Source organism: Triturus cristatus, chromosome 1_2 (assembly GCF_964204655.1).
Source record: "Triturus cristatus chromosome 1_2, aTriCri1.1, whole genome shotgun sequence".
Lineage (NCBI taxonomy): Eukaryota > Metazoa > Chordata > Amphibia > Caudata > Salamandridae > Triturus > Triturus cristatus.
The window spans coordinates 219,176,778-219,465,135 of NC_140580.1; positions in this window are offsets into that span (position 1 = coordinate 219,176,778).

Consider the following 288,358-nt stretch of genomic DNA (forward strand, 5'->3'; position numbering starts at 1 on the left):
ATTAACGACCACCAGACCTGAAGGGTGGTGTTTGGCAAGAGCAAAAAAACTGATTGGATTTTAAATTGGGAAAAGAAACCTACAGCTTCAAGACAAAGAAAATCTATTTGCTATAAATAATTTAGCATCTTGTAATGGGAGGTAAGCAGCCATACTCTTATCTAGTAGGCACACTCTTAAAACTAGCTTCATAATATAGAGATGCCTTCTTTTTGTCCTTTTTTCGATTTATAGAAATGTCACGTTGCCATCCTTGACCCACTGGGCACTACATGGCAGTAAAGATTTTTTTTTTTTGTTGGAACATTTTTTTGATTGTTTTCAAAGCAACAACTCAACACACGTTCCACTACCCCCACCCTTCAAAGGATTACTGTACATTTATCGTCGCTACCAATTATCCAGGAGAAGAAACATCCTTCCCACACAGTCCCCTTCCCCCCCCCCTCCCCACCCCATGTCAGTGCGCCCCCATTACCTACCCCTCTTCTGATGTACCCCTCCTCCACAATGAAGTATGTACGGGTGCTCAACCTCTCCTTAAGGAAACAAGGCCTTCCCTCGCGCCGAGCTAAAGTTTATGCGTCCAGGGCTTACCACTATTCCCCTCCTACTCCCGGCTCCCCGCTACCTCCTGCCTATCAGATGTGCTCTCCACTTCCCCTGCATCAGACATCAACCCCTGAAGTTCCACCACCAACGCCTCCCATGCCCAGGCCGTCGCTAGTGCCTTCTCATCGTCCCTCCGAAGGGCCAATTGCACCCGGAGCGTACCCTCGGCACCTGCCCATCTCGCAAACGCCGCCCTCCACCGCAAGAAGCTAGGCCCCGCCCGGGATTTCCAATACAGAGTCAGTTCCCTCTTGGCCATTATCAGTCCTAAATCGTAAAACTTACTGGTGACCTTCGTCCGGCGGGTGTGGGGAAACCAAAGCAACAAGCAAGCCCCCATTTCCGGGGCAATAGAGCGGTCCATCACCTGATTCAAACAATCCACAACGTCTGCCCAATAGTCACCCAACTGCGCGCAGGACCAAAACATATGAAGAAAATCCGCCCCATCTCCCCCACACCGCGGGCACTGAGAGTGAACCCCCCCGAAATATTGCAATATCTTGGCCGGCGTCAGATACGCCCTGTGCAACGTAAAAAACTGAACTAACTGAAACCAGGCATTCCTCGTTCCCTTCCAGGCCCTCCGCACCAGCGTGGACCATGTGGTCTCGGGGATCGCTTTCTCAAGGTCCGTTTCCCACTACATGGCAGTAAAGATACCGACCAAAGTTAAAGTATAGGCATCGGTCCAGCCACAAAGAAACACAAATTTAGAGGATTTAGCAGCCTGAAAATATGAGCGCTTAACAGTGGGAGGTAAGATTTCACACCCACCACAAAAGAGGACGAGGTAGAGTATGAGCAGAAGGCAAGAGAAACAGAACTCTATGGGGTCTATTAGGATGGCAGGCGGTGGCACCACCGCGGCGCTGGCGGTGCGGAAAAATGCATTTTACCACCCGTGAACAGCAAACCTCACACCCGCCATATTAGTATGGCCAAACATAGCCCATTTACCGTCCGCCGCGGTGCGACACGAACTGCCATCAAAGTGAGCCCGCTACTGCGGCGGTGTGAGCCAATGGAGACTCACCACCGCGCGGAATGACGTTCGCCCTGCTCTACAAATTAGGATGCACAAACAAGCAGTTGCACCGCAGCGGAGAAACCGCCCAATCAGAGACAGCGGAGCGCGAAACCAGAGTCCTGGTCCACACCATCCGGACACGACCGCAATGGACCCATCCCTACACCTTTTTCCGGTGCTGTACCTGATACCTCACCAGCAACTCATGGATCACCGCGGACGCCGCCGCAGGTACGCAATACCACAACCACAACACACAACACATGGGCTGATACAGGGTCCAAATCAACATCAGACACCCTGGTGGGGACAGGAACACATCCACATGTGTACCCACACATGACCCACCTGCCACCAAGTCACCCCTCTGCATCCAGGACACTCTTTTTCCGCGATCATGTAGCCATGTCCCGGTCACATCACCGCAGCGGTGAAGACAAGGGAATACATGCGCACAATGCAGAAGGCAGGGCCAGCGCCAGGCATGGGCAGGGCACAAAGAGTACAGGGCCACACCTCTTCCCTCCACACACTAGCCCCTCCCTGAAGGCACATGCCATGTGCCCCTCCTGTGCAACCCCATGCACAAAAACAAGCCAGGTGAATACACACCCTGCACCGCACACCAAACAACCAGGGAGACAGCCACAGCAGGAGTGGCTGCAGAGGAACACACAGCACAGAAGCACAGGGCCAGGGCAACACACACACCACACACATGGCAAGAAAAATGAGTACAAGCACTAAATGAACATACACACATACAAGGAACAAACATCCTACTGGACACACAGCCTGCCAAGTCACACAGACACACCCCATACTGACACACAGACACATACACAGACCACATGCCACCAGCAATGGAGCACAACAAATAGGAAAGCCAAAGTGAGGTGCACCCAAATTGAAGGCCATGGAGACAACCAACAAGCATGTGTACATCACATGCAAGACAAGGAACATAGAACAACACCCTCAGCCCATCAAAGCACACATGGCTGGCACAGTGAGTGAACTCAAACCACAGACAGCTCAGTGCAACAACCTAGGGAGACAGCAAGGCAACACATGTATAGGCACGAGGATGAAAGGAAGGCCCTGAAGTCAAACTGTGAACAGCCACACATATGTATACAACTACTTCACAGGAGTATGCCAGCAGAAACCAAAGGAAATGATGGACGGAGTGTTGAACATTGCAAGCACTCACCCCCAGTCAACTGATCTGGGTTTAATCCATGACCGTTCTTTAGCCCACTCTGCCACCCCAGTTCAGACATGGCCATATGCAAATCAGTCTGACCCTGTGCCTCATGGGAACAGTCCAGCCCGAACTGCCAAGCCATGTCTTCCCTGGACCGGAAACAAGCTTCCTAGGACTGGTTTCTGGTATTTCAGCCGTCTTCAGCCAGGCTTGCTTGAATCCAGTGGCAAAGTGAGCAAGGGACTCACGTCTGAGTATACCCTGCCAATTTATGGCGAACAAAGCAAAAACCAAAGGAAATGATGGACGGAGTGTTGAGCATTGCAAGCACTTACCCCCAGTCAACTGATCGGGTTTAATCCATCACCGTTCTTTAGCCCACTCTGCCACCCCAGTTCAGACATGGCCATATGCAAATCAGTCTGACCCTGTGCCTCATGGGAACTGTCCAGCCCGAACTGCCAAGCCATATCTTCCCTGGACCGGAAACAAGCTTCCTAGGACCGGTTTCTGGCATTTCAGCCAGGCTTGCTTGAATCCAGTGGCAAAGTGAGCAAGGGACTCACGTCTGAGCATACCCTGCCAACATATGGCGAACAAAGCAAAAACCAAAGGAAATGATGGATGGAGTGTTGAACATTGCAAGCACTCACCCCCAGTCAACTGATCTGGGTTTAATCCATCACCGTTCTTTAGCCCACTCTGCCACCCCAGTTCAGACATGGCCATATGCAAATCAGTCTGACCCTGTGCCTCATGGGAACAGTCCAGCCCGAACTGCCAAGCCATGTCTTCCCTGGACCGGAAACAAGCTTCCTAGGACTGGTTTCTGGCATTTCAGCCGTCTTCAGCCAGGCTTGCTTGAGTCCAGTGGCAAAGTCAGCAAGGGACTCACGTCTGAGCATACCCTGCCAACTTATGGCGAACAAAGCAAAAACCAAAGGAAATGATGGACGGAGTGTTGAACATTGCAAGCACTCACCCCCAGTCAACTGATCTGGGTTTAATTCTTCACCGCACAACACACAGGGCCCATTGTCCTTGACTGTCAAACACTAGTAGGAATCCACACACATACCCCCCTCACACCAGCAGCACACAACACCAGTGTCAAACACACTGAAGGGTGGCAATATTTTCCAGTCAATACACAAACAATCGCACACCCTGGGGGTAGCCACAAACATCAGACACAGGGATGCCAGAACCAATGTCTGCATAAAAACAACAGACAAACACATAACCCAACAAACACACACAGAACCACAACAAGAACAGACATGCCCTGTGCAGCTAAACTGTGGAAAGGCAATGGGAGCACAGACACAACAGGAGTGCACAACCTCATCACTCAGGAACAATGCACAGACAACATACCACAACACAGAAAAACACAGGCACATAAAACAAACAGATGCAAAGGCAAAAGAATCACATAGCAAACACAGCAGGACATCAGGGGATACACACCAGGCAAGGACAAGGCAACATACACCCACAGCACTGCATGCACAACAAGCAATGTGCACACCAAGCATATCAGCCCACGCGGAAATGAGTGACATAACATTAACCCACACAACACCAATCAGCACAGCACAAAGACAACATCACACACAGGAAGTGAAGCAGTACCACAGCAAACACAGATCAATTCAACACAACACCAACAGATGCACGAGTCTGGGACAGAAAGGCGGAAACAACTTGACCAGAGGACTGGGCAGCACACACAGTTGAAGTGCATACGAGCAACCATGACTGCCAAACAGCACAAGAACCAGTGGTCCCTGAAAGCAAAATGGTAGAACAAAAAATGAATATAGTCAAAATTGAAACTATATTATAGCCAATGTCCAGCCGGGCATGGCAACTTTAATAAGTAGAGGTTGTAAACAGTGAACCAGAAAATGTAAGTAGAATCTTGGTGGGACACAAGCCTGTATCCTATGACTTACATATCATGTTGACAATAAATAGTAGAACACATTCAGGCAATTACATTGATGTTTCTTTTTAGAGATAATGAGTAGCGAAACATCTGGTATTCAGACTGCCACCTTCACAATATATTACATATAGAAATATTAAAGTGTAGGGTGGACAACAGAGTCGACGGCGTTTCGATCCTTATAAGAGAGATTCAGGATCATCATCAGGACTATTTAGTTAAATTGCCCATTTTTTAGAATGCCTCATGTTGCCATGGAGGCAACGAAGCAGGCGCCATGCAGGGGACAGCGTGTATCGTCCGAACACGCTGTCCCCTGCATGGCCACGGAACCCATCTCTTCTAGTGCATTAAGACTTTACCGTGTCCTCCATTCCGGAAGTAGTTGTCCGTAGGCATTGTTCCTACCTTTTAATTCATTATTTTTTACGTAACGTTGCTAGACCGAGACTCGGCGCCTGCTTCGTTGCCTCCATGGCAACATGAGGCATTCTAAAAAATGGGCAATTTAACTAAATAGTCCTGATGATGATCCTGAATCTCTCTTATAAGGATCGAAACGCCGTCGACTCTGTTGTCCACCCTACACTTTAATATTTCTATATGTAATATATTGTGAAGGTGGCAATCTGAATACCAGATGTTTCGCTACTCATTATCTCTAAAAAGAAACATCAATGTAATTGCCTGAATGTGTTCTACTATTTGTTGTCAACATGATATGTAAGTCATAGGATACAGGCTTGTGTCCCACCAAGATTCTACTTACATTTTCTGGTTCACTGTTTACAACCTCTACTTATTAAAGTTGCCATGCCCGGCTGGACATTGGCTATAATATAGTTTCAATTTTGACTATATTCATTTTTTGTTCTACCATTTTGCTTTCAGGGACCACTGTTTCTTGTAATACGTATCAACCCAAGGTCCCTGTCCAATTCCTTTGGGTGCCCTTGTCCCCCCTTTTTAAACAGCACAAGAACATCACATATAACCTATTGGGGAAATGTCCTGAGTGACACATTGCTCCTGGCCAAAGAACTGCACCACAAAGCACAGTATCACAAATGAAGTGATGGGGAGGCACACACACATGTAAACAAAGGGGACAGCTGACATCAAAGTGAAGTGTTTTGCATGTCAGTAGGGGACATGGCAGGAGTGTACGATACACAGATAGAGGGAGTGCTGACTCACAATGGGTAGGCATCTGAAGCACAGATAGGGGATAGTATGACACCACACACAACATGCCATACTGGAGGAGAAAAGGCACCATGTGACAGCAATGCATGAGAAAACACAACCACAATTGCAGTTTGGAGAAGCAGGTCTGCACAGTCTCCACAAACAGTATCAAGACACATGGATGATCAACAAAACACAACACTGACTAGCCAGTCATACACTACATACTCACAAGTGACAAAAACAAGTAGGAGTCAGCCAGAACTGCAAGGACACACCAACACACTGCACAGTGCACAATATATAACTCACACATGTGCATACAACCACATACACAGGGCTCAACAATCCAAACAACAAGCACTCAACTCCTAGGTGACACATGTGTAGTTGACACTGCAGGGGTACACACACATCATCACTCCCGACAAAGTCACCCCTTCACACTGCACACTTCTTGACTACCCAAGAGCTCACATTGAAAGTAAGCCATGGGACTAGGATGACTGGCCATCACAAGATGACCACACACATACACTACTGGGCACACATAAAGGAAGAACACACATACATAATGACCCTGGCCAGCCTGCCTGCAATCCTGTGGATAGAATCCCATTCTGTGCTGGCAGTGCCCCCCAACCTGACATGTGTACAACGTAGCCAACACGAACAAAATAAGAAAATGACAACTTGTTTCCATTTAAATTTGACATCATTGCCCCCACAAGTATCAGGGTCAGGAAGAACTGAAGTCCCTGTCACCCCTGTAAAAAATAGAGTAAGTGAGCCTAGACATTGACTATGTTGAAGTGGCACACAGACCATGTGGCACAGTAAACCATATACACACAGCAAAAGAACTTTATTCAGTAAGGACGCTGACAAAACAGACAACAGGAGCAATTGTCGTATTCACATATTGCACAGATAGGCACCAATAGTAGAGAAGAGCAAGGCACAAAATGCAGAGTATGTCCATGAGAAGCTGCACAGGCAAGGGCAAAACAGCAAGGCCAGTGGCCAGTTCAGGGTGCAGTGTATGTCCATGAGAAGCAGCACAGACAAGGGTAAAACAACTATGCCAGTGGCCAGATCAAGGTGCAGAGTGTGTCCATGAGAAGCTGCACAGGCAAAGGCAAAACAGCAAGGCCAGTGGCCAGGTCAGGGTGCAATGTGCGTCCATCAGAAGCTGCACGGGCAAGGTGCACACAGCAGTGAATGACAAGGCCAGTGGGCAGGGCAAAGTGCAGAGTATGTCCATGAGAAGCTGCACAGGCAAGGGCAAAATAGCAAGGCCAGTGGCCAGTTCAGGGTGCAGAGTATGTCCATGAGAAGCTGCATAGGGAATAGTTTAACACAGCAAAGAGCAACAAGGCCAGTGGCCAAAACAAAGTGCAGAGTATGTCCATGAGAAGCTGCGACTGTACCTTTCCATGGTCAGCAACACAGTCAGGGGGTAACAATGTGCAGTACAGGCCCACCTGTGTGAGAGACAGGTGTGTGAGGGTGACTACCACTCAGACTTGGCTGTCAGGCAGACTGGGAGCTGGCTGTGTCTCGGGGACTGTCAAAGCACTTGACTGGGGAGAGAGTGGCCCAGCTGAGGTAGAGCTATCAGTGGCTTGGCAAGCCAGAGGGCTGCTTGGACCAGTTGGTGTAGTGGCACGTGGAGGCGGAGTCATGCAGACGTGAGACAGTGTGGCTGGGAGACTGTGGAGGGGTGCCTTTCCACTTCTTGGGGATCCTAACTGGCTTCCCTGCCTTGGAATCAATTAGTAGTGGTGTGGACACAAAAGGCGCACTCACCACCAAAGCTGCATCAGGTGCAGACGCTGGCACTCCCTCTGGGGATGTGCTGGATCCAGCGGAACACTTTGCCTGGCTTCGTCCTTGCCCCTCCATCCCCTGTTTACTAAGTGTTACACCTTTAGTGCCCTCCTACCCCTGCTTCAGTGGTTTTGGAATGGGAGTCGAGGTGGTGGGTGAATCTGCCTTGGAGCCCTTCCTAGGTGTACCCTTGGCATGCACCACCTTCTCGGTGGGCACAGAAACTGTATTCCTCTCTTTGCGAGATTCTTTAGGGACAGGAGAGTCCTTGGCTGGGAATGCCTCTGAGGCTTGTGAGCCTGAGGTCTGCTTTTTTGCATTTTGGTCCTTGGTGTCGCCTGACTGGCTTTTGTCTTTGCGCTCTGGGGTGGCTTTGGTCATCTGTGGGGATGGTGTCTGCACCTGTGACCGCTTGGGTTGTTGCTGCTGTGTGCTTCGTGTGCAGTATCGTGACTTTGAGGTCTGTGGACCATGGTCACTATCGTCAGACGTGGCCAATGCCTGGGGGTTGGACAAAGGGACCGGAGCTGGACTGTGAGTATGTGCCTGTTGAAGGGCTGCCGTCACTGTGGAGGACAAAGACTGGACAGTCCGGTGCAGACCACCCACGTCTGATTGTATGCCCTCCATGAAAGCAACCACCTGTGCCAATTTATTGTCGTGGTCAATGAAGGCACGGGGTGAAGGACACTCTTCCCTTCTTACTGGGCAGCACCAGAGGAAGTGGCTGGGAGGGTGGGCACTGGCCGCTGTGTGGTGGAAGATGATGCAGAGTCCCCATTCCCTGTGCCCGCCAACATGGATGCATCCCTGCTGGCATCAGATGTTGTGGAACTTTGCGTCTCAGGCTGGGATTCCCCCAGCAGACTCCTGTCCCCCTCTGAGGCGCTGATGACATCTGTGTCACTGGGCTCCTGTGCAGCTGTTTTGCTTGTTTTACACCCACTGTTGTCCGTCTCCTGTCCCTCCGTGACCACAGGAGATTCTGCATGAGAGAGAGAGATGTAGGGTCAGTTCAGTGTCAGCAACATAACAAACATATGCAAGCAAAGCATCACAAAAGATGACTAAATCTACATGTTGCACACCATCCTGTGCAATCCCATTGTGCTAACTTACTATATTGACTCAAACAGTGCGTGGAAACTGGAAATTCAGGCATAAGGGAGCCATGTGATGACCACACAGCACAACACCCAGCTAGTGGCTTCATTCAAACAGACACAAAAATAGATCTGAGCACACCTATGGCAATGATGGGGGCACACTACTTGTTGCCACTTACAGATCTGGATGGATCAGGAGTGGACAACACAGACACAGACTACAACATGACATTCCACAATGGCCATGACCCCATGACACCCACCATGTTGTACTTTGGGGCCCAAAGACTGGTGCACATTGGTGTCAGATGTCTAAGCCTCCCAAATCTGAATGCAGGCATTGATGAAGGCACACTCAGATCGGGCACACTGCCGTTCCCTCCCATGGGATTCCCCAGACTACCCCAACGCAGATGATACCTGAACACTCCGACTCAGAATGCAATGGGAATGCACAGTACTCAAATTACCTTTATATGTACTGGTAGGGCAAATGCATAACACCTGCACCCAGCCACTGCATCACACTACCAACATCACGTAGGCCAGCGCTGGCACAGGCTCTGTACACATGCAGCCCCTCCCAACCAAAGTCACCCTTCCCAGAATAATCACCCCTGGCTTGCTGCTGATGCTCCTTCAAATGTGCGTCCAGCTCAGGCTGTGTCACGGCCAAGATGCGGCCCATGAGTGGTGTCATGCTGCGCCGTGCCAACCGCCCAGTGCGAGGAAGCAGCCCCAAGGTCATCTCCGCCATGTTCTTTGCCAGCCTGCTGATGTCATCCCACCTCTTGTGGCAGAGGGTGCGCCGTTGGTTTGGGACACCCAGAGCCCGCACCTTGGCTGCAATGGCCCTCCACACGGCCTTACCCTGGTGTACCTTGAGCTGCAGGCATGGGAGACAAGAGGGGGAACTGATTAGTGACACAGTGTTATGTACCTACACCTCTCAGTACAGTAGCATGATACAAACTCATCCCAAATCCACAGATATGTCTTACAGAGACAAGAATACATCTCACATGGTACATCTGCATGGGAAAAGCTGATGTAAATACATGCAGGTGTGAGGGGGAACAAAGTCCCTGCACATCTCACACACATGCAGGATGCCAGCAATGAAACCCCTGTGTAGCCTGCCCACATCTCCAGTCCATTTTTAGGTTGAGCAACACATACATCACATATCAACCTGTGTTTGGGGTAGACTCACTGTGTCCAAGACTGCGCAGCCCTCAGTGTCCCTGCCCTGTGAATAGATAACTGTGTCATGGATGTCACATTGAGGGACATGATCTCAGAAATCCAAAATCCTTTTCACAAGGCCCGTTGTGTGCAATCTACAGTGCTGAGATGGCTCATAGCTGGAGTGCAATGAAAAAAGACTGATGTAATACTCTGTAAGTGAAGTGATGTGTCCTTATCTTTTTGGGCGGGACTGTGCAGGCCAGCTGGGCTCCCGCTGAGAAGGACAACAGGGGCACACACAGCCATTCAGCCAATCACTGTCCTGACTCCTGCATGAACAACTTGCTGCGTCACTGTATGGCTGACAACACAACACAGGTCACTCAAACATACATGTGCAGGTAGGGATACCTGCAGCATAGGGTACACACCTTCCCCCTGTGGACAGCATATTAGGCAGTGCATGACTCAACCCCACACCCTCTGGCACATACTGCATCAGTCCAACTACAATTGTGTCCCCCCTGCCCTACCCCACCCCCTGTTGAGGACTTACTACGCCATTTGGGGCACCATATAGCCTTGAGTACTGTGTGAGAACCTCGTCCTCCAGGAACTCCAGCTCATTGCTTGTGAAGGGACTGGCACGGATCTTCTCAGTCCTTTCCAACACTGTGGACATGAGACAACAGCGGCGGAATTGGGTGGTGGGGGCTCTCTGACAGCAGTCCCTGAAGGCAGCAGCAGGTGGGGGGTCTCTGGCAACAGTCCCTGGGGGCAGCAGCAGCAGGTGAGGGGTCTGGGGCAGCAGTCCCGGGGGGCAGCAACAGGTGAGGGGTCTCTGGCAGCAGTCCCTGGAGGCAGCAGCAGGTGAGGGGTCCCTGGCAGCAGTCACTGGAGGCAGCAGCAGGTGAGGGGTCTCTGGCAGCAGTCCCTGGAGGCAGCATCAGGTGAGGGGTCTCTGGCAGCAGTCTCTGGGAGCAGTGGAAATGTGAGGCTCCCTCCCACACATATAAAGCCCCCTGGGATTGTTTCAAAGGTGCCAAGCTGCAGCAATTGGTGTTCCAGGTCTGCCTTTTCAAATGCATCCAATGGCCGCCTCCACTGTGGCGGAGCACGCCTACCGCGATTTTCAAAATTGCATCAAGCCACCGCAATTAAGGTTCCCATTGGCTGTAAGGGAATGCTCCATTGCGGCGACACACCGCAGGGGCCAGGCGGGCACTACCGCGATGGTGCATCTTTCAATTGCATCCAATGACCGGCTCCGCAGTGGCGGAGCACGCCCACCGCGATTTTCAAAATTGCATCATGCTACCACGATTAAGGTTCCCATTGGCTGTAGGGCATGCTCCATGGCGGTGATACACCGCTGTGGCCAGGCGGTAGCTACCGTGACCTGGGTGCCATATATTCACATGAAGCGGTACAAAAGGGGGTGGTGATGGACGGAGCATCATAACCAATCAAACACTCACACCCAGTCAACAGATCTGGGTTTGATCCATCACCGTTCTTTAGCCCACTCTGCCACCCCAGTTCAGACATGGCCATATGCAAATCAGTCTGACCCTGTGCCTCATGGGAACAGTCCAGCCCGAACTGCCAAGCCATGCCTTCCCTGGACCGGAAACAAGCTTCCTAGGACCGGTTTCTGGCATTTCAGCCGTCTTCAGCCAGGCTTGCTTGAATCCAGTGGCAAAGTGAGCAAGGGACTCACGTCTGAGCCTACCCTGCCAACTTATGGCGAACAAAGCGGTACAAAAGGGGGTGGTGATGGACGGAGCATCAGAACCAATCAAACACTCACACCCAGTCAACAGATCTGGGTTTGATCCATCACCGTGGTGTAGCTTTGCAGTTGTGCAAGACAGTACATAGCAGTGTGGTGGTCGTCATTTGTTTGTACTTACCAGCCTCCACTCCCCCGGGTACTCCTGTGAGACTCTGGATGCAGTATGGCAAGCACCTTCTCCTCCCATGGAGTGAATGGTTTTGGTGGGATGGGAGGGCGACCGCCAGTCCTGTCAGCCAGCTCACGGTTCTTGCTCCTCTTCTTTTTGACAACCCTCTTCAAGTCATGCCACCGCTTCATGATTTCCTTTTTTGATCGCGGAGTGGTCCCTACTGCATTGACCTTCTCGACTATCCTTGCCCACATTTGTGTTCTTGTGGCTAATGGTGTCTGTTGGACCAGGCTACCAAACAGTTGTGGTACCACTCTGAATATCTCATCTACCATGACTGTTAACTCACTCTCTGTGAATTTGGGCATTTTATGTGTTGCCATGATGTGTTGTGTGCAAAGTGGTTGTGGGTGCAGGGGTGTGAGTGGTGGGTGTGGTAGTGATGTCTATGGTGTGTGTGATGTGCAGGGGGTTAGTTGTGCAGGTGTGGAAGTTGTGGTGCTGTGTGCGGAGTGGCTAGTGATGGTATGTTCTTTGCCTCTCTTTTGAGCTGTGGTGTATGTCCCTTAACTTCTGGAGTATTGCAAAGGATTGTGGTCAGGGAAGGGGCTGGTTTTATACTCAGCTATGTGGGTGTGTCCAAATGGGGGAGTGCTGTCAGGTGTGTTGTGTGGGTTGTCCTGGGATTTGTATTTTTCTTTTTGCCATGTGGTTGTCTCATTGGCGTGTTTTTTGGGGGCATGGCTAGTTTGCTGTGTGCACTTTGTGGCCTTATTGTAGGTTTTTTCATTCAGCCGCCATATATGTCACGGAGCGCCCCCAGCGGTGGCTATGCTGCAGCTCTTCCGCCGGCTCTCCCATTCATCACTGTTTGCGACCTTGGCGGCCGTGAACAGCAGAACGTACAGCGGAACCATTGGAGATATCCTAATTTTCCGTGCGGTGGCTCTGCAATACTTGTGGCGGGTTGGTGTTTTTCTGCTGCAAATCCGACCGCAGCGGACGGATTTTGGCCATCTCCACCCGCTACGGCGGTTTTTCTTGACCCTGTTCCGCCGCGGTCAGTGTTTTTTGGCGGCTGATCCTAATTTGGCTGCCGGTTTTTCCACAGTACCGGCGGGCGGTTGTTTTCTGCTTCCATGGCGGTCAGGGTGGTTTTCTGACCACCAAACTAATAAACCCCTTTTTCTTTTTTCTTCTTTCCTAGAAGTATTTTTGATACACTCCCATGCCAATCAAACAAGATGGCATTCTGAAAATAGATGCCAGTGAAAAGCCCTATCAGAAGGTGTGATAAACTACACTTAACACAGTGAGTGTATTGTATGATTGAATGGCGATGGAACGCAAGTGTGGAATAATTGAGAGAGCGGGGGAAAGAGAGAGAGGATAATAGAAATGTATTCCTTTAGTTTAAGTAAAGACCTGGGATTTTCCCGCCCTCCTGTAAATGGAGATGTAGTGCGAACTGGTCCAAATTTTAGGAGTAGGAATTGTTCTGTGGCCATTGGTGCGTAAAATAGGATAATGTATAAAAAAAATGGGGTAAAAACAAAGAGAAAGGTGGTTCATTGTACAAATTTAAGACACACCCCCTGTCTTTACGTTTCCCTTTTCTGTGTAGATATATATTTCGCATATCATTCAGAGGAGGAGTAAATCCCTGATTGTGAGTCCTGAAGAAGGTGGTTGATAAATTGGTCTACATACCACCGAAACGCAGCTACGCCTACTTGTCTGAATCCAACCACATGAATTTCTGGGAAAGGCATAGTTATCCTACCAGCTCTTCTGTTTTTTATATCTGATGTTGGATCATCTTGTGCATCAGCTCATGTAGAACTGTGCCTGAAGGGTTTCCTCTTGCATATATTCTTGTGTTTGATTTATTGCTTTGATGTATTGTAACTTTTTCTTCGGTTTTTAAAACATTCAGTGTACATTTTATTAGACTGTTTACTTCATGCTATGTATGTATTTAATTGCTATATTGTACATGTTTTATATTGTTATCTAAACACCCAGATTTATTCAGTTCCTTCTTTTACCAAAATAATAAGAATACAAATAATTGTAAGTGCTACATCTCGATTTTGGGGTACATATTTGATATCGTGTTTTTACAGTGTGGTTAGAGCAAATGGTGTGTGCATGGGGAGCATGATATGCTAGTGAGTATAAGTGTGAGTGTTATTGTATTCATCCAAGGAAAGTATTTTTTTCTCTACTGGTTAACAGTGCCCTGTTCCCTTGGACAGTGGGGCCACCTCATTTATTTAACACTCTGTCCATCATTTGTGTGCATAGCACTTTTTTGCGCTAAGTGGGATGGGCATGCCCAGATGTGTGTCCCTTACTCATTGTACCACAGGATTCAAGCTAGCCTGGCTGAGGGGTAATACCCCAAAACCGGTCCCTGGTCCAGGGAGGACCTGGCTTGGAAATTTGGGCTGGACTGTTCCCATAAGGAACGGGGTCAAGACTAATTTACAAATGGATGGGTCTAAACTGCGGTGCCGTGGTGAGCAAAAGAACGATGGATTTAACTGAGATCTATTGACTGGGGGTGAATGCATGATTTATTCAGTGTTCCGTAAATCATTTGTTTGCCTGGCACTTTTTACCCTAAGTGGGATGGGTATGCCCAGACGTGGGTTCCTTGCTCACTGTGCCACAGGATTCAAGCTAGCCCGACTGAGGGGTAATATCCGGAAACCGGTCTCTAGTCCAGGGAGGACCTGGCCTGGAAGTTCGGGTTGGACTGTTCCCATAAGGAACAGGGTCTAATTTGATTTGTAAATGGCTGGGTCTAACCAGGGGTTCCATGATAAGCAACAGAACAATGGATTTAACCCAGATCCCTTTACTAGGGGTGAATGCATGATTTATTCAGCGTTCTGCCCAAAATTTGTTTGCCTATTACTATTCACCCTAAGAGGGATGGGTATGCCCAGACATGGGTCCCTTGCTCACTGTGACACTGGATTCAAGCTAGCCTGGCTGCTGAAGGGTAATACCCAAAATCAGATCACACAATGCTTGTTTTCGGTCCAGGAAGGACCTGACTTTGCAGTTCAGGCTGGACTGTTCCCATAAATAACAGGGTCAAGACTGATTTGCATATGGCTGGGTATAAACTGGGTGGCATGGTGCGCAAAAGAACAATGGGTTTAACCCAGATCTCTTGACTGGGGGTGAATTGATGATTTATTCAGCATTCGGTCCATCATTTGTTTGTGTAGCACTTTTCTCCCTAACTAGGATGAGTATGTCAAGACATCGGTCCCTTGCTCACTGGGCCACTGTATTTAAGCTAGCATAGCTGATGAGAGGTAACACCCCGAAATCGATCCCAGTATGTTTGATGGGTCCAATTTGGGCAGGACTGTTCCCATTAGGATGAGGGTCAAGACTGATTTGCATGTGGCTCGGTCTAAAGTGGGGTGGCATGGTGAGCAAAAGAACAATAGATTTAACCCAGTTCTCTTGACTGGGGGTGAATGCATGATTTATTCAGCATCCCGTCCATCATTTGATTGCGTAGCACTTTTTGTGCTAAGTGGGATTGGAATGCCCAGACATCGGTCCCTTGCTCACTGTGCTACAGGATTCAAGCCAGCCAGCCTGGCTGATGGGGATAATACCCCAAAACTGGTCCCCGGCTGAGGGAGGACCTGGCTTGGCAGTTCGGACTAGACTGTTCCAATAAGGAACTGGCTCAAGACTGATTTGCAAACGGCTGGGTCTAAACTGAGGTGGTATGGTGAGCAAAAGAACAATGGATTTAAAACAGATCTCTTGACTGGAGGTAAATGTATTATTTGTTCATAATTTCGGCCATCATTTGTTTGCATAGCACTTTTCGGTCTAAGTGGGATGGGTATGCCCAGACATGGGTCCCTTGCTCACTGTGCCACTGGAGTCAAGCTAGCCTAGCTCATCAATCAGGGATTTGTAAGAGTGCTACTCACCCGTGAGGGTCTCAAGGCGCTGAGGGGGGGTGGTCTGCAGATCTGTTTAGCCGAAGAGCCAGGTGTTGGGGGTCTTCCTGAAGGTTTTCAGGGAGGGGGCGCATCTGATGTCTGCTGGTAGCTCGTTCCAGGTCTTGGCTGCAATGTGAGAGAAGGATCTTCTGCCTGCTCTGGGTCTGTAGATGCGCGGGGTTTCGGCCAGTGCGAGGTTGGAAGATCGGAGGTTTCTTTTGGGTATGTGGAAGTTGATTGTCGTTGAGGTATTTCGGTCCATTGTTTTGTAGGCGTGAGTGAGGATTTTGAAAGCGACTTTTCTCCACGGGGAGCCAGTGGAGACTTCTTGGGTGTTGACTGATGTGTTTGTGTCAGGGGATGCCGAGGACGAGTCTGGTGGGGGAATAAACAGGGGGGTTATCGTCCAAGCGACGCCAGGTATGGACGTATATTTGAACTAAGAGAAAAAAGGGGAGAACCTGGCTGTCTAATTCACAAACCACTTTTATTTTTGCGGACTAGAGCTACGACAGTTCTGAAGCTCTAAATGTCGTTAATTACATTCTTTTTGAAATATTTCGAAACATTTAAGAAAACATTTGCAATCGTGTCTGGGTGAAATACATTTCAATACACAAAGTGATTTAAACTGAAACATATGTGAAATAACACAAAATCACTTGCAATAAATGAGAACAAATAAGCAAAGCTTTTGCGAAGAAACAAAACTTTGGTAAAGCTTTTACAAAAATTACATTCATGTGCTATTACTAATATGAGCAATTCCAGAAAAAGAAAGAGCATGAAGCTTAATTTATCATTAGGAACTGCTGCCACACTAGAAGGCCTCCGTGGGGTATATTTTATCCAAAACCGTCAACAGAGATCAGAACCAACTCTGTGTGTCTTTGGTGGCAAAGGATGGAAAATGCCGACGAGTTTCCAATCAGGGCTAAACGCACGGTGTAACCTGCATCGTAAGGTAAAAAATAATTTAAAAATAATAAAATTATCTAGAATGAATCAGTCCCTTTCATTTCCATACATGTGCTAGCAAAATTTAAATTAAGTCTGATTTTACCTGAACTTGGGGTAAGGTTGTTGTATTTCTTAATTATGAAAATTTTCTTTAAGGACAGGACCTGAAAGACCAGGGAATTCAAGTCGAAATAGCTGTGTATAATATATTCAATAGAAGTTATCAAGATATATAATTTTTGCACTCACGAGCTAATGCAGTCAGGTGAATTCTCAAATGGCTCCATTTTTGTAAGCAGTGGTTCTGTTTTTGTGAGCAGTTACTTTGTTGCAAAATTGTGGAATGAGCAGCACGGCTATCGCGTTTGCTGCAGGAAAATCAGAAAGTAAAAATTATACTTATATTACGGCCTGTGAGTCAATGGTTTATTTTTCAAATGCGCTGCCGATACACGCACTTACTTTAATCGTGTGTATCTCCGTGTGCGCTGATCTTTTAGTTGTCGCGTTTCTCAAGGAACGCATAAGACCAATCTGTGTGATTGAAGAACGGAAAAAGAAAATAGATTTGCTGTCTGCTTGATTACTTTGCAGATTAGCGTTAGCGATATATATGTGCAACACCTACTTTTTAAACTGTCCTGTCTTTCATGTGGGAAACCTCCGTATTCGTAAATCTGAATGTCGAGCGGATCGGTTAAAAAAAATCGCTATGCTTTACGGTGGCTATATCCTGTTTAACAGGAAATGTTCTAGACTTTCAGGGCAATGCATGCTGGCGACGGTGTTCCGTATTGTCTGGAGTTTGTGGAGTAGTTCAGTTCAGTTCATTTTTATTTCGATAATTAAAAATCATCATAAAAATACAATTTATCACATTTCATTCCTGAACTTCAACAATTTAAAAAAAGAAAAAGAGAAGAATTAAAAACATATACTAGGGACATGATTTGTGGGTCAGGGGCAGAAAGGACATGTAAATACAATTATATTAGTTCCTTGTATTCCTAAGTCTAACAGTAACTTTTAAGAAATTTGAGATAGCATAGAGAGTATACATATCATTTGCTTTTTGTAAAAACAACAAGGCTGCTTTTGCTTGGCGTATTTTCTGTTTTTTCAGTATTTGGACCAGGAAGCGGCGCCTTGGAAATTGATAAAATGGACATAAAAGTACAAAATGAAGGGTGTCCTGCGGAGACTTATTGTCGCAGCCGCAGGCACCCTTCTGCTCAATCGTTGTGGTGAACCCCGCGGGGTAAGCTAAAATGTTAGGTAAAAGATTGAGCCTAAAACGGCACATTAAAAATCTGTCCTGTTGGTTGTGCATTAGAAACAAATATGGTTCCATGCCTGCCCTGTTTGCTACCAAGCCATGTGCAGTTACTGTTCTCTTAAGTTGTCCCACTTTGAGTCTAGCACTTGCAAAGTTTTCCAGTAACAGTTTCTTTACTATGAGTTTAGACATGGTTGTAATCTGCGTATGATCCAGGAACAAATGTGTCTGATGAATACTTTTCAAGGTATTTTTAACATATTTCAACCATGGAATTTCAAGTGCGTTTTCCCTTAGCAAACAGTCTTTAACAATTTCCCTGGTTAATTCCGCCTCTGGGTTGGTCCATACTCTTGTCCACATAGTAATTGGTCTGATCTTTACCTCGTCAGAGATATAGCCCATCCCCAGTTCAAGATGAGCAATGTCCGCAGGGGTGGATTTTGGGATTCTAAGAATTCGACGGAGGAACTTGTCTTCTTCGATTTGCAATTTAGTCACATCCGTAAATCCCCACACCTCTGCCCCGTATAGGGCCTTTGACTTAGTGATGGACCCATAGAGTGTCATGATCTGTTCCGGGCTCCACCGACCCAGTCTGTGCGCAAAACTTAAAATTGCCCCATTGGATGATGTAAGTTTTGAACAATGTTCGTCTACCAAAGGCTTAAAGTACATGTTAGAGTCCAGGAGCAGGCCCAGGTAAGGGAAAGTATTTACTGTTTCCAGAACATGTGGCCCTATCTTGAACAGTGGTTTCTTAGCTGTTTTTTTCCCTGCTACCAAGACAAATGATTTTTTCAAGTTCACTGCCAGATCTAGGTCAGCCATGAATTCAACAAACACATTCACCAAGATTTGTAGACTCCTTGGTGTGCGGGCCAGCAGGACCGCGTCGTCCGCGTACAAAAGGACAGGTATTTGTCGTGATCCTACTCTTGGACAATCTGCGGCTAGAGAGATGAGGTGTCGTTCCAGGCCATTTATATATAGCGAGAAAAGGAAAGGAGCAAGGATGCATCCTTGTCTTACTCCTCCTGTGCAGGGGAAAGGATCCGTGCAGCCCCCATCCGAGGTAAAACGTACTTTAGCCGTAGTATTCCAATGGAGTTCCTTTAGAATGTTAATCAACTCCGGCTCCATGCCCAGGTTAAACATCATGGCCCAGAGTTTAGTTCTATTGACATTGTCAAAAGCAGCTGCCAAATCCATGAACCCCATGAAAACGGTTCCAGTGGAGGCTTTGGTGTATTTAGCTGTTAACAAATACAGATTCAGGCACTGGTCGCTTGTTGACCTCCCCCCTCTGAAACCATACTGTGTGTCCACTAAAGTACAATGTTCCTCTGTCCAGTTTGTTAGCCTGTGCAAAATCACCCGTCCCAGAATTTTCGCTGAGACGTCGATTAAAGAAATTGGCCTGTAGCATTTCGGGTCTTCTCGGCTCCCTTTCTTGAAGATAGGTACTATTAGGGCGGTGGACCAGGAGCGTGGTAGACCAGACCTAATCGCCGCATTTAGGACCCTTGTTAAAATAGGGGCCCACAGGTCTATATTGCTTCTATACAGGTCTGGAGGTGTCCCATCTGGTCCCGGTGCTTTGTTGGGGGTGAGCCCTTGAATTGCTAATTTGAGCTCTTCCAGGGAGAAAGTTAAATCTACACTCCTATCCCCTTCCCACCTACCCTCTTGCAATACCCCCTTCGCATTATTGTACAGTCCCTCGAAGTGACTAACCCATTGTTCTGGGAGAATGTTAGTGCTAATAGTTGGGGCGGAGCTATCTTGAAAGCAAGGCCTATTTACTATTTTCCAGAATTCACAATAGTCCCGGTTTTCTCCTGCCTCTCTTAAATCTGCCCATACCTCTGCCTGTACTACTCATTTTCTCTCCTTAATTTTGGCCTTGTAAGTTTGCCTCAGTTTGGCCACTATTGCCGTGTCCCTTGGTTTGCTTTTTAGTGCTTGTTTCAAATTCCTTAAAGCTTTCGAGCAGTTGGAGTCAAACCACCGTGGGTTAGTTGATATCTTACTGGGGCCTTTTGTTTCTAAAAGTTTGTCTGCTAATTTTGTTAGTGATTCAAAGGAGGACACTAGATCTGAACCTTCTATCTGGAGGTCTAAGCAATCCTCTACGTATTTCCCCCCTTTCAAAATTAAAGTTTTATAGAAGTCCTGTGGGTTTATTTTCATCCACTTCAGGCGCCTTCCTCGCGCTTCAGGCTGCAACCTCCCCTCCCTTTCATTCGTGTTGTTCCTACGGTCCATGTGTGTCAGTTCTATAGTTAAAGGGTTATGATCACTAAAGGGACTCCATTTTGTTTTTACCTTAGTGACTTTAGATAAACCGAAGGTTGATAAAATTATATAATCAATTGTGGAGGAACAACCTCTGCCTTTAAATGTGGGGATATATGAGTCCTCCCCCACCCGAGGTGTCATGTCCATCGTGTGCGCCAATGAGTAGGTGGCCAACATTGAGGATAATAGTGTGCCCTCCTGCGTATGCTCAAAATGCGGTCCTTTATGCTGCGGACAGCTGTCCCAGTCATTTTCTAAAGTGGCAAGGTGAGGGCAAAGGTGACAATTAAAGTCCCCTAGCAAAAAGATGATTGGATTTCCCCCCTTATTTGTCTGTTCTACCTGTTCCCTTAGTTTGCTATCTAGTTCCCTTAATACTGGATTTTCCCCTAGTGTGGACCCAGGATTATAGAGGTTAAAGAATTGTGATTTATGCCTTCTACCCTGGTGCTTGAGTACCTGGAGAGTGTGTGATGTCCAGTGTGGAATTGTCCACTTCCCTTCCAGGGTTAAATCGACATAGATAGATAACCCACCTCTCGCTCTTCCTGATCTACTTTCTTGTGCGGGGATCCCAAAGCACTTATAGCCCTCTATTTGATACCTTGCCGGATCAACTGCCCAGGTCTCTTGGAAAGCTAATATATTATATCCCTGCAAATCCTTCCTCCATTCTTGATCTTCAAATTTACCAGCTAGCCCTGCAATGTTCCAAGATAGGATTTTTGTCTTGGTCTCCTGGATACTACTTCCGATTTGGCCCTGTTGTGCTGGACTTATACAATTCCCTGACCCCGCTTTTATAGCGTTAAGCGTCGGGGCATCTGGTGCTTGCTTCATTTCTGGGTTCATACGTTCCATAGATCCTATCACTATACTCCTCCCTCCATTATCAGTAGCTATGCTAGGCCTTCCTGGAGACCCTAGTCATTCTGTTCCATCGAGTGAGTACAAGGGGGTATATCTATTTGTCCACTGAGTGCCTAGTTGATGTGGGTAGTACTGTGTACTGGTATCATTTTGCCTTGCCCAATACTCGTCCCCATGTCTGTCTCTATTCCCCTGTTTTGGATTTTGTGGATAAGCCCCCAATTTTCTGGGATAGAAGTAGGCTACCGGCATAGTCCTAATTGTGCTTGTGGCATTCCTATTGCAGTTCTCTAATATGTACTCCACCAAATTTGGGTTTTTAAAATGTGCGATGACGCAGTTACCCTCCCTGTCTTTCCTTCTAGAGCCTACCCAGTAAACCCTTCTCACGTGTTGGATTTCTCCCTCTTGACCAGGTTGTAGGGGTCTGTGAAAATTTAGCCAATTAGCAATTTTACCCTTCAATTCCAGTTGTGATTCTCTCTGTCCTATTCTATTTTCAGGGACCCCTGTAAATATAACTACAAAAGGGCTTGCTTCCGGGGGGAGGTTGACTAATGGGAGGTGAGCTTGGTGTCTCTCGTGATCTTTGGAATCATGTTTAAATGCAGCAGAGGGTCCTATTGGTAAGTGCGTAACTAATTCCTGTCTTGGTGGTAGCTCACTTCCCCCATTCTCTTGGTGTTTCGCTATTCCCTCAGTGCCCCTCTCTTCTGCTGTGTTTGGCTCAGTGTGTACCTGTACGATGCTACACTTGGCAGTGCTTACGCAATTATTTATCTGCCGGGGTCGTTGCAATGGGGCATTCGTATCTGATGTGGTCGTACCTCCCTGGTTTGAGGTTTGTATGTCCTTCACTTTAGCCTGTTTCTGGATTTCATGTGTTATTTTGTCAAGTTTGCTAATCAGTGGTTTAATTTGATTGGCTATAAATGCCTCTAGATGGTTTTTTAGGTCTAAGACTATCTCATTTAGCCAACCTGGGGGGACAAAACGGGCATTCATTTCTTGTCTGGAGTGCTCGTGCTCCATAGTTCTCTGTTTGGAGCTTCTAACGGGGCGCTTCTGATGACTTGTTTTTGTGTTTTTTCGCCCATCTTTCCTCCCTTTCGTCGCCGGGCCTATACTCCCTTCCCTGTTTGTCAAAGGGTCCACTTCCCAGACTTGCTGGGCACATGGAACCTTGTCACCTGATTCCTCATGACTGACCCCATGCATTAGGAGACTCAAGTTCTCAGCCCCCGGCTGGGTAGGTGTAGGTGGCACAGTGATTAACGACAGAGATATGCGTCTTTCCGTTCTCTCTATCTCCCCCTCCACCTTCTGTAACATTAGGTCTATTGCAGTGGGGGTACTCTTGTGTGGAGCGGCAATTACATTCTCAGACACTGACTTTTTGGATTTTGCTGGAGTCACTAATTTGCTTTTGGTTGACCTGGTTTTGGGTTTAGTAGACATAGTTGTTGAAAGCACAGTGTTATCCTCCTTACTCCTTGAATCTCCCTGGGTCTTTAACAGTTTTTCACTAACCTCTTGCACTGACGAAAATGGGTTTTAGTGTCACTGTCACAATTACTACCAGATGCGGAGTTTAACCCTCGAGTTATCAGAGTGCGGATACCTGTGCAAGATGTGTTCCGATTCAACCAGGATTTGCGGCCCGTCCCGTCCGCCGTCGTCCACGGACGGCCACAGACGGCCCGCCCTCTGCCCCGGGCTCAGCGCGCGTCCCGCGACGCGGAGGCAGCGTCGTTTCTTTTGAACGCCTCGTGGCGCGAACGGGACGTCCGCGGGTCCGGTGGCGCTTAGGATGCTGGGGGATGTAGTTTCTGCCCTGTCCCCGCTCTGCGGCCGCTGGTGTAGATGGCCGCGGCGGAGGACTGCAGGACAGCAGGTAGGCAGCACTGGCAAGGCAACAGCAGGAAGCTCCTCGATATGGTCAGCTTGAGCAGAGGAACCCGCTCCACCGAGGCAGCGTCGTTCTTTTGAACGCCTCGTGGCGCGAACAGGACGTCCGCGGGTCCGGTGGCGCTTAGGATGCTGGGGGATGTAGTTTCTGCCCTGTCCCCGCTCTGCGGCCGCTGGTGTAGATGGCGGCGGCGGGGGGACTGCAGGACAGCAGGTAGGCAGCACTGGCAAGGCAACAGCAGGAAGCTCCTCGATATGGTCAGCTTGAGCAGAGGAAGACCAGAAAGGACCACCAGACTTCCTTCACGGGAAATGAAGGTCGGGAAATATGCACATGGATAACTCGAAGTCATAAGTAGGTCTCTTACAAGAACGGAAAAAATGAGTTAATCCTGTGACTTGTTTCTTCACAGTCCCAGGCAGGCATCCAAGGTAAATACGTGGAGTTCCAAAGAAAGTATTCCCCCTGTCTCCACTAGTTTGTGGAGTAGGGACTTGTTGATGCCGGCATAGAGTGCGTTTCCATAGTCCAGTCTGCTGGTGATGAGTGCGTGTCTTCCTTGACTCAGGGGGGATCCACTTGAAGGTCTTGCGGAGTATGCGGAGGGTGTTGAAGCAGCTGAAGCTGACGGCGTTGACCTGATGGTTCATGGTGAATGAGTTGAGTACGAGCCGAGGTTCTTGGCGTGGTCTGATGGAGTAAGTGGGCTTCTGAGGGTGTGCAACCATGAAACTGGTCCCAGGATGCTTGTTTCTGGCCCAGGGATGACCTGGCTTGGTAGTTCAGGCTGGACTGTTCCCATAAGGAACTGGGTCAAGACTGATTTGCATATGGCTGGGTCTAAACTGCGGTGGCATGTTGAGGAAAAGAACGATGGATTTAACCCAGATCTCATGACTGGGGGTGAATGCATGATGCACTCAGCATTCGGTCCATCATTTCTTTGTTTTACACTATTTGCCCTAAGAGGGATGGTATGCTCAGACATGGATCCCTTGCTCCCTGTGCCACTGGATTCAAGCTAGCCTGGTTGATGAGGGGTAATACCCCAAAACCAGACTCTGGATGCTTGTTACAGGTCCAGAGAGGACCCACCTTTGGAGTTCAGGGTGGACTGTTCCCATAAGCTACAGTGTCAAGACTGATTTGCATATAGCAGGGTCTGAACTGGTGTGGCATGGTGAGCAAAAGAACAATGGATTTAGTCCAGATCTCATGACTGGGGATGAATGCATGATTTATTCAGCATTCCGTCCATCATTCGTTTGTGTAGCACTTTTTGCCCTTAGTGGGATGGGTATGCCCAGACATGGATCCCTTGTTCTTTGTGCCACTGGATTCAGGCTAGCCTGGCTGCTGAGGGGTAATACCCTGAAACCAGTCCCAGGATGCTTGTTTCTGGTCCAGGGAGGACCTGGCTTGGCAGTTTGAGCTGGACTGTTTCCATAAGGAACTGGGTCAACTGATTTGCATATTGCTGGGTCTAAACTGGGGTCACATGTTGAGGAAAAGTGCATTGAATTGAACCCAGATCTCTTAATTGGGGGTGAATGCATGATTTACCCAGCCTTTTGTCCGTCATTTCTTTGAGTTGCACTATTTGCCCTAAGAGGGATGGGTATGCCCAGAAGTGGGTACCTTGCTCACTGTGCCACTGGATTCAAGCTAGCCTGGCTGATGAGGGGTAATACCCAAAAACCAGTGCCAGGATGCTTGTTTCTGGTCCAGGGTGGAACTGGCTTGGCAGTCCAGGCAGGACACTTCCCATAAGGAACAGGGTTGAGACTGATTTGCATATGGCTGGATCTAAACTGGGGTGGCGTGGTGAGCAAAAGAACAATGGATGTAACCCAAATCTCGTGACTGGGGGGTGAATGCATGATTTATTCACCATTCCATCCATCAATTGTTTGTGTAGCATTTTTTGGCCTTAATGGGATGGGAATGCCCAGACTTGGGTCCCTTGCTCACTGTGCCACTGCATTCAAGCTAGCATAGCTGAGTGTGAAGGAAGTGTCCTGATTAGGGTTACCTGGGTCACTAATTACCACCTCTCAGCCTTCCATACCAAAATGAAGAGTCAGTCAGACAGTAGAGAATACAAACCAGTAACAGGTTCATTATATACACTCAGAGCGGAACCCAATCTGCCCAGTCGCTAGGAGTGCTGCAGAGGGACTGAAATCAACAAGCATAAAGATACATTAAGCACGTTTCGTAACTGGGCTAAAATACGCCCATAGTTGAATTTTCCAGGCAGGTGTAGTTAAGCAATTGAATACAAAGAGAGACCGTCTCAGAGCTCAGAATCTCACACAAAGGTGCAAAGTCTAAGGTTGTTGCAATCGGGCCCGTCACCAGACAAGTGGTAGAGGGAAAGGTATGCACCAATAAGTGCAGTGTACTCATTACCAGAACAGAACTACATAGCAAAAATGAAACTCAGACTAGAGCATTTCTCTGAATTAAAGTAGATAGGTTTCGAACAGCCTAAAATGGCGACTGCAAAAAAAAATGGCGCAGCGAATGCTAACCATCACAGAGCAATACGCAAACGTGAACATTTCTAGTTTAACAGACCCTCCTTTAGCATGGGCTAAAACATTTTCTAACAGCAACAAGAAAAATAGAAAATCAATAAAACAGGAAACCACAAACCATGATAACAACAAACCCTTATGAGTATTCCTGTTTTCAGCACCGTGGAAAGATACTGTAGGAGAGAAGAAGTCTCAAATACCCTCATCAATGTTCATAAGGTTGTCTATTTCTTTCTGCACCATAATGGCAGCATTAGTATCATGAATTTATATTTTCCGTTTGGGGATGAGAACAGTGATGCAATAGGAGCAACAGAAGGGGAGGCCCTGAATAAAAGCGCAGCAAAACACCAATATCACAATCAGGAAAATTACATTTTCAAGAATCCACCCCCATCCACCAAAGAGAGACCAACTCCAATACCCTTGACATTCTCAAGGATGTCCAGAATATGTTTGGTAATATTCTTTTCCATATTCCTGATCCCGACCACACACTGGACGGTGGAGCAGGGCTTAAATTTGTCCATCCTGGTGGGAAAATACACGAGGGGAAGGGGAACCTGTTTTTAGCGTTTGTTTGACCTCACAGCCGCGTTTGACTGTGTGGTTCATAGTAAGCTCTGGTCAATTTTAGAAGTTATGGGAGTTGATATTTTATTTTTTAAAACGCTTTTATAACTATGCCAAGGCACGCGCGCGCTGAGGTTTGAAGGGCGTGCGCTCGGCCACTTTTCTAATTAGGAGCCGAGTCAGGCAAGGCTGTGTCCTGGCCCTGTTCTTTTTTAATCTTTACATCAATGGATTGCAGGAGGCTCTTCTTAAAGGTAACCATCACTCCCCCCAAGTAGCCAGACGCCCAATACCAGCACTCCTGTATGCGGACGACGCAGTGCTGATGTTTCGCACACAAGTAGGTCTTCAGAGAGTGCTTGATAGTTTTTCTCTATTTATGAATGATCTTGGTTTAATAATAAATTCCTCCAAGACTTTCATCATGCTTTGCGGCCCTGGTATCAAGAAATCTAGAGATATGTTTGTGTCAGGACAGAAAATTGGGTAACTAAGAGGTTCTCATATCTGGGTATTCTGTTTGTCCATAATGATATCTGGGCACATTCAGTTGCAGCGAAAAAACTGGTACTCCTATGAATAACATCTGGCCTCACCACCTTTGCCAGGAAATTGGGCAAAAGACCACCTGAGGAGCTCATTGCAATCTATAAGGCAAAGTGTGTTTCAGCAGTAGTTTATGGGGCAGGAGTTTGGGGGTTTACCGATCCGCTCCCTATCCAATGAGCAGAAAATTCTTTCCTAACATACATCCTAGCTGTCCCTAATGCTACTTCAGCGTGTACATGCCATGCGGAGTTGGTACTCCCCTTCATCTCTGATTTAATAAAGCTTGAGCCTGTGCTTTTATGGCATAGGTTCTGGACCAAAGAAGAGGCACAATTAAATAGAGATTCTTTTGGACACTTTGAAATTAGAAGGGGCTTTGAGGTTCCCACGGATAAGATATGTCCGCAATTTCCTAAAAGATCTGGACCATCAAGAGTATTTGACCAACCCCAGTACTATTCAGTCAATAACTAGGAGGGAATTTAAAAAAGAGGGTATTCTGCTGTTGGACACCATTAGAATGTCAACCGAGATGTCAAAACCCACAGTCCTGCACAACCAATTGATTTTAATATTCCACCCTATTTCACTTTCATACCAGTTGCTCATGACAGGTTTCTATTAACCCGGTTTAGATTGTTTTTTTTTCATAGATTAGTTACCCTTTCTAAGATGAATGACTGGTCTTATGACCTCCAACCTTGTCCCTGGGACAACATTTCTGCCCAATCTACGATTCATGTTGTCCTTTTTTGTAAATTGTATTCCCATGCGAGGAGCAAGTACCTAGTACCCGTTTTAAAGTGGTTCGGACTTCAACAGTGTTAACCTGTTTTTTTGGCATTACAACATCTGGACAACAAGCATAGTGTTTTTAGGATAGCAATCTTTTTGAGGAAAGTGATGAGCCAAAGGAAATGTATGCTCACTTAACTGTTTTATTTGAATTAGGGCTATGTTAGTTTAATATAGTTTTAATTAATATGTTAACTGAATTATTATTGTATGTAATGAATAATATATTTTCTCTTTTTTTAATGTGCTTTTATGATTGTCTGATATAACAATCGAATAAAGCCTTCTTTTGATTTGATTTATTGAGACTCAAAAGAATAAGCAGTACTGAAGAGGAAATGGCCAGGTGCCAAAAAGAAACTTTGACCAGATTTAGACAGAGAGGGTATAACCAAAAAACGTTGAATCTAGCATGAGAGAAAATGGCTGCCCGTATGATTGATGTGAGAGAAAGTTCGATACCATCTATACGGAAGCAGTGCTGGCCCCGACCAACAACACAAACATTAATAAAAGAGATGATAGTGCCATTAGACTCATAACTACGTATAGTAAACAAGAGAAGAAAATCAGAAGTGTTGTTAATAAAAACTGGTCAATCATTTTAACAGATTCAGTAATGGCACAAAGACTCCCAAAAAACCTACTCTCACATTTAGAAGGGCACCATCTATTACAACAACCTTGGTGAAAAATAGCCCCGAAACTGCTACAAGCACATCATGGTTGAAACCTAAACATGGTTTCTTTAAGTGCAGGACATGCAGGGCGTGCACATTTGGTATTAATACCACAGAATATAAAACTCCTTTTTGCACAGAACCAATAGCCCTGAAGGACAACTACAATTGCCGCACACATCATGCCGTTTATGTACTGACGTGCACCTGTGGCCTGCAATATGTAGGAAGAACTAAGCTCCAGGTGCATTTCAGGATTCTTCAACACTTGCGGGTAATTATTAATTTGGACAAAACATCTTGTGGCCAGCCATTTTAAAATCATGCATCAGAAAAAAGTTAGATTGTCTCACCTAATGTGTAAGAGGAGATTGGAATCACATATGATTATAGAATTAGACTCCAGGACCCCTATTGGCCTGAACAACAGTGATGAAATGTATAATTTTTTATAATTTCTCACTAACTTGTACTGTAAAAATCTTTTAACAGTGAGGGCTATGTCATTGAGTCTCAATGCAACAAGTATGAATATGAGGCCGAGTCATGTTTCATCCCTCACTCTTTACAAATTGATTTCAAATTATTTTAAAATCTTGGGTGGGATTTTATAGCATATTTGGACAATTTAAGGCATGTTTTATTTGAGAAAGTGTTTTATTGTTGATACTGTTATTATTGATATCCCTCTGTGCTCTTGAATTGACACTTAATTTGTGATTGTGTGCAAAGCTGCATTTATTTATCTATGCATATTTGCACAAAAAGAAATACTAATGGCATACTTCATCGCCTATACATCTCTAAATCTTTAATCTATAATTCTGCACATCAGAATAGCTGTTATTAAGAAGACCTGCCCGCTCGCATTTTCTTGTGCAGATTTCTTGTACAGATTTTATGTGCTATTTCAGCACTGAATTTATTGAGATCTGATATGATTAGTCCCTAGGCCAATATTCAATATTTCTTTGACAGACATATAATAGAGCTGCCTTATATATATCTCATATGAGTTTTATCCACTGAGTTTAGATGGATATATGAGTTTTCAATAAAAAATCTGAGGATAGATAAGTTTTGATGTATTTATTTATGCACTGAGCACTTTATGGTTGATTTTATTAACTAGCACTTTAGGCTGTAATGTGTTAGATGAGTGGCATAATGTAAGAAGAAAGAATAAACCAAATATATGACAATATAATTAAGGATTGGGTATGGAATTACCATTGGGTGACACTGTATCAAAAAGCATTATGCAGACATTGACTAGGAGTCCCCATGTTTCTGGGACACATCATACGTTCCGAATTGTTTTTAGAGTTGTTAAACAATTTCTGGTCTCTTCCATACCATAACCACATTGTCTGTTTGATTGAGGTTTGAATATGTATATTTTAGGTCTATTTGGTCAATGAGCTTAGATTTTAACATATGCCTGCTCGACTCAAAAGAGTGAAAAAAATTCATCAATATAATTCATTAAAGTGAAAAAAATCCATATAATAGTAAATATCTGCATACTTGTTTTAAACAGCTAAAGCAATATATGGCATTGCACAGTTTTTTCAGCACAAACAACACCTGGTGAAAATTGCTCAAAAAATGAAGTGTAGATAGTCTGTTTTTCATGTTGACTGATGTCATACACCATGTGATCGGAAGTATTATGGTTTTAAACTCTACACTAATGGTGCTACTTTATGTGATCAAGGTCACAGCAGTGACCGAAATGCGCCATAACAGCTGGAGCAGTTTTGAAATAAAACAGAAGTTTTGCACAGAAGTGGAGTCCATACCCTTTGTTTGTCGTCGGAGTGCGAACGATTTGGGAACGTGATAATTGAATATATATATATATATATATATATATATATATATATATACACCCAGACACACCACTAATCCTGCCACAAGCGAAATGACAGGCGTTGACTCCGTGATTATAAAGCAAGGAGTTATTTATTACCAAGAAAGGGCCACAACGCATTTCGCTGGCAGGCTGTCTTTGTCACAACGACGGGCATCACAGTGTTCAGCCATTAAATTACTGAGTCACTTGAGAGGTTGTCACAGCAACCGTGCTTGCAATAGACATAGAAGTGAATACACATTGCACATTTTGGTGTTAAATGAAAATAAAAAATTATAACAAAATAATATATAAGCACAGATTCTTGTGACTAAATTAGATTAAAAAATGTGAAAAACAATAAGGAATCAGGTGTTACTCAACAACTGATTCAGAAAACAGACTAAAAATATGTCAGTCCTCTCGTGCTTCCAACTAGAGAAGATTTACAGAACACCAAAATCCCTTGTTTAGATTTGAGTGCAATACCAACCAAATTTTCATGGCGGTGCATAGTGTTCATAACAAATAAATTGAACATGATTGGCCCCGTGTAAGCTAATAGTGAAATTAATGTACAAATGACATAATTCTTGCATGTTTCCAATGAATTAACGGATGTAGGGTAAAGCACCACAGTAATATCACATTACGAAAATCATGCAACATCTGAGAAAATTAAGCCCAAGTGGGCATACAAAGAAGGTGGGTAGAATGGTGCCCAAGTGGGCCAGCTTTGGACCAAGAAAGTAGCATCGCCAAGTGGGCTCTCAATTATTATACAAGAAAGGATAAAAAGGTGTCAAGTCAAAAGTAACAAGGAGGTGAGAGAAAAAAACATATTAAAAAGTGAGCCTGGAGTAGAACGGAGAGCTGTACAGGGAGCGAGACAAGCAGTGGGAATCTATAGATGTACAGAAAGGGCTTCATCAGCATTCATGCAGTGGGGAATCTTGTTGTTGAGGAGAATGATGTATTTAGATTCCAGTCTCCGTAGTGCTAACTGCCTATTCCCCCCGCTCGGGTTTTTAGGGATATTGTCAATCACAAAGTAAGAGAGATCTCTGGCATTCCCTCCATGGCATTGGTTAATATGCTTGGCTACTGGGTAGTTGGGGTCATTATTGCTGATGGCCCTCAGATGTTGCAAGATACGGACATGTACGGGGTGGATGGTACTACCCATGTATTGCTTTGTAAAGGTGCATTGCAGAACATATACTGCAAAATCACTCTTGCAAGTATATGTACCTCTTATTACAAAGGGAGATGACCTCCGAGGTGTGTGAATCTCTTTGGTGTTTTTACCATAATGGCAGGCTTTGCATTTGGAACATTTTAGAAAGCCTCTATGGGTTTTGAGCAAGTTTCTTTGTTGTTGCAGGGAGCATTGCGTGCAAGTTCATGATGCATGGATTTTGCTCGCCTAAAGGATATTGGGGGTACTTTGGGAATTTTGGGTCCAAGTATCGGGTCACTTCGCACAATCTGCCAGTGTTTATAAAGCATTTTACGTAAAGTTGTATGATAGGTGTTATACCCAGTAATGACTCTGGGAATCCCTGACTCACTTTTTTTCTTTTTCTCTTCCCTCTGATTGCTCCTCTCTGGAGAAAGAAACAACAGTTCCTGCCTTTTAATGTTGTTTGTTTTTGCACACGCTTTCTCTAGGGTTGCTGTGCTATACCCACGGGATTTGAGCCTCTCAAAAAGATTATTGGTGGCTGTGGACAAACTAGCTGCGGTGCTACAATTGTGGTTGCCACTAGGTAGTTATAGTTAGGACCTATTATCCAAAGAACATGAGTTTTTTGAGTTGCCAATATCTTTGGCACTGTTTGATGAATCTTCGCGAAACTTTCAAAACTAATGGTTCACTCAGGTCAGCTCCTGTTTGGAAGTTTGGGGGCGATTCGTCAAGCGGGGACTAAGAAAAAAGGGGGGTTCCAAAACACCTTTTCTTCATGTTAATTTCCATAGGAATTTTGAAACAGGTTACAGCCTGAACTGCTGAATGGAATTATCCTTGGGGAGCCACCTACCCCTCTTGTTACTTCCAGTAAGTCTCACACAGTGGGATTGCTAAGACGTCTTCGGAGGCCATGAACCCCTTTCACCACCACTGTGCAAACTGCCTCCTGGCAGACTACAGGATGGGGGATGAAGTCCAATTTACTCCTGAGGGACTGTGGGAGCCAAGACGCCCTCCTGGTACCTCCTGTAAGTCCTAGGCAGCGGAATTCCTGAGCGATGGTTGGAGGCCGAGCACCCTTTCTCTACCATTCTGCAAACACGACTACTAGTTAAAGTAGTATGTTTCTGCACCTTTGACTTAGAGGTAGTTTTAATCCCCCTGCCCTATTATGTACTAAGGCCTTACAGGGGAGGTCATGTAAATCACAGGGGTACCCCAACCCATAGTGTACCCTCGTGTATGTAGGTGTTTTCACTGTATTCCAAGTGTCTTTTAGCACAGCACTGGCTCTAGGCCTAGATAGTCAGTCAGTTACAACCAGTACCCAACAGCAAAAGGTTTGGGGCACAGGATGACTTTGCAACAAGGCCTCTTTCTGCACCTCTGCTGGTTCTTTCTGAAGATCTTTTGCTTCTTTCTGTACCTTTCTTTGTCTTTCTGGTCTTCTGTTGCCTCTTTCTGCATTTCTCTTGCTTCTTTCTGCACCTTTCTTCCTCTTTCTGCACAAGTACTATATCTGTAGGCATAGTTACAAATTAGCATTTAAAAAACCTTTGAAATTCACTGAAAAAACATAGGTTTCAGGGACGTTATAGTTAGAAATTAGCATTTAAAAGACCTTAGAAATTCACTGAAAAAACCTCCGGTTTCAAGGACATTTTAGTTAGAAATATGCATTTAAAAAACCTTAGAAATTCACTGAAAAAACCACAGGTTTCAGGTACGTTATAGTTAGTTGGACATTTCAGTCGTACAAAACCAGAGAAAATCAGCCACCCCCGCAATGCACTGCTGATGACCTCACATATTACATTCATGACATCTCAAATGACATCACTAATGACATCACAGGAAGTTAAAATTGTGGAAATATTGTGCCATGAAAAGCTTGACTGTAGAAGAGGGGCAGAGGCTGGGGCAGAGGAAGGCCAAGGGTAAGCCCAGGGATTTCCATGGGAGCCTGGGGCAATCGGATGACAAGGGGTAGGCTTTGGTAGGTAGAGGGAGTGTCAGTGTCTGTCATGGGTGTGCCTATTGTTGGTGCTTGTGTGTGCAGTAGGTCTGATGTCTGCGCAGGCTCTGGGTATATGTGTGGTAGTGCTGGTGAGGGTCTGTTCAGTAGGTGCATGCCTGGACTTCTTGATACATTTGGGGGTTCTGTGCTGCATATGGATGGTGGTGTGGGTGTGTGCTTACATTTGCATTTGCTGGGACAGCAGTGGGAAAAGGGATTTGGGATGGGAAAGAGGCAGGAGGTGGAGGGAAGGATGCTGTCAGTGAGGAGGCCAGAGTTTGAAATGATCTCTGTAGCACAGAGATACTGTGAGTGCCCTCCAGGTAGCCCAGCGTCTAACCCAGCTGGCTGGACTGCACCTGGGTGACATTCAGTAGTGCATCCTGACCAACAGAGATGTCTTAGGAGTTCAATAACCTACTCACTCAGGGCAACAGGGGTCAAAGGGGCAGGGGATGAAGTGCCTGGGGGAAAGGAGACGCCATGCTCCTCACAGGAGCGCAGCCAGACGACTTGGTGGGGAGCAGCAGGGCGGTTTGGATTGGAACGAAGGGGAGGACAAGGATATCCACAATACATGGCCAGGGTGATTCGCCACCACCAGAGAGCTTCCACTGGAGGTCAACTCTGAAGATTACGAGCTGGATTCTTGCTCCCGCAGGGCATGCTCCTGTCCCTCTGGGCCGCTGACTCCATCACTGTGGCCACCTACATCCCCAAGATCATCTGCATGGCCTCCTTTGCTTGCCTCGGTCGATGCCAAAAAGACTGTTGAAATAGGTGTAAGACATCTGCGTAAACTCATTGTAAGCACAGATCTCAATAATAACATCATCAAATGGGCATAGATCACTCCACTGACATAGTCTACTATTATTTGCATGGAGACAAGGTGGCCCTACGTTTACTGTCGTACAAAAGTTAGTGTCACAGTGGAGAACAGTCAAACCACATATAAATAAGGAAAAGATCTTTGTTATCTAATCAAAAATCATCATCACCATTAAATTGTACCCAAAATGGTTGTGATTTTATTTCATCACAAAACTGGAGTTAATCAAATTCTAAGACACAACGTATTTCACGTTTAAACAATTTTTCGAAAAAAGAGGTGCACAAAGGGTGGGGTGGCAAGTGCATGGGAGGGATTTTTGATAGTGATGTGAAAAGGGAAGGTAGTGCGTATATATACATCAGCAATTAATATTTACAACCTATCCAACCAGACGACTGGCCAGTATATATATGACAAATCATAACATAATTGATGCAGATATCAAATCTCTCTCATCCATGTTTGACAATAAAACAAAACACTGACGATATGGTTAGCTGCCAAACCGGTTTATGCCAGCAGCCCCCAGCCACAGGTTACTAATAACCGTGGCCTTCGTAAACTAACCCACGAACACCGGGGAACAGTCTGAGAGCGTATGAGGCCCAGCTTACATATCTTCATCCTGAAGTGATCTTGCTGACTTTTATTGGTGCCTCCCATTTACCTTCACCTCAGTCCTGAAGAAGACCCCACTCCCAAGGCGCAAAGTTTCCTGTTCTTTATAGGGATCGAAATGTTGACAGTGTTTTGTTTGTGAGACACAACTGTAAGTGGACATTCCCTTAAATACAGTCTCGCCATTTTGACATGACTAATAAGAGATCACTGTCTCTACGTATGTCTAACAAACCCACCCATCTGTACACACTCCTGTCTGTGTGTACACTTCCCCTGCATCACCCGCATAAATGCACATTGTTTCTTAAACATTGGCCAAAACATCCAAATTTGAAGGACTCATCAGTAACCTATGTAGGCCGTTAAAACTATGGATCATACCTTTGTGCAAATGATAATACAAGATTAAAATCTACACATGCCATCATGTAGGCATAAATACAGATGGCACCAGTGTTGTTTGTCATCTCACAATGCTGTACACACCCCACGTACCAAGACAAGTATGACTCATTGTCTCCATCCTATGTGCACTGTATGCCATGTCACATGTAACTTACTTTAAACTTTATTTCAGCTTATAAGCTGTAAAAACACATAGAATAAAACATACATAAAGTATTTGACATTTGCAGTATGAATGTACAAAATTCAATACGATAATATTACCAGTAAATAGCGTAAGAATTTAATGCAATTTGTTTGGGGGTGCTTAATATCTCTCTAGGCTTAAATTAATTGTTAACATAATTGCAAATCCAGCTATCCTAAAGCTAAGAGAATGTGGCTGTCTAGGCAATATCATAAGTTATTCACCTACTAAAAGAATATAAAACTCTAATCTTAATCCTGTTATACAACAAGTATTAGCCTTCCGATTCTCCAACGATTATACAGCTGCCGTATTATTGTTCGCCACTTATACAGGTTTCTTATAAGGGATGTTTAACTTGTGCCTTATTCTCCACACACTCATCAGAAAATGAGAGAGAGCGAAGATTGACAACCTGCATGTGTCGTATCTCAAAATCCTGAGTGCTTCCTTATGTTCCCTAACTCCCAGTTTCTGACGGAGCAGAATACTCCAACATCTCCTTTGCGACACATAAATTGGGCAGAAGAAGATAATGTGCTCAATGGTTTCTTTTTGATCCCCACAGGCCGGACAATGCAACTCCTTTGTCCTTAGTACACGCTCCCACTTTGCAGTAAAAACCCTGGCAGGTTAAGTTCCACACTGGAACTGCAAGTAAAGACGCCTGGCAGGTGGAGGTTCAATGTTGTCCAGTAAGTCCTCTAGCTTGAAATAATCCTTAACTCTGAGATAGTCATTTGCTAGAGTTCCATGGCTTGGCTGGCTATACATGCGATTATCTTTATATAGCCAGTATGCAGTTTTGATATGTGTTTTGGAACTAGCCCCAGCCTGGACCTGGGTATTCCATAGACCCTCAAGGCCGATAGCTAATAATGTACCTTTTACATGCTTTAGCCATGGAATTCTGCTAGAGCTCACTTGGGACAAGATTTTCTCTAACACCTGTCCATAAACAGATAACTCCAGGGTACGCCAGAACCTCTTCCAATAGAGTATGGGGCGCAGTGCCAATTTATCTGAAATATTTCTTGCCCCAAGGTCCAATCTAAGTGGGAGCAAGGGAATGCTTACTGGTAAACCGACCAGCTGTCGCAAAAAGTGATCTTCCACCATTTCCACTGAAGTCATACCCTGATGTCCCCACAGCTTGGCCCCATAGGCAGCAGTTCCCAAGGCTCTAAGATTGTAAATTTGGATCGCTGGTAGAATAGGATGATACTGCGAACTACATGACATTTTAAGAATACCTCCCACTACTTGCTCAGTTTATAATAGTTGCTGTATAATGTTAGCTTACCACCCCAGGTGTTCTGTAAGTGTGAGGCCTAGGTTCACACATGTACGGACATATTCTAATGGGGTACCTGCTAGAGTGATATGTGCTGTGGTGCATGGCCCAGGATTAAGCACCATATACTTGGTTTTGCTTACATTGATCTCCAATCTCCTCATCCTGCAGAAGCAATCAAACTAATCCAGAAGCCTCTGAGGTCCCATCTGGGTTTTGTAGATCAGTAAAGTATCATCAGCAAACATGAGGGCAGGGACCCTCATGTTTGCTAATCTAAGCGGGTCATTTTTACATTGGTCCAGAAATATAACAAGGCCATTAATGTAGAGTGTAAACGGTGTGGGTGTCAGCACGAACCCCTGCTAGACTCCTCTAGTTACGGGGAAGGGATCGGTTGATTAACTCCCCATATGACTCGGGGGTGCTCCCTGAGCTGATCAATGGAGCCATATACTCCATACCGACCACAATCGTCCTGTAGATCACACTAATAGTCTCCTGGAAATATCCTACTGTACCCCAGTTGACTCTACGTCCATTACTAATTGCTTTCAATCTTCTATCTAAGGGCTCCCCAGATAAATTATGTTGTGCACTAAATAAATAGACTTAACTTGAGAGTCAAAGCATTGTGATCGCTATCTGGTCAAGGTATAACTACCATATCCACAAAAAATGGCCATAACGTAAAATTCACTATTATATAGTCAATTAAGCTGGTTTGATTCACACGGTTAAATGTGCGATTACCTGATTTATCAAAGTCTGACCTGCCATTGTAGGCTCTAAGCCCCGGATTTAAAGTTAGGGCATTAATTTGGACTGCTAAAGGGGACCATTTCTTATTTGGGGAAATTTCCAACTCTGGTATGACCAGCTTGCATCATCATCTGCTGTCAACACATTGCAATCTGTACTCAATGGGTTAATTTGACAATTAAACTCTCCCCCTACTATTTTCCTTATTGAAACTGGAAGTGAAGCTAAGTGCTCATTCAGTTGGTCTACAACAATTGTTTCTGTCCTATTCCTGATTGGTGTACAATATACATTGTATATGTAATATATTGCATCCGGGAATATGGCGAAGCTAATGCATGCAATATCGGGAGAATTCAGTATAACCACCTTCAAGAGGCACATAATAGGGGTTTTACCCATATTGTAAAACCCCCTGAAGGCCTTCCTGCCCCTGAGGATGTGGCTGCCTTATAAAAGTTCATATAACCTGTGCTGTAGAGGGGCTGCAGAGACCATGTTTCTTGAAAGAGTCATATTGATCAATAAAGTCACCCCATTTTGGTATGATGAATTTGGATGCCAGACCAGCTACATTCCAGGATACAAATCTTGTTGACATGACGTCCTCAACAGTGGAGGCCCTATGAAAACCATCATACGATGGAAATGCAGAGGCAATCAGGGTAGGTTCTAAAATTCCTGACGAGAGCAGAATGTTAACTTGGGTAGTTGATTACTGTATTCACTAAGGGTCATCAATGTAGGTGGAAAATCAACCAACCTTTTACATTCGTCATGGTATACAACAGCTATCCAGCACAAAATGATGTCAGAACCACAGTCTGCCACAATTGCATGAGTCACCTTGTTATGACTCAATCCTCAAGTATGTTGCAGGAAATGACATCACCCTGTATACTTAGCCCCTTTTTACATACCAAAGTGACCAAGTGACATCAACTAGCATGCCCATGCTTACAGCAGTCCTACCATTACACTAAAGGACCTGCTACGGCCACTATTCATTTCTGTAAACCCGCTTCCGTGTGCGTTGATGTGAACTTGATACAGGTATCTCCCAGCAAGATATGTAGTACTAAAAAGCATGTCTCAAATGAAGTGCTCCGTCCACAATGTTCACACGGCCACATTTATTTTCATCTTATGTTTTCTGTCACAACACTCAAATTATGTTTAAAATCATACTTTTGCTAGGTATCATGAGTCTCAGACCAAGGTAGCCTGGAGACAATGTGGCTCAAATTTGAGATGTCATAAAACATAGCCACATGACCTGGTCCCAGCTAGGCCTAGGGCCATGCCCACTCCAGATTGCTGTACTTACTACTACCATTCACCCATAGCATATTGCATAGCTATTACAACAGGTAATATTAATAAGACTCCGGTGATGATGGCTTGTCCATATTGATAATCTAACACTTGTAGACAAAAAGTAAGGGACATTACTGTACCTCAATATGTCACGCTGTATTTTCAATGCATAACTGAGTGTACACACTCACATATGATCCTGAGTCCTATCTACACTACTTGCAGCATGTCACCAGCCAGTTACTGTTCCTCCATTATTCCAAGTGTTCATGTCACATTAATATCTACTGACACCTCACCAGCCTTGAACCTCACATTGTGAGACAGTACAGTCAGTCCTCAAACCATGTATGTGATTGCTTCAACATTCGCATCAGATGTGTTAGAATGAACCATGTAAATGGGTATGTGTGACCCACCCATCCATGTCCACATACCCCTGTCAGTGATGAGACATTACATGTATGCATATCAGCAGTCACAAAAGTCCTTGACTCATTGGCCAACACGTTCAATTGTAATGGACACAGAATTCAGATTCTGTAGAGCCATATATCTTGTAGCAAACACTTGTGCATATGATAGATCAACACAGATATGTTACCAATGCCAACCAGACCAACACATGCAACAACTATGCAATAGGGTTTAGTATTAGTCAAGCTCCAAGTTGATGTGGTTGCAGTTGGCTGTAAAAATGAAAATATGGTTAGTTATGAATTAGAATAGGCAGTAGAATACTCACAACCTCCTAGCTGCTGTTGGGCCCAAACTGCCCATCAAGATCTGGGTTGGCCACTGCCAGTATTCAGCCCATGAGGCGAGTCAGGGTCCGATGCGCACCCCTACCATGTGGGGGGGACTTCCCCGCTGGACCTCTGCGATGTTCTGGGTCCAGCGTCTCAGGTCCTCCCACCTCTTCCTGTGGTGGGCGCTGTGCCGGTGAGAAACCCCCAGGGATGCACTCTCTGGGAGATGGCTTTCCAATGTTGCAGCTTTTGATGGCCTTTAAATTGGATGGATGCAATAGATAAAGAGACTGAGTGGACATGCTAGACAAAGGTCATCTGTGTAGCAGATGAGGAAGTTGTAGACACCTTGCATGCCCATGTAGAACTTGAAAAGACCCAAAATGTGTAGACTTGCATAATGACTATGCACACTGACATGAGGCAACATTACAATAGTCATCTGACTACTACACCAAACTCAATTCTGGTTGTCTATGGCCTCTGCCAGCCTAACGATAACACTCACATTTACTGATATTGCCATTGTTAGGCCTACACTTATCATGACATTCATTGACATCGCATTTACCCATTCCAACTTTACCCCCTCTAGTTGATTCATCAACTACACTATCTTTCTCATATGTCATGACAGTTATGTTATTTGAAAGTGTGTGTGTGTGCGCAGTGTTTCCTGCTTTTTCCTTAGCTAATTTCATACTACCTAATTTAAGGACTGCTTTTTTACAGCAAGAAACTCCCATTTGTAGGAAACCCAATAACAGAAGTACAGCAAGGAGAATCAACATCAAGGATGTCAGCAACTTAGACACCCATAAGAGGATCCACAAAAAGATACAACGCAACCAGCCTGCTCCAGGGCACCTCCCTCCTTCATATCGGCTTCTAGACTGTGCAGATCATGGATGGCATGGGCTAATGTCACATTGTTCATGTCATTCCGGGGAATAAAAGTACAACAGGAAGCACCGATCTTGGCACACACCACACCCTCCATAGTGGTCATCAAGTCCAACATGTACCCATGTTTCATTACCAGAAGACGGATGGCACGCAGTTCTTCCTTGTTGCTGTTTAGTCTGAGCTCAGTATTGTTAATCATTCGCATCAACTCTCATCTGGTTATTTGTAACCAGCTGTCATCTGCTTTTGTTTGCATGGTGAAGAATGGTTTTGATCCACCGGCATTTACTTGAGCTTCTGTGAACAGTCTGAATTCTTCTGGAATGTCCTTGCACTGATCCCCGCCACAATAATCAGCAGTTCTTCTCCTTTGAGCCTGATGCAACAGAGTTGTTTTCTTCTGTAACGGAAGTTAAGACAACTCAGACAGATCTAGGGATGACCAAGGTTGGGGTGTGTATGGTCACGAGGGCACAGAGGCTCCGCCATCCAGGGACGAGATGGGTGTAGGCAAGGTCACTGCAATGCCAGCAGAAATCCATCAACGTGTAGGTGCCCCATTGCAGGTCCGGTACATGCAGTATCGTTCCACAATTCTCGTTGCTGCCCAGTGATCTGGTTCCTTTGCCTCTGAAACGAAAAGAGTACAGCGCAAGTTTCTGTACAATTAGGTGCTGCCCCTTCCCCTTCCAACCATGTATACCTATTGATCTCACTATCCCAGATATCCTGGCATGGGGTGTCTATGCTGGCATCGGACCCTCTCCCATGGTACTCATTTTCCCCTGCATGATTGAGATGAGGGGCTCTGCACTGGAACGTCATGTCTGGGGTCCATTGATCGTTAAAAGAGATGGCCCAAAAGATGTTAAGGGTAGCCCTGGGACCGCAGACCGAGATGGGAGCGGATGTATTTGTGCACTGGTGTGGTGGTCATGCTACCTCCAAGAACCATTTGCATGTTTAACACAAATATAGTAAATAGCAAAAATACTCTAAGTGCAAATTTGCAACTTCAGTTGATTAGCGCTCACACTTGGAGCATACTAATCTGTGATAGCAAATTACTTTATTTTGGGAAAATGCCTTCAAAGGTATTGCATATTCAATATAGGTAAAACCATTCATGGTAAAAATACGTTCAAATGTGTAAAAATTCATAAGAGTTTAAAATAATACCTTTTATAAAATTCAAAATGTCACTGGAGTTAAAAAGATAAGAGTGAAGAATCATATGTACACAATAGTAAAACAGCCCAGAATCGCTTTGGTGGTAATTATACAGTAAGAAGGCCTACTTGTATGTTGACGAAAAAACTCAAATCAATTGGGATGGGATTGCCCAGGCAGATGCCTAAATAACATCTCAGTTAGTGAAATCGCTTCCCCTAGATAGTACATGATGGAATAGGCCATTTAGATGCTAGTGGCCACCCCACTACGTACAGTGCAACCTCCCTTCATCTTTGTCCTGATACCCCACATGTGGCAGATGAACCTAGCAACTGCGCAGACAAAAAAAGCTCTTGTGTCCGATTTTAAAATATGCAGAGCTTCCTGAGAGTTCTGCGTGCCCAGTTGCTGACAGATGGGCTTAATCCATTTCAGTCTGGGGCATGCATAAGCAGGGCAAGCAAACAGCACATGAGCTATGGACTCTACGGGTCCTAGGTAGTTACTAAGGCACAGGTCTTTAGTGTGCCATTCAGTTTTTTCCTCGTTCACTGGGAGCGTGCCAAGCCGGAATTGAACACAAAGCTTTCTGTCTTGAGTTACTTGTATTAGGTCAAGATAAGGTTCAAGAAATCTGGTCTGTTTATGAAGTAAAAATTCTGTGGTTAGTTTTTCCGAATCGGTCCTGCTGGTGTCAACTTGTGCGACTCATTCCCAGTAATACTTCTTTACTACAGCTTTCAGAAGCAGGGGTGATTGGGGGTTTCCTCAGGCTTTTTTTTTATCCCTATGCCAAATACAAGCTTCTTTATATTGTTCAGCCACCCCACCTGATTAAAAACGTCTAAGCGGATGACCTCTGCCATGGCTAAGGCGTAGGATGATAACTCCAGAGTCCTCCTGACCCTGCCCAGAATAGCAGTGGACGAAGCTTAGCAAGATCACTAATGGGATGTCGGCCCATGTCCAGCAATAGGGGGTGGATTGGAGCACTTTGGGGCAGCATCACTAGATTCGTTAACAATGTGTGCTCCGATCTAGTGAACTCCAATAGCTTTTCAAAGCCCCAAAGTTCGGATCCATACAGGGCGGAGCTAACAGCTTTAAGATCATAGACCTGTAGGGCAGCAGCAACTGATCTAGTGTGGGAGGAATGGTGTTCTTTCGCGAATGCTCCCATTACGCGTTTATGATTTTATGTCATTTTTGTTATGTGGGGCTTCCAGGACATTTTCTCAGAGAGTTTAACCCCTAGATAGTCGAAGGTACTTACTCTCTCCAGAGGTATCCCTCCTAGAGTTGGCTTGCCCTTGTATGACCTATGTGGATTGTAAGCCATAAATTTTGTTCTGGAAGTATTGATTTCAAGTCCCCAGGGATTACAAAAGAGATTAAATCTGTTTAGTAGTGACTGCAGTCCTGCTAGAGTTTTAGACACCAGCAGGGTATCATCTGCAAATAAGAGGGTCACTACCTTCTCCCCACCTAGAGTCGGGACATCAGCCGGCTCTTGTGATAAAAAACTTAAGACTTCATTCATGTAAAGCAAAAACATGGTGGGCGCTAGGACAGATCCTTGGCGGATTCCCCTACTAACTGGAATGAGGTCTGTAAATTGCCCCTATGTAACCCATCTTATCCAAGCGAAATTGCTTTCATGGAGACGGATGACCAGATTGAGGATTGGAGAAGGAATTCCCATATCATTCAACACTTGCCATAGCTTAGGTCTGGGGATTAGATCAAAGGAAGTCTTTAGATCAATAAAAGCTAGGTACAGGCTGCCCTGACCAATAGTTACAACTTTCCAGTAAAGCAATAAAAGACGAAAAACCTGGTCAATAGTCCCTGTCTTTTCTCTGAAGCCTGCTTGATATTGCATTAGAATAGCATTATCATTTGCCCAAACCAATATTTTCTGAAGAAGGGCTCTGCTAAAATCTTTTTGCAACACATCTATCAGGCTAATAGGCCTATAGTTACAGGGCTGGCCTCTATCCCCTTTGTTGTAGATAGGGACCACCTCTGCCGCCATCCAGGACCCTGGGACAGAAGTGCCACTTGCAATGGCGTTAGAAAGAAGAAGTATGTAACGGGCCCAATTCAATATTCCAAATAAAAAGATGTCCCCCTGGAACTCCGTCTGACCCTGAGGCTTTAGCCTGGACTGGTGAGCGTGTTCTTGCGTGTCCTGATGGTTGCAGGCAAGTTTTCCCTTGGATTGGTAGGTCCCACTCTATGCTTCCATCTTTGCTGTCAGATTCAGAGGAACTGAAGCTTTCTTCCCTGCTGTTGCTAGTTCTGTGGTTGTGTATGGGAAGTACTGGGGCCACCCTATGGTCGGCCAACATTCTCAACAGGATCCTCTGAACGTTTTTCTCTTGGCCCTTATGTCTGGCCTGGATATGAATTTTGGTGAGTTCTATGATGTTGGTGTCAAACTGAAGGAAGTGACCCGATTAGGGTCACCCGGGTCACTCACGACCACCTCTCAGCCTTCCATACAAATGAGTCAGTTAGACAGTAGAGAATAGAAACCAATATATTTATTCAGATACACTTGAGCGGAGCCCATTCTCTTTGGATTGCTGCAGAGGGACTGACATCAGTAATCATGGTGATACCTTATGTACGATTCAGAACCATTGAAGGCACGCCCACAATGGAATTTTCCAGGCAGATGCAGCTACACAAAGAAGTACAGAAGGATATGTTTTGATCCTGAGGCTAGGCACACACTATCTACTATTCAAGGTTGCTCCGTCCGTGTCCACCGCTAGACTAGTGGGAGAAGGCCTCTATCTAGTGGGAAAGGTATGCGCTAATAAGAACAGTGTATTCATTAGGAAAAGGCAAGGCCCAACCTTGGAGAAACGATACTTACCAAAAGCTGTTTTTTCAGGAAGCAAAAGATTAGTTTCGATCATGGTTCAAAATGGCGGGCAAACATAAAATGGTGCCGCAAATTCTAACTTATATAGAACAATACATAATCGAAACAGCGAAAACATTTTCATTCTAACAAAACGTTCCCCCCTCAGGTCAGGTAAATGCATGGGTTTTTGTGTGGTTGTGCCACTTGAGACAGTGTTTGCTTAATTTCCTAGCCTGGGTGGTGAACCTCGCTTTCATGTGGTCTAATGGCGTCTTCATGACGGATAGGGGAATGTGTTTGTTTTTAGGGTTTGCAAAATTTTGGTTATCTCTAGATTTTTAAAAATATGTTACTAATTTTACTCCTATTTGGGGGAACTATGTACACATGGGTGGTACCAAAAACTCAATTTACTTGGTTACGAGCTCAAAAACAACCTGATGCATTAACAAAAAAGTAGTTAACATTAAAATCAAGACCCGATTGCAAAGAAGCAATAACAAACTGTAAAAAAAAAAGTGTAATTGTTAGTTCAGGGCAATACAGATTGTTATGCAGCAAAAAACTAGAAATCATGAACTTATGATTTTGAAAAGACAGTTATTACCACCTAAAAGCATAGACTTATTAATGAGGCATAACATTTAAACATGCACAGTAATAAATGGAAAAATTGAAAAGATCTAAAAGAGACTAGACAGGTTGACAGAAAAAAAAATGTGTCCAAAAACTTGGCACCCTCCTAGTGCCCATAGCTCGGGCAGAAGGGATGCTCTACATCATATGCGGAGCCGGGTGACCTTATAGTCTGTAAATATCGGCTCGGCAGACATAAATGGAAGAGATTTGATCGGAGAAAAAGGAATAACCTGAAACGATTGTCCCATTGCGGCCAGACACAAGCTATACCTGCTTCACTCAGGTCCGAATTTTTTCCCTAACTATCAAATTACATACTGTATCACACCCAGGAGTCGTACATATCACTGCCTAATGCTTAGCGATTCTAGCGTAGAGAAAAAAGGGAGCACCTTTCACTTCTTTCAGGTGCTATCAGTGTTGGAATCAATAGCCCTAAGAACCTTTACAACTAAAATATCAAGTTTGAGATGTTAGCTCTATATCACACCCAGAGTTTATATGAACCGACTTGCCACTAAGCCCAGTGGTCCAAGTGATCCCCTACTGCTACCCCTATAGCCTCTGATCCACACCAAGAGGTACAAGTGATACCTTACTGTTACTCAGGGACAAATCATACCCTGCTCTCCAAGCCCTGGGTAAGATACGAACAATTGTAGCTACCTTCACCGTTTTCTAGCATGCTGACTAGGAAAAAACAACACAAAAACTATCCACGCGGTTGCTTGTCCTGGTTTGCCACACATCACGTGCTAGGACTAATATCAGATGTAGTTCTCTTGCCCATGAAGGCTGCCTCTGGATGGACTTTCACCCCGTGGATTCAGCAGAACTTCTAATCAATTATGACTTCTGCTCAACAATCTTTTTGCACAGATGTAAATCCATTTGGGTTGGGGTCCTTCCTTCAACAACAGTCAGACTCGATGAGTCACCCCAAAATGTTGCTTGGGAAATGATTTACGTAAAAAATTAAAAGAGAAGAGGCTTTTGAGAAAACTGTAACAAGTTGGTTTAATTAAACGCTGCTGCCGGGGTTGCCTGGACAGTGTGTCTGCTCAAAATCTCTTGATGTACAAGGTTTTGGCCGTCAATTTATACAGTTAATGAGGTACAAATGTTCTCTACCTTTCTAAAGAGCATCTTAGTCGTAAATCACTCAATTGTGTACATCTGATAAGGACACAGATGTCTCTCGACCTTGGGGAAAGATAATGTGGGCCTGTGTGTATTTTTCCACATGTCCAGCATGAGGAGCGTGTGATCATGATCACTGCATGTGGTGTGCATTTCAAGTCCTGATTGGTTAAGTATACCTATCTACATGTGGTATCTAAATTTGTGGTATTTCTGGGGAATGCGAGCATTTGGCCAAACGTGATTTATTGGGTCAATTACCTCATAATTGTTTGTGGTACAGCTATCTATCATCGATCAGGGTTTTCTCTGGGTGCGTGTTTGTCTTTAGTTTTGACCTGTTACATGATAGACATGGGTGTGGGTCGCAAGACCTGCCTGACCAGGTATCTCAGACTTGAGGTTGATGGGGAGGTACTGTTGGGTGAATCCAACAGCAATGATGTGAGTTCATTGGAACTCCTAAGAATAAAATGGCAGCCGCTGGTACAGTTTTTATTGACATTAGCAACATTGTGCATACAGTTGTCATCTTGTATATTGACATTGTTCTTACTAGCATTGACAAAGTTATGTTTGCTTTGGTCTGAACGTACATTGACATTGTTCTTACTGGCAAAAATAACATTATTGTACGAGCATGGATAATGACATATAATGGTATAATTATTGCTGATGTCAGCACAAGTTACGGTATATATTGACATTTCATTGACAGGCTTTGTTTTGGTCATGCGGGCACAGGTTATGGCATACGTTCACATTTAATTTACTGATATTGCTATTGTGGGGTCTGCACATATCAGAACATTCATTGACATCATATTTACTCATTCGAACAATGTCAAGCAGGAATATTTAATTCCTGTTTGATGTTCTGTTTCCCCTGTCTTCCCGGACCTTAGATTTTGTTATACGCTTCTCAATAGAAAAGATAAGACTGCGTATTTGGGCAGCATGACTTCAGAATGTAGGGACTGACTCCATCTACACCATCATAGATTATCAGTCCAATTCCTAGCTAGCTCACAGTGCCTCACCCGAACCCCTAACCTTCCTGGGGTGGCAGGTGATCTTGGCAACCTCGAACATATTATTATGTCAATGAATCTTGCCCCTTTCATTGTTTACTTATGCATGCCCATGGTAGACACAAGAAAGATATGAATAAAGTTTTCAATACATTTATTGAAACAATCGTAAACTGGCAAAGAAAGAATGAGCTGAGATTTTTAGGCAGATACAACAAAACAATATAACCAGTATGATGAACATGGTGAAGAGAATAAAATGTCCAAGCAAGGCAGTTTGAGTTCTCTATATTTCCAGCTATTACTATCCCTACTCTGAGGGCATAGTGGGTGTACCCTCTGCCCTATCTCTTAGGTTAGCCTGAACCCCATACCTGGATAGCTGGACCAGGGAATTGGCCTGGAATAGGATTGGCAATCCTTCTCTGCAGGATGGGAGATCAGTGTCAGCAGAGCTACATGTCGAACACAGGATTAGTTCCAGGACAGTTGTGACCCAAGTGCTCCTCTCTGATCTCTGATGGCCAGTGTACCATTTATATAATAAAAGCGACTGTGTTAGAGGTGCAGCTCTGTTGCACTGATATGTGTAGATGTTAGAAGCTGTCTCCGAAAATGCAACACAAGCACTAGGATATCTTGTTCTGTGTTGCTAGCTGCATGTACAGAATCTTCTCAGAATTATATTGTGCAAGCGGAACATGGAAAAATTACATAGCTAAAATGATGTCAGCCTAAAACATGTAAAATGTAAAACTAAAATGCAGAACCAAAGTGGACTCAAGAAAGCCTCACAAAACCATCCCCTTGGCTGTGAAAAGAATAAGCTTCTATAAACTATACTCATCCATGTACTAAAAAATGGTCACGTACACAAGCCAATCAAACAGAAGGCATCTAAAAATATGGCAATTAAAATATACTACAAAAGAACAAGATTAAAAACAATTTATAATACAAGAGCTAAATTAATATTTTAAGGAGGCTCCCAAGATGTTGTCCATTTTCTCAGTGTAAAAGGAATCCACGATAGACTCCGCATCCGCAGACAATATTTCCACTATGGCCTTGTTGATCAATGCCAAAGAACAAACATGGTTAGCACCCTCAGCCAATGCTGAAGGTATGTCATTTTGTAATTCACCTACATTAGAGGAGCCGGGGCCCAAGAAATCAGGAGCCAAAGCCTTCAGATCCAAGGAGAAGAAAGGCTCATAGAAAGCATCTTCAAAGGACAACTCCGAAAATGGGTCTTCCTCAGACGCATCAGCAGATCCTTGTCCATAGATTGTACTAATTGCATTGCAAGGCAAATGTTGAGTGTACACTCAAAAGAGCACCACAGACAGCGGAACACAGGCTGCATGCAGGTAAACCACACAGATATAAAGGACAGGAACCAGCCATCATTTAGTTCCTGAAGCAAAGACACCACAAAAAACAGTCATTTGGTCTTAAAATGGAACATCCATTGTGGATCAGCAAAAATAGGACCAAAATACCACAAATGAGAAATAACCCAAGCGGTATGCCTCCAAAAACACTTGAAAACATAGACTGTATGAAGGACAGTATCATTCCAAAAATGGTCCTAAACATGGTGACAAAGCCACTGCTTAAAAAATTGCACCACACCCGGCGTGTTAAGAGCATTAAATATACGATGCACAAGTTCACCAAAATGCAGAGGCAGGTTTGTGCATAGTAGAGATTGAATTTTGGAGGACGACCTTGCTACTTCAAGTTCAAAGGTTTCATGGACAGATGGAAGTGCCATGTCCCTCTGAAACAATAAGGCCTTTACTCTGCTCAGTTTGTCAAAGTTAACCTTGAAGGTTGGCATGAAAGGTCATAAGCTACCTTCTGTAACCATGTGCATTGGAGTAAATTGCACATAATTGCAACATGTTACTTTCTGAGAGAGCTAAACCACATATGGGACACCTGCTCTTGTCCCACAGCAACTGTGATCCTGCAACATCAAATAGCTTCCCTTGGAAAGTAATTTCTCTTCAGATACATCGAAGCATTACGTTCCCCGTGCAGTGTCATCTCTTTAAAAATAAGTGAGTGGCCAAGCAAAGATTCACATTTGTTCCCACTAAGAGACACCTCCTGTTCCCCCCTTACACATTTGTAATCAAAGAGCAATGACCACAATTCGTGGATGAAACTCCCCCCTAAAGCCTCATATTTGCCGACTGGAAAATATTACAAGCAAGATGTGAAATGAAACATTGAAATTGGTTATGGGTTTACCCCATGTATTAACCAATCTACCCACGGTATCTCAGCTACTGTGAAAGGCCCTTTTCTAACTCTTCTATTAACATTGTATGTGTAGCATCTTTCTTACCCATGACATGTTGCCTACATGCTAAATTAAAAAATGAAAACAATTCTGTTGTGTTCAAATATCGCCATGGCACACACTGAGATTTTAAAACTTGTAGAATCCACCTCAACTGCATAATCGACCTAAGCTGACTATTCCCATGGCATAACAAAGACATACCATTTTGTATAATGTCAGTGGCAGAAGATACAATGTAATTCAAACAGTAAATACAATTTAACAACGTATTCATACCATTCTCAACAATAGCAAGTGCTTGCTCTAAATTAGCTTGATCAATTTGCCTTAAATGTGCAGCAACTTCCATTTGTATTAGCTCCTAAACGTCATTATAGGCAACATATATAAATATTTTAGAACACAGAGACTTAGGACCTAACAAGAAATCCTGCAAATCCATGTCCCCTGAAAGGAGAGAAAGATGTTCTTTTACTAAAGACAATGTGGAATGTTGCAACTAGTACTGGCATCACTTTTTCACCGAATGGTTAGTAATAACCCCTGAGTGTTGAGACTGATTGTAAAGATGATCTGGTCTGATAGCTTTAAAACCCTATGTAGAGTACAAAAAATGTGCATGACAACCATTTGTGTCCACTGGCCACAAGAACCACCCATTAGAGCCTGAAAGTGTAGAATTGTATGTACCATTTTGCACCATTCTATTGAGCAATTCCTCAGTGTTATTTACCAAATGTTTCAATTATCAAAACAGAATGTGGGACAAATTCATTTATTTCATTTTTGCTAGACTCAAGCAAGTGGTCTGCTGTGCTGTCTTATTTAGGAAAATCATCTGTGTTGGAATCCAACAGGGACTAAATAAAGTGTCTCTTCCCCGCTCTTGCCAGTATCTAGTACACCAAACTGACTTAAATCAGTTGTATCTTTCCAATCGTCATAGCCTTGTAATGCCAGTTGGGAAATGAATGATTCTGAATAAATCAATGTAGTGTATGTCAGCATATTTTTATTTGCCTGTGAGGGGGTATGTTTAAAATAATAGGAAACAGGATATAAAGGATTATTCTCCCAAAATATGCATATTTGTCTATATTTTGTTTAGAGATACCCGCTGGAAGAGTCTGGCAATGTTCCCATTGGATGAAATTGAAAAATCCATGTGGAACACCATCTCTGTGTAAATAATGATGCACATAGTGATGATAACAAAACATCTCTCCATAATTAACAGAGTTAAGGTTCAAATATTCACTTTCAAATACAGTATAACATTTGAACTAACTATTTTTACATACCAATCATCCGAAATAAAGCCAGGGGTAATCATTTCACCCATTGCAACCTTAAAGCAGTAAGGAATTGTTCACAAAGGACAGGTCTCTTCGTACTTTGTATGAAGACGAATGAGGTTTCAACACCTCGATTACCAGTTCTGCGGTACAACATTGTGGGAGATAATGTCAATTTATTAGCAAGAAGAAAAAAGTCATAGATCCAATCCAAAGAAGCAAGAAAATTAATCAGATGGCAACCCAAATGTAAAGCCATGGTGGGATCAGATAAGAAGAAAATCACATAACCATGTATTGAAGTGTCAGAAGAAAAGTCATCAACAGTGGCAAAGTAACCAAAAGCAGTCTGTAACCCGCACTTGTCCAACTCCAAACAGTCTGTATAATACTTCTGCATAATAGAAATAAACCAAGCATGTGTTCTGTTTTTCATGGGAATTATTGGTCGCAGTTTTATTAACAGGTATGATTGGTACTTTGTCATTGCATTCATAAATCACATTGACCGTCATAAATCACGATGACAGGGCCATGACTTTAGGGGAGAGGATGTAGCCTTATGGCTAGAGCAGTCCACCTCAAAGCTGGGGATCCCGGTTCGAGTCTCGTCAACGACGCTCAACATCCTGTGATTCTGGGCAAATCACTTAATCTCCCTATGCCTTACAAAAATGAATGTGTCCATCGGTAACGAAAGTGGTGCTCATGTAAAGCACTCTGATACCCGATTTCTAGGGTCTAGTTTGCGCTATATAAAACTCTAAAAAAATTAATAAATAAATAATTTTGACAGTTTCACAAATCATTCAGTCAGGATCATAAACGGGTTACCGGGCATAAATCGTATCTAGCATATATCAATCGTAATCAGCTCCTTAATTACAGTTTATAGTAAATTGTAATTTTTTATGTTGTTTACTTTTTTATTTGTAATTAAGGAGCTCATTATGATGTCAGGTTGCAGTCTGGAACCGCCCTACCATATCTTGGCAGTTCCAGTTTCACAATTTGGATGTGACCACTCTGTGGGCAGTCGTAAGCGTCAATTTTTCAATAGAAGCTTGTGCGGCGGGCGGAAAAGGCCCACAGCAAAAGCTGCCATTGAAAAATGGATATTGTTTAACATCCCTGTACAGTGTGGCAGGCACCATGCGGTGCCTGCCACACGATGCAGGGATGTTTAGGGGGGCACCATAGGTGCACCCGCAGGCCCCTTAGCAGAGGCTGCAGATGACGCTTCCCGACAACCTTCCCATGTCAGAAAGGCTGACATGGGAAGGCTGTCGGAAATTGTCATCATAATCCCAACGGTGGAGCCGAGGCTGGCTCCTCTGTCATTAAGGGATAAAAAAGTAAACAACATAAAAAATTACAATTTACTATAAATATATTATATAGTAAAAACATCATTAATTATAAATATTATAATTTTAAATACACAAAAACATTATAATATAAATGTAAACAACATAAAGTAAACTATTACATTTTACAAATAATGCATATATTATTCACACTCCAATATATACAAGAGCTGTCAAACTATTGGACTCAGGTGGTAAAATTTACTAGTCCTACTCCACGCAGTGCAACAGTAGGGAAAATGTTGCATTGCGGAGGGGTACAATTTACTATTCCCACTCCAGTCAGTGCAACACTAGAGTAATTATTAGATTGTGGAGGGGGTAACATTGACTATTTCCTCTCCAGTCAGTGCAACAGCAGGGAAAGTGTTGGATTGCGAAGGGTTACAATTTACTATTCCCACTTCAGTCAGTGCAAAAATAGAGAAAGTTTGGAAGTTTGGATTAGGGAGAAGTAAAAGTTGCTATTCCACTCCAGTCAGTGCAACAGTAGGGGAAGTGTTGAATTGCGGAGGGGTAACATTTACTATTCCATCTCCAGTCAGTATAACAGTAGGGAAAGTGTTGGATTGCGGTGGTGTAAAAGTTAATATTCCCACCATAGTCAGTTCAATAGTAGGGAAAGTGTTGGATTGTGGAGGGGTAAAATTAACTATTCCCACTCCAGCCCGTGCAACAGTCGGTAAAGTGTAGGATTCTGGAGGGGTAACATTTACTATTTCCATTCCACTCAGTGAAACAATAGGGAAAGATTTGGATTGCAGAGGGGTAACATTTACTATTCATATTCCAATAAATGCAACAATATGGAAAATGTTGGATTGTGGAGGGGTAAAATGTACTATACCCACTACAGCCAGTGCAAGAGTTTGGAAAGTGTTGGATTGCAAATGGGTACAATATACTATTCCCACTCCTGTCAGTACAACAGTAGGGAAAGTGTTGGATTGCAGAGGGGTAAAATGTACTATTCCCACTTCAGTCAGTGCAACATTATAAAAAGACTAATTCAACAGAATAACCAGAAATTTAATAATTTCAGAAACATACTAAATAACAATATTGAAAACCTAAATATAATATTTGTTGAAAGATTTTAAAATATATTTATTACAGTTTCCAATAAATATCATAAATCACTAAAATTATTATTATAATTAAAATACAAAACTATATTATCAAAATAACATCCAATAAATACAACCATATTTACATTTAAAAAGCACAACACAATTAACATATACAATAATAGGTACCATAGTTATAACACATTAATTAACTATTTTTAAATGTGTTATTACTTAAATAATGTTCTAGCCTATAAATCTACAAATTACACAACACATATTTAAATGTATTTTTTAAATTATATTATTTACACATGTTGCATAATTTCATGTTTATATAAATATTCATAATATTTAACTATTACAAAATATTTATATTTAATTACGTCCCCATGCTCTAGCCAAACAAAACAACCTACAACTAATATAGAAAATAGAAAAAAATATTTGCATCCTTTTCATAATTAATTGTGAGATAAACAATTATTATTAATGATGATTCACTATAATAAATTAATTATATTTAATCAATTTCCCACCCTTTACTCCTACAAATGCCACAACTCACACCTAATATATAACGCAAAGAATATTTTAATGACATATTTTACATAATCATTTACAATTTCAATAATTATTGTAAATTAACATTATTAATTGGTTATTATAATTACCTTCCTACACACCCTTTACCCATACAAGAAAATATACACCAAAAAACCTTTTAAATGTATTGAATAAATTTACATAATGAATACATTAAATTATTAATAATAATTACAACTTAATTATTAATTATTATAATTAATTTGCTTTCCATCCTGTACCCCTACAAAACACACAACTAGCACCTGAAAGTCAATTTAAAAACAAAAAATAAAAATTATACAATTAACGTAAATAATTATCAATGACCCACAAAATGTTGATTAAAAATTAATTCTTAGTTAATATAGTTAATTTACTTCACACCCGCTACAGTACTAAAAAGAAAAATATATATATAAAATTAAATTTCAAAACTACCAACAATTAAAAAACTGTACTAAATACATTAATAAATAAACAGACATTTTATAACATATACAATTAAAATACATACTAAAATACTTAAAAATAATTAAAAACTATATTCTTAGCAGTGATATTTTTGTAAACTATTTTAATAATTTTGATATTTTTGTTAACTACATTAATGATTTAGGGATTGTTAAAATTGATATTCTTGACAGCCAAATTATTGTACATGATATTTCTGTGTGATAATATTTCAGAATTGATAATTCTATTAGCCAATATTTTATTTCCAATATTTTGTCTGAACACCATTCAGTATTTAAATACTCTACATCTGCGTTTTGTCTCATATTTGTAGTTAATTCTTTGAATTGGAAATGTAACCACATTTTAATATTTCCAATGCTGCTTAAAAGGTTTCTAGTTTGTTGGTGCAGCAGTTTATTTAAAACTGACTGACCTTTGGGACGGGTCAGTTGAAATAGATCCCCAAACACTATAAAATGTTTCCCCCAAACAGAGTATCTAAGAGCCTGATTACGAGTCTGGCGGTCTCGCGACCGGCAGGCTCGTGGTGGTGCAGGAGTGGCAGTCCACCATTTTGTCGATTAAGACTTACAAAGTTGTATTGGCAGTGGACTGCTACTCCAGGGCCCCCCTGTCTGTATTCCCCCCAGTTCCAGCATGGCATGGACATCACAGTGTCAGAGTTATTGTTAACAATTTCACGATCCACTGGTGCAGTTATTTCCTGATAAATCTGTAGTTGCTCTTCATTTAGTTGAGCTACTAAATTACCTAAGTCAATATACTGAATCCTCATCTGACCCATAGCATTTTGCACCTCATTCATATCAATGACTGCCTCATTGTCAATAATAGGTTGGCCAAGAAGCTCTTGAGTATATGGTTCTAAACCCAGGCAGCCTTGCCAATTATCCTTCACAACCTCCGCCACTATTGTCCCCTTTTGTTGAATCTCATCATTCAATATGTGCAAACAAGTAGGAAACAGTGAACATTCAATGTGGTCGTTAACTGTGTTGAAAGCATCCTCATAGAAGTCGTCTTGACCTAGCAGTTCTTCCTCATCAACCAAAGGTTTGAAGAGTTGCAGAAGAGCCAAATAAAAGAACTCTCTCTTATCTGCACTTTGACAACTGAGTTTCCAGTGGTTGATGAGTCAGTTTGTTGGGTCTCACTAAACAACCATTAGACACAGACATAGCATACGTGCTACTTCACATGTTTTATTCCACATAGTTTTTGTACATGTAGTACTGAACTATGTCATCCAGACAGAGGTTTTCTAAGTGAACACTTCATTTTGGGTAATAGGTGGTCTATTAGGATGGCGGTCGTAAAACCATTCCGACCACCATGGTATCGGAAAATAACCGTCCGCAGGTACCACGGGAAAATCGGCGGTCAGATTAGGATCAACCACCAGAAAAATCCAACCGCGGTGGAACAATGCCACAAAAGACCGCAAGGAGCGGGCGGAGTTGGTGAAAATTCGTCTGCGGAGGTCGGATTTGCGGCGGAAAAACCTAAACCTGCCGCAAGGCCAGCGGAGTGACCCCACGCACAATTAGGATACCATTGAGGTTACAGCGGAACGATCTGCTGTTTCCGACGATCGCTAACAGTGATGAATGGGAGAGCAGAGGGAAGGGCTGTTGCATACCCACCGCTGCGGATGCTCCAGAACTATTATGGCGGTCAACAAAAAAAACACACAACAAGACCACCAAGTATACACATCAAACTAGCACAGCTCCCCAAAACACCTAACACACCCCAAGGACAAACCCCTATGGCAACCTAAAAAATACAAATCCCAGAACAACCCACACAACACCCTTGACAGCAATACTCCATTTTGAGACACCCACATAGCTGAGTATAAAACCAGCCCCTTCCCTGACCAGAACCCTTTGCAATACTCCAGCCCTGAAGGAACTAAACCCTACAGCACTAAGAAGAGGCAAACCACCACACATCTCACCAGCACAACAACACACACACACACCACCATCACACCTGCACCTCAAACCATTATCACATCACACACCGTGGCACAACAAAAAATGCCCAAATTCACTGACAATCAGTTGTCAGTCATGGCAGATGAGATAATAAGGGTAGAACCACAATTGTTTGGTAACCTGTTCCAACAGACACCATTAGCCACCAGAGCACAAATGTGGGGAAGGATAGTCAACAAGGTAAATGCAGTAGGGAACACCCTGCGCTCTAAGAAGGAGATCATGAAGCGGTGGCATGACCTCAAGAGGTAGGTGAAACAGAAGAGCTACAAGAATCGTCAGCTGGCTCAGATGACTGGCGGTGGCCCTCCCATTCCACCAAGAACATTCACTGCATGGGAGGAGAAGGTGCTCACCATACTGCATCCAGAGAGTCTCACAGGAATAGCCGGGGGAGTGGAGGCTGGTAAGTACAAACAAATGTCTACCATCACAGTGCTATGTACTGTCTTGCACAGCTACAAAGCTACACCTCCTAGGCCCAATTCCATTCATGTGCACCACACACCCCCAACACATGTCTCACAAATCCAACATTCACTCCTCTCATTCACCCCAAAGGTAGCTAGCAACATTCCCTGGTTTGCATGTGTACAGGCAGCCAGCACTGCAACTCCCACCAGGCCCCCTGTCCCACATCTGAGCAGGATGAAACACTCCTCCCACCCAAGAGCCATGTGTAACGATTCCCTCCCTCTGCTCCACAGGGAGCCAGCCAGCTTAACAGGGAGGGGTGTCTGTGGATAGGCAGCCAGCACTACAACTCCCACCAGGCCCCCATGTCCCACAACTCAGCAAGATGGAGCACTCCACCACACACCCCTAAAGATGTATCAGAAATTTCCCCCAAACAAGCCATAGAACAGGTAAGTAGACAGTGCATGCACCCCGCCATTTCTGGCAAAGAGCATGTAGCCATATGACCACACCAGCCCTCACATCCCACCAAACTTGGCATAGATCCAATTGCCACTGACAGTGTGCAGACAGATAAGCGTATGTAACTGTCACAGAAACCAAAGTGTGACTCACCAAATCACATGTTGAAGAAATGCAGGGCACAATCATGCACAGCACTGAATGCTATCTGTAAGTGCCATGGGGGCAGAGCATCAAGGCCCAAATGAAAACAAAACAAGCATGGTCTGTAGTAAAAAGAAAGCAAAGCACATGACATGACAAAGGTATGCATGAGATTACATTGTCCAGTTCATGCTCGGATGTAACGTTTTCCATGCAGAGTAATCACCAAAGATGCTTCACATAAAGTTGTTGTGCTGCTAGTCGTTAGATGACAACATGTCCTTGTAATCACAAAATCTGGACATGGCGCATGGTATCTATAGACATGTCACACCATGGACAAGTAATGTATGTACCTCCACATCATGTCATAAAGTACAGTACTGTGCAGACATTCAATGTGAAATCAATGTAAACTGTGTGGTGTATAATTTGTAAAAAAAAAGAACATCTAACACCAAGCTTGAGGGGTGCACTTCAATGACCATTTCACCTCTGTTCCACAGGTGACCAAGAACTGACAGCTGAAGATGACTACACCAACCCACAGAGCCAGTCTGCTCCTTGGTACATGGACTCTCTGATGCAGACTCCCTAGATTTCTTGGATGCGGAGCCAGAAGCCGGCCCATCAGGCATGCCAGGGCGCAACAGGTCCCAGGATCCCACAGTCCCCACCGCCACCACCTCAGCACCAACAACTACGCTGAGCTCTGCTGTAAAGACCTGTGCAGCCTCCACCACCACCACCAGTGCTGTCTGCAACACTCTCCCTGCCTCAGAGGATGACCACCCCACACCACTGGAGGGCAGGGAGAGTACGCGGGTGCGTAGAGTGGTGACGCCACAGGTCTGGGACAGCAGGGCAGGTGGTAGGGCAACTGGGCGTCAAACCCAATTGGACACTGAGACCGAAGCCCTGGCTAACATCGCCAGAGTCCTTGGTACTTATGAACGAGCCCAGGGACACACGGGCCAGGCTCTTGAAGATTCCCGTGAGCTCCGCCTGCTGCTAAGGTCCGTAGGCACCCGCATGGGCCAAATCGTGGACCTCTTGGGCCATCTTGTGGGTGTTTTGAGAGACAGTCCTGCGGCCCAAACAACAGCTCCACCTCCCTCCAGTGGCCCACATGATGACAGTTCCCCCACCTCAGCTGCGGCCACAGAGGGGTGAGTCCTCAGACCCCACTGAGCCCGCAGCAGAGGCCCCCCTGCCAAACGCTCAAGAGGCAGTCTAAAGAAATCCCAAGGAGGATCACGTGGCAAAGCACCAGTCAAACACCAGTCAAGGAGCCACTCATGATGGCACCTCTCTCCACCTTGCTATTGACTTTGTTGACTGTCCTTTCCCAAACTGCCAGGTTAATGGCATGCGTCTGTTGGACTGGGTCACCACATCAATGTGGTGACTGCTCAATTATCTCATCTAACATCACTGACAACTCATTGATTCACTTTTCACCTTTTTGTAAATATTCACTTCCCTGTCACAGATACCCATTGTAAATAAACACTCTTTACACACCTATGTTTTTGTGTCAGCTCCATGTTTATCACAGGATGTACAATGTTGACACTGTTTACAATATACCAGGATCACTGATTGTCTGGACTCATTGAGAGGCTGAGGGGACCTAGGAAAACACAAGAGAACACTATTCACTTGTCAGGTGATGGCATCACAGCCATTACACAACACTTGTCATCAAGGTACTCAAATCTGCACACATTACATTGAGCAACAGTACCAAGATAGACATCCTGTAGCTGTGCATGACTACCCTGTCCCAGAAACATTAGCAGCCAGCACAGAGCCAACAACAAGCAGCAGTCACAAAGCTCACCTAGGCCTTTTCACCAACAACAAAATCAGCAGACAATGGCACCATTGTATGTTTTCACTCACCTTCAAGGGAGGTATCGGTTGATAAGCTGTTGACACAGGTTGACACCTTCCTCCTCTCCACTATCCTCGTCACTGGACATGTGTGGGTTTGCAGGCGGGGGCCTCAGCTGCTCATCATCGTCTAGGAGCAGGGGAATCTCCTTTGGCAATGCCAGGTTGTGGAGCATGCAACTATGATCTGACACACCTTTTGAGGAAAGTACATCAGTGCACCTCCGGTGTTGTCCAGGCAGTGAAATAGTGACTTAAGTAGACCAAAAGTACGCTCCACCACACAACGTGTCCTCCCATGGGCATCATTGTAGTGGACATCACCCGGGGTCCTGGGATTCCTCATTGGGCTCAGCAACCAAGCCCGGTTGGGATGTGCAGAGTCACCTAGGTGTGAGATACACAGACCAATTGTGTAGGATAAACAGTAGCTGAGAACAGCATGTCACACATACAGCACACTACTTGACTCTGCGTACTCACAATCCATGCAGATTTGCCATCAGCTGTGGTACCATGCTGTTATGCAGTCTTGGGCTGATCCTGGAAATTTGGCACAGACATGTGAGATTATCCTATCTGCCTGGCATACCACTTGCACATTAATGGAATGGAAATGCTTCCTGTTCCTGTAGATGTGCTCACGTGCCTGTGGTGGAACCAGGCCAACATGTGTGCAGTCAATGGCACCAACAACAATAGGGATGTGGCCACGGACATAAAAATCACCCTTCACAGCCCCCAAATTATGCCTCCTGGGGAAATGGATGTTTCTGTCCTTGTAGGTTATCATAGCGGACAGGACATCACATAGCACCATGCTGAACATAGATTGTGACCTCCCACCTGAGGTGGACACCTTGTACTGGAATGAACCAGTAGCAAAGAAATGAAGGGTCACCATCACCTTACACGTTGGTGTCATCGCAGGATAGGATAGGTTCTGCGAGGCCTCCGATGGAGCTCCAGCAGAGCACATAGATCTCAAAGGGTAGGTTGATCCAGATGGAATATCCGTATGATGTCCTCATCCTCCATGTTCGCCAGCACTGTGAATGGACGATGCACATTTGGTCGCCTTCTAGGTGAGATGAAAGGGGTCACATGTCAATTAAATCCCCGTATGTGATGTGTCCAACATCTTACATGTTGACTGAGACAGCACCAACAATGACTGGCAAAAACATTTCAGCTTACAGCACAACTCACATGTAGGGACACCTTGACCTAAACTAGTCGCACACTTGTCCAGTGTTCACACAGAGATTTCCACCAAAACAAATTCAGACTATGTGAATTCAAAAAGGTACATTCCAACATCTTGTGCCACCAGCTCTAAGAGTAGTTGACACAGCACATGTGTGAGATAGCAACACTGCTAGCTTCTACGTAGCTGCTGTACCTGCCACATCTTCTTGTGTAAGTCGGACAGGGCACACATCAACAACACAATGTGCACAGTGTGTGCACAAAGATCAAGTATTAACATGAGTTCAGTTATCTACACAGTGAAATAGGCATATTATGTGGTCAGACCTACATTACTGTGTGTTGCTTAACCCCTTCCCCGCTCATGATGGAACCGTTCCGTCATGAGCCACGGTTGAGCTGTGCTCATGACGGAACGGTTCCGTCATGACACGCCCTTTGGCGGCCGCTCCGCCTGCGCGGCGCTGTTTCCCCGCCTGTGCGGGGGGACAACGCAAATGGGCGGAGTCATGACGGAACCGTTCCGTCATGAGCACAGCTCAACTGTGGCTCATGACGGAGCGGCTCCGTCATGAGCACAGGCCCACCGCGCTGCCCCCCTGCCCCCCCCAGCGCTGCAGCGGAATGTCCGCAGCAGCGAAGGGGTTAAACATCTCACACATTGAAATGTGTACACATGTCAGAGTCCATCACACCACAGATCTGTGTACATGCACAACAATTTCATAACTGACATGTGAGGGAGTACATGCCTGTGCATGTAATCCTGTGCACTGACATGGCATGTGTAGATCATCAGTGGGCTAAATGTCCCACTAGCATTGGTTAGCACTATCTGGTGGCATGATTCATGTGTCTACTGTACAATGTTGAGAACTGGCCATTGACACTGCGTCAGCATGATGTGTCCATAGGTGCCATAAGCGTGCACTGCCACCACAATCACGGACATAGGTACCAATATCAAGCGGCAAAATCACGGTAGCGACCGCTTGGCCCCTTCGGTGCATCACTGCCAATGCCCATGCCCTCACAGCCAATGTGAACCGCAATCGCAGTAGTGATATACACATTGTAAAATGGCGGTTGGTGTGCTCCGCCACCATAATCACGGCCATGGGCACCAATATCAGGCGGCCAAATCACGGTAGTGACTGCCTGGCCCCTGCGGTGTTTCACCGCCGATGCCTATGCCCTCACAGCCAATGTGAACCACAATCGCTGTAGTGATATACACATTGTAAAATGGTGGTTGGTGTGCTCCACCACCACAATCACGGCCATGGGCACCAATATCAGGCGGTCACATTACGGTAGCAACCGCCTGGCCCCTGCGGTGTGTCACCGCCAATGCCCATGCCCTCACAGCCAATGGGAAGCACAATTGCGGTAGCCAAATGCAATTTTGAAAATAGCGGTAGGTGTGCACCGCTACCGAGGGGCTGGTCATTGGATGCAATTGTAAGATGTACAATTGTGGTAGCAACCACCTGGCCCCTGCAGTGTGTCACAGCCAATGCCCATGTCCATACAGCCAATGGGATCCGCAATAGCAGTAGCCAAATGCAATTTTGAAAATCGCGGTAGGCGTGTTCCGCTACCGCGAAGCCGGTCATTGGATGCATTTGAAAAAAGCTGACCTGGAACACCAATTGCAGCAGCTTAGTACCACTGAAACAACCCCAGGGGGCTATATATGCGTGGGAGAGAGCCACACATTTCCATTGCTTCCAGACACTGCTGACTGACACACTTCACCACCAACTGCTGCTGTTCCTGTCTCCTCGACCCAGTGATGGTGAGGACTGAAAACATCAGGGCCCGTCTCTTCACCACAGAGGAGCTGGAGGTCCTGGTGGATGAGGTGCTTACACAGTTTTGGAGGCTATATGGTGCCCTTGATGTCATGGTAAGTGTTTCAGAGTGAAATGAGGGGAGTGCAGGGAGTGCACAAATGAAGTTGATCTGCTGCAGTATGTGACTGAGAGTGAAGGTTTGTGTGATACACTGCCTAGCATGCTGACTTCAGGCGATAGGGGTTTGTAGCCTATTTTACACATTTCCCTGGTTGCATATCAGAATGGGAGGGACATACAGTGTTTCTGCAGCCATTCAGTGACACTACCAGTTTGGTAAGTGGGATTCAAGACAGAAATTGCCTGTGCTAATGGATGTTTGGGTCCATGAGGTTCTTCACAGGCTCATCTATGACATTACAAAGAGTTTCCATCCAAAGGGTACTGATGGGAGTGTGCTTGACTTCATATTGTCACCATGGATATGTCAGCATTATGCACAAAAGTGAAATGCCTGAGGGTGATACTCTTGGTGGAAATTCACATATAACACACCACATTGTTGTACTTATGAAACATCCCGCTTCCATTTTCTTCATAACGTGTAGTGACGCGCATGTATAGGCACTGTTTTCCTTCTCATATTGTACAAGCATGTGACAGTTCTGATGGCCCACGTTAGACTGCAGTGTAAGTAGACCCGGGCTAAATTTCCGTTCCGCTCGCGGAAATTGCGATAATTTGACATTTTCGCGTTCCGCGGAGAGCGCGAAAATGTCAAAATTTCCGCATTCCGCAGCTTAGCGATAATTTGTTTCTTGCTCGCGCTGTAAAATAATACATTCTCGCGCGCGCGCGATCGCCTTACCTGAATCCCCGCGTTCGTCGACAAGTTTTCCCGATCCAGTCGCATTCTCCATGAGATGTTGGATTGTTGGTAGCCATTTGCGCTGTCTCGCGACAGTTCGCGCCCGCAGTAATGTCATTGGTCGCGCGATCACGTTTTTCTTCAAACAAGATGGCCGCGCCCGCGAGCCACCACATGGGTAAGTTGGCGAGCTGCGACCACGCAGAAAATACCATGAACGGGCGGGAAAAAAACGTCTGCATCTTCGCGATATTTCTGCGTGTTTGCGGAGATTTTTAACATTTTCGCGATAATTTGTGAAAGTCACTTTTGCAAATTCCGCCCACCCCTAAGTGTGAGTCCCCCTGGCCTGCACAATTACTGCCCAATTTGTCAGGGACCCAACACTGAATGGACAGAGTGAGACATATGGGTTGTCTGCTACCCAATTCCTCAATGAGCTATCTTAGGCCTGTGGATTGCACAAGACAGACCTTGTGAGAAGGGTGTGAGATTGTAAGATCTTGTCCCTATATGTGACCTCCATGACACAGGTAGCCATTCACAGGCCAAGGGCATTGAGGGGTGTGCAGTGTTGGACACAGTGAGTCTGCCCCAAAACATCATTTGCAATGTAATGTATGTCTTGCTCCCTCACATACTGCATTGCAGATGTGGGCCATCTTCACCTTGATTTCTGTGCTGGCATTCTGCATGTGTATGAGATGGCCAGGTACTGTGTCCATCCTCATACCGGCATGCATTTCTATACAATTATCTGATGCTAATGTACTATGTGTCATGCTGTATTGTCTTTGCTAAACATATCTGAATAGCTGTGCTGAGTGTGTGCATGCTCCTGTACTGAGACACAGTGGTACATAACCCAGTGTCACTGAAATTTCCTCTCCTTGTCTCCCATGCCTGCAGCTCAAAGTCCACCAGCGTAAGGCCGTATGGACGGCCATTGCACGCAAGGAGGGGCTCATGGTGTCGCCTACCGATGTCACACACACTCTCACAAGAGGTGGGATGACATCTGCCGGCTGAACAAAAACGTGGCAGAGATGATGCTGGGGCTGCTCCCTTGGACTGGCTGGTTGGCACGCAGGAGCATGACACCACTAATGGCCCGCATCTTGGCAGTAACACAGCCAGAGCTGGATGGACGTTTGAGGGCCTATCAGCAGCAAGTTGGGGGTGAGTATTCTGGGAAGGGTGACTTTGGGTGTGAGTGACTGCATGTATTCCAACCCTGAGCTAGTGCCTAGCTCTGTGAGGTTTCTAGTGTGATGCAATGGCTTGTAAGTGGCCTCTGTGTTGAGTGCAGCTGTCATGCATTTACACCACATGAACTTTCTCGTGTCTTTAATGTAATGGACTTGGAAATTGCATGCTGAGATGTGGCCTTATGGCATCTGATGCATCTGGGGAGTCATGGACATCACTGGGCAGTGTGCCTCAGCTGATTGTGCTTTCGTCGATGTGTGCAGTGCCTGACCTCGAAATTGTGAGAACTACACATCTGACGCCAATATGCAACTGTAGTTGTGCACCAAAGCACAACATGGTGGATAGCAGGAGCTCACGGCCATTGCTAAATGACATTTTGGAGTCTGTATCTGTGTTGTCCCCTTATGGTGACTCCATATGTGACTGTGACAACATGTTGAGATGTACATCTTTTTCACCTAAAGGCACGTAGGTATGCTTACAGGAATCTGTATGTCAGGTTACATGGAGGCACGGGCAAGCTATTTGGCTGTGTGGACATCACATGGGTCATTAATGCCAAGTGTGCATGTCACCATGCATGTTTAGATTTTTGAATTAAGGTGGCACATGCAGACAGCACAGGGTTGAGTGCAACATGGGGGTACCATCATCTTTTTTTTTGCTTTGCTTGCACATGATGTTTGTGTGTATGGCACTAAACTGAACATACGTTTCTGTCTCTTGCAGCATCTACTGAGTGCGCAGAAGGATATGGGACGGACACCAGTGGTGAAGCTTCTGGCGCGACAGCTACACATGATCTCACTGACACTGATGAGACCCGTGCCTCGGAGGGAGACAGGAGTGCCCTTGAGGAATCACGCCCAGAACACCAACCTCAATGTCATCTGACGCCAGAGGTGACTCCTCGATGTTGGCGGGCACAGGGAGTGGGAAATCTGCCTCCTCTTCCACCACACATACTCCAGTGCCCACCTTTCCAGCTACTTCCACTAGTGCTGCACGTGCTCACACCAGTAAGAAGGGAAGAGTGTCCTTCCCCCAGGCACTGCTGCCCCTGCCCCTGTCTCCCCTGCTGCTGGCATCAGTGTTGAGGCTGTGGACCTTTTGCGCAAGCTGTGTGTGGGTCAGACACTTTTCCTGAATGCCTTCCAAGACCATGACAAGAAGTTGGCACAGGTAGTTGCCTTCCTGGAGGGCATTCATTCAGATGTGGGTGGGCTATACAGGACTGTCCAGTCTTTGTCCTCCACTGTGATAGCAGCCATTCAGCTGTCATAGGCTCAGAGCCCAGCCCCAGTCCCTTTGGCAAGTACCCTGCCAGTGGCTACATCTGATGAGAGTGACCACACACCACAGCCCACAGGGTACCGGTACACCACTTGCAGAACACAACAGCAGCACCCCAAGCAGGCCAGAGCGCAGACACCACCCCCCAAACAAACTAAAGTCACACAGCAACGCTAAGGCAAAAGCCCTTCAGGTGACACTCAGGGGTATCAAGCCAAGAAGCAGGCCACAGGCTCACATGCCTCAAAATCTGCCCCATCCAAGGACACTCCTGCCCCAAAAACATCTCCCAAAGACAGGCAAACAGCTGCTGTGCCTGCTGTGAAGCTGGTATCTGCTAAGAGTTGGCAGAAAAAGCCCTCTAAGGCAGATTCACCCACACCCTCAACTTCCACCCACACCCCTGTGAAGCTGGGACAGGAGGGTACTGTGGGGGGTTCACCTGGTCAACAGGGGATGGAGGGGAAAAGGCAAGGCCAGGCCAAGCGTACGGCTAGATCCAGCAGATCCCCAGAGGGAGGGCCATCACCTGCACCTGATGCACCTGTGGTGGAGAGTGAGGCTGTTGTGCCTGCCCCACTCCTTCCAAGACACTCATTCCCTATCGAATCCCAAAGAATTGGAAAGGCAGCCCTCCACATTCTTCCTCCCACACTGTGTCTCACGGCAGCATGTCTCCACCTCGGCATGCCACCACACCACCAGGTCAAAGCAGCCCTCCGGCTCACAAAGCAACTGATGCCTTTAACTCAGCTGGTCCTCTCTCTCCCAGGTCCAATCCTCCAACTGGCACTGACAATCAGCCACCTCCCAGTTTGACTGACAGCCAAGTCTGAGGAATAGTCCGCCTCCCAAACCTCTCTCTTCCAGAGCGGTGCCTGGACTGCCCATTGTTATCCCCCTAGCTCTGTTGCTGACCATGGCAGTGAATGGTGTGCAGGTTCTTATGCACACAAGTGCCTCCTTTGAACTATAGACTGACCACTGGCCTTGCTGTTTGTAATTTGGATGCCCATTCCCTGTGCAGGTTCTCATGCACACATGTGCTTCCTTTGAACTATGGACTGGCCACTGGTCTTGCTGTTTGTAATTTGGATGCCCATTCCCTGTGCAGGTTCTCATACACACATGTACCTCCTTTGAACTGTGGACTGGCCACTGGCCTTGCTGTTGTCTACATTTGATGCCTATCTTGGTTATATGTAATAAAGACAATTACTCCTGTTGTCTGCTTTGATTGTGTCCTTGCTAAATAAAAACGTTTCTGTATGGGTATGGTTTCATGTTACACATGCTCTGTATGCCACTTTAACTTTGCCAATTGCTTGTTACACTTTTTCATTTTTACAGAGGTGACAGACACTTTAGTTCTTCTTGACTCTGAGGCTTGAGGGTGCAATGATGGTTGTTTGTGATGATCTACTGTTATCCTAATCTTTCTATGGTCGGGTTTGCTAAATTGTACATATGTCATGTTAGGAGGCACTACCAGCACAGAGGAGAATTCTATCCACAGGATTACATGCGGGCTGGCCGGGGTCCATCATGTCTGTGTGATCTTTCTTGATGTGTGAACAGCAGTGTCGATGTATGGGCATCGTGTGATGTCCTGCTTCCTAGTCACATGGGTACATTTGAATGTGTGCACTTGAGTGGTCATGAAGTGTGAAGGGGTGACTTGGTCAGTAGTGTTGATGTGTGTGTGCCCCTGCAATGCCAACTGCACACATGTATGACCCAGGAGCTGAGTGCCTGTTTGTTAGAATTGTCAGACCTGTGTTTGTGATTGTGGGCACATGTAGGAGTTGTAAGGTTGTGCACTGTGCAGTGTGTTGGTGTGTCCTTGCTCTCCTGGGGGACACCTACTTGTTGTTGCTGCCAGTTGTGAGTATGCAGAGTGTGTGACTGCCAAGTCTGTGTTGTGTTTTGTTGATCTGCCATGTGTGTTATTACTGTTTTTGCTCACTGTGTAGACCTGTTCAGCCACACTGACATTATTTGTGAGTGTTCTCATGCAGTGCTGTCACTTGACCCATTTTTGGCTCCAGTATGGTATGTGGGATGTGGAGTCATACCATCCCTTATCTGTGCTTCTGATGCCTACCCATTGTGAGTGACTCCTCTATGTGTTTGTGTACAGTACACTCCTGACCTGTCCACTACTGACGTACACACCACTTCAATCTCATGTCACCCACCCCTTGGGTTGGCAGTGTGTGAGCCTCCCCACCACTTAATTTGTTACACTATGCTATGTGGTGCTGAGCTGTGCACAGGACCAATGTGCCACTACGGACAGTTTACCATATGGTTATGTGTGATTTGCTTGTATTGGTTTGCAATCAGGGTTGCTCATGTGCAGTGCAACTGTTTGTGCTGCACAGTCCACTGGTCATGTTGTTTGCACCTGGGTGTGTGTGCTACTGATTCGGTTGGTGTGCACACAATGCTTGTTGTACATGCAGTTCTGTCAGTGTATGTTGCCTTGTACTTGCCTGGTGTGCATCCCCCTGATGTCCAGCTGAGTTTGCAATGTGATGGAGTGGCATGTGCATCTGTTGTGTTATTGATGTGGATGTATGTAGTGTTTGGGCTGTGTTGGCTCTTTCTGATGACAGATGCTGTTTGTGTGTGTGATGTTCTATTTGCATGACATTGTGTGTGAGTAGTTTGTGCATTGTGATACATTCAGATGTCTGTTGCAGGTGTGGTGTGCATTACTTGTGTGTCTGTCACATGCAGCAAGGTGTATTCTTGTTACTGGCCTTGTTTTAGTGCACACTAGTGTAATGTCCTCCCATATTTGACTTGTCACTTGTCAGGATTGTGCATGTGCATGCTTGTGGTACACTATGACACCATGTTGACTTGATGGATGGTGTGCTGTCTCAGTCTGTGTTAGCTTATTGTCCCATTGATGCCAGTTTGTGTTAATGATTGCATGATGCAATTCTTGTTTGTGTTGGGGTATGGTGTCTGTGCGTTGGTCCTGAGTGACAATTTTGGGTACTCCTGTTCTGTCTGGGGTCCCATTGCCTTTCCAAAGTCTGTGTGGCCATATGTGGGCTTGTTGGACTTCTGTGTATGTTGTTTGTGAGGTTTGTGTTTGGCTATTGTTTTTGTGTCTGCATTGGCTCGGGCATCCCTGAGTGTGGGTGTGATGTTTGTGGATGCACCCCAGGAAGTGTAATTGGTTGTCAGTGTAGTCACAGGACATCATTTGCACCATTCTGTGTGTTTAACACTGGTGTTGAGTGCTGCAGGTGTGAGGTGGGTAAAGGAGGGGTATGTGTGAAGGATCCAACTTGGGTTTGACAGTCAGGGTGTGTGACAATGAGCCATGTGTGTTGTGCTGATGACATACACATGTCAAGTAAATTGACACAGATGCGTGGCTGATCACTGTTTGACTTCAGACACTTCCTATCATTCCTGTGCCTATGCATGGCTTGCTTTGATGTCTCCCTGAGTTGTTGCACAGAGGTCACTTTGGTTTAATTCCACTCACTGTGCCACCCATGTCTGATTTGATGGCCTAAGGGTGGTGTGATATGTTCCTTCTCTTGCATGTGATGTACACATGCTTGAGGGCTTGCTGCATGGCTTTCCAGCACTGTCCACATCACTTTTGGCTAGCCCATTTATTGTCCTCCATTGGCGATGACATCTGGTATGTGGATGTAGCTGTGTGTCAGTGTGGGGTGTGTCTGAGTGACTTGACATTCAGTGTGGACAGTTCAGTGGATGTTCATATGCAATGTGAGTCTTCATTTTGTGATTGAACTCAGTTTGCTTGACATGAGTGGAGGGTAGGTGTGAGGAGGAGGAATGCCGTGCCCCTGAGTTTCTGTTCAGGGTGTTCCACTTCACCCCCACCTTCTAAGACAGGCTCCCTGGTTGCTTGGTGTGTGTGGTGCAGGGTCTGGCTTAGGGGTGGGTGGAATTTGCGAAATTCACTTTCGCAAATTATCGCGAAAATGTTAAAAATCTCCGCAAACGCGGAAATATCGCGAAGATGTGGACGTTGTTTTCCCGCCTGTTCGCGGTATTTTCTGCGTGGTCGCGGCTCGCCAACTTACCCATGCGGTTGCTCGCGGGCGAGGCCATCTTGTTTTCACTTGTCTCGCGGTGCATGATCACGAGAAGAAAGACGTGATCGCGCGACGAATGACGTTACTGCGGGCGCGAACTGTCGCGAGACAGCACAAATGGCTACCAACAATCCAACATCTCGTGGAGAACGCTACCGGATCGGGAAAACTTGTTGGCGAATGCGGGGATTCAGGTAAGGCGATCGCGCGCACACGAGAATGTATTATTTTACAGCGCGAGCGAATGTCAAAATTTTGACATTTTCGCGCTCTCCGCGGAACGCGAAAATGTCAAATTATCGCAATTTCCGCGAGCGGAATGGAATTTTAGCCCAGGCCTAGTCTGGCTACACCTGCCACATGAATTGTGCAGGGGGCACAGAAGGAGCACCCAGCATGTCCCCAAATAGGTGTGTGGGGTGTAGTGTGTGAAGGGGAGGTAGGGCCCTGTAAATCTTTGTGGACTGCCCATGCCTGGTGCTGGCCCTGCCTACTACATTGTGCAAAGGTTTTCCCGTATCTGCACCGCTGCGGTGATGTGACCGGGACATTGCAGTGATTTTGTGGTTGATGGGTGACCCGGATGTGGTGGGGTGATTTTGTGACAGGTAGGACCTGTGTGGGTACACTTGGGGATGTGTTCATGTCCCCACCAGAGTGTCTGATGTGGACAGGAATCGTATATCATCCCAGGAGTTGTGTGTTGTGGTTGTGTGCAGAGTTGTGTGATTTTGTACCTGTGGTGCTGTCCGCGATGGTCCATTATTTGCTGGTAGTGGATCAGGTACAGCACCCGAAAGGTTTGTAGAGCTGGATCCATTGTGGTTCGGACCGGGTGGAGGTAACCGGGAGTCTGGTTTCACGCTCCGCTGTCGTGTTTCTGCCGTCTCTGGTTGGGTGGTTTCTCCATTGCGGTGTGATGGGCTGTTTGGGGCATCCTGATTTGTATGGTGGACGAGACGTCATTCCGCACGGCGGTGGTTCTCTATTGGCCCCCACCGCCGCGGTGGCGGGCCTAAATTTGTGGCAGCTCACGTCGCACTGCGGCGGACGGGAAATGGGCTATGTTTTCCTATTGTAATATGGCGGGCGCGGGGACCGCTGCTGGAGTGCTGAAAATGACATTTTCTGCCACCACCAGCACCGCGGAGGTGCCTCCGCTCGCCATTCTAATGAGCCCCTAAGTGTCCAGCATATTTGTTTCAACAATGTCTGTGCTATCAGTATCAGAATGTGCAAGTTATTTATTGTCATCAAAATAATTTCAATACTTACAAGTAGAAGCAAGACATAAACTGATCCATACAATGGTTTTGAACTTTCCATATGAACTATCTAAGCTCAATCGGTCACATGTCTCAATCAATCAATCAGTCAAGAAATTTGTATAGCGCGCTACTCACCCAGAGGGTCTCAAGGCGCTTGGCGGAGGGGGGTCCGCTACTGCTCGAACAGCCAGGTCTTGAGTTGCTTCCTGAAGGTGAGGTGGTCTTGGGTCAGACGGAGGTGTATGGGGAGGGAGTTCCATGTCTTGGCTGCCAGGTAGGAGAAGGATCTTCCTCCTATGGTGGATCTGTGAATGCGTGGAACGGCGGCGAGGGTGTGGCTGGTCGATCGTAGCTGGCGGGTGGGAGTGTAGAAGGTCAGGCGGTTGTTGAGGTACTTGGGGCCCAGGTCGTGGAGGGCCTTGTGTGCGTGGGTGAGGAGTCAGAATGTGATTCTCTTGCTGACGGGGAGCCAGTGAAGGTCTCTCAGGTGTCCGGAGATGTGGCTGTGTCGGGGGATGTCCAGGATGAATCGTGCGGAGGCGTTCTGGATGCGTTGGAGTCTTTTCTGGAGTTTGGCTGTGGTTCCGGTGTAGAGGGTGTTTCCGTAGTCCAGTCGGCTGGTGACGAGTGCCTGTGTGACCGTCTTCCTGGTTTCGGTGGGGATCCATCGGAAGATCTTTCGGAGCATGCGTAGGATGTTGAAGCATGATGATGAGACGGCGTTGACTTGTCTGGTCATCGAGAGGGAGGAGTCCAGGATGAAGCCCAGGTTGCGTACATGGTCCGTTGGTTTGGGTGCGCTGCCCAGGGCAGGGGGCCACCAGGAGTCGTCCCAGGCAGAGGGTGATGATCCCAGGATGAGGACTTCCGTCTTGTCTGAGTTCAGTTTCAGGCGGCTGTTCATCATCCACTCGGCTACGTCTTTCATCCCTTCGTGTAGTTTAGTTCTGGCGGTGGCTGGGTCGTTGGTGAGGGAGAGGATCAGCTGGGTGTCATCGGCGTAGGAGATTCTGTTGAGGTTGTGTTGGCGTGCGATGGCTGCGAGGGGGCTCATGTAGACGTTGAAGAGGGTGGGGCTGAGTGATGATACTTGTGGTACGCCGCAGATGACTTCGGTGGCCTTGGATCTGAACGGGGGGAGGCGGACTCTCTGGGTTCTTCCGGTGAGGAATGAGATGAACCACTCTAGTGCCTTCTCTTGGATTCCGATGTTGCTGAGGCGCTGCACTAGGGTGCGGTGGCAGACAGTATCGAACACTGCGGAGAGGTCCAGTAGGATGAGTGCCGCTGTTTCCCCGTTGTCGAGCAGGGCTCGGACGTCGTCAGTGGCTGCGATGAGGGCGGTCTCGGTGCTGTGGTTGGCACGAAAGCTGGACTGCGAGTGGTCGAGGGATCCGTTCGTCTCGAGGAAGGCGGCAAGCTGTCTGTTGGCGGTCTTCTCGATGACTTTGGCAGGAAAGGGGAGGAGCGAGATGGGGCGGTAGTTCTTGAGGTCGGTGGGGTCCGCTGATGGTTTCTTCAGGAGGGCGCTGAGTTCGGCATGCTTCCAGCTCTCCGGGAAGGTGGCGTTGCTGAAGGAGCAGTTGAGGATGTCCCGGAGTTGGGGTGCGATGACGGAGTTGGCCTTGTTGAAGACGTGGTGGGGGCATGGGTCGGTTGGTGATCCGGAGTGGATGGTGTTCATCGTGTGGATGGTGTCTTCGGTGCTGATCGGCGTCCAGGCGCGGAGGGTGGTGGTGGGGGGTGTCGGTTCGGTGGTTGGGTGCGTGGTCTGTGCGCCGAAGCTGTTGTGTATGTCAGCGATCTTGCTGTGGAAGAACGAGGCGAGTGAGTCGCAGAGGTCTTGCGAGAGAGTGATGTCGTTGTTTCTGGCGCTGGGGTTGGAGAGCTCTTTGACGATGCTGAAGAGTTCCTTGCTGTTGTGTGCGTTGTTGTCGAGTCGTTCCTTGAATGCTGTCTTCTTGGTGGTGTGGATCAGCTGGTGGTGTTTGCGGGTGGTGTGCTTGAGGGCGGTCATGTTGTCTGTAGTCGGGTTTTTTCGCCAGGCTTTCGCGAGGGTGCGGCAGTTCTTCTTGGAGTTCTTGAGGTCGTCGTTGAACCAGGAGGCTTTCTTGCTGCCGGGCCTGCTGGGATGGTTTTTCAGAGGTGCAAGGTCCTCAGCGCAGTTGGTGATCCACTCTGTGAGGTTGTCGGCTGCTTGGTTGGGGTTCGTTGAACTGGCGGGCGGGTTCTGGCTCAGTGATGTGGTGAGCTGGTCGGTGGTGATCTTGTTCCAGCTCCTACGGGGAACCTGTTTCAGGTGGTGGTGAGTCGTGGTCTTTCTGAAGCTGAAGTGGACGCAGCTGTGGTCTGTCCAGTGGAGTCCGGTGGAGTGGCTGAAGGAGATGTACTTGCTGGAGGAGAAGACTGGGTCAAGCGTGTGTCCGGCGTAGCGGGTGGGGGAGTTCACTAGTTGCTTGAGTCCGAGGTTGGTGAGATTGTCCAGCAGGGTGGTGGTGTTGTTGTCATTGTTGTTCTCCAGGTGGAAGTTGAGGTCCCCTAGGAGGATGTAGTCGGCGGAGGGGAGGGCGTGTGGGCTGATGAAGTCTGTCATGTCTTCGCTGAATTGTGTGCGGGGTCCTGGGGGTCTGTAGATGAGGGTGCCTCTGAGAGTGGTCTTGGGGTCGGTGTGTATCTGGAAGTGAAGATGTTCGGCGGCTGAGAGGGTGTCGTCGGAGTCGGTCGTGATGCGGATGGTGTTCTTGTGGACGATGGCGATGCCTCCTCCTGTCTGGTTGACGTGGTCCCTCCGGATGATCTTGTATCCGTCCGGGATGGCGATGGCGATGGCGATGTCGGGCGCTGAGGAGGCGTTCAACCATGTTTCCGTGAGGAAGGCGACGTCTGGAGATGTGGTGTCGAGCAGGTTCCAGAGTTCCACGGCGTGTCTGTGGATGGAGCGGGTGTTGAGCAGGATGCACTTCAGGTGGTTGCTACAGGTGCTCGGCTTGGCTGGTGCGGCACCGGTCCGGAAGCAGGAAAACTTGCAGGATTGGCAGGCGAAGGGGCCATGGGTGCGTCTTGGGGTGGCTCGGTAGCAGCCGGGGGTCCGGCCGGTGTTGAGTGCGTTGAGGGTGGCGGCGTCTTAAGTCCGGCGGGTGGGCTGGCATCTGCGGGGGCCAGGGGGTCTGGTGCTGGGCGCGGTCCAGGCGTGGACGGGCGCACACAGGCTTGCCTTTGGCGCGCCTTCGGCGCACCATTGGCGCGCCCGCTGTGCATGCACGCTGCGCGTACGCGTGGACTCTGCCATAATGGAGAGTGGGGGGGCGGAGCGAGGGAGGAGCAGCTGGGAGGTGGGAGCGGGGTGGCGAATGGGAGAGGGACCAGATGTCGAGGGGGCGGGGCTGCGGGGGAGCAGCGGCAGGGAGCGGGGTGGAGCAGCGGCTGAAGCGCTAGGGGGCTAAGATACAAACAAAGGCAGGGGGCTAAACGGCAGACTATCAGGGGCGCAGCACAATAACGGAGTCAGGGGGACAGCGGGCAAAACATAGGGATACAAACGCAGCACAGCAGAAGTGCAGGGAGAAACAGGCGCAGGGACCGGGAGATGCAGGCGCAGGGATCCAAACGCAGTCAGGGGCACAGCGGAGCCAAGGCGGCAACGAGCAGGCGGTGATGGCAGGGGGACCGGGTGACCTCGGGAGGAGCCACGCGGCGGGTTGAGTGACCGGCACTGACGAGGTCAGGCTGGTCACAGCTCCCCGTCGCACGGCCGAGTCCTTAAGTGTCCAGTGGGAGGGAGGAGCAGCTGGGAGGTGGGAGCGGGGTGGCGAATGGGAGAGGGACCAGATGTCGAGGGGGCGGGGCTGCGGGGGAGCAGCGGCAGGGAGCGGGGTGGAGCAGCGGCTGAAGCGCTAGGGAGCTAAGATACAAACAAAGGCAGGGGGCTAAACAGCAGACAATCAGGGGCGCAGCACAATAACGGAGTCAGGGGGACAGCGGGCAAAACACAGGGATACAAACGCAGCACAGCAGAAGTGCAGGGAGAAACAGGCGCAGGGACCGGGAGATGCAGGCGTAGGGATCCAAACGCAGTCAGGGGCACAGCGGAGGCAAGGCGGCAACGAGCAGGCGGTGACGGCAGGGGGACCGGGTGACCTCGGGAGGAGCCACGCGGCGGGTTGAGCGACCGGCACTGACGAGGTTAGGCTGGTCTCATTCAAACTTACTTCCCTGCAGGAAAGCATCTTCAGACTGAAGCTATACAACGTCTTTGTTAGACACCTTTCTATTGATATAAATTCCCAGACCTCTTCCATATCTGTCTTTACAGACTTTGTAATGTAAAAAGTGACATTTCAAGCAACAACAATGAAATTGTCAGCTACAAACTGAATACCCATGTTTGCATTCCACATACACAAAATGATTCGATTGGAATCATTGATAAGCTTGGAAGTCTCACCTCTCTTAATGTTGTATGTATTCTTTTGAGATTTGCTAGTGACCAGGGCTGGACTTGAAACAGCAGCCCTGGCAGATTGTTGCTCGACCGGCCCTGGGAGCGGGGGGGATGCTAGCAAGAAGCACCGCTCCCGCTCCAGCTTTTGTTACAGGGGGCTGCACAACTGCCCCCCAGTGACAAAACCGGCCCCCACAGCCACAAAACCTGCCTCACTCCTCCAGCCCACCGGGGAAATAACCAGTGCCCGCAACGGCCAGTCCGGCCCTGCTACTGACTGTATGTCTGATTGCAGACATGAAACTGTTTACTCTTCCTTCAAAGCTAACATGCCTAGGGAAACCAAAGCAAAACTTGGTGTAGTATTTCCCTTTGGTTCTGTATCTGCAAAAGCAGCATTTTCCACACGTTTGGGTCTGAAATCACTTGCTGCCTGAGGGTTCTGTTCTCAGTCTCATTAGGAATCTCACATGTTATATAATGCTCAATGAATGACAGTACGTACTCATCGGAATCCTGTCTATATTTTGGAGCAGCTTTTACCCACATTAACATGTGAAATATGTGGAGCACCTCTAGCTTGGTATTCCTTTCTTAAAAAGTAGTCAACAACCTCACCAAGGGGAGGGTTTCTTTTGTTGACCTCTTTCTCCTGTTAAAAGCAGATGTAGAAAGCAACAAGCTGCTATACTCTTTTCCTACACACTTATACGTTTGCCTTTGGCGTGTCTCATATGATATAATTCTAATACATCACCCATTACATCCCTAAGGCGTAGAGGGTGAATGCTATAGTGTTCATGCATATTGTGAATAAACAATGAAGTTACAATCTGATCTACATCTTTGTAGAATATGTTTTCTTTTTTTGAGGTATTCTATGGCTTTTTATTTTTTTATACTAACCAGTTTCTGCCAAATCTTTTTATTCTTTGCTGGCATGCCATTTACTAGAATCACTTGTATATTTAATCTACTTTTCAAACTACACCAAGAGTTTTAATATTCTGTTTAAAGTCAAATAGAAGATCTACAATTTTCCCTAAAACCTTTCACTAATTCGCTTGGAGGTAATTTTTTACATTTTGTCTGCTTTCTTGCTAATGCTTGAAAAAGGTGTACTGTTTTTGTGAATACCTCTAGCAGGCATTTTATAATCATCAAGTTTACTTATGCAGTACTTGCACGCTACTTGATTGAGACATACATCAAAGCATTCCTCTGCCATTATTCAGAGGGCAGGTTTTAACCACCAAATAAGGTCTTCCTCTCTAGTTTTTTCATAGATATATATTTTTCTAGTTTGAGCTTTGCAGTACGTACTCATCGGAATCCTGTCTATATTTTGGAGCAGCTTTTACCCACATTAACATGTGAAATATGTGGAGCACCTCTAGCTTGGTATTCCTTTCTTAAAAAGTAGTCAACAACCTCACCAAGGGGAGGGTTTCTTTTGTTGACCTCTTTCTCCTGTTAAAAGCAGATGTAGAAAGCAACAAGCTGCTATACTCTTTTCCTACACACTTATACGTTTGCCTTTGGCGTGTCTCATATGATATAATTCTAATACATCACCCATTACATCCCTAAGGCGTAGAGGGTGAATGCTATAGTGTTCATGCATATTGTGAATAAACAATGAAGTTACAATCTGATCTACATCTTTGTAGAATATGTTTTCTTTTTTTGAGGTATTCTATGGCTTTTTATTTTTTTATACTAACCAGTTTCTGCCAAATCTTTTTATTCTTTGCTGGCATGCCATTTACTAGAATCACTTGTATATTTAATCTACTTTTCAAACTACACCAAGAGTTTTAATATTCTGTTTAAAGTCAAATAGAAGATCTACAATTTTCCCTAAAACCTTTCACTAATTCGCTTGGAGGTAATTTTTTACATTTTGTCTGCTTTCTTGCTAATGCTTGAAAAAGGTGTACTGTTTTTGTGAATACCTCTAGCAGGCATTTTATAATCATCAAGTTTACTTATGCAGTACTTGCACGCTACTTGATTGAGACATACATCAAAGCATTCCTCTGCCATTATTCAGAGGGCAGGTTTTAACCACCAAATAAGGTCTTCCTCTCTAGTTTTTTCATAGATATATATTTTTCTAGTTTGAGCTTTGCAGTACATATGGCGGCAACACGCTTATATCTTGTTAGGTATTTCGGCAGATCTTGCCCTAAGTTCTCTCATTTATTTGCTGAAGTTCTCGAAAATATTACACATACCCTCTCTCAATTGTATATTCTACCACTACTTGATATTCTTCAGGGTGACGTTCAGGTCCAAAATAACTCAATTAAATATTTTCTGAGATATTAGTAGTTTCGACAAAATGCCATTTAAAAAACTTTATTCAAAGCATCTAAATGAGAGCTGGACATTTTACATAATACAACCTTCTAACTAGATTGCAAATGTATGAGTGATACACAGGCAGAATTTAAAATTGATGTAAAATACTTTCAGACATCTCTTTAGATAGTCAAGCCAATGGATGTCCTTGTAGATTAGATTGTGTCCTTACTGTACAAGAATCAGGTGTTTGCAAAATTCTGATTTTCAGTTTTTTTAAGATCCTCTATTGAATTTTTCAAAGAATAACCTAAGCTTGTCTATTGACTCTTGTCTTATTTTACAGTTACTGCTACCCTGCCACTCATGCTCTGGAGCAGGAGGATATTGCTGTAAAATTAATCCCTAAATATTTCATCAGAATTTCTAGGTACAAATTTTTCCCTCAATATTGCTGTACCTTGTTTTTCATCTCATATGGTTGGCCATCTGTATCAACTGCAAACAATAAGCTATTGGTTTGAAAGTAGCTTTCTTTTTCAAAATAATCTACACTGATGAAACTGTGTTTCCACTCCCCCTCAAACATGCTGAAAAAGTTGAACATATTGATTTACAGCTTTTGACAGTACTTCTTTTTTAAACATGGCACTAGCCTGTCTAAAGATCTCCTTTTCTTGAGGATGAAACAAACAACTTCCTTTTTACAGCAAAAGCCTTCTATACAATGCTATCTACAAACTCTTTATGTGAAATTCTTGCTTCTCTTCTCTTCATTTGCTTAATTTAATTTGCATAATATTGCGTAACACCCTTGTGTTAAAGAATTTTCATCGATGTTCCTTGAATTCTTGTGTCTTGCAAAAAAGAATGGTCATGTTTCCTGTTCAAAATATTGTCCACCTTAGATGTTTTACTTAGGCCTACTTTCAATGTGCCAAGTCCATCATTCTCACTTATACCTTCATTACTAACTAACTCTAGTTTTGTTAATTATTTATTCATAGAAACATTAGAATACTCCTACCATTATTATGTTTTTTCTTTTGACTTTTTTCTCCAAATGTTTGAGTTGTACTTACACTCGCTTGGTATGCATGTTTGTTCTTCTTCATTTTCTGCTTTGTAGTAGTCATTTTGCAAGAAGTTGAACACCTGTTGAACAAGGATGACAGAATGAAAATATATATATTTTTTAAACTGAATACCTTTAAGAACTTCACACATTATCTATTTTTGAATAAATAATATTATTTTCTGTGTACATAAATGTACACCGTGTAGAAGTAATATGTTGTACGTGTAATAGTGTGGGCAGTGACAAGTATCTCCATAAAGAGCTCAATGTGGTGTGAAAACTGTACATAATAAGAGCTTGCCAAAGTAATGGGAATGACTGTTGTGAGGGACTAGACTCTTTGTGAAGTGATTATCTGCCTTGCCAGGCCGCATTACAATATATATCAAGATATACTGCACTTTAGCTTAAACACCTATCTGAAATACTGTGGTTAATAAAGGAGTTACACAATTTTCAAAGTAATCTCTGTTTGAATTTAAGGTAAGTGTCATTATAATGTGTCCATTCAGATCTGGTTTTCAAATAGACTGTGCAGTGACTTGAGGTGATTACACTCTCCAACATCCAAAGTGACTGTAAACTGAAAGCTGGAAGTAAATAAGACTGGGTCTACTAATTGGTGGTGTGTGTGGTGGGGGACTGGTGTCTTCATCTGAGCTTTGACCAGGGAGAAAGCTCTATGTAGAAGACCCTCGGCCTACTACTAGGTAATGTGAAGTGTGGGACTGGCCTCTTGAAGATGAAAGTTTTCAGTGCAACAGTTGTATGTATAAGAGACTTGCCCTACTACTACATGATGTGTGGTGGGGGACTGTCCTCTTGATGCTTAGCTTTGTTAAGGACAAAAGCTCTATGCAAATGAGCATACTAGTCTACTAGCCTACTGGCCTACTAGTATATGATATTTATGGGGGTAACTGGCCCCTTCAGACTGAGCTTTGATCAGGATAACAGTTGTATGTAGAAGAGGCTTGGCCTATTAATAGGTAATGTCTCTAGTGGAGGACTGGCCTCTTGATGCCGAGCATTTTACAGGGAGGACATATGTAGAAGAGGCTTGCCATACTAGTACACGAGGCATATGATGGAGGGCTGGATTCTTCCTGCTGTGCTTTGTTCAGGCTGACAGGGATATATAGAAGAGGTTTGATCTACTAATAGGTGGTTTGTCTCATGGGGCACTGTCTTCTTAATGCTAAGCGTTGGTCAAGGTGAAAGCTGTATATAGAAGGCCCTCAGCCTACTATTAGGTGATTTGTGTTGAGAGAGACTGGCCACCTAATGCTGAGCATTATTCATAGGAAAAGCTGTATTTAGAAGAGGCTCAGTCTACTAAGAGGTAATGTGCATGGTGGTGAATTTGGCTGTTCATACTGAGCTTTGGTCAGGGTGATAGCCCCATGTAGAAGACCTTCGGCTCACTGAAAGGCAATGTGTCTGCTTGGGGAATGGCCTCTAGATGCTGAGCTTTTTTCAGGGAAGCAGCTGTATACAGAGGAGGCTTGGCCCACTAGTATATGATGTGTATAGTAGAGGCCAAACTCTTTCACATAGAGCTTTGTTCAGCATGACAGCTGTATGTAGAGGAGGCTTGGTCTACTAATACACAATATGTGTGGTGTGGAACTGCCATCTTGAGGATGAGTTTTGTTCAGAGCAAAAGTTCACAAAAGTTGTATGTAGAAGAGACTGGATCCCCTATTAATTAATGTGTCTAATGTAGGACTGGCCTCATGATGCTGATTTTTGTTCAGGGTGAAAGCTCTATGTGAAAGAGGCCTATCCTACTGGTATTTCAAATATGTGGTGGGTGACCTCTTCAGGCTGAGCTATGATTAGGGTGGAAGATGTATGTAGAAGAGGTTTGGCCTACTAATAGGTTATGTGTCTAAAGATGACTGGCAGCGCTTTGTTCAGGACAACAGCTGTATTTGGCCTATTAATACATGATGTGTGTTGGCGGGGACTGGCCTCTTCATGCTGAGCTGCTGAGCTTTGTTAAGGGTGACAGCTCTATGTACAAGAGCCTTGGTCTAGTAATAGGTGATGTGTCTCATGGGGGGGGGGGTTTGACCTCTTCATGCTGACCTTTGGTCAGGGTGAAAAGTGTATGTGGAACAGGCTCAGCCTACTAATAGGTAATATGCTAGTGAGGGTTTACCCTCTTAATGCTGAGCTTTGTTCAGGATGATAGGTTTATGTAGATGAGGCTTATTCAACTAATAGTTGCTGTGTCTGAAAGAGGGCTGGCTTCTTCATTCTGAGCTTTTGTCAGGGTGCAAGCTATATGTAGAACAGGCTCAACCTACTAATAGGTATTATGTTTAATAGAGGACATGCCTCTGGATGCTGAGCTTTGTCAGGACAACAGCTGTATGTAGAAGAGGCATGCCCTACTAATATGTGGTGTTTGTGGTGGGGGACTGGCCTCTTCATTCTGAAATTTGATCAGAGTGAAACATCGGGGTAGAAGACCCTTCGTCTACTACTATGTGATGTGTGTAGTGAGAGACTGGCTTCTTGCTGTTGATCTTTTTTCGGGGTTTTTCACGGTGTATGTAAAAGAGGCTTAGCCTACTAGTAGATGACGTCTTTAGTGGTGGACTGGCCCCTTCATATAGAGCTTTGTTCGGTTTGACAGCTGAATGTAGAAGAGGCGTGGCCTACTAGTACATGTCTTGTGTGGTGGGGAACTGGTGTCTTCAAGCTGAGCTCACTTCACAGAGAAAGTTCTATGTAGAAGAGGCTCAGACAACTAATAGATGATATGTCTAGTGGACGACTGGCTTCTGATGCTGAGCTTTGTTCAGTACAACAGCTGTATGTACTAGAGGCTTGGTCTAATATGTGGTGTGTCTCACAGGGTACTGTCTTCTTGATGCTGAGCTTTGTTTAGGGAGATAGCTGTATGTAGAAGAGGCACGGCCTACTAGTACATGATTGAATGGTAGGGATTTGTGTTTCCATTTAGATGTCCGTATATAGGTTTTCCTAAACAATGTCCTTATATAGGCACAATTCGTATTGCCCTTCTATCTATTTCTGTGTAACTCTGAAGAAACTAAGCATGCATGATTGACTGAGTGAAACTGTTTTCTGTTGTTTCCACGATTCTGAGACATGTTCTGATTCTAAGGGAAACAAAGTTGTCATGTTTATGCGGTTGCCAGAAACTACTCCCTTCTTGTTTATTCAACGAGTTACTAGTGGTCTCTGAGTTAGCTGGCACACAAAGTAATTAAGTTTAATGTACTCGATAGAGGCATACTGACCTCAGTCCTATGCCATAACTATAGTGTATATTATTCCGATGCGCAGAGCCTATAAGGGAAATAGGAACTACACTACATGACGCCCAACGTGTTTGGTAAGGCACTAATTTAGCGCTAGATACTGAAGTAACTCAGTCGTGCTTTTCTCAGAGACCCCTACTCATAATACTCCATAAGACGTCTGGAGTTGGTAGGGTTAATATCCGCCATAGCTGAGTAGGACAAAAATCCTATGTATTAGCTGTTTGGTTTGTTCAACGTTGAAGGATACAGTGTTCCAAAATATTGTGCACCTTCTTTGTTTCCTTGAAAGTTGTACTACATTTTTTAAAAACAATGTCCCAAAACGGGGATAATAAGACCCTGAACGGTGAAGCTGCGACTGACCAAGTTGGAACAGCTTTTAATCTCACAGGTTTAAATGAAACCGATGAGGGTTTTATAAACATCCATCCAAATTTAAGGAGAGCCATCACTCTAAAACTTATAAAACAAGGCCTAACACCAAGAGGTGGTAGAGCAGTTTTCGTGATAGAGGCACATGAATCTTTTCAGACAGAGGTATTCTATTCATGGATAGTATTCCCAGAATCAAATCCAGTAACATAAGTGTTTCACTTCTATAAAGATGAACCACCTGAGGAATATATTCCTTTCGAGGATGTTGAAATTCCACTCACATACCAGCAACATAATCTCTGGTTTATAAAGGCGCCCTAAAACATTACAATCACATTACCTGGCTCGGTCCACTAGGTAGACCAGGAGCAACATGGCCAATTTTAACCGGCTACACACCTCATCCTGACATCAAAGAGATGTCAGAGGATGAATTACTGACTCAAGTTAAAGAGTTAATAAAAATGTACAGACAGTTAGTAGAATATGTCATAGGGACTTTCACAGTCCAACCACCATTAACCATTCCAAATCAAACCCCTCACCAGCGGAATACACTAAAAATTACTCCACAGACTTTACACGCAGTCATGGGTAAAATGTCCACAAAATTCCATTCTGGATAGCTAAAAAAATTACTCAAATCGAAGCAGTATTTCCTAATACTAGCCCTTATGAGAAACACAGGATCCTAACAATCTGTTTACCAATGGGGATCACACCACATCTGGAAGACTGCACCACTTGGGGAACAGTTTTTGCTGCCATCTATACTAAAACACATGGCGTTCCGTCTATTGCGGTAATACCCGATGTCCTGAAACAAATTCTAAATGAATACTCTGAATGCTCTGAATTTAGGTATGAAATTACTAAAAAACTTCGACCAGATCTCAACAATAATATTATCTAATATTAAAGGAGAGGCAGCATAAATGGCGATCCGCCAATGCTTAAGGGAATTTGAACATCAACAAGAACTACCCAAAAATAATAGAAAAATCCTATGAAGAGTTAGGCAGAGATAGTTTGGGTGGAAAACCAGTTAAACTACAACTGTCTGAAGGTCCTGAGAAGGACTCTATTAAACATAATCCTACATCTTCTAAATAGAAGTGGGAAAATAACAAACAACATTCAAAGGAGAAACGTTCTCAATCCTGAGGTCGGTCTCCTCAAAAGGAGCCCTCTGAAAGGAAGTATAACCTCAGGAATAGGGATAATTTGAGAAAACCTGACAGGTATCAAGATACTGATACACATACCTCTCGTACCTTTCAGATATCGTCACAGACATCCGAAAGAAGAGGACGGTCAGATCACAAAGAAGAACGCGTGAAGTCCAACACATTCAGAACAAAAAACTAAAACCTCAATTCACTAAGAAGAAGGTAGCAGGTCTGAAGATCAGAAATGCCAAGAATTCTGAGAACACAACTCAAGAACAGAGAATGGGCTCAGAAAATGCTGGACAGTGCAGCAGAAGTAACAATAGCTCGCCAGAACCTGAAGGAGCTTCTGGAGATAGTGGACTTGAATGAGTAAATCCCAGTTGAGACTGTAGACACCAGGGTTAGTACTCCACAAAGGTTATATGAAATAACACTCCGGATGGAGGGAGACATACCAAGAAAAGTGAGAGCACTCTTTTGGGAGAAACTTTCAAGGGGTTATGATATACTTCTAGCAGAACAGGACTGGCCACCAGAATTTGTCAGGAAGTGCCCACATGGCGAAGACATCATTATGCCAGCCTTCTCCAACGATGTTCCAATACACCTAAAATATACATATGCCAGGAAATGGGCAGTTGCCCAGGCCCCAGCATTATACAAAAATCATGTAGGATGGAATGAGGACTCCCCTCACCGCAAGATACAGTTACAAAATCAAGCTACTGCACAAAGGCAGTACCCAATTAAGCAAGAAGCTAAAATACAGGTCAGGGAGATCTTAGATCAACCTGAACAACAAGGGGTGCTTGAAACATGCACCTCATCAATGAACAATCCTTTGTTGTGTCCAAACCAGACAATACATATCATCTAGTTTTGGATTACCGACACCTGAACACTTGTTCTACATTTTGCAATGCAAAATGCACACAGTACAGCATTAATGAATAACATTGTGCGAAAAAAATATAAAACCACATTAGACATTTCAAATGGTTTCCTTAGTCGAAACATAGCACCTGAAAGTAGGTACTTGACAGCTTTCTCAATAATGGGGACCCAGAGGCACTTTTGTTGACTCCCTCAAGGGTTCAAGAACAGCCCGGGGTTATTCTCAGCAAGAGTAACAGAGTTACTACAAATTTATGATGACGAGGCATTGTCATATGTCAATGATATCCATCTGACAGACGATGACCTGGATAGGCACTTGAACAGGGTGAATACTAACCCTGGGCGTAGTGGGCGTGGTGGGGCTACGCGGAGCATCGCGGAGTGGGGGCAAATCTACGCACACCCGCACACTCCACGTAGCCCCACTATGCGCCACCCGCCTCCCTCCCGGCCGCTTTTAAAATGCAGTGAGAATGATCCTAAACTTTTAAAAAACAAGCTTAAAGTAATTTAAATAACTTACCTGAGCTGCGGCGTCCCGGGGCTCCCTCTTCCTTCTCTCGCAGACTTCTTCCTCACAAATGCGCATGCGCGGCCGCCCGTGCATGCGCATTTGTCGTGAAAAATGCGCATGCATTTCCACTGTTATAAAAGATTTGCGAGTCTTTATCGGCACATACGCAATTGGCACGCTACATTCTGACCAGGGCCCTGCGTTTAGCTCTCGAGCTTACAAAGAAGCCATGGCCAGTTTGGGCGTTGCATCGCGGTACTTCTCTCCATTCGATCCTGAGGGAAATTCTGTTGTGGAAAGGAAAAACAGGGACATAAAGCAGTCTATAACAGCTAGAGTATTAGGTTCGGGTGACGGTTGGGTCAAACATATGGGTCCAAAACTCATTATACAATTTGCCAAGATGTTCTATAGGGGCGGTCACTCCATTTGAGGTCCTATTTGGGACAAGAATGTGGGTTTCAGATCTGGAATGTAAAGGCACAGTGGTGGAAAATAAACCATTTGATATCAAAGATCGTTTGGCTGTTTTACAGGACTTAAATGAACTAAGATCAAAACAAAGCAACGTATTCCTGAAGCCAACCACCACTGGGGAAATTCCAGCCATCCCAGGAAGGCCTGTCTGGATCCCAAAGCTTGGGGATCTAGTCAGAGAGAAGATCGCGGACAAGAAGGAATTTGGGCCTTCTTACAGACAACCAGTACCTGTCCTAGCCATCCACGGAACAAGAACAGTACTTCTGCCGCCCCTTGCTGGAAAAAAAGGAGAAAAGATTTGTGTCACTCGACCTCATCAAACCACACTATGTGGCCAATACTAAGCAGTAGGCCAAGTAGCAGACGCACTCCTCTATCTACCATCCAAGAGGTTCAGACTGAAAGACTCATCACCATTGAGAATTCAGCAGTAAGAAATGAAGGACTAAACAACAATGCTATGGAACTCATTCCACTTGAAACCCAAATAATAGTTCGTCCTGATACACCTGTCTACTCCAACGTAAAACGTGATCAACTGGTGCCAGCGATTTCAACGAATCCTGATTGACAGAACTGCCTCTGGCTATTTCATTAACTTTGATACGTTTTCTGAGGAGCCAGCCAAAATAACTTTACACAGGGCCTGTGGCGGTTCTACTGCAAATTTATCCTGCCACCTGCAAGGTTCACCAGCCGCTGTGATTAATCCAATGTTTGGCCAACTTTCAAATGGGAGTTACCTCATGTTGAATGAACAGAGTTGTTGTGGCATGTTGCCAGGTATACCATATCTAATAACGGTTGGCTCCAGGGTCACTTGCTGTATGCAAGTTTCGTTCCCCCAAATAGACAGTCAGAGAGTCGCCTTTATGGCCTTCACTGAACATCTCTTCTATACGAATTGATACTTTAAGCAGAATACAAGCCATTCTTTTACAACAAACCGTGCCTTTGACCTCGGCCAAAGAAACCTATGATCTACAAGTTGCAAGGACTTCAGCTGAGATACAGGTTCTGTTACGTACAAACTGCCCTACACATTTCACAGAAATGTTGGGACGTATCCTAAACATGTCTGATACGAGCGGTATTGTGCATGTATTTAAGACCATCAGGCACATGCATCAAAATGAAAAATAGCGATTTCTTAATTACGAAAAATAAGGAATTGCAATAAAAAAATCGCTCTCCTAAATGCATGAAGCCACTCGCGAACAAATAGCGATTCGCTAATAATCGCAAAAACTATAGGGAGTACACAAATGCGACTCGCTAAACCAGAAAACCCCAAATTGCGATCTCGCTACTTGCGAAATCGCAACTTGCGAAATTGCTAATAGCGAAATTCGCAAAAAGCATGTCGCATTGGAAGCAGGCTGATGAGATCACAACCAGGAAGTCACACAGTCCATGCTTTATTCAGTGCCCTGAGGAGCTCAGAGGAGGAGGCAGAGTACTGAGGCTGATCAGAATCACTGCCATTTCTGTATCCAGCTACTTTGTCAGACACAGGATGGACAAAACTGCATCAGGGGAGAGTGGCTCGCCCAGGAAGAGGAAGTTCTCAGAAAGTTCCTAAGGCAGAAAAATGAAAAATATGGCTGCGCATCAAGGCTAAAGTAAATGCTGTGGGAGTCCCACTCTCCAGCATTGATGATTTGAAGAAAAGGTGGTACGACCTCAGGATACGTGCCAAAGAGCGCATAGCCAAAAGGCTGAGGGAAGCAGGTGCCACAGGAGGAGGAGCATCGACTGCACCCACAGACACAGCCTTGGAGGACCTTGTTGAGGTGACAATCCAGCCTGAGGCGGTTGTTGGAGTCACACAGCTGGACACATTCAGCGCAGCAAGTACAACACAAGGTAAGATACATGTAAGCGTTAATCCCTTGCGTAATGCATGATCGTGCACATCCCCCCAGGCAAACACAGTATACAGATCAAACTCCAGGCCACGTTTCCCCTCATACACAAAATGCATCATGGGAGCTGTAGTCATGTCAGCAAATTGTGCATTCAAAAGCAGCAAGAGCAATCAGAAAACACCAACACTGCATGGCAGCCAATGTATTTAGCCAGTGATTTAATCTGAGCAAAGTATGCCAAATGTTTAACAAATGTAGGATTAAAAAAAATTAACATTGAACTGTTTAACATCACAGATGCAGCTGAGGCAGACTCCGATGATAGTGACCGACTCCACATCTCAGAGACACCTGCGGAGACCGATGTAGAGACTCCAGTGGCCCAAGCATGCACACCACCACCACCACCAAAACGCAGGGCACATGTCCCCTCACTGCAGCCAATGGAGGCCGGACTAAGTCCAGCACCTACTACAGTCTCCATCCAGCCACGTGTTGCAACACCAACTCCACCACCAGCACAGGTCCAACCAGGGCACCGGCGCAGGTTCAGGGCACGTATTGCTGCATGTGATGAGCAGGCGACAAATGTGTATGGTAGTGTAGAGTCACAGATGCTGCGCGTGCAGCGCCTGCAGGGGAGACACATGGGCACAATCACTCTTCAGATCTCCGAGTTGGCAAAGAATATCAGCACAATGGCAGACAGTGTGCGTGACCTAACAACAGTGGTTGCAGAGGGCAATCGTCAAATAAACTTGAGCCTACACTAAGCGGAGAAGGCATCTCCAGAGCCTTATCCGCACGTCAGCAAATACAAGGGCCATCAACAAGCTCTGCAACACCAAGGCGCTATTGGCACGGCGCTCAGTTGCAATGCAAGTTGACCTCGGTCATTTCTGTGGGGATGTTGCTAGGGCCTTGGGACAAATTACCACAGCGGTGGAACACATACAGTTCGGGACAGTGAGTGCCATCAACTTGGAAGGGGAGGAGGGGAGTGAGGAGGCATCGAGCCTCAGTAGCATGTCGGTGCCAGTGACCCCTGCCAGGAGGTGCAGTTCGCGCAGCAACACATCCACACTCACACATCAGGTTGATGTTGCAGAGGCACACAAAAGGAGGCTGGGTGTACGTGGCAGGAGGCCCTAGCCATGCATATCCTCATTTCTGGCCCGTGGTGGTGTAACCATGGTCATTTACGACGTGGTGATTGACATACAGTGCTTTGAACTTTTTTCTTTTAACTTTATGCCTCAATTCAATTACCCTCCTAATTTACACTATTCTAATTTTAATTAACATGGGCTCATGTAAATAAAACATTTACGTTCACCATATAGTTGTTATGGCTCATTATTACCTACATCAGAAATAATGTTGTGTGATGTGTGCACGTCTCCTTTGGCCTTCTGCTGAGTTTGGCACATGTGCTTGTTGGTGTTGTGCGGGTGGTTGGTCGTCCCCATCAGACTCACTGTCGGACATCTCGATGTGTATGTCTCTTCTGGTGGCAATGTTGTGCAACATGGCACATGCAGCCACTATCCTGCAGCAGGTCTCTGGGCGGTACTGCAACGCTCCACCAGTTTTGTGTAGAATACGTAAGTGACTTTTCAGGATTCCAAATGTGCGTTCAATCACATTCTGTGTGCTGATGTGTGCAGCATTGTACCTCTGCTCATGTGGTGTGGCTGGGTTGAGGTATGGTGTCAAGATGTAGTCAAGCACAGCGTATGCGCTGTTACCTACAGGGTTGAAAGCAAAGGGTTAGCCACAGTTATGCAATTAAATCTGTATGACTGATTTTGCAAATAGGCATATGTGTGTACCAGGTAGATGTCCTTCTCCAAATTCGCCCCTGAGCAGACGCATGTGAATGCCACTGTGCCAAAACATATAGGAGTCATGGGTGCTTCCTGGAAATTGTGCCACGATGTCCATAATGATGTGCTTAGCATTGCACACAACTTGAACATTAATTGAATGATAGGATTTCCTGTTCCTGAAGATGTATTCGCTGTCTGCTGGGGGACAGATAGGGACATGCGTACAGTCTATGCATCCAATCACATAAGGGAATTGTCCTACCTGGTAGAAGTCACGTTTTGTCTTATTCAACTCATGTGGGGTTGTGGGGAAGGAGATGTGGGTGTGGATACTTGTCATCATGGCGTCAAGGAAGTTTTTAAAGAAGCGTGACAGTGAGCTTTGTGATACCACTCTAGCTATGGCTACTACCCCCTGGAAACTGCCTGACGCTAGTAGGTGTAGGCAACATAGGACCTGTACATGTGCAGGTATGGCATGGGTCCTACGGGTCTGGTGCTGCAATAGGGGTTCCAACTCTGCAATTAGGTGCATGATCATTGCACGGTTCAGCCTGTACTTATCATATATTTCATCCTCATTTTGGCCCAGCAATGTGATGCGTTCGCGAAAAATCCTCTCCTGTATCCTCCTCCGGCACTGCTGCATTGATCCTTATCCTCCTTGCCAGCACGTAGAGGGCTGCCATTGTGAATGTCTTCAGGGGTCTCCTGAGTCATTTTTAAGGTGTTTGAAATTATTTGCACCTGTGTGTTTTTCTTTTTGTTTGTTTTTTCACTTTACCACCTGATTGTGATTCCCTTTATTCTGCACTTGCTAAATAGCGAATTTCAGGTAAATCGCTGATTGCGAGTTTCCATGCATAAGATAGCGATTCTTTAAATGCAAATCGCTATCTTGTTTCTCGCAGATTTAGCGACCGTTTTTTTGCGTATTTTTGACATTTTCGGTATTTTAGATGCTGCATTGGAAACTGATGTTTTGTGGGCGCTAACGGTCTATTTTACCGATTCACAATTTTTGCGAGTGGATTTAGGCTTGATGCATGGGCCAACATATGTTCAGGACTGTTAACACCTTTTCAAGCAGTCCTCGGAATCATTCCAAACTTGGTGCACTCGGTGTTTGGTGGTCTGCCGCTAATTCTAGCACTCGTTGCAGGAATCCTGTTTTTATTCCTACTACTACGCTATGGCAAGCCAATCCACCAGCGTCAATCCCAGCACCTTGTAGAAAGCTCTCCTGGAAAGGAAGTGTCGTGAGCGCATAGTACAACTTTTGGGCTTACCTCGTCTACGAGAATTAAATACCACATGGTTTCTGTCATTCAGACCAATCTTGCAAAATTGATTCTTACCTGTTCTACCCTGCCTGCTTTGAGGTGAAGAATGCGTGCAAGACATCTGTCTAACACTCCCATCAGTCATGCCAACGGATATTGATACTCTGCTGGACCCGATAACGGCCCATGCTCTGTGTTGTCCCCAGAGGCTACCAATCCTGATGACAGCTTTCGTTGAGATCTCACAGACGCAGAATGCTACTGCTGAGGTACGAGATGGATCAACAGGCACACAGGTAACATTGGAAACCAACATTGCTACTGACGATGCTTCACATCTATGTGCAGTTAATCTTCTAAACGAGGTATTCCAACTATCACCGACATCTGTAGAGGATCTTTTGTCTACAGGAATAGAAGATTTCATGTTTTCACCAGCCCCTTACACTGACTTTTGATTCAGCTCACAGTGTACCGGGAAAGCTACCAATTTGGCCTTCATTTTTCAAAACAGAGACAAAACCTTGGAACTTTTTCATACAATTTTTTTTTTTTCAAAATTTGAATTTTCCTTTTTATGGCAAAGTAATATGCTTAAAGTAGAACTATTCATAGAGAACAGACTTCTTTGAACACTTCCAGGGACACATTGTCACCATGACATGAAATGGCTTTGAACTCTTCTCATGTAATCGTGAACCATTTCATCATATGTATAAATTTATGTTCATTCATTGAGCATTCACTGTAAACAAATGCTTAGAATGAAACATTGCTTTAATATCTACAGCACCTTTGCATTTCATGTCTAGCAAAAGTTTTTAACAAAGACTTATTTTAGTATGCTTTTACAAATGTTTTTAGCGACATGTGGTACTCAATTTTATATGTTTAGCATTTAGTATTATCGTTCATTCGAAAGTGGAGTGGGTGTTGTGTTTCGATGTAGATGTCCGTATATAGGTTTTCCTAAATCATGTCCTTATATAGGCACAATTCGTATTGCCCTTATTTAGGCATAGAATCCCAGTCCTTATTTAGGCATTAGCCATGCTATCCAAATACAGGCATGGTCACCTACATCCGTCCATCCCAACGTCACAACGAGTACTTAGAAACCAGACCCTTAAGCCTTTGGGACTTTCCCTAGCTAGGAATATTGATTTCACCAAGTACTCATCTAATATGCATGAACTACTATTCCTTAGGGGTTTATTAATGACGTCTTCCTCTGCCTGACTTGACATCAATACTAACATTCCTAAGCACTTTCCAGGTATAAATATATCTTCCCTTACCATGGCAAACCACAGCTCGGCTACACAGCTCGATACAGCTCGCCGCGGCAAGTTTGGAAGGAGTTCGAGTCCCCGCCTGACGCACTGACCAGAAGCTGTCATCCCTTCTCGCAGAGAATCCAGATTCCAGTGTTCTGACTCCCTTCGTGGGGTCTTAGAGTTTGAGACCCGGAAAGAGATTCCCACCTCTCTCATTCTAAGGTATGGAGCTGACTAGAACCTAGAGGGACTCTTGTCATACTAACTTGGCATAGGCAAAACTATAGCATACCATACTATAGAATACAGCACCTACTTCTTACCTTGTACTACACTTAGGTTAGGTACACTGGGGTAGAACTATTTAAAAGCATCATACGAGTATCCGCTTTTTAGTCTATGTTATTTATGTATGTATATATGAATATATGTCATAGCTAGAAGACAATGCTGTTACAGTATAATTTCTTCTTACTGCTTACGCTGTACGTATTATATCTCGCATTCTGTCTTGCAATTGTAACAGCTTATATCCCTTATACGAGAAACAAGACTGTTCAATGTTTATGTTTGGTGCTTGTATATCGCTCGAATGCCGAAGTGTCTTGGCGCTGAAGTGTGAGGGAAGAAAAATACGACTGTAAAAGGAGGCCTATGTAAAAAGCCGGGTTTTCAAGCTCTTCCTGAAGAGCTGGAGATTTTATTGAAGCCTCATAGACAGAGGCAGCTTGTTCCAAAGCTTGGCCGCACAGTGTGTTATTGCTCGGCCCCCCCATCTTGCCCGTCTTTATCTTTGTGGTTTCAATGAGACCTTGACTGGCCGATCTAGGAGCGCGTGAAGGAACAGAAGGTGCGAAAAGTTTTTGAATATCATCGGTACTGCCCCCATAGAATGCCTTAAGCACAATTTGAATTCTATACGCTGTTTGATGGGCAGCCAGTGAAGTGATCTAATGCCGGCTGAGGTTGGCTGTCCTCTATGTAAACCCAGTAGAAGTCTAGCTGCAGCGTTTTGTAGGGACTGCAATTTTTGCAATTGGAATTTGTCAATTCCCAAGAACAATGCATTGGAATAATCCAATTTTGATAAAAAAAAGAGCCACCATCACTGTTTTTTGTTGCTCCTGGGGTATTGAAGGATCAAAATCATTCGTTCTGTTTATTCGCGCCATGTAAAGTTAGCACAATGTATCTATGACAGTATTCTGAGCGCATAAACGCCTATTGATATGTTCTAGGAGAAGCGTTTTCTTGCGTTTCTTCCTATCCGACAAAAAGGGCCGAAAACCATACTGTAGCCATCTTGGTTTGCGATAGACCATGTGTCAGATCACGTGGCTTCCTTTGCCTACCATCTTCATGATTTAGTTCGTACCAGCCCAGAGACAGGTTAGTCGTATTTACGGCCGAGGCCCAAGGTCCCATCTGCTGTAGGGAGTATCAAGCAAATTCCTTCAGGCCCTGGGACGAAAAGGGAGTCACCCTGCCGACCTCATCTGTATAGATAGCAACCCTTTGTGTAAGGCTGAAACTTACCACTGTATGAGCTCATTCAGGAACCCATGGACTAACTGGTACTTTTCCACTTGTATGGCTTTGTATGCTGAATCTGTTATGAATATAAGTGTGGTTTTGTCAAGGAGCCAGCAGTCTTGCTCGGCGCACCTGATGGGGAGGATCGATGAGGCTCCTCTATATAGAGTTTGCTTTGGCCAATAAAGCTTTTGAACCTTCTCCGTTGCCGACTGACCATTATTATATATATATATATATATATATATATTGCGGGTCACTGGTAAGTGTGGCTCTTGGGATACTGATTTGAGTACTTCAGTTGGCGACTCTGGTGGGACCCCGTGATAGGGTCTTTTCCTCCCCCGTAGTCGGGTGGTAGGATTGAGGGTGTCCTGGTTGGATGGGTGGAGAGGAGGGATTTTGACACTTCCACTCCGCACTCCCGATCAGGGTGTCCTCTGCTGCTAGTAGCCCTTCACCGGGGTCCTACGGGCTTAACCCAGAAGCTGACCGTGTTGGTCCCAAGAAGTTGGCAGCGGAGAACGAACGTCTGTACCTGGGTGCACCCGGTGAGTAATTTGTTTGTTTGATGCACGCTTTTGAGCGGTGCATTTGGAACAGTTAACTGTATTTTGATTTGGGGGTCATGAGTACCCTAGGAGAATTACGGAGGTCTTGCAGGGTGGTCCGGTAGGGGCTGACTGTAGAGACTCCGTGGATCTTTTTGTGATTTAGAGACGCTGTTCAGATGCCTAGTTGTTACCTGTGTGTAACACACGGCCGGATTGTATTCGGAAAAGCCTGTGACTGTAATTGGGTAGCCATGAGACATGCCTGAGGTGATGGATGCTTGCACCATATCAGAACGGTCTCAGTGGTGAACCAAGGAGGTCATAGGATGGTCTGTAGTCCAGTCCGTGGTCACACCTGTCTGACTGCCTCTTGCCAGTCTTTTTTGGAAAGACTGCTCGTTGTGATTCTGTCGGTCCGGTATTTGGAATAATTCTCCACGAACGGGAGTCGACGGGCTCGGTTCGTTTGTTTGGATGCATCAAGTTTTGAATAAGTAGGTTGAGGTTGAACTGCAGAAAACGTAATATAGGAACAATCAATATGTGTTATATCTGATACAAGAATTTGTTTGTACGTTATTGGTGTTTGTCTGTTAACTAACAATACCGTGTTTCAGTAAATTGAATTGTTTTGGTTGTTGTTGTCGGGCTGGTGGCTCCCGTCTGGCCGAAAGCCAGCCTGCCCCACCGGAGGGCAGTCCCAACCATTTCAAGTACATAAAACATGGAATAACTCCTCTATTGTTTAATACTTTGTGGCATAAATATACCAGAGGTAATGAGGAATTGCAATGGCCCCAAACTGGTTCCTTTGATGAAAAGAAAATTGCCTTTTTACAGGACCAGTTATTTTCCAGACGCAGCAGGCAGTCCATGTTCGAAGCATTAAACACCTGGCAGAAGGAATCTAAGCGGAGGCGAATGAGAGAAGAGAAACTAGCTAGAGTTAAGGCAGGGCAAACAGTTAGTCAGAAGGCTATTGCCTACTACAGAGCCCGAACAGAAGAAGGGATTGAATGTGTGAATCGTGAGTTCAGATTACAGACCGATAAAAGTTACGTGACTCGGCCCGACGCCGAAGATGAAATCGGAGATTAATTGGACTTGCGCCCGCCACCCCCATATGTCCCACAACGGTTATACCCGGCAGCACCAGTTGCCCCGGTATCAGCCGTTGCGGATCCAGCGGCCACTGCGCAAGTCTCAGCTGTGACGATGGTAGCTCCTACTGCGTCGGCACCTCCAGCCCCTTCCCTTCTTGCACCCCAAACCAATTTGTCCCGGTTGTCCTCGTCTGTTACAGAGATTATGACTTTATTGCCCAATTTGTTGTCATCCGCGACAGCTGGAAATCTTCAGCTGTCACCGGGGTCAGCCCATTCTCCCCCTGTGTTGACCTCTTCCTCGGCAACCGCAACTCCCTTACCAGCTGTTTCCACTCCGATACGTTCCCTCGGTCTTCTTGAAGGCAAGAAACTATTTACCCGGTCAGCCATAACACTGGAGGAAAGGGAGGTTGTTGCGTTACAAGCATCACAATGGATGCGACATCCTATTTACACTGTGTCCGACATATGGAGCACTATGAGAGACTTTGAGCCCGTGATGCAACAGCATGCGTTAGACCATATGGCCGCATGCCTGATATCATTATGGGAACAAGTTCATGCAAGGGGGAAGGCTCCGGCAATATTGTATACCATTCATGATCATGCGCACAAATTTCAATTGACCCCAGACGAGGTGTTCACAAATATTAGTACATTGGTTAGTTATAGAACCCGACTTGAAACTGCTGGTCCTGCGGATTCCGCGTATTTTCCTATGCGTGAGGTCCACCCCATTTATCATCCAGAAATTACCGAAATAAGAGATGCTACGGGGGTGGTTACCCGTCCGCAAGTTGATGCTTTAAGGAGCAGTGGGTGTACACCCCGTGGAAACGTAGTGAAGTGCTGTCATTAAAAGCTCATTTACCTGACCCTAGGAAAAATCCTACAGCATATTGTAAAGAACTTACTGAAGCCGCCTCATCGGCGGTAATGACATTGGCCGATATAGAATTGTTCTTTGCCCTATTAGTACCAGTGGATATCTGGCGTCAGGAACATGACCAAGACCATGCGACTGAATTTGGGGGAACATGGGATCAATTGAAAGATTGGGATAAAGATCGAAAACCTGGAGATAAGCCCAGGGCTGAAATATTAACGTTACCTGACAAAATAATTACATACATGCATTCGCTCATCCCGCCCAGGAAAGTGGATTGGGATAAATTGACTGCAGGCCGACAGAAGAAAGATGAGTGTGTCGGATTTTTTCGCTAGATTTGAAGGGGTTTTCATTGACTTCAGTGGCCAGGACTTATCCAAGGAGGGTGGTATACGCCTGTTTGTCAATAGGTTTGTGACTAATTTACTGCCCGAAATCTCGACCCGACTCCAGGCCGCAGAAAGTACTTGGACAACGTCTACTCCTTTGATTATATTAAGTATGGCTCAATATTATGAGCACCGAGAGAATGAAAGTAAGGATGAGACGGAAAAGAAAGCAAAGGATTTGAAAACGTGGGTCCTGTTACAGCAGGTTGAGAAAGCCGCGGAAGGGGTCGGGGAGGGCCGAGCTCTGCTCCATGAGGGGCGGGCCAAGTCCCGGGTGGAGGACGAACTGATTTAGGCATAAACCAATGCGCATTTTGTAAACAGGAAGGGCATTGGCGTTCCCAGTGTCCGTTGTTATATGCGCAAAACAACAATACACGAGGCCAAGGGAGAGGACGCGGTGGTGGTAGTCGAGGTGGACATATGCGACAGGAGGAGTCTGGACAAGGTGGGAATAGCCAGAACTATTTTGATCATGGCCAGGGAAAGCAGTACTTCAATGAAGAATGTGGTAGCGATGCAGTGGCAGGCTATCCTCGTGCATAGGACAGCCAAAGGCAGAGTGGGGGACGTGTGTCCATTCCTATAGATCAGAACGGACCTTATGTTAATGCACATTTAATGGGCGCATCGGGGAAGTTTCTAGGTGACACAGGAGCTATGAACAGTTCTGTTTCACATACCCTTGTCCCTGGGGCTGCTCTGTCTGGCCAAGATAATGTGTCCGTAGGTTTCTCTGGAACTCCGGTGGTGAGCCCCATTTCCCGACCTCTTTCTTTCGCTCTGGGTCCTATTTCTATTGATTCACCATTCCTTCTAACATCGCAATGTGGGGAGAATTTATTAGGCATAGACTTACTGAAAAGGTTATATGCTCGTATATATTGTTCCCCAGACGGTGTCTATTTGACTGTCCAAGCCCGTTCGGTGCAGTACTTCTCTAAGACGGACACCTTGCCCCCTGAATTTGCAGAGATTCCAAAAACCCTTTGGGCCACCGGGGACACTGATGTGGGTCTGTTAAGGATACCCCCAATATCAATTACCCTGAAGCAAAATGCTCGGTTACCGAAAATACCGCAATACAAAATTGCCCCTGCAGGTGAACGAGCTTTGTTGTCCATTATTCAGGATCTGATCCGATCTGGGGTGGTCGAAGAGACAACCTCCAATATGTGTAATAGTCCCATTCTTCCTATTCTTAAAAGGGTCCCCATAGATTGCAATCCTGATTATGTAGATACATATCGTTTTGAGATTGATTTACGAGAGATAAACAAGATCGTGGTACCTCAGTACCCCGTGGTACCTGATATAACCACCATATTAACTATGAATCCTCCTACAGCTCGATATTTCTCTGTGATTGATCTGAAAAATGCTTTCTTCAGCATCCCCATTCATCCTGATAGCCGATATCTTTTCGGATTCTCATTAGCTGGTCGCAGATTCAGGTTTTGTCGCGCTCCTCAGGGCTATACAGAAAGCCCTAGTATTTATAGTCAAGCACTCAAAGCCCTATTGGACACTCTAATTTTGCCCGATGGTAACGTATTGTTACAATATGTAGATGATCTATTGGTGGCTTCGGATACTGAACAGGGTTGCTGGGATGCTACAGTTCAATTGTTGCAGCATTTGGCCAACCATGGCAATAAGGTATCCTTGTCTAAATTTCAATATTGTCGACCGGAGGTGACTTACTTAGGTCATCTCCTGTCGAAGGAGGGTAGGCGTCTAACTTCTGATCGTATAACAGCTATATCTAACATGTCTGTTCCTTGCACGCAACGGGATGTCCGCGCTTTCCTTGGCATAAGCTCTTACTGTCGCCAATGGATCCCTAACTTTTCCCTTCTGACTAAACCCCTACTATACTTGACAACTAAAAATGTGCATGAACCTTTACCTTGGACTGTTGAATGTCAGGACGCTTTTGTCTCTTTGAAATCTGCTCTTTGTTCTGCTCCTGTGCTTGGCACTCCTGACTACCGGAAGCCTTTTACACTCTACGTGCATGAGGTGGACGGTTGCTCGCTTTCTGTGTTAACACAGGGTTTTGGTGGAAAGCAAAAACCTTGTGCATACTTTTCGGCGGTATTGGATAATGTCGCCAGAGCACTTCCCAGTTGTCTAAGAGCCACGGCGGCTGTTGTGGTGGCAATTCGACAATCAGAAGGGCTCGTCCTGAAAACTGACCTCACGGTGATGGTGCCTCACGCTGTGGATGTATTACTAAACAGGACCAAGACGCAGTACTTAACTAGTGCGCGTCTTACAGGGTATGAATTGACCCTGTTCGCACCCCATATCACTATCAAAAGATGTGCCACTCTGAACCCCGCCACGTTACTACCCCTCCCTTCGGAAGAGCAAGATCAGGACATACATGATTGTATGTTTCGAACAGAGGAAGAGACGAAGGGACGGATAGACCTGACAGACACTCCCTTATCTGACCCACAAGGGGAGTTATAAGTCGATGGCTCATGTTCTAGGTTACCGAATGGCACTACCACATCTGCCTATGCGATTACCACTCTGCAAACTGTAGTTGAAACGACCAAAGTGTCTTATCAATCTGCCCAGGCTGCCGAATTAGTAGCCTTGCTTCGAGCTTGTGAGTTAAGTGAGGGTTTGAGAGTGAATGTCTACACCGATAGCCAATACGCTTTCGGTGTAGCACATAACTTTGGAAGGCTATGGGCGGAAAGGGGTTTCCTTACTTCGCATGGCCAGAAGATAAGGAACGGCCCGTTGTTTTTGAGACTGTTGAGTGCCCTGACCTTGCCAAAGGAAATTGCTGTCGTTAAGTGTAGCGCCCATAAAGCTGTGATCGATGATGTGGGCAAAGGAAATGCATTTGCTGACAGAATTGCTAAAGAAACTGCCCAGTCAAACACTGTTTGTAGCCAGCTCACCGAAATGAATGGTGGAAACAGAAATATTCAATAGCACTATGGATAGTGTTAGAGAAATAGAACAAGAAGCGACCCCTGAAGAGTTAGTGTATTGGCAAGAACAGATAGGGAAACTAGACGAAAATGGATGTTGGATCGACCTGTCAGACAAATGCAGGTGGTTACTGCCAAATGCATTTGTGAATGTGATAGTATCCATGGCACACGGCCCTGCGCATATAGGCGTTAAGGGCATTTGTGCAGTACTAGATTCCGTGTGGTATAACACCAATATTAATAAAACTGCAACACATTTGGTTCAGAACTGTATGATCTGTTTACAGCATAATCCAGGGGGTAGTGTCCCTGTACTGAAAGGGAATTTTGCGCCCCCTACCTTACCCTTTGAGGTGTTACAAATGGACTTCATTCAATTAGAGCGGGTAAATAACCTCAAGTATGTTCTAGTAGTGATCTGCGCATTCAGTAAATGGGTGGAAGCATACCCCACCAAGGAGAATACCGCTCTAGCCACAGCCAAAGCTCTAGTAAAGGAATTTTTTCCTCGCTATGGTTTGCCACGTGTAATTTGGAGTGATAATGGAAAAAATTTCAATGCCAACCTTATAGAACACATTTGTAGTGGTTTGTCCATTAGGCAGAAGTTTCATGCTGCACGCCACCCCCAATCAGCAGGGTTGGTGGAAAAGTATAACGGGATTTTAAAGTTGAAATTGGCTAAGCTGCAAGACACCACAGGGTTGAAATGGCCTGACCTCTTACCCCTAGCGCTATTGTCTGTAAGAACCACTCCTCACTCTCGTTCTGGAATATCACCATATGAGGTGATATTTGGTAGACCCGCTAATATCTGGGGTGTACCGAGACCGAAATCCTTTAGGGACATCGAGTACCCAATGTTGACAGATTATCTTTATGCATTAACTAAAGATCTTCGTTCCATTCATCAACAGATATCAGCGGTATTGCAGCCCCTGCCGGAGGGTCCTGGACATCGTCTTGAACCTGGACAGTGGGTTTTGATCCGGAGCTACCAGCGAAAATCGAGCTTGGAGCCACGCTGGACCAAACCCCATCAGATACTCCTGTCCACCAGAACGGCTGTTAAGGTGGAGGGAAAACGGCACTGGATTCACGTGTCACATTTGAAAAAAGTTCCTCTCCCATTGCCGGGGGACCTGCAGGATCAGAGGGAAGGGTCAGTGCATGACGGTGAGCAGTTCATTGAAGATTCATCTCTCTCTGAAGCCCGAGAAGAAGTGGACGGGCTAGAGGGAGGTACTGTGAGTTCAGAAACTCCTACAGCGGCTGGCCCTACAACCAGCTCTGCTCCCGGCAATGCTGCATCCGACCCAAAAGATCACACTCCCAGTATTTCATTTGATCCTACTGTGCCTATTCTTTTCCCTGATTCCCGAACACCTGGTCATGTTCGCTATAACCTGCGGCCCCGACCAAGAGCAAAGATACCAGGTTCAGTCTAAAGAAAGAGAAGAGAGACTTGAGTAAATCCTGGCATGACCTAAAAGAACACTGGACTGAACCAGTTGAGAGCTCGGAACTTTCAGTAAAGCTCTGTTCAGAACGAAAATAGAGACATTGATTGATTAGTGGGGCCTAAGGTGGAGTCTCCAGTAAGAGCTGCGTCAAGTGCAGCCCCAACGCGAGAAGTTTTTGCAATTCTTTTTGTTCTGGTAATTTTTCCTTTTTTGATGAACAATAGGAGTCTGCCTGTGAGGCTCTGAACGGACACAGGGAAGAAGCACCCTCTGGCAGGTTGGACTGCAAGTAGGCTCATTCCCCTTAGATTATATTCAGACTTTTAGCAAGAATGTATCCCTTCGCTCGCTTTGTTCCCGAAGAGGAGCGACCTATAGCTCCACGTCCTCTGCACCCATATATGCCTATGTTTTCTGCTTGAAGCTTGCGTATTAAGATAGTATTCATAGCTATAATAACCGTATCACTAGTAACATGTTTAAGTGTATTCATTTATTTAGAATGTCCACATCCTGTGCATACCCTGGTAACTTCTACCCCTGTTCCTGAAGAGCATCATTTCCATACTTTCGCCCCGCATAAGGAAAGACATCGTCAGACCTATGTAAAGAATGCTTTTATTGAAATGCTGCACCAGACCCATAGTTCGACCATCGCTACAGAGTGCTGGGTCTGTGGCCTCCTCCCCTCGGTTATGCATAAACATGATCTTTTCATTTCGATGCCCTTGTCATATCTAGGCAGTTGTGAAGCGTGGTTTAAATTGCTGTCGATGATATATACGCACTATACTGTTGATGAACACCGATTTTCTGAAAAGGACTACGAAATGATTCTAGCATATATAGAAGTACATCAGGGATTCACTCCGAATGAAGATGGTACCGATGGTACATTAGACCCAACTGCTTGCATGAATGAGTATACTGAATATGCAAATGACACCTGGTTAAGGGATGAAGTATTGGATTTTATGTCTTTCAATTTCACAGAGTATTTCAAATATTTTCAGGAACGAAATGTATCAGATGATAAGGTTATTCCGGTCCCTGTATTGAATGCGTCATCTTCCTTTTGTGTACATGGCACCGGTCACTTAGCAGTTGGATTTAGTAAATGCAATTATACGTACAGATTACGAACATTCAGTAGCCCACCAATGCTTACTCCTCCGAATGTATATTTTGTATGTGGGGAAAATGCATATACATGGCTCCCCAGAGGATGGTCAGGTAGATGTTATTTGTCTTTCCTATACCCCCAGTCTATATAGCCCCTTCTGACTATCATAAGACCCACTCACTGAACCGGCGGAGCTTAGGAAAACGAGCTACCACGGGGGATGCTACTGATCAGACCGATACTCCTGCACAACATTTTGTGGACATAATGAAAGGAGTCTTGCCAATATGGGGACCCATTTTGACCAGTAAAGAAATCAGAAGGTTATCTAGAGTAGTAGAGGGAGTAGTGAATATCACTGCAGGAATACTAACTAACATAACTGTTGAGCTTCAAGCGACCAGGCTTGTAACGCTTCAAAATCGTATGGTTTTAGACGTTATCTTAGCTGATCGTGGAGGAGCATGCAGAGTGATCGGCAGTTCTTGCTGAGTATATATACCTGACTCCGCCCCCTCTGTGCATTTAGCCATTCAGAAACTGCACCGATTAGCATCTGAAATCCATACAGACACCGGTACCTGGTCCCTTTCTAGCTGGTTCAGGGGCCTCTTTGCCACTTGGGGATGGAAATTGCTCATGATCCCTTTGGGTATAGCAGGCTTCCTTTTCACCTGTTGTGTCTGCATACAATGTGGACCTGCCTGCTGTTCCTATTGCACTAATCGACTCCTTCTTGCCCTTCCCGAATCTAAACCACGTCCAGCTAAGATAGGCACTCAGCTAGTACAGAAGGAGATATATGACATGATGCAAATAGATGAAGGCATCTTTGAAGATTGAGGTAGTATGTTAGCTACATTGTGCTAAAAGGGCCGATCTGACGGATCAAAATCATTCGTTCTGTTTATTCGCGCCATGTAAAGTTAGCACAATGTATCTATGACAGTATTCTGAGCGCATAAACGCCTATTGATATGTTCTAGGAGAAGCGTTTTCTTTCGTTTATTCCTACCCCACAGAAAGGGCCGAAAACCATACTGTAGCCATCTTGGTTTGCGATAGACCATGTGTCAGATCACGTGGTTTCCTTTGCCTACCATCTTCATGATTTAGTTCGTACCAGCCCAGAGACAGGTTAGTTGTATTTACGGCCGAGGCCCAAGGTCACATCTGCTGTAGGGAGTATCAAGCAAATTCCTTCAGGCCCTGGGACGAAAAGGGAGTCACCCTGCCGACCTCCTCTGTATAGATAGCAACCCTTTGTGTAAGGCTGAAACTTAACACTGTATGAGCTCATTCAGGAACCCATGGACTAACTGGTACTTTTCCACTTGTATGGCTTTGTATGCTGAATCTGTTATGTATATAAGTGTGGTTTTGTCAAGGAGCCAGCAGTCTTCCTCGGCGCACCTGATGGGTGAGGATCGATGAGGCTCCTCTATATAGAGTTTGCTTTGGCCAATAAAGCTTTTGAACCTTCTCCGTTGCCGACTGACCATTATTATATATATATATATATATAGCGGGTCACTGGTAAGTGTGGCCCTTGGGATACTGATTTGAGTACTTCAATATTAAAGGAAAGATCTTTCTCAAGATTTTTAATAGAAAAAAACATGAAGAAATAAGGCAATTCACCTGAGCACCAAAATTCAGCTTATTATCAAAAATGATCCCCAAATTTATGACCTTCTCCACTGGGCATGGACACTCTGCGGCCTCAGTCGGCCACCAAGACCGGTTCCACAGGGGCTGGCCTGGCCCAAACTCCCTCACCTCTGTCTTATCTGTATTCATTTTCAGATAGCTCTGACACATTCAGGCCATAATCTCGGTGAGACAGGCATGGAACCTAGCTGCTGTGGTCTCTGGCTGATTAGTGATGGAAATTAAAAGTTGAGAGTCATCAGCGTACGATACAGAGCAAAGCCATGTCTCCTAACGAGATTGGCCAACGGGGTGACTTACAGATTAAACAGGGTTGAGATAGGGCGGACCCTGTGGAACTCCACTGGGAAGATGAAAACTGTCCGACTTCATGCTGTCCCAAAACAGCTTCTGCTCCGTTGCCTCCAAAAAGGAGGACAGTAGGGACAGGGCGCTCCCCCCTGACCCCTATATCCCTCAGCCGCTGCACCAGAACAGTATGGTTTACGGTGTCAAAAGCGGCTGATAGGTCAAGGAGCAGGAGGGCCGCCTTCCCCCCATCATCCACTACCCTGTTAATCTCTTCAGCTGCCATAATTAAAGCAGACTCAGTAGAGTGGCGTGGACGAAAGCCGTGTTGAGAGGTGTCCAACAAGTTGTTTACGTCGAGATAGTCTGTTAGCACTCTGTTTAGTTGTTTCTCTAGAACTTTGGCAGCAATTGGGAGACCAGCAATAGGGCGATAGTTCTTGGGATCGCTAGGGTCTAAGCTTGGTTTCTTTAAAAGAGGTGTATTAGATGCCATTTTCCAAGTTGTAGGATAGCAGCCTGAGGCTAAGACTTGGTTCAAGATAGGGGTAAGATTTTCGCAGATCTTAAGTGCTGCTTGATGCATGATGAAAGGGGGACAGGGATCAGTAGGTGCACCAGATCTTAAGGAAAGTAGAAGTTGTTGGACCTCCCCATTGTTCATTGGCTGAAAACAAGTCAGCTTGCATTGGGGGCAAGTTACGGACACTGTCATGTCCTGCGGTTTCGGAGTGCTTGGGAAATTGATACAGATTCCTTGCACCTTCTCTTGAAAGTGACCAGCCAGTTTATTACATAGATTTTGATCTGGCTTAAAAGCACTATCTTGCTGAGGTTTAGCCAGCAAATTAACGAATTTGAACAATTCCCTTGTGGAATTGCCCGCCTCCTTTATTTTTGCTGTAAAAAACTTTTTTTACGGCCATGATTGCCTCCTTGTATAGAAAAATAGTGTGATTGTAGGTAACTTTCTTTTGGTTGTCATAGTCTTGCCTCCAGAGACGCTCCGCTCTTCTACAGTTGATCTTTAAGCTTTTAAGTCCTTGAGTGTACCATGGTGATAATGTCTTAACTCTTTTTACCGTCACTAATTTCTTGGGTGTGACCTTATCGGCTGCTGATGATAGCCAGCCGTTAAACTGCAGAACTGCCATATTGTTATCAGTTATCAATAAATCCTTTTTATTGAAACGCCCGTCTATCTATTTCTGTGTAACTCTGAAGAAACTAAGCATGCACGATTGACTGAGTGAAACTATTATCTGTTGTTTCTACGATTCTGAGACATGTTCCGATTGTAAGGGAAACAAAGTTGTCATGTTTATGCGGTTGCTAGAAATTACTCCCTTCTTGTTTATTCAAGGAGTTTCTAGTGGCCTCTGAGTTAGCTGGCACACAAAGTAATTAAGTGTAATGTACTCGATAGAGGCATACTGACCTCAGTCCTATGCCACAACTATAGTGTATATTATTCCAATGCTCAGAGCCTATAAGGGAAATAGGAACTACACTACAAGGGGACTGTACTCTTCAGGTTGAGCTTTGCTCAGGGAGAAAATTATATGTAGAAGAGGCTTGGCAAACTAATAGGTACTGTTTCTAGTAGGGGACTGGCCTCATGATGCTGAGATTTGTATAGGTTGACTGCTGAATGTAAAAGAGGCTTCATCTAGTGGTGCATGATGTATGTGGTGGGGGAGTGCCATCTTGATGCTGAGTTTTATTCATATTGAAAGCTCTATGTACTGGAGGCTTGTTCTACTAAAGGTGGTGTGTCTCAATGGGGATTGACCTCTTGATGCTTGCTTTATTTAGGTGGGCAGCTGTATGTAAAAGCGGCCCTGACTGCAAATAGGTGGTATGTTTGTGGTGAGGGATTGGCCTCTTGATGCTGAGATTTGGTCGGGGTAAAACCTCTATATAGAAGACCGTCTGCCTACTACTAGATTATTATGTGTGCAGTGAGGGACTGCTTTCTTAATGCTGCCTTTTTTCAGAGCAACAGATGTATGTACAAGAGGTTTAGCCAACTGGTAGATGATGTGTGCAGTAGAGTACTGGTCCCTTCATATAGAGCGTGACAGCTACATGTAGAAGAGGCTTGGCCTAATAGTACATGATATATGTGGTGGGGAATTGGTTTCTCCAGGCTGAGCTTTTTTCAGGGAGAAAATTGTATGCATATGAGGTGCAGCCTACTGACATATGATGCTGCGCGTTGAGAACTGGCCTCTTGATTCTGAGCTTTTTTCAGGACAACAGGTGTATTTACAAAAGGCTTGGCCTAGTAGTACATGTTGTGAGTGCTGGGGGGATGGCCTTTTCTTGCTGAGCTTTGCTCAGGCTGACAGCTCTATGTACAAGAGGCTTGGTCTACTAATAAGTGGTATGTCTCATAGTCAACTGGCCTTTTGACACTAGCTTTGTTTAGGATGACAGCTGTATGCAAAGAGGCTTGGCCTACTACTAGGTGGTATATGTGGTAGGGTCTCACCTCTTCATGCTGAGCTCAGATGAGGGTGAAAGCTCTATGTGGAAGGCCAACTGGCCTACTACTAGGTTATGTTTGTGGTGAGGGACTGGCCTCTTGATGTTGAGAATTTTTCTGGGCGACAGTTGTATGTAGAAGAGGCTTGCCCTACTACATGAGATCGGGGATTGGCCTCGTCATGCCGAGATTTGTTCAGGGCAAAAGCTGTATGCAGAAGAGGCTTGGCCAGCTAAAAGGAGTACTAATAGTTGATGTGAATGGTGGGGAATTTGTTTCTACATAGTCTCTTCATACTGAGTTTTTGTCAGGGTGAAAGCTCTATGTAAACCCTCGACCTACTAATAGGTAATGTGTCTGCTGGGGGAATACCCTTTTAATGCTGACCTTTTTTCAGGGTGACAGTTATAAGTATAAGAGGCTGGCCTCCAAGAAGATGATTTGTGTAGCAAAGGACTGGCCTTTTCATGTAGAGATTTGTCCACCATGACATATGTATGTAGAAGAGACTTAGGCTACTACTACATGATATATGTGACTGGCCTCTTCTAGCTGCGCATTGTTCAAGGCTAAAGTTGTATGTAGAAGAGGCTTGGTCTACTGATTAGCAATGTGTCAGCAGAGGACTTGCCTCTTCAAACTAAACTTTGGTCCTGGTGAAAGCTCTGTGCAGACCAATAGATAATGTGTCTGCTGGGGGACGGGCCGTTTGATGCTTGGCTTTGTCCAGGGTGAAAGCTGTGTGGTGGGTGTCTGACCTCTTAATGCTGAGGTTTGGTCAGGGCTTCTTCTACTTACATATTTCTGCCTGAACAGAGGTTGTAACACAGAAGTCAGTCTCTATCACCTTATTAGTTGGCCAAGCCTTTATCACATATACTCTTCACACTGAACACAGTTCATCACGTAGAGGTCACTCCCCCACCATAGACATCACTTATTACTTTAACAGCATTCTTGTACATACAGTTATGGCACTTTACTAAGGTCTTTAAATAGAGGCCAATCACCCACTACAATCAACCTGTATTGCTTAAACACACCCAACACATACCTCACCTATAACTTATCTAAGCTTCTTCCACAGGTTTTGCCCTGAGCAGGGCACTACAAAAAGAGAGCAGTCCTCAAAAACAAAAAACCCTATCACTTTCCAAAGGCTCTTTAACACACATTTTGTACTGGACTGAACTCTTCACAGACAAACCAGGACCCCACCATAAAAACAATCTATCCCTTAGCCAAGCCTATTCAGCAAACAGCTATTGACATGAAAAGACCTTTTTACTGAAAGGCCAGTCCCCCACCACATACATCAGCTAGTAGTTGGCAAAGCTTCTATTATATGTATTTTTCATCCTAAACAGAGCTCATCATGTAAACACAAGTCCCCCACCACACACATTACCTATTATTTTGCCAAACCTCTCTATATACACCTTTCACCCTGATTAGAGCTCCTGGGACAGAGGCCATCCTCCCTCCAAACAAATCACCTGGTGTGATTTCTTTACAGAGTATACCATCTTTACTTTACATTTTACACCTACATAAGGCCTTCTTTTTAAAACATTTTCACATCATTAGCATATGAACAATTAGTTTGCATTTGTCCAGTTAGTTTGCTGCTCTACATTTATCTTTAGCACACGATATTACTTACTAGATACTAAATATTCTTAAGCATAAATCTGCAACCTAATAAAAAATAAATTGTATTTATCAACTTCAATTACAATTAATAGCCTTGAAAGACAATATAAATGTAAAATTATTAGCTCATAATTGGGCATCTAAAGTGCTATACAATGTTCCCAATATATAATCACTTATATAAATACAGAAAATACATATCTGTACTGATCTATATTTTCCTCTTGCATTTATAAAGTTCATAAAAAATTACCATCCACAATCAACATATTGTACACAATAAAAAATCTATTTACCCATTAGCAAAAGTGTATAGAATGTATACTCAGTACAAATGTCTGGAAAAGAAGCTATTAGTTCAATAAAGTTAAATGAAGAGATTTCCCCCCACTCAAATTATCACACTTCTGGAAACCAGAAGCAAAAGAGACTTCACCTCCTGACCAACCAGACATAAATGCAAGAGGCAAAGGTTATGTAGGAGGCATATGTTTATTTAGGCTTGAACCCTTCTCCACATCACAAAGCAGCTTTTTTAAGCATTTGTACTGGGAATAGTTGCTATTGTTTGAACCTAATGTAAACTCTCTTTCATGTTGACCAATAACGAATTTTCAGACTGCAATCTTCCCTTTGTGGTGCATATGTATTGGCATCCACTGATCCATTGCATCGCTCAGCACAGCCTCCAGTGTACTGCCGCAATAGATCCAGGGAATCCTCAAAACACCCTTAAAAAGAGCAAAGACTAAATGAAAGAGAGAGATATGTTACTTCCGCCTATTCTCTCCCTCCCGTTTGAAAATTGGCCATCAGTGTGTGTCTACCCTTTACTTGCTTTATTTGCAATATAAATGTGCACTCTACCTTACAACCTTTACCCATAGACCTTTCCACAAGCTCAGTTTCCATGGCTACTGTGAGAAATTGGTTTGCTGGTTGAGGGGGGGGGGGGGGAATCCTTCTCAATAAGCAGCCACAATCCCTGTCAGGGTGAACAGCTAAAAATTAACTAATTCAACCTGTGTTTAACTCTCTGGTAGGTTGGCACAAAAACAGTCAGGCTTAACTTGGTGTCAATGTGTAAAGTATTTATGCAGCACACAAATAGTAATAAAGTAAAAACACAACACAAGATAGTTCTAGGCGTGGGAGTAACGTGCGTAATTCAGTGTAAGGCGATCAAGGAGAATTACCTAAAGATTCCACAGAATTACATGAGAATCCATTTAGGGCTATTTTCATAGCACACAAATGCCTCCTCACATCCAAAATTGATGTGAGGGTGTATTTTGAGCTAGCAAATAGCACTAAATGCAACAGAACACAAATAGTGAATGCTTTAAATATGAACTTGGGAGTAGGATTTTTTTCCCCGAAAAATTACTCTCAGGCATAATCCCGATATGATCAGTAATTCTACATGAAAGAGAAACGTGGATTTACCAAAATTACGCCGATTACTCTGGCGTGATTTAAACTCCTCCTAGGCCTAGAAAAATCCCACACCAATTTAGAACAATAGATTAAAAATTAGTAAATTATTTGACCCTAAAAAGACATAAATCCAATCAGTAGAAACAGAGATATGCAATTTTTAAAATTTTTGTAAAAATAGTGCCTAAAAGCACAAAGCGCCAACTGTGGTTATCTGATAGAGCTGCACCAAGACAAAGTCTCAAGTTAGGCTGACCATGATATAGAGCGGGACATATACAGGGCCAGATTGGGCACATTGAGAATCGTACCATATGTCCTTGATGTGGGGCATTGCACCGCACAGCGGTGGTTCCAAGGATGTCCTGTGTCAAGTTGTGTTTGGCTATGTCGATCCCGATGAGGGGCTGTGAAGCGTGGTCTGCGTCAAGTTGCATTGTGCTGCATTGGTCCCAACACAGAGCTCAGAGGGCTGCCATGTGAGTTTTGTCTCTATCTATTGGTATAGATGAGGAGCTGTGAGGGCTGCGTTGGGTTGCATCATGCTGCACCGGTTCTGATGGAGACCACAGCTGGGCTGGCAGTGCGCCTTTATCCCAAATTCTAAAGATCCAGGACTGGAGAAGCACCTTTGGGGGGTGTTAGGACTCACAGCAGGCAGCGTCCAGGTCCAGGGTTCAAGATGGTTGGTGAGTTTTCTGGCCCTCAGGATCTGATCAGGAGGCCAGTCAACTAGCTCTTAGAGCCCCTCTGGTGGTACTGGGTTCAAGGTGTAGGTCCAGACCTTTTTACTCTGGCAGCAGGACAGCAGAACAGCATAGCAGTTCTTCTTGCAGCAGATCGGCAGAGCAGTCCTTCATGCAGCAGAGCAGCATAGCTGTCCTTCTTCTGAGTCTTCTACAGCCCAGGAGTGATCTGAAGAGAGAGTCTGGGGGGGCCTACCTATCCCTGGTGCCTTTTTTTAAATTAGACAAATGTCTGGAGGCTTCCCCCACAGAAGTATCTCAAATTGCCAGGCTCCCTGCCTAAGCACCAGCCTGGTTACAAGCAGGACTGGGCATAGTTTGCGGAGTTTTGCTATGTGGAACTTCGCAAAGTGACAAAACTTTGTGGAGCTCTGCAAGGGGGAGAATGCTGTGCAAACTGATGTTCAAGCTGGTCTTCTTGCCGCTCGGTAGAAATTCTACCCGAGTGGCAGCTCGCGCTCGCGAACTTTCCATTCGCGAGTGGGAAAAACACTCCTCTGCACTCCACGTACTCCGCGGAGTGCAGAAAACTCAGCAAATTATGCGAACGGAGAGGAGTTCAACGCCCAGGCCTAGTTACATGGCACTAAAGGCTAGTGTGAAATTATGTGAGAGTAGGGCACAGTCTATTGTAGTGCAAGTGGGGTGTTGGTTAGCTTTCAAACACAGAGAGAATGCTTCCTCTTCCAGCCCTGTTTAAAAATAAAACACTATAGACTAATTCCACCGGCGGAGCAGCACACTTTTTTTTAGTAATTCTATGTTACAAGAGTAATGCGGAATTACCAAATTCCTCTCAATCAAAAATTCCACCCACCTTTAGCCAAAATTTCTCATTCTGCTACCGACTCTTCCTGCGTCCTGCTCCTGCATACCAGCATCATGTTTAGAGTGTGGATTGTGGGCCACAACTTTGTCTTTTGGGTTAGAAACCATGCCAATAATTGTGGTATCAACAGAGATCTTAGATTTCACTGAGTGGACATTACTTGGGTTGGTCACAGGGGCACGAAGAGGCATCAAAAGAGTAATTCATATTGTGAGCACCCAGACCTCATGTTTGTGCAGTGTAGTGGTATTGGTCTTGGCAAAAACACAGAGCTTGGACTGGGAATTCAAATGAAGGAGATATTGGAAACATTGATGACTTTCTTTCCTCACACTGCCTTTGTATATTCCAACATATGTCAAAGGCAAAAGTGGCTGTGGTCATCTGAATGTTGTCCAAATATTGAGAAATTTAGGAGACATGTTGTAGGGAAGTAGAGTATTGTGTAGTGAGGCTGGTTAGGCTGTAATATCTAATACTCTCACAATAACCAAAAGATGGTCCTTGGATTCACAAAAATAAATCCCTAGCTCAGTCCCAGTAGTGTAGCAAAGAGCTGTCAGGCTTTACTAGAGGAACATATGCATGTCAGAGTAGCAGCATGAACATTAAGTATTTGACACTACTCAAAAGAAATCCAACACTCATTTATAAAAATAAAGTTGATTTTTATATTCATTTAGACACCAAAATGAAGACAATCGGATAAGTATAACAGGAGTTATGTATTTTAGGAATACTGAAGAAATTTAGCATTGCAGTCAGTGGTAAAAAGTACTAGTGACAATCGGTCAAATGCTGGTCGAGTTGTGTCGAATCTACTGTGGGTTAAGGTGATGTGGGTCCCAGGACCAGGCCATTACAGTCAGTTGAATTTTACTTGGCTGGTAGGGCCTAGGTGCAGAGTTTCTCTGGCTGTCCTTGGTGGTAAAGCGGGAGTTACAGGGGAGCTGGTTTTACCCCTTAGATGGGGCTGGTGAGAAAACAGATACAAAAAGTCGACAACAGGGCCACTAAGTTGTCAGTTGTTGGTGCACTGAGTTCCTTTGTGTTGCACCGTCAACTGAAGGTATTGGTAGTTAGACTGGGCACAAACAAGCCTTAGCAGCGGTAAGGTCAGTGAGAAGTTGTTTCAATGTCTGGAGGTCAGGATTAAATTTCCCACAATGCACTGAACCATCTACTTTTGGGTGATCATTCAAAAGACCGATAGCCAGCTATTCCTTGGTTCTTAAATGTTGTTTTTGCCTGTGGACTGCAGGGACTAGTGCTACTAGTCTAAGGGAGTCTGGAGTTGCCTTTGACTCTCAAAGGGGTCACTCTGTCTGGGGTAACCAGACTTTGGTACTGATCGAGTTGCAGTCATGCAGTATCAGGATGGTTGGCACAGGTGCAGAATATCGCACCTTTGTTTTGTGCAAGGTCTGTAGTCGCAGACTGGGGCATTTTCTTTGTCCTCTATTGCGATTTGAATCAAAACTGAGGTTCAGGTGCCACAGCTACCCCTAAATCCTAGATTTTGGGGCATTAGGGGTGTGGGTGCAAGTAGCCAATGGGATACTAACCCCAGTGGCTAAACTGCAACTTTGGTGACCACGTTTGGGAGTATGTGCCACCTTTGCTACATAGAACTCTCTATTCTGCTCCTTTTAAAAATGGCAGAAGCCTTCTTCAGCTGTACAGACCAGTTAGCCTAACCTATGGATGTGGCTAGCTTCCTGGGAGTGTACACCTGCTGACTAACTTCCATGCTGACACACTGATGCGAGACGCTGAGGCTCCTACACGCAGACACTCCAGCTCGCAGTGGTTCAACATCGCACGCGGGGTATCTATCTCAAGACCAAGACAGGGTCCTACATTCTCTCTCTTCCGGTAATGGGGTTGAATTTATCCCAGAGAGAGTCTTGGTTTATACACCCATATACATTCCAGATACACTTAGGTACATCTAATTAGGATTGCATCATAGAAGTACGCACTTTACTGTCATGCATTTTATATGCTTGCCTGTATTCATTGTTTTAACACCATGGTAGAGATCTACCATTCTTTAACTCTGTTAGTATTTATAATCATTTATATCTGTTACTGTCTAGTGGTTCTTTCAGTATACCTACTTTACACTAGAATGATGCTGGCTCAATAATTGCTTATAGAAAAACGTTCCCACCGTTTATACTATGTATTTCTCTGAGACGAAGTGAGCACAAGTGACTGAGCAAAAAGTAGTGCACTGTTTCCATGATCCCTGCTGGGACAGGGTTGTCATGTTCGATAGTTGCCAAGAACTATTTTTTCCTTGGTAAGAGGGGTTTCTAGTGGCACTGTGAGCTAGCTGGTTACAGGCTAACATACCTGTTAGGGGTGTCTAGAATCAGAGTAACACCAATCCTATAGTGTATGTTATCTAAAAGCGCTGATTCTATATAGGGTTATAGGAACAACACGACACCACAGTACCATACAAAAGTGCTCTATTTATTCACATAGTACTGCCTCCTAACTAAAGTGTGCATTGTTGAGTTGTGTACAGCTAACATCCTGAGATGATGAAAGATGCTTTAGCACACTTTGTTTGATAAACAAGCTAGTGAGTGTCCCTGCACATTTGTATGGTTTCAACTCTTGCAAGGATTCAATCCTTGTAAGTACTTATTTTGTGTTTTAAACTTTGTCTTGAAAAGATATATAGAAATGTCCTTAAAATATCAATAGACACACAACTGATTGATGGAATGCAGAACAAATCAAAACATTCACCCCCACTCAAGAGATCTGGGTTAAATCCATCATTCTTTTGCTCACCATGCCACCCCAGTTTAGACCTGGTCATATGCAAATCAGTCTTGACCCTGTGCCTCATGGGAACAGCCCAGCCCGACTGCCAAGCCAGGTCCTCCCTGGATCGGAAACAAGCATCCTAGGACCGGTTTCGGGGTTTCGCCCCTCTTCAGCCAGGATAGCTTGATTCCAGTGGCACAGTGAGCCCAGGACCCACGTCTGGGCATACCTGGCACACTTAGGGCGAGAAAGCAAAAGACACACAATTGATTTTTAGGATAGCTTGATTCCAGTGGCACAGTGAGCCCACAGTGCTCTCCGTGCCACTGGAGTCAAGCTATCCTGGCTGAAGAGGGATGAAACCCCAAAACCGGTCCTAGGATGCTTGTTTCCAGTCCAGGGAGGACCTGGCTTGGCAGTTCGGGCTGGACTGTTCCCATGGGGCACAGGGTCAAGACTGATTTGCATATGTCTGGGTTCAAACTGGAACGGCATGGTGAGCAAAAAAACGATGGATTTATGCCCAGATCTCTGTACTGGGGTGAATGTATGACATTGTTCTGCATTCTGTCAATCAACTGTTGTTTTTACATTTGTCACCCAGAGTGGGAAGGGTATGCCCAGACCTGGGTCCCGTGCTCTCCATGCCACTGGAATCAAGATATCCTGGCTGAAGAGGGGTGAAACCCCGAAACCGGTCCTAGGATGATTGTTTCCAGTCCAGGGAGGACCTGGCTTGGCAGTTCGGGCTGGACTCTTCCCATGAGGCACAGGGTCAAGACTGATTTGCATGCGGCTGGGTTCAGACTGGAACGGCATGGTGAGCAAAGAAACAATGGATTTAGGCCCAGGTCTCTGTAGTGGGGTGAATGTATGACATTGTTCTGCATTCTGTCTATCAATAGTTGTTTTTGCACTTAAAATATCAATGTAATGCTGTTGAATACTACAAACACTACTACAATTCCATTTCTATACAGGTGCCTGACTCCGCCTTCCTTGTACCGGTTCTCCAATATCTTGTTCTACATTTGTAGGTACCATCAGTTCTTTCACAATAGGAGTGTCATTCTTCAAATCATATCATCGTCCTCTGTAATCAATGGCATGCACTAATACAATATCCTGGAGATAGCTTACTTAATTAAAGAAAGACTCTGTACTAGAATTATGTACGCATTCTCCACTAAAAGCTGTGCAAAAGGTACTTCTATTCACTAATCTTTTTCCAGGTTTTGTCCCCTTATGCACAATACCATTTTGTCAAGAGTGTTATTCTATGAATAATGAAAATGAAAATCTTCCTCTACAAAGCAAAGGCCTTATCAGCTACTCTCTCAACTTGTTCTTTCTGTTTCAGTGCCTCTCTCCTTCTTCTATACTTTTTCAAAGGTCTCAGAAGATTTATAACTACTCTACTACGAAACATCCTGGCTCTGATTTCAATAAACTGCTTCTGTTTCCTGGTTAAGGTGTGTCCGTATTTGTTACATTATTTCATGTTCTTGTTATATAGATTTTTTCCACTGTTATTCTTTCTCATAGTTTGAATTTTATTTTCATTATTTTGTAATCTTTGGAAATGTCCACATACATTTTTAAGAAATGACTTTGTGCTCTTACCAGTAGCTCTTTTTCTTTCACCACTTTTTATTCATTTTGCCCCTTTTGTGTCTCCGTTCTGCATAGATACTGTAGTTGCTTCTGTTCCGTTTTCCTCCAAGCTTTTGTAGGCATTCTGTTTGTAGTTACACAGATATTCTTCTGTAAAAAAAAAGTATAATTGAATTTTTATTCCAGCCAATGTACCCACTACTTTAATTCAGGCTCACACATAATACAAAAACAATTCTTATGTTATGTTGCAGTATTACATCTACAGATAAACCTAGCTTCAGAACTACAAGCACTTACTTCAATGTACCAAACCAAAACACAAAACTTAATATATTAGTCACCTTTTATTTTATAGCACCCTCTCCTATAACACAGCTGCACCATATCTCAGATCTCATTTATACATGCTAAAAGACCACTTTATCTCTTTCATAGTAAATAAAAAAAAATCAAACAAAGTGTAGAAGTACATTCAAAGTCTCAATACTGTAAATCCGAAAACACAACATAAGAGCTATTTCTGTGCCTCTCTACCACTGTGTCACCTGTAGATTTATTGTTTCAGTCCATTTCTACTTCGATGTGTCAGATTTAAATTTTGTGAAACACTGCATATAAAAATCTGCACATTAATCTGTATCACAGCATATAGCTCTCTAATTCTTTCGAATACATGCAAACAGTGTGTGACAGGTTACATATATAATTCACAAGATGGTTCTAAAATAATACATATTCCTCACTAAAACTTGTAAATATGTGTGTCTGTGGTTGAGTACAACAATACTCCCTGGATGATTGGATGAGTGTATAGATAGTGCCTAGATGATTCTCTCAGAATATAGGTAGTGTCTGCATGATTCCCTGAGCATGTAGGAACTACATTGTGGCTATGTATTTGCATGACTATATTGCTACTATCTGGGTGATCGGATGAATGCATGGGTGTTTCCTGCGTGGTTCAATGTGTACATAATTAGTGCCTGCATGCTTGGAAGTGTGAATGTGTAGTGCCTGGTTGATTGAATAAGTTTAGATATCACACTTGATATATAATTGCATACATGGCTCTCTAAGAGCATACATTGCTCTGTTACTCAGTGTGCACATGCATCAGTAAGTTTGTAAAAATGAAAACAACAATGCTCACTTTTTCAAAGCAAAAAACCTTTTCTTAATGGCATACCTAGATCATATTGCAAATATTTCTTGTGTCTTTAAAACATTTTTTCAACATTTCTCAAAGAAAAGTTACACATCAAGATAAGCTACCACAAGACCTCTCAAGAGAGATTCTGCACTATTAACTGTCCTCAATTTTAAACTTAGCATGTTTAAAGAAATATACCACCCTCACCATATACATTAAATTTTCAACAGCCTTGAAGAACATAGATTACTATGTAAACATATATGTGATTTCATGATAGATATACATCTTCAGGCCATCTTTCCAAAAATGTATAGTTCTCTGCATCTTTAAGTAAACTCAAGAGTCTCATAGTACAAATAACTATCTGCAACCCCAAAAACCATATCCCACCATCCAAGTATATGTGAATCGGTCATATAAGTTAAAAACCACATTGACAAACACTTCTTAATACATATTTAACAAGTATTACTACTTCATTATCCATATACAGACACAGCACATGTTCTTATGTTTTATTCATGACTACACAACTCCTGTTTAATAATGTGACTAAAAGTACTACAGTTCCCAGAATGCAAATAACATAGATCCGTCCGTTCTGCACACCATGCTCTGTCGTACTTTAATATTCGGAACCGCGTAGGGGACAAGGCCCTACCCCTGTCTATCTTGGTATTAGCGAACCGCAAATGGTAAATGCGGCATATACGAGTGCTTTATAGATCGTTCTAGCTATAAACGCACTGTTTACACGTCATTCGGCTTCACTACGCGGGTTCCATTTTGGAAGCAGTGGCCATCTTGTCATTGCCCTCACATAGGCTATGATGGAGTTAATACGGGCCTCACAGTACATGGGCTTTCCCTCTGACTTCTCTGTGACCTGGGCAGCTGGCTCTGCTGCCCCGGGTCAAACCGGTCTCACGAGCTCCCCTTCCTCCGTCCACCTGTGATTAGCATCAGGGCTCGACCCATCATAAAACCCTTCTCATCCTACACAAGCCCCCGGCTAATCTCTTCCACACCTGCTTGTTCCTGCTTTATGACTTGTTTCCCAAAACAGGAGATGCTCATGTTTATTGGGGGGTCTATTTACTTCAAATGTGGGATCTGAACCTTACCGTGTAAATCATTGTGGGCTGGCCGAACTGGAATGTGGGATGGTCATCATGACTCTGCCTTTTCTTTGTAATGTACACTTGCATATTGCCGTATCATAAAACCTAGGAATGTATGCTTGAGGCAGGAAAAAGCGTATTTAAGATGAAGTCCGTTCCTATGATTTTCAGCAGTCTCCTGAGAACATACACGCTGTTGTACTTCTAGGATACCTGTCATTGGTCTGCAGCCAATAAACGATTCTTTGACTTCACCCAGAAGACTCTGTGTTTCTGTAGGTCCGGAACAGGGTGAACCCAGAAGTCATAGGGTGTGTGCCCCTGCACCGCTGGGTCTAAAATACCCAGTACTTCAGTTTGGCGCCCAACGTGGGGCGATTTCAGCGGTACCAGTCCAAGCCAGAGGTTCGTGAGGAGCTTCGTGTGGAAATTCCGGAGGAAGGCCGCCACTTCATCGACCCCTGCATGTCGACGTGGTCCGAAAGTCTTTTCTGCGAGGTTCTCCGCGTCCCGACGGCTACGAAGGACTGCTGCCCTGATTAATCGACCTGTTTTGGACCCTTGACGAGTTTGAGAGAGCGAAACAATCGAGAGAGTCTTCTGGTGACGTCATCGATCAGCAATATTCAGTTAAGTATAAGTGGAGCGTCTCCCATTTGTTTTGGTATCCCTCGGGATCGTTTGATTTGATTTGGTAATTGGTGATTTGGTGTTTGCAAACCCCAAAGCCAGAGGATTCGTGTATTCACGAGGCTATCGTAATCGATAATCCTTTGACGTTTGGATCTAGACTAGTGAGCGAAGATGCCTGGTTCTGGACTATTTGGTAGATTATTCTGTTTGGGTTGTGGAAAAGATTTCCAGCTAGAGGAATCATGTCCGGTTCCTCCGGTTGGAACTCCAACTTATGAGCTCTATGTGAAACATGGCGTAGGCCCCATTGCATATAACGAAGTGTGGATCCACTACACCAGGAAAGATGGTGTTTTAAAATGGCCCCAAAATGGTAGTTTTGATACTGATATTTTAGATAATCTGGAAATTAAATTGTTCAAGAAGAAAGCCCGGCCGGCGATGTTTGACTCTTTCCGCTTATGGCGAAAGGAAGCCAAACAGAAGGAAATTAAGTTAGCGAAAAAGATTAAGAGAGAGAGAGGTATGTCAGTAATGCAAGCAGCTGTACAATTTAAAGACAATGAAGAGGAGCAAATGAGTGAGCAATTGCATAGGCAGCGCAAGTTAGGGATTGACAAATGTTACCCAGCTTTGCCTCATTCTAAGCAGGATGAGTCAGAAGAGAAGGAGAAAGATCCCCTGATGTCACATTTGTTGAGTTCGCCACCCCCGTATGCTCAAACTGCCACGACGCCTCCTCAGCTTGTAAATATGCCGCCTCCAGTGCATATACTGCAAGCCTTGCCGCAACCGCCAGTTGCTTTTCAGCCAGTTCCTATTCCTGTAGCGCAGTCCTCTCAAGCGCCGCCAGTTGTGCTTCCAACTGCCCCCGCACTTCTTGCGACTTTGCCTACTTCAGCAACTGCCTCCCCTGACACTCTTCCTTCCACCACTCCAGTACCTGTCTCTACATCCTCTTTTCTTCCCTCTGTTTTTCCCCCTGTTCTCGCCTCAGCTTCTCCTTCAGCGCGACAGCGCTTAGCTAATGTGGTTACTACATTAATGTCTCCTCTCTTTGGGTCATCTGGTGCAACCCCTGGTGTACAGCGTAAGCAGTTGCGCAGCCAATTGCCTAACCCCGATGAGAAAAAGGTAATAGACCACATGGCGCGTAGATGGATCGTTTTTCCTTCACTGTACGATGTGGAATCAGTTGTCAACACTTTCCATCAATGGGATGCCCCGAAACAGAGATATGTGTTTGAGAAAATGTGTGAAATTCTCTGTGAAGAATTGGAGGATAGTGGTAGAAATCCAAATCCGCAGGAATTGTGTAGAGTGAGGTTCGATTTTGGAACTGGTATAATTGTGGACCGCGAAGTAGATAAAGCAGTTGCGGTTGTATTGTCCTTAAGGAATGACGATTGCCAACAGTCATTGTTTGAACAAGAGGTCCTTGTGGGGAAAAAGGCAAAAGCGCGACAATACCCTATGAGAGAAGTTCCCCCGGTATGGAAGGAAGCGGTTGCAGCTGCCGGTGGTAACCCCGCTGTGGCAGCGCATTTCCAGCGTGTTTGGGTGCATGTTCCATGGAAGCGCTCTGAGGTGTTAGCGCTTAAGCAGTCCTTGCCTGATCCCCGTAAAAACCCAGCAGGTTATTATAAAGAGTTGTCACAGACGGCAGGGTCATGCATTATGAATCTGGCCGACATAGACATGTTGTTTGGTAATGTTGTTCCACAGCCTCTATGGGGATCAATTCGTAATGTAGATCACAATGCAGAACTAGGGGATACATGGGCTAACATTGTTGCTGCTGATGCTAGACAAACGGGTGGCGCGAAACCAGAACCTTTAGTAGCTGAACTCCCTGGTAGAATCATCACGTATATGAAGACAATAATGCCTGCGATGCGCGTAAATTGGGATAAGTTATCTGCATGCAAGCAGGAGAAGGATGAGACAGTGTCAGACTTCTTTACTAGGTTTGAGGAAACGTTTATTGACCACAGTGGGCAGGATATGAGTACTGAAGGTGGACAACGGTTGTTTGTGGATAAGTTTGTGCAGAATTTACTTCCTGACCTGTGTAAAAAGTTGAAAGATTCAGAGAGTTCTTGGGCCGTTTCCTCTTCAGCGCAAATACTGGCTACTGCACAGTATTATGAAAATAGAGATAAAGACGAGAAAGATAGAACGGAGAAGAAAACGAAGGAACTAAAGACAAAGGTCCTTTTACAGCAGGCCTATCCGCCACGTGGAGGTGGTAATAATTATAGACAACCCCAAGGTGTCTATCACCAACCCCAACAATTTCAGAACAATCAGCAAATGAACGGGTATTACCAACCACGTGTCCCTGTAGGTCCCAACCAATGTTCATACTGTAAAGAGGAAGGTCATTTTAAATACAGTTGCCCTAAGTTAATGCAGCGGAACGGTAATGCGTATGGCGCAAAAGGAAGGGGTGGTCAGCAAGCTCCTAGAGGCCGAGGGCGTGGAAGTGTTCCCCAGAACGCGCGTCCTCTGCCGCCTCAAAGTACCATCAATAGCTTTGATCAGCAAGCTAACGCGATTAGCAATACGGCTCAGTATTATAATAATGATTATTATGCAGAAGACGGTGATGCAGAAAGTAATGATTACTAGGACAGCCATAGACAGAGAGAGGGAGTTGTTTCAGTGCCAGTGGATCAGAGTGGACCGTATGTTGAGGTGACTACAGCAAATGTAACGGAGCCTTTTCTGCTAGACACTGGTGCTGCAAAGAGTTCAATCATGCATTCAAAACTCCCTGGCGCACCTTTGTCTGGCGATATAAATGTTTCAGTAGGTTTTTCTGGCGCCCCAGTTAGGAACCCGATTTCCAGTCCCATGTCACTTTCTGTTGGACCTTGCGAGCTGAAAGCGCCCCTGATCCTGACAACAGGTTGTGGTGAGAATTTGCTGGGATTAGATTTGTTGAAAAGATTGCACGCTACACTGTATTGTTCTCCTTCAGGAGTACAACTTACATTAGGCAAGAAAGTGGTTTCCCCAATGTATTTGTCTAAAAACACGATGCCACCTGAATTGTTATCCCTTCCGGATGCCCTTTGGGCTACTGGTCCCAATGATGTGGGCCTCTTGGAAATACCGCCATATGTGGTGACTCTAAAGGCTAATGTCAGACTGCCACGTATTCCCCAGTACAAGATCTCTAATGAAGGGCAGAAAGCATTGTTAGACATTGTCAGCGACTTGATTAATAAGGGTGTGATCGAAGAGACAAGAGGCAACGTTTGCAATAGTCCGATTTTACCTGTCTTAAAGCGAACTGACCCTTCACAGCCACCTGTTTACAGATTTGTGATTGATCTTAGAGAGGTTAATAAGATTGTTGTGCCACAGTTTCCGGTTGTCCCCGATATAACTGCCTTGTTAACGATGATTCCAGCCTCTGCTGCATGGTTTTCAGTGATCGATTTAAAGAACGCTTTCTTTAGTATCCCAATTGCAGAAGAGAGCAGAGATATTTTTGGTTTTAGTCTGGGAGGCCGAAGCTTCCGCTTCAAACGCGCTCCCCAGGGCTACTGTGAGAGTCCATCCATATATAGTCAGGCTCTGAAAGCGCAGCTTGATGCACTTGTTTTACCTAGTGGCGCTATCCTGATTCAATATGTGGACGATTTACTGATCGCCGCGGATACTGAGAAGATTTGTAAAGACGCCACATTGTCACTATTGCGTCATTTATCCGCTTTCCATCACAAAGTGTCTCTCTCTAAGCTGCAATATTGTCGACAAGAAGTGACCTACTTAGGTCATCTCTTATCGAAGGAGGGAAGGAAACTGACCCCAGAGAGAATTCAAGCTATTGCACAGTTGAGGGTGCCAAAAACACAGAGAGAAGTACGTGCTTTCTTGGGCATTACTTCATACTGTAGGCATTGGATCCCTAGTTTTTCCTTATTGGCAAAACCTTTGTTAGCTTTAACATGTAAAGACACACCGAATCCTATCCCATGGTCTGAAGAGTGCCAGAAAAGTTTCGTGGAATTGCGTAATGCATTATGTTCAGCACCTGTGTTGGGTACTCCCGACTACAGTAAGCCTTTTACATTGTATGTGCACGAGAAAGATGGATGTGCGTTGTCAGTGTTAACACAGCCTTTTGGCGACAGACCGCGCCCATGCGCATATTTTTCATCTACCTTGGACCCTGTAGCGAGGGCATTGCCAAGCTGTCTGAGAGCGACAGCTGCTGCAGCGATGTCTATCCGACAATCTGCTGGTTTGGTAATGGACAACACATTGATTGTTATGGTTCCACACGCTGTAGACACATTATTAAATAGAACCAAGACACAACACTTGACTAGTGCACGATTATCGGGCTACGAACTTACATTGTTAGCTAATCACATACACATAAAGAGATGCAATACGCTGAATCCAGCTACATTGTTGCCAATTCCGGCAGACTCAGATGAGATTGAGCAACATGACTGTCTGTTCAGAACAGAAGAAGAGACGAAAGGGAGAGTAGATCTGAAAGATACTCCCCTGACTGAGTGTGATGGCACTTTATGGGTAGATGGGTCCTGTTTCAAGCTCCCTAATGGTGACACGAGTGCTGCATATGCTATCACGACTTTGCACACGGTTGTGGAAACTGCACGAGTGCCACATAATTCGGCCCAAGCAGCAGAATTAATCGCCCTCACGAGAGCATGTGTGTTGTCTGAAGGACTGAGAGTGAACATATACACAGATAGCCAGTACGCCTTTGGCGTGGCTCATAATTTTGGGCGTTTGTGGAAAGAGCGTGGGTTCCTGACGTCGCATGGAGCTAAAATTCAGAATGGCAAGTTGGTGAATGATCTCCTTGAGTCACTGACCCTACCGTTGCAAGTTGCGATCATGAAATGTAGTGCGCACAGGAAAGTCACAGATGATGTTGGACGTGGGAATGCGTTTGCTGATGAGACCGCGAGAGAAACAGCACAGAATGTGAGGACTAGAATGTATGTTGCCGGTCCCGCAAGATGGGTTAATGATGTGGGAATGTGTGAGAACACAATAGAGAGTGTGAAGTCGCTTCAAGCTGAAGCCACAGAGGAAGAGTTAAGCAAGTGGAGAGAAAGTATGGGTAAGTTGGATGAGAATGGTTGCTGGACTGACCTGACAGAACATAGGCGATGGTTGTTGCCTGATGCATATGTGCTTCCAGTGGTTACTATGGCGCATGGAATGGCACATATCAGTACGAAAGGTATATGCAAGTTGTTGGCTCCAGTATGGCAGAATGCTGGGATTCCCAAGTGTGCAGAGAACGTGGTCAAGAATTGCATAGTATGCTTGAAGTACAACCCTGGTAGGGGAACCCCAACTCCGGCTGGTCACTTTGCACCCCCATCATGTCCATTTGAAGTTTTGCAGCTGGACTTTATTCACATGGAAAGATGCAACAACCTGAAATATGTACTGGTGGTTGTTTGTGCTTTCTCAAAATGGATTGAGGCTTATCCTCTGAAAGATAACACTGCCCTGTCCACAGCCAAAGCCCTTGTGAAAGAGTTTTTCCCTAGGTTTGGGATGCCAAGAATGGTGTGGTGTGATAACGGAAGTGAGTTTGTGGGTAAAGTGATGAAGAATGTATGTGAAGGGCTAGGGATAAAGCAGAAGTTCCACGCTGCAAATCACCCCCAATCAGCTGGATTAGTAGAACGCTACAATGGAGCCTTGAAGCTCAAGCTGGCCAAGATCCAGGCGAGCACTGGTCTTAAATGGCCTGACGCTCTGCCCCTAGCACTCCTGTCCACCAGAATGACCATACACTCACGAGTGGGACTTAGCCCTTATGAGGTCGTCTTTGGCCGCCCGGCTAATGTATGGGGCGTGCCAAGACCGGCGAAATTTAGCGAAATAGAGCATCCAGTACTGCTCGATTACCTGTATGATTTGACTGTTAAACTGCGTGTTTTGCACCAACAGGTACATGATACCCTTCCCCAAGCCTCTGAACCTCCTGGACACCCTATCAACCCTGGTACGTGGGTCCTGGTCCGAAATTTCCAGCGCAAGAGCAACGACGAGCCTCGCTGGATCGGCCCTCATCTTGTTCTTCTTTCGACAAGATCAGCAGTGCGAGTGAAAGGGAAGAAACACTGGATTCATGGTACTCACTGCAAGGTAGTTCCCTTGCCTCTGCCATATGACCAGTGGGTCAAGGAGGGTATCGCCGACTCAGAGACAGACATTGTACCTCGCTTTGTACCATTCAGTGACGCCCGCTTAAGAGGCACAGTTTCAGACCAAGAGAGTGACAATATTCTGCAGGAAGCTGTGCCACCATCAAGTCGACTGGACACCACTGAGCCTGAACTTTTGTTTCAAGACCAAACAGCACCTGGCCGTCTCCGCTATAATTTGAGACCTAGGCCCATGGACAAATAAAGATTTCCTCATTATTTCCCTTTTGACATTTTTTGCTCTCCCATCTGAAGGACTTTCTTGATTTTTGTTTTTCGAACCACCATCCGGGTTCTGCCGCAGGGTCGCGGTGCCAAGACTTTGGGGTACAGGCCGAAGACGCTAGGTCGACGGTTCTGGTTGGTCTAGGGCGTTTCCCTGGACTGACAGGCGTACTCCTTAGCAGAAGAAACTCATCCACCGCGAGCGGCCCGAGTAGAGGATGGAGTTTTGTAAGATGGAGAGACCGATTGAGGAAATGAACTTTAAAGCCAGGATGTGTAGAATTGTAAAAAGTAAATGTTTTGTCTTTTTGTGCTTTTTTACACTGTGTAGTATCATGATGTTTATTGTAGGGTTTGTGTTTTTCTCCGCTCAAAAGCCCATTGCACCCACTCAACAGCCTATATCTCTTTCTACTGCCTCCTCTCACTCTTTTCACCCTTTGCCTGAGCACGAACAGACCAGACGATCAGAGTTCGTAAATAATTCGTTTATCCAGCTCCTGCACCAGCACCAACTGGTAATGAATACGACCAATTGCTGGGTGTGTGGGTTAATGCCACATACCATTAACAAAGGTATTCCCTACCTGGTGCTGCCATACAGTTACAATGGATCGTCATGGGCATTCCAAACCATGTTTCTCTATGCTCTAGATACATACTCCCCTCGCCAACCGCGTTCCATCAGACCCATCACCAATAATAAGGCTTTGATGAAAGGAGTTGCCGATATGAGTAGGGATATCGATGCATACTCATCCATTCCCAAAGAAGAGTTGAGACCTTATGTAGGATGGAACGCGACGGGGTATAGTATTAGTCTGGGTGAAAGACAGCGAAAAATCTCATCTCCAATCTGGGTCGTACCCCACATGGGTCGGTTCTGCTTACAGGGTAATGGTCAGAATCCTAGAGCTCAACTGGGAAGAAGTGACTGTACTGAAACGTACACTTTCCCGTCACAGTTTTCCCCTGCGTTTTGGGCTGCTAAGGGCACATATTTCATCTGTCATGACCGAGCATATACGTGGTTGCCCCCTGATTTCTCGGGCACATGTTATATTGCGAACTTGCTACCGCCGACATTTACTGATGCCTCTGATTATCACAAGACCAGAGTCGTGAGAGGTGTGATTAGTAAGGAGGACACTGCCGGTCAGGAAGCAGGAGACTTCTTCTTGGGTTTCCTGCCGTTTTGGGGACCTATGGTCAATAGTAGGAACCTGAGACAGCTGACTCGTGTGGTTGAATCCACTGTCAATGTAACGGCTGGTGCCCTTAGTAATTTGACAGCTGAGCATCAAGCGGATCGCCTTATGACTCTGCAGAACCGCATGGTTCTAGACGTTATTCTTGCAGACCGCGGTGGGGTATGCAAGGTCATCCAATCCAGTTGCTGCATTTTCATACCAGATAATGCTCCAACAGTGTATCAAGCCATCTCCAAACTCCATAAAATATCTGAAGCCATACACGTGGATAAGGGAGATTGGTCACTGATGGGATGGTTCTGGGAACTGATATCTGCCTGGGGTTGGAAAGTTCTGATGGTCATTGGAATGATCTTAGCCATTCTTTTCCTGTTCTGTCTGTGTATACAGTGTGCTCCCGCGATATGTGGCCTCTGTGCTACCTTATGTGTAAGGAAACCTGTATCGAGGGACGAGCTAAGTAATAGGATGATGCTACAGCAACATCTCCATGACTTCGTGAACATTGACCTAGACTCGGATTAAGATGAGTATAATGATTGCCTATGTAAGGGCAAAAGGAGGGTCTGTCGTACTTTAATATTCGGAACCGCGTAGGGGACAAGGCCCTACCCCTGTCTATCTTGGTATTAGCGAACCGCAAATGGTAAATGCGGCATATACGAGTGCTTTATAGATCGTTCTAGCTATAAACGCACTGTTTACACGTCATTCGGCTTCACTACGCGGGTTCCATTTTGGAAGCAGTGGCCATCTTGTCATTGCCCTCACATAGGCTATTATGGAGTTAATACGGGCCTCACAGTACATGGGCTTTCCCTCTGACTTCTCTGTGACCTGGGCAGCTGGCTCTGCTGCCCCGGGTCAAACCGGTCTCACGAGCTCCCCTTCCTCCGTCCACCTGTGATTAGCATCAGGGCTCGACCCATCATAAAACCCTTCTCATCCTACACAAGCCCCCGGCTAATCTCTTCCACACCTGCTTGTTCCTGCTTTATGACTTGTTTCCCAAAACAGGAGATGCTCATGTTTATTGGGGGGTCTATTTACTTCAAATGTGGGATCTGAACCTTACCGTGTAAATCATTGTGGGCTGGCCGAACTGGAATGTGGGATGGTCATCATGACTCTGCCTTTTCTTTGTAATGTACACTTGCATATTGCCGTATCATAAAACCTAGGAATGTATGCTTGAGGCAGGAAAAAGCGTATTTAAGATGAAGTCCGTTCCTATGATTTTCAGCAGTCTCCTGAGAACATACACGCTGTTGTACTTCTAGGATACCTGTCATTGGTCTGCAGCCAATAAACGATTCTTTGACTTCACCCAGAAGACTCTGTGTTTCTGTAGGTCCGGAACAGGGTGAACCCAGAAGTCATAGGGTGTGTGCCCCTGCACCGCTGGGTCTAAAATACCCAGTACTTCAGCTTGAAATATAAAGCAATATCATTTTTAAAGGCATTGCTCATTGTAACTTTCAACAGTATTAACATCTTATACACATACCCTCTGCTAGATACAGTTAATCTGATATGTTTTTTCACATCACTGTGATACTATTTTTTTAATCAAACTCCCATATCCATCTTGATTTTTAATGTACATTTTTGAAAATAATGAAATAGTTATATACATACCAGTGAATTGAGTTTGCAGATTATATTGTTGTCTTAGCTCTTTCTGGATAGTTTTGACCCTGTTAAATTTGTAAAAACTAAGCACAAGAATTATATATTATTCTCATGGACAGGACTATAAAATGGTAACCTCTTCAACTTTCCACTCTATGATAATAAGAAAGGCAGCAAATGAAATCATGTCTTTCATTTTAGACTGTTGTAGCTCCACTTGTGAATGGTTAGCATCTGTTAACCCTTTCCCTCTCTTTAAAATGAGGTTTCTGTCTCCGCGTGTTTGCAATGTTTTCGCGATGATCACAGAATAATCGCAAGAACAAATGGGAGTCCAAACCTATATCTAGCATCAGTTTTATTTTAAATTTCAATACTGCACAACAGTTTTTTACTTAGTCCTCAATTACAAGTTAAAGTTTACCATTACTTAAATTGTATCATAATTCCTCAACTTTTAAAAATATGTTCTTTCTCTTTAACACATATCCCCCATACACTCTTAGCTCAGTGTACCTAGAAACCCAGTGGAACCAATAGGTCACAAGTTCACAGCACATTCTATAAGGAACACGATACTTCCAATTGAGATCCAGCTGGTGTGGGTTACTCCACAGATTTAAAAGCATATCCATGTCTGTATTACATTTATTTTTTTAAACAACAGCCAATAATAGGACTTCTTGCTAAGGCATCCAACACACTGCCTACTTTTATTCACTTTCATGCTGACATCATCCAATGAAATATATCTTTAAAATAAACTACATTGTAACTGCTTTTCATTCTGAAAGCTATCTCATTCAGCTCCAGCCTTCTTCTGACTGCTATTGATTCTTCACTTCAAAATGCTCAGAGTGTGGATTGTGTGCCACAGCTATGTCTATTGGACTAAAGAGGCTGCAAAACACAGAGTTATTGACAGGGACTAGAGTTTGCCAAATGTGGAGATTACTTGGTTTGACAAGAGAGGGTTAAAGTTTCATCAGTTACTCACTTTGGATAAATCCACTGAGGACTGCCGAGCTCCTCACCTCATGATTGTGCACTGTGGTGGCAATGACCTAGGCACATTGACTGTAGGGCTGGAAATCCTAATGAAATATACCTTTGCAGAACTGATGCCGCTTTTCCTTCACACTGTCTTGATGTACTCCAATATATGCCAAAGACAGAAATGGAAGTGGTCAAATCAATTCTGTCAACAGATTCACAAAGCCTGGAAACATGTTAATAATTCTTTCTGCATTCCTCAGAGACCATCGCATGGGCTGTTTCTATAATAACAATCTTGTTTTGACATGCAGGAAAATTATGGAAATGATGGAGTGCACTTTACATATGAAGGCAACAGGGTGTTTCTAAGTAACCTAAAACTCTGCATCCAGTCCAATGTGTGGCTGCCATATACACACAATAAATACAAAGGCTCTTGTCAGAGCCACCCTAGTCTCCGAAATATTGTTAATTTTCTTTACAGATATCCTTTTTTTTAGATTTTTGGGAATCTTTGCAACAACGACGTGATGGTCGTGAATATGTCGCGAAATAGCAAAACAATAGCAGACGTCCAACAGCCAACAGCGCTACACATATCACTATATACATGGTTCATTAAAAACATGTTTAAATTCATGTTTTTGTACTAAGTTTCCTTAAAATCTATCTTTAGGACTCATTTTCTGTATTTTACACACTAGGGGTATATTACTGTAAACTTAAAACTCATGTTTTTGTAGTGTATTTCTAAACCAACCATCACTAAAACCTATTTTCCATTTTCACGTTAAGTCCAGAGATTGCGATGACGTCGATAATCAAGATCCACGCGGATATGGTGGGAAAGCTGAAAGCAAAAGCAGGAATTTAATAGCCATCACCACATAAAAAAATTATAACTATATAATTAATTCTAACTATCACACTAGATATATTACTATCTAAATGACTCTATAAAAACATTTATCAGAATCTCCATATAATACAATGTGCATTAGGATTCACTCGTATATATTTTTTAATATTTCCACCAATATTTGCTGTGTCGCCGCAATACTTAAGACATGCCCAGGATGGTACATGGGGTGCCGCGCTGGCAGTCGGGGCATCATTGTGAATATCGTGCGTGATGAAAAAAATCTATTTTGGACACATAACTTGTGTTACTAACACACTCATGTCTCAAACATGGGGTCAGAGTATTTGCACCCTGACCCCTTATGTTAGCTTTCACACACATTTTCAGCCCTGGGAACCACTCTCGAATGATAAAATGGTGAATGCAACTTTCTGTTCGGGTTGCGTCCAGCCAATCACAGCATTCCTGATGGCGCGAACATCTGCGATTAATTGCAAAACCACCGTTGAATATCCGTGGCCAGATATATATTGATAATTTTCAGTTTACATTTCTCAAGAACTACTGGACAGATTTGTACCAAATAATAATAAGCACAATCTGCATAACAAAATCTACCTTTGTGCCAAATTTGTTGTAATTCTGTCCAGCGGTTCTCGCTGTGGGTTCCACAACACGTTCATATGGCTATTTACAAGCACACCCTTTTATCGTGCTCCTATTTCTCAATCCTCACTGCATAGATCATCCCCAAACTCGCCATGACACACATAACCTACTTTGACACTTTGTTTGGAAAATGTACTGACAATTGGTCAAACAAAGCCAAAGTTATAGGCAAGTCAAAAAGTGCTTTTCCTATGGAAATTAGATTATAATGACCTATATATATATATATAAAGGCCATAGAAGACTTGAATAACGGAAATGGAAAAATGGTGAATTATGGGACATTGAGGCCCCCATCACCTGTTATTCATGCCGATGCGAAATGGGTTGTTCCTATTGGCTCTCGCCCCACCAATGGAGTGTATATGAGTAAGGGTCAGAACTGAGCGAAATTCAAAATGGTTTTAGCACTGAAGAAGGTTATATACCGAAATGCATTTGCGAGAATAAACCGTTTTTAAAGATCCCCGGAGTGCTCTGCTTTTCGTAGTTGTTGTGGAACACGACGGCTTCACCCGCCGTTTTCGGATGCACCCGCCGTTGTGTTCGGCCGCCTGGTGGAACTGTGTTGTTGGATAATTTTGGCGTGCCTGAACCGCCGCTGCCAGCGCCTGTCGTCCTGCAAGGGCGCGGACTATGAAGTTTGGGATGCCTCGACCATATGCGGGACATCCACAGATGCATGTGCAAATTAATATCAGCGGCTGGCGAGGGGAAGAGCTCAGTCTCCGAAATAGTGAATAGCGGCGACCCACTTGAAACAACACCAAATTGGGCCAATGCAAAGGCCATAGAAGACTTGAATAACGGAAATGGAAAAATGGTGAATTATGGGACATTGAGGCCCCCATCACCTGTTATTCATGCCGATGCGAAATGGGTTGTTCCTATTGGCTCTCGCCCCACCAATGGAGTGTATATGAGTAAGGGTCAGAACTGAGCGAAATTCAAAATGGTTTTAGCACTGAAGAAGGTTATATACCGAAATGCATTTGCGAGAATAAACCGTTTTTAAAGATCCCCGGAGTGCTCTGCTTTTCGTAGTTGTTGTGGAACATGACGGCTTCACCCGCCGTTTTCGGATGCACCCGCCATTGTGTTCGGCCGCCTGGTGGAACTGTGTTGTTGGATAATTTTGGCGTGCCTGAACCGCCGCTGCCAGCGCCTGTCGTCCTGCAAGGGCGCGGACTATGAAGTTTGGGATGCCTCGACCATATGCGGGACATCCACAGATGCATGTGCAAATTAATATCAGCGGCTGGCGAGGGGAAGAGCTCAGTCTCCGAAATAGTGAATAGCGGCGACCCACTTGAAACAACACCAAATTGGGCCAATGCAAAGGCCATAGAAGACTTGAATAACGGAAATGGAAAAATGGTGAATTATGGGACATTGAGGCCCCCATCACCTGTTATTCATGCCGATGCGAAATGGGTTGTTCCTATTGGCTCTCGCCCCACCAATGGAGTGTATATGAGTAAGGGTCAGAACTGAGCGAAATTCAAAATGGTTTTAGCACTGAAGAAGGTTATATACCGAAATGCATTTGCGAGAATAAACCGTTTTTAAAGATCCCCGGAGTGCTCTGCTTTTCGTAGTTGTTGTGGAACATGACGGCTTCACCCGCCGTTTTCGGATGCACCCGCCGTTGTGTTCGGCCGCCTGGTGGAACTGTGTTGTTGGATAATTTTGGCGTGCCTGAACCGCCGCTGCCAGCGCCTGTCGTCCTGCAAGGGCGCGGACTATGAAGTTTGGGATGCCTCGACCATATGCGGGACATCCACAGATGCATGTGCAAATTAATATCAGCGGCTGGCGAGGGGAAGAGCTCAGTCTCCGAAATAGTGAATAGCGGCGACCCACTTGAAACAACACCAAATTGGGCCAATGCAAAGGCCATAGAAGACTTGAATAACGGAAATGGAAAAATGGTGAATTATGGGACATTGAGGCCCCCATCACCTGTTATTCATGCCGATGCGAAATGGGTTGTTCCTATTGGCTCTCGCCCCACCAATGGAGTGTATATGAGTAAGGGTCAGAACTGAGCGAAATTCAAAATGGTTTTAGCACTGAAGAAGGTTATATACCGAAATGCATTTGCGAGAATAAACCGTTTTTAAAGATCCCCGGAGTGCTCTGCTTTTCGTAGTTGTTGTGGAACATGACGGCTTCACCCGCCGTTTTCGGATGCACCCGCCGTTGTGTTCGGCCGCCTGGTGGAACTGTGTTGTTGGATAATTTTGGCGTGCCTGAACCGCCGCTGCCAGCGCCTGTCGTCCTGCAAGGGCGCGGACTATGAAGTTTGGGATGCCTCGACCATATGCGGGACATCCACAGATGCATGTGCAAATTAATATCAGCGGCTGGCGAGGGGAAGAGCTCAGTCTCCGAAATAGTGAATAGCGGCGACCCACTTGAAACAACACCAAATTGGGCCAATGCAAAGGCCATAGAAGACTTGAATAACGGAAATGGAAAAATGGTGAATTATGGGACATTGAGGCCCCCATCACCTGTTATTCATGCCGATGCGAAATGGGTTGTTCCTATTGGCTCTCGCCCCACCAATGGAGTGTATATGAGTAAGGGTCAGAACTGAGCGAAATTCAAAATGGTTTTAGCACTGAAGAAGGTTATATACCGAAATGCATTTGCGAGAATAAACCGTTTTTAAAGATCCCCGGAGTGCTCTGCTTTTCGTAGTTGTTGTGGAACATGACGGCTTCACCCGCCGTTTTCGGATGCACCCGCCGTTGTGTTCGGCCGCCTGGTGGAACTGTGTTGTTGGATAATTTTGGCGTGCCTGAACCGCCGCTGCCAGCGCCTGTCGTCCTGCAAGGGCGCGGACTATGAAGTTTGGGATGCCTCGACCATATGCGGGACATCCACAGATGCATGTGCAAATTAATATCAGCGGCTGGCGAGGGGAAGAGCTCAGTCTCCGAAATAGTGAATAGCGGCGACCCACTTGAAACAACACCAAATTGGGCCAATGCAAAGGCCATAGAAGACTTGAATAACGGAAATGGAAAAATGGTGAATTATGGGACATTGAGGCCCCCATCACCTGTTATTCATGCCGATGCGAAATGGGTTGTTCCTATTGGCTCTCGCCCCACCAATGGAGTGTATATGAGTAAGGGTCAGAACTGAGCGAAATTCAAAATGGTTTTAGCACTGAAGAAGGTTATATACCGAAATGCATTTGCGAGAATAAACCGTTTTTAAAGATCCCCGGAGTGCTCTGCTTTTCGTAGTTGTTGTGGAACATGACGGCTTCACCCGCCGTTTTCGGATGCACCCGCCGTTGTGTTCGGCCGCCTGGTGGAACTGTGTTGTTGGATAATTTGGGCGTGCCTGAACCGCCGCTGCCAGCGCCTGTCGTCCTGCAAGGGCGCGGACTATGAAGTTTGGGATGCCTCGACCATATGCGGGACATCCACAGATGCATGTGCAAATTAATATCAGCGGCTGGCGAGGGGAAGAGCTCAGTCTCCGAAATAGTGAATAGCGGCGACCCACTTGAAACAACACCAAATTGGGCCAATGCAAAGGCCATAGAAGACTTGAATAACGGAAATGGAAAAATGGTGAATTATGGGACATTGAGGCCCCCATCACCTGTTATTCATGCCGATGCGAAATGGGTTGTTCCTATTGGCTCTCGCCCCACCAATGGAGTGTATATGAGTAAGGGTCAGAACTGAGCGAAATTCAAAATGGTTTTAGCACTGAAGAAGGTTATATACCGAAATGCATTTGCGAGAATAAACCGTTTTTAAAGATCCCCGGAGTGCTCTGCTTTTCGTAGTTGTTGTGGAACATGACGGCTTCACCCGCCGTTTTCGGATGCACCCGCCGTTGTGTTCGGCCGCCTGGTGGAACTGTGTTGTTGGATAATTTTGGCGTGCCTGAACCGCCGCTGCCAGCGCCTGTCGTCCTGCAAGGGCGCGGACTATGAAGTTTGGGATGCCTCGACCATATGCGGGACATCCACAGATGCATGTGCAAATTAATATCAGCGGCTGGCGAGGGGAAGAGCTCAGTCTCCGAAATAGTGAATAGCGGCGACCCACTTGAAACAACACCAAATTGGGCCAATGCAAAGGCCATAGAAGACTTGAATAACGGAAATGGAAAAATGGTGAATTATGGGACATTGAGGCCCCCATCACCTGTTATTCATGCCGATGCGAAATGGGTTGTTCCTATTGGCTCTCGCCCCACCAATGGAGTGTATATGAGTAAGGGTCAGAACTGAGCGAAATTCAAAATGGTTTTAGCACTGAAGAAGGTTATATACCGAAATGCATTTGCGAGAATAAACCGTTTTTAAAGATCCCCGGAGTGCTCTGCTTTTCGTAGTTGTTGTGGAACATGACGGCTTCACCCGCCGTTTTCGGATGCACCCGCCGTTGTGTTCGGCCGCCTGGTGGAACTGTGTTGTTGGATATATATATATATATATATATATATATATTTTTTTTTTTTTTAAACAATGGTCCGAGCCTTCGGGAGTCACTCAACAGCTCCCCCACTCCTCGACATTCCAGTAAGTAATTTGTTCGCCCTACGCGTTTCGAGGCCGTTTTGCCTCTTGTCAGGGGCTGGCTGCTTTCCTCTCTGGCGCTTGAAAGTCTCCTATTTACATGCATAATTGATTAATTGCACTCAGTGTGCCGCGCTGAGCGCGTTTGTAAGACTGATGCACGTTGGGACATGTGGTCTCTGGAGAGTCATTCTTTTACCTTTGTAGGCTCCAAGCGTCAGTTTTTTAGCATTATTGTTCCTTTAGTAGGCGGGTAATTGTAGGAGAGTAGGGTCTGCTTTCTATGTTCACCCCCACTTTTTGCTTTTGCTTTACTGGTTTTCGACTTAGATGTGGCTGTGGGCCTGCTAACCAGACCCACAGCCCTGCTGTTCTCTCTCTAAATTGATACTATGTACTTTAGGTGCATAACCCATTTGGATAGGATCACCTTATTGGCCCCTGTACAGTGTACCTTAGCTACCCAGGGCATAGGTGTACCCTAGGCCTACCAGGGGCTGCAGCATGTATTATGCCACCCCTGGCCTGGCCTTCCATTATGACACAACTGGCTGATCACTCAGCTGGGGCAAGGTTGTGTAATCACTCCTTGCTTAGGTGTAGTATTCCTATACCTAACTTACATATAGACACATGTGTACCTATCAGCCACTCCTATAGCAGGCCTTAACAATCCTGGAGGCAGAGTGCTTGGTAACATGTGAGATGGTGCTCTAGCATGAGCTGAGCCTGTCTGCAGCTTTCGGAACCATGTCCTTATAGCTGTTCTATGATATAGCCTACCATATACTCTTAAAGTGCCTTGTAATCTTAAACGGTTATGGTAACTTTGGTTTGGCTTTATCAAAACATGTTGAGTGAGGTGTCTAACACTTTGGAATAATACCCCCATCCCATTTCTGGGGATGAGGATATTATCCCTCCCCTTCTAGAGGGAGAAGACATGTTGTAACCTACTTACCTGGTTAAAGTTAACCAGAGCCCCAGCATCACAAAATGGATGCTGCTGCCACAGACACGAGTCTGACCTCCTGCTGCTGGGAGTGATCCCGGCAAGGGAGGCTTGGACAATAGGTTTCCTGCCTTGGGAGGTGCGAGCACCACCCCAGACAGGCCTTAGTGTATTGGGGCAGGGAGGGATGAAAAGAATGAGACATCCTGGGGCACACAAGGTGTCCCGTGCATAGTCCAGTTCAAACCGGTGCTGGGGCACTCCAGCCCCAGTCCTGGCGCGAAACTGGACAAAGGGAAGGGGGTGTAACCACCCCCCTCCCAGGTCCCACCCATAAGGCGTGACCTAGCAGGTAACCCAGCCCCCCATATTAGTATAAGAGTGGTAGCTGGGCCCCAGGAGATTAGATTATCCTGAACCTGCAACTTGAACAGAAACTTTGGACCTTCGACATTCGACGAAAGAAGAAGACTGAAGAATCTCCCTTGTGGCCAAGGAGTGGCTACCCTGTGCAAACAGGCACCATCAAGAGACTACCCTTTGCTTTGCTAAAGTTCTACGAGGGACCGACTGCAGAGCCCGACCAGAGCCTTGACTTCCAGACTTCTCCGACCCTGATCCACATCCACAGCCGCGACGGGAGACGTGGGACCGGCTACCTGGGAAAAGTGGCTAGTATCTTCCAGCGCAGCTTCTGAGGCACCCTCGAAGTTGTGCACCGGGGATTGAGAAGCCCCAACCCCAAGCACCATCTGCACCGAAGATCAGCCCCCCACACTCCACGAGTCCTGCGTGGGGCCCTTCTGCATTTTCCTGCTTGCCCGTTGGCTAGTGGCCTTTGTGACGACGCATCCAGAAATCTTCGCTGCTGGTTTGGCTCCTCCAGACTGGCTCCCGCTTCCTTGCAAAAGAGAAGCACCCAGACCTTCCTGGTCTGCACCAGAAGCAAGTCCTCCGTTCTTCGTGGGTTCCGCTTGCCAAGGCTTGGTGAGTCCTAGTTCAACTTCGACACCGCCGACAGCAAGAGCCTTCGTGGGACAGCTCGCCTCCTGGCCCTGGTCGTCCTCGGCGTTTCCTGGTCCCCGTGGCTGCAGCGACAAGCTTCACCTTCACCTGCAATCTTCACGACATCGCCTGGTTCCTTCCTGGTTCCACGTGGTCACTGGCTAGTGACCTTGACTCTGTCCCTTCTGCTTGCAGGTCTCCTCTCTTCTTGATCCCAGCCTTGGGACCCACCGGACACTCTTCACTGACTGCCTGTCAGCATCTTTCCTTCAGGCATCCATAGAAGTCCACGACGAAACCCGACGCAAGTTCACACCTATGCACCTGCAGCCTGTGGGCTAGGTAACTTGGGTACTTCGGTGCTCACAAGGGTAGTGACTATCCTAGGGTCTAGTTTCCCAGTCTCGACTCTCTAGCTGCTTCAGAAGTGTCCTTAAACTGTTAATTTCTAACAACTACTATTTCTATCGACTTTTACGCATTACGCGTGAGTGTTTCCACTCTGCACCTGAATCCCGTGGGCCTCCCACTTCCTAACTGTTGCTAGTGTAGTGTAGCCCCAGCGATTCCCTAGGCCTAGGCCTATCCTTTTTCCGTGACAGTGGTCCTTATACCACTTCTTTAGTATATGGTTTGCGTGGCCCCTAGGGCCTAACTGTATTACTTACCTGTGTGACTTAATGTATGCTTAAATAGGACTGTGTTGTACTTACCTCTAATCTCATAAAGAGTGCTGAGGGTTTGACTAGAATAAATACACTTTATTTTATATATATATCTGTTGTGGTGTCCTTTCATTTGGTATTCAAGGGATTATATATGGTATCACAGCTGGCTTCACATGCCATTCAGAGTTTAGCCTAAGACTGCTCTTGTCCATGCTACCACTAGGATAGCTGGTCTATAAGGTTGACTTTACAACCAATCACCATAAGGGTTGTTTGGACTGATATAAGGTGTACACTAGAACTAGTGACACCATACATCAGGCCAACTTCTCACATTGGTGAGCAGCGGTTGTGATCTGAGCTTGCTGTTGTAATACCATTGTAATCTTGAGATACTAAATTGAAAGATCACACAGATATTGTTTAGGTACATATAACATAGATTATAATACTTAAGTCCTACTGGACTTAGTGGTTGTAGGTTGAAGGGAGTAACACACCCTGACTACAACCACCAGAGAGGTTTAGTAGAAACAACTAGTGTAGGTAGGTGCACACACCACACCCTCACTAGATCATGTCTCTGAGAGGAGATCAAGTAGATGCTCTCTCAGGAGGGGCAGGTCTGAAGAAGACCCCCTCTAGATAGGATACCCTAACTTTTCAGGAGATGAGACAATTGTGTACCTCCAGAAAGTTAAAACAGGGTGCAAACCCTACCCTCCTTCAGTTAGTACAGCTCCTAGAGGAGTATGATGCTTTGAGGGCCTCACAGGCCAGTACCCTAGGTACAAAGGAGGGTCTACCCACCACAGAGGAGTCAGATGGGGCTTCAGATGAAGAGGTAGACAGCCAGGGCCAAGTAGGAAGACTTAGCCAGGCTAACCTAAGCTTACATGGGAGTTTGCATGGGGTCCCCCCATACAGACCCCCAAGTGGGCTTACACAGAGAAGCAGGAGGGACAGATCCCCTTCAAGGGAATCCATCCACTCCCATATCTCTAGCATCTCTAATGCTTCCTCTCACAGGGGAATGACTTCCCCTGAGAGAAAGGAGCATGAAGCCTGAATGAGGGAAGCTAATCTGAGGATTCAGAGGGAAGAACTTGCCCTTGCCAAGGAGAAGCTTGCTCTGGCTAGAGAGCAAAAGTTAAGTGGGTCAGAACCCACTGGTGGCAGCAATATCCCTAAGGATAGAGACAGGCACTATGATAATAGAAACCTGAGCAAGATTGTCCCTCCCTACAAGTGTGGGGATGACATCCACAAATGGATAACTGCTTTGGAGAGAGCTTGCAAAGTACAGCAGGTACCCCAAAGTCAGTGGGCAGCTATCTTGTGGCTCTCCTTCTCTGAGAAAGGTAGAGACAAGCTCCTCACAGTTAGTGATGAGGATGCAGATAATTACACTGTCCTGAAGAGTGCTCTAATTGATGGGTTTGGCCTAACCACTGAACAATACAGGTTGTTGTTCAGGGATACCCAGAAGACACAGACTCAGGACTGGACTGACTTTGTAGATTGTGCCACTAAGGCTCTGGAAGGCTGGCTAGTGGGAAGTAAGGTTAAGGACTATACAGGATTGTATAATTTGATCATGAGAGAGCAAATCCTTAACAACTGTCAAAACCAGCTACTGCATCAACACCTGATTGATTCTGATCTGACTTCTCCCCAAGAATTGGGAAAGAAGGCAGATAGATGGGTCAGGACTAGAGTTAAGCAGAAAAACCAGAACCAGGGCGGTGATCAGAAAAAGGCAGACCAGAAGGGTAATGATCAGAAACAAAAAGACCAGAAGTCTTCACCAGGCGCCCAAAAGGCTCAGGGGGAGGGTGGTCCCAAAAAGGATAAAAAGAAAGATGGCCAAAAGAAACCATGGTGCAACTATTGTAAGTCCAACTCACATTGGTTTAGTGAGTGCACCAAAAAGGATAAGCCCCCAGCCACCATTGCCCCTAAGGCAACTGTACCCCCTAGTCCAGCTGTAAGTGGTGGTTCCCAGCAAAAGGGTGTAGTAGGGTTAACCCTGGGAACTGAGGAGGATTCTGGCCTAGTCAGAATACCTACTCAGGCTGTTCTGATCTGTGATGGGGACTTTGTCCTCTACTGTAGGCCCCAGTAACCTGGGCAAGTACAGACAGACTCCTTTTATCAACCAAAGAATGGCTCAGGCCTACAGGGACACTGGGGCTAGTGTCACAATGGTGACACCTGCCTTTGTGGACCCTGGACAGATCATACTAGGTGAGAATTACCTAGTGACCAACGCTAGCAATGCCACTACCTCCCATAGTGTGGCTATTGTTAACTTCTCCTGGGGAGGGGTAACTGGCCTCAAGAAAGTTGTTGTTAGTTCAGACCTTCCTGTAGAGTGTTTACTGGGCAATGATCTTGAAACTTCAGTTTGGTCTGAAGTGGAGTATAGGACCCATGCAGAAATGCTGGAATAGATGCACATGTCCTTGCTGTGACCAGGTCACAGGCCAAAAAGTGCACCACTGAACAAGTGCTGGATCCTGAAACTATGGACCAGTCACAACCCAAGAGAAAGAGCAGTTGGGTCAAGGCTGTGCCTTCCCCCTGCCTCAGGTGGTGGATCAGCCCTCCCAGGAGGATGATTCGGAGAGCCCTGAAGGAACTGTCCTAGAAGAACTTGAACCTGATCAGGTTGAGTTTCTTGGGACAGGGGGACCTTCAAGGGCAGATCTGAGGCAGGCTCAATTAGACTGCCCCTCTCTTGAACCCCTCAGACAGCTGGCTGCTGCTGAGGCTGCAGGGAATGCTCAAGGTACCCATAGAGTGTATTGGGATGAAGGGCTACTGTACTCAGAGGCTAGAGACCCCAAGCCTGGTGCATCCAGGAGGTTGGTCATACCACTGAAGTTCAGAGGCTTCCTTCTTACCTTGGCCCATGATATTCCCCTTGCAGGACATTTAGGCCAGAACAAGACTTGGGACAGGCTTGTCCCTCACTTTCACTGGCCCCATATGTCAGAAGATACTAAGGAGTTTTGTCGCTCCTGTGTCACCTGCCAAGCCAGTGGCAAATCAGGTGGCACCACAAAGGCCCCCCTCATACCACTACCTGTGGTGGGGGTTCCCTTTGAAAGAGTGGGCATAGATATTGTAGGACCAATGGACCCACAAACAGCATCTGGGCACAGATTCATACTGGTGATAGCGGACCATGCCACCAGGTATCCAGAAGCTATTCCCCTGAGGACCACAACAGCTCCTGTTGTGGCAAGGGCCCTGCTTGGAGTATTCTCCAGAGTGGGCTTTCCAAAGGAGGTCATTTCTGACAGAGGTGCCAACTTCATGTCAGGATACTTGACTGCAATGTGGAAGGAGTGTGGTGTGAACTACAAGTTCACCACACCCTATCACCCACAGTGCAATGGGCTTGTTGAGAGATTCAACAAGACCCTAAAGGGAATGATAAAAGGATTACCAGACAAGCTTAGGCGAAGATGGGACATCCTTTTACCCTGCCTTCTGTTTGCTTACAGAGAGGTCCCACAAAAGGGGGTTGGCTACAGCCCTTTTGAGCTTTTGTTTGGGCATCCTGTAAGAGGACCCCTATGTTTAGTAAGGGAAGGATGGGAGAGACCTCTCAGACAACCCAAACTTGACATAGTGGATTATGTACTTGGTCTCCGCTCCAGGATGGCAGAGTATATGAAGAAGGCTTCTAAAAACCTTGAGGCAAGCCAAGAACTCCAAAAAGCTTGGCATGACCAAAAGGCTGTGCTGACTGTTTACCAGCCTGTGCAGAAAGTGTGGGTGTTGGAGCCAGTGGCCCCAGCAGCACTCCAAGACAAATGGTCTGGACCCCACACTATTGTTGAGAAAAAGGGAGAAGTCACCTACTTGGTGGACCTTGGGACTCCCAGAAGCCCCCACAGGGTGCTTCATGTCAACAGATTGAAGGCATATGTTGACAGGGCAGACATGGGCTTACTCATGGCTACAGATGAGGGGCAGGAGGAAGAGAGTGACCCTCTCCCCAGACCTGTTGACTCAGAACCCTGATGATGGCTCAGTTGATGGTGTGGTCTTTTCTGACAGCCTCACTGTCCATCAGCAACAGGACTGCAGACAGGTTCTGCAATCCTACAGACATATGTTCTCTCTGACCCCAAGTCAGACAAACTGGTGCACCCATGAGGTGGACACTGGTGACAGTGTGCCTGTGAAGAGTAAAATCTACAGGCAACCTGACCATGTCAGGGACTGCATAAAAGTTGAGGTACAAAAGATGTTGGAGCTGGGAGTCATTGAACCTTCAGAGAGCCCTTGGGCTAGTCCTGTAGTCCTTGTGCCAAAGCCTCACACCCAAGATGGTAAGAGAGAGATGAGGTTTTGCGTGGATTACAGAGGTCTCAATGCTGTCACTAGGACAGATGCCCACCCAATACCTAGGGCAGATTGGCTCATTGACAGACTGGCAGCTGCTAAGTTTTTGAGCACATTTGACTTGACAGCAGGCTACTGGCAAATCAGACTAGCTGAGAATGCAAAGGCCAAAACTGCTTTCTCGACCCCAGGAGGACATTATCAATTTGTGGTAATGCCCTTTGGTTTGAAGAATGCACCTGCCACTTTCCAAAGGTTGGTGAATCAAGTCCTTACTGGGTTGGATGATTATTGTGCAGCTTATCTTGATGATATTGCTGTCTTTAGCTCCACCTGGGAGGATCACCTGGTCCACCTGAGGAATGTTTTAGAGGCCCTGCAAAAGGCAGGCTTCGCTATCAAGGCCACTAAGTGCCAGATAGGGCAGAGCAAGGTTGTATACCTGGGCCACCTAGTTGGTGGGGGTCAGGTTCAACCACTGGAGAGCAAGATCCAGACCATAAAGGACTGGACTCCTCCAACTACCCAGACTCAGGTCAGAGCTTTCTTGGGCCTGACTGGGTACTACAGAAAGTTTGTTAAGAACTATGGGTCCATTGTGACACCACTTAATGACTTGACCTCCAAGTTGGACTCAGTTCCAACCTTCAGCCTCGTCTCTTTTGACGATGGTGCTCTCCCACACGCCGGGACAGGCGTGTCAAATTTTTTAAACAATGGTCCGAGCCTTCGGGAGTCACTCAACAGCTCCCCCACTCCTCGACATTCCGGTAAGTAATTTGTTCACCCTACGCGTTTCGAGGCCGTTTTGCCTCTCGTCAGGGGCTGGCTGCTTTCCTCTCTGGCGCTTTAAAGTCTCCTATTTACATGCATAATTGATTAATTGCACTCAGTGTGCCGCGGTGATCGCGTTTGTAAGACTGATGCACGTTGGGACATGTGGTCTCTGGAGAGTCATTCTTTTACCTTTGTAGGCTCCAAGCGTCAGTTTTTTTGCATTATTGTTCCTTTAGTAGGCGGGTAATATCGAGGCAATATCCTCTGTAGGCGCTGGGCTCACTGTGCTGCTCAAGTTGGACTCAGTTCCAACCTTCAGCCTCGTCTCTTTTGACGATGGTGCTCTCCCACACGCTCAGCGCGGCACACTGAGTGCAATTAATCAATTATCCATGTAAATAGGAAACTTTCAAGCACCAGAGAGGAAAGCAGCCAGCCCCTGAGGAGAGGCAGAACGGCCTCGAAACGCGTAGGGTGAACAAATTACTTACCGGAATGTCGAGGAGTGGGGGAGCTGTTGAGTGACTCCCGAAGGCTCGGACCATTGTTTAAAAAAGTTTGACACACCTGTCCCGGCGTGTGGGAGAGCACCATCGTCAAAAGAGACGAGGCTGAAGGTTGGAACTGAGTCCAACTTGAGCAGCACAGTGAGCCCAGCGCCTACAGAGGATATTGCCTCGATATTACCCGCCTACTAAAGGAACAATAATGCTACAAAACTGATGCTTGGAGCCTACAAAGGTAAAAGAATGACTCTCCAGAGACCACATGTCCCAACGTGCATCAGTCTTACAAACTCGCTCAGCGCGGCACACTGAGTGCAATTAATCAATTATGCATGTAAATAGGAGACTTTCAAGCGCCAGAGAGGAAAGCAGCCAGCCCCTGACGAGAGGCAAAACGGCCTCGAAAACGCGTAGGGCGAACAAATTACTTACCAGAATGTCGAGGAGTGGGGGAGCTGTTGAGTGACTCCCGAAGGCTCGGATCATTGTTTAAAAAATTTGATACGCCTGTCCCGGCGTGTGGGAGAGCACCATCGTCAAAAGAGACGAGGCTGAAGGTTGGAACTGAGTCCAACTTGAGCAGCACAGTGAGCCCAGCGCCTACAGAGGATATTGCCTCGATATTACCCGCCTACTAAAGGAACAATAATGCAAAAAAACTGACGCTTAGAGCCTACAAAGGTAAAAGAATGACTCTCCAGAGACCACATGTCCTAACGTGCATCAGTCTTACAAACGCGCTCAGCGCGGCACACTGAGTGCAATTAATCAATTAGGCATGTAAATAGGAGACTTTCAAGTGCCAGAGAGGAAAGCAGCCAGCCCCTGACGAGAGGCAAAACGGCCTCGAAAACGCGTAGGGCGAACAAATTACTTACCGGAATGTCGAGGAGTGGGGGAGCTGTTGAGTGACTCCCAAAGGCTTGGACCATTGTTTAAAAAATTTGACACGCCTGTCCCGGCGTGTGGGAGAGCACCATCGTCAAAAGAGACGAGGCTGAAGGTTGGCACTGAGTCCAACTTGAGCAGCACAGTGAGCCCAGCACCTACAGAGGATATTGCCTCGATATTACCCGCCTACTAAAGGAACAATAATGCAAAAAAACTGACGCTTGGAGCCTACAAAGGTAAAAGAATGACTCTCCAGAGACCACATGTCCCAACGTGCATCAGTCTTACAAACGCGCTCAGCGTGGCACACTGAGTGCAATTAATCAATTATGCATGTAAATAGGAGACTTTCAAGCGCCAGAGAGGAAAGCAGCCAGCCCCTGACGAGAGGCAAAACGGCGTCGAAACGCGTAGGGCGAAAAAATTACTTACCGGAATGTCGAGGAGTGGGGGAGCTGTTGAGTGACTCCCGAAGGCTCGGACCATTGTTTGAAAATTTGACACGCCTGTCCCGGCGTGTGGGAGAGCACCATCGTCAAAAGAGACGAGGCTGAAGATTGGAACTGAGTCCAACTTGAGCAGCACAGTGAGCCCAGCGCCTACAGAGGATATTTCCTCGATATTACCCGCCTACTAAAGGAACAATAATGCTAAAAAAATGACGCTTGGAGCCTACAAAGGTAAAAGAATGACTCTCCAGAGACCACATGTCCCAACGTGCATCAGTCTTACAAACGCGCTCAGCGTGGCACACTGAGTGCAATTAATCAATTATGCATGTAAATAGGAGACTTTCAAGCGCCAGAGAGGAAAGCAGCCAGCCCCTGACGAGAGGAAAAACGGCTTCGAAAAGCGTAGGGCGAAAAAATAACTTACCGGAATGTCGAGGAGTGGGGGAGCTGTTGAGTGACTCCCGAAGGCTCGGACCATTGTTTAAAAAATTTGACACGCCTGTCCCGGCATGTGGGAGAGCACCATCGTCAAAAGAGACGAGGCTGAAGGTTGGAACTGAGTCCAACTTGAGCAGCACAGTGAGCCCAGCGCCTACAGAGGATATTTCCTCGATATTACCCGCCTACTAAAGGAACAATAATGCAAAAAAACTGACGCTTGGAGCCTACAAAGGTAAAAGAATGACTCTCCAGAGACCACATGTCCCAACGTGCATCAGTCTTACAGACGCGCTCAGCGCGGCACACTGAGTGCAATTAATCAATTATGCATGTAAATAGGAGACTTTCAAGCGCCAGAGAGGAAAGCAGCCAGCCCCTGACGAGAGGCAAAATGGCCTCGAAACGCGTAGGGCGAAAAAATTACTTACCGGAATGTCGAGGAGTGGGGGAGCTGTTGAGTGACTCCCGAAGGCTCGTACCATTGTTTAAAAAATTTGACACGCCTGTCCCGGCGTGTGGGAGAGCACCATCGTCAAAAGAGACGAGGCTGAAGATTGGAACTGAGTCCAACTTGAGCAGCACAGTGAGCCCAGCGCCTACAGAGGATATTTCCTCGATATTACCCGCCTACTAAAGGAACAATAATGCTAAAAAACTGACGCTTGGAGCCTACAAAGGTAAAAGAATGACTCTCCAGAGACCACATGTCCCAACGTGCATCAGTCTTACAAACGCGCTCAGCGCGGCACACTGAGTGCAATTAATCAATTATGCATGTAAATAGGAGACTTTCAAGCGCCAGAGAGGAAAGCAGCCAGCCCCTGACGAGAGGCAAAACGGCCTCGAAACGCGTAGGGCGAACAAATTACTTACCGGAATGTCGAGGAGTGGGGGAGCTGTTGAGTGACTCCCGAAGGCTCGGACCATTGTTTGAAAAATTTGACACGCCTGTCCCGGCGTGTGGGAGAGCACCATCGTCAAAAGAGACGAGGCTGAAGATTGGAACTGAGTCCAACTTGAGCAGCACAGTGAGCCCAGCGCCTACAGAGGATATTTCCTCGATATTACCCGCCTACTAAAGGAACAATAATGCTAAAAAACTGACGCTTGGAGCCTACAAAGGTAAAAGAATGACTCTCCAGAGACCACATGTCCCAACGTGCATCAGTCTTACAAACGCGCTCAGCGTGGCACACTGAGTGCAATTAATCAATTATGCATGTAAATAGGAGACTTTCAAGCGCCAGAGAGGAAAGCAGCCAGCCCCTGACGAGAGGCAAAACGGCCTCGAAAACGCGTAGGGCGAACAAATTACTTACCGGAATGTCGAGGAGTGGGGGAGCTGTTGAGTGACTCCCGAAGGCTCGGACCATTGTTTAAAAAATTTGACACGCCTGTCCCGGCATGTGGGAGAGCACCATTGTCAAAAGAGACGAGGCTGAAGGTTGGAACTGAGTCCAACTTGAGCAGCACAGTGAGCCCAGCGCCTACAGAGGATATTGCCTCGATATTACCCGCCTACTAAAGGAACAATAATGCTAAAAACTGACGCTTGGAGCCTACAAAGGTAAAAGAATGACTCTCCAGAGACCACATGTCCCAACGTGCATCAGTCTTACAAACGCGCTCAGCGCGGCACACTGAGTGCAATTAATCAATTATGCATGTAAATAGGAGACTTTCAAGCGCCAGAGAGGAAAGCAGCCAGCCCCTGACGAGAGGCAAAACGGCGTCGAAATGCGTAGGGTGAACAAATTACTTACCGGAATGTCGAGGAGTGGGGGAGCTGTTGAGTGACTCCCGAAGGCTCGGACCATTGTTTGAAAATTTGACACGCCTGTCCCGGCGTGTGGGAGAGCACCATCGTCAAAAGAGACGAGGCTGAAGATTGGAACTGAGTCCAACTTGAGCAGCACAATGAGCCCAGCGCCTACAGAGGATATTTCCTCGATATTACCCGCCTACTAAAGGAACAATAATGCTAAAAAACTGACGCTTGGAGCCTACAAAGGTAAAAGAATGACTCTCCAGAGACCACATGTCCCAACGTGCATCAGTCTTACAAACGCGCTCAGCGTGGCACACTGAGTGCAATTAATCAATTATGCATGTAAATAGGAGACTTTCAAGCGCCAGAGAGGAAAGCAGCCAGCCCCTGACGAGAGGAAAAACGGCTTCGAAAAGCGTAGGGCGAAAAAATTACTTACCGGAATGTCGAGGAGTGTGGGAGCTGTTGAGTGACTCCCGAAGGCTCGGACCATTGTTTAAAAAATTTGACACGCCTGTCCCGGCATGTGGGAGAGCACCATCGTCAAAAGAGACGAGGCTGAAGGTTGGAACTGAGTCCAACTTGAGCAGCACAGTGAGCCCAGCGCCTACAGAGGATATTTCCTCGATATTACCCGCCTACTAAAGGAACAATAATGCAAAAAAACTGACGCTTGGAGCCTACAAAGGTAAAAGAATGACTCTCCAGAGACCACATGTCCCAACGTGCATCAGTCTTACAGACGCGCTCAGCACGGCACACTGAGTGCAATTAATCAATTATGCATGTAAATAGGAGACTTTCAAGCGCCAGAGAGGAAAGCAGCCAGCCCCTGACGAGAGGCAAAATGGCCTCGAAACGCGTAGGGCGAAAAAATTACTTACCGGAATGTCGAGGAGTGGGGGAGCTGTTGAGTGACTCCCGAAGGCTCGGACCATTGTTTAAAAAATTTGACACGCCTGTCCCGGCGTGTGGGAGAGCACCATCGTCAAAAGAGACGAGGCTGAAGATTGGAACTGAGTCCAACTTGAGCAGCACAGTGAGCCCAGCGCCTACAGAGGATATTTCCTCGATATTACCCGCCTACTAAAGGAACAATAATGCTAAAAAACTGACGCTTGGAGCCTACAAAGGTAAAAGAATGACTCTTCAGAGACCACATGTCCCAACGTGCATCAGTCTTACAAACGCGCTCAGCGCGGCACACTGAGTGCAATTAATCAATTATGCATGTAAATAGGAGACTTTCAAGCGCCAGAGAGGAAAGCAGCCAGCCCCTGACGAGAGGCAAAACGGCCTCGAAACGCGTAGGGCGAACAAATTACTTACCGGAATGTCGAGGAGTGGGGGAGCTGTTGAGTGACTCCCGAAGGCTCGGACCATTGTTTGAAAAATTTGACACGCCTGTCCCGGCGTGTGGGAGAGCACCATCGTCAAAAGAGACGAGGCTGAAGATTGGAACTGAGTCCAACTTGAGCAGCACGGTGAGCCCAGCGCCTACAGAGGATATTTCCTCGATATTACCCGCCTACTAAAGGAACAATAATGCTAAAAAACTGACGCTTGGAGCCTACAAAGGTAAAAGAATGACTCTCCAGAGACCACATGTCCCAACGTGCATCAGTCTTACAAACGCGCTCAGCGCGGCACACTGAGTGCAATTAATCAATTATGCATGTAAATAGGAGACTTTCAAGCGCCAGAGAGGAAAGCAGCCAGCCCCTGACGAGAGGCAAAACAGCCTCGAAACGCGTAGGGCGAAAAAATTACTTACCGGAATGTCGAGGAGTGGGGGAGCTGTTGAGTGACTCCCGAAGGCTCGGACCATTGTTTAAAAAATTTGACACGCCTGTCCCGGCGTGTGGGAGAGCACCATCGTCAAAATAGACGAGGCTGAAGATTGGAACTGAGTCCAACTTGAGCAGCACAGTGAGCCCAGCGCCTACAGAGGATATTTCCTCGATATTACCCGCCTACTAAAGGAACAATAATGCTAAAAAACTGACGCTTGGAGCCTACAAAGGTAAAAGAATGACTCTCCAGAGACCACATGTCCCAACGTGCATCAGTCTTACAAACGCGCTCAGCGTGGCACACTGAGTGCAATTAATCAATTATGCATGTAAATAGGAGACTTTCAAGCGCCAGAGAGGAAAGCAGCCAGCCCCTGACGAGAGGCAAAACGGCCTCGAAAACGCGTAGGGCGAACAAATTACTTACCGGAATGTCGAGGAGTGGGGGAGCTGTTGAGTGACTCCCGAAGGCTCGGACCATTGTTTAAAAAATTTGACACGCCTGTCCCGGCATGTGGGAGAGCACCATTGTCAAAAGAGACGAGGCTGAAGGTTGGAACTGAGTCCAACTTGAGCAGCACAGTGAGCCCAGCGCCTACAGAGGATATTGCCTCGATATTACCCGCCTACTAAAGGAACAATAATGCTAAAAACTGACGCTTGGAGCCTACAAAGGTAAAAGAATGACTCTCCAGAGACCACATGTCCCAACGTGCATCAGTCTTACAAACGCGCTCAGCGCGGCACACTGAGTGCAATTAATCAATTATGCATGTAAATAGGAGACTTTCAAGCGCCAGAGAGGAAAGCAGCCAGCCCCTGACGAGAGGCAAAACGGCCTCCAAAACGCGTAGGGCGAACAAATTACTTACCAGAATGTCGAGGAGTGGGGGAGCTGTTGAGTGACTCCCGAAGGCTCGGACCATTGTTTAAAAAATTTGACACGCCTGTCCCGGCGTGTGGGAGAGCACCATCGTCAAAAGAGACGAGGCTGGAGGTTGGAACTGAGTCCAACTTGAGCAGCACAGTGAGCCCAGCGCCTACAGAGGATATTGCCTCGATATTACCCGCCTACTAAAGGAACAATAATGCAAAACAACTGACGCTTGGAGCCTACAAAGGTAAAAGAATGACTCTCCAGAGACCACATGTCCCAACGTGCATCAGTCTTACAAACACGCTCAGCGCGGCACACTGAGTGCAATTAATCAATTATGCATGTAAATAGGAGACTTTCAAGCGCCAGAGAGGAAAGCAGCCAGCCCCTGACGAGAGGCAAAACGGCCTCGAAACGCGTAGGGCGAAAAAATTACTTACCGGAATGTCGAGGAGTGGGGGAGCTGTTGAGTGACTCCCGAAGGCTCGGACCATTGTTTAAAAAATTTGACACGCCTGTCCGGGCGTGTGGGAGAGCACCATCGTCAAAAGAGACGAGGCTGAAGGTTGGAACTGAGTCCAACTTGAGCAGCACAGTGAGCCCAGCGCCTACAGAGGATATTTCCTCGATATTACCCGCCTACTAAAGGAACAATAATGGTAAAAAACTGACGCTTGGAGCCTACAAAGGTAAAAGAATGACTCTCCAGAGACCACATGTCCCAACGTGCATCAGTCTTACAAACGCGCTCAGCGCGGCACACTGAGTGCAATTAATCAATTATGCATGTAAATAGGAGACTTTCAAGCGCCAGAGAGGAAAGCAGCCAGCCCCTGACGAGAGGAAAAACGGCCTCAAAACGCATAGGGCGAACAAATAACTTACCGGAATGTCGAGGAGTGGGGGAGCTGTTGAGTGACTCCCGAAGGCTCGGACCATTGTTTAAAAAATTTGACACGCCTGTCCCGGCGTGTGGGAGAGCACCATTGTAGGAGAGTAGGGTCTGCAATCCTATGATCACCCAGATTTTTTGCTTCATTGGTTTACGACTTTCCCTGGCTGTGGGCCTGCCAATCAGACCCACAGCCTAGCCGTTCTCTCTCGAAATTAACACAAATGTACATTAGGTGCATCCACTAATTGGAACTGGGCCGCCTTGTCAGTCCCTGTCTCAGCATACCACAGGTATCCAGGGCATCGGTGTACCCAGGGCCTACCAGGGGCTGCAGCATGCCACCCCTGGATGGCCGCCCAAATTTGACACAACTGGCTGCACGACAGCTGGGGCAAGGTGGTGTAATCACCCGTTGCTGTAGGTGTAGTATTCCTATACCTAACCCTAAAATGGACACATGGATTCCTATCAGTCACTCCTATGGCAGGCCTTATCAATCCTGAAGGCAGAGTGCTGGGGATCATGTGGGACGGTGCTCTGGCGCGAGCTGAGCCCGTCGACGGCTTGCGGAACCAAGTCCTAAATAGCCGTTCCATGGTGACGCGGGCCAACTACCTTAAAATGCATTATAATCCTTGCGGTTATTTGCTAACTTTGGCATCGCATCACCTACACATGTCGAGTAAGGTGTCATACGAATTGGAATACGAACCCCTCGCCAATTCTGGCGACGGGGTTAGCATTCCCCCCTTTTAGAGGGGCACGACATGGAAGTAACCTTGAACCCCGGTTAAAGTTGACTCAAGCCTCAGCATCACAAAATGGATGCTGCCACCAGACACAAGTCTGACCTCCTGCTGCTGGGAGACCTTCCAGCGAAGGGAGCTTGGACAAAGGGTTTCCTGTCGAGGGCGGTGTTAGCACCATCCCAGACAGGGTTTGTGTATCCCAGGTAGGCAGGGCTGAAAGGAAGGTGATTGCAAGTGGCACCCCGGTGCTCACTGTGCATAGCCCGGCTCAAACCAGTTTCGGGGGCACACCAGCCCCTGAGCTGGGGCGAAGCCGGACAAAGGATAGGGGTGTAACCACCCCCCTCCTGGTCCCACCCATAGGTAGGACCTAGTCACAGGCCAGCCCCTTTTTCCTAGAATAAAGGTGGGAGCGGGTCCCCTTCCCAAATTGGATAATTCTGAATCTTGAACTACTTTCCACGAAAGGAACTCTTGACTTTTCTGAAGACTCTCCCTTGTGGCTAAGGAGTAGCCACCCTGCACCAGCAGGCACCAACCAAGCGCTTGCGGTTTGCTGTACGTCTCTCCCACGGATCAAGACTGCCCAGCTCGACGAGACCCGGGTTCCCTGCCATCTCTGACCTCTACCTACATCGTCAGCCCAGCTGAGATTCGTAGGTGTGATGAGACCTGCGGGACCGGCCATCTTCAGAACCTGCACGATGCTTATCTAACACGCCCACCGAGGGACCCTCGAGTGAGTGTACCTAGGGTTTGAGAAGCCCTAACCCTGAGCGGCTCCAGCACCGAAGTCCGTCTCCCCAGCATCCACGAGATCTGCGTGGGGGCCCTTCTGCTCCTTGCTGTTCACCGCGTTGTCCGACCACCCGCCGACCGGCTTGTGGCCCTCTTCACGACGCACCATGATAGTTTGTTTTTCATCACTGGTCTGGTTACTCCAGACTGGCCCTTGCTCCCCTTCAACAGAGGAGTACCTCGGACCCTCCTGGTCCACTTCAGACGCCATCTTGACTCCCCCGCGTGGGTTTGCCACTGCCAAGACCTGCTGCCCCACTCCTGGGCCCAGCATCATCGACAGCAGACACCTTCGTGGGACAGCTCGCCCTCCATCCTGGTCGCCGCCGCGCCTCCTGGTCCGAGGAACAGCCGAGTCCGACGTCATCCACTCACCTGGTCGAGGTGACTTCAGCCGGTACCTTCCTGGTACCCACACGATCGCTGGCTAGCGGTTGAGAACTGAGTCCCCTCTGCTTTCAGGTTTCCTTCAACACCGATCCAGGCTTGGATCTCGCTGAAACATCGACACTGGTCGCCTGCCAGCAACTTCTTCTTTCAGGCTCCTGAGACTACAACGAGGACTCCCGACATCTTGCCGAACCTCACGCAGCCGCAGCCTCTGGGCTAGGTAACTCGAGCATTTCGGTGCTCCATCGCAGGTTCGCTCTACAAGTGTCCAGTTCCTTTTTCGTTTAGTCCCACTGATCGGATCACTCCGGAATCAGTAACTCCAGACTTTAACCACTCGCATTTCACTGTTAGCGTAGATGGTTTCTCGTGCCCTTCGGGCATTTGTGTAAATTGTGCAACTGAAGTATTTTCCAAGAGTTTTGTAGTGTGCTTAGCTCCCTGACTCATAAAGAGCCAGGGTAGTCTTGTTATAAATAAATATCTTTTATTTTCATAACAACTTGTGTGGTGTCCTTTCACTTGACGTTCAAGGGGTATATGTGATGGTAAACAGCTGGCTTAACACGCCCTCTAGAGTTTAGCCTAAAGACTGCTCGTATCCACGCTACTAGGATAGCTGGTCTGAAAGGTTGACTTACAACCAATCATCAATAAGGGTCGTTTGGAATGATACACAGTGATCACTAGAATAGTGAGCACTACATATCAGGCCAACTTCTCACAACCATCGTCAAAAGAAACGAGGCTGAATTTTGGAACTGAGTCCAACTTGAGCAGCACAGTGAGCCCAGCGCCTACAGAGGACATTGCCTCGATATTACCCGCCTACTAAAGGAACAATAATGATAAAAAACTGACGCTTGGAGACTACAAAGGTAAAAGAATGACTCTCCAGAGACCACATGTCCCAACGTACATCAGTCTTACAAACGCGCTCAGCGCGGCACACTGAGTGCAATTAATCAATTATGCATGTAATTAGGAGACTTTCAAGCGCCAGAGAGGAAAGCAGCCAGCCCCTGACGAGAGGCAAAACGGCCTCAAAACGCGTAGGGCGAACAAATTACTTACCGGAATGTCGAGGAGTGGGGGAGCTGTTGAGTGACTCCCGAAGGCTCGGACTATTGTTTAAAAAATTTGACACGCCTGTCCCGGCGTGTGGGAGAGCACCATCGTCAAAAGAGACGAGGCTGAAGATTGGAACTGAGTCCAACTTGAGCAGCACAGTGAGCCCTGAGCCTACAGAGGATATTTCCTTGATATTACCCGCGTACTAAAGGAACAATAATGCTAAATAACTGACGCTTGGAGCCTACAAAGGTAAAAGAATGACTCTCCAGAGACCACATGTCCCAACGTGCATCAGTCTTACAAACGCGCTCAGCGCGGCACACTGAGTGCAATTAATCAATTATGCATGTAAATAGGAGACTTTCAAGCACCAGAGAGGAAAGCAGCCAGCCCCTGACGAGAGGCAAAACGGCCTCGAAACGCGTAGGGTGAAAAAATTACTTACCGGAATGTCGAGGAGTGGGGGAGCTGTTGAGTGACTCCCGAAGGCTCGGACCATTGTTTAAAAAATTTGACACGCCTGTCCGGGCGTGTGGGAGAGCACCATCGTCAAAAGAGACGAGGCTGAAGGTTGGAACTGAGTCCAACTTGAGCAGCACAGTGAGCCCAGCGCCTACAGAGGATATTTCCTCGATATTACCCGCCTACTAAAGGAACAATAATGGTAAAAAACTGACGCTTGGAGCCTACAAAGGTAAAAGAATGACTCTCCAGAGACCACATGTCACAACGTGCATCAGTCTTACAAACGCGCTCAGCGCGGCACACTGAGTGCAATTAATCAATTATGCATGTAAATAGGAGACTTTCAAGCGCCAGAGAGAAAAGCAGCCAGCCCCTGACGAGAGGAAAAACGGCCTCGAAACGCGTAGGGCGAACAAATAACTTACCGGAATGTCGAGGAGTGGGGGAGCTGTTGAGTGACTCCCGAAGGCTCGGACCATTGTTTAAAAAATTTGACACGCCTGTCCCGGCGTGTGGGAGAGCACCATCGTCAAAAGAAACGAGGCTGAATTTTGGAACTGAGTCCAACTTGAGCAGCACAGTGAGCCCAGCGCCTACAGAGGATATTGCCTCTATATTACCCGCCTACTAAAGGAACAATAATGCTAAAAAACTGACGCTTGGAGACTACAAAGGTAAAAGAATGACTCTCCAGAGACCACATGTCCCAACGTGCATCAGTCTTACAAACGCGCTCAGCGCGGCACACTGAGTGCAATTAATCAATTATGCATGTAAATAGGAGACTTTCAAGCGCCAGAGAGGAAAGCAGCCAGCCCCTGACGAGAGGCAAAACGGCCTCGAAACGCGTACGGCGAACAAATTACTTACCGGAATGTCGAGGAGTGGGGGAGCTGTTGAGTGACTCCCGAAGGCTCGGACCATTGTTTAAAAAATTTGACACGCCTGTCCCGGCGTGTGGGAGAGCACCATCGTCAAAAGAGATGAGGCTGAAGATTGGAACTGAGTCCAACTTGAGCAGCACAGTGAGCCCTGCGCCTACAGAGGATATTTCCTTGATATTACCCGCCTACTAAAGGAACAATAATGCTAAATAACTGACGCTTGGAGCCTACAAAGGTAAAAGAATGACTCTCCAGAGACCACATGTCCCAACGTGCATCAGTCTTAAAAAAGCGCTCAGCGCGGCACACTGAGTGCAATTAATCAATTATTCATGTAAATAGGAGACTTTCAAGCGCCAGAGAGGAAAGCAGCCAGCCCCTGACGAGAGGCAAAACGGCCTTGAAACGCGTAGGGCGAACAAATTACTTACCGGAATGTCGAGGAGTGGGGGAGCTGTTGAGTGACTCCCGAAGGCTCGGACCATTGTTTAAAAAATTTGACGCGCCCGTCCCGGCGTGTGGGAGAGCACCATCGTCAAAAGAGACGAGGCTGAAGGTTGGAACTGAGTCCAACTTGAGCAGCACAGTGAGCCCAGCGCCTACAGAGGATATTGCCTCGATATTACCCGCCTACTAAAGGAACAATAATGCTAAAAAACTGACGCTTGGAGCCTACAAAGGTAAAAGAATGACTCTCCAGAGACCACATGTCCCAACGTGCATCAGTCTTACAAACGCGCTCAGCGCGGCACACTGAGTGCAATTAATCAATTATGCATGTAAATAGGAGACTTTCAAGCGCCAGAGAGGAAAGCAGCCAGCCCCTGACGAGAGGCAAAACGGCCTCGAAACGCGTAGGGCGAACAAATTACTTACCGGAATGTCGAGGAGTGGGGGAGCTGTTGAGTGACTCCCGAAGGCTCGGACCATTGTTTAAAAAATTTGACACGCCTGTCCCGGCGTGTGGGAGAGCACCATCGTCAAAAGAGACGAGGCTGAAGGTTGGAACTGAGTCCAACTTGAGCAGCACAGTGAGCCCAGCGCCTACAGAGGATATTGCCTCGATATTACCCGCCTACTAAAGGAACAATAATGCTAAAAATCTGACGCTTGGAGCCTACAAAGGTAAAAGAATGACTCTCCAGAGACCACATGTCCCAACGTGCATCAGTCTTACAAACGCGCTCAGCGCGGCACACTGAGTGCAATTAATCAATTATGCATGTAAATAGGAGACTTTCAAGCGCCAGAGAGGAAAGCAGCCAGCCCCTGACGAGAGGCAAAATGGCCTCGAAACGCGTAGGGCGAACAAATTACTTACCGGAATGTCGAGGAGTGGGGGAGCTGTTGAGTGACTCCCGAAGGCTCAGACCATTGTTTATAAAATTTGACACGCCTGTCCCGGCGTGTGGGAGAGCACCATCGTCAAAAGAGACGAGGCTGAAGGTTGGAACTGAGTCCAACTTGAGCAGCACAGTGAGCCCAGCGCCTACAGAGGATATTTCCTCGATATTACCCGCCTACTAAAGGAACAATAATGCTAAAAAACTGACGCTTGGAGCCTACAAAGGTAAAAGAATGACTCTCCAGAGACCACATGTCCCAACGTGCATCAGTCTTAAAAAAGCGCTCAGCGCGGCACACTGAGTGCAATTAATCAATTATCCATGTAAATAGGAGACTTTCAAGCGCCAGAGAGGAAAGCAGCCAGCCCCTGACGAGAGGCAAAACGGCCTTGAAACGCGTAGGGCGAACAAATTACTTACCGGAATGTCGAGGAGTGGGGGAGCTGTTGAGTGACTCCCGAAGGCTCGGACCATTGTTTAAAAAATTTGACGCGCCCGTCCCGGCGTGTGGGAGAGCACCATCGTCAAAAGAGACGAGGCTGAAGGTTGGAACTGAGTCCAACTTGAGCAGCACAGTGAGCCCAGCGCCTACAGAGGATATTGCCTCGATATTACCCGCCTACTAAAGGAACAATAATGCTAAAAAACTGACGCTTGGAGCCTACAAAGGTAAAAGAATGACTCTCCAGAGACCACATGTCCCAACGTGCATCAGTCTTACAAACGCGCTCAGCGCGGCACACTGAGTGCAATTAATCAATTATGCATGTAAATAGGAGACTTTCAAGCGCCAGAGAGGAAAGCAGCCAGCCCCTGACGAGAGGCAAAACGGCCTCAAAACGCGCAGGGCGAACAAATTACTTACCGGAATGTCGAGGAGTGGGGGAGCTGTTGAGTGACTCCCGAAGGCTCGGACCATTGTTTAAAAAATTTGACACGCCTGTCCCGGCGTGTGGGAGAGAACCATCATCAAAAGAGACGAGGCTGAAGGTTGGAACTGAGTCCAACTTGAGCAGCACAGTGAGCCCAGCGCCTACAGAGGATATTGCCTCGATATTACCCACCTACTAAAGGAACAATAATGCTAAAAAACTGACGCTTGGAGCCTACAAAGGTAAAAGAATGACTCTCCAGAGACCACATGTCCCAACATGCATCAGTCTTACAAACGCGCTCAGCGCGGCACACTGAGTGCAATTAATCAATTATGCATGTAAATAGGAGACTTTCAAGCGCCAGAGAGGAAAGCAGCCAGCCCCTGACGAGAGGCAAAACGGCCTCGAAACGCGTAGGGCGAACAAATTACTTACCGGAATGTCGAGGAGTGGGGGAGCTGTTGAGTGACTCCCGAAGGCTCGGACCATTGTTTAAAAAATTTGACACGCCTGTCCCGGCGTGTGGGAGAGCACCATCGTCAAAAGAGACGAGGCTGAAGGTTGGAACTGAGTCCAACTTGAGCAGCACAGTGAGCCCAGCGCCTACAGAGGATATTGCCTCGATATTACCCGCCTACTAAAGGAACAATAATGCTAAAAATCTGACGCTTGGAGCCTACAAAGGTAAAAGAATGACTCTCCAGAGACCACATGTCCCAACGTGCATCAGTCTTACAAACGCGCTCAGCGCGGCACACTGAGTGCAATTAATCAATTATGCATGTAAATAGGAGACTTTCAAGCGCCAGAGAGGAAAGCAGCCAGCCCCTGACGAGAGGCAAAATGGCCTCGAAACGCGTAGGGCGAACAAATTACTTACCGGAATGTCGAGGAGTGGGGGAGCTGTTGAGTGACTCCCGAAGGCTCAGACCATTGTTTATAAAATTTGACACGCCTGTCCCGGCGTGTGGGAGAGCACCATCGTCAAAAGAGACGAGGCTGAAGGTTGGAACTGAGTCCAACTTGAGCAGCACAGTGAGCCCAGCGCCTACAGAGGATATTTCCTCGATATTACCCGCCTACTAAAGGAATAATAATGCTAAAAAACTGACGCTTGGAGCCTACAAAGGTAAAAGAATGACTCTCCAGAGACCACATGTCCCAACGTGCATCAGTCTTACAAACGCGCTCAGCGCGGCACACTGAGTGCAATTAATCAATTATCCATGTAAATAGGAGACTTTCAAGCGCCAGAGAGGAAAGCAGCCAGCCCCTGACGAGAGGAAAAACGGCCTCGAAACGCGTAGGGCGAACAAATTACTTACCGGAATGTCGAGGAGTGGGGGAGCTGTTGAGTGACTCCCGAAGGCTAGGACCATTGTTTAAAAAATTTGACACGCCTGTCCCGGCGTGTGGGAGAGCACCATCGTCAAAAGAGACGAGGCTGAAGGTTGGAACTGAGTCCAACTTGAGCAGCACAGTGAGCCCAGCACCTACAGAGGATATTGCCTCGATATTACCCGCCTACTAAAGGAACAATAATGCTAAAAAACTGACGCTTGGAGCCTACAAAGGTAAAAGAATGACTCTCCAGAGACCACATGTCCCAACGTGCATCAGTCTTACAAACGCGCTCAGCGCGGCACACTGAGTGCAATTAATCAATTATGCATGTAAATAGGAGACTTTCAAGCGCCAGAGAGGAAAGCAGCCAGCCCCTGACGAGAGGCAAAACGGCCTCGAAACGCGTAGGGCGAACAAATTACTTACCGGAATGTCGAGGAGTGGGGGAGCTGTTGAGTGACTCCCGAAGGCTCGGACCATTGTTTAAAAAATTTGACACGCCTGTCCCGGCGTGTGGGAGAGCACCATCGTCAAAAGAAACGAGGCTGAATTTTGGAACTGAGTCCAACTTGAGCAGCACAGTGAGCCCAGCGCCTACAGAGGATATTGCCTCTATATTACCCGCCTACTAAAGGAACAATAATGCTAAAAAACTGACGCTTGGAGACTACAAAGGTAAAAGAATGACTCTCCAGAGACCACATGTCCCAACGTGCATCAGTCTTACAAACGCGCTCAGCGCGGCACACTGAGTGCAATTAATCAATTATGCATGTAAATAGGAGACTTTCAAGCGCCAGAGAGGAAAGCAGCCAGCCCCTGACGAGAGGCAAAACGGCCTCGAAACGCGTACGGCGAACAAATTACTTACCGGAATGTCGAGGAGTGGGGGAGCTGTTGAGTGACTCCCGAAGGCTCGGACCATTGTTTAAAAAATTTGACACGCCTGTCCCGGCGTGTGGGAGAGCACCATCGTCAAAAGAGATGAGGCTGAAGATTGGAACTGAGTCCAACTTGAGCAGCACAGTGAGCCCTGCGCCTACAGAGGATATTTTCTTGATATTACCCGCCTACTAAAGGAACAATAATGCTAAATAACTGACGCTTGGAGCCTACAAAGGTAAAAGAATGACTCTCCAGAGACCACATGTCCCAACGTGCATCAGTCTTAAAAAAGCGCTCAGCGCGGCACACTGAGTGCAATTAATCAATTATCCATGTAAATAGGAGACTTTCAAGCGCCAGAGAGGAAAGCAGCCAGCCCCTGACGAGAGGCAAAACGGCCTTGAAACGCGTAGGGCGAACAAATTACTTACCGGAATGTCGAGGAGTGGGGGAGCTGTTGAGTGACTCCCGAAGGCTCGGACCATTGTTTAAAAAATTTGACGCGCCCGTCCCGGCGTGTGGGAGAGCACCATCGTCAAAAGAGACGAGGCTGAAGGTTGGAACTGAGTCCAACTTGAGCAGCACAGTGAGCCCAGCGCCTATAGAGGATATTGCCTCGATATTACCCGCCTACTAAAGGAACAATAATGCTAAAAAACTGACGCTTGGAGCCTACAAAGGTAAAAGAATGACTCTCCAGAGACCACATGTCCCAACGTGCATCAGTCTTACAAACGCGCTCAGCGCGGCACACTGAGTGCAATTAATCAATTATGCATGTAAATAGGAGACTTTCAAGCGCCAGAGAGGAAAGCAGCCAGCCCCTGACGAGAGGCAAAACGGCCTCGAAACGCGTAGGGCGAACAAATTACTTACCGGAATGTCGAGGAGTGGGGGAGCTGTTGAGTGACTCCCGAAGGCTCGGACCATTGTTTAAAAAATTTGACACGCCTGTCCCGGCGTGTGGGAGAGAACCATCGTCAAAAGAGACGAGGCTGAAGATTGGAACTGAGTCCAACTTGAGCAGCACAGTGAGCCCAGCGCCTACAGAGGATATTGCCTCGATATTACCCACCTACTAAAGGAACAATAATGCTAACAAACTGACGCTTGGAGCCTACAAAGGTAAAAGAATGACTCTCCAGAGACCACATGTCCCAACATGCATCAGTCTTACAAACGCGCTCAGCGCGGCACACTGAGTGCAATTAATCAATTATGCATGTAAATAGGAGACTTTCAAGCGCCAGAGAGGAAAGCAGCCAGCCCCTGACGAGAGGCAAAACGGCCTCGAAACGCGTAGGGCGAACAAATTACTTACCGGAATGTCGAGGAGTGGGGGAGCTGTTGAGTGACTCCCGAAGGCTCGGACCATTGTTTAAAAAATTTGACACGCCTGTCCCGGCGTGTGGGAGAGCACCATCGTCAAAAGAGACGAGGCTGAAGGTTGGAACTGAGTCCAACTTGAGCAGCACAGTGAGCCCAGCGCCTACAGAGGATATTGCCTCGATATTACCCGCCTACTAAAGGAACAATAATGCTAAAAATCTGACGCTTGGAGCCTACAAAGGTAAAAGAATGACTCTCCAGAGACCACATGTCCCAACGTGCATCAGTCTTACAAACGCGCTCAGCGCGGCACACTGAGTGCAATTAATCAATTATGCATGTAAATAGGAGACTTTCAAGCGCCAGAGAGGAAAGCAGCCAGCCCCTGACGAGAGGCAAAATGGCCTCGAAACGCGTAGGGCGAACAAATTACTTACCGGAATGTCGAGGAGTGGGGGAGCTGTTGAGTGACTCCCGAAGGCTCAGACCATTGTTTATAAAATTTGACACGCCTGTCCCGGCGTGTGGGAGAGCACCATCGTCAAAAGAGACGAGGCTGAAGGTTGGAACTGAGTCCAACTTGAGCAGCACAGTGAGCCCAGCGCCTACAGAGGATATTTCCTCGATATTACCCGCCTACTAAAGGAACAATAATGCTAAAAAACTGACGCTTGGAGCCTACAAAGGTAAAAGAATGACTCTCCAGAGACCACATGTCCCAACGTGCATCAGTCTTACAAACGCGCTCAGCGCGGCACACTGAGTGCAATTAATCAATTATCCATGTAAATAGGAGACTTTCAAGCGCCAGAGAGGAAAGCAGCCAGCCCCTGACGAGAGGAAAAACGGCCTCGAAACGCGTAGGGCGAACAAATTACTTACCGGAATGTCGAGGAGTGGGGGAGCTGTTGAGTGACTCCCGAAGGCTAGGACCATTGTTTAAAAAATTTGACACGCCTGTCCCGGCGTGTGGGAGAGCACCATCGTCAAAAGAGACGAGGCTGAAGGTTGGAACTGAGTCCAACTTGAGCAGCACAGTGAGCCCAGCACCTACAGAGGATATTGCCTCGATATTACCCGCCTACTAAAGGAACAATAATGCTAAAAAACTGACGCTTGGAGCCTACAAAGGTAAAAGAATGACTCTCCAGAGACCACATGTCCCAACGTGCATCAGTCTTACAAACGCGCTCAGCGCGGCACACTGAGTGCAATTAATCAATTATGCATGTAAATAGGAGACTTTCAAGCGCCAGAGAGGAAAGCAGCCAGCCCCTGACGAGAGGCAAAACGGCCTCGAAACGCGTAGGGCGAACAAATTACTTACCGGAATGTCGAGGAGTGGGGGAGCTGTTGAGTGACTCCCGAAGGTTCGGACCATTGTTTAAAAAATTTGACACGCCTGTCCCGGCGTGTGGGAGAGCACCATCGTCAAAAGAGACGAGGGTGAAGGTTAGAACTGAGTCCAACTTGAGCAGCACAGTGAGCCCAGTGCCTACAGAGGATATTGCCTCGATATTACCCGCTTACTAAAGGAACAATAATGCTAAAAAACTGACGCTTGGAGCCTACAAAGGTAAAAGAATGACTCTCCAGAGACCACATGTCCCAACGTGCATCAGTCTTACAAACGCGCGGCACACTGAGTGTAATTAATCAATTATGCATGTAAATAGGAGACTTTCAAGCGCCAGAGAGGAAAGCAGCCAGCCCCTGACGAGAGGCAAAACGGCCTCGAAACGCGTAGGGCGAACAAATTACTTACCGGAATGTCGAGGAGTGGGGGAGCTGTTGAGTGACTCCCGAAGGCTCGGACCATTGTTTAAAAAATTTGACACGCCTGTCCCGGCGTGTGGGAGAGCACCATCGTCAAAAGAGACGAGGCTGAAGGTTGGAACTGAGTCCAACTTGAGCAGCACAGTGAGCCCAGCGCCTACAGAGGATATTGCCTCGATATTACCCGCCTACTAAAGGAACAATAATGCTAAAAAACTGACGCTTGGAGCCTACAAAGGTAAAAGAATGACTCTCCAGAGACCACATGTCCCAACGTGCATCAGTCTTACAAACCCGCTCAGCGCGGCACACTGAGTGCAATTAATCAATTATGTATGTAAATAGGAGACTTTCAAGCGCCAGAGAGGAAAGCAGCCAGCCCCTGACGAGAGGCAAAACGGCCTCGAAACGCGTAGGGCGAACAAATTACTTACCGGAATGTCGAGGAGTGGGGGAGCTGTTGAGTGACTCCCGAAGGTTCGGACCATTGTTTAAAAAATTTGACACGCCTGTCCCGGCGTGTGGGAGAGCACCATCGTCAAAAGAGACGAGGCTGAAGGTTAGAACTGAGTCCAACTTGAGCAGCACAGTGAGCCCAGTGCCTACAGAGGATATTGCCTCGATATTACCCGCCTACTAAAGGAACAATAATGCTAAAAAACTGACGCTTGGAGCCTACAAAGGTAAAAGAATGACTCTCCAGAGACCACATGTCCCAACGTGCATCAGTCTTACAAACGCGCTCAGCGCGGCACAGTGAGTGCAATTAATCAATTATGCATGTAAATAGGAGACTTTTAAGCGCCAGAGAGGAAAGCAGCCAGCCCCTGACGAGAGGCAAAACGGCCTCGAAACGCGTAGGGCGAACAAATTACTTACCGAAATGTCAAGGAGTGGGGGAGCTGTTGAGTGACTCCCGAAGGCTCGGACCATTGTTTAAAAAATTTGACACGCCTGTCCCGGCATGTGGGAGAGCACCATCGTCAAAAGAGACGAGGCTGAAGGTTGGAACTGAGTCCAACTTGAGCAGCACAGTGAGCCCAGCGCCTACAGAGGATATTGCCTCGATATTACCCGCCTACTAAAGGAACAATAATGCTAAAAAACTGACGCCTGGAGCCTACAAAGGTAAAAGAATGACTCTCCAGAGACCACATGTCCCAACGTGCATCAGTCTTACAAACGCGCTCAGCGCGGCACACTGAGTGCAATTAATCAATTATGCATGTAAATAGGAGACTTTCAAGCGCCAGAGAGGAAAGCAGCCAGCCCCTGACGAGAGGCAAAACGGCCTCAAAACGCGCAGGGCGAACAAATTACTTACCGGAATGTCGAGGAGTGGGGGAGCTGTTGAGTGACTCCCGAAGGCTCGGACCATTGTTTAAAAAATTTGACACGCCTGTCCCGGCGTGTGGGAGAGAACCATCGTCAAAAGAGACGAGGCTGAAGGTTGGAACTGAGTCCAACTTGAGCAGCACAGTGAGCCCAGCGCCTACAGAGGATATTGCCTCGATATTACCCGCCTACTAAAGGAACAATAATGCTAAAAAACTGACGCTTGGAGCCTACAAAGGTAAAAGAATGACTCTCCAGAGACCACATGTCCCAACGTGCATCAGTCTTACAAACGCGCTCAGCGCGGCACACTGAGTGCAATTAATCAATTATGCATGTGAATAGGAGACTTTCAAGCGCCAGAGAGGAAAGCAGCCAGCCCCTGACGAGAGGCAAAACGGCCTCGAAACGCGTAGGGCGAACAAATTACTTACCGGAATGTCGAGGAGTGGGGGAGCTGTTGAGTGACTCCCGAAGGCTCGGACCATTGTTTAAAAAATTTGACACGCCTGTCCCGGCGTGTGGGAGAGCACCATCGTCAAAAGAGACGAGGCTGAAGGTTGGAACTAAGTCCAACTTGAGCAGCACAGTGAGCCCAGCGCCTACAGAGGATATTGCCTCGATATTACCCGCCTACTAAAGGAACAATAATGCTAAAAAACTGACGCTTGGAGCCTACAAAGGTAAAAGAATGACTCTCCAGAGACCACATGTCCCAACGTGCATCAGTCTTACAAACGCGCTCAGCACGGCACACTGAGTGCAATTAATCAATTATGCATGTAAATAGGAGACTTTCAAGCGCCAGAGAGGAAAGCAGCCAGCCCCTGACGAGAGGCAAAATGGCCTCGAAACGCGTAGGGCGAACAAATTACTTACCGGAATGTCGAGGAGTGGGGGAGCTGTTGAGTGACTCCCGAAGGCTCAGACCATTGTTTATAAAATTTGACACGCCTGTCCCGGGGTGTGGGAGAGCACCATCGTCAAAAGAGACGAGGCTGAAGGTTGGAACTGAGTCCAACTTGAGCAGCACAGTGAGCCCAGCGCCTACAGAGGATATTGCCTCGATATTACCTGCCTACTAAAGGAACAATAATGCTAAAAAACTGACGCTTGGAGCCTACAAAGGTAAAAGAATGACTCTCCAGAGACCACATGTCCCAACGTGCATCAGTCTTACAAACGCGCTCAGCGCGGCACACTGAGTGCAATTAATCAATTATGCATGTAAATAGGAGACTTTCAAGTGCCAGAGAGGAAAGCAGCCAGCCCCTGACGAGAGGCAAAACGGCCTCGAAACGCGTAGGGCGAACAAATTACTTACCGGAATGTCGAGGAGTGGGGGAGCTGTTGAGTGACTCCCGAAGGCTCGGACCATTGTTTAAAAAATTTGACACGCCTGTCCCGGCATGTGGGAGAGCACCATCGTCGACGAGGCTGAAGGTTGGAACTGAGTCCAACTTGAGCAGCACAGTGAGCCCAGCGCCTACAGAGGATATTTCCTCGATATTACCCGCCTACTAAAGGAACAATAATGCTAAAAAACTGACGCTTGGAGCCTACAAAGTTAAAAGAATGACTCTCCAGAGACCACATGTCCCAACGTGCATCAGTCTTACAAACGCGCTCAGCGCGGCACACTGAGTGCAATTAATCAATTATGCATGTAAATAGGAGACTTTCAAGCGCCAGAGAGGAAAGCAGCCAGCCCCTGACGAGAGGCAAAACGGCCTCGAAACGCGTAGGGCGAACAAATTACTTACCGGAATGTCGAGGAGGGGGGAGCTGTTGAGTGACTCCCGAAGGCTCGGACCATTGTTTAAAAAATTTGACACGCCTGTCCCGGCGTGTGGGAGAGCACCATCGTCAAAAGAGACGAGGCTGAAGGTTGGAACTGAGTCCAACTTGAGCAGCACAGTGAGCCCAGCGCCTACAGAGGATATTGCCTCGATATTACCCGCCTACTAAAGGAACAATAATGCTAAAAAACTGACGCTTGGAGCCTACAAAGGTAAAAGAATGACTCTCCAGAGACCACATGTCCCAACGTGCATCAGTCTTACAAACGCGCTCAGCGCGGCACACTGAGTGCAATTAATCAATTATGTATGTAAATAGGAGACTTTCAAGCGCCAGAGAGGAAAGCAGCCAGCCCCTGACGAGAGGCAAAACGGCCTTGAAACGCGTAGGGCGAACAAATTACTTACCGGAATGTCGAGGAGTGGGGGAGCTGTTGAGTGACTCCCGAAGGTTCGGACCATTGTTTAAAAAATTTGACACGCCTGTCCCGGCGTGTGGGAGAGCACCATCGTCAAAAGAGACGAGGCTGAAGGTTAGAACTGAGTCCAACTTGAGCAGCACAGTGAGCCCAGTGCCTACAGAGGATATTGCCTCGATATTACCCGCCTACTAAAGGAACAATAATGCTAAAAAACTGACGCTTGGAGCCTACAAAGGTAAAAGAATGACTCTCCAGAGACCACATGTCCCAACGTGCATCAGTCTTACAAACGCGCTCAGCGCGGCACAGTGAGTGCAATTAATCAATTATGCATGTAAATAGGAGACTTTTAAGCGCCAGAGAGGAAAGCAGCCAGCCCCTGACGAGAGGCAAAACGGCCTCGAAACGCGTAGGGCGAACAAATTACTTACCGAAATGTCGAGGAGTGGGGGAGCTGTTGAGTGACTCCCGAAGGCTCGGACCATTGTTTAAAAAATTTGACACGCCTGTCCCGGCATGTGGGAGAGCACCATCGTCAAAAGAGACGAGGCTGAAGGTTGGAACTGAGTCCAACTTGAGCAGCACAGTGAGCCCAGCGCCTACAGAGGATATTGCCTCGATATTACCCGCCTACTAAAGGAACAATAATGCTAAAAAACTGACGCCTGGAGCCTACAAAGGTAAAAGAATGACTCTCCAGAGACCACATGTCCCAACGTGCATCAGTCTTACAAACGCGCTCAGCGCGGCACACTGAGTGCAATTAATCAATTATGCATGTAAATAGGAGACTTTCAAGCGCCAGAGAGGAAAGCAGCCAGCCCCTGACGAGAGGCAAAACGGCCTCAAAACGCGCAGGGCGAACAAATTACTTACCGGAATGTCGAGGAGTGGGGGAGCTGTTGAGTGACTCCCGAAGGCTCGGACCATTGTTTAAAAAATTTGACACGCCTGTCCCGGCGTGTGGGAGAGAACCATCGTCAAAAGAGACGAGGCTGAAAGTTGGAACTGAGTCCAACTTGAGCAGCACAGTGAGCCCAGCGCCTACAGAGGATATTGCCTCGATATTACCCGCCTACTAAAGGAACAATAATGCTAAAAAACTGACGCTTGGAGCCTACAAAGGTAAAAGAATGACTCTCCAGAGACCACATGTCCCAACGTGCATCAGTCTTACAAACGCGCTCAGCGCGGCACACTGAGTGTAATTAATCAATTATGCATGTAAATAGGAGACTTTCAAGCGCCAGAGAGGAAAGCAGCCAGCCCCTGACGAGAGGCAAAACGGCCTCGAAACGCGTAGGGCGAACAAATTACTTACCGGAATGTCGAGGAGTGGGGGAGCTGTTGAGTGACTCCCGAAGGCTCGGACCATTGTTTAAAAAATTTGACACGCCTGTCCCGGCGTGTGGGAGAGCACCATCGTCAAAAGAGACGAGGCTGAAGGTTGGAACTAAGTCCAACTTGAGCAGCACAGTGAGCCCAGCGCCTACAGAGGATATTGCCTCGATATTACCCGCCTACTAAAGGAACAATAATGCTAAAAAACTGACGCTTGGAGCCTACAAAGGTAAAAGAATGACTCTCCAGAGACCACATGTCCCAACGTGCATCAGTCTTACAAACGCGCTCAGCGCGGCACACTGAGTGCAATTAATCAATTATGCATGTAAATAGGAGACTTTCAAGCGCCAGAGAGGAAAGCAGCCAGCCCCTGACGAGAGGCAAAACGGCCTCGAAACGCATAGGGCGAACAAATTACTTACCGGAATGTCGAGGAGTGGGGGAGCTGTTGAGTGACTCCCGAAGGCTCAGACCATTGTTTATAAAATTTGACACGCCTGTCCCGGGGTGTGGGAGAGCACCATCGTCAAAAGAGACGAGGCTGAAGGTTGGAACTGAGTCCAACTTGAGCAGCACAGTGAGCCCAGCGCCTACAGAGGATATTGCCTCGATATTACCCGCCTACTAAAGGAACAATAATGCTAAAAAACTGACGCTTGGAGCCTACAAAGGTAAAAGAATGACTCTCCAGAGACCACATGTCCCAACGTGCATCAGTCTTACAAACGCGCTCAGCGCGGCACACTGAGTGCAATTAATCAATTATGCATGTAAATAGGAGACTTTCAAGCGCCAGAGAGGAAAGCAGCCAGCCCCTGACGAGAGGCAAAACGGCCTCGAAACGCGTAGGGCGAACAAATTACTTACCGGAATGTCGAGGAGTGGGGGAGCTGTTGAGTGACTCCCGAAGGCTCGGACCATTGTTCAAAAAATTTGACACGCCTGTCCCGGCATGTGGGAGAGCACCATCGTCGACGAGGCTGAAGGTTGGAACTGAGTCCAACTTGAGCAGCACAGTGAGCCCAGCGCCTACAGAGGATATTTCCTCGATATTACCCGCCTACTAAAGGAACAATAATGCTAAAAAACTGACGCTTGGAGCCTACAAAGTTAAAAGAATGACTCTCCAGAGACCACATGTCCCAACGTGCATCAGTCTTACAAACGCGCTCAGCGCGGCACACTGAGTGCAATTAATCAATTATGCATGTAAATAGGAGACTTTCAAGAGCCAGAGAGGAAAGCAGCCAGCCCCTGACAAGAGGCAAAACGGCCTCAAAACGCGCAGGGCGAACAAATTGCTTACCGGAATGTCGAGGAGTGGGGGAGCTGTTGAGTGACTCCCGAAGGCTCGGACCATTGTTTAAAAAATTTGACACGCCTGTCCCGGTGTGTGGGAGAGCACCATCGTCACAAGAGACGAGGCTGAAGGTTGGAACTTAGTCCAACTTGAGCAGCACAGTGAGCCCAGCGCCTACAGAGGATATTGCCTCGATATTACCCGCCTACTAACGGAACAATAATGCTAAAAAAACTGACGCTTGGAGCCTACAAAGGTAAAAGAATGACTCTCCAGAGACCACATGTCCCAAAGTGCATCAGTCTTACAAACGCGCTCAGCACGGCACACTGAGTGCAATTAATCAATTATGCATGTAAATAGGAGACTTTCAAGCGCCAGAGAGGAAAGCAGCCAGCCCCTGACGAGAGGCAAAACGGCCTCGAAACGCGTAGGGCGAACAAATTACTTACCGGAATGTCGAGGAGTGGGGGAGCTGTTGAGTGACTCCCGAAGGCTCGGACCATTGTTTAAGAAATTTGACACGCCTGTCCCGGCGTGTGGGAGAGCACCATCGTCAAAAGAGACGAGGCTGAAGGTTGGAACTTAGTCCAACTTGAGCAGCACAGTGAGCCCAGCGCCTACAGAGGATATTGCCTCGATATTACCCGCCTACTAAAGGAAAAATAATGCTAAAAAACTGATGCTTGGAGCCTACAAAGGTAAAAGAATGACTCTCCAGAGACCACATGTCCCAACGTGCATCAGTCTTACAAACGCGCTCAGCGCGGCACACTGAGTGCAATTAATCAATTATGCATGTAAATAGGAGACTTTCAAGCGCCAGAGAGGAAAGCAGCCAGCCCCTGACGAGAGGCAAAACGGCCTCGAAACGTGTAGGGCGAACAAATTACTTACCGGAATGTCGAGGAGTGGGGGAGCTGTTGAGTGACTCCCGAAGGCTCGGACCATTGTTTAAAAATTTGACACGCCTGTCCCGGCGTGTGGGAGAGCACCATCATCAAAAGAGACGAGGCTGAAGGTTGGAACTGAGTCCAACTTGAGCAGCACAGTGAGCCCAGCACCTACAGAGGATATTGCCACGATATTACCCGCCTATTAAAGGAACAATAATGCTAAAAAACTGACGCTTGAAGCCTACAAAGGTAAAAGAATGACTCTCCAGAGACCACATGTCCCAACGTGCATCAGTCTTACAAACGCGCTCAGCACGGCACACTGAGTGCAATTAATCAATTATGCATGTAAATAGGAGACTTTCAAGCGCCAGAGAGGAAAGCAGCCAGCCCCTGACGAGAGGCAAAACGGCCTCGAAATGCGTAGGGTGAACAAATTACTTACCGGAATGTCGAGGAGTGGGGGAGCTGTTGAGTGACTCCCGAAGGCTCGGACCATTGTTTAAAAAAAAAAAAAAAAACACAAACAGTGAGTCACTCATTCATGCACCTATGCACTACATAATACCCCCCACTGAACCATACAGACATCAGACACTTATACTGATACTCAAAAAACCAACTAATAACCTATATAGACACTCATGTAGCTACTCACCAACCCATGCAGCCACTTATACACAAAGTGAGAGACTGATACAGATATTTACATATTTAAACATTACTCACTAAGCCATGTATTCACTAAGATACACTTAATCAGTCAGTTATACAATCAATTTTTCAAAAACAAATCATCCATTTAGACACTTATATACCCATTTATTCTTCCATCGACCTTGAGATATACATATATAAAACATATGTAATTTTCAGAAAAACACACATTCACTGGATGATGTCATCAGTGATGTCGTCAGTGATGTCATTTGAGATGTCATCAGTGATGTCATGAGTGATGTCACTGACCATGTCATGAGTGATGTAATATGTGACGTCATCAGCAGTGCATTGCGGGCGCGCGAGTTATAGTTAGCTGAACTAACTATAACGGGGGAATTTCTATGGTTTTGTACGAGTGAAAAGTCCAGCTAACTATAACGCCCCTGAAACCTATGGTTTTTTCAGTGAATATATATATATGTATGTGTGTGTATGTGCAAATTAGGAAGCAGAGAACTCTGGGTATCAAATGTAGGTGGAGAGGAGGTCCTATATAGAGCACCCTGCAACACCAGTGACACTCTGAATCTGCTCACCTTAAATGTCTCTTTTTGTAGCAAAGTTTTTAAGCATTCGATTAGCACCTTGGCATCCATGCCGAGCTAGAAAGGGATAACCCCTTTTGCCATTCATACAGCAAAATATTTAAGCATAGGATTAGCAAAGCTCTATCCATGCAGAGCTGTAAAATGACAAAAACCTTTTACCCCTCCAGGCACAGTATTATAGCTTTGGATCGGTTATAGAAATATATTTATATATTCACTGAAAAAACCATACGTTTCAGACACGTTAAAGTTAGGAATTAGCATTTAAAAAACCTTAGAAATTCACAGAAAAACCATAGGTTTCAGGGATGTTATAGTTAGCTGGACATTTCACTCATACAAAACCATAGAAATTCCTCCATTATAGTTAGTTCTGCTAACTATAACTCGCACGCCCGCAATGCACTGCTGATGATGTCACATATTACATCATTCATGACATTGTCAGTGACATCACTGATGACATCACTGATGACATCATCCAGTGAATGTTGTTTTGTTTGATATTTAAATATGTATTATAAACATAGCAATCTGCATTGAAGAATGAGTGGATATATAGATGTCTGGATAGAGGATTTAGTAGCTGTGTGATTGACTGTTTAAGTGTGTAATTAAAAGTGTCTCATTAAATACATGGGTTAGTGACTAAACTGTGTGAATGTCTGTATCACTCTGTCTGTTGTTGTGTAATCTGCTGCATCAGTTGGTCACTAGCTACATGAGTGTCTATATTACTTATTGATTAGTTGGCTGCGTATTTGTATGGGAGACTGAGTGTATGTCTGGTTGAGTGGGAGATGTGTGACTGTGCATAGATGTATACGTGGTTCATTGACTAGGTGTATGAGTTTAAGAGTGCATGTGGAAACAGTTGTTTAAGTGAGTGAGTGTGTTTATGGGTGTGTTGATGAGTGAATATATGTCTCAGTGGTACATCTGTAATGAAGTACAAAAATAAAAAGCAGTGTATGTGACCGTTGGTGTATATAAATAACTACTAGTAAGAGTTAGTAATTGTTAGAGTGACTGTATGGATGAGTGTATACATGTAATAGTGATTTTATAACATAGTTAGTATGAGTTACTTTTTGTATGAGTAAATGAGGTGTTGTGTGTATAACTCTGTATGTGAGTAAATGTAAGTGGGATTGATTCTTTGTATGAGTGAGTAGGATGACTGCATAACCGATTATAATGACTGCTGATGGGTCAATGTCTATACAGGTGTATGAGTGCATTTGATAGTGTTCTATTGATTAGTGACTGCATGTATGAGTAATTCTGTGGGTGAAGGAGTAGTTTTGTGTAGACTTAGGAATCAGTGAGTGGGTATGTAGTAACTGGTATTGGTATGTAAATGGTTTAAAAAAATGGTACTCTGTATTGTTTAGTGAGTGATCAAAGGTTATACTAGTGTGTGATGATGTGTATTAGCTTTTCACATGGATGATGTCATCAGTGATGTCATCAGGGATGTCATTTGAGATGTCATCAGTAATGTCACTGACCATGTCATGAATGATGTAATATGTGACATCATCAGCAGTGCATTGCGGGCGCGCGAGTTATAGTTAGCAGAACTAACTATAATGGAGGAATTTCTACGGTTTTGTACGAGTGAAATGTCCAGCTAACTGTAACGTCCCTGAAACCTATGGTATTTTGAGTGAATTGCTCAGGTTTTTTAAATGCTAATTCCGAACTATAACGTGTCTGAAACCTATGTTTTTTTTCAGTGAATTTCAAAGTTTTTTTAAATGCTAATTTCTAATTATAATGTCCCTGAAACCTATGGTTTTTTCAGTGAATTTCAAAGGTTTTTTAAATGCTAATTTCAAAATATAACATGTGTAAACGCGCCCCCTGGCGTGTTGTTAATTGGGGGATTAAGTCCCTTTGAGTACTGAGGGTCCCTGCGGGCCAACTAGCCCACCAGGTGCCTCCAGGGGGCGCGTTTGCACACTTGTTTTATCAGGCCTCACCCCCTCCCTGCACCACTGTGCAAACGCGCCCCCTGGTGCGTTGTAAGTTTGAGATTAAGTCCCCTTGAATCCTGAGGGTCCCTGACGGCCAACTAACCCCCCAGGTACCTCCAGTAAGCGTCACAGAGCTGCATTGCAGAGAGGTGGTCCGAGGCCACGCCCCTTTTTACACCTGCCTTACCGTTTAAGTGGAGAGCGATCTATCAGAGTTCAACTGTGCTACTGCTTAGCATGTTCTGAATAATGTCTACATTTGCACAAACTGCCTGCAGAAATATCCGTGACAAACCTTTAAAAAAGGACTGAGGCACTTTCATAGGTCTGAATGGAGGGCTCAATTATGTGACATCGCTCTAGTGAATAATTTTCCTCACTCTAGAGGCACCGAAACAAACTATGCTTTAAGCAAAACCGTGAAACTGCAAACAGATATCTTTGTAAAGGAGGATACGAAATGAGGCACTGCATAACTTCCACATCCTGTAGGGGGTCATGCTGGGGTAGTGATTTAGAGTTTAGGGTAGCGCAGTGGTGTTTTGGTAGTGTAGGGGGTTGTGCTGGGGGAAGTGTTTTAGGGTTTAGGGTAGCGCAGTGGTATTTGGGTAGTGTAGGGGTCATGCTGGTCGTAGTGTTTTAGGTTTTAGGGTAGTGAAGTGGTGTTTGTGTAGTGTAGGGGGTAGTATTTTAGGGTTTAGGTTAGTGCAGTGGTCTTTGGGTAGTGTAGGGGGTCGTGCTGGGGTAGATTTAATGTTTAGGGTAGTGCAATGGTGTTTGTGTAGTATAGGAGGTCATGCTGGGGGTAGGGTTTTAGGGTTTAGGGTAGTGCAGTGGTGTTTGTGTAGTGTAGGGGGTCGTGCTGGGGGTTGGGTTTTAGGGTTTAGGGTACTGCAGTGGTGTTTGTGTAGTGTAGGAGGTGGTGTTTTAGGGTTTAGGGTAGTGCAGTGGTGTTTATGTAGTGTAGGGGGTCGTGCTGGGGGTAGTGTTTTAGGGTTTAGGGTAGTGAAGTGGCATTTGGGTACTGTAGGGGTCATGCTGGGGGTAGTGTTTTAGGGTTTAGGGTAGTGCTGTGGTATTTGTGTAGAGTACGGGGTCATGCTGGGGTATATTTAGGGTTTAGGCTAGTGCAGTGGTGTTTGTGTAGTGTAGGGGGTCATGTTGGGTAGTGTTTTAGGAAAAGGGTAGTGCAGTGGTGTTTGGGTGGTGTAGGGGGTTGTGCTAGGGATAGATTTAGGGTTTAGGGTAGTGCAGTGGTGTTTGTGTAGGGTAGTGGGTCGTGCTGGGGGTGGTGTTTTAGGGTTTAGGGTAGTGCAGTGGTGTTTGGGTAGTGTAGGGGGTCATGCTGGGGATAGATTTAGGGTTTAGGGTAGTGCAGTGCTGTTTGTGTGGTGTGAGGGGTAGTGCTGGGGGTAGTGTTTTAGGGTTTAGGGTAATGCAGTGGTGTTTGTGTAGTGTAGGGGGTCATGCTGGGTGTAGTGTTTTAGGGTTTAGGGTAGTGCAGTGCTGTTTGTGTGGTGTGTGGGGTAGTGTTTTAGGGTTTAGGGCAGTGCAGTGGTGTTTATGTAGTGTAGGGGGTCATGCTGGGGGTAGTGTTTTAGGGTTTAGGGTAGTGCAGTGGTGTTTGGGTAGTGTAGGGGGTCGTGCAGGGGTTAGTATTTTAGGGTTTAGAGTAGTACAGTGGTGTTTGTGTAGTGTAGGGGTCGTGCTGGGGGTAGTGTTTAAGGGTTTAGGTTAGTGCAGTGGTGTTTGTATAGTGTAGGGGGTTATGCTGGGGTAGTGTTTTAGGGTTTAGGGTAGTGCAGTGGTGTTTGGGTAGTGTAGGGGGTCATGCCGGGGGTAGTGTTTTAGGTTAATGCAGTGGTGTTTGGGTAGTGTAGGGGGTCATGCCGGGGATAGTGTTTTAGGGTTTAGGGTAGCGCAGTGGTGTTTGGGTAGTGTAGGGGGTCCTGCCCGGGGTAGTGTTTTAGGGTTTAGGGTAGTGCAGTGGTGTTTGGGTAGTGTAGGGGGTCATGCCAGGGGTAGTGTTTTAGGGTTTAGGGTAGCGCAGTGGTGTTTGGGTAGTGTAAGGGGTCGTGCTGAGGGTAGATTTAAGGTTTAGGGTGGTACAATGGTGTTTGTGTAGTGTAGGGGTCGTGCTGGGGTAGTGTTTTAGGGTTTAGGGTAGTGCAGTGCTGTTTGTGCAGTGTAGGGGCTAGTGTTTTAGGGTTTAGGGTAGTGCAGTGGTGTTTGGGTAGTGTAGGGGGTTGTACTGTGGGTAGTGTTTTAGGGTTTAGGTTAGTGCACTGGTGTTTCTGTAGTGTAGGGGTCGTGCTGGGGGTAGTGCTTTAGGGTTTAGGGTAGTGCAGTGGTGTTTGTGTAGTGTAGGGGGTCGTGCTGGGGTAGTGTTTTAGGGTTTAGGGTAGTGCAGTGGTGTTTGGGTAGTATAGGGGGTCGTGCTGGAAACTCAGCAAATTCTGCGAATGGAGAAGAGTTCACCGCCCAGGCCTAGTTACATGGCACTAAAGGCTAGTGTGAAGTTATGTGAGAGTAGGGCACAGTCTATTGTAGTGCAAGTGGGGCGTTGGTTAGCTTTCAAACACAGAGAGAATGCTTCCTCTTCCAGCCCTGTTTAAAAATAAAACACTATAGACTAATTCCACCAGCGGAGCGGCACACTTTTGTTTAGTAATTCTATGTTACAAGAGTAATGCGGAATTATCAAATTCCTCTCAATCAAAAATTCCACCCACCTTTAGCCAAAATTTCTCATTCTGCTACCGACTCCTCCTGCGTCCTGTTACGGTGCCAGAACGTATCCTCGGAGTCGGTTCGATGCTCTATGGGGCCCCTCTCCCAACCTCCCCAAGTCTGGATCTCAGGTAACACAGACTAAAGGGTGGTTAAGCGGGGGGAAGGAAAGGAAGGGAACAGCAGGGAAGGAGACCTGTAGATGACACAAGAAGATAATGGTTAGACCTTTACCCCCTTCCTACGCTCCAGCTTCTTCACCCTCCCTTTCAACCTTTGCCTGGCTCTCACTAACCTGTAAAGAAAAAGAAGAACTACCCAGTCCTCAGGGGTGCAGCGTAGACCTCCTGGAGCCCACAAAGCAGCAAGCACCCTCAGGAAAAGAGGAAGAAACAGCTCATATGGAAATGCACCGTAAAACTGTCCTGGAGGTTCAGTAAGAATTCCACAGGAGTAGCGCCTGAAAGAGCCGGTACAAGCAAAGGCGGATCCAGGTGGCTTCCAATCAACCACTCTAGAATAGTTACTATGAGCAGAGTTACGTCACTCGCACTCAAAATACACTGGTTTTAAAGTACATGAATAAGACACCGAGGGCGTCCCCTCTATACCTGACAATGCCGTGCCTCTCCCTCGCAAGAACTCGTGATAATCCAAGGACTGAGTTCGCCAACGAAGGGAAATATGGCTACCCTCAGATATAAAGTACAGCAGAATTGTTATGAAACAGCAAGCGGGTAGGAACCCCTTGCTGAAGCACGCAATATCCTAGCGTGATGTCGAATTCCACGGCCAGCAAATGCCTTTAGCAAATGAAACAATCGGAGAAGCGGTGTCACGGACACCCTTACCCAACCTCTCGAAGTAGCCACGAACTCCGAAAGCCTGTTCATCCAAGAATAATCGGCAGCGTCTTCTGTCGACTGCCGCATCTAAATCCGCTGCTTCCGCATCACATGGGACGCACGTTGGTGACGTCCCCACGTGACCTGGAGCGTCCGGCTGACGGGAAGTGTAGTCTTTCAGCGCCTGACAGCGCGACGTGAGCCGCGGTGTCCCGTAACACGTCCTGCTCCTGCATACCAGCATCATGTTTACAGTGTGGGACACAACATTGTCTTTTGGGTTAGAAACCATGCCAATAATTGTGGTATCAACAGAGATCTTGGATTTCACTGAGTGGACATTACTTGGGTTGGTCACAGGGGCACGAAGAGGCATCAAAAGAGTGTTTCATAGTGTGAGCACCCAGACCTCATGTTTGTGCAGTGTAGTGGTATTGGTCTTGGCAAAAACACAGAGCTTGGACTGGGAATTCAAATGAAGGAGATATTGGAAACATTGATGACTTTCTTTCCTCACACTGCCTTTGTATATTCCAACATATGTCAAAGGCAAAAGTGGCTGTGGTCATCTGAATGTTGTCCAAATATTGAGAAATTTAGGAGACATGTTGTAGGGAAGCAGAGTATTATGTAGTGAGGCTGGTTAGGCTGTAATATCTAATACTCTCACAATAACCAAAAGATGGTCCTTGGATTCACAAAAATAAATCCCTAGCTCAGTCCCAGTAGTGTAGCAAAGAGCTGTCAGGCTTTACTAGAGGAACATATGCATGTCAGAGTAGCAACATGAACGTTAAGTATTTGACACTACTCAAAAGAAATCCAACACTCATTTATAAAAATAAAGTTGATTTTTATATTCATTTAGACACCAAAATGAAGACAATCGGATAAGTATAACAGGAGTTATGTATTTTAGGAATACTGAAGAAATTTAGCATTGCAGTCAGTGGTAAAAAGTACTAGTGACAATCGGTCAAATGCTGGGCGAGTTGTATGGAATCTACTGTGGGTTAAGGTGATGTGGGTCCCAGGACCAGGCCAGTCAGTTGAATTTTACTTGGCTGGTAGGGCCTAGGTGCAGAGTTTCTCTGGCTGTCCTTGGTGGTAAAGCGGGAGTTACAGGAGAGCTGGTTTTACCCCTTAGATGGGGCTGGTGAGAAAACAGATACAAAAAGTTGACAACAGGGCCACTAAGTTGTCAGTTGTTGGTGCACTGAGTTCCTTTGTGTTGCACCGTCAACTGAAGGTATTGGTAGTTAGACTGGCCACAAACAAGCCTTAGCAGCGGTAAGGTCAGTGAGAAGTTGTTTCAATGTCTGGAGGTCAGGATTAAATTTCCCACAATGCACTGAACCATCTACTTTGGGTGATCATTCAAAAGACCGATAGCCAGCTATTCCTTGGTTCTTAAATGTTGTTTTTGCCTGCGGACTGCAGGAACTAGTGCTACTAGTCTAAGGGAGTCTGGAGTTGCCTTTGACTCTCAAAGGGGTCAATCTGTCTGGGGTAACCAGTCTTTGGTACTGATCGAGTTGCAGTCATACAGTATCAGGATGGTTGGCACAGGTGCAGAACATCGCACCTTTGTTTTGTGCAAGGTCTGTAGTCGCAGACTGGGGCATTTTCTTTGTCCTCTATTGCGAATTGAATCAAAAATGAGGTTCAGGTGCCACGGCTACCCCTAAATCCTAGATTTTGGGGCATTAGGGGTGTGGGTGCAAGTAGCCAATGGGATACTAACCCCAGTGGCTAATCTGCAACATTGGTGACCACGTTTGGGAGTATGTGCCACCTTTGCTACATAGAACTCTCTATTCTGCTCCTTTTAAAAATGGCAGAAGCCTTCTTCAGCTGTACAGACCAGTTAGCCTAACCTATGGATGTGGCTAGCCTCCTGGGAGTGTACACCTGCTGACTAACTTCCATGCTGACACACTGATGCGAGATGCTGAGGCTCCTACACGCAGACACTCCAGCTCGCAGTGGTCCAACATCGCACGCGGGGAATCTATCTCAAGACCAAGACAGGGTCCTACATTCTCTCTCTTCCGGTAATGGGGTTGACTTTATTCCCGGAGAGAGTCTTGGCTTATACACCCATATACATGCCAGATACACTTAGGTACATCTAATTAGGATTGCATCATAGAAGTACGCACTTTACTGTCATGCATTTTATATGCTTGCCTGTATTCATTGTTTTAACACCATGGTAGAGATCTACCATTCTTTTACTCTGTTAGTATTTATAATCTGTTACTGTCTAGTGGTTGTTTCAGTATACCTACTTTACACTAGAATGATGCTGGCTCAATAATTGCTTATAGAAAAACGTTCCCACCGTTTATACTATGTATTTCTCTGAGACGAAGTGAGCACAAGTGACTGAGCAAAAAGTAGTGCACTGTTTCCATGATCCCTGCTGGGACAGGGTTGTCATGTTCGATAGTTGCCAAGAACTATTCTTTCCTTGGTAAGAGGGGTTTCTAGTGGCACTGTGAGCTACTGGTTACAGGCTAACATACCAGTTAGGGGTGTCTAGAATCAGAGTAACACCAATCCTATAGTGTATGTCGTCTAAATGCTCTGATTCTATATAGGGTTATAGGAACAACACAACACCACAGTACCATACAAAAGTGCTCTATTTATTCACATAGTACAGCCTCCTAACTAAAGTGTGCATTGTTGAGTTGTGTACAGCTAACATCCTGAGATGATGAAAGATGCTTTAGCACACTTTGTGTGATAAACAAGCTAGTGAGTGTCCCTGCACATTTGTATGCTTTCAACTCTTGCAAGGATTCAATCCTTGTAAGTACTTATTTTGTGTTTTAAACTTTGTCTTGAAAAGATATATAGAAATGTCCTTAAAATATCAATAAACACACAATTGATTGATGGAATGCAGAACAAATCAAAACATTCACCCCCAGTCAAGAGATCTGGGTTAAATCCATCATTCTTTTGCTCACCATGCCACCCCAGTTTAGACCTGGCCATATGCAAATCAGTTTTGACCCTGTGCCTGATGGGAACAGCCCACTCCGAACTGCCAAGCCAGGTCCTCCCTGGACCGGAAACAAGCATCCTAGGTCCGGTTTCGGGGTTTCGCCCCTCTTCAGCCAGGATAGCTTGATTCCAGTGGCACAGTGAGCCCAGGACCCACGTCTGGGCATACCTGGCACACTTAGGGCGAGAAAGCAATAGACACACAATTGATTTTTAGGATAGCTTGATTCCAGTGGCACAGTGAGCCCACAGTGCTCTCCATGCCACTGGAATCAAGCTATCCTGGCTGAAGAGGGATGAAACCCCAAAACCGGTCCTAGGATGCTTGTTTCCAGTCCAGGGAGGACCTGGCTTGGCAGTTCGGGCTGGACTGTTCCCTTGAGGCACAGGGTCAAGACTGATTTGCATTTGGCTGGGTTCAAACTGGAACAGCATGGTGAGCAATAAAACGATGGATTTAGGCCCAGATCTCTGTACTGGGGTGAATGTATGACATTGTTCTGCAATCTGTCCATCAACTGTTGTTTTTGCATTTGTCACCCAGAGTGGCAAGGGTATGCCCAGATGTGGGTCCCGTGCTCTCCATGCCACTGGAATCAAGATATCCTGGCTGAAGAGGGGTGAAACCCCGAAACCGGTCCTAGGATGCTTGTTTCCAGTCCAGGGAGGACCTGGCTTGGCAGTTCGGGCTGGACTCTTCCCATGAGGCACAGGGTCAAGACTGATTTGCATGCGGCTGGGTTCAAACTGGAACGGCATGGTGAGCAAAGAAACAATGGATTTAGGCCCAGGTCTCTGTAGTGGGGTGAATGAATGACATTGTTCTGCATTCTGTCTATCAACAGTTGTTTTTGCACTTAAAATATCAATGGAATGCTGTTGAATACTACAAACACTACTACAATTCCATTTCTATACAGGTGCCTGACTCCGCCTTCCTTGTACCGGTTCTCCAATATCTTGTTCTACATTTGTAGGTACCATCAGTTCTTTCACAATAGGAGTGTCATTCTTCAAATCATATCATCGTCCTCTGTAATCAATGGCATGCACTAATACAATATCCTGGAGATAGCTTACTTAATTAAAGAAAGACTCTGTACTAGAATTATGTACGCATTCTCCACTCAAAACTGTGCAAAAGGTACTTCTATTCACTAATCTTTTTCCAGGTTTTGTCCCCTTATGCACAATACCATTTTGTCAAGAGTGTTATTCTATGAATAATGAAAATGAAAATCTTCCTCTACAAAGCAAAGGCCTTATCAGCTACTCTCTCAACTTGTTCTTTCTGTTTCAGTGCCTCTCTCCTTCTTCTATACTTTTTCAAAGGTCTCAGAAGATTTATAACTACTCTACTACGAAACATCCTGGCTCTGATTTCAATAAACTGCTTCTGTTTCCTGGTTAAGGTGTGTCCGTATTTGTTACATTATTTCATGTTCTTGTTATATAGATTTTTTCCAATATTATTCTTTCTCATAGTTTGAATTTTATTTTCATTATTTTGTAATCTTTGGAAATGTCCACATACATTTTTAAGAAATGACTTTGTGCTCTCACCAGTAGCTCTTTTTCTTTCACCACTTTTTATTCATTTTGCCCCTTTTGTGTCACCGTTCTGCATAGATACTGTAGTTGCTTCTGTTCCATTTTCCTCCAAGCTTTTGTAGGCATTCTGTTTGTAGTTACACAGATATTCTTCTGTAAAAAAAAAGTATATTTGAATTTTTATTCTAGCCAATGTACCCACTACTTTAATACAGGCTCACACATAATACAAAAACAATTCTTATGTTATTTTGCAGTATTACATCTGCAGATAAACCTAGCTTCAGAACTACAAGCACTTACTTCAATGTACCAAACCAAAACACAAAACTTAATATATTAGTCACCTTTTATTTTATAGCACCCTCTCCTATAACACAGCTGCACCATATCTCAGATCTCATTTATACATGCTAAAAGACCACTTTATCTCTTTCATAGTAAATAAAAAAAAAAAATCAAACAAAGTGTAGAAGTACATTCAAAGACTCAATACTGTAAATCCGAAAGCACAACATAAGAGCTATTTCTGTGCCTCTCTACCACTGTGTCACTTGTAGATTTAGTGTTTCAGTCCATTTCTACTTCGATGTGTCAGATTTAAATTTTGAGAAACACTGCATATAATAATCTGCACATTAATCTGTATCACAGGATATAGCTCTCTAATTCTTTCGAATACATGCAAACAGAGTGTGACAGGTTACATAAATAATTCACAAGATGGTTCTACAATAATACATATTCCTCACTAAAACTTGTAAATATGTGCGTTTGTGGTTGAGTACAACAATACTCCATGGATGATTGGATGAGTGTATAGATAGAGCCTAGGTGATTCTCTCAGAATATAGGTAGTGCCTGCATGATTCCCTGAGCATGTAGGAACTACATTGTGGCAATATATTCGCATGACTATATTGCTACTATCTGGGTGATCGGAAGAATGCATGAGTGTTTCCTGCGTGGTTCAATGTGTACATAATTAGTGCCTGAATGCTTGGAAGTGTGAATGTGTAGTGCCTGGTTGATTGAATAAGTTTAGATATCACACTTGATATATAATTGCATACATGGCTCTCTAAGAGCATACATTGCTCTGTTACTCAGTGTGCACATGCATCAGTAAGTTTGTAAAAATGAAAACAACAATGCTCACTTTTTCAAAGCACAAAACCTTTTCTTAATGGCATACCTAGATCATATTGCAAATATTTCTTGTGTCTTTAAAACATATTTTCAACATTTCTCAAAGAAAAGTTACACATCAAGATAAGCTACCACAAGACCTCTCAAGAGAGATTCTGCACTATTAACCCTCCTCAATTTTAAACTTAGCATGTTTAAAGAAATATAGCACCCTCACCATATACATTAAATTTTCAACAGCCTTGAAGAACATAGATCACTATGTAAACATATATGTGATTTCATGATAGATATACATCTTCAGGCCATCTTTCCAAAAATATATAGTTCTCTGCATCTTTAAGTAAACTCAAGAGTCTCATAATACAAATAAATATCTGCAACACCAAAAACCATATCCCACCATCCAAGTATATGTGAATCGGTCATATAAGTTAAAAACCACATTGACAAACACTTCTTAATACATATTTAACAAGTATTACTACTTCATTATCCATATACAGACACAGCACATGTTCTCATGTTTTATCATGACTACACTACTCCTGTTTAATAATGTGACTAAAAGTACTACAGTTCCCAGAATGCAAATAACATAGATCTGTCTGTTCTGCACACCATGCTTTGAAATGTAAAGCATTATCATTTTTAAAGGCATTGCTCATTGTAACTTTCAACAGTATTAACATCTTAAACACATACCCTCTGCTAGATACAGTTCATCTGATATTTTTTCACATCACTGTGATACTATTTTTTTAATCAAACTCCCATATCCATCTTGATTTTTAATGTCCATTTTTGAAAATAATGACATAGTTATATACATACCAGTGAATTGAGTTTGCAGATTATATTGTGGTTTTAGCTCTTTCTGGATAGTTTTGACCCTGTTAAATTTGTAAAAACTAAGCACAAGAATGATATACCATTCAGATGGACAGGACTATAAAATGGTAACCTCTTCAACTTTCTACTCTATGACAATAAGAAAGGCAGCAAATGAAATCATGTCTTTCATTTTAGACTGTTGTATCTCCACTTGTGAATGGTTAGCATCTGTTAACCCTTTCCCTCTCTTTTAAATGAGGTTTCTGTCTCCGCGTGTTTGCAATGTTTTCGCGATGATCGCAGAATAATCGCAAGAACAAATGGGAGTCCAAACCTATATCTAGCATCAGTTTTTTTTAAATTTGAATACTGCACAACAGTTTTTTACTTAGTCCTCAATTGGAAGTTAAAGTTTACCATTACTTAAATTGTATCATAATTCCTCAACTTTTAAAAATATGTTCTTTCTCTTTAACACATATCCCCCCATACACTCTTAGCTCAGTGTACCTAGAAACCCAGTGGAACCAATAGGTCACCAGTTCACAGCACATTCTATAAGGAACATGATACTTCCAATTGAGATCCAGCTGGTGTAGGTTACTCCACAGATTTAAAAGCATATCCATGTCTGTATTACATTTCTTTTTTTAAACAACAGCCAATAATAGGACTTCTTGCTAAGGCATCCAACACACTGCCTACTTTTTTTCACTTTCATGCTGACATCATCCAATGAAATATATCTTTAAAATAAACTACATTTTAACTGCATTTCATTCTGAAAGCTATCTCATTCAGCTCCAGCCTTCTTCTGACTGCTATTGATCCTTCACTTCAAAATGCTCAGAGTGTGGATTGTGTGCCACAGCTATGAATATTGGGCTAAAGAGGATGCAAAACACAGAGTTATTGACAGGGACTAGAGTTTGCCAAATGTGGAGATTACTTGGTTTTTAACAAGAGAGGGTTAAAGCTTCATCAGTTACTCACTTTGGATAAATCCACTGAGGACTGCCGAGCTCCTCACCTCATGATTGTGCACTGTGGTGGCAATGACCTAGGCACATTGACTGTAGGGCTGGAAATCCTAATGAAATATACCTTTGCAGAACTGATGCCGCTTTTCCTTCACACTGTCTTGATGTACTCTAATATATGCCAAAGACAGAAATGGAAGTGGTCAAATCAATTCTGTCAACAGATTCACAAAGCCTGGAAACATGTTAATAATACTTTCTGCATTCCTCAGAGACCATCGCATGGGCTGTTTCCATAATAAAAATCTTGTTTTGACATGCAGGAAAATTATGGAAATGATGGAGTGCACTTTACATATGAAGGCAACAGGGTGTTTCTAAGTAACCTAAAACACTGCATCCAGTCTAATGTGTGGCTGCCATATACACACAATAAACACAAAGGCTCTTGTCAGAGCCACCCTAGTCTCTGAAATATTATTAATTTTCTTTACAGATATCCTTTTTTTTAGATTTTTGGGAATCTTTGCAACAACGACGTGATGGTTGTGAATATGTTGCGAAATAGCAAAACAAAAGCAGACGTCCAACAGCGGTACACATATCACTATATACATGGTTCATTAAAAACATGTTTAAATTCATGTTTTTGTACTAAGTTTCCTTAAAATCCATCTTTAGGACTCATTTTCTGTATTTTACACACTAGGGGTATATTACTGTACACTTCAAACTCATGTTTTTGTAGTGTATTTCTAAACCAACCATCACTAAAACCTATTTTCCATTATCACGTTAAGTCCAGAGATTGCGATGACGTCGATAATCAAGATCCACGCGGATATGGTGGGAAAGCTGAAAGCAAAAGCAGGAATTTAATAGCCATCACTACATAAAAAAATTATAACTATATAATTAATTCTAACTATCACTCTAGATATATCACTATCTAAATGACTCTATAAAAACATTTATCAGAATCTCAATATAATACAATGTGCATTAGGATTCACTCATATATATTTTTTAATATTTCCACCAATATTTGCTGTGTCGCCGCAATACTTAAGACATGCCCAGGATGGTACATGGGGTGCCGCGCTGGCAGTCGGGGCATCATTGTGAATATCGTGCGTGATGAAAAAAATCTATTTTGGACACATAACTTGTGTTACTAACACACTCATGTCTCAAACATGGGGTCAGACCACCCTGACCCCTTATGTTAGCTTTCACACACATTTTCAGCCCTGGGAACCACTCTCGAATGATAAAATGGTGAATGCAACTTTCTGTTCGGGTTGCGTCCAGCCAATCACAGGATTCCCAATGGCGCGTTCATCTGCGATTAATTGCAAAACCACCGTTGAATATCCGTGGCCAGATATACATTGATAATTTTCAGCTTACATTTCTCAAGAACTACTGGACAGATTTGTACCAAATAATAATAAGCACAATCTGCGTAACAAAATCTACCTTTTTGCCAAATTTGTTGTAATTCTGTCCAGCGGTTCTCGCTGTGGGTTCCACAACACGTTCATATGGCTATTTACAAGCACACCCTTTTATCGTGCTCCTATTTCTCAATCCCCCCTGCATGGATCATCCCCAAACTCGCCATGACACACATAACCTACTTTGACACTTTGTTTGGAAAATGTACTGACGATTGGTAGGGGTGGGCGGAATTTGCGAAAGCGACTTTCGCAAATTATCGCGAAAATGTTAAAAATCTCCGCAAACACGCGGAAATATCACGAAGATGCAGAAGTTTTTTTCCCACCCGTTCGTGGTATTTTCTGCGTGGTCGCGGCTCGCCAACTTACCCATGCGGTTGCTCGCGGGCGCGGCCATCTTGTTTTCACTCTTCTCGCGGTGCATAATCGCGAGAAGAAAGACGTCATCGCGCGACGCATGAGGTTACTGCGGGCGCGAACTGTCGTGAGACAGTGCAAATGGCTACAAACAATCCAACATCTCGTGGAGAACGCGACCGGATCAGGAAAACTTGTCGGCGAACGCGGGGATTCAGGTAAGGCGATCGCGCACGCGCGAGAATGTTTTATTTTACAGCGCGAGCAAGAACCAAATTATCGCTAAGCTGCGGAATGCAGAAATTTTGACATTTTCGCGCTCTCCGTGGAACGCGAAAGTGTCAAATTATCGCAATTTCCGCGAGCGGAACGGAAATTTTGCCCAGGCCTAACCATTGGTCAAACAAAGCCAAAGTTATAGGCAAGTCAAAAAGTGCTTTTCCTATGGAAATTAGATTATAATTACATATATATATATAATATTCACTGAAAGAACCAAAGGTTTCTGGGGCGTTATAGTTAGGAATTGGCATTTAAAAAACCTTAGAAATTCACTGAAAAAAACATAGGTTTCAGGGGTGTTATAGTTAGCTGGACATTTCCCTCGTACAAAACCCTAGAAATTCCCCTGTTATAGTTAGTTCAGCTAACTATAACTCGCGCCCCCGCAATGCACTGCTGATGACGTCACATATTACATCACTCATGACATGGTCAGTGACATCACTGATGACATCACTGATAACATCTCAAATGACATCACTGATTACATCATCCATGTGATAAATTACTGCATCTTCTCACACCCTAATTTAACCGTTGATACACAAACTAAACATTTCAGACGTCCATTCTCAAAACCATAGATACTCCAATACCAATAACTACATACCCACTCATTGACTCTTAGGTCTACATACACCTCCACTCATTCACATGTACAGTCACTCATACTTACAGTCACTCCGTACAAGACTATCATATGCATTTATACACCTACATAGACACTCACACACCACCAATCATCCATAGAGGTACTGTCACACCTAGTCAGTCATCCAAATAATTAATCACACTCCTATTTACTCACCTATGCAGTTATACACACTCAAATTCACTTACTCATACGCTCTTATACGATCATTGATACAAGCACACACTCATCCATACAGCCACTCTCACAATCACACACTCTCACATATACCCACTTATATACTCTTACACGCATATATACTGCCTTTCACATATGTAGTCAGTCACAAATGAACCATTGAGATATACATTCAATCCCTAACACACCCATACATACACTCACTCAACCATACAGTCCATCACAGTTGCACTCTTAAAACCATGCACCCACAGAATCACCCACTCACACATCTATGCACAGAGTCACACACACCCCACCCACACATACACTCAGGCACCCATACCGATACTCAGACATCCAATCAATAACCCATAGAGACACTCATATTGCTATTCACAAAACCATGCAGCCGCTTATACACCAACAGACAGACAGATACAGACATTCACACAGTTTAGTCACTAGTCTGCAGTAAGATACATTTAATGACACACTTATAGAGTCAGTTACGCACCTAGAAAATCACCCATTCACACACTTGTACACCCACTTATCATTCAACAGGCCTTTCCCTATATATATTAAACATATTAAAACTGTTCAGAAACACATACTCAATGGATGACGTCATCAGTGATGTTATTTGAGATGCCATCAGTGATGTCACTGACCATGTCATGAGTGATGTAATATGTGATGTCATCAGCAGTGCATTGCGGGTGCGAGAGTTATAGTTAGCTGAACTAACTATAACAGGGGAATTTCTAGGGTTTTGTATGAGGGAAATGTCCAGCTAACTATAACACCCCTGAAACCTATAGTTTTTTCAGTGAATTTCTAAGGTTTTTTAAATGCCAATTCCTAACTATAACGCCCCTGAAACCTTTGGTTTTTTCAGTGAATTTCAAAGGTTTTTTAAATGCCAATTCCTAACTATAACGTGCATGAAACCTATGGTTTTTTCAGTGAATTTCAAAGGTTTTTTAAATGCTAATTCCTATCTATAACTTATCTATGAAGATATCCTGAAAAGCATTCTTTTTTAAAAGTAGGGTGCACATTAGTTTTGTGGAAAAGCATCTTTGTGATTGGTTAAGAAAAAGCAGTTTCAACGTGGAGTACATATCATAGGATAAAATTTGCTCAGCTCAACCACACCTGCTACTTGCATTTGGAAGGCACTGTTCGAAATTAAAACAATCGTCACATTTTAACCTGCACGTGTCATTAAATGTTCAAGAAACTGTTACAAAAAAATATCGTAAAGTTTTAAAAAATTGATGAACTTTTAACCTGCACGTGTTGTAGAATATTCTAGAAAGTGTGATGATAGAATACGTTGCACTTCTGACTTCTATGTGTTGTTGAATATTAAAAAAACGGTTCATATAGAAAATTAAAAAGAAACCAATAGAGAAGTTTTGAAACCTAAAAGAATCAAGGAACTATTCTAATTTATTCTTTACATGTATTTATGTGTGCAGCAACAACATTATAGACACAACAGCACCAGGAAGAGGAAGAAGCAGGGAGTGGGGGGAGGGGGGAGATGGGCAGAATGGCACACATGCACAATTAAGTACAGCACAAGTATAGACAAAAAATGGCCAAAATGAAACACACCAACCAAGTCACACAACCCGCCAACATCACACCACTGAACGAGCATAGAAGTGAAAATCACACTGCATTCATACAGGATGTGTACAAAGGCCAGTCGTTGGTGTTGTGGGATGTCTGCGACCGTGGTCATCATGGATGAGATGCCCAGCATGTGGCACATGGTCGAGTTCACTGTGTGTTATGTTGCCAAACGGCTGTTCCTCCCTCCCATGAGTCCCCACACTTTTGTACGGTGAGCTGTTGTATCTCGTGCACTCGTACGGCACGCCATTGTAATGCCTATTTGCGCATGTCCTGCTACATTCCAACAACAACATCACAGTACCGTTTGGAGGTGGTACATGCCTCTTTACAACATCGACTGCTGCGGCTCTTGTAACAGGCCACACCAGAACACAGAGACACACTTACCGCACTTCCTGTACACGGACATGTCCGTGACACCCCGTTCCCCTTGCCGGATAGGCACACCCCTCCACTGACCTGTGAACCCCAGATTAGCACACGCCAGTTGTGCATTCAGGAGGATACGTACGTAGCTACACATCCACGCTCACTGCCAACGCTGAGGTGACAGCACACTGTGATGTTGCAGGGCTCGTGCCTATCATGCTAAGACAATGACCACAGGGACACACTTACTAAGATATGGGTTTGGGGGGCATTGGCGGTCCTGGAGTTGTTGAGATGAGTTTTCTGGCCCTCATGGGTATCCCTGTATCATGCTCATTGACTTTATGGCTCCTGTGGGTGTTCTGGTGTGGCTCTTGGCTGTGTTCCCTTTCATGGTGCAGGTAGTTGTCCTGCTTAACACCAGCAGAAAGCAGGTGTAAAATCCCTGGTGCTAACGTGTCTTATCGCCGGAATTTGTTTCGCATTGCAATTAGTGTGAACGTTGTGATGTGATTTTTTACGTATGCAGAACAATATACGAACTGAGCAGTGTATCTCGTCAAGATCCAGCACCTGACGCACTATTCCCAATCAATATAAATACAATGAGATTTCTTAATAGATTTTGTGTGTACACTGTAAGTGCAGCCAATACCTCAGTGCAATACAATACAGGATTTTAGTATTTAGAATAAATCGCAAAGGTGCACCTCATGTCTTTTTGCACGGGAACGGCTACTCTCCATTTCATTATCAGCACTTTAACGGAAGTAAAGTTGAGATAAATCTAACACACTATTCAGAAGTTGGTGCAAACTACAGATATGACTAGTATTCCAGCGATAAGTGCCCCAAAATTTACACCATAGTGGACTCCATCAAATAACAGTAATAAGAACAAGAAAGAGTCACACAGCAGTTAAGACAACAACCAAAAACATTATTAATTTTTTTTTAAAACTTCATTTTTTATAATAATAAATATATAAATGATAAACTATTTTCAAACTTTATATTTTTATTAACATAAATATAAACAATAAACTAATAAACAAAATGTAACAACAATAATACAAAACAACAAAGCAGAACACTTCTGTGGGAACCACGGATGTCGACGACAGACCTGAAAAATCAAAAAGATTGTTAAAAAAAACAACATGGTATTCTTAACAAAATACCACAAGAAACAAATCACAGATATATAAAATTTATACAGCTAACAAAATTTTATAAGTTTAACTTACAAAAACTGTAAATGTTGCCGCTTTAAAATATTTACCAAATCTGAGGAATTCTTTTTGCAGAAGGCACCACGCCCACAACGTTTTTCATCAGTGGTGATTTTTTTAAAAAAAAATTCCAAGGGGCAAAGACCAATGCCACCTTCTTCATTCGCAAGATTTGCCAAAGAGTTCTGTTACGAGGGGATCCTAACAAAAAATACTCGTGTGGCACAGCAAGTATGATGAAACACCCAAGGACCCTTCATCCAAACAATCTTGCACGAGAAGAGTGCAAACAGATGAGAAACACTCCTGTTCTGTCTCTGTAAAAAAGAATCACAAATAAATGTATATTAATAACTTTCAAATTTATACTATTCCATTACTGTACAAACACATTTTATATAAAAACTGACTAAGAAACTATAGCCCTGAACCACAAGTGTGACGATCGTTAAAACACTACATGCATAGTGCATACTACTTTGAAGCAGTTCATGGCCTAAAGCCTGCCTCACTAAAAGACTACATGCTAACTGACTAAATTATTACAGTACTATAAGGAGACACACTGGGTGAGTGCCAGGGTGTTTGCTAGAAGAGTATGAATACTAACTAGAGAATTGAAGGTGTGAAAGACAACTGTGTAGGTGATTAGAGGCCTGCATCAATACTGCATAGGCATTTAAAGCAGTCCATGTGCTAAGGCCTGGCTCACTGCATGACTACTTGGGTACTGACTGAATGATTAGAGTACAGCAAGGAGAGTGCCTAGGCGAATTTATAAGTGCTAGGATTTTCGCACAGGGAATGGATTAGTACTTGGTACTGAATGAGTCACTGGAGGAGTGCAAAGGCAGTCACAAGTGCTGGACTGTATGGATACTGACTAGGAAATTGAAAGTGTGAAAGACAAGTGTCTAGGTGGTTAGAAGACAGCATGCATAGTGCATAGGGGTTTGAAGCAGTCCATGTGCTAAGGCCTGGCTCAGTGTATGAATACTTAGGCACTGACTAAATGATTAGAGTACTGCAAAGATAGTATCTTGGTGAATTTATAAGTGTTTGGGTTTTAGCACAGTGAATTGAAGTACTGGGTTTTTCAGAACCAACCCAGCGGTGCCAGGGGACACACCCGAAGACTTCGAGTTCTTCCTGTTTCGGACCACAGAAACACAGAGTCTTCTAGGTGAAGTCAAAGATCGTATTTATTGGCTGCAGACCAATCACAGGTATCCGAGAAGTACAACACGATGTATGTTCTCAGGAGACTGCCCCCAACCAAAAACCAGTCTTTTCTTATATACAGAATATTACGCTCTGGGCAACACCGCCCCTATTTTACAAGTGGTCGTTCACATATTTTCGCTTCAAAGAAAGAGCACAGTCATGATGATAATCCCACATTTCAGCTCGGTCAGCACATAATTATTTACCCAGCGAGGCTCAGAACCCTCATCAGATATCAGCAGACCCCAATAAAACGGACACCTCCCCCTTGTAAAACAAGCCATAAAGTAGGAAACAGAGTCAGGTGTGAAAGGGATTAGTCAGGAGTCGCGTGGGATACACGACTTTATGATGTGTTGGGCCCTGATGCTAATCCCATAAGGCCACAGTAAAAGGAACCGACCGGGCAGGACTGACCCCGGGCAGCGGAGTCAGTTTGCACAGGTCACAAAGGAGTCACAGAAAGATTGCGTGTCCTTTAGGCCTAGGCATGGCCTCAGTGCGCAGCCTATGTGAGGGCAACCACAAAATGGTTACCCTTTTAAAATGGAACCCGAGGGTTCGACCATGTAGTATCGTATACACGGTGAATTCATTGGTGAAACATGTCGAAAATACTCATACATACCGCATTAGTCATTTGCGGTTCGCTGATACCAAAATCGGCAGGGTAGGACCATGCTACCAACATGGTTCTGAAATTTACAGTACCACAGAATGGATTAGTACATGGTGCTGAATGGGTCACTAGAGGACTGCAAAGGGAGTGACAGGGTATTTCCTGGAAGTGTATGGATACTGACTAGGGAATTGAAGGTGAGAAAGACAATTGTGTAGGTGGTTAGAGGACTGCATGCATAGAGGATAAGGGTTTGAAGCAGTCCATATACTAAGGCCTGGGTCACTGGATGAGTACTTGGGTACTGACTGAATGATTAGAGTACTGCAAGGAGAGTGCCTGGGTGAATTTATTAGGATTTGGCGCTGTGAATGGATTAGTACATGATGCTGAATGGGTCACTAGAAGAGTGCAACGGCAGTGACAGGGTGTTTGCTGGAAGTGAACGGATACTGACCGGGGAATTGAAGGTGTGAAAGACAAGTGTGTAGGTGGTTAGAGGACTGCAAGCATAGTGGATATGGGTTTGACATAGTCCATGTGCTAAGAACTGACTCAGTGCATGAATACTTAGGCAGTGACTGAATCATTAAAGTACTGGAAAGAGAGTGTCTAGGTGAATTTATAAGTGTTTGAGTTTTGGCACAGTCAATGGATTAGTACATGCTGTTGAATGGGTCTCTAGAGGACTGCAAAGGAAGTGACAGGATGTTTCCTGGAAATGTATGGATACTGAATAGGGAATTGAAGGTGTAAAAGACTATAGTATGTCAGAACACTTTTATTTGAAGCAATCTATTTGGTACTTAGAAACTGACTAAATAATCCGACTACTTCTAGGACAGTGCTTAGGTAAAACTTTTAAATTTTCAGTTCTGCCACAGTGAACAGAATAGTACATGGTACTGCACCTTAGTGTCAAATCCTGACTCATTTTATCAATGCATATGCAAAGACTAGCTTCTAATGCTACTAAAACTTGACAACATGAGAGGTTTTAAATTAGTTATATGTCAGCAAATACACGATGTTACCAAATGCTTCTCTCACAGTGGTTCTCAAATGCACAAAGACTCACAGTGTAATTCTAGACAACAACCACTATACCTAGGAGTTTAACAAAAATCATCATATTTCATGACTGCACTTTTGTGTCAATGCCTGACTCATTTAATCAACACATAAGCAAAGACTGGCTTCTAATGCTACTAAAACTTGACAACCTGACTGGTTTTAAAACACTTACCCAAATGCACACACTCACAGTGTGATTTTAGACAAGCAACACTATCCTAGGAGTTTACCAAAACTCATTCACTAGTCTGGAAGAGTTAATGGTACTGCACACAATCTACATATTTAAGAACAGCACATCAGTGTCAAAGCATGACTCATTTAATCAACATATAAGCAAAGACTGGATTCTAATGCTACTAAAACTTCTCAACATGACAGATTTTAAAACAGTCATCTGTCAGCAAATACATGATGTTACCAAATGATTCTCTCACAGTGATCCCAAATACACACTAACTCACAGTATGATTCTAGACAAGCACCACTATCCCTATGAGCTTACCAAAACTCATTCACTACAGTGCAAGTGGTAAGGGAACTGCACACAATCTACATATTTCACAACTGCAATTTACTGTCAGTGCCTGACTCATATAATGAAAACATAAGCCATAACTGTCTTCTAATGCTACTAAAACTTGACAACATGACATGTTTTACAACACTTATCTGTCAGCAAATACACAATGTTACCAAACACTTCTCTCACAGTGGTTCCCAAATACACACAGACTCATAGTGTGATTCTAGACAAACAACACTATCCCTAGCAGCTTACCAAAACTCATTCACTACAGTGGAAGTGGTAAGGGAACTGCACACAATCTTCATATTTCACGACTGCCCTGTAGTGTCAATGCCTGACTCATTTAATCAACGCATAAGCAATGACTGGCTTCTAATGCTACTAAAACTTGACAACATGACAAGTTTTAAAACAGTTTTCTGTCACCAAATTCACAATGTTACCAAACGCTTCTTTCACAGTGGTTCCGAAATGCACAAAGACTCACAGTGTGATTCTAGACAAGCACCAGTATCCCTAGGAGTTTACCAAAACTCATTCACAACACTGGAAGTGATAAGGGAACTGCACACAATCTACATATTTCACGACTGCACTTTAGTGTCAATGCCTGACTCATTTAATCAACACATAATCAACGCATAAGCAATGACTGGCTTCTAATGCTACTAAAACTTGACAACATGACAGGTTTTAAAACAGTTTTCTCTCAGCAAATACACGATGTTACAAAACGCTTCTCTCACAGTGGTTCCCAAATGCACAAAGACTCACAGTGTGATTCTAGACAAGCACCAGTATTCCTAGGAGTTTACCAAAACTCATTCACTACACTGGAAGTGATAAGGGAACTGCACACAATCTACATATTTCACGACTGCACTTTAGTGTCAATGCCTGACTCATTTAATCAACACATAATCAACGCATAAGCAATGACTGGCTTCTAATGCTACTAAAACTTGTCAACATTACAAGTTTTAAAACAGTTTTCTGTCAGCAAATACACAATGTTACCAAACGCTTCTTTCACAGTGGTTCCCAAATGCACAAAGACTCACAGTGTGATTCTAGACAAGCACCAGTATCCCTAGGAGTTTACCAAAACTCATTCACAACACTGGAAGTGATAAGGGAACTGCACACAATCTACATATTTCACGACTGCTCTTTAGTGTCAATGCCTGACTCATTTAATCAACACATAAGCAAAGACTGGCTTCTAATGCTACTAAAACTTGACAACATGACAGGTTTTAAAACAGTTTTCTCTCAGCAAATACACGATGTTACCAAACGCTTCTCTCACAGTGGTTCCCAAATGCACAAAGACTCACAGTGTGATTCTAGACAAGCACCAGTATTCCTAGGAGTTTACCAAAACTCATTCACTACACTGGAAGTGATAAGGGAACTGCACACAATCTACATATTTCACGACTGCACTTTAGTGTCAATGCCTGACTCATTTAATCAACACATAAGCAAAGACTGGCTTCTAATGCTACTAAAACTTGACAACCTGACTGGTTTTAAAACACTTATCTGTCAGCAAATACACGATATTACCAAATGCTTTTCTCACAGTGGTTCCCAAATGCACACAGACTCACTGTGTGATTCTAGACAAACAACACTATCCCTTGCACTATATGAAAACACATTTCTCCATCTAGAAGTAGTACTACATTTTAGTATAGAAACATAACATAACTCATTTCACAAATTCATAAACAATGACTGGTTTCTAATTCTACCAAAATATAAAAACTGCACAGTTATCTCTCTACAAACACATGAAAAACACAAATGCCAATCACATAATGGTTTCTACATGCACACACATTGTAGAGAAAAAAAGTACTCCCTACACTTTAGCAGGAAAAATACATTAGTCTGATTAAAATCAAAATGGTCCACATACATCCCCTCACAATTAAATAACTCATCTTTCAAGTTCTTTTGTAGATTAGGGAGTATATCAATCACTCACCATATTTTCTTTTACAGAATCTCTGCACTGTGCACCTCTCAGCAAAAGCAAAGAATGGAAACGTTTCCCTTTCATTTTCCACACATATACATGTAAACATCAAATCACAATCCTTCGCTAATAAACTCAAAAGAAAACACACATTTCTACTGGTTAAACGTTTCAACCCTTTCCAACTGAAATACATTTCAACCCTTCCCCCAATCTGCCTTCTGCCTGTTACCATAGAAACAGGTCATGGAACACTGCACTGAGCTCACAGGTCACAAGTTCAGCACACAATGTTCCTACACAAGACAGGAAGTGTGCTTGACTTTTCAACATATCAGCTTATCATATATAATGTTCCTTACAATCTGTTTTTGTTAACCAATAACAATCATACCTTTAAAAAACAAAAATATACACCCTACCTTTCAGTGTAGAAAGTTGTTATACAACCAATGATTTCTTGTCGTTTTTCAAAAAATGTTGCCGTGGATCCGCGCACCCACCGCGAGAGAATCTGTGCATCCAACGCGATAGGATGCGCTCACCTTGCGCGCATTTCGCCGCTTTATTTTTTTAAAAGGGGGGCCCCAGGGGGTCCTTCTGGGACCCCCTAAGGACCTCTAGAGGGTCAGAGTATTCCCACTCTGCCCCCTTTATATGTTTTATGCACTTATTCCCCTTGCTTCTTCAGCCTCGCTTCTACCGAGGCAGAAAATGGCCGCCAACAGTTCCTGGTTTCGAATGTAGAGAGACGCTCGACAGCCAATTAGCATTCAGCGCGCGATCGGGAGGGTTCGCGCTCGGTTCGGGGAGGGTTCGCGTACGGTGCGGGTAGAGTCCGCGGATCCTCCGCGGCCATAGATATCACTAACTTTTTTACCCTAATTTTCTCAGGAACTACTGAACAGATTCACACCAAATATGCAAAAGGCACGAGTCCGAACTGAGGACTACCTCTTTGCCAAATTTGGTGTCATTCCGTTCAGCGGTTCGGGCTGTAGCTGCGACAACAGATACTATGGGAAATTGCATGGGGAAAACGCGTTTTGGGACCCCCCTTTTTTCTCGGCCCCCGCTTGACGAATCACCACGAAACTTTCAGGGTAGGAGCGGAGCGGAGCTGGCCAAAAGTTTGGAGAATTTCGTGAAGATTCGTCAATTGGCGCCAAAGAAATTCCCAATAGAATGTTGCGGATTTCCTATGGAAAATAGGTTTATAACTATCTACTGGCGACCGCCAGTAGATTATATATATATATATATATATATATATATATATATATATATATATATATATATATATATATATATATATGTGTGTGTGTGTATGTGCAAATTAGGAATCAAATGTAGGTGGAGAGCAGGTCCTATATAGAGCACCCTGCTACACCAGTGACACTCTGAATCTGCTCACCTTAAATGTCTGTTTTTGTAGCAAAGTTTTAAAGCATTCGATTAGCACTTTGGCATCCATGCCGAGCTAGAAAGGGATAACGCCTTTTGCCATTCATACAGCAAAATCTTGAAGCATAGGATTAGCAAAGTTCTATCCATGCAGAGCTGTAAAATGACAAAATCTTTTTACCCCTCCAGGCACAGTATTATAGCTTTGGATCGGTTATAGAAATATATATATATATATATTCACTGAAAAAACCATACGTTTCAGACACGTTATAGTTAGGAATTAGCATTTAAAAAACCTTAGAAATTCACAGAAAAACCATAGGTTTCAGGGATGTTATAGTTAGCTGGACATTTCACTCGTACAAAACCATAGAAATTCCTCCATTCTAGTTAGTTCTGCTAACTATAACTCGCGCTCCCGCATCGCACTTCTGATGATGTCACATATTACATCATTCATGACATGGTCAGTGACATCACTGATGACATGACATCTCAAATGACATCACTGATGACATCACTGATGACATCATCCAGTGAATGTTGTTTGTTTGATATTTAAATATGTATTATAAACATAGCAATCTGCATTGAAGAATGAGTGGATATATATATGTCTGGATTGAGGATTTAGTAGTTGTGTGATTGACTGTTTAAGTGTGTAATTAAAAGTGTCTCATTAAATACATGGGTTAGTGACTAAACTATGTGAATGTCTGTATCACTCTGTCTGTTGTTGTGTAATCTGCTGCATCAGTTAGTCACTAGCTACATGAGTGTCTATATTACTTATTGATTAGTTGCCTGCGTATTTGTATGGGAGACTGAGTGTATGTGTGGTTGAGTGGGAGATGTGTGACTGTGCATTGATGTATAAGTGGTTCATTGACTAGGTGTATGAGTTTAAGAGTGCATGTGGAAACAGTTGTTTAAGTGAGTGAGTGTGTTTATGGGTGTGTTGATGAGTGAATATATGTCTCAGTGGTACATCTGTAATGAAGTACAAAAATAAAAAGCAGTGTATGTGACCATTGGTGTATATAAATAACTATTAGTAAGAGTTAGTAATTGTTAGAGTGACTGTATGGATGAGTGTATACATGTAATAGTGATTTTATAACATAGTAAGTATGAGTTACTTTTTGTATGAGTAAATGAGGTGTTGGGTGTATAACTGTGTATGTGAGTAAATGTAAGTGGGATTGATTCTTTGTATGAGTGAGTAGGATGACTGCATAACCGATTATAATGACTGCTGATGGGTCAATGTCTATACAGGTGTATGAGTGCATTTGATAGTGTTCTATTGATTAGTGGCTGCATGTATGAGTAATTCTGTGGGTGAATGAGTAGTTGTGTGTAGACCTAGGAATCAGTGAGTGGGTATGTTGTAACTGGTATTGGTATGTAAATGGTATAAAAAATGGTACTCTGTATTGTATAGTGAGTGATCAAAGGTTATACTAGTGTGTGATGAGGTGTATTAGCTTTTCACATGGATGATATCATCAGTGATGTCATCAGTGATGTCATTTGAGATGTCATCAGTAATGTCACTGACCATGTCATGAATGATGTAATATGTGACATCATCAGCAGTGCATTGCGGGCGCGCGAGTTATAGTTAGCAGAACTAACTATAATGGAGGAATTTCTATGGTTTTGTACGAGTGAAATGTCCAGCTAACTGTAACGTCCCTGAAACCTATGGTATTTTGAGTGAATTGAAAAGTTTTTTTAAATGCTAATTTCTAACTATAATGTCCCTGAAACCTATGTTTTTTTCAGTGAATTTCAAAGGTTTTTTTAAATGCTAATTTCTAATTATAATTTCCCTGAAACCTATGGTTTTTTCAGTGAATTTCAAAGGTTTTTTAAATGCTAATTTCAAACTATAACATGTGTAAACGCGCCCCCTGGCGTGTTGTAAATTGGGGGATTAAGTCCCTTAGAGTACTGATGGTCCCTGCGGGCCAACTAGCCCACCAGGTGCCTCCAGGGGCGCGTTTGCACACTTGTTTTATCAGGCCCCACCCCCTCCCTGCACCACTGTGCAAACGCGCCCCCTGGTGCGTTGTAAGTTTGAGGATTAAGTCCCCTTGAACCCTGAGGGTCCCTGATGGCCAACTAACCCCCCAGGTACCTCCAGTAAGCGCCACAGAGCTGTGTTGCAGAGAGGTGGTCCGAGGCCACGCCCCTTTTTACACCTGCCTTACCGTTTAAGTGGAGAGCGATCTATCAGAGTTCAACTGTGCTACTGCTTAGCATGTTCTGAATAATGTCTACATTTGCACTAACTGCCTGCAGACAAACCTTTAAAAAAGGACTGAGGCACTTTCATAGGTCTGAATGGAGGGCTCAATTATGTGACATCGCTCTAGTGAAATACTTTTCCTCACTCTAGAGGTACGGAAACAAACTATGCTTAAAGCAAAACCGTGAAACTGCAAACAGATATCTTTGTAAAGGAGGATACGAAATGAGGCACTGCATAAATTCCACATCCTGTAGGGGGTCATGCTGGGGTAGTGTTTTAGGGTTTAGGGTAGTGCAGTGGTATTTGTGTAGTGTAGGGGGTCATGCTGGGGGTAGTGTTTTAGGGTTTAGGGTAGCGCAGTGGTGTTTTGGTAATGTAGGGGGTCGTGCTGGGGGTAGTGTTTAGGGTTTAGGGTAGCGCAGTGGTATTTGGGTAGTGTAGGGGTCATGCTGGTGGTAGTGTTTTAGGTTTTAGGGTAGTGAAGTGGTGTTTGTATAGTGTAGGGGTAGTATTTTAGGGTTTAGGGTAGTGCAGTGGTCTTTGGGTAGCGTAGGGGGTCGTGCTGGGGGTAGTGTTTTAGGGTTTGGGGTAATGCAGTGGTGTTTGTGTAGTGTAGGGGGTCATGCTGGGTGTAGTGGTTTAGGGTAGTGCAGTGCTGTTTGTGTGGTGTGTGGGGTAGTGTTTTAGGGTTTAGTGCAGTGGTGTTTATGTAGTGTAGGGGGTCATACTGGGGGTAGTGTTTTAGGGTAGTGCAGTGGTGTTCGGGTAGTGTAGGGGGTCGTGCAGGGGTTAGTATTTTAGGGTTTAGGGTAGTACAGTGGTGTTTGTGTAGTGTAGGGGTCGTGCTGGGGATAGTGTTTAAGGGTTTAGGTTAGTGCAGTGGTGTTTGTATAGTGTAGGGGGTTGTGCTTGGGGTAGATTTAGAGTTTATGGTAGTGCAGTGGTGTATGTGTAGTGTATGGGGTTGTTCTGGGGTAGTGTTTTAGGGTTTAGGGTAGTGCAGTGGTGTTTGGGTACTGTAGGGGGTCATGCTGGGGGTAGTGTTTTAGGTCAATGCAGTGGTGTTTGGGTAGTGTAGGGGGTCATGCCGGGGGTAGTGTTTTAGGGTTTAGGGTAGCGCAGTGGTGTTTGGGTAGTGTAGGGGGTCCTGCCAGGGGTAGTGTTTTAGGGTTTAGGGTAGCGCAGTGGTGTTTGGGTAGTGTAGGGGGTCATGCCAGGGGTAGTGTTTTAGGGTTTAGGGTAGCGCAGTGGTGTTTGGGTAGTGTAAGGGGTTGTGCTGAGGGTAGATTTAAGGTTTAGGGTGGTACAATGGTGTTTGTGTAGTGTAGGGGTCGTGCTGGGGGTAGTGTTTTAGGGGTTAGGGTAGTACAGTGATGTTTGTGCAGTGTAGGCGCTAGTGTTTTAGGGTTTAGGGTAGTGCACTGGTGTTTCTGTAGTGTAGGGGTCGTGCTGGGGGGTAGTGCTTTAGGGTTTAGGGTAGTGCAGTGGTGTTTGTGTAGTGTAGGGGGTCGTGCTGGGGGTAGATTATGGGTTTAGGGTAGTGCAGTGGTGTTTGTGTAGTGTAGGGGTTCGTGCTGGGGTGGGTTTAGAGTTTAGGGTAGTGCAGTGGTGTTTGTGTAGTATAGGGGGTCGTGCTGGGGTATTGTTTTAGGGTTTAGGGTAGTGCAGTGGTGTTTGTGTAGTGTAGGGGGTTGTGCTGGGGTAGTGTTTTAGGGTTTAGGGTAATACAGTGGTGTTTGTGTAGTGTAGGGGTTTGTGCTGGGGCAGATTTAGGGTTTAGGGTTGTGCAGTGGTGTTTGTGTAGTGTTTATGGGTTCATGCTGGGGTCGTGTTTTAAAGTTTAGGGTAGTACAGTGGTGTTTGTGTAGTGTAGGGGGTAATGCTGGGGTAGTTTTTTAGGGTATAGGATAGTTCAGTGGTGTTTGTGTAGTGTAGGGGGTAGTGTTCTAGGGTTTAGGGTAGTGCAGTGGTGTTTGTGTAGTGTAGGAGGTAGTGTTTTAGGGTTTAGGGTAGTGCAGTGGTGTTTATGTAGTGTAGGGGGTCGTGCTGGGGTAGTGTTTTAGAGTTTAGGGTAGTGAAGTGGCATTTGGGTAGTGTAGGGGTCATGCTGGGGTAGTGTTTTAGGGTTTATGGTAGTGCAGTGGTTGTGTAGTGTACGGGGTTGTGCTGGGGGTAGATTTAGGGTTTAGGGTAATGCTGTGGTGTTTGTGTAGAGTAGGGGGTCATTCTGGGGTAGATTTAGGGTTTAGGCTAGTGCAGTGGTGTTTGTGTAGTGTAGGGGGGTCGTGTTGGGTAGTCTTTTAGGAGTAGGGTAGTGCAGTGGTGTTTGGGTAGTATAGGGGGTTGTGCTAGGGATAGATTTAGGGTTTAGGGTAGTGCAGTGGTGTTTGTGTAGTGTAGGGGGTTGTGCTGGGGGTGGTGTTTTAGGGTTTAGGGTAGTGCAGTGGTGTTTGTGTAGTGTAGGGGTAGTGTTTTAGGGTTTAGTTTAGTGCAGTGGTGTTTGGGTAGTGTAGGGGATCATGCTGGGGATAGATTTGGGGTTTAGGGTAGTGCAGTGTTGTTTGTGTGGCGTGAGGGGTAGTGCTGGGGGTAGTGTTTTAGGGTTTAGGGTAATGCAGTGGTGTTTGTGTAGTGTAGGGGGTCATGCTGGGTGTAGTGTTTTAGGGTTTAGGGTAGTGCAGTGCTGTTTGTGTGGTGTGAGGGGTAGTGTTTTAGGGTTTAGGGCAGTGCAGTGGTGTTTATGTAGTGTAGGGGGTCATACTGAGGGTAGTTTTTTAGGGGTTTAGGGTAGTGCAGTGGTGTTTGGGTAGTGTAGGTGGTCGTGCAGGGGTTAGTATTTTAGGGTTTAGGGTAGTACAGTGGTGTTTGTGTAGTGTAGGGGTTGTGCTGGGGGTAGTGTTTAAGGGTTTAGGTTAGTGCAGTGGTGTTTGTATAGTGTAGGGGGTTGTGCTGGGGGTAGATTTAGAGTTTATGGTAGTGCAATGGTGTATGTGTAGTGTATGGGGTTGTTCTGGGGTAGTGTTTTAGGGTTTAGGGTAGTGCAGTGGTGTTTGGGTAGTGTAGGGGGTCATGCCGGGGGTAGTGTTTTAGGTTAATGCAGTGGTGTTTGGGTAGTGTAGGGGGTCATGCCGGGGGTAGTGTTTTAGGGTTTAGGGTAGCGCAGTGGTGTTTGGGTAGTGTAGGGGGTCCTGCTGGGGGTAGTGTTTTAGGGTTTAGGGTAGCGCAGTGGTGTTTGGGTAGTGTAGGGGGTCGTGCCAGGGGTAGTGTTTTAGGGTTTAGGGTAGCGCAGTGGTGTTTGGGTAGTGTAAGGGGTCATGCTGAGGGTAGATTTAAGGTTTAGGGTGGTACAATGGTGTTTGTGTAGTGTAGGGGTCGTGCTGGGGTAGTGTTTTAGGGGTTAGGGTAGTGCAGTGCTGTTTGTGCAGTGTAGGGGCTAGTGTTTTAGGGTTTAGGGTAGTGCAGTGGTGTTTGGGTAGTGTACGGGTTGTGCTGTGAGTAGTGTTTTAGGGTTTAGGGTAGTGCACTGGTGTTTCTGTAGTGTAGGGGTCGTGCTGGGGGTAGTGCTTTAGGGTTTAGGGTAGTGCAGTGGTGTTTGTGTAGTGTAGGGGGTCGTGCTGGGGGTGGGTTTAGAGTTTAGGGTAGTGCAGTGGTGTTTGTGTAGTGTAGGGGGTTGTGCAGGGGTAGTGTTTTAGGGTTTAGGGTAATGCAGTGGTGTTTGTGTAGTGTAGGGGTTCGTGCTGGGGGCAGATTTAGGGTTTAGGGTAGTGCAGTGGTATTTTGGTAGTGTAGGGGGTCATGCTGCGGGCAGATTTAGGGTTTAGGGTTGTGCAGTGGTGTTTGTGTAGTGTTTGTGGGTTCATGCTGGGGTAGTGTTTTAGAGTTTAGGGTAGTACAGTGGTGTTTGTGTAGTGTAGGGGGTAATGCTGGGGTAGTGTTTTAGGGTTTAAGATAGTTCAGTGGTGTTTGTGTAGTGTAGGGGGTAGTGTTCTAGGGTTTAGGGTAGTGCAGTGGTGTTTGTGAAGTGTAGGGGTCGTGCTGGGGGTAGTTTTTTAGGGTTAAGGGTAGTGCAGTGGTGTTTGTGTAGTGTAGGGGGTAGTGTTTTAGGGTTTAGTTTAGCGCAGTGGTGTTTGGGTAGTGTAGGGGGTCGTGCTGGGGTATATTTAGGGTTTAGGGTAGTGCAGTGGTGTTTGGGTAGTGTAGGGTGTCAGTCTGGGGTAGTGTTTTAGTATATAGGGTAGAGCAGTGGTGTGTGGGTAGTATAGGGGTCATGCTGGGGATAGTGTTTTAGGGTTAAGGGAAGCGCAGTGGTGTTTGTGTACTGTAGGGTGTAGTGTTTTAGGGTTTAGGGTAGTCCAGTGGTGTTGGTGTAGTGTAGGGGGTCATGCTGGGTATAGTGTTTTAGGGTTCAGGGAAGTGCAGTGGTGTTTGGGTAGTGTAGGGGGTAGTGCTCACCAGGGAGTTAACTGGAAGTCTACTGCTTGTATTGAAAGTGATTGTTCAGTCTGCATGTCAGAATTTTCTAATAAAATAAAAGAGGATTTGAGATCTCTCTTAAAACATGCCCTAATTTTTCTTTCTACAGCACTAACCATAATTTCTATGACAAAATGAACCCCCTCATTTTGTTCCTTTTTAAATTAAATGTTTTAAGTGTCACCAGTTTATTCCAATCAAGATGGCTTCAGGTGTGCCATAATTTTGTCATATGTAAAACTGTTAGCGCTCTAGTTGTTCTTTAGAACACTCTGGGAAGCTGCAGTAGAACACAAAGCAATCAACTGCCAGGCTGCTCCTGTTGAAATATAACAGGAAGATATTTGAGATCTCACATAAACCATGTCCTAATTTTTCTTTCTACAGCACTAACCATAATTTCAAGGACAAAATGAACCCCCTCATTTTATTCCTTTTTAAATTAAATGTTTAAGTGTTACCAGTATATTCCAATCAAGATGGTTTCAGGTGTGTCATACTTTTGTCATAAGTAAGGCTGTTAGCGCTCTAGTTGTTCTTTAGAACACTCTGGGAAGCTGCAGTATAACACAAAGGAATCAACTGACAGGCTGCTCCTCTTGAAATATAGTAGGAAGATATTTGAGATCTCACTTAAAACATGTCCTAATTTTTCTTTCTGCAGCACTAACCATAATTTCGATGACAAAATTAACCTCCTTATTGTGTTCCTTTTTAAATTAAATGTTTTAAGTGTTACCAGCTTATTCCAATCAAGATGGCTTCAGGTGTGCCATACTTTTGTCATAAGTAAGGCTGTTAGTGCTCTAGTTGTTCTTTAGAATAAATCATTGTTGATGGTACCATACTCATTTTAGGAATTGTGGTGTGTTCTAAGGTGATTTTACCATGTGAAAAAGCCTTCTGCTGGGATATCATGAATCATGTTTGAGAGAAAACTATTTTCTCATGTTTTTCCCACAGAGGTTTGGAAAGTGATCTATAAGCTAAACTAGGAGCATATTTTCTGTAAATTCACATTATCTTTCTCAATCATGTGAGAATGAAGTTTGACATTCTCAGTAAAACATGTACATCCAAAAAGGGCAGAGCCTGTCAGTTGATTCCTTTGTGTGCTGTAGAAAGAAAAATTAGGACATGTTTTAAGTGAGATCTCAAATATCTTCCTGCTATATTTCAAGAGGAGCAGCCTGTCAGTTGATTCCTCTGTGTTCTACTTCAGCTTCCCAGAGTGTTCTAAAGAACAACTAGAGCGCTAACAGTCCTACTTATGACAAACGTATTGCACACCTGAAGCCATCTTGATTGTGATGGAGTGCGGAAACCTAGGTAACGGGGAAATGGACGAGACCCGTACCGATATCCTCCCTTCGTCACAGACCAGATATCACACTAACGCTTTCACACATGCAGTCATTGGTGGGGCCCATAACACCAACATTCACACGTCACTTCACACTGGTCTGCACATACAGGAGAGATGAGCGGTTCAAGCGCACGACATGAAAGGAATACCTTATGACCTATAGAAAGAAAAGTAATGTACATATCTATACTTTAATACCCTTTCTCCTGCGGATCTCAATCTTAAAACATCAAGGCACTCCTCCCATGTGATCGATGGATCAAATTAGTTGGATTGGTTGATGATGATTTTAGAACCAGCTAAAACACATTTCAATATTTTGACCTCACCTCCCTCAATAAATCACAAACGTATTGCTTGTTAATCAATACTTTGTTTATCTATTTTATCGTAAAAGTTAAGCTTGCATTTAGAAAGTTTATATTCAATTTCACGTAAATCACAGATCACCATATTTACCTAATCTGGCTATCGGGCGTCCACTAAGTCATTAGCTTGTCAAAATCAAATTGGCTGTCATTCGGTTAATAGCAATGAAGTTCTTCGTGCAGCACGCTACAGTCCCAAAGAATGGACAAGGACCAAAGATGTGCAAGCATCAATCAGTGCCCATAGATTTAAGAAAATTTGCAGTTCATCGGATATTGGGCAGCATTCAGTCCGTCAAAGATTCAGGAACGCATCAGTCACCCTAGGCAGTAGCGTCACGTAGCGTCACCGTCGTCTTCGTCTCGCAAAAAGGAAAGGGAAGAGGTTTTTTTTTCTCTCTATTCTACCATGGAATTTATAATGAAAATGAGGTAAAGAAGATACAATTTATAAAATTTGGACAGTTGTGATTGGTCGGTTTAGATCGTCCGGCAGAGTCTTTTCGGAACTTGGTACAGTTCAAAGATGACATCACAAAGTCAGTCCATTCTAGTTCCTTGTTAAGAGTCCTTTGTTTTTCAGTTTGACTGCGATCCCACCGTGGCCTTGTTCGGGAACACTAAGGCACAGGTCATGACGAGGCCACAGGGACGTTTTGTCACAACTGCGCACTTCACTCCAAACCTCGTGGAGCAGTGACCATCACCTTGTGTCGCGTCAGCGGCCATATTGGTTTTTAGGCCCAAAGGATAACTTAAGCAAAACAAACACAAAAGAGTAATTCATACATAGAAATAATGAATCTTACTAATCCCTCTATGTGTATGTATTTATCTAGCGTATAGCGACATATAAAGCGTTCATATTCACCTATTTGTTGTCTGTGACAAGGGCGAGTTGCTGTCGGACCCCGGGGGCACCGAACCGCAGCTACCGGTACTACTCACAACTCAGAGGCGGGGCCTGAGGGAGTCAAAAGCACTGGAGGCGGGGACCGGAAGAGAAGGAAGCGTGAGCGAGGAGCGGAGCGAGAGCGAGGAGCAGAGCGAGAGCGAGGAGCGGAGCGAGAGCGAGGAGCAGAGCGAGATCGCGGAGCGAGAGCGAGGAGCAGAGCGAGATCGAGGAGCGGAGCGAGATCGGGGAGCAGAGAGCGGACGAGGAGAAGAGCGAGAACGCGGAGCAGAGCGGGTGTCCGGAACAGAGCACGGAGAAGGGGACGACCCAAGGCGAGAAAGGAGGAAAGAGAGAGACGACGGCGGCAACCGGAAGGGACTCGTGGTGGTACCCCGAGGAAGGACGCAAGGACGAAGCAGCCGGGGCCCAGAAACCGGGTCCCGGCCTCAGGCAAGTGGCGGAGAAAACAGGGATGGCCCTTGTGGGTTGGTGGCAGGTACAGATGTCTTACTCGGGACTATAGCCGAGCCCCAATTCCCTACCCCCACCAAGTAACGAAGAGATAGCACAGGGGCGGGTAGTAAAACTATCTCCAGCGGGTTGCCACCCTGACTAAAAGGGCCCGGGGACGATAGTAACCTCCCCAACCGATACCCTAGTGGGATTGAGGATAACGTTGGCCACGAGACTTGAAAAGGGGATCAAGGTCGGGTACTAATCGTCTTCTTCTGTTCTTCTTTTCCGAGGGGGACACCTGGCTGGACCACACCCCGCACCTACACCCGAAGACGGAAGACGCTTGAGGAACCAGCAACCAAAGGCCCTGCCTTCCTCGCGACAACCCTCGGGGGGAAAGCCTTCTCTGTACAAAGGAAAACGGTTATCCAGAAAGGAAATAAAAACATAAGTTACAACCCCAGCACTGACTCTCGCTGTTCTGTGGGGCGGGCGTGACATTGTCATCTCGGGCAACATTACAGAGACATCACAAAAGCAACATCTATCATGCAGTATTCTATTTACTACATATACTACTGTTAGTATGCGTACGGATTTTAGTCAGAAATGTTATTTAGCCATGCAAAATGCAAATCCCACGTGTAATTTTGTAAATTAATAATGTTGATTAGAAAACATGCAAAACTCATTTAATAAATATTATAGTTAATAGATTATTCAATTAGTATATTCATGCAGAATAGGGGGGTATACAAAAGTTTCTACTACCCGCTCCATCAATTGCAATAAAGTGGTAACTCTTAAAACATTTAATTTAAAAAGGAACAAAATGAGGGGGTTCATTTTGCCATAGAAAGTATGATTAGTGCTGCAGAAAGAAAAATTAGGGCACATTTTGAGTGACTTCTCAAATCCTCTTCTATTTCATTAAAAAATTCTGACATGCAGACTGAAACATGCACTTTCAATACCATCAGCAGACTCCCCGGTGAGCAGTCGCGTTGCTACAGTGATCTAATGAGCAACTAGAGTGCTAACATTCTGAATTTATGGCAAATGTGTGAAACATCTGAATGCCTTCTTGATGGAATCAAAGTGAAAAACTGAAAGTATTTCCTACTGAGGAGACTGTAGTAAATGAGGAAATTAGGAAACTTCATAACAAATAAGTCTGCCAAGATGGCCACCAGAGACAAAAGAGCTCAAATGTAGCACAAATATCACCCAGATGTAGCCCAAATATAGCCCAATGACAGAATGTCCCAGAGTGTTCTAAAGAACAACTAGAGCGCTAACAGTCTTACTTATGACAAAAGTATGGCACACCTGAAGCCATCTTGATTGGAATAAAGTGGTAACACTTAAAACATTTAATTTGCAAAGGAACACATTGAGGGGGTTCATTTTGCCATAGAAATTATGATTAGTGCTGCAGAAAGAAAAATTAGGGCACATTTTGACTTCTCAAATCCTATTCTATTTCATAAAACAATTCTGACATGCAGACTGAAACATGCACTTTTAATACCAGCAGCAGACTTCCGTGGTGAGCAGTAGCTTTACTACAGTGATCTAATGAGCAACTAGAGTGCTAACATTCAGAATTTATGGCAAATGTGTGACATATCTGAATACCTTCTTGATGGAATCAAAGTAAAAAACTGAAAGCATTTCCTACTGAGGAGACTGCAGTAAATGAGGAAATTAGGAAACTTCATAACAAATAAATCTCCCAAGATGGCCACCAGAGACAAAAGAGCCCAAATGCAGCACAAATATCACCCAGATGTAGCCAACATGTAGCCCAATGACAGAAGTGTGCAAAACACTTTTTATTTTTTGTGTTTTTGCAGTTTTATATAGTGCAGACTTGTCAGGTATTGGAGTGCTTTACATGAGCATTCGTTACATCACACAAGAACAAATTCATTTTGGTTGTAGACATGGGGAGATGAAGTGATTTGACCAGAATCACAGAATGTCGAGCTGAAGCAGAAATTCCAACCTGGTTCCCCGGTTGCAAAGTCTACAGCTCTGGAAGTAACACCACATCCTCTCCCCTAAGTGCAACATTTAATCAAGTGGTCAACTGGATAAAAAAACATAAAGATAACAAATAATTTAAAAGTGCTTTGCCGCTATTTGAAAACTCAGAAAATATGTCCTCATTTAAATTTTTTAAAGCACTAACCTTAATTTTGATGCAAATAAGGCCCCTCATATATGTAATTTCTAAAGGAAATGCTCTAGGTATTACTGTTTTGATTACATCAAGATGACGTCAGGCGTTCCACACTTTTGTAATAAATATAGAATGTTAGCAATCTAGTTGTTCATTAGGATACTGTTGAGAGGCAGAGGCCAGGGGCACGGACTCTGAAAATTGAAAGCAGGTAGGAGGGTGCAGAGGCAACAATTTGACCACACTGGGCAGGCAGGAAGGGCAGTGGCAGCATAACAGACTATGGAGGGCAGTGGAAAGGGAGGCAGGGGCATCAAACCAACAATACAGGACTGGCAAGAGAGGCTGTGGCAATATATTAGACCATTGTGGGCAGAATAAGAGGCAGTTGTAGCACAACCATACATGCAAACAGACCCGATTCAGCCATGAAACGTCCAATGTTTTTAAGCTCAAATGGGCTTTATTTGATCTGTCTACTGTCTACAATCTCCTCTTTTTCAATGTAATTCAAAGGGGAAAATCAATACCCCAGTTTTTTTTTCAAAATCTCCCTCTTACCAAGTTCAAAATGTTCGCAAGTATGGTACATTGGATCATGGAAGGCAGGAGGAATTGGGGTAGGGACATGGACTTGGTTAACAGAGAACAGGAGGGACATGGAGGTGTGCACCAAACTGACCCTACAGGGCAGGCATCAGGGTTTGCAGCAGCACAATACACCACACAGGGCATGCGGGACCTGAGTGCAACAAAAGAATCCATAGAAAGCAATAGGGAGGGGACAGGACCATGCACATGGACCACAGAGAACAGAGGGGAAAGAGGTAATGGTAGCTAGCTGACCAAAACTGCAGCATAACAGACCATAAAGGGCAGGAGGGACGGATCAGGGGCATTACAATGGAACAGACAAGCCAGGAGGGAGGGAATAGGGGTCTGCACATGGGAACAGAGGGCTAGGGGCAAGGGGGCAGGGCAGGAGCAGCAAGATGACCATGGAGGTCAGGCAGGATGGGCACTAGAAGCAAGACACACCATGGAGAGCAACAGTGAGACTATGATGGCATAAACACAGACCATGGAGGGAAGGTGGGAGGGGGTCAGGGGCAGCTAGCTGACCACACAGGGAAGGTGAGAGGGGCCGTGGCAGCACAGAAGACCATGCATGACAAGTGGGAGGGTTAGTGGCAGCACAATGGCTATGATGGGCAAGAAGGAGGGTGCAGGGGCATGCACAAAGGACCATGGAGGATAGAAGGGAGGGTCAGGACCTAGGCACAGACAAGAGAGTTCAGGGGAAGGGGCCTCACAACAGACCATGCGGGGCAGGCAGGAGGAGCAGTTGCAGCACAACAGACCATGGAGGGCAGAAGGGTGTGGCAGTAAAATGGACCATGGGGGACCGGAGGAAGGGGATAGGGGCATGGAATGTGGACAGGCAGGGTGGAGGTGGCAGGGACAGGTTACAGTCATCTGACAATGCTAGGCAGTGGGAGGGGAGTGGCAAATCAACAGAACACTCAGAGTAGATAGGAGTGGCAGGTCCATGGAACATGGTGGGCAAAAAGGATGGAGCAGGGGCATGCACAGAGACATCGGAGGGCGGGGGGAAGGAGAATGGGGGCAGCAAGCTAAGCACAGAGGCTAAGCAGGAGGTCAATGATGGGGCATAGAATTGGGCAATGGAGGGCAGGAGTAGTGGACTGGTACATCATGCTAAATGGAGGGCAGTGGCAGCACATCAGACCATGCATGACAGGAGGGAGGAGGCTAGTCCATGGATTCAGACAACAGAGGATAGGGAGGAGGTGGATGGGGCAGCAAGCTAACTGTTCAGAGAAGGTGGGAAGGCCAGTGGCAGAACAACGGCCACACAGGGCTGTAATAAGGGAGCAGGGACATGGACTTGGACAATGAATTGCTAGGAGGGAAGGCAGGAGCAGCAAGCTTGGGTGGGGGCAGCACAATGCCAGGCCCTGCTTCCAACCCCCCACCATCCATTGTGATATGCATCTTCCTTAACGTTAAAAAAAACAAGAAATTTGCTGAAAAAAACAAAGATTACAGGGACGGTATAGTTAGGCTCAGATTTCACTCATACACAACCAGTGAAATTCAGCAGTTATAGTTACCTGAGCTAACTATAACTTATGCCCCCGCAATGTACTGCTAATGACCTCAGACATTACATCATTCATGACATGGTCAGTTACATCACTCATGACATCACTCATGACATCTCTAATGAGCAGTGAATGGAATGGAATAATAATCACTAGAACTTTATTTAGGGATAGTGTGTGTATATTAAAACCCTTTTTTTTCCTTTTCTTTCGTGTAAGAACCATTATAATACGCAACATGCCCAGATTAATATGGCCGATAGCCTTTCTCTTTAAAGTAATGTGTAGTCCATTGTTTATGTTGATGTTTGCAATTCTAAGTAAGTTTTATTATGAATAAGTCACATTGACGAACATACAGGTATGGTGGTCACGGGGCAAGATATGCTGAAATGACATTGTGTGCATATTAACACTTGTTTTCTTTTCTTTATTGTATCAATTCCTGAATTTTCACATTGTGACTAGGCCAATATGGCCGCCAGCATTTTGGATTCAAGTAATGCACTGCTGATGACGTCACATATTACATCACTCATGACATGGTCAGTGACATCACTGATGACATCACTCATGACATCTCAAATGACATCACTGATGACATCATCTACGTGACCATCTGATGCCCCTCCTCACACCCGAAAATACAGACTACCATTCTCGAAACCATAGACACACCAATACTAGTACAGCTACAATATTCTGTGCACTATGCATGCAGACCTCTAATCAGCTCCATAGCTTTGATACAGTCTTTTAAATACTCAGTTAGTACCTATGCAGTCTAGGAATCCTCCTGTCTGTCCCATGCACTTCTCCATTCACCCATCCAGCACTATCTACGTATCCTATCACTCCACCAATACCTAAGCACTTATAAATTCAGCACGCACTTTCTTTGCAACACTGAAATTTCTCCAGTTATTAGTCGTATACTTAAGGAATGGCGTAGTCAAAAACACAAATGCAGGTCCAATATTTTGTACACTATGCATGCACACCTCTACCCAGCTACAAACTATTGATAGGCTCTTCTAAATAACCAGTTAGTACCTATGCAGTGTAGGAATCCTCCTGTCTGTCCCATGCATTCTCCAATCACCCATCCAGCACTATCTACTTATCCTATTACTCCACCAATACCTAAGCACTTATAAATTCACTATACACTCTGTTTGTAATACTGTAATTATTCAAGTTACTAGTCATGAACTTATGGAAGGGCCTAGCTACTAACACAAGTACATCTATAATATTTTGTGCACTATCCAAGCAGACCTCTAACTAGCTACATACTATTGATACACTCTTCTAAATACCCAGTTAGTACTCATGCAGTGTAGGAATCGTTCAGTCTGTCCCATGCACTTCTTTAATCACTTATCTACCACTATCTACTTATCCTTTCACTCTACCAATACGTAAGCACTTATAAATTAAGTGTTCACTCTGTTTGCAGCACTGTCATCATTCCAGTTACTAGTGGTATTCTTATAAAATGACCTAGGCACCAACACAAATACACATAAAATATTCTGTGCATAATCCCTACAAATCTCTAAGCAGATACATACTATTGGTCCACTCCATTAAATACTGAAGTAGTACCCATGCAGCGTAGGATACCTCCTGTCAGTCTCATGCAATTCTTCAATCACCCATCCAGCACTATGTTCTTATTGTATCAGTCTGCCAATACCTAAGCACTTGGGGCAGATTTACAAGCACCCTGCGCCACCAGTACGTCACTTTTTGTAACGTAGTGATGGCAACAGGCACTCCTTCATAATTACAAGGAGAGAAAAAGCCACCCTGCGTGGTTTTTCCTCTCCTTGTAAATACGACCCCTTCATACACAGAACTTTGCGTTGAAGGGGCGTCCCATAGGTGTTGCTGTGGGTGTTCCCACGCAACACACATAGAACAAGACACATCTCTGGATTTATGAGAAATTGTAAATCTGGAGATGTGTGTGAATGCTGTGCCATCCTAGAGTTGGTGTAGCAGGGCGCAACGAGGAGAATTGTTTTAATTTCTCCTAATTTTTTCCTCTCTCAATGCATGCTGCATTCCACAGCATACATTGAAAGAGGAAAGTGCCTTTACTGATTGTTTTTGTGCAGGAAGGTGTCCCTTCCTGCACAAAAACAATCTCTACACGACACAGACTTCCTTGCACCATGGTGCAAGGGTGCCTGTGTCCCCGCATGGCTGCAGTTTGTGCAGCAGTGCAGAGGGAAGCACAGAGTTGCAACATATTCATGTACATATGTCACATCCCTGTGCTTCGGAAGTGCCACAGTGCAGTGCAGCTAAAGAGCTCGCAGTGTCACGCTGCAGTACTTCCTCATAAATCTTCACCTATAAATTCACCGTACACTACTAATGCATTCTTTCAGTCAATCATGCTGTATACATATATTCAACCAAACTTTCACACATTACCTTGCAATTATACTTCTTTCTTTTACCAGATAAGGTAGTTCTGATAAGAGCATTTTTTTTCTTCTTTTTTCTTTTGTATTTTTGTATTTTTTTGAACAATTTTGTATTTTTGGGGTTTTTTAAAAAAAAAAGAACGAATAAAACAGGAAACATTTGGAATTACTTATCATTCCAAAAACAAAAACAATTTTTTTTTATCAATGATGGTTGTATTGCGCAGCACAAACTGCATCCACCGACTGCTCACCAAAGCATTTAAGTTTCTTACACTTAACGCAGTATAGCTCGAGAAAGGCGAATTCTGGCCTAATGTCCATTGCAGGTGTTCCTGAGGATGCTCCAGATGTACTTGCCACATCAGGTGAGGGGTTCAAAGCAGCTCGCCTCATTTCCTCCCAAGCAAGATTGAGAGGATGTGTGGTCCGGAGATGCTTGTACATAGAAGCAGTGCCACAAGAGTATTTTTTTTCACTGCCTCTTGACAGGACTCGGTCCCAAATTTTGCACGTCACCTATCTCGCATTTACTTTCTTCTCTCCAGGTGGAAAAGTGAAGAATTTCCATACAACAGAGTCCGGCCTCTGTGGATGTGGTGCCTCCTGCAAGAATTCTTCTTCAGAAGATACTTCCTCCCGCTGCTGCTGCTGCTGTCCAGATGCCATTTTGTTTGATATTTTTTTTAAAACACCAAAAAAAACAAGCAAAAAGGGTTCTTGTAGGAAAGAGATGTCTCTCTAAAGATGCTCCCACAAGAATGATTAAAATGGGTGGGGTCCTTCAATAGTTACAGTGGGAAATGTTATGAACCAATAAAATCTTTTTTTTTTAGGTCACATGGGATCCGCGCACTCTGCGTTCATGAAGCACGCACCCGACGTGACTTCGCGAAAATATATTTAAAAATAATATACGTTTATTATAAGCACAAATATATTATTTTTATGAATATCTTAAGATAGTCTCTTGCCCTAATATGTATATTAAACACACATACATATCAATTGAGAACCTCAAACAATTCACGGAGTCGCGCACCCAGTGCGCCCCAGCACGTATACGACATCACGTGGGACCCGCCACCGCGCAAGCGTCACGTACCGTAATGCGCATGTGTCGCGAATGTGTGGGAGCAGGAGTCACGGACTGGTCGCATACCAATCGCGCACATCACGTAATATTAAATGTATATGATGTAACTGAAAAACATGCAGCCGTCGCACACCATACGCGGATCCTTCACGACGTTTCTAAAATGGCTGCTAGAATCCGCGCACCCACCGTGATGTGTACGCTTTGGGTGCGCGACTCCAAAAAAATTTGGAAAAAGAAAATAATATAAATATATTAAAATAAAAAATAAAACAAAAAAATTAAACAATATTTCAGTTTTAATTTTTTTGTTGTTGCAATTTTCAGAAAAATATATAATGTTATTTAATGAATCAAATATTTATCAATAAATAGTTAAAAAACTGTAGAAAATCAGTACAAAAAAATAGGTTTAACTATTACACTTAAAAATTAGCATTTAAAAAACCTTTGAAATACACTGAAAAAACCATAGCTTTCAGAGACGTTATATTTAGAAATTAGCATTTGAGATGCCATCAGTGATGTCACTGACCATGTCATGAATGATGTAATATGTGACATTATCAGCAGTGCATTGCGGGCGCACGAGTTATAGTTAGCAGAACTAACTATAATGGAGGAATTTCTATGGTTTTGTATGAGTGAAATATAACACCCCTGAAACCTATGGTTTTTTCTGTGAATTTCTAAGGTTTTTTAAATGCTAATTTCTAACTATAATGTCTCTGAAACCTATGTTTTTTTCGGTGAATATATATATATATATATATATATATATATATATATATATATATATATATATATATATATATATATATATATATATATATATATATATAGTTCCACAAAGCTCCCAAAGCAAGGCTCACTCTCAATGCGGCGTTGTCGGGTCAGGGAAAGTTCCTCAACTGCCTGCGTCCGCAGTTTCCTGACGCGTTTCGAGCATCCGCCCTTAATCATAGGTGTACTGCTTGCTGCAATGAAAACCAACAAAGGACTAATCAGCATTCTCCCTTTTAATAGGCTGATAACAATCAGGTAAATACTGTCATAAAGCATTCTGGGGCTGGAAGTCCAAAAATAACCCCACCGTGGGCTGCTGGCCTCTTTGCTGCACAATGTCATTTGAATTATATTCAAGCAGGTCAGGACACTTTCCCCCTATTCAGCCACTCGCCAATTTAGATCCGCCGGCGTTGTCTCACAAGGGACCGCAGCGGAACCGCTGAATATGCGGCGGTGCGCCTCCCGGCCGGGAATCTGCATACGCAGGCAGTTGAGGAACTTTCCCTGACCCGACAACGCCGCATTGAGAGTGAGCCTTGCTTTGGGAGCTTTGTGGAACTTCATATATCTGGCCGTTCCGGCCGGGAGGCGCACCGCCGCATATTCAGCGGTTCCGCTGCGGTCCCTTGTGAGACAACGCCTGCGGATACCTGATTGTTATCAGCCTATTAAAAGGGAGAACGCTGATTAGACCTTTGTTGGTTTTCATTGCAGCAAGCAGTACACCTATGATTAAGGGCGGAAGCTCGAAATGCGTCAGGAAACTGCGGACGCAGGCAGTTGAGGAACTTTCCCTGACCCGACAACGCCGCATTGAGAGTGAGCCTTGCTTTGGGAGCTTTGTGGAACTTTATATATCCAGCCGTCCCGGCCGGGAGGCGCACCGCCGCATATTCAGCGGTTCCGCTGCGGTCCCTTGTGAGACAACGCCTGCGGATCTAAATTGGCGAGTGGCTGAATAGGGGGAAAGTGTCCTGACCTGCTTGAATATAATTCAAATGACATTGTGCAGCAAAGAGGCCAGCAGCCCACGGTGGTGTTATTTTTGGACTTCCAGCCCCAGAATGCTTTATGACAGTATTTACCTGATTATCAGCCTCTTAAAAGGGAGAACGCTGATTAGTCCTTTGTTGGTTTTCATTGCAGCAAGCAGTACACCTATGATTAAGGGCGGAAGCTCGAAACGCGTCAGGAAACTGCGGACGCAGGCAGTTGAGGAACTTTCCCTGACCCGACAACGCCACATTGAGAGTGAGCCTTGCTTTGGGAGCTTTGTGGAACTTTATATATCTGGCCGTCCCGGCCGGGAGGCGCACCGCCGCATATTCAGCGGTTCCGCTGCGGTCCCTTGTGAGACAACGCCTGCGGATCTAAATTGGTGAGTGGCTGAATAGGGGGAAAAGTGTCCTGACCTGCTTGAATATAATTCAAATGACATTGTGCAGCCAAGAGGCCAGCAGCCCACGGTGGTGTTATTTTTGGACTTCCAGCCCCAGAATGCTTTATGACAGTATTTACCTGATTGTTATCAGCCTATTAAAAGGGAGAACGCTGATTAGTCCTTTGTTGGTTTTCATTGCAGCAAGCAGTACACCTATGATTAAGGGCGGAAGCTCAAAACGCGTCAGGAAACTGCGGACGCAGGCAGTTGAGGAACTTTCCCTAACCCGACAACGCCGCATTGAGAGTGAGCCTTGCTTTGGGAGCTTTGTGGAACTTTATATATGCGGCCGTCCCGGCCGGGAGGCGCACCGCCGCATATTCAGCGGTTCCGCTGCGGTCCCTTGTGAGACAACGCCTGCGGATCTAAATTGGCGAGTGGCTGAATAGGGGGAAAGTGTCCTGACCTGCTTGAATATAATTCAAATGACATTGTGCAGCAAAGAGGCCAGCAGCCCACGGTGGTGTTAATTTTGGACTTCCAGCTCCAGAATGCTTTATGACAGTATTTACCTGATTGTTATCAGCCTATTAAAAGGGAGAACGCTGATTAGTCCTTTGTTGGTTTTCATTGCAGCAAGCAGTACACCTATGATTAAGGGCGGAAGCTCGAAACGCGTCAGGAAACTGCGGACGCAGGCAGTTGAGGAACTTTCCCTGACCCGACAACGCCGCATTGAGAGTGAGCCTTGCTTTGGGAGCTTTGTGGAACTTTATATATCCGGCCGTCCCGGCCGGGAGGCGCACCGCCGCATATTCAGCGGTTCCGCTGCGGTCCCTTGTGAGACAACGCCTGCGGATCTAAATTGGTGAGTGGCTGAATAGGGGGAAAGTGTCCTGACCTGCTTGAATATAATTCAAATGACATTGTGCAGCAAAGAGGCCAGCAGCCCACGGTGGGGTTATTTTTGGACTTCCAGCCCCAGAATGCTTTATGACAGTATTTACCTGATTGTTATCAGCCTATTAAAAGGGAGAACGCTGATTAGTCCTTTGTTGGTTTTCATTGCAGCAAGCAGTACACCTATGATTAAGGGCGGAAGCTCGAAACGCGTCAGGAAACTGCGGACGCAGGCAGTTGAGGAACTTTCCCTGACCCGACAACGCCGCATTGAGAGTGAGCCTTGCTTTGGGAGCTTTGTGGAACTTTATATATCCGGCCGTCCCGGCCGGGAGGCGCACCGCCGGATATTCAGCGGTTCCGCTGCGGTCCCTTGTGAGACAACGCCTGCGGATCTAAATTGGCGAGTGGCTGAATAGGGGGAAAGTGTCTTGACCTGCTTGAATATAATTCAAATGACATTGTGCAGCAAAGAGGCCAGCAGCCCACGGTGGTGTTATTTTTGGACTTGATGTCATGAGTGATGTCACTGACCATGTCATGAGTGATGTAATATGTGACGTCATCAGCAGTGCATTGCGGGCGCGCGAGTTATAGTTAGCTGAACTAACTATAACGGGGGAATTTCAATGGTTTTGTATGAGTGAAAAGTCCAGCTAACTATAACGCCCCTAAAACCTATGTTTTTTTCAGTGTATTTCTAAGGTTTTTTAAATGCTAATTCCTAACTATAACGTGCCTGAAACCTATGGTTTTTTCAGTGAATTTCAAAGGTTTTTTAAATGCTAATTTCTAACTATGCCTACAGGGATAGGACATGTGAAGAAAGAAGAAAAAACGCACAGAAAAAAAAAAGAAATGCAGAAAGAAGCAACAGAAGTCCTCAAAGACGAAGAAAAGTGCAGGAAGAAGGATAACGTGCAGAAAGAACAAACAGAAGAGCAGAAAGAAGCCTTGTTGCAAAATCATCCTGTACCCTCAAATTTTTCAGAGGGATACTGGTGGTAACTGAGTCTGACTAACCAGTCCTAGAGCCAGTGCTATGATAAAAGACCCTCAGAATACAGTGAAAACACCTACATACACTAGGGAACACTATGCGTTGGGGTCCCCCTGTGATTAGCATGACCTCCTCTGTAAGACCCTAGTATATAATAGGGCAGGGGATTAAAACTACCTCTTAAAACGCGCCACAGGGCGTGTTTGCACATGTCACCTCAGGCCCCGTCCCCTCCTTTCCCCACTGTGTAAACACGCCCTGTGGCTGTTTTAAGTTGGGAGATTAAGTCCCCTTGAATCCTGAGTGTCCCTAGGGTCCAACTAGACCACTAGGTACCTCCAGTAAGCGCCACAGAGCTGCGTTGCAGAGAGATGTAAAAAGGGGCACGGCCTAGACCACCTCTCTGCAGCGCAGCTCAGAGGCACTTACTGGAAGCACCTGGTAGGCTAGTTAGCCCCCAGGGGCCCTCAGGATTGAAGGGGAATTATTTCCCCAACTTAAAACACGCCATAGGGCGTGTTTGCACACGTCACCTCAGGCCCTGTCCCCTCCCTTCCACACTGTGTAAACACGCCCTGTGCCCATTTTAAGCTGGGAGAATAAGTCCCTTCGAATCCTGAGGGTCCCTAGGGGCAAAATAGCCCACTAGGTATGTCCAGTAAGCGCCATTGCAGAGAAGTGTAAAAAGGGGGACGGCCTGCACCACCTCTCTGCAACGCAGAGCAGTGGTGCTTACTGGAAGCACCTGGTGGGCTAGTTGGCCCCCAGGGTCCCTCAGGATTGAAAGGGAATTATTTCCCCAACTTAAAACGTGCCACAGGGCATGTTTGCACAAGTCACCTCAGGCCCCGTCCCCTCCCTTCACTACTGTGTAAACACGCCCTGTGGCCGTTCTAAGTTGAAAGATTAAGTCCCCTTGAATCCTAAGGGTCCCTAGGGTCAAACTAGCCCACTAGGTACCTCCAGTAAGTGCCACAGAGCTGCGTTGCATAGAGGTGTAAAGAGGGGCGCGGCCTCAGAACACCTGTCTGCAACGCAGCTCCCTGGCGCATACTGGGGATACCTGTTGGGGCTAGTTGGCCCTCAGGGACCCTCAGTATTGAAGGGGAATTAATTCCCCAACTTACAACTGGCCAGGGGGCGCGTTTGCAGAGTGCTGCAAGGAGGGGGCGTGGCCTCCGGCGAGATGCCGGTCTTTTATTTATTTTAGTTTTTTAAGAAGGAGGGCCGTGTGGCCCCCTTTCTTTTTCTAATTTATTGGCCCTGGGGACACCATCCCCCAGGGCCTGCACCCTCATTTTTTTTGTTGAAAAAAATAAATTTGGAAGGTGGCCGCGTGGCCCCCCTCCCAAGGCCTTAATCGGCCCCGGGGACCCCAACCCCCGGGTCATGGCCTTTTTTTTTTTATTCTTTAGGAGGGGGGCTGCATTGCCCCCCATCCCCCAGGGCCTTTGTTTTTTATTATTTTTTCTAAAAATATATTTATAGAAACACCTAGGACATGCTGGACAAACCGTATGTACCTATCACCTTGACGATTTGCGTGATATTCATTAAAAGGCGACTATGCATACAATGAATCCACGTGGATTGTATTTACACCGCTAGTGAAGCTCTGACGTGTCTGACACCCTACCATGCCTAATACCGGCGCCCCCGCCGGTGGGTACTCTCCAAGTAGACACCCTTGTCGTTTATTTATACAAACATGGGTAGCTATTGACGGGCACATTTAATACACACGCACACCAAGCCATTCAAGAAGGTATTCAGATATGTCACACATTTGCCATAAATTCTGAATGTTAGCACTCTAGTTGCTCATTAGATCACTGTAGTAAAGCTACTGCTCACCACGGAAGTCTGCTGCTGGTATTAAAAGTGCATGTTTCAGTCTGCATATCAGAATTTTTTAATGAAATAGAAGAGGGTTTGAGAATTCAATCAAAATGTGCCCTAATTTTTCTTTCTTCAGCACTGATCATAATTTCTATGGCAAAATGCACCCCCTCATTGTGTTCCTTTTTAAATTAAATGTTTTAAGTGTTACTAGTTTATTCCAATCAAGATGGCTTCAGGTGTGCCATACTTTTGTCATAAGTAAGACTGTTAGCCCTCTAGTTGTTTATTAGACCACTCTGGGACATTCTGTCATTGGGCTATACTTGGGCTACATCTGGGTGATATGTGGGCTACATTTGGGCTCTTTTGTCTCTGGTGGCCATATTGGGAGACTTATTTGTTATGAAGTTTCCTAATTTCCTCATTTACTACAGTCTCCTCAGTAGGAAATACTTACAGTATTTTAGTTTGCTTCCATCAAGAAGGCATTAAGATGTGTCACACATTTGCCATAAATTCAGAATGTTAGCACTCTAGTTGCTCATTTGATCACTGTAGTAAAGCTACTGCTCACCAGGGAAGTCTGTTGCTGGTATTGAAAGTACATGTTTCAGTCTGCATGTCAGAAATTTTTTATAAAATAGAAGAGGATTTGAGAAGTCACTCAAAATGTGCCCTAATTTTTCTTTCTCCAGCACTAATCATACTTTCTATGGCAAAATGAACCCACTCATTTTGTTCCTTTTTAAATGAAATGTTTTAAGAGTTACCACTTTATTCCAATCAAGATTCGCTTCAGGTGTGCAATACGTTTGTCATAAGTAGGACTGTTAGCGCTCTAGTTGTTCTGTAGAACACTCTGGGAAGCTGCAGTAGAACACAAAGGAATCAACTGACAGTCTCTGCCCTTGTTGGATGTACATGTTTTACTGAGAATGTCAAACTTCATTCTCACATGACTGAGAAAGATAATGTGAATTTACTGAAAATATGCTCTCAGTTTAGTTTATAGATCACCTTCCAAACCTCTGTGGGAAAAGCATGAGAAAATAGTTTTCTCTCAAACATGATTCATGATATCACAGCAGAAGGCTTTTTCACATGGTAAAATCACCTTAGAACACACAATTCCTAAAATGAGTATGGTACCATCAACAAATGATTTATAATGTAACTAAAGTCTTAAACCCTTCTATTAACTGCAATGCTTTTTAATGAGGTGCTATCATGTATATTGGTCCCAAGATGGCTGCCAACACTTCTTGGATGAAGTACTGTCAGCCAATCAGATCTCACGATGAGATGTGTGGTTAGGCTCCGCATAGATATATCTATCTTTTTAACTCTAATTTTCTCAGGAACTACTGAACGGATTTACACTAATTAAGCAAAAGGCACGAGTCTGAACTGAGGACTACCTCTTTGCCAAATTTGGTGTAATTCTGTCCAGCAGTTCAGGCTGTCAACAGGTCCTATGGGAAAATGCATGGGGAAAATGAAGTTTTCAGGATAGGAATGGACCGGAGCTGGCCAAAAGTTTGGAAAATTATGCGAAGATTTGTCAATCGGCGCCAACGTTATTCCAAAAAGAATGTTGCGGATTTCCTATGGAAAATAGGTCCTAACTATAACTACCTACTGGCGACTGCCAGTAGGTAATATATATATATATATATATATATATATATATATATATATATATATATATATATATATATATATATATATATATATATATATATATATATATATATATATATATATATATATATATATATATATATATATATATATATATATATATATATATATATATCATGAGTGATGTCACTGACCATGTCATGAGTGATGTAATATGTGACGTCATCAGCAGTGGATTGCGGTCGGGCGAGTTATAGTTAGCTGAACTATCTATAACGGGGGAATTTCAATGGTTTTGTACGAGTGAAATGTCCAGCTAACTATAACATGTGTGAAACCTATGTTTTTTTCAGTGAATTTGCAAGGTTTTTTAAATGCAAATTCCTAACTATAACGTGTGTGAAACCTATGGTTTTTTCAGTGAATTTGCAAGGTTTTTTAAATGCTAATTTCTAACTATAACGTGTGTGAAACCTATGTTTTTTTTAGTGAATTTGTAAGGTTTTTTAAATGCTAATTTATCTATGTATTATTATATTTTTTATCTATTTATTTTACAATAAACTACCTATGTATATAGTTATAGATTGCCTGTATCCTGTAATATGGAATGGCTCAGCTCTTTTTTTTTTATTTGGATAAAGTTGAACAGCATAGTTAATATCTTCTATAAACTTATAAACAGTTTAAAATGTTTTTTTTAAGGGTTTTTCACGGTGTGCGCATTTTTTTTATTAAAGGAAATGTTTTCTTTTTATTTACGAGGTCCTTTAGGGACCCCCTGAGAAGGTCTAGGGGGTCAGGGAGTGTCTTCCCTGCCTCCTTTTCATGTTTTAGAAATCGGGTTAAAAGTAAATCATTTATGATGCGTGCGTGCGTGCATGCGAGAGAGCACCGTGCGCGCACCGGCAATTTTTTTTTATTAAACAAAATGTGTTTTTTTTATTTACGAGGTCCTTTAGGGACCCCCTGAGAAGGTCTAGGGGGTCAGGGAGTGTCTTCCCTGCCTCCTTTTCATGTTTTAGAAATCGGGTTAAAAGTAATTCATTTCTGATCCGTGCGTGCATGGTGCGTGCATGCGTGCGAGCACCGTGCGTGCACGGTGCGCGCACGGCAAGTCATGTGATTACGAAACAACACTTTTCATTGGTTCATAGTAGTTTCTTCAAACACCACACCCACTCCCCTCACTATTTCTTCTTATTTCCTGGGAGAAGGTTGCTGAACAGCTACTCGAGTGAAATCTTACTTGAAAATGGCAGAACAGCAGTCAACTTCAGGGAGTGAGGAGGATACCTTTGTGGAACCACCAAGGAAGAGCAAACAAAAACACTCTTTCATCTGGAATTATTTCACATTTCCAGAGGGCCAAAAGAAGGTGAATGCGCCGAAGGTGACATGCACTATTTGCGGAAGTGTCCTATCTAGAGGAGATCCGAGTAAAAAATACTCCTTTAGTATTTATTCCATGCTGAGGCACTTCAAAACAGTGCATCCTATTCGCTATGCTCGAGAAACAACTAGAGCCCTAATGGACAACCCTCCACCTGCTCAGCCGAGCACATCATCTGCGGCCGCAGATTCACCGTGCACCAGGCAACTGGACATCCGCCCCCTTTTCAAGAAGGTGCACATACATTGTAATGTGTGCAATGCTGTTATTTGCTGCGGTGAGAGCAGCATAAACTTGATTGAAAACAGAATACAGCAGCACACATGCTCCAGCCCATAATTTTTTTTATTTTTTATTTTGTTCCTGTTGAACAGTTTTTCATCACCAGTTTTCTTTTGGTGCTCTAAAAAAATAAAAAAAAATACAAAATTGTTAAAAAACTAAAAAAAAATACAAAACAAAAAAGACAAAAAAAACAGTTCTTTTCAGAACTCACTTCACTTCTCCAAGAAGAGCTATATTCCTAATATACTGTGTTGTAATTTTATTGAATGAATGTGTAGTGTATACATGAATGATTGAAATGATTGAAATGACTGAGTGAAGAGGAGGAAAGGACAGACAGAATGAGTGAGAAAAGGAAAGTATGATCAGTCATGAAAGGGAAGTGAAAGACTGACTGCAACAAAAGGACTAAGGGTAGAGGATACAGGTAAGAAGAGTGAATGAGTAAGGGAATGGCAGTGAGTAATGGAGAGTGATGGAGGGGAAGTGAGAAAAGGGGAGTAAGGGACGGAGATAGGAAAAGGGAGTAACAGATGAAGCGGATGAAGTACAGCAGGGTAAAGGGATTGAAAGTATGAGAAGTGGAGTGATGGTGAGATAAGGGGTATGAGGATTAGAAAAGGGGGTAAGGGAAAGTGAGAGATGGGGAGTGAGGGGATGGAGGGATTTAGGAAACTGGAGTGAGAGAAAGGGAGTCAGGATTTCAATGAGCAAAGGAGAGTGAGGGAGAGTGAAGGAAAGAATGTGAAAAGATGAAGGGGTGTGAGATACAGACAGGAGGAAGTGAAGTAGGAGAATAGGAGTGACTATGAGTAAAGGATAGTGACAGTTAGGGAAGGTGAGGGAAGGAGAATGACGGAGAAGGTTAAAAAATTAACATAGATGGAAAATGAGTGATGGAGAGAGGAGGAGTGGTAGAAACAAAGGGGCAGATTTATGTTAGACTTGCGCCACTTTTACGCTGCCGTTGCGTCACTTTTGTGACGCAGCGGCGGCGTAAACCCTGCGCCACATTGCACCCTATTTACATCGTGACGCATCTATGGAGATGCGTCACGGTGTAAAGCCCTGCGCCACATTAAACCTGCGTCAGGTTTAATGTATGCAGAGTGGGCGTTCCAGCGGAAAAAGCCTCAGGTAAGTGACGTAGTGAAATCTCCAAGATTTCACTCAGTCACTTTTCCGACGCTGCTGCGTCAAAACCTTGCGCCTGCTTGAAGCAGGCGTAAGGCATGACGCAGCATGTTAGGTATGGGCAGCCCCTAAGCATTGCTGGAGTTGCGTCGTGCTTGCGACACCACTCCAGCAATGCGCCGCTCTTACGCCATCAGATGCGTCACGCATCTGTTTATCCTTGCGCCACGATGTGCTGCATTGTAAATGCGGCGCATCTGTTGTGGCGCAAGGGTAAACTTGCGTGACGCATCTTTCCTGGCGCATCCCTGCTGATTTGCAGGGATGCGCCAGGAAACATAAATCTGCCCCAGAGATGTTAAGGAAATTAAGGGTGAGACAGACAAAGGGAGAGAGACAGAAACAGAGACAGAGATCAAGGAAGTAAGGCAGTTAGAATGACTGAGACATATGGAGACAGGGAGAGAAACATGGTTGAAAAAATAGTGATGGAGGCAGTAAACCTAGGGGAGTAGTAGAGAAGGAGTGAGGGAGTTATGGAAGAGCAGTAATGAAGGACTGGGTTATTCTTAAGACCCAGCGGTGCCAGGGAACAACACCTGAAACCTTCGTGGGTTACCTGTTCTGGCGTACCAAACACAGAGACACGGGACACTTCCAGCGACGTCAGAGATCAGCGTTTATTACTGCAGGGATACAGAAGTCACAAGAAGTACACAACGTGTAGGTTCTCGGAGACTGCTTCAAATTCGTAGAAGTGGATCGCTCCTTTTATACAGGTTTTGGCCATAGCACAGTATGGTGAACAAAGGTTACAACTCAGTTCCCACAATAAACTTCAAAAGGGTCGCATTCATGTTTCAGGAGGCCGGAACATAATTACAACAGTCTTGCCGGTTCCCAACTGTAAAAACATATTCCCTCCGCAATAAACACATTCCATCCTAACCATAAACACATTAAAAGGAAGGACGAAAAACAGAGAAAAGAGTGTCAGGGGCAATAAAGGAAACTTGATAGAAGGGTCAAAGACCTCGTGTCTAATGTATGCGTGGCTGAAACAATAGACCGGAGCGGCAAGATGAGCCTTGAGCGGGGCCATCTGCCTTACTCGTGTCATTTCCCTCGTCGTAAAAGTCACCTCAAAGAAACACGTGTCCTTCGTGCAAGCTTGAAAGTCCCAGGGTCACGAAGCGGACAAAAAGCCCGTTCGCTGGCTACCTGAGGGCAAGAAACAAAATGGATGCTGTATCTAAAATGGAACCCGAGGGTTCCGATGAACAAACCCAAAAATGAGACAAACCATACGTGGCTGCATAGCGAAACTGCGTACACCCACTATACTCGTCATTTGCGGTTCGTGGATACCAAACTCATCCATATTCGTCACCACTCAAAAAGTGCCGTCCCGTCTCATACGGAACCTCAGACGCTCCTTTTGCCCTCATGTAGGCAAGCACTAGTCAAGATCGGAATCTATATCAATATTCATCAGATCGTTCAGCTGCTGCTGGAACATCATTCTATCCATCAACGTCTCCTTGGTAACAGATGGCCGCCTTATACACGTCGCAGCACATAGGCCACATAAGGCAGGACCACACTGTACACAAAGACAACACGTGAACAGAAACGCTACAACAGCCCCTACGATCATTAGAATCTTCCAACCCCAGGTTGACATCAGGCCCCAAAACCATCCTAGGAGCGTCCAATTACCTTCGTCCACGTGTATGGACTCGGAAATCTTGTGCAACTTCGAGATGGCTTGGTAAACAGTTGGAGCATTGTCAGGAATAAAAATGGATAATTTTACACACGCCCCCTCTATCTGCAAGAACAACGTCCAGAACCATACGGTTCTGCAACGTCATGAGTCTATCCGCCTGTAGTTCAGCTGTTAGATTACCAAGGGCATTTGCAGTAATATTAGCAGTCGACTCTACCACACGGGTCAACTGTCTTAGGTTCCTACTATTAACCATAGGTCCCCAAAACGGCAAGAAACCCTTAAAGAAGTCTCCTGCTTCTTGACCAGCAGTATCCTCTTTGCTAATGACGCCTCTCACGACTCTAGTTTTGTGGTAGTCCGAAGCAACTGTGAAGGTCGGAGGTAAAAGATTCGCAATATAACAGGTACCCGAAAAGTCGCGGGGTAACCATGTATATGCGCGTTCATAACACACAAAATAGGTGCCCTTAGCAGTCAGAAAAACAGGGGAGGAGAGCATCGGTAGGACATACGTTTCAGTGCAAGCACTGTTCCCAAGTTGTGCTCTCGGATTTCGACCCAAACCCTGCAAGCAGAAATTTCCAAGGTGCGGTACAATCCATATTGGGGACGAGCTCTTAAGCTGTCTATCACCCACTGATGTACTATACTCAGTCTCACTCAGGTCCTTATAGGCCTGTACTTCTTCATCTGGAATGAGTGATGCATCAAAAACATCTCTATCCAGATCTGCTATGGCTATCGCCAAAGGCTTGTGGTACGGCCCAGGACCAAAGTTGACAGACCGTGGCTCTCGACTGGGGTAGGAATCTAGTGCACTGCGAAACATAGTTTGGAATGCTCGAGCTGAACCCTGGGAGCTGTATGGAAGGACCAAATACGGAATACCCCTATCCATAGTATGTGGCATTAACCCACATACCCAACAATTGGTAGTATTCACCACCAACTGATGCTGATGTAGGAGTTGAACAAAGGAATTATTCATGAATTCCGCACGTCTAACCTGCTCATGTTGAGGCAAAGGATGAAAGGAATGTGGGGAGACAGTGGTGAGGGAACTTAGGTTAAGAGAAGAGGTAGGTGAAACAGAAGGCAAGAACAACGATACTCCGAAATACACTCCACCCACCAATAACATAGATACAGTTAAGAACAATAGAAACACCTGAAACAGAAAACATTTTGTTTGTACAACCCTCCATAACTCTGATCTCTGTGCTGACACCCTTTCTTCTCCCACCAGCTTAGAGAATGCCATCCTCTACAAACCGTCCGTGACGTACTTGACGCACTTCGTTCTGAGTAGCGATTATCAATCCCCAGGAGTTCCCAGAGATCGACAAAAGTAACCAACCTAGCGTCAGAAACCTGCTAGGCAGAAAGAAGTACCCGCACGGCCCTACGGTGACCCGGATGGCGAGGTTTCCTTGAAACGTTCAAATTTATTACAAGTCTCTTAGCAGTGGAAAGCACAAAAAACTCAGAAAGAAAGGATGTAATTGTTCATAATATTCGTAACGTTAAAAACCACTATACTGTTAATTTTTATTAGTCCTTGAACGAAGAAAGTATCGACTTCTTCCAGGTCGAGTTTGCTCTACAAACAATTGTTCAGCTGGTGCAACAGTATTCAATGAAGTGGATGACGAGTCGGACCTTGGGTTCTCTGCTACTGATGACTCCACTTGTGGATCTGGAAACGACAAATCCTCCTCCACAAGTTGAGCGTCGCTAAATGGCACAAAGCGCAAAGGAGTCTCAGTTTCTGCGGCCGAAATCCCAGTTCTCACCCAACAGTCGGTTGGTAAGGGGATCGGTACCTTCTTTGTGTGGCTGGCATGAACCCAATTTTTCCGGCCCTCCAATCGAACCGCTGTCCTCGTCGTCAACAAGACCTGGTGGGGTCCGACGAATCTTGGCTCCAAATTACGCTTTCGACCAAAGTTTCGGGTAACCACCCAATCTCCTGGCCGGAGCTGGTGTCCAGGACCCTCTGTCTGCGCTGGTAGAGCTTCAAAGACCTGTTGATGAATTAACCGTAGTTTAGTGGTCAAATCATGCAAGTAATCAATCAACATTGGATATTCAAGACTATCAAAAGCCCTAGGCCTCGGGACTCCCCAAATATTCGCAGGGCGACCGAACACAATCTCATATGGGCTGAGCCCTACTCGAGAGTGTACAGTCGCTCTGGTCGATAGGAGAGCCAGAGGCAAGGCATCAGGCCATGACAGACCAGTCGTAGCTTGAACCTTAGCGAGTTTCAGCTTCAGGGTACCATTGTACTCTTCAACCAGACCCGCTGCCTGAGGATGATTAGCACTATGGAATTTCTGACGAATTCCAAGGCCCTTACACACACTCTGCATTACACTTCCCACAAACTCACTTCCATTATCCGACCACACAATCCGTGGCATTCCATACCTAGGAAAATATTCCTTCAACAGGATTTTTGCTGTGGACAGGGCAGTATTATCTTTAAGAGGATAGGCCTCAATCCATCTGGAGAACGCGCAAACCACAACCAAAACATACTTCAGATTATTGCATCTCTCCATATGGATGAAGTCCAGCTGGATAACCTCAAAGGGACAAGCAGGAGGAGCGAAATGACCAGGTGGAGTGGGGGTGCCTTTTCCGGGATTGTGCATCAAACACACCATACAATTCTTAACCACTCTTTCGGCACACTTAGCGATACCATCATTCCTCCATACAGGAGACAAGAACTTACATATTCCTTTCGCACTAATATGTGACAACCCATGAGCCATCGTCACAACAGCTAATACATACGCGTCTGGTAACATCCACCTCTGACATTCTGTCAGGTCAACCCAACATCCATGCATATCCAATTTCCCTGTACTCTCTTTCCACTTAGTCTTTTCGGCTTCAGTAGCTTCATTCTGAATCGCTTTCACACTTTCAACAGTATTCTCACACATACCAATCTCCGTCGGCCACCTTACTGAACTCGTGACATACATTCGAGTCGCAAGATTCTTAGCCGTTTCCTTAGCAATCTCATCCGCAAATGCATTACCACGACCAACGTCATCCGTCACTTTCCGATGTGCACTACATTTGACGATCGCCACTTGTTTAGGCAACGTAAGTGCATCCAAAAGATCATTCACGAGATGCCCGTGCTGGATCTGTGTACCATGCGATGTCATAAATCCTCTTTCTCTCCACAATCTTCCAAAGTTATGCGCAACACCAAACGCATACTGACTGTCGGTAAACACATTCACTCGCTTTCCCTTCGACAGAACACACGCTCTTGTTAATGCAATTAATTCTGCTGCTTGTGCTGAATTCTGGTTCAATCTCGCAGTTTCCACAATCGTGCTCAACGTCACCACAGCATACGCAGTCGTCACATCGCCATTCGGCAATTTGAAGCAAGAGCCATCCACATACATAGTACCATCAGGATCTGACAAGGGGGTGTTTTTCAGGTCCACACGACCTTTTGTTTCTTCCTCAGTCCGTAAATAGCAATCATGGGGCAGCACATCATCTGATTCCATATTAATCGGCAACAATGTCGCCGGATTCAGTACATTACAACGCTTGATCTGTATATGACTTGCCAAAAGGGTCAGCTCGTACCCAGACAACCTTGCACTCGTCAGATGTTGAGTCTTTGTCCGATTCAAGAGCGTATCAACCGCATGCGGAACCATTACTATGAGCATATTGTCCATGACCAGACCTGCGGACTGCCGAATAGACGCCGCAGCTGCCGCTGTCGCCCTCAAGCAACTTGGCAACGCTCTAGCCACCGGGTCTAAGGTCGAGGAGAAATATGCACACGGACGCTGCTTATCACCAAATTGTTGCGTTAGAACACTCAACGCACAACCGTCCCTCTCATGGACGTATAATGTGAAAGGCTTGCTGTAATCAGGAGTGCCTAACACAGGAGCCGAACACAGCGCATCACGTAGTTCAGAAAAACGTTTCTGGCATTCCTCCGTCCAAGGCAAAGGAGTTGAAACGTCCTTGCACGTGAGAGCTACCAATGGCTTCGCTAACAGTGAAAAGTTCGGGATCCACTGTCTGCAGTATGACGTGATACCTAAAAAGGCACGCACATCTCTCTGAGTTGCTGGCACAGTCATTCGAGCAATTGCTGCAATTCGTTCAGGGGTCAACCTTCTTCCCGCCTTTGACAATAAGTGACCGAGATAGGTAACTTCTTGACAACAATATTGTAATTTGGAAGGTGACACTTTATGATGTAAAGCACAGAGATGCTGTAACAAGGACACTGTAGCGGCTCTACAGAGCTGTTCAGTGTCAGCAGCAACCAACAGATCATCAACGTACTGAATCAAGGCTGCACCAGCCGGTAACACAAATGCATCAAGTTGACTCTTAAGAGCTTGGCTGTAGATTGATGGACTCTCACAGTAGCCCTGTGGAGCGCGTTTGAATCTGAAGCTGCGACCACCTAATGAGAAACCAAACAAGTCTCTGCTTTCCTCAGCAATTGGAATGCTAAAGAACGCATTCTTCAGATCGATCACCGAGAACCATGATGCAGTGGCTGGAATCAGAGTCAGTAAAGCTGTAATGTCTGGCACCACAGGAAACTGCGGAACAACGACTTTATTTACCTCCCGTAAGTCGATAACTAGACGATACACGGGAGGTTTGGAGGGATCCGTTCGTTTCAGAATAGGCAACACGGGACTATTGCACACATTACCTCGTGTCTCCTCAATAACATCTTTGCCGATCAGATCGTAAATGATCGCTAACAGTGCCCTTTCACCATCAAGGGAAATACGATACTGAGGTATACGTGGCAAACGCGCACCAACTTTTAGTTGGACAACATAAGGTGGTATATCCAACAGGCCCACGTCATTGGGACCTGTCGCCCACAAGGAGTCTGGGAGAGATCTCAATTCCGATGGGAGTTTGTCGATCGATAAATACATAGGGGAAACCACACTCTTACCCAACGTAAGCTCCACACCCGTAGGAGAACAGTACAAAGTCGCATGTAACCTTTTCAACAAATCTAAACCCAAAAGATTCTCACCACAACCAGTAGTCAAAATCAAAGGAGCTTCCAGCTCATGAGACCCAATTGTAAGGGGCAAAGGGCTAGAAACTGGATTGCTAACGGGGGCGCCAGAAAATCCAACGGAAACATTCGTTAAGCCAGACAAAGGCGCGCCAGGGAGTTTTGAATGCATGATGGAACTTTTTGCTGCACCAGTGTCCAACAGAAAAGGCTCAACAACGCCCAAAGTGGCTACTGCAACATAAGGCCCTCTCTGATCAACCGGAACTGATACTTCTCCCTTCCTTTGTCTATGGCTGTCCTAGTAGATACCATCCGCAGCACCATCACATTCAACATAACAATCATCCACATGATACTGTGCAGACCGACCGGACGATGGTTCGCGCCGATCGAAACAATTTTGCGAATCCGAAGACGTCGCAAAGCGTTCGGCCTGATTCTGGGTAACTCCGCGACCTCTACCACGAGAAACCTGTTGAGGGCCACTACGACCTCCTCGAGCCGACACACCATTGTTCCTATCACGGAGAACCGGACAGTCAAACTTCAAATGGCCCTCCCCACGACAATATGCACATTGATTATATCCCAACACAAAGCGAGGCGCAGGCGAAGCATTTCGCGTCTGCGATCTGGAAAACTGTGATTGCGATCTGTTTGGCTGTTGTGTCTCACTGAAATTCGAACGCGGTGGATAGGCTTGCTGCAACAAGACCTTAGTTTTGAGATCCTTCGTTTTCTTTTCTGCACGCTCACTTTCCTCTTTTTCTCTATTCTCGTAATATTGGGCCGTAGCCAATATTTGGGCAGTGGTAGAAACAGCCCACGCACTCTCGGAATTCTTCAACTTGTTGCTAAGGTCAGGCAACAAATTTGATACAAACTTATCAACGAACAGCCGCTGACCACCCTCGGAACCCATGTCCTGACCGCTATGGTCAATGAACGCTTCCTCAAATCTCGTAAAGAAATCAGAAACACTTTCATCCCTCTTTTGCCTGCACGCTGATAATTTGTCCCAATTGACGCGCATCGCTGGCATAAGCGTTTTCATGAGGGTAATTATCCTCTGGGGCAAAGCCACAATAATCTGTTCAGGTTTAGCCCCACCGACCTGCCGGGCATCTGCCGCTGTAAGGGCAGCCCAGTCACCGCCTGACTCGGCTACGTGATTCTCGTGACGAATTTTCGCCCAAATCGGCTGAGGCACCACATTGCCAAACAACATATCAATATCGGCTAGGTTCATAACAGTAGCATCCACCAATTGGGACAGCTCCTTATAATAACCCGCAGGATTCTTACGGGGATCAGGTAAGGATTGCTTCACTTGTAACACTTCCGATCGTTTCCAAGGGAGGTGTATCCACACTCTCTGGAAATGGCCTGGGACAGGAGGGATAGCAGCAGCATCACCTGGCATCCACACCGGGGGAACTTCCCGCATAGGATATTGACCAGGTTGTGCCATCCATTCCGCGGTCGCGTCCTTAAACAGCGCACGTGGTTGCACTGTACATCGAAAGGATAACAAGCGTTCCAGAGCCTCTCGAACTTTGTCACCTACAATTATACCCGTGGCAAACCGAAGCTGTAGCTCGGAAACCTCAGGTGGTATGTCATCAGCTATATCATCGTCCCACTCCTCTTTCAATGACTTACACAATTCTTCGAACACAAATCGTTGCGTGGGCACATTAAACTGAGAAAACGTTTCAAACACTACACGTGGGGTGTATTTAACAGGGTTACGAATCCATCTACGTGCCGTGTTCACCAACGATTCACGTTCCCTACCATCAGGAAGCTGGCTGCGTCTTTGAGCAACGTCTGAAAGAGTTGAACCAAGTATCGGCCCAAAGAGCGGAGAATAAAGAGAAGCAACAGCAGTCATGAGACGACTACGAACAGAAGGAGAAGAGGAAGAAGATGCAGGCGTAGCAGCCATAGGGGTGGAAACAGTAGAAGTAGACGCAGCAGCAGGAGTAGCGGGAACGACAGGCTGAGGAGGGACTTGGAAAGGCGCAGTAGGGAGAGAAGCCGGAACAAGAGGATGTACGATCTGTGGCCCAAGGGGATTCGGGAGTACGGGAGGAACGGCGGGCTGACCAGCAGCCGCCAAATCAGCGGGTTGAGGAAGAGGTGGACGAACGGGACCCATAACATCGGGAGCATAGGGAGGTGGCGATTTCATAAGATAAGACAAGAGCGAATCCTCCATCGATTCTTCTCCTGTCTTATCGATCGTAGAAGGTAGCGCCGGATAACATTTGTCCACTGCCATATGATGAAGCCGAGCACTAACTTCCTGCTCTTTCTCATCTTTGTCTAACTGATACTGTTCAGCATTTCGCATCACCGTAATAACACCTTCTCGTTTATTTTTCTTATTCTGTTTGATTTCTTTCTGTTTGGCCTCTTTCCGCCATAACCGGAAGGAATCAAAGATGGCCGGCCTAGCTTTCTTTTTAAATAATTTAGCTTCCAAGTTATCTAAAATGGCAGTCTCGAAACTTCCATGAGGTGGCCAACTAAGGACGCCATCCTTTTTAGTGTAACAAACCCAATATTCATTATATACGATAGGACCCACGCCATGGCGACTATAAAGCTCGTAAAGCGGAGTTCCAGCCGGAGGTATCGGACATGAATCCTCCAGCCGGGAATCCATGCTGCAACATTTAAGAAACCCAAACAAAGTACTACGGCCAGGCATCGTGCACACTAACCGAGTATACAAACTTCAAGGGCTATCGAATTACGATGTCCTCGCAAAAATGCAAGACCCTCGGTTTTTGGCAATTGCAATCGTCAAATAAAACCCAACAACTAAGAACCACGAATGCTATGGAACCATGCAAACAACAAAGCAATACTGGGAGCGACCCACAAATACTTAACTGAGAGAACAATGGCGTCACCAGGAAGGCCCGTTGATCGTCTCGCCGTACAAAGGACTACGCCAGGCGCCAAAACAGGTCGAAAGTCAGGGCATCGGTCCGTCGCAGCCGTCAGGAGGCGGGGATCTTCGCGGGAAAAGACGTCGGGCCACTTATTTCGACAACTGGATCGATGAAGCGGGGTGCACCTTCCCTCGGAGATTTCACACGAAGTTCCTCACGATCGTCGGGCTTTGGACCGGTACCGTTGATGTCGCCCCACGTGGGCGCCAACTGAAGGACTGGGTTATTCTTAAGACCCAGCGGTGCCAGGGAACAACACCTGAAACCTTCGTGGGTTACCTGTTCTGGCGTACCAAACACAGAGACACGGGACACTTCCAGCGACGTCAGAGATCAGCGTTTATTACTGCAGGGATACAGAAGTCACAAGAAGTACACAACGTGTAGGTTCTCGGAGACTGCTTCAAATTCGTAGAAGTGGATCGCTCCTTTTATACAGGTTTTGGCCATAGCACAGTATGGTGAACAAAGGTTACAACTCAGTTCCCACAATAAACTTCAAAAGGGTCGCATTCATGTTTCAGGAGGCCGGAACATAATTACAACAGTCTTGCCGGTTCCCAACTGTAAAAACATATTCCCTCCGCAATAAACACATTCCCTCCTAACCATAAACACATTAAAAGGAAGGACGAAAAACAGAGAAAAGAGTGTCAGGGGCAATAAAGGAAACTTGATAGAAGGGTCAAAGACCTCGTGTCTAATGTATGCGTGGCTGAAACAATAGACCGGAGCGGCAAGATGAGCCTTGAGCGGGGCCATCTGCCTTACTCGTGTCATTTCCCTCGTCGTAAAAGTCACCTCAAAGAAACACGTGTCCTTCGTGCAAGCTTGAAAGTCCCAGGGTCACGAAGCGGACAAAAAGCCCGTTCGCTGGCTACCTGAGGGCAAGAAACAAAATGGATGCTGTATCTAAAATGGAACCCGAGGGTTCGGATGAACAAACCCAAAAATGAGACAAACCATACGTGGCTGCATAGCGAAACTGCGTACACCCACTATACTCGTCATTTGCGGTTCGTGGATACCAAACTCATCCATATTCGTCACCACTCAAAAAGTGCCGTCCCGTCTCATACGGAACCTCAGTAAAGGAAGAAGAGAGAGGGAAGGGGAATGAGAAAAGCAGAGTGAGGAGAAGTGAAGAAAAGGGAGCATGAAAGTGAAGGGGTGAGAAATACAGATATTTTAAACTTACCTGTCCAACAAAATAACTTAGTTAGAAATAAATGGTTTTTTTAATTACAAGAAAAATGGATTCAATTTCCTAAATTTTCTTTCTCGATCTGAAAAAAAAGAAAACAAGTAGTAATATTTAACAATACATTTAAGAATGCAGTACACATATTTTCATATTTAACAAAGTAATTTTTTGCCCTTTTTTGCTGTTTTCAGAATATATTGAATTTCACTGAAAATAGTGATATCAATTGCATTCATCACTTAACAGCGGGCAAAAAAATAAACAATCTGAAAGATTGTTTAAAAAAGCCCTGAATCTATCCTCAGTAAAACATACCTTGATAGAAATGTAACATATATATTAAAAATATCTTCTAAGAACAATAACTATTTGCAATAAATAACGTCTGTAAATCTTGTTGCTTAAGCACATACACCAAAATAATATCTGTCAAAGAAGTCCACAATAGAAACATTTACCTTTCCATGAGGCCAAATGGTAATTTTTAAACCCTTTTTTGGTGAAATATCCAAAGATAATCCCATAAAATCGAAATAATGGTTTCTTCAGATGCTGCAATTTGTATCTAAAATTTTAGTTTTAGAAAAATTAAGTAGGAATTTGGTAATTCTGCAGGCAAACGTTGCTTGAAAATCAATTGAGAATCATTACACAGTGTCCAGCCTTTTTGACATTTTAGATAAACTGTGTAATGACCAGAAGATATAAAAGGTCCATCATGGAAAATGATTGCAACTGCAACAAAAGTCTTTCCTGATATTTATAATTGATTTCCTACAAACTTCTTTATAAAAGTGTCCAATTTTGTTCCATCAGATCTACAACGTTGCATCATTAAAATTATATACTGTCCATATTTCTTTAAAAATAACGTTGATAACATTTCTGATTTACATTGAGAACATTCCATGTTGTGATTTGCATCTTTAACTAATTTACTAAAAGTCACTGATTTACTCTCTGGTAATGTTAAATGTATGAACCTTTCAGAATCAACATTAGTGCTGCATGTGTTCATACAGTTTTCACAACAATGTTCCCATTTATAAGAGAGATCAAAGATATTTTCTATTTCTACCCCTTCATCTTCCAGTACCATAAGCATATACATTAAGAATTCCTGTGCATCTTGCTGGACATTTTGTGTAAACTGTGTACATCCAGAACATACATCTAAAAGATTTCTAACATCAGAAGCACTTTCTATTTTAGTTTTATCATTACTCAACTTCTCATTAAGGAAACTCAGCAGAGAACAAAATCTTTTTTCATGATTTAGTATTATCTGCTCTTGCAAACTTTCAAGATAAAATACAACATTCAGCACTACATTAGCGTAGCAGTTGACACCAGAGCTATTTTCAAAATGACAACCAACAACCTCTTCAACATTGTCCTTTTTCTTTTTGCTTGCAATCACATCACTCTCCATTTGTTTTCTCTTCTGTACATCCTCATTACAGATATTCTCAATTCTCCTTTTCCGACAAACAAACCGTTTTTCAAACACAGGATACTGACCTAAATGAGGAGCATAGCTTCTTCTTAATCTATTATACTCCTTTACACAATTTGCATCAGCACTAACTTTTGAGTCATCAAAGTTTATCATGAATAAACCAGATAATTTTTTCACTCGTGACAAAGCAACATATGCCATACCTTCTTTAAACACACTAGATCCAATGTTTACAAAAGCACTATCTACAGTTAATCCTTGAGATTTGTGAATAGTTACAGCATATGCTAGAGAAAACGGAAACTGCTTCCTACGTACATATAAGTCTTTCACAAGCAAAAAACAAACTGAACAACGACTAATGTCTTTAACCTCTTCAATCTGATCAAATTTTATTTTTAAAAATTCAATTCCATCTTTGTTCTGGTAGTTAACAAAACCCACAACTTTACCCATAGCTCCATTCACTAAACCTTTTTCTACATTCAAATTACGTCTTAAAATTACTCGACAGTTCATACATACATAAAGATTCTTTTCTAAACCAGCTGTTTTCGATATGTTTTTCTCTAGAGAATCCAATTTAGTTTTCAATTTGCCTGTCAATGTAATAGTTATTCCTTCATGCTGTATTTTATCCACGGCTTCCATTTTCATAATCTCTTCATTTGCCAATTTCAAAAGTTCTTCATTGAATATAGAGCATTCATGTAGTGTTGGCATTAAGCAGATTACAGTATTTTTTTCTGCAATTTTCTTGTATATTTTCTCTGGAACTATTTGTTCTGTTGGAAACAAATTACATAGCAATCGACTCTGTAAAGCTTTTCTGCCATTTTCTGTGAGTAGTCCAATTCTGATATCTTTGAGAATACTTGCATAATCATCATCATTGCTTGCCACATATTGGTAATGAGTTCTTTGTACTCAAAGTATGACCAAATATTCACATTACCTATACTTCCTAATGACTTTTTCGTGTCTTCATGTGCAAGAGTATTAAATACTGGTTGTCCTTTAACTGGAGTGAGCTGCAGTAGATTCCCAAAAACTATAACATGTTTTCCTCCAAATAACACGTCATAGTCTGTCTTTAGAATTTGCTGCATTCTTAAATGCACAAAGGCAAGCATTAAGTTTGATACCATGCTTACCTCATCAATAATGAGAACTTTCATTTTCTTCAACACTCTTGAAACTTCAAAACATGCTTCTCCTGTTAGCTTGTGGTATTCTATTTTGTTCTCATGCTCTACTGGTAACATTAGCAAACGATGTAAGGTAATTCCTTTTATGTTATATGCTGCTAACCCAGTTGGAGCAGTAACAACACAAGACAAAGTTGAATCAGTTTTTTTCTGTAGGTAGCTTCTAATTACTTTAATTAAGAAACTTTTTCCAGTTCCAGCTTGTCCACTCACATACATTCTGATTGGTTCAAATGATGTGCATGAGCACTCTTTATTTTCATGTAGTAATCCATGATCAATTTGTTTTGTGACTTCTTCATAAATTTGTTGTTGTTCATCATTCAGTTGTTGTTCCAAATTTGGTAAGTCTATTAAATCTTCCTGAGGTTGATTCATAGCTGTTTCCACTTCAGTCATGGCTATTTCAGCTTCATTTTCTACGATTGGTTGTCCTAGGGGATCTTGACTGAGCGTACCAGAACTTTGACTGTCTTGAGAACTGTCTCTAGCTACTTCAGCTGCAATTGTAGCTTCTTGTTCAATTTCTTCATTTAACATTTGTACAAAATTTGTGAAAGTACTGCATTCTATGCTATCTTTACATGCATTAAAGGAATCTTCATAGATCTGAAAATCTCCAAGTAATTCATCCTCTGAACGCCATGGTTTAAACAGCTGTAAAAGTCCTAAGTAGTAAAATTCCTTTTTGTCAGTAGTGTCGCAACTCAGCTTCCTGTGATTAATCAAACTTCCTTTTGTTTGTTTCACCAAACATCCTTCCTCACCAATGACTTTATATTTTCCATTGTTGATGTCTTCTGTGGCATTCCGTGTAAAAATGTAGTTCTGCAGCACTTCATAGAGACACATGTTCTCAAGATGATGACTTCTGTTTGGGTAATATGTGTCCAACATATTTGTTTTCAAAATGTCTGTACTTTCTGGTTCGTTCTCTGCTAAATATTCAATTTCTCGAATAGATTTTAGTACCCGATTTCGCATTCCTGCAAGGCCTAAACTTACCCAAATTATTCTTCTGGATTTGGAGTACAGACTTGCAGATGATAACCTATCTGAGCATTCATATGACCCAATTTCTCGATGCGATAACATCTTTAAACGGAATCTGTATAGCTTTTTACTGACAGTCTTCTCGTGAGAAATCTCTTCCCACATTTCTTTCAATTCCATTTTCTTAGATTTAGTGATGTAAGATGTGACATACCGAGCAACAGCAATAGAATTGTCAGCTACATACTGAATATCCATGTTAGCATTCCACATGGATAAAATGACTGGGTTGTAGTCCTTTATATATTTTGACTCTTCTTTTCTTCTTAGGTTATAGGTATTTTACGGAGATTTTCTTGTAATGGTATGTCGCACAGCTGACATAAAACTGTTTACTCTTCCTTTTGAAAGAACAGGTCGTGGAAATCCAAATCGACATTTTGGTGCCGATTCCGATCCGTTAAAAATAATTTGCGTACGACCCGTATCCGTATTTTTTTACGTACGAGTCGTACAAGTACTGTACAAATGGCCAAGTACGATTCGTACGTGAAAAAGATCTACGAATAGCGTCGGGAAAAGTCTACGAGAGTGCGTCGGAAAGTTTTTACGTCCGAATATCATCGGGAAAAGTGTACGAGAGTGAGCCGGACATTTTTACGTGCAAATCGTAAAACACAAGTCCGAGCGTGCAAGTACGATCCCGACCGTCCGTCCGAATACACAATCGCACGTAAAATGGCCCGTACGGAGCCAAGGCAGTAGCACACATGTACACGGGTAAACTTATGCCCGTGTACGAGCCGTACAGCCCCCTAAATATGTCAGCACCGTACACTACCCTGTCCGCACTGTACCCCAGCCCCGCAACAGTACGCGCCGTACCCCCCATGTACGTGCTGTACCCCCCCATGTACGCGCCTTACCACCCCTGTCTGCACTGTACCCCAGCCCCGCACCTGTACGCGCCGTACCCCCATGTATGCGCCTTCCCCCATGTATTCACCTCACCCCCGCATGTATGCACCGTACCTCCGCATGTATTCGCCGTACCCCAGGGCCGCACGTGTACGCACCGTACCCCCACCGCATGTACGCGCCCTCCCCCATGTACGCGCCTTACCCCCCATGTACGCGCCGTACCTCCGCATGTACGCGCCGTACCCCAGGCCCGCACGTGTATGCACCGTACCCCCATCCCATGTACGTCCCTTACCCCATGTACGTGCCGTACCTCCGCATGTACGTGCCGTACCCCAGAGCTGCACGTGTACGCACCGTACCCCCACCGCATGTACGCGCCTTAGCCCCCCGTGTACATGCCGTACCTCCGCATGTACGCGCCGTACCCCAGGGCCGCATGTGTACGCACCATACCCCCACCGCATGTACGCGCCGCACTCCAACACCGTACCCCAGCACCCTCACCCAGCATCGCGTATTTACGGATCGTACCTACGCGAAAAAGACTCTTACAGAACCAGGACACTGTAAAAAAGCACAAGGAGGGTAAATTCGACTCGCACAACACCACAAAACACATCTACATGACAAAATACATCTCAATGACTGACCTGGCACATCCAAACAGGCAAATAGAGGCCCCAAATCACAACCACCTCTTATAACACAGCCACCAAAATTCAAACACAGCCACACCCAAAAATTGACCAATAAAAAGGGCCCACACACACAACCCATGAGCCTTTGCAACAGACCCACTGCTGCCAGACCCCACAGAGAAACAACTCCACATTACTTATACCTTCACTACACCTTCGCTCACACACCTTCACACAACCTCCTCCACAAACATCCCCCTCTTCACATTCACACACACACCATCACATTCACACCCACACACCCACAACCATTCACAACCACACCCACACCCCACACCATGCCCACAGACAAGAATCCAAAGTTCACAACGGCGGAGCTGGACCTCCTTGTCAACGAAGTCATCAGAGTCGAGCCACAGCTGTTTGGAACATTGGTCAGACAGACCAGCATAGCTGAAAAATCTGCCATGTGGCAGAGGATTGTCGATAAGGTGAATGCTGTTGCGCCCATCCGAAGGACCAGGCATGAATGCCAAGCCAGGTGGTATGATCTGCGCAGGGCGGTCAAGAGGAAAATGAACAAAGAATATGCCCAGAGTAACATCACTGGAGGTGGGCCGCCCCGCAGACCCGTACACTACCATCCCTGGGAGGAGAAGGTGATGGCCCTGCTACCGCCGGTGGGAGTACACAAACAACTTACGTAACATGGGGGCAATGGGGCAATGGGGTCCACAGCACCACATATACACCAAATGCATGCAACCTCCCCCAAGCACTCACCGCACACAACCACACTCACAAACCACACTCATGCCACTAACGTCTCCATGCACCCTTCACAAATCAAGGCAAGGCCATGTCCAAGACTACAACAACCACAAACACAAGACTGGATGTCCGGGAGGCTGGGAGGGTGGGCCCCACACAACACATTGTGAAAATGAGACGCAGACACCAATGCCCTCAGCCCATATGGCATAGGTACATACCCATGCACAATGCACAGGGACTGGCAAAGTACTGACAAGGTAGCTGACACTTGGTCCTGCTGTATGCAGCACAAGGCCCTCCTGGGACCACTGTACACTCAAACACCAACTCCACAAGCACAGGTATCTAGCACAGGAACTCACATTCACTGTCATGCTAGCATGCACCATGAGGGGACAGACACATCACCTGGGAGACCCAATGACAACTCACACTACACACAACAGCAGGCCCGGTCACACCCCCCCCTAACACAAGCACACACCCCCGGGGCAGGCAACAGATTTACACACTCCCACAATGGACATGTGACACAACAAGACCAATCCATAGCCAAATAAGCATCATAGCCAACAATCTACAGGTCAAACACTCAGGAGAACATCCCAATCTGTCCCCCGCAACATACCCATCCCCAAGTGGACATTGAGAGGAATGCTAGGCACATCCAACTACCTGGAGGAACTGTGTCAACTTGAATATGTATGAAACATAGATGTCGCATGAAACACCATTAACATTGTCTCTCTCTCACACACAGGGCAACGTCGTCGATCTCCCCCCAACACGGGGGGGAAGAATCACAGTCCCAGGCTCCACGTGACGACAATCCCACCGGCAGCGACGACTCTCACCACTCCGTGGATGACCCCGACCAACCAGGACCCTCTGGTGCCCAAGCCCCTGCAGCACCTGTGTCAGGTACATCTGTGCCAACCACCCCCCCATTCCTGCCACATCCCAGGACACACCCAGGAGCCCTGCTCACACTGATCAACAAAGCCAGTCTGACCAGGAGGGACAAGGTTCTCCGGGCACCCAGGAGGAGGCAGGCAACCCTGCAAATGCCATCCCTCAGGGGTCCCGTAGACCCGATGTGCCCACAAGGGCAGGCCAGGCTCAAGTGGGCAGGGGTGGTGGGAGTGGAGGCAGGCGGAGGCGCGAACCTGACCAGCCAGCTCAGGACACCGGTATGTCACACATACGCAACATCCTGGACTCATACCAGCGTGACACCAGAGGCATCAACCAGGCCGTGTCAAGACTCTCCGAGATGCAGGGGACCCTCGATGAGATAAAGAACCTGCAGGTCGAGCATCATGCCAGTCATCAACAACACCAAGGACGGATGGAGGCAAGACTGGCTGAGCTCCTTGCGGTGCACAGGGACATGAGCCAATCACTCCGTCAGATCGCCCAAAGCATGGGCAACCCTCCCTGTGCCACCAGGCGTAGACCAGCACCAGACACAGGGAGGGAGGAGGAGGAGGAGGATTCATCTGACGGAGCGTCACCAGCATCGTCAAGGCCTGCATCTGAGGGTCCCCGGAGGAAGGTGGTCGTCCACGGAAAAGACCGTGAGAGTCAGCGGACCATCCACATCTCCCAGGTCACCTGGCCTGGCACCTGGCCCTCTGGCGCAACAGCAGCACCTCATCCAATGACATTCTCCGCCACATGGACTTGCTGGTCACAGTCTGACCAATGATGACCAACACTGTGCCCTGGACTCTGATGACTTCCAATGCCAAGGATACCATCTCCCCCTGTGATCTTTGGATTCTATTCCCCCGGTAGAGCACCTAATTTCATCTACCAAAACACGTACCCCACCGCAAATAAATATATCACTTTGGTCATGAGACGTTCCTGTCATTTTGCATTATTCAACGACATATGTGTGTGGAAATGTCAAACTATGCCTGAGTGTTGAACTAACTCCAGCCATCCATACCCTGGGATCAGAGTCTGGTACAGGACACACATGGGTCACAAGGTATCATTCAATGTAGGCAAGGAGCACAACACTCACCTGTGATGGCCTCTGGCTGCTGAGGGGGTGCTTGCTAAACTGTGCGGAGAGACCTATTTGGGAGATTATCATCAAGGCGTAGAGGTCATGGCTCATGTGGAGGTTCCCGGGGAGGGAGTCCCAGGTATGTGTGGCCAGGTGGGAGAACAATGTCCTGTATGCTGGAGTACGGTGGATGTGAAGAACGGTGGCAGGGCAAGGTTGGATGCATGGAGATGGCCCAACGGGATCTAGGATGACAGACGTACAAGGTTGGTTTGGGGTCGGGGTTGTGGACTGCCTCCTGAGTGTGGGTGGGGAGTGTGGAGGTCATCCTGCAGCAGACAGTGATCCATTGCAGCTATCTATGGTGGACGGTGAGGTGGCTGGGGCGCAGGGTGTTGAAGCTGAGGTGTGCAGATGCCCCCTGGAAGTGGACCAGTTTCCTGGGAGTTTGGATGTACTTGCTCCGTAGAGGGCAGGGCAGTATTTGACACGGATGTTGTCATGGACCAGGGGGATGGTCTGTCTTTTCTTGGAGTGGATCTATCTGTGGATCATGTGGATAATGCAGAGGGCGTTGCAGCATGAGGTACAGATGCTGTGGACTAGCATGGCATATGTGAGCGAGCCAAACATGATGCACACCATCTTGTGTGTGTGGCCACTGGGTGCTTGTGCAGGGCTCTTGCGGGTGAGACACAGGCACTTGACCCAGCTGGAAGGGGACAATCCTCAGATGATCACCTCAGTCCTGTACAAGTCCAGCCTCAGGTGGCTTGTGTTCAGCCATTCATCAATGGATCTCATGCATACTTGAATGATGGAACTGCCAATGTCTGTGTCTTTGTTGAGGGTGAGGAGCACCTGGCTGTCAATGGCATACGAGTGATGATGAGGTGCTGTGCGCATGTGATGGTGGAGAGGGGGTCCTGGACACTCTGTAGATTGACATGCTGAGAGATGATACCTGTGCCATGTCCCAGACGATGACACCATACTACATGCTGAAGCCTTGAGTCCCACTCCCATGCCCTTGCTGGGCTACAGAGCCGGTGGGGAGTATTAGGGACATGACCTGGTTGGTGTGACAGGGCCTGGAAGGCGGGGCAGCGCAGTGTAGGCAGTTGGAGTTGCACACTCAGCATGCAAAGGTGTTGTGTGTGTGCCCAGGGTATGTCTGACAGCAGGCGTTAGATGTGCGGATGGACATAGCTCGGAGTGTGGCTGATACATCAGACTGTAGTGTGATGTGGGTTATGCAAGGACAGGGTGGTGGTGCAATGTGCACCTTGCATGTGCTGATGGTCCAGCCTTTGGCACCGCGTGGCGGCAACAGTGGCATAGACAAGCTGAGGACAGCCAAATTAATGGGTGGAGGGAGGAAGTGAGGAGCATCTTGGAGGCGTGTGTGTTGCCAAATCTGGATACTCTGTGGGCCCTTGCTTCAGGGGCCGCAGCAGCAGGCGGCATCACCTTGCAAAATGACAGAATTTGCACACAAAGACTAGGATGTCAGAAGGACAACTGCAACAGGCGCGTGTGTAAAGTAAGGAGTGTCCAGTGTCACATGGCACACCCAGAAACAATGCATGCACAATCACCAAAGAAGCATGACACCGGATCAGGAAACTGAAGGCCGACCTGCGCACAGGAGACACACCCTCAGTAGCTGTTGATGGCCCATTGTGTGGACCAACATGCCAAAAAACATACACGACCATGTACTTCATGCCCAATAGGGAGCCTAATCCATGAGCAACTGCATGCATGTTGCTAAACTACACATGGACTCCTATGCATAATCTTCCACAACTATGCCAGATATGCCGCATGCAAAGTGGCAAGAGACCTGCATTGACAGAGATGAGGCACCTTGGAGTGTGACGAACACCTTTATTACTCAGCCTCACACTAAGGGAAATGCATCAATTGGAACAGACTCACAGGTCATTTGGCTGACCATGTGTGACCTACACTGGACACCCCCTTCAACACACAGATGTGGTAAATCCTACTGAGCTGGCACACAAGTGAAGGGGTTGAGCCTAACACCCCTTGCTGCACACGGAGAGTCTACAATTCCCCATTGAGCCTCATATGGGGATGTCCCACACTATGTCCACCATTAGCATCCCGTATGTTCCTGAGGGACGTTATACACACATTGATGCGTTCATCAGAATCCACAAACCATTACAGATGACTGTCAGGAAGGGTGACTATCAATTCATGGGAGCCATGCAACAGGTCATGTGGCCCATGGTGAGTCGACATGTATGCATGGTAACACAACATGCACAGGAGCAGTCCCCACATATCACAAACACGTACCACCCACAAAATGCCTTGCTGCACTCCTTACCACAAATGACTTTTCACCATGTCTGTGCATGTAACTCTGATCCAGCACACGTTGCAATACTCATGAGGAATAGCAGGAGGGCAATGATGACATGAGCAGACGACAGCCGCAAGAACCTGGGGAGGCCAGACACACAACATGTCAGCGAAGAGCTAGTAATCCGCAGACATGTACATGTACTCTACAGGAATGATGTTGTCACCATGCCCTTAATAAATTTAGTGTCCCAGCTAAAATGTGTGGAATGACATCATCACTTGAATGACACATCAGAACACACCTCCAAGTCACTTAGCACACAGTCAGCTCGACACACACATTGCAACACATGCCACACAGGGCTCAAAGTGTGCACACTCAGACACAGGGACTCACCATCATGAGAAGAAGTTGCGGATAAGCTGACTCCGGATGTCCTCATCCTCATCCTCATCCTCACTTGCCCCGTGCCCGAGCCCTTCATCCTCCACGGATGGATGATCCTGCTCATCCGGATCAAGGATGAGTGGCACAGCCTTCTCCACTGCCATGTTGTGCAGCATGCAGCACACAATGAAGATTTTGCAAACCTTCACCGGGGAATATGGGAGGGCGCCGCCGGTCTTGTGGAGGCACCGGAATCTGCTCTTCAGGAGTCCAAACGTCCTCTCAATCACGCGCCTCGTCTGCCCATGGGTGTCGTTGTACCGGTGTTCTGCGGCTGTTCTGGGGTTGCGGAGAGGCGTCATCAGCCATGGCATGTTGGGATAGCCAGAGTCCCCTACATGGAAACATCATGTGAAGAAGTGGGTCAGGAGATGCCGTAAGATACAAAGATACCGCTAAACAGAGGACAAACAGAGTATACCCACCAACAAGACATGCGCGTTCCGCGTGCAGCTGCAGCATCATTTCTGGCACCCTGCTACGCCTCATGATGTATACATCGTGTGCGGACCCTGGAAAACGGGAACAGACATGGGAAATCAGCATGTTAGCAAGACACACCACAAGGGCATTAATGAAGTGGTAATGTTTTCTGTTTCTATAGGCTACCTCCTGTGCCTGTGGTGGTACCAAAGCCACATGTGTCCCATCAATGGCCCCAATTACATGAGGCATCCCTCCCAGGGCATAGAACTCACCCTTGACACCTGTCAACTGCTCACGAGTGGGAAAATGGATGAATTCATCCAGGTGCACCAACATGGCTTCTATAACATCATGCAGGACACGGCTGAACATTGTCTGGGACATACCACCGACATCAGCTATGGTCAATTGAAACGTGCTGGTGGCAAAAAAATGTAGGGCTGCCATCACCTTCATCTTTGGGGTTAGAGCTGTAGGATACCTGTGTTGTGGTTGGAGGTGTGGTGCAAGCCGGCGGGTCAAGTCCTCTATCAACTCTTGCGAAAAGCGGTACCTGCGTATGCAGTCATGTTCACGCATGGCATCCAGGTCTGGCATTCGTCTGGGGAGAGGCGGTGCCCTGCAGAGATTTGGAAGGAATAACGAAGAGTGAGTACATTACCACACCAATGTCACTGAGGTGAGCACATGTTAAACAGATAATACACATCTGCTTAATACAGAGTCTGTGCTGTGCAATACATCCAGGACACGTAAGCCAGCCAGGTGATACTCCTACGAAGAGCCAGCCACAATAGTTGCATGGCAATGTTGACGTGACATGCCATTAAAATAGCTGTGGGCCAGTGTAAGTGACAAGCCAGACACATTACATGAGTGACAGACATCCACATATCAGCATTTGAAGGATGTCATCTCATACAGACAGCTGGCGGGAGTCTAGACGCACAGGTCACATGTCATCTGGAAAAGGACAGATAACACACATTTCCATGAAGGGGTACATGTCAAAAACTGAATGACACAGACATTGAGAGAACGCAGATATTGCCTCATGTCAGGAAGTCATCTTTGAACCATCATGACACATGTAACGTGTGAGTCCACATGTGGCATGGTGTGCGTATATGTGTGTCATGCACATATGCACACAGACACATGTTGGATGCTGCAACAGCAGATGGAGTTGACGGAACACCAACGGAAAGCTCATGGGAACACATGACACACACATGACATAGTCACATCGTGGCACGCTGGGAGTCACATGTCAGGTGTAATTATCCGTGTACCTGGCATGAGGGGTCAGTTGCGGGTGTTGCTGACTGTGCCATACCAGTGATCCAGTGCTTGGCACGTGTGTCGTCCATGCACACATGTGCAAAGTGTGAAGGGGAAGTGTGCCACGTAGTGCCCCATCACACATGACATGTGTAAACAGCCCATCACACATCTATTGTGCCACAACATGAGGAGACATGTGCCACATCACTGCCTGACACACCTAGGCCCTGCACATGAAGGACTGCACTGACAATGACTTGATGTACAGCCTTGTGCAAGACTGACACCTCCATTCCTTTCATGTGCGCCTCCTATCACCAGTGTAAGCTGTGAAAGGCAGAACACATGCTCTGAGGGCTTGTGTAGGGCCCGTACTCACGCGTGAGTACCTGCCGTACACGCGTGAGTACGTGCCTATCACTATAGTTGTGTTACTGTAGGTCCGAGTGATACGGCACGTACTCACGCGTGTACGGCCCGTACACGCGTAAGTACGGCCCGTATCACTAGGCCCTACGGTACCCCCAACTATAGTGATAGGCACGTACTCACGCGTGTACGGCCCGTACACGCGTGAGTACGTGCCGTATCTCTAGGCCCTACGGTAACACAACTATAGTGATAGGCACGTATTCACGCGTGTACGGCCCGTACACGCGTGAATACGTGCCTATCACTATAGTTGGGGGTACTGTAGGGCCTAGTGATACGGCACGTACTCACGCGTGTACGGCCCGTACACATGTGAGTACGTGCCGTATCACTAGGCCCTACGGTAACACAACTATAGTGATAGGCACGTACTCACGCGTGTACGGCCCGTACACACGTGAGTACGGCCCGTATCACTGTAGTGATGGTGCCCTAGGGGTACGTGTGAAACGCGCCGTACCTGTGTGGGGATTTAAGAATTACAATGGGGACACATGAGGGACAAGTATTAGGGCCTAAATGCATGCTGGTTGTCATGGATACCGAGTTTCAAGTTCAACATTTTACATCATGTGGTCTGGAAAAAGCAGTTGGCCACATTATACATTGTTGCAAAGTGGTTGTGGACTTGACATGATGCTGCAAAATCGAAAGATGCGAAGGCTGTCACTGGTGTATGTTTAAAGGGATTGGAGGAAACGTAGGATGCAAATGAGTCTGACCAATCACTCTGTACTCCTGTAAATGAAATAGGCCAGCAATGCAGATATAAGGCAGGCAGAACCCATGAGAGGGCACTTGCCTGCACAACATGTCAGTCGATACCACTGCTGCTGTATTGTCTGCCTCTGGCACCATGTCAAGGACTGTGGAGAGGGCCCAGCCTTTCACCCAGGAGGAGAACGAGGCCCTGCTGGATGTTATACTCCCACGGTACCCCATGCTGTATGGTCGACCAGGGGAGCAGGTGAGTGCTGACTCCACTACCTTTGCCTGTGCACCTTTATTGTGTCTGTCACTTCTGGCATTGTGGCCAGGTGTGACAGACATGCAATGTTGGTTGGAGTGGGTCCCGGGGGGGGGGGTGGATGGCTTATGTCTCTCATGCAGGGCTTGATGTTGTTCATGTGTGCACTCCTCACTTGCATTGTGCTTACTGTGACATTCACTGCATAGTGCATGGCACATTCAGCCAGCCTAATCCTCTTGGGCATTCTTGTTCTATTGTCCTGCGGTGATTCAGTGGTCACCCCGGTGTGACAAGTGACTGCACCCACAGATGTGTGTGAGAGTTGAGTGGAGCTGTGGTGAGAGTGGTGAGAGTGTCCAAATGATGTGTACGCCCCCTGGACATTGATGTGTGTGAATGTTTCTTGTCATGTGGGTGAGTGTCTATGTGGAGTGTTGCACCACAGCTGCATGGAGGAGGCAACTGCTCAATCCATCTGATGTGAGAAGTAAGCCGTGCTGTGTGTCTGACTTGCTGAGATAGCCCCACACCTGTGACCCCCCTGGCAAGTGGCACATGTGCAGAGTGAGGTTTGCATCCGCTGTTGCCAATGGCAGGTGATTGATGTGTGCCTATGTGTGTCTGTGTACTCTGCTGAGGTTTCGTCAGTGGCCTGGGGCATGTGACTGCTTTGCGGTGCTGTCCATCAGCCTTGTGTTGCTTGGGATGCACAGTGTGTGCCATGATCAGGGATTGTTTCGCACCCCTCATGCCACCTGTGTACTTACTATGCCATGTAGTGCATTGGTGCGTCCACAGTGGAAAAAGTCCCTATGACCAAGGTGCTCTTACTTGCCAGCATACTATGCCCTGTTCAACAAATCTAAGATGTTCAAATGTGTGTCTCTGTGACATGGTGCAGGTGTAGTGATGTTGCCCCACTTTGTCATCCACACAGGTATCCACCTACCACAAGGGGAAGATCTGGAAGGATGCCGTCAAGGCCGTGCAATCGGTGGAGGGTTGCAGTCGGTGCCTGCCACAAGTGAGGAAGAGATGGCAGGACATCCGGTGCTGGACCCGGAGGATCGCCCGGGTCATGCTGAAGGAGGAGGCTCCTCGCAAGCATGGTGGGCGCCGGCGCCTGACCCACCAGATGAAGCGTGTCCTGGCGGTGGTCTTCCCTGACCTGGATAGGCGGATACAGGAGTTACAGCAGCAGGAAGGGGGTAGGTACATGTGTGTTTGTTGTGTGTCGCCAGCTTTTGTAGCTGCTCAGTCGCCTGGGTACACTGCCAGGCTATATATGTGCAGTGCATATCCTGTTCCCCCAAGTCAACCTGTGCTGTTCTTCCTTCCTTCCCCTCCTTGACATGTGTTACCTGGTCTGTGTGTTATCACTATTGCACATGGTCATCTAGGCTGCCAGTTTATCAAGGTGCACACTGCTTTCAGCATCATGTGTGGGGGTGGTCTGCCTGTGCCCTGTCCTGTTCAGTCATTTGGGGGTGCATAATTGTTGGCACTGATGCTGAGTCTCAACATAGGAGTGTGAGGGTTCAAATGAACAGACTTGCAGCATGCATTACCAATGTTGTGGCCTCAGACATAATGTGCATGAGTGGGATATATGCATAGTGCCGGGACGGTTGCTCCTGTAACAGTCAGCTCATTCCAGGACCATGGAGCAGTGTGCCCACTACAGTCCCCTGACACTGCCTGCCCTCCTACTCATGTGTGTCATCCAACACTGTGCACATTCACTGTGGGTTCAGCATGGCTCTGCCTCTGTGGCATTGTTCCCTGGCCTAGGTAGTATTTTCACATGTGTGATATATTTGCCCACTGGACAGGGATACACCAGTTTGCTTGTGCATACTCACACTGGGCAGTGCCTGTGTGGCTATTCACAACAATCTGTTGATGTTTGTTTGTGACCAATATGTTTTGGCAGCCCTACAAGGTGATGTCGTGTTAATGAAGCTAGTTTTCAAGCACAGTTATTGTAACCCTGAATAGGAGGTGTCACTTCTTGATCGGTATCAGTCACATTGACTCAGGTATGGGTAGATGTGTGCGGGAGGGGCGTACATGTTCAACCCTGATGTTTCATTGCCAGTTCTGACTTGTGTGTGATGATTCGCAGTACAGAAAAGTCATCGTGCAGTGCCCCCGTGATGTTGGCCAGTGCTTAATGTTCGTGCTTCATTGCCTGTGTCAGTTTTTGACAATCATGTATCCTGCTTGTACATTTTTGGCACCTGTGTGTGGTTCAGATGCTACACAGTTGTGACTTTGTGTGCCGACATCTGTGGGTACATTCTGGCTTGCCATGAGGGGGAACCCACAATACAGCTAGGCTTTTTTGCTAAACAATTGCAGGCCCATTAGCTTATGCATTGTCCTGGGTGTGGACATGTGTGCCACTCCAGATGACAGTCAGTAGGTCATATGTGTAGCCAACCGTGTGATGAGGTGACGGATAGCCATGTGACAAATGACATTATTCAAGTTGTTACTCAGAGAAAATGTCCATTGGCACTCACTACACCTGTCAACATGTCTCAATGTTTCATATGCTTGACCTTGTTGTTTTGTTGTGAAGGACAATGATGTGCCTGCATGACAGATGTCTCCCAAGGAAGTGCACAAGACACCACCTTTACACTTTCCAGGGACACGCTGGCACATTTTAAAGTAAGGCACAGTTTGAACAAAACTTGTTTGGAGTTCATACATATACATGTTCCCACAGTGTGGTAGCATTTGGGTTAGTCCTTGGTTGTTGCTGATACCAACTTACGAGTGTCAAGTCATCCAGACCACCGTGGTGCCATGTATATGTACTTACTGATACGCCATTTCTGCCTAAGAGTGGCTGATTTGAATGAGTCTGGCAGCTCAGACAATGACTGTGTACATGTAGTTTGGTGTGCACCTCCTTGTGTGCCTTCTGCTATACAGACACATGTGTGTTGTGTTCACAGAGTGCCACATTCACACATGCTAGACATGTCCATTGTGTAAAGGGTGGTGATTCTCCAGGAGTCACAATGTATTTCTTTGGGGTGTCAAAAGTACTCACAGGTCTCTGAGTGTGGGGACACCTTCTGCATTGGCATGTGGTATTTGGCCTTGGGTGCGACAATACTGTTTGGTTCACAGTGAACAAGAGGTGGCATGCCTTCATAATCTTGCTGTGCTCAACTGATCCCAGACACTAGCTTCTCATGATCTTGTGATTTCAAGTTATTTGCTGTTGTGTCCTAATTTTCATTGTTTCCAAGTGGCATGGTGGGTCAACCAACTGGGGATTGCAGGGCTTACATATGTGGGGAGTATCCTAGATGTTACTCATGATGCCTTTCCTGATATGCACTGTTGCCTATTTTGTTTGGACTCATGTGTCAGATGTATACAGGTGACTGATTTTTTCCTGTCTCTTCACCTTGCCCACAGCATCATCGGAGGACACCGAGGGAGACACCGGCACGGACGTGGAGGAGGGATCGAGCAGTGGTGCGACCACTGCTGAGGAGTCGGTGGAATCTAGTGGCACAGAGGGCGAGGGGAGTGAGGCGGAGGACCTGCCCAGTACCAACACTGACTACGAGGCAGACGGGTCCGAGGCTGAGCTCCCAGAGGGGGCGGAGGCTGCTCTCACAGCTGAAAGCAGCAGTGCATCTCTCGCCGCCCCCTCCATTCCCATCACCGCCCTCCCACTTGCTCGGGTCCCTTCTGTCCGTGCTAGGCCACACCGTGTCTCCTTCGTGCCAGGCACCGCACCGCACCCCCTGCCCCTGTCCCCCCTGCTGCCCTCACTGCCGAGTCTGTGGACATTCAGCTGCAGTTGCAAGTTGGGCAGACATTGATCCTGACTGTCCTCCATGGCCACACCAGACTGCTGACCCAGATGGTGTCGTACATGGAGGGCATGTCATCAGCGATGTCTGACCAACGGATGTTGCTGAGGTCCCTGGACTCGTCACTGACGGCAGTAGTGAGTCACCTGCAGTGCTGCGTCCCCCCTACCCCTGCCCCATCCACAAGTCCCACACCCATGCCTGTCCCAAGCACACCAAGACATCCACACACACGCACCCCACCAGACACAAACAGCACACCACCACGTAAGGGCAAGCGGACACCTCCTGACACGCACACTCAGGGGGAAGCAGGCACACCCACTGGGTCTGGGGAACACAGGCAGGCACGCAGCCACAGTCCTCGTCCACATGACTCACTCCCCAGTCCCTCCGATGTCACTCCCCTTGACTCCCCTGCCCCAGATTCGGAGAAGGAGGCCTACTTTGCTGGGCTGGGCCTCAGCCCCACTAGTTCACTTGGCCGGAAACGGTCAAGGCACTCCACGGGTAGGGGAGTTAAGTCCCCCAGCCTGTCCACCACCTCCCCCAGTAGTGCTGCAACCCATCCCTCCGACCCCCCCCCCCTCATTGGGGCCTGTTGTTTCTCTGGGTGCAGGGGAGACGCTTGAAGAACTGGAAGAAGTGTGCAGCGCCGAGCTCACCTCCACCTTTGGCGCTGCCCCACCCCCTGTGGTGGAGTTGTCCGTCCCTGCACCCACCACACCTACCCTTCCCCCTCCTGTCCCTGCGGTGCCTGGTCCTTCCCCACATGATGCCCCCCCAGTCGACGACACAGTCTTCTGATGTGCAGGCAAGCTAGGGGAGACGCATGGCCATGTGTCCCCCCCCCCCCCCAAGGACTGATGATATGGACTGGCCTTTGTGAATGGTCCCGTTTACACATTATTATTTTCATGCTGAATAAAGCATTTTCTTTTTCGTTTGAAAAGTATTGCATTTCAGGTATTGATGTTGATGCTGATGCTACAGGAGTTGGGGTTGTGGGCATGTGTTATGTTTCAGGGAAATGTTGTAGTCTGCTGCTCATGGGGTGGAACCTGGTATCTGCGTGCCATCACAAGGTCTCTGCAAAGATTCTTTGTTGTGTATGCTCTTTGTGTTTGGAGACATTGTCCCAAGGAGTGTTCCTTCCTCTGTGGCACCTGACATCTCCCCTGCAGAGGAGTTGCACAATTGTTGTGTTGCCCTGTGTCTACATTTCCTTTGTTGGGGATGGATCCCTTCAACTCTGGCCATGCCTGCTCAGCAATGTCTCCGGCTGCATCGTCTGTGCCATCCTTGGTACTCACTGTACTTGGGTATAGAGTATTTTGCCATGCCTTCATGGAGAAATTGTCCCTTTTCCGCACAATGCATGTGTGTAATCCCAGCCTAGTACACATATGGTACTTGTTCTGCTGGGTATTTACACCTGACTCACAATTGTGGGCATTGTATCTGTGGGAACTCCACCCTCTTCCTTCCATGACAGACAACATCTTGGTGGCTGGCCCAGCACCTGAACATTCCTATCAGTCCTGGGATGTGCGTGACAGTGTGTGTTATCTTTGGCTCTCTTAGTTTATTAGGCAGTGACATGACTATACAGTCTTGTGGCATGATCTCAGTGTGTGTATTGTGCTGCATCTGCCAGGGGTGGGTATGCATGTGTTATTTGTCCTCACACCCACATGTGGTGTGTCATGCAGTGGGGGAAAGACATCCATCCTCCTGGGAGTGGGACACTGCTGTCAGTGATGTGTTGTTATGGCACTATCATCATTGTCCAAAGTTAGGGATACGTACATACACCCATGGAGTTGTGGTCATCTGATAATGATGTACACCCCCCATCTCTCTGTCCACTGCTGGTATTCCTCTGCACCCACCCCCATATCTCTGTCCACTGCTGGGAGTCCTCTGCACCCACCCCCATGTCTCTGCCCACTGCTGGTAGTGATGGGCACCCACCCCTCACATGTCCCTGTCCACTGCTGGTATTCCTCTGCACCCACCCCCATGTCTCTGTCCACTGCTGGGAGCCCTCTGCACCCACCCCCATGTCTCTGTCCACTGCTGGGAGTGATGGGCACCCACCCCTTACATGTCCCTGTCCACTGCTGGTATTCCTCTGCACCCACCCCCATGTCTCTGTCCACTGCTGGGAGTGATGGGCACCCACCCCTCACATGTCCCTGTCCACTGCTGGTATTCCTCTGCACCCACCCCCATGTCTCTGTCCACTGCTGGGAGTCCTCTGCAAACTTGCTCCCTTGCTGTGGTACACTGCTGTCCTGGGCATACACCACCCCCAATTTACAGCTGATGTGCTGCACCAAGCCATACATCTACATCCGTGGCGTGTGTACGCCTTGTATCCATCATGTAATGGGGCTGTAGGGGTACGCGTGGTACGGGCCGTACCGATGCTCTGGGGGCGTGGGTACGGGCCGTACCACCATTGTGGCGGTGATGTAGGGGTACGCGTGGTACGGCCCGTACCCACGCCCCCCCAGAGCGTGGGTACGGGCCGTACCACCATTGTGGCGGTGACGTAGGGGTACGCGTGGTACGACCCGTACCACCATTGTGGCGGTGATGTAGGGGTACACGTGGTACGGCCCGTACCCACTCTCTGGGGGCATGGATACGGTCTGTACCACCATTGTAGTGGTGATGTAGGGGTACGCGTGGTACGGCCTGTACCTACGCTCTGGGGAGCGTGGGTACGGTCCGTACCACCATTGTGGCGGTGACGTAGGGGTACGCGTGGTACGGCCCGTACCCACACTCTGGGGGGCGTGGGTACGGTCCGTACCACCATTGTAGTGGTGATGTAGGGGTACCCGTGTACGGACCGTACCCACGCTCTGGGGGCGTGGGTATGGTCCGTACACGCATACCCCTACATCACCACTGCAATGGTGCTACGGACCGTACCCACGCTCTGAGGGGCGTAGGTACGTCCCGTACCACCATTGTGGTGGTGACAGGTACGCGTCCACGTCCACTTCTGTTGTGGCGGGACGTGGGATTGGTGGACACGCCCCCCGAAGTGACCAGACCATGGAGGTAATTTATGTGCAAGATATATTTGTTTTTTGTGGGGTGTGGGTTATGTTTCATGCCCCTTGCACCCCCCCTTTGCCCCTGGGGGTTGTTCTGACCTTCTGCGGTGTCTGCGTCAGCTTCTGAACACAAGGTCGTAGGCTATGAGGGCCCGGGATGACGCATAGGTTGGGGTCCATCGCTGTCCGTCGCTCCTTGTTCGCGTCGTCCTAAATTTCCCGGCAGTTTTTGGCTCCCGTACATGCGGAGTGACGTAGGCACGAATCGTACTTGCTGGTCCGTAAAACGCTGCCTGACTCCGTCCGGACGTCGCGTATGCACCGTCCAGAATCAGATTTGTATGTATTTTTTTGCCGGTCGGTGTTTTTTACGACTCGTACGGAAATGGTATTTCTGTGCGAATCGTACTTGCGAGTTTGTAAGGTGTTTTCCCAGGTACGAGTCGGACGGAGAAAACGCTCCGTACAACGGTTCGTACCCGGGTTTTACAGGATCGGAATCGGCACCTTTGTGTAGAATTTATCTTTACTCCTGTACTTTCGTCGACAGTATTTTCCACACCGATGACTTTGGAAACGTAAAACTTGCTCTTTTAAGTTTTTTTCTTCTGTACTTTTAGGTATAGCACCTGTTGCATATTCTTCAATGAAAGATAAAACTGCATCATCAGAATCTGTTCCAAATTTTGGGGCATCCTTGATCCACAACAGCGTATGAATATGAGGAGCATCTCTTGCTTGGTACTCTTTTCTCCAAAAGAAATCCACAACTTCTCCAAGAGGTGGATTTTTTTTATTGCAGATGAAGGACATCATAGCCTCAAATCTGTGATTGAAATATCTGCAAACATTAACCGGATCCAATGAGCACAATTCTCCTGCTGTCTTGTATTGGATGTTTTCAATATTTGAATTTGCCTCTCGAAGAAAATCCAGTAAATCATCCCAAGCGTGCTCAGCACAGCTTAGAGTAAGGAACCATGTAGGAGTTCCTAAATTCCGTAACATACATTTCAATTCTCCATGGCGTCGGTACCAATACTCATTAGTTCCACGCTGACAAGCCATCAGATTAATCAATTGAGATTCCAAATGATCATCTCGCTGTTGCACTTTGTTCATAAAATACTTTGCAGACACATTATGTAGATTTACTCCAGTTTTTAAAATGTGATTTACTGCATAAGATAGTGCAGACAAGTCACTTTCAAATAAAAGATGGAACAAATAAGGAATACTTTGACGAAATCTTGGATCTTCTGCATATAATCTTGTAGTCCGATACTCAGAAGCAGGAATCTGTACTGGACGTTCATCATATCGTCCACCTTTTCCTGTAGGAAACAACTGGGGAAAACAACGAGCTTCCAAGCTCTCCTCCCATACACTCACGGGAGTTCCTTTCGCTTTTTTCATCTGAAACAGATCAATAGTGTTTCCCGTAACTTCTTTAGAATGAAGAGGATGTATGCTGAAATGTTCATAAATTTCTTCTTCTTTTGACTTATCTACTTTTTCAATTTGCCCAGTTGGTATTACTGTGTCTGCTAGTAAAACTTCTTCATCTTCATCCATATAAATTGATTCATAGTACTTATTATTTCTTTTCAAATATAAATTTGCTCTTTGTACTTTTCGTACATCTACTAGCTCCTGCCAAATGTTCTTATTCTTTGTAGGTACACCATTAACCAGAATAACTAATGGTTCAGTTTCCAAACTATCTGCATCAATTGTTTCAATATTTTTTTTCAAATCTAATGGCAAATAGACAACTCTTCCTTTTAAACCTCTTTGTAAATCTGAAGGAGGTAATTTACCTGTTTTGGGCTCCATACAAACTATAGTCTGAAACGGATGGACACATTGAATGAGTATAGACTCATACGTATTTAAATCACTAAGTTCTGCAGGAATATCAACCAATTCTAAATTATTATGTACAGCTCTAGCTGGCATTTTATTTTCTTCTAACTTGTTATAACAGTATTTACAAATACGCTGATCTTCACCCAAATCAAAACAATTTTCCAGAAACAAATATGTAGCAAAATCCTTCCACTCATAATTATTTTCTTTTTCACTTTTTTTTATAGAGATCAACATTCCTTGTTTGACTTTTATAATGGCTTCTCCGGCAACAAATACAAGTAATATTTGGTCTTTCATTAGAGATGATAGTAAATTTTGTCATTTGATCTTCAAAATGTTTACTAACAGTGGGTTCTACATTCTCTTCCACATTTTCTTCAATAACTGTGTCATTTCCTGCACTTTCTTGTTCTGGACCAAAGTAACAAAACTGAATATCATCAGCAACCTTCTCTACATCTGATACAGATCCACGCAACAGAGCACTATTCAACTCATTTAACTTTAGTGCTGGACTTTTAGCAAAATACAATCTTCTCACAAACTTTCTCATTTCAGTATGATGTACTGCCAGCATCCTAAAATGGTGAAAAACACTTTGACAAACTTTCCTAGAAAGACAAGCCAGAGAATGTCCTTGCAAACCAGTATTCTTTCTCACTCTGCATGGATCTAGTCTTTGAAGCACCTTAATCTTCTGTTTAACACTTTTTTTACTATATTCTCTTAGAAAGTCACGTAATTTATCAATAGATTCTTGTTGTACAGTACAAATACTACTACAATTCCAAGTGTACACTGGGGCTTTAGGACTTTTCCCCATAACCTCATCAGCTAACACTTCTTCCTCATTTCTTGGAACCATTTTCTCCTTTTCCATTACACAACCATCTTTAACTTCATAAGTTCGACCACTGGTGTCAACTGCATACAGCAAACTATTACTTTGAAGATAACTCTCTTCATTAAAAAATGGTTCAGTACTTGAACTATGTTTCCATTCTCCTAAGATTACATTACAAAAGTTATTTGTTTTCACTACTCTTTTCCTTTTGCTTTTTGACTTCATTACATTGACTATTTTATCTAATGTACGGATCCTGTTCAAAATTAAAATGAATAGTTTTCTTAATAATTCCAAAGCCTTTGCAACAATTGATTCAATATGTTTCTTTTTCTTATAAAATATTGCTTTCTTCCTATTTTTTTTAACATCCTTTAGCAAATTGAACACCACTCTTCTCAAACATTTTTTTACGAATGTTTTGAAATTCTGTTTTTCTTTTTAAGTCATTCTTTCTTGCTTCTGATTCTACATTAGCATTTAGTATTTCCTTTCTATTGTCTTGTTGTTTTCTTCTTGAAACACTATTTGCAGAGGATATACTTTCTACATTTTTTCTATGTTTGAGGATATTTTTAAAAAAATCCTTAGTATGCTTACCAGAAGACTTTTTCTTTTTTCCAACATGAGGATCTTCAACTAATTTTTGTTGTCCAGTTGTCTTCAAATATAGATGTTTTTGCTGTTATTTTCTCTTTATTGATTTTATAGGCATGTTTAATTTATTTCAGTGTTGTTCAGCAATACCTAAAGGAAACAAAAAAAAAATACCTTTATGTAATTTAAATATATTACTATATTTTTTTGAGCTTTTCAAATCCTATCATATGAGCTGCCCCTTTCCTACGACTGCAAGTCTTACAGAACCACAGCAACACGAATTAAATCTCTGACAACAATTCCTGTGTGCACACAGACTCATGGTGTGATTCTAGGCAGAAAACAATATTTGATTGGCAATTTCAAAGCACATTTACTACTGTGGTAGAGCAAGTGATAATTACTGTAACAGCCTGACACATTTTCCTTATAGTTTAGAGAGGCAGAAAAGAGCACATGTCCTAACAGCTACTTGAGACCATGAGCATGTGGAACCTGGGTGAGTGATTAGACTAGAGCAAAGGAAATGAACCTTGGTGATGTTGAATGTGTTAGCGTTACACACTGCTATCTGAAATACCACACAGTGCTGAATAGTAAGCATGGGAGTGCAGGAGAAGCAGCTGGCTGTGTGCTAAGAGTGTGTTTCTGGAGACTGTGTATTGTCAGGTGCAAGAGAGATCTGCATGGACGCTTGCAAACTGCATGAAGACTGCATAGATGTATGTAAGATCACCTGTGGTAAGGGTTAATTGGAGTTTTGAACATGTAGGAACTACCTCACCCATTGCAGGAGTGGAAGGAAAATCTACCCTGTTGTTTTCAAATGTGTTAGCATTTGCCTCGCATCTGTGAGATACTGATTTCTGCTGAATGCTAACCATTACAGTTCAAGAAAACAAGCTGCCCCTTTCCTACGAGTGCAAGTCTTACAGAACCAGAGCAACACAAATTAAATCTCTGACAACAATTCCTGTGTGCACACAGACTCATGGTGTGATTCTAGGCAGAAAACGATATTTGATTGGCAATTTCAAAGCACATTTACTACTGTGGTAGAGCAAGTGATAATTACTGTAACAGCCTGACACATTTTCCTTATAGTTTAGAGAGGCAGAAAAGAGCACATGTCCTAACAGCTACTTGAGACCATGAGCATGTGGAACCTGGGTGAGTGATTAGACTAGAGCAAAGGAAATGAGCCTTGGTGATGTTGAATGTGTTAGCGTTACACACTGCTATCTGAAATACTACACAGTGCTGAATAGTAAGCATGGGAGTGCAGGAGAAGCAGCTGGATGTGTGCTAAGAGTGTGTTTCTGGAGACTGTGTATTGTCAGGTGCAAGAGAGATCTGCATGGACGCTTGCACAAATGCATGAAGACTGCATAGATGTATGTAAGATCACCTGTGCTAAGGGTTAATTGGAGTTTTGAACATGTAGGAACTACCTCACCCATTGCAGGAGTGGAAGGAAAATCTACCCTGTTGTTTTCAAATGTGTTAGCATTTGCCTCGCATCTGTGAGATAGTGATTTCTGCTGAATGCTAACCATCACAGTTCAAGAAAACAAGCTGCCCCTTTCCTACGAGTGCAAGTCTTACAGAACCAGAGCAACACGATTTAAATCTCTGACAACAGTTCCTGTGTTTACACAGACTCATGGTGTGATTCTAGGCAGAAAACGATATTTGATTGGCAATTTCAAAGCACATTTACTACTATGGTAGAGCAAGTGATAATTACTGTAACAGCCTGACACATTTTCCTTATAGTTTAGAGAGGCAGAAAAGAGCACATGTCCTAACAGCTACTTGAGACCATGAGCATGTGGAACCTGGGTGAGTGATTAGACTAGAGCAAAGGAAATGAGCCTTGGTGATGTTGAATGTGTTAGCATTACACACTGCTATCTGAAATAACACACAGTGCTGAATAATAACCATGGGAGTGCAGGAGAAGCAGCTGGCTTTGTGCTAAGAGTGTGTTTCTGGAGACTGTGTTTTGTCAGGTGCAAGAGAGATCTGCATGGACGCTTGCACAACTGCATGAAGACTGCATAGATGTATGTAAGATCACCTGTGGTAAGGGTTAATTGGAGTTTTGAACATGTAGGAACTACCTCACCCATTGCAGGAGTGGAAGGAAAATCTACCCTGTTGTTTTCAAATGTGTTAGCATTTGCCTCGCATCTGCGAGATAGTGATTTTTGCTGAATGCTAACCATCACAGTTCAAGAAAACAAGCTGCCCCTTTCCTACGAGGGCTAGTCTTACACAACCAGAGCAACACAAATTAAATCTCTGACAACAATTCCTGTGTACACACAGACTCATGGTGTGATTCTAGGCACAAAACAGTATTCCTGGGTGATACCAGTACACCTTAACTTATGGTGAAGACACTCCATAATATCTTACAAGTTCAAGGCAGTTAAATATCTTCCAAAACATAAAATGTAAAACACAACTTTAAAAGAAGAAACACATTTCTCCTATTTATATCAAAATACACCACATACATCCCCTCTCAAATTCATAACTCACCTTTAAAAGTAGTTAGTTGAGAAAGAAATGTGCCACTCACACAGCAGATTATCAGAGCCAGAATCTCTGAGCTGTACTCCTCTCACCAGAACCACTAAATGACAAAATTTCCCTCTCTTTTTTCACACATATAAATGTTAACTTCAAATCACATTGCTTCCCACATTTTTTTAAATGGAAACACCCATTTCTATCGGTTGCAAATTTCAACCCTTTCCAAATGATTCCTACCCCCAACATGACTTCTGCCTGCTACCACAGCAACAGATCATGGAACACTGGTGTGAGCAGAGAGGTCAGAAGTTCAGCACACAATGTTTCTAATCCAAAGAGCAAGAGTGCTTGACTTTTCATTCCTAACAGCATATCCAAAGTAATCTTCTGTGGGAACACATTTTTCTGAACAAATACAAAACATGCTTTTAAAAATTTAAACATAGAGCCTAGTTTTTAGTGTTGAATGGTCTGAAACAGCCAATGAGTTCTTTTTATTAAAAAAAAAAGTATATAAGCCTCCATTTTACAACTATCTTTCTTTTCATATTGCCATTCTACTGAAAGACACCTTCTGTGTGCATCCAGATCTCCTTGAAAGATGTTCACAGTGTGGATTGTAGGTCATAGCTATGTCTACTGGAGTTAAAAGTATGCAGAAAAAAGAGGTATTGTGAAAGACCTTGCTTTGCCAAATGTAGACATTAAATGGATTGGTCAGAGAGGGTTAAAGTGGCACCAATTAATGCCTTTGGTGAAATCCTTTCTACATCTCCCACAGCCTGACCTTATAATTGTGCACTGTGGTGGAAATGACCTAGGCACGTTAACTGGGGTAGGTCTGAAAATGCTTGTTAAGGACACCTTTGTGCAATTGATGACACTTTTTCCACTAACTACCTTTGTATATTCTAATATATGCCAAAGGCAAAAGTGGAACTGGTCCAACCAATATTGTCCGCAGATTGAGAAAGCAAAAAAGCACGTCAATAAGTCTGTTTCTGCTTTCCTCAGAGACTATGGTATGGGTTCTATATACCACAACAACTTGTGTTACAACATGCAAGGCTTTTATAGAGGAGGTGGTGTACATTTCACAGATGAAGGGAACAGAGTGTTCCTCTTGAACTTTAGACTCTGCATCGGTACTTACTTGTAGGTACAAAAAAACACTCAATGAACACAACGGATCTTTTTAGAGCCAACCAACATCTAAACACTTAAACTTGATTTTTAATTCTATTTTTTTAATGAATTTATTGCCGCCGTGCGCGCACCTTGCGCGCACCCCGCAATATTTATAAAAATTTTTTTTTTTGGGGGGGGGACCTAAGGGGTCTTTCATGGTCCCCCTGAGGAGGCCTAGGGGGTCAGGAACTCTCTTCCCTGCCCCCTTTTCACATTCTCCACTTGTGTTTTTAGCTCCACTCTGCCTCTAAAACTCAAAATGGAGGCTGAGGGGTGCGCGCACCGTGCGCGCACCCCGCGATTTTTTGAAAAAAATAAAATGGTTTTTTCACCCTTCGGGGTCCTTCAGGGACCCCCTAACAAAGGCTAGGGGGTCAGGAACTCTCTACCCTGCCCCCTTTTCACGTTCTCCACCTTTCTTTTTCACTGCCACACACAAAATGGCGTCCGACACGTCCTGATTTCGACCGATTCGAATGTTGACTGACATCTAACCACCAATCAGAATTACGCTCGCGCACGGCACGGTGAGCGCACGGTGCGCGCATATAGATATTTATGTACTTTTAACTGCAATTTTCTCAGGAACTACTAAACAGATTGACACCATATATGCAAAAGGCACATGCCTGACCTGAGGACTACCTCTTTGCCAAATTTCAAGTAATTCTGTTCAGCCGTTCGGGCTGTACCTTCGACGAAAGGTCCTATGGGAAAATGCATGGGGAAAACGCGTTTTGGGACCCCCCTTTTTTCTCAGCCCCCGCTTGACGAATCACCCTGAGACTTTCAGGGTAGGAGCTGAGCGGAGCGCACCATTAGTTTTGATTCGTCAACCGGCGCCAAAGTTATTCAAAATAGAATTTTCAGATTTCCTACGGGAACTCGGTCCTAACTATAACTATCTACTGGCGGCTGCCAGTAGATATATATATATATATATATATATATATATATATATATATATACCAAGGTGTATTGGTGAATCAGTGGGTGTATGAGTGAATGTATGGGTGACTGAGTGGGTGTATAACTGGCTGTATAAGTGAGTGATTAATTGTCTCATTGAATGTATGGGTGAGTGACTGGTTGTGTGAATGTGTGTTTCTGTCTGTCAGTTGATATCTAAGTGGGTGTATGAGTGTGTTATTGGGTATGTGAATGGCTATATGGGTGATTGATTGGTTGTCAGGCTACCTCTATGGTTGTTTGGGTATCTGTGTGTGTGTGTGTGCAAGTGAGTAGGTGAATCTGTGGCTGTATGGGGTACTGTATGCATGTGTGATAAGTTGTATAGGTGAGTGAGTTCTGTATGGCTATGTTGGTAATTGAGTGCATGTGTCAGTATAGATAATTAGTTATGTGAAAGACAGTATAGGTGAGTGATAGGCTATATGGATGAGTGCATGCTTCTGTCAATGACTGTATAGATGGTTGAGTATGTGTTACTATTTGTATGAGTAGGTAAGTGGGTGTGTGAGTAACTGTTTGGGTAAGTAAATGGCTATGTGATTGACTGTATAGGTGAGTGTCTAGGTGTGTGAGTAGTTCTATGGTTAACTCATTCAGTGCGTGAGTGCCTGTATGGGTGTATGAGTGGATATGTCAATGGCTGTATTAGTGCATGAGTGGGTCTATGAGTGGCAGTATGGGTGAGCAAGCCGATGTGTGTGTAGATCTATAAATCAGTGGGTGGGTATGTAAATACCAGTATGGCTCTGTAAATGGGTTTGTGAATCGTTGTGTGGAGTGGCAGTGAGTGTTTAAAAGATTCTATAGGGATGTGAGTGGGTGCATCAGAGATGCTGTGGATTATGTCCTCTCTGATGTCATCAGTGATGTAATTTGAGATCTCTTCAGTGATGTCACTGACCATGTCATGAGGGATGCAATATGTGAGGCCATAAGCAGTGTATTGCGGGGGTACAAGTTATAGTTAACTCAGGTAAGTATAACAGCTGAATTTCTCTTGTTTAGTATGAGTAAAATCTGACCCTAACTATAACGTACCTGTAACCTTTGGTTTTTGTAGTGAATTTCTAAGGTTTTTTAAATTCTATTTGCCAACTATAACATCCTTGTAGCCTTTGTTTTTTGTGGGAATTTCTAAGGTTTTTTTTAACAACCCTTGCCCAATGTTTCCGGGTGTGTGACAGGTTCTCGAATCCAGCGCAAATTATGTAGTTCTGAAAAACATAAAGGTATAATTTATATTATAAATTATACAACGATATGTATTTCATATTTGTAAAACTACTATATTTGTAATTGGAATGGATATATAAAATTGTTTAAATATATTTTCCTAAGTCACGTCCTGTTAGAAATGGGATCTCTGGTTGGCTAAGGCTTGCGCCAAAACCAGGCAGAGACCACCACTCTAGTCAGGGCGAAGGAGTTACATGCCAAAGATAACCCATGCTCACCCCCTTGATAGCTTGGCACGAGCAGACAGGCTTATCCCGGTGGAGATGTGTAAAGCATTTGCGCAACACACACAGCAACAACAAACTAGGCACTCCACAAAAGGAACTCCACACAAGGTTATATATAAAAATAGTCTTTGTATTATAATAAAACAAATTAGATGGTAATCACACAATATACACGGTGCCAACTGGCACTGGGCAATATTTACAGGGCATTATTTACACACGACAGGGCCACGTGGGCCACTGTCAGAAACATCACTTGGTAAAAATAGTAAAAGTAAGAACATATCATAAACGTAGAACACAACCAGTAATTACTGGCAAACACTATACTCAGCATCATCCTGTAACATAAATCATATCATGCACAGTATCACTTTAGGCGAGAAATATATTCTGCGCCAACCTCATAAGCCTAAACATAGTAGACCATAACCTCCTAAACATAACTTGCATTAGAAAATAAACTTACTAACATAAACCGCAGTAGGGAATAACTCATACCTAAAACACAGTAGAGGATAAAATAAAACATAACACAATAGGTAAAACCTCATAATCATAAAATCACATCTAGAGGCATAAAAACAGGGTGCCTAAAACATACTATATAAATTAAATTTCCTAGCACCACATAAACCAAACTAGGGCCTGGCGCCCTACAAGACTAATAGTCCCCCTGGCCAACTGGCCATCTCTAAGGGGCTCAAATGCCCTAGGTCCAAAAGTCAGGGTGGCTGCCTGTGCAGCGAAAGTCATGGGTGCGCACTTTGCGCAGGCCTAAACGTAGCAGCTGGCACTAAGTGCTGCGCAGCTGGGAATAGATGGGGGCGAAGGAGTGCGTCTCACTCCTAACTTCAACATGTTCCCCTAAAGCAAAGAAAGACCTAAACTGTGCAGCTGCCCACTACTTGCTGGGCAGCTGTGAATATAAAAATGAGGCATGGGTTCTCAGTGGCCCTTAAAACAAATGCAAAATGTTGCAGCTGCCCGCACAGGTGCGGTGCAGCTGAGGATCAGCAAAATAATAGGCATGGGCACCTAGGGGCCCTAGAGATAACTGTACCCACGTTGCAGCTGCCCTCTAGCAAACGGGGCAGTTGTAAGACTGGCCAAACTGGTAGGGGCCCGGGTCCATCTGGGCTCTCTCAAACAAATATGCCCCTTATCATGGCAGTTGCCCACTATCAAGCGGGGCAACTGTGGACATATGGACAGAGGCCTGGGTACCCCTGGACCCCCACGGGGGCCCTAAAACCAACTGAGGCCACCTTGGAGCGGCCCTCTGGCAAGCGGGCCGCTCAGGGGACCAAAAACACTGGCATGGGCACAGGGGGTGGGCACCGACAATGTGCCCGACACCACCCCCAACCACTGTAGGATTCAGCCCGTACTCACCGGGCTGCTCTCTCCACAGGTGCCGTCTCCTCTTTGGGGACTGCGGGCAGGACTCTGTCTCTGGAGTTCCCCTCACTCATGGGAGCCCCACCACACAATGTCTCACTTCAAGATGAGGCGTATCTTCACCCGGTCCCCCTTCTCGGGACCGGGACCGGGACTTGGAGATGGAGCCCGCGAGGCCCTTGGCTTCCTGCTTCCGGCCGCAGGCTCCACCCAGGCGAGGCAGACGTGCCTGGCTTCCTGGTCGTGCTGCTGCGGGCGGGAGAAGGCTCCTTTGGCAGCCCGGGCTGCAATGGTGAGATGCGGGGTGGGCACCCGCGGAAATAAAATTAGGAGAGCGGGGTGGGCACCCGCTCTCCCAATGAAAGCAAAGACGCAGGGTGGGCACCCGCACACTAATTAAACTTAAAAGCAAATATGCAGGGGCCACCTGCTCAATTAAATAAAAAGAAGCGGGGTGGGCACCTGCGAAACAGCGATCCAGGCGGGGTGGGCACCCGCTCAGAGGCAATGGATACCAGCGGCCATGTAAATATAAAAATAAGCGGGGTGGGCACTGTTAGACATGGCACATTGGCGTGGGTCTCCCTTCCATTTTTTTGCTGTTGCCTCATATGTTTTTGCTGGTGTTAGTTGCTCAGGGCACTGTGCCACTGCTGTCCAGGGCCACAGTGCAAGTGCTCCCTACTGTAAATTGTTGTATGAATTTGTGATTCCATGATTGGGTGGTTTGGTTTACCTGTCAGACCCTAGTACAGTACACCAGGAGTGCCCAGGGCTGGTAAATCCAAATGCTGCTGGTGGGCTTGCAGCACTGGTTGGGCCACCCACAGAAGAAGCCTGTAAAAGTGTGTCTAAGGTCTGCCATTGCAGAGCCTGCGTGCAGTCTGGTACTGTCAGGCTGACTGGCAAGTGCACCCACTTGCCAGTGCCTAAACCTTCCCTTTTCTTCATATCAGACCCCCCTATGGTAGGCCCAAGGGCAGGGTGCATTGTGAGAATAAGGTAGGACATGCCCTGGTGTGTGTGGCATGTTCTAATAGTGAATTACAACCATTTTCGTTTTTCACTATTGCAAGGCTACCTGTTGTCCGTAGGCCAGAATGGGCAGTTTGGTTATTACATCTTATAATCTTAATTGACTCAGGGAACATGGTAGAAATTCGAATTTAGTATGCCTGAACTCAGAATGATAACATACATCTTTTAGTGAAGTTGGTTTTAACATTCTGTGTTTGAAAATACCACTTTTAGAAAGTAGGTATTTTCTTGCCTAACCATTCAAACCTGCCTCTGCTAGGCTGGGTATTCCTAGTCTGGAGTTTGAGTGACAGGGCTGGGGAATTCCAGGAGACAGGATGAGGGGTCCCAGTGGTGAATGGAGAGATCTGCATCTAGATGGGTGGGAGGTGTTGCACCTGGGACCTGAATAGGGCTATGCCTTCCCTCCACAATGCTGGCTCCACCTCCTGTGGTGCGTCTGATGTCTCTGCCCTGCACTCTGAAAAGAAAGAAGGAGTCAGGTAAACCAAGTGCTCCAGGAGTGACCAGAACCGGGTTGAACAAGGCAAAGGCCCCTCTGCCTTCAGAGGACAATGGATTTTTGGGTATAAGTATTGGGACCCTCATCCCAAGAATTTAAATCACTTTGGGAAACAAGAAGAAACTCTGCTGAGGAGAGGATCCAAATAAAGAAACTGAGGAGACACTATCCCTAAAACTGGGGGATTGGCCTGCAGGGGTTGCCTAATGCCAAAGAGAGGAGAAAGGAACTTTGTGTGTACGTTTGCTCAACTTGTGAAGGATCACGAAGGGCTTGGAAAAGAGCTTGCCTCGTGCTGAAGTCTCAGGAACAACAGTTTAACCCCCCAGCTCCCTAGAGTTATTTGGATGTGCCTGCTACTGTTGTTGGGCCTTCTGAGGGACTGTGTGTCGCAAGGAGCTGGAAGCGCGACTCGAGAAGGAGAAGCTCGCTGCCGTCGGAGCTGTTGTTGTCGCATCGCGTAAAGTGTGTCGCCGCTGCAGCTGTTGCATCGAGCGGAAGTGTCTCGCATCATCCAGGAAGTGTCTCGCAACGCCGAAGAAGCGTGTCGCCATCGCAGCCATCATAGCTGATGCATTGCACCGCATCAGGAGAAGAGTCTCGCATCGAGGAAGAAGCGTGTCGCCATTGCAGCCATCATAGTTGTCGCTTTGCACCTCATCAAGAAAAGCGCCTCACATCCACGGAGAAGCGTGCCGCCGTCGCAGCTGTTGTTGTCGCATCGCGTAAAGTGTGTCGCCGCTGCAAGCTGTCGCATCAAGAAGAAGCATCTCGCAAACGTGGGAAAAGAGTGGCGCCGCCAAGGACGCTGTTGTCGCATCGCATAAAGTGTGTCGCCGGTGCAGCTGACGCATCCAATCGAGTCTTCTCGCAACATCGGAGAAGCGTGCCACATCTGGAAGATCTTCACGTCTTTATTTCTTTGCACCAAAATCTTCAATGCATCAACATCGTTGCAACACTTTCATTGCCCTGCGTGTCGCATCTAAAAAGGTACATTGACTTAAAGTGTCGCATTTAAGAACTAATCAGAACTAAGCTAAATTCTACCATCTAAAGTAACAGTATTGTGTTTTTTTGCCGTTTAATGGTCTTGTGGTAAATCTATATAAAGAATACTTATTTTGGATAAAACCTGTGTGGTGTCCATCTGTAGTGTTGTCACTTGATTACTGTATGTGTTCACAAATGCTTTACCCACTGCCTCTGAGATAAGCCTGTCTGCTCGTGCCAAGCTACCAAGGGGGTGAGCAGGGGTTATTTTAGGAGTGTACCCCTTTACCCTGACTAGAGGCGAGGGTCTCTATTTGTCACAAGTGCATACCTGTGCCAACTAGAGACCCCCAAGTCTAAGAGGCTCCCACAAGACCGGCATCACAGGGGAATCCCTAGGGTGGGGGTTCCCTCCCAAAGGGGGCTGCAGCTCAGCACTGTGCAGCCCCCAGGTTCTCCCTCTTAATGTAAAGGGCAAATTAAGATAAAGCACTTCCAGGCGTTAGGGGTAAAAGTCCCTTCAAGGTCCTGAAGGTTAGGAAAAGTAAAAGGGGTCCCAGCCAAAGATATCCTTAAAGGGGAAAAAGGTCAAAGCAGGGCCCAGGGAGGCAAGCCCTCATGGTAGCCCCCCCCCCCTGGGCCCCAGCAGCAGAACGCCCTGGCAGGAACAGCACTCCAGAACTGAACAAATTCATGAGGTCACAGCCCCTATATTTATACCACTAAATCCCCTTGTGTAAGAGCGTAGGGCTGGGGGAATACCAGTCAGAACTGGTATAGGGAAGCTTTGGAGCACTTTGTTTTGCTCAGCTCCCATCTTCTTTTCGCAGGAAAGGCCAGGGACATCAGACACACCACAGGAGGTTGATCCAGCATTGTGGAGGGAAGGCACAGCCCTATTCAGGTCCCAGGTGCAACTCCTTCCTTCCATCTACATGCAGATCTCTCCATTCACCACTGGGCAGACTCATCCTGGCTTCTGGAATTCCCCGGCCCTCTCAGTTCCTGTCAATCACAAGCCAGACATGAAATTCACATCAGGCAGGCAGACACACAGCACACAGGAATGCCAACTTCTAAAAGTGGCATTTTTAAAATAACCACAATAAATCTGCGCACACTATTGCGCAGCATTTATTCTCACGAGTTCGCACATACTAAACTTGACCCTGCACTCCCCTCATACCAGAAATTACCATGAACACTCTTGTCCCCCATGCATTCCTATGGGAGGGCAGGCCAATCTCACCACAAGCACTCAGAGTGCGCATGCACTTTCACCGGGCCACAGTGCAAAAGTGCGCAGAGGTCCAAAACCACTACCACCATGTCAGAGCTTAAGGCAAAAAGTTCAGGGGTGGACCTGCCAAAAAGGGCCAAGTCCAACACAACCCCCTTCCAGCCAAAATGCAGGGTAGACCAATCATTCCCTTGATGGGCTTCCCTGCTTCGGGCAAGAAAACACGGATGCGGGCTCGCAACAGCAGGGACACCCTCCGGTTTCACGCTACTCTGAACCAACATGGTTCCATCCGGAAAAAAAAAAACTCAGCCCCACCTAGGCTACCCCACTGGTACTCCCTAGTTGTCCACGTCCAGGACCAGGCCGGCCCTAAACCATACAGAAACCACTGGTCCTTGCCAATCAACAGAGTGGGGGGCAGTAAACCCTGGCACACAATAACCAATCTCCACTCTTCCTATGAGTGTAGTTCCAAACTACCACCAATTCTCCAACTTATGGTCTTCACTCTCAGGCTGACCAAAGATCCTGGGCGAAGCATCTCTTCACCCTACATCCCTTCTGGTGTTCTGCACTCTCCCTGGGGAAGCACCCCAGAACACAACTCACCCACCAGTTCAGTACCTCTCTCCTCAAACTGGTCTATCACCTGGGATCTAAAATCACCGGCTGCACCGGGGTCAGAGGCAAGGTCTCCCTCGCTCTGCACCCCCTTCCAGAGCACTGGAGTGGTACCCCTAGAAGGCAAGACCGGTCAGGACACTGATTACAGTTGCCCTTTATCCAGGACAGGAAACACCTGAACCTGGCTCCCCAACCCAGGGATGGTACCCTTTGGTCAGACAAATTCCCGGCGAACCAGGATTCCCTGAGGGATGATACATAACTAATGTATCGTGTGGCAGTCTGCCTGGCGCAGAGCTCATGACCTCCTGTCCACTGACAGTGCGTGAAGATGCCCCAGCAACCTGGCGCAGAGCTCACAACCTCCTGTCCCCCTGACAGTGCGTGAAGATGCCCCAGGACAGAAGTTGCGTCACCATGGCCAATCAATGGGAACTCAGCCCTTCTGGCTGGCCCCTGACCCACTGGTTCTTCCACTGGGGACTCTTTCACCCTCTCACCCCTCAATCTGGATTTCTGTACCCTCCACTTAGGAGCGGCACTGCCAGACACCAGAACTGATCGAGGCCTGATTACAGACACTCCCAGCTCACCTAACAAGGGAGATCCCACACCAAGAACAGTCCAACAAGACAGGCTAGGCTCCCTAGAATCAAAGAACTTACATACTCCAACGGATGTTGGCGCGACTCCGGAAAACAATTACGGGGCAAATTCTCTCTGACAAAACAGATGGAAGAGCCCTTTAACACCATTTACCGTGCTAACCAATCACCCAAACGTCCAGTGCATCACAACATTCATCCACACTCCCCCCCCCACAAGACTGGTGAGACAGCAACTTACTGCCCCTGAAACAAAACATGCATCCCTCTTAACTGGGAACCAGGTACCGTACTCTGGGAACTGGGAATAGGACTTCTGCACTGGACAACATATTGCTGCCACCACTGGATCCCACCCTTACTGGGGAATCCAGAAAACTAACACTGCACTTAGGGGATAATCTACCCTCCCGAGCTAGTTACTCCATGCCAATTAAGTTACAACTGTAGGCCAACCCAAGAAATAGCAGACAGTACAGGGGCAGTAACAACTCCTTTAGCTTGCGCTGCAGGCCAACCCCATAAATAACAATCTGCACAAGGGCAGTACATAACTCCTTCAGCTTTAGGCCAACCCAAGATATCAGTCTGCACAAGGGCAGTACAAAACTCATTCAGAATCTCTTGTGTCTGTCCTTGGCAGGACCCTTAACTCATAGTGCAACATAAAACACATTTCAACAAAAAATGACATTTAAAACAAACTCAGAGACAATAATCCCCAAACATGTGACTATCTAAAATGCAGATTCCGTAGTGCAGCCCGTTGTCACTGCGGTATTGAGCAAACGCAAGTCCTATCCTCACCGCTGACAACCAATGTTAGAAATGGGATCTCTGGTTGGCTAAGGCTTGCGCCAAAGCCAGGCAGAGACCACCACTCTAGTCAGGGCGAGGGAGTTACACGCCAAAGATAACCCCTGCTCACCCCCTTGGTAGCTTGGCACAAGCAGTCAGGCTTATCCCGGTGGTGATGGGTAAAGCATTTGCGCAACACACACATCAACAACATACTAGGCCCACCACAAAAGGAACTCCACACAAGGTTATATATAAAAATAGCATTTGTATTATCATAAAAAACATTAGATGGTAATCACACAATATACACTGTGCCAAATGGCACTGGGCAATATTTACAGGGGATCATTTACATATGACAGGGCCACGTGGGCCACTGTCAGAATCATCACTTGGTAAAAATAGTAAAAGTAAGAGCATATCATAAACGTAGAACACAACCAGTAATTACTGGCAAACACTATACTCAGCATCATCCTGTAACATAAATCATATCATGCACAGTATCACATTAGGCGAGAAATATATTCTGCGCCAACCTCATAAGCCTAAACATAGTAGACCATAACCTCCTAAACATAACTCACATTAGGAAATAAACTTACTAACATAAACCGCAGTAGGGAATGACTCATACCTAAACCACAGTAGAGGATAAAATAAAATATAACACAATAGGTAAAACCTCATAATCATAAAATCACATCTAGAGGCATAAAATCAGGGTGCGTAAAACATACTATATGAATTACATTTCCTAGCACCACATAAACCACTCTAGGGCCTGGCGCCCTACAAACCTAATAGTCCCCCTGGCCAACTGGCCATCTCTAAGGGGCTCAAATGCCCTAGGTCCAAAAGTCAGGGTGGCTGCCTGTGCAGCGAAAGTCATGGGTGCGCACTTTGCGCAGGCCTAAACTTAGCAGCTGGCACTAAGTGCTGCGCAGCTGGGAATAAATGGGGGCGAAGGTGTGCTTCTCACTCCTAACTTCAACATGTCCCCCTAAAGCAAAGAAAGACCTAAACGGTGCAGCTGCCCACTACTTGCTAGGCAGCTGTGAATATAAAAATGAGGCATTGGCTCTCAGTGAACACAAATGCAAAATGTAGCAGCTGCCCGCGCTGGTGCGGTGCAGCTGAGGATCAGCAAAATAATAGGCACGGGCACCTAGGGGCTCTAGAGGTAATTGTACCCACATTGCAGCTGCCCTCTCACAAACGGAGCAGCTGTAAGACTGGTCAAACTGGTAGGGGCCCGGGCCCATCTGGGCTCTCTCAAACAAATATGCCCCTTATCGTGGCAGTTGTCCACTATGAAGCGGGGCAACTGTGGACATATGGACAGAGGCCTGGGTACCCCTGGACCCCCACGGGGGCACTAAAAACAACTGGGGCCACGTTAGAGCGGCCCTCTAGCAAGCGGGCCACTCAGGGGACCAAAAACACGGGCATGGGCACAGGGGGCGGGCACCACCCCCCCAACCACTGTAGGATTCAGCCCGTACTCTCTGGGCTGCTCTCTCCGCAGGCGCCGTCTCCTCTTTGGGGACTGTGGGAAGGAGTCTGTGTCTGGGGTTCCCCTCACTCATGGGAGCCCCGCCACACAATGCCTCGCTTCAAGAGGAGGCGTATTTTCACCTGGTCCCCCTTCTCGGGACCGGGACTTGGAGATGGAGCCTGCGAGACCCTCGGCTTCCTGTTTCCGGCCGCAGGCTCCGCCCAGGCCAGGCAGACGTGCCTGGCTTCCTGGTCACACTGCTGCAGCCGGGAGAAGGCTCCTTCGGCGGCCCGGGCCGCAATGGTGAGAAACGGGGGGGCACCCGCGGAAATAATAACAGGAGAGCGGGGTGGGCACCCGCTCTCCCAATGAAAGCAAAGACGCGGGGTGGGCACCTACGCACTAATTAAACTTAAAAGCGAAGACGCAGGGGCCACCTGCACAATTAAATAAAAAGAAGCGGGGTGGGCACCTGCGAAACAACGATCCAGGTGGGGTGGGCACCTGCTCGGAGGCAATGGATACCAGCTGCCGTGTAGGGTGGGTACCCACCGTAAATATAAAAATAAGCGGGGTGGGCACCCTCAAGGCCGGCATCACGGGGGAATCCCTAGGGTGGGGGTTCCCTCCCAAAGGGGGCTGCAGCTCAGCACTGCTCAGCCCCCAGACTCTCCCTCTCATTGTAAAGGGCAAATTAAGATAAAGCACTCCCAGGCGCTAGGGGTAAAAGGCCCTTCAAGGTCGTGGAGGTTAGGAAAAGTAAAAGGGGTTCCAGCCAAAGATATCCTCAAAGGGGAAAAAGGGCAAAGCAGGACCTAGGGAGGCAAGCCCTCATGGTAGCCCCCCCATGGGCCCCAGCAGCAGCACGCCCTGGCAGGAACAGCACTCCAGAACTGAACAAATTCATGGGGTCACAGCCCCTATATATATACCACTAAATCCCTTTGTGTAAGAGCACAGGGCTGTGGGAATACCAGTCAGAACTGGTATGGGGAGCTTTGGAGAACTTTGTTTTGCTCAGCTCCTCTCTTCTTTTCACAGTACAGGCCAGGAACATCAGACGCACCACAGGAGGTGGAGCCAGCATTGTGGAGGGAAGGCACAGCCCTATTCAGGTCCCAGCTGCAACTCCTCCCTCCCATCTACATGCAGATCTCTCCATTCACCACCGGCCAGACTCATCCTGGCTTCTGGAATTCCCCAGCCCTCTCAGCTCCTGTCAATCACAAGCCAGACATGAAATTCACATCAGGCAGGCAGACACACAGCACACAGGAATGCCAACTTCTAAAAGTGGCATTTCTAAAATAACCACAATAAATCTGTGCACCCTATTGCGCAGCATTTATTCTCACGAGTTTGCACATACTAAACTTGACCCTGCACTCCCATCATACCAGGAATTACCATGGACACTCATATCCCCATGCATTCCTATGGGAGGGCAGGCTAATCTCACCACACGCACTCAGAGTACGCACGCACTTTTTACCGGGCCACAGTGCAAAAGTGCGAAGCGATCCAAAACCACTACCACCATGTCAGAGCTTAAGGCAAAAAGTTCAGGGGTGGACCTGCCAAAAAGGGCCAAGTCCAACACGTCCCATGAGCGTTGAATACGCGTCCAGTATGTGAATCCCATTTGATTTCAAAAGAAAGGATTCTATTGGTTAAGAAGCTTTCCATTCCACTACTTGGAGGGCCCCACCCAATTTGTTATTTCTTCCTGAAGCTTCTTTAGGATTAACACCTGTTGTGTTTTGTCTAACTCATTTTTTGGGTGTTTTTGACCTTTACCAGAAATGGCATCTGCAATTCTACCTGCAGGTGAGATTGAAGATGAGGAGGAATAGGAGGAGCCTATATCAAAAAGAAAGGAGAGCATAGTCTGGACCTTTTTTCGATTCCACCTACAGAGAAGAAAGTGAACACACGGAACGTGACGTGCACTTTGTGCGTGAAGGTACTATCTTGGGGCTCCGTGAAAAAATACTCATGTGGGACATCCTCCATGATGAACAATCTCCAGACCATCCATCCAAATCATCCAGCTAGAGACCAGCACCAGCGAGAACTTTAACAGAGATCTCAGGATGCACAAGTTGCTAGATCCGTTACATCTGTGAGGTCTATTTTAACTTTAGACACACCATTGTCAGCCTCCCAGTTTGCTGGTTTAGGACAACACTGCTTAAAGTGCCAAACAGTGCTTTGTGTTGGGCAGCAGTCTATCACTGCAGTTACTGAATGTGCAAGAAGCCAACAATGCTATTTTTTTGTGTGTTTGCAACAAGGTTTCTATTGCAAAATGTGTTCACGGCATGACTGCAGTATGTTGACTTGTTTTTGAAAATAGCATTTTTTTTAAAATAAATAAACAAAAGTGGTTTAAAAACACCAAAAAAGTTAAAATATCTTTTAGAATCACCTATTTAGTTAAAGATAGACAGTGTTGTATGTATTGTATTAATAGGTTATTTATGAATGATACAATTTTTTTTTGTAATTTTAAGAGTGTATACGTAGTGCCTGGGTGATTGAATAAGTGTATGACTTGTGTATCAGTGGGTTTATGATGGTATATCTACTGCTGGGTCAATGAATGACTGCATGAGTAGTGCATGGGTGATTGGATGAGTGTATGAGTACTGCGTGCATGGATGGATGATTACATAGGTGGTGTGTGAGTGATTGGATGAGTGTATGGATATTTCCAAAGTGATTGCATGAGTACATAGGTAGTGCCTGGGTGATTGCATAGTGTGTTGGTGACTGGAAGAGTGCATGGGTAGTACCTACATGATTGGATGAGTGCATAGGTAGTACATGAGTGATTGGATGAGTGCATGGGTACTGCCTTGGTGACTGTGAGTGTATAGGTATTGCCTATATGGTTGTATAAGTGCATGTGTAGAACAAGGGTGATTGCATACGTGCATGGATAGTACCTTGGTGATTGGATGACTGCAGTCATTGTGTGTGGGTCATTGCATGAGTGCATGAGTAGTGCTTGAGTAAAGGGATGGGCTTATAAGTAGTGCTTGGGTGATTGTATGAGTGCATGGGTAGTACCTGAGTGAATAGATAACTGCATGGGTAGTGCTTGGTGGTTGGATGTGTGTATAAGTACTGCCTGGTTGATTGCATGGGTGCAGGGGTACTGCCTGGGTCATTGGATGAGTTCATAGGTACTGCCTGGGTGAATACATAAGTGCATGGGTAGTGTTTGGGTGATTGGATGAGTGCATGGGTAGTATATGGGTAAATGGATGAGTGCATGGGTAGTGCCTTGGTGTTTGGATAAGTGCATGCATTGTATGTCTGTGATTACATGAGTGCATGAAATGTGCCTGAGTAAATAGATGAGTATATAAGTAGTGCTTGGGTGAGTGGATGAGTGCATGAGTAGTACCTGAGTGAATAGATAACCGCATGGGTAGTGCTTGGTTGGTTGGATGAGTGTATAAGTACTGCCTTGTTGTTTGCATGGGTGCAGGGGTACCGCCTGGGTCTTTGGATGAGTTCATAGGTACTGCCTGGGTGAATAGATAAGTGTATGGGTAGTGCTTGAGTGAATGGATAAGTGTATGTGTAGTGCTTTGATGATTGGATGAATGCATACATAGTGTTTGGGTGATTGCATGAGTGCATGGGCAGTACCTGGCTGAATACATCACTGTATTAGTAGTGCCTGAGGGACTGGATGAGTGGATAGGTAGTGCCTGGGTGATTGAATGGGTGCATGACTATTCCCTGGTACACTAGATGAATACATGTGCTGTACCTGGGTCAATAGATGACTGCATGGGTACTGCTTTGGTGATTGCATGAGTGCTTTTGTAGTATCTGAGTGAATAGTGGGTAGGGCTTGGGTGAGTGCATAAGTAGTGCTTGGGTGAATGAATAATTGCATAACTAGTGCTTGACTGATTGCGTATGTCCGTGGGTAGTGCTTCAGTGATTAGATGAGTGCATAATTAGTGCCTAGGTGATTGCATGTGTATATAGATAGTGCCTGGGACATTGGATGAGTGCATGGATAGAACCTGGGTGAATAGATGACTGCATAAGTACTGCTTGGGTGACTGGATCAGTGCTTAGGTAGTGCATGGATGATTGGATCTCTGCATAGCTACTCCCTGAGACAATAGATGAGTGCATAGGTAGTACCTGTGTGACTAGATGAGTGTATAAGTAGTGGTTGGGTGACTGGATGAGTGCACATATAGTACCTGAGTGAATAGATGACTGCATGGGTACTTCTTGTGTGATTGGATGAGCTTATAAGTAGTGTCTGTGTGATTGCATGGGTACTGCTTGGGCGATTGCATAAATGCATGGGTAGTACCTGGGTTAATAGATGAGTGCATGGGTAGTGCTTCAGTGATTGAATGAGTACATAATTAGTGTCTGAGGGATTCCATGGGTAATAGCTAGGTGAATAGATTACAACGCTGTCATGACCATGTGTGACCGTCATCATGAAGTCATTACCAGGCATACGCCTTTACCACCCATTCCTTTAGCACGCATGTTTTACCACAAGTATGCATTTACCACGCATGATAAAGCATATGAGTGGTAATGGCTTCTTGTCTTAAGTGTTAGTGTTCGGAGTTAGTGTTGTGGGGGCATGGCCCAGCCATGATCAGAGGCCTCACTAAACCCAACTGTGGGCTTCATGAAGCGGCAGGTAAATTGGCCTGCAAGATTGAAACTACTAAAATGGCAGCGGTCGCCGTCTACACTGCTGGTTTGGTGTCCAAGGCAGTGCAACACAAATATGCTTAACATAGAGGATAGATAACAGGAATTGCCTGTGTTGCAGCTGATATACCCCTTGGCCCGGGAGAACAATGCGGCATGACAATAATTTACAATATATTAGCTGCAGTGAGGAGAGGGTGGCATGGTGCTCTAGCAGCCCCTGTGAGTAGCGCTGCCTTGGAAGCTAGGCTGCGCTAACGTGAAACTCAACCAGGTGGTCTCGGAGTTGTGGCCACGGCCCAGAATTAGTACCACCGGCAGCAGCAATAGCAGAGCACACCAGGAACTGACAGGTATGTGACTGCGTGGTCTAAGGGGTGGGTACATCGGAATGGGATGGGAGTACAGGGGCGAGAGTGCAGGTTTGCCACCCGAACTGCTGCCATGGCAGCCATCCCCGAAACTGAGCCGCTGAGCTGCCCTGAGTGCAGCTTTCAGTGTTATAAGCAGTATCACACAATTTCATTATAAATACTTGCCTGGAAGTGGTATGCATGGTTAGTGTATTCATTGTAATGGTACTTTCAATGTGTCCTGATGCATGCGTGATGTAATGGTATGCATGGTAATGGGGTGTGTGGCAGTAGGTAATGCGTGGTAGTGTGCGCATTGTAAAGTCATGCATGATGAATGCATAAGTAGTTCTTGTGTGACTGGATGCCTGTGTAAGTAGGGCAGTACTTAGGTGATTGGATGAGTGCATGGGAGGTGCCTAGGTGAATTAATGACTGCTTTGGTACTACCTGGGTGATTGAATGTGTGTATGGTTTGCGCCTGGGTCATTAGATGAGTGTAAGGGTAGTGTCTGAGTGAATGGATGAGTGCAAGGGTAGGGCCTGGGTTATTGGATGAGTACATGAATAGTGCCTGAGTGAATGGATGAGTGCATGGCTAGTGCCTGAGTGAATGGATGAGTGCAAGGATTGTGCTTGGGTGATTGGATGTGTATTTGGGTTGTGCCTGTGCATTGGATGAGTGCATGGGTAGTAAATGAGGTATTGGATGAGTCCATGGGTAGTGCCTTGGTGATTGGATGGGTACATTAGTCGTGCCTGTGTGATTCCATTAGTGCATTGGTAGTGCTGGGGTGAATGGATGACTGCATGAGTAGTGCCTTGTTGATTAGATGAGTGCATAGGTAGTGTCTGAGTGTTTGGATGAGTCCATGGGTAGTACTTTGGTGATTGGATAAGTGCATCATAGTGCATGTTTGATTCCATGAGTGCATTGATAGTGCCTGTGTGATTGAATGAGTGTATGGGTAGTGCCTGGGTGATTGGATGTGTGCATGGGTAGTGTCTGGGTGAATGAATGAGTGCATGGGTAGTGCTGGATATAGTAGATCATATAGTTGCTAGGTTAGGGTCATTGGCTCCAGCATATATGTTAAACTACATGCTCAAATGCAAACATACACCAGACATGGAAGCTGTCAAACATACAAATGTAACAAAATACACTTTCAGTTTCAAGCACAGATATCACTATGTATGTACTACTTCTGGTATACCTTTGCGGAGACTAATATGAGCTAGGATAGAGGTAAATGCACTTGTTCACATGTCTTAAAACTCACATTTATATAATAGTTTCTTAAAGCAGAAATAGTTTGCAATAGAAGGTCTAATGCAAAATTAAAGGCCAACTATTATTATGCCAGTTTTATTTGTGTTATTCGTACATCTTAAACGATTGTCCAGTTTATCATGGATATATATCAGATATTCTTACCTTTAAAGTAAATTAGATAGATCATTTACCAAATATGTTTTTACAGTAGTAGTGCCCTAAACAGTACTAAAGCTGTTTTCAATGTTGAACAGTATCTTCTATTAAAAAGTAATATATAACCATATTATATTAGAAAAATCATATGTTTTTCCAAACATAACATTATGTCATAATTAGATATCAGTTTCCCTTTTTTACTGTTCTCAGATTGCACATAACTTCACCATACACAGTAATTTGACTGTAGCATCATCATTGAACAGTGGGCGAAAAACAATCGAATGGATCTTATGAAAAAAAAAACAGTATAGTACATCATTATCAATATGTGTATTTGTTTTATACTAACTACATTTTCTTAATCCCTTCTTTCATCTACATTAACTCTACTATTTATCATAAATAGATTTAAAACAAATGTTCTATTACACATGGTACAGTATTGAAAACAAATGTATATACTACTTGCTTTTTAAAGTAATTTTTCAAAATGTTATGTCTATTAGACAAAATAATAATTATAACAATAGTTATGAATTGTAATAGAATTCAATGCTTTTTGTTTTTTACTAACATCACCCCCAATAGGCCGAATGATGTTCTTTGAACTTTGGCTGGAGTAATAACATATAAGAATTTGCTAATGGAGAAGGCAATGCAGCTTTGAATTCCAGGTGGGCATCATTGCAATGTGCCCATCCATTGTTACACTTTAAATAAACCATATAGAGTCCAGATGCTGCAGTAGGTCCTTTGTGAAAAATAATAGCCACTGTTGTATAAGTTCTTCCTGAAACAGATATTTGACTTCCTTTTATATTTGCAATTTGTGATTCCAATCTTGTTCCATTTGCTGTACAACGCTGTAACATTAAAATTAGATACTTTCCAAATCTTTCTATATCCAATGTGGACAACGTGTCTGATCTACAATGTGAACACGTCATATCTTGATTTGCTATTTTAATCAATTTGTTTAAAGGCACTGATTTGCAGTCTGGTAACTTAAGTATAGGAATCGTTCTCTACATATTTCACAGGTATAAGTCAATAGGCAATCTTCACACTTATGGTCCCATTTATAACTTAGTCCAAATAAGTTATCAATGTTTATTCCTCCATGTTCTAATACTCCAAGCATGAGCATGAGAAATTCTTGTGCATCTTGTTTTATGTTGAGAATAAATGTCTATGAATTGGTACATATATCGAAAAGATGTGAAATGCCAGAAGCAGTGTGTATTTTACGTCTGTCAGTTACCAACTGTTGAAATAAATGATGTAGTGCAGAACAGAATGTTTTTTCATGGTTTTCCATGATTTTATGAAGGAGACATGGTAAATGAAACATTACATTCAGAATCACATTAGCATAACAGTTGATACTTGAACTATTTTCTAACTGGTGACCTACAATATCACCATCGCATTCCACTTTTTTTTCTTTACAACTTCAACTTTTTTTCTAATACTTTTCTTATCTTGAACTTCACTTGAATATTTGATATATTTCTGTTTTGGACATAGTATCTGTTTCTCATATATTGGGTATTCACCTAAATGAGGAGCATAAAGTCTACTTAAACAATTGTACTCTCTTACACAATTTGCATCATCACTAACCTTTTTCACATAAAATTCTACCAAATACAAACCGGACAGTGTTCTTACTCAGGATAATACAATGTATGCCATTTCCTCTTTGAACACAGTACTTCCAACATTTACAAAAGCTTTGTCTATACTTAAGCCTTGAGATTTATGAATAGTTACTGCATATGCTAGAAATAGAGGAAACTGTTGTCTTCGAACATAGAAGTAATTTACAAGCAAAAAATGCAACGTCCAATCTGTCTTACTTCATTAATCTGGACAATTGTTATAATCAAATATTCGATTCCACATCTGTTTTGAAAATTAACAAAATCAACAACTATTCTCATTGCTCCATTTACTAATCCTTCTTCTTCATTCAAATTATGTCGCAAAATTACTCAACAGTTTTTACATACAAGAAAATACATTTCTTGTTTGATAACATCGACAGAAGCGGCAGTATCTGGTGTGAAAACTGCAATATCATCCGCATAAGTGGTGACCTTCAGCTCAGAGAGTCCTGATCCCAGAGGTAATATGTTTATATTGTTGTGTAATGCATGTAGAAAAGGTTCAATATATATCGCAGATAACGGTGAGAGGGGGGGATCCCTGACGAGTAGCCCAATGTATCCAAAATGGAATAGATTGTAAGCTAGTGTAAAGCAGTTTGGCCTGTGGCTTATTGTATAAAGCCCGTATCCACATGCTATATCGTCCACCCAGCGCAAATGATGGCAATGTTGCCCATAGAGACCCCCAAACCACATGGTCAAATGCCTTTTCAGCATCTAGCAATATCATCCCAAGATTACTGGCTTCTTTCCTTGCTAAATGATAGGTGACAATTGCAGTATTAGCCGTAGTGTCCCTGCCCATAATAAAGCTGTGTTGTTTTCTTGAGACTAGTCCTGGCATCATAGGTGCCAGTCTGCTTGCCAATACTTTGACAAAGATTTTAGCGTCTGTATTAATGAGGGAATCAAGTGATAGGAGCTGCATTTCTCAGGTGACTTGCTCTTTTAAAAAACTAAAAAACCTGTTTGTCGTATCCCAAGATATCGGCACCACTCCACTGGCTCCTATTTCTTGTATGAACTCAACTAGTACAGGTATTCTAATATCTTTTAAAAGCTTATAAAACTCAATTGGTATTGAATCATCACCCGCGGCCATACCACAGGGTAACGAGATTAGGGCCTCCAGGATTTCCTCATGCAGACTAATAGTTCTGGATGAACATAAAGTCTTTGATAGAACTGAGAGAATTGCCCGCCTATTAAATATGGATCTGGATAGAGTGTGCCCTCTGTACCTTTAACAGCCTTAATTTGTCCCTTGGCTTATTGTCTGCCAGCTGATGTGCAAACAACCTCTACACCTGCTTGCCATATTCATACAAAAGGAGCGATGCTTGTTGTAACAAGCGGATACCTTTTCCTTAATTGTCCTTCCCAGAGACAATTGTTTGTCTATTAGAGAGATATACAACTGTGCCTGATTTTGTCCCTCTTGTCTTATTTGTTCAGCATGAAGAGATTCTGGGTTTATTAAAGTTGAACATGCAGCCTTAGTAGCAGCTTCCCTAGCTTTTTTTGTTGTAGGACATATTGTTGGGTGATATTCCTTATGAACGCCTTCATTGAATCCCATACGATGCACAGAGAAGCAGAATTAAGATTAAATCGTGTAAATTCCATCAAGTGCTTGTAAATATATGGGTAATAGTTGCTATCTGTTAATGAATGGTGTGGAAATTAAAATGGGCACCTGGGTTTGCTTGCTTGCTGAGATTTGAAAGATAACAAAATAGGATTGTGGTCAGAAGTTATTTTAGGGCAAACTTCCATCTCAGCAGATTGAAGAATTTGATCCGTGACTCAGGCCATATCAATCCTGGAATACTGCTTGTGTGGGGTTGAGTAATATGTATTTCCCGGTACCGCTGGATACAGTGCTCGCCATGCATCTTTTAAGCCATGTAACTGTCCTAATTCGAGAATGGATGTCCTTACTTTCATCATTCTAGAGGTCACACGTCGTATGTGGAATCTATAGAATAGATGAAACAGTTGAAATCCCACATAATTACTGACACACCCTGCCAATTCAATAGTTCTAACATTAAAGAGTTGAATATATCAGGGTCATCAGCATTAGGTCCATAAATAGTACAACATACATATTTTGTACCCGAGATTTCAAGCTGGGTGGTTGCCCATCTGCCTCTTGTCATCAGCTAAAACCCTGTGAGTTTTGTATACCAGTGGTTTACTCGCTAATATAGTTGTTCCTCTTATAGAAACACTCTGAGATGTACAAACAATTGCTTGATATCCTAGCTGTTTAAACAATCCCCTAGCTTTATAGGCCAAGTGAGTTTACATCAAAAAAACAATATGGGGTTTTTACATTTTCAATTCTTCACACACAAGTTGGGACTTGCTACCGTCATTTAAACTTGAAACATTCTAGCAGATAGATCTAATGGGCCACATGCTGATTCATAATTTTACCATTAACATTTACCTTTCCTGACTAGCCCACACCTTTCAGCTTATAACCTTTATCAGAAATAACAAATTCATATAAAATCGTTCCTTCTCTCATCATCCACTGCCAACTTATAACCATTTCTGGCATTGTCACCTTTGCCTTTTTTACCCTCAAAACTCCCGTACCCTCCAAGTACCCCCCTGATCATATGGAAGGAATCACTCCCCTCAACGCTGCCGATGGATTGACAGCTAACTAGAAGCAACCCATCCGGAGTGCCCCGTGCCCCCTGAGCATGTCCTAAACTTCAAAGTGTAACAAAGTAAGACAGCAGAAATAAAAAGAAAAAGCAAGAAAAGAATGAGTGTTGAAGCAAGTATAGACATTAGTGAAGATTTCTTTTACCAAGACTTGGGGGAGCCGATTATCCCTCAAATACAGAATTAGCTATTTAGCCACCTCCTGTCGCCACAGTCTAAGTGCCTGCTGAGACTCCTCCTCTGTATGGAATACTTGGGAATGGCATCCTTAACAGCTTTTAAACGGGCAGGCTCTTGCAAAAAGACGTGTGCCCCTGCCGCTTTAAATGGGTCAATGAGCTGGCACAATTTCCAGTGCCTATCCATAGTATTTTTACACAGATCTGATCGAACAAAGATGGAAAAATAATCTACTAGTATAAGAGAGGTCAGTCAAGCTTTGATGGATATAGCCAGTCTCAGCAGAAAGTTTTCAAAGAAGACAAGCTTTGGTCTAGAGTATCGTGAAGTTATTCCCTACTGCGGTTTATGTTAGTAAGTTTATTTTCTAATGCAAGTTATATTTAGGAGGTTATGGTCTACTATGTTTAGGCTTATGAGGTTGGCGCAGAATATATTTCTCGCCTAAAGTGATACTGTGCATGATATGATTTATGTTACAGGATGATGCTGAGTATAGGGTTTGCCAGTAATTACTGGTTGTGTTCTACGTTTATGATATGTTCTTACTTTTACTATTTTTACCAAGTGATGATTCTGACAGTGGCCCACGTGGCCCTGTCATGTGTAAATAATGCCCTGCAAATATTGCCCAGTGCCAGTTGGCACCGTGTATATTGTGTGATTACCATCTAATTTGTTTTATGATAATACAAAGACTATTTTTATATATAACCTTGTGTGGAGTTCCTTTTGTGTAGTGCCTAGTTTGTTGTTGCTGTGTGTGTTGCGCAAATGCTTTACACGTCACCACCGGGATAAGCCTGACTGCTCGTGCCAAGCTATCAAGGGGGTGAGCATGGGTTATCTTTGGCGTGTAACTCCTTCGCCCTGACTAGAGTGGTGGTCTCTGCCTGGCTTTGGCGCAAGCCTTAGCCAACCAGAGATCCCATTTCTAACAGGACGTGACTTAGGAAAATATATTTAAACAATTTTATATATCCATTCCAATTACAAATATAGTAGTTTTACAAATATGAAATAAATATCTTGGTATAATTTATAATATAAATTATACCTTTATGTTTTTCAGAACTACATAATTTGCGCTGGATTCGAGAACCTGTCACGCACCCGGAAACACTGGGCAAGGGTAGTTAAAAAAAACCTTAGAAATTCCCACAAAAAACAAAGGCTACAAGGATGTTATAGTTGGCAAATAGAATTTAAAAAACCTTAGAAATTCACTACCAAAACCAAAGGTTACAGGTACGTTATAGTTAGGGTCAGATTTTACTCATACTAAACAAGAGAAATTCAGCTGTTATACTTACCTGAGTTAACTATAACTTGTACCCCAGCAATACACTGCTTATGGCCTCACATATTGCATCCCTCATGACATGGTCAGTGACATCACTGAAGAGATCTCAAATTACATCACTGATGACATCAGAGAGGACATAACCCACAGCATCTCTGATGCACCCACTCACATCCCTATAGAATCTTTTAAACACTCACTGCCACTCCACACAACCATTCACAAACCCATTTACAGAGCCATACTGGTATTTACATACCCACCCACTGATTTATAGATCTACACACACATCGGCTTGCTCACCCATACTGCCACTCATAGACCCACTCATGCACTAATACAGCCATTGACATATCCACTCATACACCCATACAGGCACTCACGCACTGAATGAGTTACCCATAGAACTACTCACACACCTAGACACTCACCTATACAGTCAATCACATAGCCATTTACTTACCCAAACACGTTGACATGCCATCAAATTGATTAACTGTGCTTCTACATTTTCATCTGTTTCTTGAACTTTCTCCTGTTCTTTTGTCACCTTCTCCTTCTGCTCGACGGAGGATGACTGATGCAGTTGCTAGTCTTTTTTCTCCTCTAATGGGTTCATTGGGTATGTCTCCTGTTGTAGAGCGTAAGCAATTGCGTAGTCAATTGCCTGGTCCTGATGAACGGACAGTGTTAGATCACTTGGCGCGTAAATGGGTTACCTTTCCTTCGCACTATGATCTTGAGGGTGTTATGGATGTTTTCCATCAATGGGAAGCACCGAAACAGAGATACGTATTTGATGTGATGTGTTCTTTCCTTCGTGAACAGTGGGAAGATAGCGAGGTAGGGCAGACTACGCATGAGTTGTTCCGTGTGCGGTCCGAGTTTGCGAAAGGAACTATAGTGGGTCTTGATGTTGAAAGAGCAGTCGCGACATTGTTGTCGTTTAGGAGTGAGTTTCCTTCTAGGTCATTATTTGAGCCTGATTCTTCAGTTAGGAGAAAGGCACGTCAATACCCGAGTGAGGTTCCTCCCGTTTGGAGACCTGGTGATGCGAATGCTAATCCACCTGTTCTGGCACATTTCCAGCGCGTTTGGGTACATGTTCCATGGAAGCGTGCCGAAGTCCTAGCTCTAAAGCAGACTCTGCCTGATCCACGTAAAAATCCTGCGGGGTTTTATAAGGAGCTATCTCAAACTGCGGGTTCATGTATTATGAATTTGGCTGATATAGATATGTTATTTGGGAATGTGGTTCCACAGCCTATATGGAGTAAGATTCGTCATACGGATCATGCGCAGGAATTAGGAGATACATGGAATAACCTTAGAACTGCAGATGAAAGACAAATAGGTGGTGCTAAACCCGAGAATGTGATTGCTGATCTCCCTGGTAGAATTATTGATTATATGAAGACTTTGATGCCTGCTATGCGTGTCAATTGGGACAAGTTGTCTGCATGCAA